Here is a 227,237-nt window from a genome sequence, read left to right as displayed (position 1 = left end):
TTGCACTGAATGAATTGCCTTTTTTTTTTTTTTATGGAAAGAAAAGTGAATTCAAAATCCATTAGCAACACTGGAATCCTGAATCCAGTGTATAGTATATCCAGTGTATAGTATAGGATACTATCTCTTATAAGGCTTCTTATATGACCTAGACTCAACACATCCCATTGAGCTAAGTGCCTACATTTTCTGGCTCCATGGCTATACCAACTTGCCTCCTGACTATCCCAAAGGACTCATCTTGTCAGTTGTTTCAAGCTCTTTTATTACAGGGGATCAGAACCTGTGCTCGTTTTCTTGACAAGAGGAACTATACACCCAGTTCTTCTTCCCTCTGGTTCCCTGAATAGACCTCCAAACAGTTCTCCGGCCTTCAGAGTAGCTCTCTTAAGCTGGTGGGGTGCGGGGAGATGGGTCAGTTGTGGGGGTTGAGCAGAGGTCAATGTGTCAGAGGGAATGAACAGGTATGTGTGTGTATGTGTCTGTGAGTGTGTGTGTGTGTGTGTGTGTGTGTGTAAGGAAGCACACCCCATGTCAAGTCTGATGAGTCTATTGGGGTTTCTAGCTGGAAAAATGTTCAGGGTGATGAAAGAAGGAATATCTGAGTTTTGGTAAATAAATGCAAACCAGTGAAAATATCAATAAAATATTTTTAATGCCTACAATTTCTTTTTATACATAAATTGCAAAACTTTCACCTGTATATGCAAAAGTAGATTCTCTTGCAGGTCAACAGCACCAGAAAACAAGCTAAACTATGTAAATGTTTTTTTTTTTTTTTAAACTTGATTTGTCCATTATGTAAAAGACATGATGGATTTAATAACTTCAAAGAAATCTATATCCCACTCTTAATCATACACTAAACACCTGAATATTTATTTTATCACATCCACTCACAAAATAAATAGTAGTCTAATATATTCAGCACATTGAAAATAAACCAACCAGTTTCTCTTCATATATTTATTCTCTTTCCAAACATGTTTTGGTCTCCTGCTATATCTCAGAAATGTACTAATAGCTGCTTTTAAGTTACAAAATACAAAAACGGTAATTTCTTGGAGAAAATCTTGGGGTAACATTAAAAAAATGATATTTCGAGTTCCCATAGACTTTCTTTTTTGTTAACAGTCTTTGAACCTTCTCATGGCACACATGTAAGGCTGTCTGTGACATGTGGTACCCTGGCCTCCAAATGGACGTAATTGCATTTATAGTTTAGAGAAAATACAAAGACAAGTTTTTGAAAGTAGCCTTAAAAGAAGAGTGCCCCTTGCTTTGACATAGCAATATCAAAAGCAAGTGGGACTGTGCAATCAGAGCCATATGAGTTTTATGAAAACTACTTTCTTTTCACATCATCTGTTAGAGAATGCCACACCCATGATCATGTAACATTACAATCGTGAAATAACATTACTACATTCGTGAATTAACATTACCCAATAAAAGGCACATCTTCAGATATTGAATTAATAAAATCTGAAAATCAAAACAGTAGAGGATACATTAAAAACCAAGCACTTAATTTGTAAACCTTTATAAAATAACAGCTTATTCCAGTTTCTTCAAAGGTTTGTGAGCTTTTTGTAAGAGCCGTCAGGAATCGCAGAACAAAACGGAAGACAGGATTTGGAAACAAGGCCAAGATTAATTTAAAAGACTTTCTCAGGACTTTCTTTTTAAATGAGCTACAGAAGTGCCCTTTTATAATGTTGATGCCGAGGAATAATATAATCAACATCTGTAGAAGAAATGCACTCAAAAGTGGTAGATGCCTAAGGACACGACCTTACTCTTCCTATGAAGTTCTAGAACTTTTATCTAGCACAGTGGTGCCTTTCTGTACAAATAACTGCACGTCGAGTAAAGTGCTAGTAAACGTTAAGCCACCAGAAATCTTTCAGCTATGATAAGCACTTGATTGTAATAGATTTTCAAAGAGTCTAAATACTGAAAAAATATAGCCCAGAAAACAACTTTTGTAGGGGTGGGGCGGGAGGAAGCACAAAAGTGACAGCAAAGGAAATAATGTTCCAAACCTGTTTTATTACGTGGAACACCACACTACCCTTAAATCAATTTCACTGAAGATATTTTGAGATGGGTTAGAGGCAGTCAACAGGATTTTCTGCCAGTGTGACAATTCTATGTAGATCATTAGAGTGTTACTCCTGGTGATGAAGACCTCTTTCAGAGGATCCAGCTTCAAAGTTAAATGCTTGCACTTTCGAAATGTGAAACTCAATTCGAAATGAGTCAGTCTTAAGGGACTAGGTCAAATGGTTGTCCCATTAAGGGAGGTAACAACAGTAATGTATACCACCCAAACTTGGAGAATAAAGAAAGCTTTATGGATAAAAAGGAATACACCAAAACAACTTTTGGAACTGTTCTTCAAGCTTATGTCCCACTGTCCCCAATCCTCCATATTTAGAATTAAGGACAAAAGCTCTCTAGCGTCATCATATCTCATTTTCTGTTGCTGACTTTTCCTTGAGACTTGGCTTCTCTCCAGCCAGAACCTAGGTCAGCCTGATTGGAATTGCCTGGGTTTGAGGCTTAAGAGATCTCAAGTGTAAAAATAGGACTTGGAAAAAAGTGAGAATGAAGAAAGTTCCACAGCCCGGTAAAGCACCAGTAGCAGGGAACGTCCTTTTCTACCTGGGAAAAAAATCTCTTCACAGTGCATAGTTTGAAATAAAAGTGCAATATGGGCAAAAAGAGAAGGTGGTGCTCTCAATACACGTGAATTTAGTTTTTGGCTTTTGGCATTAATTGCTAAAGAATTTAAGATAAAATGCAGTCGTTAACATCAAGAGGTACAGGGGCACCTTTTTCCAAAATATCTTTATAGAGAGGGAGGAGGGGAGTCTCACATGTCACTTCCTTATTTTTTAAACTATTACTCTTCCAAATCTAATGTTTGAATAAAATAAGCATTTTTCTTCAGTATAAAAATGACTTTTCTTAGATAAAAATCAATCAGCACAGTGACCTTGTCTATTTTACGCTAAAGCCAACGTAAATTTGAAAGGAAAACCTGGAAACAGATTATTTTTAAACTAAATGGCATAACTTGTATTTTAACTGGAAAAAAAAAATTTGTTAATTGCCTTACCACCTAAATTAGTAAATAAGAATGCTCGGCATCCAATCCATGAATAATGTAAAATACGATATAATTTATTCTACTTTTTACTTCAAAGTCACAGAGATGACATCCATACGATAATTATAGAGCCTACTCTACATTTTCAAGTTCTCAATCCAAACATATACATTAGGACAGGTCACTTTATTGCTGGCAACATTCATGGAAGGGCCAGGTTCCTCATTAAAAGACAAAGTTTGATTGGGAGCTGGGCAGTGCTCTACTCACACATCAGCAGAACATGAAGAGGCAATCCTTTTTTTTTTTTTTTTTCCTTTTCAAACTAGCAAAGGAACAATGTAAGATTGGCTGACAGTGAGCGGCCCCCGTTAGAGTGCATAGCTCATCAGGATCAAGGCGGGCACCTGTGAACAGTTAACTTCATAAGCACGCTCACTGGGCATTCTATCATCTGCCTTAGGTTTAACCCTGGAAAGTATCTGAAAATACTTTATGCTCCAATGACAGCCTCCAAATAACAGTATGCATTCCTTCTCCTTGAGTACCCAAGTATAAATTAAAATCATAAAGGGGCTTCTTCATTCTGAAGGCAGGACCTCCTGGCAGCAGAGTGTCTCCAGAATTTCACAAAAATAATAAAAGCAGCAGCTAACGCTTCTTCAGCTTCTTAGCCTTTCGACGCTTCATTTCTTCTTCTTCACGTCTCATTTCCTCTAAGTCCTCCTGCATACCTAGTCTTAAACTGTCACACACAAAAAAAGAAAAAAAGTACTTGTCAATATAGATGACATTACCACCCTCTTTAAAAATTAAGAATGAAATTTCAACTGGGAGCTCATATGGAGTGTGCTGAGGCATTAAAAACGCCTCAAGGCTTTACCACTGAAAACAAACTAGCAGGAATATTTTTTACTAGGAGCCTCGGCCACTGATTCAACTTCTAGTAGAAAAAAGACCTCACATAAAACCTCAACATAAAATACCTTAACATTCCCCTTAAAGTAATAAAATGTAAACTGTTTATCACAATGGCTTTTAGAAATAAAAGAAAATTTATTCAATAAATAACATTCTATTCTTATCCCTTCGCATCACTTTAGTTGGATATTTTATGTAGTTACATGAAGGGAAGGCAAGAGGGAAGAGGTTTAATATTCTAGGTTGAGACTGACGGGAATTATCTTACCAAGTTAACACTATAAACAAAGCAATCTCTTGTTACCCTACCCTAAGAACTTATCATGAATTTTATTATCAGGTAGCCAAATAGGAATTAGACAGAAAGAATTTCATATTCCTCATCAGGTCCCTATGGCCAGCAGTGGTACAGGTCAGCAAGACTGAGATGTGTTTGATGTAGAAAGGGAATTAAAGATGGGGAAAGAAAAACAAGGAACTTGTTACAATGGGATCAGAGGAGGCCTCCAGCACTGACTGTGTGCCTATATAGGTGAGGCACCGCACTAAGCAACTTGTATACTTAATGTGATACCTCAATGGGTAAAAAGAGTAAATTCTCATTTTACCCATGAGAAGACAGATTGAAAAAAAAATTTTTTTAAGTTTATTTTTGAGAGAGAGCAGGGGAGGGAGAGGCAGAGAAAGAGGAGAGAGAGAATCCCAGGCAGGCTCCACAATGCCAGCACAGAGCTTCACGCAGGCCTTGAACCCATGAACCGTGAGACTATGACCTGAGCTGAAATCAAGAGTCGGATATTTAACAGACTGAGCCACCCAGGTGCCCCAAGAAGACAGATTTAGAAAGGCTAAGGAATTTGTCTAAAGTCCCACAGCAAGTAACCAGGATGGGAATTCAGAAGAGAGGGGCCCCAAACCTCTGCTCCCAATGGTGTAACTGAAGCAGCAAACAGAAAGGAACGATTAGGACATTTCTGCACAAATGTGTTCAGTTTTGTGCTTACCTCTTTGCTTCTTCCTTCTGCTGCTCTTTCCAACTACTCTCCATGTAACGTAAGGCATAATCACTTTCATCTTTGTATCTGATAAGAGGAAATCAATGTTGTTAGGGAAAACACCCAAATTCCCAAATATTTAGGAACTGCATCCTCCTGTTTTAAAAATCAGTATCTTTATAACTAATAAAAAACACAGGATTACTCTTCTTTCTTTGGCAAGGAGTGACAGAGGCAGAGGACAGGTAGCAGTGGGTTTCTGAAGTCAAGGCAAATTAAATGAGCCCTCACTACTCCCTGAAGGCAATTATTCCTGAATCTAATGTCAATGCAGGTACTCAATCCAACAATGCTTACTCACCTCACTCGCCTCTAGTTACAGAATAGTTTATATTAAAATCCTGAAAGCACACTATATATGGAAATCATTTTGTACATATTAATCTCATTTGAGCTTTGTGAGAAAGGACTTTAGAACACAGACTGAAGCAGGCAGATTAAAGGTTTGACCAAGAACATATAACTAGCCAATGACATTACTAATATTAGGTTTTTATTAAAAAAATTTTTTTTAATGTTTATTTAGTTTTGAGACAGACAGTGAGTGGGGGAAGGGCAAAGACAGAGGGAGACACAGAATCTGAAGGAGGCTCCAGGCTTTAAGCTGTCAGCACAGAGCCCGATGTGGAGCTTGAACTCACAGACTGGGAGATCATGACCTGAGCCAAAGTCAGACACTTAACCAACTGAGCCACCCAGGTGCCCCATTAATATTAGATTTTTAAATCTGATTTTTATTCCAATTCTTTTTAGTACTCTTTTTACCAAAAATTTTTTTTAAACACTTTTTCTCAGGATTGCCTTCTAATTTCTCATATCCATGGCTTTAAAGGAGAGGGCAACTGTCAACCGATATGCACTATGTCCCTTCTGTTTTACATATAAAACATATGTCCCTTCTGTTTTATCTCATTTAATCCTTCCAGATGTCATTCTGAAAATAATTTACTCAAGTTTATCCAGCTAGGAAGTGGTAGAACTTCTATTCAAACCCTGATCTTTCATCTATACTAGTGTTCTCAAACTTTAATGTGCATTTGAATTACCTGGGAACCGTATAAAGCTGATTTAGATTTGGTAGCTCTGAAGTAGGGCCTGAGAGCCTGCATTTCTTAACGCTGTTGTCAGGTGATGTCAGTGATGTTGGTCCCATACTGACTGCTGTCCAGGGACCACACTTTTGAGCAGTAAAGCTTTTTACATCAAAGAAAAGCAGATGTCAGATCAGACCAGCTTTCAACACAGGTCTGTGATGTCAGATCAGACTAGCTTTCAACATGGGTCTGTGGATGGCTTTCTGAGTTCAAAGCCAATTTAGTTCGATTCCAATAAGCTGCTTCACTCTCATTAAATATACATCTTACAAGGGCAACAGTTTAAAAAGGTATTTTTTCGCATGCAACCACACAAAAAATTCTGAGTTAACCGTTAGGTGGTGCCAAAAGAGTAAATCTTAAACAATCATCCAATGGTTCCTAATTAAGAATTTTATTCAATGCCTCTGCTATTAATGTTTGCTTTTCCCCCATAGCACGAGTCATTCAAAATAAGTATATCATTTATCTAAACCACCTATAGCCTTACTTTTTTCGGTCATAGCCAAAGATTTCTCGAATGTGCTTGGATATTTCTTCCTGAGGTTCTCCTTCATCTTCGATAAAATCTTCCATTTCAGAGTCATATTCATCATCATCTTCCTCCTCTTCGTATTCTCGTTGCCTTTTGTAACCACTAGGGAAGGGAAGCCTTTGAGGACCTAAGAATAGAAAAGTCATTATTTATAGGAGCATTAAAACTGAAAATAGTCCCAACAAAGTTTTACATAAACTGAGATTTTAAGAATTCATTAAGACAGTATCCTCAAAAACCAGAGCCAGCAAACTGGCCCATAGCATGGACTCATTACGAAATCATCCCTGCTGCTTCATGTTGTCTACAAGGAGTAGAATTTCTATTTATCCCAGGGCTTACCAGAAGCATCTGTCACATCTTGTAGCCTAACAGCTGCCTTCCTTCTGGATTTAAAAGACTGATAAAATTAAAAAGAAAATTACAAATAGCTTACAGGATCTCTAACTTTTAATTCTGCCATGAAAAAGACACCAAAAGTAACAACCTACCATCTATTATCACAATTTCATTCCTATTTTTTTTAGAAGTCCAACAAAGTATGAAAGATTCCCAGAATTATGGATAATTATTGAAATGAGTAAGTCTGACTTTAAAAGAAAATCACTACATTATCATTATTTTGTCATTTTGCCAAAAGGCTGAATAAAACTTTGCAAAAGACAGGCAATGATCAATAGAACAGCATCTGGGAACAACTGCTTTCTAGTCCTTGATTACAGACACTCCTTTTATTGATCTACAGTTGTTTTTAATACGCATGGCTTGTCTCCTTAGCTCGGCTCAACTTCTGCACTGTTGACATTTTGGGCCAGATAATTCTTTGTGAGCAGACTCTCCTGTGTCCTATAGTATAATAGCAGCATCCCTGGCCTCTATCTACTAGATATCAGTAGCATCCCCTGGGCCCAGTGGTGTCAGTCAAAAATGTCTCCAGACACTGCCAAATGTTCACTGGGCATCAAAATCATCCTTGGTTGAGAACCAATGTTCTAGCTGAACTAAGAAGTTAAAGCATGGAATCTTACCTAAGTAGATTCATAAAGGACCAGTAGCTAGGGCCTTGATGTGCTGCCCACTATAAGGAGCAGAAACACAAGGGCAGTTCCTGGTACATTGTGGATACTTAAAAAGTATCTGATGAATAAATAATGCACCAAAGGCTTCAAGTTTACAAATATACTCCAACTTTTGAAGAAAGGTCTCTCTAGTTCTCATGAAAAGGTAAAGATGAATTAATTCATTGAACCATATAAGGCATATTCACTCATCCTGTCTCACAAATCACATAGCCAAGTTTCATGCACTTGGAGACGTTACAGGGGTGAACACAGAGGGTCCCAGATAACTCTCTTTCTAAAGCCTTTTCCAAGTTATGATCACTAAAGGGACTCTCAGGCATAAAGAGAGACAGAGCATCAGGATTCTATCAATACAGGAGTACATTAAAGGGCACATGGAAGGGTTCACAGGGTCTCAGTTTACGTAAAACAAAGTACTCTTTCCAATTTCCTAGTAACAAGTCAATATCCTTAGGGTGAAGGACAGTTTTACCTTGGGCAGATCTGTAGCCAGATAAGGAAGCCTTCATTCCATTCATCTGTCCATTGCTGGATCGGCTAATTATATTCTTGGAAGAAATTGTTTCTGAGACAACGGTACACTTGGGTTTTAGGGGGAGACCAGAGCTACTAACTGTTCGCCCAGGTCCCAAGCTGCTCACTGGTCTTCCAGGGCCTGAACTACTGACCGTCCGTCCGGCTGGAACTGAGCCACTGACTGGCCGCCCAGGGCCACTGACTGGCCGCCCAGGGGGGCCAGAGCCACTCACTGGTCGTCGGAGGTCATGCGGACTGCTCACAGGCCGCCCAGGGCCACCAGAGCTGCCCAAAGACTTCCTAGAATCACCTGAGCCAGTGGTGGGTCGTCCAGGTCCACTTGAGCTATTTGCAGGATGCCCAGGGCCACTTGTACCACTGAGTGTCCGTCCAGAGAGATTTAAGTCACTGGCTGGCCTCTTGGTCCCACTGACTGATCGCTCAGGTCCTGAGCTGGAGCTGCCATTCTGGCGCCTGGGCATAGGGCCAGAACTAACTGTGGGCCGAGCAGTCCCTGTGCTGGGCCGCCCGGGAGCTGAGCTGGAGCTGCTGCCTGGCTGCCTGACGACACCTGGACTCTTGGCTTTATTCTGTGGGGTAACCACAGGCCCAGGCCTGGAATGGCTAGGATGGGGAGGAGATTTTTTGGCTTTGTGCTCAGTAGCAGATTTCTGAGGACCTTTAGCAGAAGTCTTTGGGACACTTGGTGAATAGGTGCTGGAGTGGGGCTTTCCAGCCCCATTGAAAACAGGTCTGTCATGGCCCTCTCGAAGTAAGGGCTGGGAGCAATTGCCAGATCCTGCTTTGGTCCTCTCTCCTGGCATGGATTTGGATGAAGACACACTTAAGTGTTTTTCATTGGCTGTACTGGGTCTGGATTTCTTCTCAGCATGAGGGAGGGGTGTACCCCTGGAGGAAGGGTGCTTGCCAAGTTTTGTGCCCACACTTTCTTTCTGAGAAGGTGCCTTTTTGGCTGGAGGTAGTCTTGCATCTGTCTCAGCTCTCTTTTTCCTCTGTTTCCGTTCAAGGAATTCTCGCTCCCTAAGTTCTTCTGCAGTCATAGGCCGCTCTTCTGTTTTCTTCACTACCTTGATCTCCACTGGTTCATACTGCTTTTTCTCGGCCAGCCTGAGTAGATCAGTGAAGTTCATGAGTGGCGGGGCACTTTTAAGGGGGACCTTTGGTTTGCTTTCAACTTTGGGAGGTTCTTGCTCCTCCTCATACTCCTGCTCTGACTCTGCTTGATTGTACTCTAAGAATTCATCATCTTCTTCCATCCCATACTCTTGTTCTGTTCCCTGGCTAGTGTGGCTTTCCATCACCTGCCTCTTCTTTGACTTTTCCTCAACGGGAATCCCGTTGTAACCATGGAAATTATCCTTTGTCCTCTTGGCCATAGCTCTTGCCTTCTTATCATGTTTTAGCTCAATTCGCTTTTTCACTAGTTCTTCTTTTCTCCTTTTCTCCTCTAAAGCTAAAATGGAGAAAACAAGAACAAAGTATTTCAAGGTCTGGAGGTCTCAAGTATGTTCATCCGAAATCAGTAGGTGGCCAAAACACAGGCAACATTCAAGTTACAGTTTGAAGACATCTAGGAATCAAAGGAGGAAGTCCTTTGAACAAGTAGCAGTTGAGTCATCTTTACATAATGAGTGGGTTACGTATGGGGTTTTCAATATGACAAAGCAAGCGAGAGACTGGGGTTTTAGCTTTAAATATAGAAAATAATTCATACCAAATAAAGATACCAAGTTAAGGAAACAGTAGGAACCACTTCACAGTCATTATTAACTATGAATAAATGAATACTTAAATGTATTAAATCAGTTTCCTTGTCATTTGCATGAGGTAAAACTACTGTTTAAGTTTGCTGGTCTTCAAAAATTGCCCCTATTTTTAACCTTTAAGATAGCATTCTTGATAATTAAAAAAATTAAAATACAAAATATGTAGAAGAAGATTCAGAATGAAGGTCAAAGAATGGAGTTCTTATTGGGACCTAGTGTGGCCAATTGCAAGATATGGCCGCTATCCCCAAAAGCACTAAGAAGAAATAAAAGATAACATCCATACAAATGATCAGCATGAGAACACATGTAATATGCTCTAAATACAGCTGACTCAGGCACACAAATCCCTTAGCCTATTAAGTTACTACAAGCATCCGCTAGTTAAGTACAAGCTAGTTGTGAAGGTAGAAGACTTTAAAATTGACAATAAAGCTATAGATATGTACCTTTTTGCCGGAGCTCCTCTTCTTTTCGTCTGAGAAAAGCCTGAACAGCTGCAGATTGGACACCCTTGACTTTTGGGTCTTTTTTGGGAGGCCCCACTGCCAAACTATACCTTTTCTAAAAATAAAAAAAGTAAAAGTTAAAAGCAATTCAACTTTAAAAATGTATTTGCTATTAGGTGTAAGGCATGGTACCAAGCAATAGAGAGGTTTACATACTGACTGAAAAACGGATTCTGAATAAGAGATCATATAACTAACATGGAAGCTTAGCTATAAAATTTTGGTCTAAATAGGATTATGCATGACTGTTTTTAGGTACAGAATTTCTTTGTAACATCCTAAATAATGCACACGTGAAGAATTCAGAGAAATGCTATTTTTATGTTATTTTCCCAAACAGGTACTTGGACTGGGGAACTTTTAAAAAGAAATCATCACTTAGAATGGACTGTTTAAAAATTCTGAATAAAAAAAAAAAAAAATCGACCTTTAGAACTAAGCATTTCAAAGTGTAACTTTTCAAACAAACAGAAAAAAACTACTCATAAAATGTTTTCTCTCCTGAATACCTTATTCCAGACCAGTTTCTAGTAAGACTCACAGCTACACAGGTTATTTTGCTTACAGTATAAAACACTGAGATTTTACTTTGACCATAGGCAAAGCTGGTGGCAAACCAAAGCTAAAAAGCATTTCAAGGAAATCTAAGCAGCAAGAAGTGCCCAATTCTCTGTACTTTTAACCACAGCTCTTATGTTCATTAAATATTTGTTACATAAACTGTTTTAGAAAGGTTTCCATATCACCCAAAAAATACTAATATTATCCTGGCGCAGATGATATTAATCTGGGTTTTGATTTTTATGTAACTACACTGGGAAATGACTAAAACCATAGTAATGTTAATTTGAACTACAACAGGAAAAACATTTCCATTGTATAAGTATCTATCATAAGAGAAGTATGATAAACAGAATAACTCAGACCAGGATGATTCATCTCAAGGACTATTGCACATTCAATATATGGATAGAATATGTTTTCACTCTTATGTTGATCCTGAGAAACTTAACAGAAGACCATGGGGGAGGGGAAGGAAAAAAAAAACAAGATTAGGGAGGGAGGGAGCCAAAACATAAGAGACTCCTAAAAACTGAGAACAAACTGAGGGTTGATGGGGGGTGGGAGGGAGGGGAGGGTGGGTGATGGGTACTGAGGAGGGCACCTGTTGGGATGAGCACTGGGTGTTGTATGGAAACCAATCTGACAATAAATTTCATATAAAAAAAATTAAATAAATAAATAAATCTATGGATAGCAAATAAGTTTTTAAATGTTCTCCCTCTTTTGTTAGGCTGATGACATTCTTATCCACTAAACCTGTTATTGTGCTAGTTAAAAAGGAAACACTAACCCCCCTGAACACAAATCCAGCTACTTAAAAACCAAAAAAACAGACTCCCCAAATGTGCATGAAATTCTTGGGAGGAAAGCCAAGGATCCATGCTTTTACTATGTGGCTAGCCAAATACAAGACATCCGAAACAGACTGGAAGTTCCAGCTAAGTTAGTTCACCAGTGAAGCAGGCCCTAATCCAGCATGAAAATCCTGCACGATAGCAATGCTGTGACCTGACACATCCCTGACAGAAATCCCAAAAGAGAGCACCCAGATTCCTCTCCCAGTCAGCTTGGTTGAATCACCATAAAACCCAGTAATAAGTCCCTATCTTTGTAAATTTAGTTGTAGATGCTTTCCATTGTGGATTGGAGCCCAATATTTAAAGAAGAAAAGGAGAGGGAGGGCACACTGAGGAGAAAGAGAATACTGCTTTACCTAACTGCCTATATATAAATTGTCCTCGATTACAAGAACCTCAAACATAAGCTTTATCTACAAAAAGTTTATATTTTCTTAATGGAAGAGCCACTATGAATAGGACTCAAGTTGCATAAGATATACACAGACTCATAAGCAGAGACATATACTCACTTCACCCTATCCAGTTAGTAAGATTTGTAAGAGGAAAGATGGATTTTTTTTTTTTGCCAAGACTTAAGATTTTCTTGTCCCCGCCAACAACCCAGTCCATATGTTCACCTGCCAAATCAAAGCTTATACAAAGCACCCCCCCAACCCCGCCCAGCCTCAAATGCCAATATACATGTTAGTGTTACCTTGAACAGCACTGGCTCATTATCTACATATTACAGCAAAAAGCACTTCCTAATTTGACTTCAGGATAGACATATTTCTTCCTAACCTGAGACTTCAAGGGATAGGTAATGGGATAGGACTAGCTGAAAAGCTACTCACGACTGCATACAGGCACCAACAGCGTCAATGGAGTACAGTTTACTAAGCTTCAGTCATTTGCATAACACCTGCATGATTTTTGCCCTTTTAGGATACCATCTGCATTATTATTTACTAATTTTAAGAAAATATATAGACCTAACACTATGACTTATTATTATAGCTTTACTTCAAGCAATAATATCCATGAAATGATTGGCTTGAGGGCTAGTTACATTTCTGCAAATCATGTTAAAATATAACCATTGAACACACACACACACACACGCACACACAGCATTTTGGAAAATGCCAAAAAGGAACATAAAAATACAGGAAAGGCAGAACACAAAGAAGAAACAAGGGAGTGGGGTGTTCAGGCTCTCAGATTTACTCAGAAAAGAAGTGCAAAGATTACTTTTAGCTTTTTCTTCTTTTCATATTAAATACAATTTGTTGTCAAGTTGGTTTCCATACAACACCCAGTGCTCATCCCAACAGGTGCTCTCCTCAATGCCCATCACCCACTTTCCCCTCTCCCCCACCCCCCATCAACCCTCAGCTTGTTCTCAGTATTTAAGACTCTCTTATGGTTTGCTTCCCTCCCTCTCTGTAACTTTTTTTTTCTCCCTTCCCCCTCCCCCATGGTCTTCTGTTAAGTTTCTCAGGATCCACATGAGTGAAAACATATGGTATCTGTCTTTCTCTGCCTGACTGATTTCACTTAACATAATACTCTCCAGTCCCATCCATGTTGCTGCAAAGGGCCAGATTTCATTCTTTCTCATTGCCAAGTAGTATTCCATTGTACATATAAACCACATCATCTTTATCCATTTGTCAGTTGATGGACATTTAGGCTCTTTCCATAATTTGGCTGTTGTTGAAAGTGCTGCTATAAACATTGGGGTACAGGTGCCCCTATGCATCAGCACTCCTGTATCCCTCGGGTAAATTCCTAGCGGGGCTATTGCTGGGTCATAGGGTAGGTCTATTTTTAATTCTTTGAGGAACCTCCACACTGTTTTCCAGAGCGGCTGCACCAGTTTGCATTCCCACCAACAGTGCAAGAGGGTTCCCATTTCTCCACATCCTCTCCAGCATCTATAGTCCTGATTTGTTCACTTTAGCTTTTTTCAAAGCATCCACCTATTTTCAACCACTCACACTGCCAATTTTAAATTCAGCTTTTTTGTTTTAGCACCTTTAATACTCAAGGGTATTTATCAAGCTGACTTTACTTTTACCCCAACAACTCTGCAGTACTTTTTGTTCTGTCCTATGATGTAGAAGGGATTCAATAAATCTATTAAAAGTCTCATTTCATGGGTCTGCTAGGAAACAAGAAGGGCAAGGTCCTAACTTGATGAGGCTTAATCTTATTCACTGACATGAGCTGAGTCATAATTAACAGTTTCTTACATCCGCTGTAGCTTGATGCACTCAAAAGCAGATACCAGGAAAATATTAAAATATTCTCTTAGGCAAACTTTAGGTCAAAACCTAGAAATCTGGGGTTAGAAAAAAAAAGGGGGGGGTCCTGTATCTCCATAGGAAATATTCTTCTTTCTTAACTGTTTTGAGATACAATTCACATACCATAAAATCCATCCTTTAAAAAAAATTTTTTTTTAAACTTTAGAGAGAATGAGTGAGCAGGGGAGAGGGGCAAAGGTGGTGGGTGGGTGGGAGGGAGGAAGTGAGGGAGGGGGAGGGAGAAGGAGGGGGAGGGAGAGAGAGAGAGGGAAAATATCTTAAGCAGGCTCTTCGCTCTGTCAGTCTGGAGCCCAATGTAGCTCAATCCCATGGGATCATGACCCTGGGATCATGATCTGAGCTGAAACCAAGAGTCAGATGCTCAACTGACCAAATCACCCAGGCACATAAAATCCACACATTTAATGTGTACAATTCATTGGTTTTTAGTACATTCAGAGTTGTACAACCATCACTACTATTGGATTGCAGAACATTTACATTATCCCAAAAAGAAATACCCGTTAGCAGTCATTCCCCATTCCCTCTCTCTCTCCCCTCTGCCCCTGGCAACCTACTTTCTGTTTCTGTGGATTTGCCAATTCTGGACATTTCATATAAATGAAATCATGTACCCAGTGTACAATTATACAATAATATTTATCACAATATAAGGGAAAATTTACAGGCCATAGACAAATGGCTATATATGAGTGATTATACAAAATATTAAGATTTTTCAAATTTGAAAACACTTGTTAATTTTCACTTGACTCTATTATTAAGTTTGAAAATAGATCCCTTCAAAGGCCTAGAAAATATCCTTGAGAGAATGCTCTGTAAGTTAGTTCCTTACATCACTGAACTGAGAAATTATAATTATTTCCCTGGCTTATGGAAAATTAAGAAACGATTAGTTTCTATGACCATTAAGTGTTTCAGTTTCAGCACAGGTATCATTTTAACTCTTTTGGAGTAAAAATAGAATATACCTAGAACTTTAAAATAACAATTATGTAATACCTAAATAAATTTAAATGGAGATAATGTAATTTTACTTTGATGTCAGTGTTGGCTTTTCTATTTTTTTTTTTTTCTCTCAAATAAAAACTTTCAAAGAAACAAAATGAAATCCTACAATATGTGTGGCTGCCATGGTCAGTTTTACGTGCCAGCTCAGCTAGGCTATAGCACTCAGTTATTTAAATCAAACACTAATCTAGTGTGGCCGTGAAGGTATTTTGCAGGTGTGGTTAACATCTACAATCAGCTAACCTGAGGTAAAGCAGATTACCCTCCATAATGTGGATGGTACTCATCCAATCAGTTGAAGGCCTTAAGAGCAAAAACTGAGTTTTCTCAGAGAAGAAGGTATTGGCCCTACAAATTTCAGACTTGCCAGCCCCCACAATGACATGAACCAATTTCCTAAAATAAATCCAACTGGTTCTGCTTCTCTGGGGAGCCCTGACTGATACAGTGGCCATTTGTATCTTGGTAGTTTCCCTTAGTACAATGTTCTCAAGATCCATGTTTGTAACATGGATCAGTACTTCATTTCTTTTTATGGCTGAATATTTCACTGTGCTGATTTACCACATTTTATCTATTCACCAGTTGATGGGTATTTGTTTTTACTTTTTGGCTATTATGAATAATGCTGCCATGAACACTTGTGTACAAGTTTGTGTGTGTGTGAACATCATTTCTCTTGGGTACTGGGCTATAGATCTTCTTAACCTTGAGCTAGTCAGACCTTTTTAAAAGGGGTTGCAGTCACACTCTGTTCAGTTGAAAGATCTGAGATTTGTTGTAACAGAATATTGTAATAGATAATCCCCTACGCCCAAAGGGGTAGCCCAGTAGAGAACAACGCTTTTTTAAAAACATAAAAATAAAAAGCCTCAGGCCGGGATTACATTATATTCTATTTAATAAAGCAGAAGAACTATTTGGCACTTGCTCCTGCATCAGATGGTCACATTTAGCTCTAGCAGCAGCACATTGAGATGCACCCACCAATTCTGAATCTGATTCAAGGCACCAGGCTGCTTCATTGTTTGAGCTTCATGAAAAGCAGCTGGACAAGAGTTTCTTTTATCCTAAGTGTATCCATTTTATTATACTGCAAGCCAACTCAGTCATTCTGCTGGACCCCAATGAATGATCCACAGCAGTGAAGCTTATGCCATTTAAATACAGTATCAGAGATTTTGCCAAGATTTGTAATTCTGAAGCCAACAGACCTAGAAAACCTTAACTCACTTTAAGACATATGTGTTCCTTGCATTGGAATTAAACTGTCATGGTCAGATAAGGAAAATGAGGAGTTTTCTGTTCTGGAAATATGTGTTAACCAAATACGTTACATTGGAATCAATAGTCAATCCCTTCTTGAAAGTTGTTCTTTACTCAGGAGAGAACAACATCTTGTTGTAATTGTAGAAAATATAAATTTCCTGATGGCTTTATACATATTAGAGACTTATTATTAGAGTTAGGAATATTCAAAGAATATATCTTTGAGTTTAATAATACTACACAATTTCACAAAACATCATAGGGAATAAATGCAGGCCTGGAAAATGAATGGTTTGCATTAGGCTTGCTTAGCTGGGTGGTTAAGAGAATGAAAATAAAACAGTCAAAAAGCACGCTATTCAGGATTGCTATAGGGTCAAATGTAAATTTACTATTATTGTGTTTATAAAAATATACATGATTATAAAATGTAGTATCAGATAGGTACCTCAGAGTCCCTAGCCCAACCTCTATGTTAGAAGTGGCCCAAAAAGCACAAGTGTGTATTAACTGGTTGTCACTCACAATTTGTAACAGAGTGTGAATTAGAATCTAAGTCTCCTGACTCAGGTCCAAGAGTATTCCCACTATATGTCTCACTTCTACGTTAATCCCAACACTTTCATCCAGCTCTAACCTCAATTTTTATGTTTACTTTGAGAGAGAGAGCGAGCGAGTAGGGGGATGTGGGGGCGGGGGGAGAGGGGGTGCAGAGAGAATCCCAGGCAGGCTCTGCACTGTCAGCCCAGAGACAGACACAGGGCCGAACCCATGAACTGTGAGATCATGGCCTGAGCCGAAACCAAGAGTCAAATGCTTAAGTGACTGAGCCACCCAGGTGCCCCTCTAACCTCAATCTTAAACACCCTTCCCAAATTTCCATCTGCCTCTTGGATGGTGCCATGACCTCCAATAGGTCCACCACTTAACTTTCTATCTTATCCACCCTCACCCTCAGACTATTTCTGTCAACCATACTGGCACTCTCCCACCACAGGCTGTAAGTCTATCTCTACCCACCAATTTCCAAATGCTGTTGGTTTGCCCTTTAAATTTCTCTCCCATCAGACTTTACTGTACATTGACAAGTGCCATAAAAACCAACAGTTATTGCCTAAGGCTATATTATATTGGGCTGGAGTTGAGGGTAGGAAGCTGGATGGGTTCAGGCTTTATTAAATGAACAACCGTCCTCATATCCAATAGACTCTTCACTTAGCACAGGGTCATGATTAAGAGCAAGAACTCCGGAGCCAGTTAGCCTGTATAAAATTCTCTGCTCTACCGTTACTAGCCCTGTCACTTTTTGGCTGAATGACTTCAGACAAGTTTCCTCATCTCTCTAGACCTCAGTTTCCTTATCCATGAAACAACCTTCCCTATATGGTCATCACAGTGACTGAATTAATCAATGTACATAAAGTGGTTAGAACAGTGCCTGGCACCAAGTAAGCATTATAAGTGGCAGTTGTTGTTGTTATCATTATTATTTAGAAAGAGATTCTCTTAGGTAGTGATGGGAAGAAAAATAACAATCTCTGGTGGTAGAGCTTCTAAAAGACCCTCTCCTTCCAACACTGGTTAAATAGTACTACCCCCCCAGGCTAGCAATTGAGAGCTACTTCAGACCCTGGCAAACTCCTCTTCAGATCCAAGCATGGGAGCAATCCAGTTACAGCCAATAAATCAAAAGTTGCAAAGTGATTGCAGAAACGTTTTTGTTGGCCCATACTGTTCTTTCAAAGGAAATATAACTACTGTAGCACACGGTAGGCTTCTTTGAATGCAGAGCTTGACACCTATTATTTTATATCTAGACTACTTCAAGAGCTTCCATTATTATCATTTTATATCCAGGCTACTTTAAGAACTTACATTATCTACCTGGCCCTCAGGACATCTGAACTTGCCACCCCAGTTAAAGTCCCTGAGCCCCTTTTCCAGTACCGACATTCTTATCCTCAAGGGGCTATAGCCCCCAAATCCTCATATGTTTAGTACCACATAAATGCTTCGTCTTTACTTTTTGATTTGACGATCACACCAGAGCGACAGCATCTTCTCCGGGATGATTTTCACAGTATGACTGTGAGAAAGCCACATAAGTCATCAATTAGTTACTTACAACCTACAAGAACCCATATTCTAAGCTCTACCATTCTATCAAATCAAGATACTTGGTTTTCGCTAGAGGAACCAGGGAGAAAACTTTTAAGTACAAGTGCGAGGTTACCAAAAATATCTTTTCTCCTTTAAATATAAACAGAGCTTGCGATGATAACTGGTTACATCACCTTGATCAGCTGTTTTTTAAATTCAGTTTTCCACTGGGAAATGATAGCATGCCTAATATTGCTAGGCATGATGCAATCCTTCCTTTGTTTTAATAAAACATTATAAAAATAACTATTTCTCCTGAAAAGAAACAACAGAAAAGAGTTTCCATTACAGAAATGTTCATTGCTTCTCAAACCAGACACAATAGATACCTCTTAAAAGTGAAGCCCTGGAGGGGCACCTGGGGTCAGCTGGTTAAGTGTCAACTCCTGATGTTGGGTCAGGTCACAATCTCACAGTTTTGAGATGAGCCCCGCGTCGGGCTCTGCACTGAGAGTGCAGAGCCTGCTTGGGATTCTCTCTCTCTCCCTCTCTCTCTCTCTCTCTCTCTCTGTTTTCTCTCTCTCTCAAAAATAAATAAACTTAAACAAAAATTCAAAGTGGCTGTCCAGGTGTTTTATATTTTAGCCTTCCTTGGAGTTAATCAGTGCTAGTCACCATAGCTCCTTTCTGTAGCAAAGTCTGACATAGGAACAATGAAGACTGAAATCTCAACATCAGCTCTGATAAGATTGAAATGGAAGGTGGGGAAGAAGATGGCTAAAAGGAAAATATGAACCAAGTACCAGAGTGGGATGCAAAGCCTCTGTGGTTCTCAGACCATCATTCAGTCAATACAGCTTATGTCAAACATGGGGTGCATGTGTATGACTGAATTGTTGTTTCTTGACTTGGATGATGGTTTACAAGGATACCTGCTTTGCCACAGTTTATTACACTGTACAATATATATTTCACAATTGATGGTGTGCTCTCAGAGGCTTTATTTACTTTGAGCTGATAAAGCAAAGTAACAGAATAATTAGATAAACCAAGTGAAAGCAAGATCATGGATTAAATTTAACTGTCTTGCTGTTTCTCAATAGTTTCTTTTGTGACACATTCATCTGATGTAAAAAGAAAAGGATTATAATGCTAACTAAATCAAACTTCTAGGCTTTCTAGCTTTTTGTGGGGGTTGAGGGTGGGGAGGGGAAAGTATGCTTTCATAAAATATATGCCTATATTCGTTTATTAAATTTTAAATGATCTCACCAATTCACCTTTCTTTTCTGCTTCCAATCTTTGTTATTTAATAGATTTGTTGATAATGTACATATTCTAAAACATACACAGATTTTGAAATCTTCTGCTCTAGTAGTATCTGGTTTTTAGAATAACTTGGTTCTGATTCTCCCTCAGAATATTACTGGGTATCAAAGCTAGTATTACCTATTTTTGACCTCCACTGAAATTCAGGAAGATCTAGAATAAAATATGGACCTAATTATGCAAAGATGAATGGTTACGGGATCCAATACTGACCTGTCTAGGAAATTTACATAATTTGCAGAAAATAAATTTGGTTGTTCAAGGTTTCAGTGGTTTAAGCCCATAAGTTCAACATACAGATCTTCGGGCTCATGGCTTAGGGGGAATGATTATTCAGCGTACTTGGGATGAAAGATGAATATATGGGAATTTAATAAATATTAAACTGACAGATATCAGTTTCATTTACCAATTGTTTTACTATCTTCAAATCAATATTTTCAAAGGGTAAAAGAATGGGCCAGACTCAGAAGACAAGAAAAGTGTAGAAGTGGGAAAAACAAAACAAAACACTGCAAATACACAAAAATCTAAGAAATGCTGAACGCATAGTGAGAGCTCAATAAATTCCAGTTGAACTGACTTTGACAGAGAGCTGTTCGAGGTCTATACCTCACTGCTCAAACCGCAAGTATCACAATGCAATTTGTCGGTTTACAGCTGTGCTGTGGGTACCATCTGAGGATCCAGAAATGATTAGTTTATGCAAAACAGCTACACCCCGCAGACTAGGCACTCTCCACCACTTCAGCGTGTAGATTTTAAAAGTCTTACATCGCTCTGCGAATACGGGCGAATTCGCAAAATTACTGAGCAAATGGGACATAGATTTTAAACAAAGGCAAACCTGGAAGGCCACAAGTAAACGGAAGTTGAATAACTTACCCATTCTGTTGGCCAAGGATTTCGTGGAATCTGCTCAACTTCTCTTCCCAATACATAAGGTATTATTAAATCTTTGGGAGGTTTTAATTTAGTCATCTCATCGAGAACTTGTTCGAGAAATCACACAATGTTTGACCCCATCTTAGGCGGGAACTCACCCAAAAGGCTATCAGACCACATCCCGAAAACCCCTGAAACTCCCCAACGTACACGCTTTCTTTCCATCCTTTGGGCTGAAGTTTATGCCAAAGCCAGAAACTACTAGCGCTGGATTCCACCATGTACCAGGCACGGTTTCACTCACCAGCCTTCACACAACTCTAAAACACCCGCACTGCAAAGTCCACGTTGCAGGGGTGACTAAGCCGGAGAAACCTACTCGCGGGAAGGCTGCCACTTCGCACCTCAAGCCCCTTTTCACCCATTCCCCAAGAATGCACGCCCAAGAAAAGCAAACAAGGCGTCCAGGTCTTCCCTCTCCCGGAGTCGATAGGCGGATGCCTGGAAGTTCCACGGGCCAGAAATTCCAAACTTGAAGATTAGGGTCTCCTACACTGGTGCCCGGCTGGTACTTACCGGCACGTTGTTGACACCTTGTCCTTTGGAAGCTATCAGGAGAATTTCCCTGAAATCCATGTTGACAGAGGCGGAGACACTGGGCCAGGCTCTCGGAAAGAAGTGAAAGTACGCCTTACCGAGGCGCCCAGCTACAGCCAAGTGAACTGCCTGGCCCACCCCTCTCCCACCCCTCCTCAGCACGACCACTTCCGGCGCCTTCCAATGCCGTCTGCCCGCCCCCTTTCCTCTTGCGGCCTATATTCTTTTAGGTCCGCCGCTCAGCTCTCGAGTCCCTGGCGTAACTTCCGCCTTTAGGCTCCAGACACGTAGAAACGTGGTACGTGGCTGCTGGCGTCGGCTCGAAGGGGCGGGACTAGGCCCTTCACGGACCAAGGAGACGCGGCCTAGTAAAGTGAGGGGTGTGGCCAAGGGAAAGAGCCACTTCCCTGGAGGCCGGGGCTCGCGACCTGACCATCTTGGTGTTTCTTATGACCTCTGAGTAGGAAGGCGAGGGGGTGGGGGGTTACCTACCAGGCCTGGGTTCGCTGGGTGTCACGGGTGGGCGCTCAGGTCCGAAACGGCAGGGCCCCAGCAGCTGAGCTGACGGATCTCGGGCAGGGGGTTTCAGTTACCGGTTTCTAGGCGCTCGCGAAATTGCGCAGGCGCACATGGCACCGACTAGTCCTCTCGTGTACACATTACTCATCACATCCTGGCACATGGTGTGTGCTCACCTCCTGCGCAGATGCATGCATGTCGTTCGTGTATAGAGACACAGGCTTGGTGCTTTTGCCCCATCTAGATAATAAGCTCCATGTAGTGGATAAATGAAGGAACTCTTTACATACAGTCCCAGTCTGAACATACTTGCGCACTAACGAAACATAACATGGCCCATATCATATTAATTTGGAGTCCAGTCTTGGGTTCCTTTTAAGAGTATCTGGGGCCTGTAAAGTCTCATTCAGTAAAATAACGCTAATTAGACCTGGGGTGGGAATAGGCCACGACTGGCTGCCAGCTAACAGGGCAGATATTTTAAGTGTGATGGAAAGCCCGTTCCAAAACTGGACTGTGGTGATGATTGTAAGTTTACTGAAAGTCACTGTACACTCAGAACAGGTGAATTTTCCAATTATATATCAATACAGATGTTTAAAAATATTAGGCAAAGCTGGTCTTATTCTTTGCAACTGAAGTTTTAATGCTGAGTTGTGGCCCTGACTACGTTTTTCCGTTTAAGGTTGCCCAAACAACAGACCAAGATGAAGTCTTCCTCTGATGACAGACCTGGAATTTTCAATTCCCCTATTCCCTCTGGGGAGCCCAGCATAGCATACAGCTCACCTATGCTATGCATTCCTTTCAAATACATGCCCGCCTACTTTAAGTAGATTAGGTAGAAGCTTGAGTGTAATGTACTGAAAAAACTAGCAGACCTCAGGGGCCTCAAGTGTAAAAAATTAAAACTAAGATTTTTGAACTTCCTTCAAGTGATTTTCTCTATTCAACAGGTAGAATCCTCTTTCAGTGTTAGATTCTGATTGTTCTTAGGATAAAGACCAAAATTTTAATCCTAACTGTGGCTTGTAAGGACTGCCATGATTTGCCCTGGCCCACTTCTGTAACATCATCAGCTCTACTTTTTCACTTCTTCGTATGTGCCAGGCTCTCTTCCACTCCAGGTCCTTTCCCCCTTTCTCCCTCTGCCTAGTATGTTCCCTCTAAACTGCTGGGCCAGCTCTAACTCATCCTTCAGCATCATAAGCCTTTAGTGAGTGGTCATCAGGGTTTAAGCCCCAGTTCTGTTGATTTCTAGGTATTGTATGACCTTAGGCAAGGTTTAACCTCTCTGTACATCAGTTTAATGTAGAAAATAACAAGGATAAGATGGCTGTAAAATAACTCAAGTAAGGACTATAGATTAGTACCTGGCTGTTACGGGCTCAATTGTGTGCCCCCCAAAATTCATATGTTTGAAGTCCACATCCCCAAGATGTCAGAATGTGATCATATTTAGAGATAGGGTCTTTGAAAAGATAATTAAGTTAAAATGAGGTCATTAGAGTGGGCCCTAATCCGACACGATGGGTGTCCTTATAAGAAGAGGAAATATGGATGTAGACAGGTACAGAGGAAAACTTTGTGAAAACACAGGGAGAAGATGGCTATAACTCAAGGAGAAAGGTCTCAGAAGAAACCAACCCGGCCTATACTTGATCTCAGACCTCTAGCCTCAAAAATGGTGAGAAAATAGGTTTCTGTTGTTTAAGCCACTCAGTTTGTGGTACTTTGTTACGGTAGCCCCAGCAATCAAATACACTGGTGTATGCTGAGTATTCGTTAAATGTCAGGTATTATTTCAAGGAAGCTTTCTTTGAACTAGGTCAGGACCCCTTTTGTAAATTCTTATAGCCCCCAGTGTTTAACTTTGTGGAATCGTTCATGGATTGTAATTACATATTTGTGGGTTTTTTTTTTTTTCTAACTCTGGTTATTGCTCACGCTAGACTGTAAGATCTGTGAGAACAGGGACCACACCCATTTTACCCATTTCTATTCCCATCATTGGCAACAGTCCCCTGCTCATGCACATAAAAACACGATGCATATTTGAAAGTTGTTAAAAGAGTAGATCTTAAAAGGTCTTATCACAAGGAAAAAATTTTTGTAACTATGGTGACAGATGTTAACTAGACGTATTGTGATTTCTTTCACAGTATCTACAAATATTGAATCATTGTGTTGTATACCTGAAACTAATGTTATATGTCAATTATACCTCAATAAATAAAGCAAAAAGACCTACTGTCAAAAGACCTCCACATTTTGGGACCAAATGAATGAGTCTTTAAATGAAAAGTCTTCAATATTCAATGCCATAATAGCTAACATATATTGAGCCCTAACTATATACCAAGTGCCTGGCCTGGATATCATCTGATTAGATCACAAGTGCCTATAGTAAGACACTTCTCGTTACTATTTTATAAATGAAAAAAAGTGGATTAATATTGTACGCTTAGTCAGTGGGGAAGCCAAGGCTTAAATCTGTTGAGACATCGGCTACCATGCTAGACCACCTTTTCATGTTTCAATTAATCCATTTAAACTGGTGTCAATATATACAGATAAAATTATAGATAAACTAAGAGGGTTTGGATTAGGTAACTAATATATAGTTACTCAGAATCTTCAAGAACAGCAGCTGGAAGTGGGAGTGAAATAAGGAATGAGAGGAAGGAGTTTTCCCATACCCAAATAAAAGAAAATGTGTAGCACTGAATTCAGCAAATATTTCCTGAGGAACTACCGTGTGCTCAGCCCTACACACAATACAAAGGAAAGACCCAACCCTCGCCTGGTCAGGGCTTTCATTCTTGTATGAACACAAGTAACAATGATGTATTAACCGCATTAGGGTACAAAGTACTGGGGGTAGGCTTGCCAGATTTAGCAACAAAATAAGATACCCAGTTGAATTTGAATTTCAGATAAACAATAAGATCACTAGAAACAGTCGCTTATCTGAAATTCAAATTTAACAGGGTGTCCTGCATTTCACATGGCAAGCCAAGAAGTGACAGAATTCCAGTCTGAACATAAGCAGAGACAGAGGCAGGAGAGCTTATACAAGGGTTCAGAGAATAAGTAGGTGATGTATTTAAAAGAAATAAGAATAGGAAATAAGGCCAGAAAAGTAGGTGAAGCCATGTTGAGAAGATCTTGAGAGCCATGGCAGGAGAGAAGGAGGAAGAGGAACCAGTAAAAGACCAGTTAGAAAGGCAGGTGGAAAACCAAAGGAGTAGAGTGCAGTGTTCTGGGAAGCAGTAGAGAAGACTTGCCAAGGAGAAAGGGACAACCTAACAGGTCTGGTCTTCAAATGCAAATGTCACATGCTCCAAGGAGGTTCAGTAGGAATAGGAACCATGAAGCTCACTGAATTCAGCAACTGAGCTTATCCGATGAAAATTAAAATCACGAGGATGGGTAAAAGGGTACCCTTTTTACCCATCGGGTTAACAAACTTCAAAAAGTTTGAAAAGAAGCAATGTTGGGGAGTGAGGGTGAGGGAAATAAGACGTGATGGTGGGAATAAAAATTCTTAGCCTCTTTGAAGGCAATCTGACTAAATAATCAGTGTAATATACTAAAGGCCAGTGCTATGTGTATATTGCACACCAGGTGCTCTTCTAAGCAGTTTTATGTGTATTAACTCATTCAATTTTCACAGCAACCCTATGAGGAAGGTACTACGACAGATGGGGAAAACTGTTGCCCAGAGTGGCTAAGGAACTTGTCCGCGTTCACCCAACTGGTGGTGGCAGAGCCAACACTTGGCTCCAGGCGGTGTTCTACTATACTACACTCCGTCAAAAGTCTAAAATATAGCTACTCTAACACAGAAATTCCCTAAGAATATGTTCTACCAGAATATTTGCACATGTGTGCAACGGCAACTGAACAAAGTTATTAATTACAGCATGGTTTGAAAAACAATCTGAATGTCCATTAGTAAGAGACTAATTAAATGCATACTGGGAGCACCTGGGTGGCTTAGTTGGTTGAACGTCCAACTCTTGGTTCGGCTCAGGTCATGATCCCAGGGTGGTGGGATCGAGCCCTGTGTTGGGCTCTGCACTGAGAGTGGATCCTGCTTAAGATTCTCTCCCTCTCCCCCGCCCCTCCCTCCTGCTCTCTATCTCTTTCTGTAAAATAAAAAGAATAAAAAATAAACCATATTGGTACAACCTTACAGTGGAAAACTATGCAGCTCTTACAAAGAATGAAGTAGATCTATACATATGCGTATTTCTGAGATACACGGTTATCAACCAATCAATATCAGTCTCTGAGATACATGGTTAGGTGAAAAAAGCAAGATGTTGAGCAACGTGTGTTACTAAGGCAGTCAAAAAAATGAATATAGATGTATACGCACACACATCTATGCTTGTACATACAAAGATTACTTTGAACAGATGTGTGCCGAGGCGATCCAGAAAACAGTTGATTCCGTGGAAGAGAGTAGTCAGGGACAAGTGGGAGGGAAGGAGGCTTACTTTCACCTCATTCCCTTTGGGGCTATTTGAATTTTTCTCCTTGTGCATGCACTGCCTTTTCAAAACAAGCCAAGTTTTTTAGGTTTTAAAAAAGGGATCCTGGCAGCCAGTGGTCTTGTAGCTCTCCCCACTTTATAATGTGCACTCACGTGCATGATTTTTTTTGGATCCTCAGTCTTTGAGGAAAGCCTGATTTACTCCTTTCTGGAGAGTCGTTTTACAGACATGAAAAACTCCAGAGACATCCTTCTGGAATGGCCTCTCTGGACCAGCAGAGCTGCTGTAGTGGTGCTTTTGTTATCCTTAGTGAGAGGCAGAGGCCTGTGGGGTTAGCTGCCTCAGCACGCAGAGCTCCCCCCAGTAATTAAGCAACCCCAAACCTGACTGCAAGGCTTTTATAAGCAGCTTCTGCAATGTGGTTTGGGGAGAACAGAGTGACTAGGGGTTAATCGAGGCGGGTGGGGAGAAATGACTGCTGACTATGGTCTTTGAAGAAATTTGGTGAGGAAAAGGAGAGAGACATGAGGGTGGAGAAAGGCAAACTCAGAGAGATTGTGTGACCAGTCAGTAATGGGATGAGCTGGGTCTTTGCCAATCACAGGTCTAGTGTTTTATCTTAGCTCTGCTGGAGGGAAAACCATGTGTCCTTAGGCAAGTTACTTTTTTTTGTTTTTTTTTTTAATGTTTATTTATTTTTGAGACAGAGAGAGACAGAGCATCAAAGGGGGAGGGGCAGAGAGAGAGGGAGACACAGAACCAGAAGCAGGCCCCAGGCTCTGAGCCATCAGCCCAGAGCCTGACGCGGGGCTCGAACTCACGAACCGCGAGATCGTGACCTGAGCTGAAGTCGGACGCTCAACCGACTGAGCCACCCAGGCGCCCCTTTTTTTTTTTGTCTTTAATGTAAGTATTGCACAGTATTTGAATACAAGTCTGGATGTAAAAAAATTTCATGCAGTGTGAATAACACAAAAGCCCCATCAGCCCCACTCAGTTTCACGTTCCTTACCAAAGGAACCTACCATATCACATTGCTGTGGGTTTTTCTGAGATGTTTTTATATGCACAATTATGCCTAAGGTATAGTATATATGTAATATATATATTGTATATAATATATATTATATATATATATATGGCACAACGTATATAATATCTACATATCAATATAAATCTCCAATATGTGTATTTGGAAACACAGTTTGGTTTACAGAAATGAGATCATTCTACGTATGTGCTTGTATATGTACATATGTACATGTAATTTTTTTTTTGTTTAAAATATGTCTTGGGGCTATTTTCATGTCAGTACATATTGATGTGCTTTATTTTTTTATAGCTGCTGCATCATATTCCATAAAATGTATTTAGCATAGCTTATTTAACCACACTACTGTTAACGAATTGTAAGGCTTCTTATACATTTTTACCAACATGAACAATGCTGCGGTGAATATCCTTGTGCATGCTTTTATGTGCAAACATTCCTCATGTTTTTCTATGGTAGTTAGATACCGAGAAATTGGATTGCTGGGATGAAGGGTATGCACAATTAAAATTTTGATGGCTACTACCTAATTGTCCTCCAGAATGTGCATACCAACTTAGATTTCCACCAGCAATATACTGGAGCATTCTTTTCCCTATATATCAGCTCTGGACATTATCAAACTTAAATTTTTGCCAGTGTGACAAGTGAAAAATATCTCGTTGTTGTTTTTTATTTTTCCTGTCCTCAATTACTAGCCAGCATCTTTTCATATGCTAATTGATAATTTGTTGTTCTCTTTCTTCTTCTGTAAATTGTTCACATCTGCAATGGATATTTCCATTATTTCACTGGCATCTGCCCCTTTCCCTCTACGATTGTATAACAGAAATTCCATCTGGGTGGGACAGACCCTATTCCCAGCTCTAGTGAGTGCCATAATCTAATCAGCACAACCTTGCCTTCATTTCCCATGTGATTGAATCAAAAGCCCTGTGTATCCAGGCTCAGACCAATCAGGCAGGAACATGTATGTATTCCTCCAGTATAGTAGGCACAGTGCCTAGGGCCCACAGTCTTTTTAAGACTTAAGAAAATGTCTTGGGGCACCTGGGTGGCTCAGTCAGTTAAGCATCCCACTTAGGCTCATGTCATGATGTCACAGTTCATGGGTTCGAGCCCCTGACAGCTCAGTCTGGAGCCTGCTTTGGACTCTGTGTTTTCCTCTCTCTCTCTCTGCCCCTCCCCTGCTTGTGTTCTTTCTCTCTCTTAAAAATAAATAAACATTAAAAAAAAAAAGACAAGATAATGTCTTCATTTTTTTTCTTAGAATTAAAAGGAAAAAAATGAACTTTTAGGTTAAAGAAGAAGCTTCAGTATTTGTTATGGACTGAATTGTGTTCTCCCCAAATTCATATGTTGAAATCCTAGTCCCCAGTGTAATATAGTGTGCCTATATTTAGAAATAGGGCCTTTACGGAGGTAATTAAGGCTAAATGAAGTCATAAGAGTGAGACCCTAATCCCACAGGACCAGTGTCCTTCTAAGGAGAAAAAGGGATACTCAAAAGTTCTCTCTCTCCACGTCCACACAGACTAAAGGCCATGTGAGCACACAGCAAGAAGATGGCCATCTGAAAGCCAGGAAGAGAGGTCTTGCTAGACACTAACTGATGGGCCCTGCAGTCGGGCCTTGGCATTCTCTTGGAACAGGCCTTTAGAGTAATGACAGGGAAAGAAGACTGCTCTGGGTTGTTAAGTGTGCTAATGTGAGGCTTGGCCCGGCTGTAGCCACTTTGCTATTACAAGGGAAGCTGACATACTGAAGAAGATAAAGGTCACAGAAAATGCAGTCAGAGCTCTGAGCCTTCATCCCTAAAAAAATTAAGAAAAAAAATTTTCTTTACCAAGTAATACAAACATGCATTCCATTTTAAAAGTTAAATAGAAAATTTATTTTTAATAAAAGTAGTCCTTGGTGGCTCAGTCAGTTAAACACCTGACCCTTGATTTCAGCTCAGGTCATGATTTCACGGTCTTGAGATTGAGCCCCTGTGTGGAGCTCTGTGCTGAGCGTGGAGCCTGCTTGGGTTTCTCTCTCCCCCCCTCTCTCTGCCCCTCCCCTGCTCGCGCTCCCTCCTCCCTCTCTCTCAAAAAAAAAAAAACTTTTAAAAAAGCAGTCTTTTATCCCACCCCTTTCCATCCCCACCCACCCCCCCCCCCTCAGTGGCAACCTCCCTCATCTCTTCTGGATGCTTCCACAGTATTCATGTGTCTTTATAATTGCTGTTTTTGTTTTTACTCTAATTATAATAACAGGAACTGACACACGTAAAGTGCTTAATAAATGGTAGCTTTAATGTCAGAAATCATCAAAGCAACCCAATGAGGAAAATATTATTCTCTTGATGAGGAAACCTGAGCTCCAGAGAAGATGTTACTTTCACGAGATTTCACACCTTGTACGTGGCCGGAGTCAGGATTCAAATCCAGAGCCCAGGTCTTAACCACAGTGATTTATGTATCACCTGCAACCATAGTTTTGAAAACTGCCAGGTTGGAATGTGGCACAGTAGAACTTGCTAAGAATAAAGGAGGTAAGGCGGGGTGACGATGGGGACCCAGATTTAGCGGGAGGCCTTAGAATAGGGTTGCCTGATAAATTACCTGACACCTAGTTAAATTTGGATTTCAGATAAACCATGCATAGTTTTTAGAAATAAGTAGGTACCAGCCAAAAAGTTATTGGTCATTTATATGAAATTCATATTTAACTAGAGATCCTGATTTTTTTATTTGGGAACTAAGGGCATGATTCCAACTGGGAGTTAAACCCCCAGCGTGGAGCCTGCAACTAGAGCATCTGCGAGGAACTGTGGTAAATCCAACCCCTGTCACTAGGCGGCAGTAGAGAACCGAGCAGGACAGGGGGAGGAACTACAGGTGTGTGGAGAGCAGGTCTAGGGAAGGGCCTTGTGACTGCCAAGGATCTCAAATCAAACCACAAAAGAAGAAACAGGCAGGTCACAGAAAGAACAGCTTATGCATGACTAATAAACGTGAGAGGAGGCTGAATCCATTCATAATTAAATGACTAAACCTAATGAGATGTTTCCCACCTCTCAAATTGGCAAAAATAAAAATATCAAAAGGATTAGTAACAGTGTTGTGAAAGTGTGAGGAAATACTATGTGAGTGGAGACTGATGCATCATCTTTGGATTAATATCAAAATCAAAAATGCATGCTGCCTTTAGCCAGTGATTTAGCTCTTTCTTAGGGATTTATCAAACAGCTTTGCTCATACACAGAGATTCATTGTTGTACTAGCCAAAACCTAGTACAGCCTAAATATCTACCCAATGGGGACTGATTAACACGTGGTAACATATCAAGGTAACGGGATACCATGCAGCCATTTAATTAATGGTGTAGATCTGTGGTATATACATCTGTTGGTGAGCAGCACACATACACTGATGAGGAAAGAATTCCAGGATATTCTGCCAAGTGAATAAAGCAAGAGGAACATCATCATACATAGTTTTTCCAGTTTGTGTGTAACGGAGAGGGGAGGGAGGAGACCGATTTATAAATTAATTGAACATTTTGTAAGGATATCCAAGAAACCATCCACAATGGTTCTCCCTGGGGAGGGAGGCAGGGGGTGAAGGATGGGAAGGAAACTTACTGTGCACTCTTCTCCTCCTCCTTCTTCTTCTTTACTACAGACAGGTATTACCTTAGAAATTTAAAATAAAAAAGAAGTTTGAAAAAACAGAGAATGTCAGTGTTAGACTAACAGAAAGAAGGAAAAGTATCCAAAAAAATAAGATGGAGAAAGAAATGGACTCAGCCTTGGGGTGCCTGTGTGGCTCAGTCGGTTGGGCGTCAGACTTCCGCTCAGGTCATGATCTCATGGTTCGTGGGTTCGAGCCCCGTGTCGGGCTCTGTGCTGACAGCTCGGAGCCTGGAGACTGCTCTGGGTTCTGGGTCTCCTCCTCTCTCTCTGTCCCTCCCATGCTCATGCTCTCTCTCTGTCTCTCAATAATAAAGAAACGTTAAAAAAATTAAAAAAAAAAAAGAAATGGACTCAGCCTCTGGGGTTGGAGTGAGTCATCAAGCAGTAGCAAGCTGGGCAGGTCTGTCCAGAACACCTAGAAAAAAACCTTTGGTTTCCAGGACACCTGGCCTGGCCTCCCTTGGCGTAAGCTGGGAAGATGATCACAGTTTCAGGACTCAAGAAGCTGCTGGGAGGTGGACTTGCCCACTGGTCCCTTCTTGGGCAGCTCAAGGATAAGACATTCATAAAAACTTTAGGTGAATGAGGCCAGCACAGGGCAGGGCCTGAAACCTCTTTTCACCTGAGTACCTTTCTTCAACTAACACAGTCTTGGACATCACTTACATTTTAAATTTCACGAAGAGTTCGTGGTCAGCTTAGCCACTCAGGCTAGAAGATGAACAGTAGCAAGAAAAGAAATGCAGGGGGGCCTGAGGTATGGGCAGTGCTAAGAGAGGGAAACAGGAAGAAGTTTAGTTCAGGAGACAGAGTTTAGAATGAGAACAGTGGGTCTCAAACTGTATACTCCAGACAGGGCCCTAAACATTGAAAAACATAGACTCTACCTCCTACCACTTAAGTAATTGAGAAATAAAAAGGTATATGGGGCGCCTGGGTGGCTCAGTTAGCTAAGAATCTAACTTCAGCTCACGTCATCATCTCATGGTTCATGGGTTCAAGCCCCGTGTTGGGCTCTGTGCTGACAGCTCAGAGCCTAGAGCCTGCTTTGGATTCTGTGTCTCCCTCTCTCTGCCCCTCCTCTGGTCCCACTTTCTCTCTCTCTCTCTCTCTCTCTCTCTCTCTCTCTCAGAAATGAATAAATGTTAAAAAAAATTTTTTTAAACAGGTATGGAAGTCCAGCAAAGTTCTGAATTTTCCCATTGTGATGACTCTGATCTTTTAAATACCAAACATAAAATTGTTTTCTAACGTTTCTGCTTCCCTTATTTGCTGAACTTGTGCTTTAGTCTCTCCACTGGATAACTCCTTGCTGTCTGCAGACTACTGGTATTAGAATCATCTGGCTTTTTGATGGCTACGTCCGTGCTACTAAATGGGAAGCTCTAGAGGTGGGTCCAGGAAAGTGAATTTTCACCAGATGAAGAAATAAGAGCAATAATAAATATGGTCATAGCTGGTCTCCAAGGTGCCTCCATGACTTTCGCCTCCTGATATTCACACCCTTGTCTAGTTTCCTCCCACATTGTACCGGGGCCAGCATATGGCAAAAGTGAAGCCATGTCACTTCTGAGATTAGGTTATGAATGATTTAGGCTTCCATCTGGAGTGTCCGCTTTCCTTCTCTTTCTTGGATCTGTCACTCTGGAGAACCCAATTTCTGTGTTGTGAACAGCCCTGCGGAGAGGCCCAAATAGCAAGGATAAGAAGCCTCTGTCCTGCGATGAATGGATAAGGAAGATGTGAGACACACACACACACACACACACACACACACACACACACACACACACACTGGAGTATTACTCGGCACTCAAAAAGAACGAAATCTTGCCATTTGCAACTACGTGGATGGAACTAGAGGGTGTTATGCTGAGTGAAATTAGTCAGAGAAAGACAAGTATCATATAACTTCACTCATGGAATTTAAGATACAAAACAGATGAACATAAGGGAAAGGAAGCAAAAATAATATGAAAATAGGGAGGGGAACAAAACATAAGAGATTCTTAAATACAGAGAACAAACTGAGGGTTGCCGGAGGAGTTGTGGGTGGGGGGATGGGCTAAATGGGTGAGGGGCATTAAGGAGGGCACTTGTTGGGGTGAGCACTGGGTATGATATGTAGGGGATGAATCACTGGGATCTACTCCTGAAATCATTATTGCACTATATCTAACTAACTTGGATGTAAATTTAAAAAATTAGAAAAAAAAGGAGCCTCTGTCCCACTAAGAACTGAAACTTGCCAGCAACCAGGTGACAGGTTGGGAGTGTGTGATGAGTATGGAGATGACTATTGTCCCAGGCCACCAGCTGACATCTTGGCAAAACCTCATGAGAGACTCTGAGCCAGATTTCTTTTTCTCTGCTAAGCCACTTCTGGATTCCTGATCCTTAGAAACAGTGAGATAATCCAGGTCTATCTTTTTCAGCTGCTAAGTTTAGGGATAATTTGTTAAGCAGAAATAGATATATATATATATATATATTTACCAGAACCGTGCTTGGGTGCAATAATTATCAGAAAAAAATTTATATTTCTTGCAAAAAATGCACTCCCAAATGTCCTCAGAGGAGCTGAATTAGTTGACCATAAAGCATAATGTTTTCCATTTAGATTTTGGAGCATTCCTGCCAAATGCCACGTTTTAAAATTTAGGCACAATGAACACTAAGGCAGCCTTTCTGACAATTAATTGCCATTAAAGCAGTTTCCCTCTTCTGTGAGTTTGTTTACTTATTTGCGTCAATAAAATCACGCCATCAGCATGAATGACCGAAAGGAAAAAAAAAAAAAGGCCAAGAGAATTTAAATGACTTACATGGATTCTCACAGTGGTTAGTTGACTTGCTAAGCCCGGAATGGAGCCTGGGCCTTTAGACACCTGCACTGGAGCCAATGACTATAGCTTGAGGTTTTCTCTCTTTACTTGGTGAGCTCCTATCCGGTTCCATGCATTCCAGTCATATACACAAGGTGGGGCTGGGCTGCAGGTCCTGAAGGCGCCTTGGATGTCAGTGTAGACTTTACCAGCTGCATGACGTGACCTTTGGAGGAGAGAGGGAAGCTGTGGCTTAAGGGGCTGAATGTTATTGGACCCCTCCCACCAGCTCCTCCGCCTGTGCTCATTTCTGCTGCGCTGGGAAGCAGGGGTAGAACAAGGAGGGAGTGTGAGAACCATCTACACCTGACATCAAATCCTGGCTCTCCCAGTTTCTTGCCGTGTGATCTTAGACTAGCAACGTGGCCTTTCTCTACCCGAGCTCCTTATTTTCACTAATTAATTAATGCATTCATGCAATGACACGTTTAGTTAAAAATACTTATTGAGAACTTACTAGGCATAGAATTACGTAGTGGACAAAACAAAGTCCCTTGTCTTCAAGAGCGTTCATTTCAGCAGATGTGGAGGGTCGTTGGGGAGGCAGACAACAGGAAAACTCATAAATTATGTCGCGTGGGGATGGTTGTAGGTGTCACTAAAGACAATAAAAAGAGGGCAACATGATAGAGTGACTGGGGTGCTGCTTATCTGTAAAAGGAGATGGTAATTCCTACTTTACAGGGTTGATCTAAAGATCACATAAGATGTAACATATGAAGCGCTCGGTGTTGTGCCTGAGACAGAGTACTATAATGGTAACAATTATTGAGTCCTTGTTATGTAATAGACACCATTCCAAGTAGCACAGCTATATTAACTCATGTAATCACCTGGTTTTAGGGATGAGCTAAGGCACAGTTATGTTGCATTACTTTCCTAAGGTCAGATAGTAAACAGATAGTAGAGTTGGAACATGAACCCTAACATTCCGACCTCAGAGCCTATGTTTTCAATGGATTTGCTAGACGTCAGTGGTTCTCTCTGCCTTCTATAACTTGATTTATGGAAGAGGGAGGGACCCAGAGTGGGGCATATTCAATTTTGTTGGAGGTGGGGGGCTGGAGGCCAGGTGGGACCTAGGGCAGCTTGTGGAGCAAATGCAAGGGCATCTGGAGAGTGAGTAACCATGTGACCTGGTGATGCAAGTGATGACAAAGAAGTTGACAGCTGAGGATAATGAAGTCATGAGCTACTGGGATGAAGAGGGTGCTTAATTAGCTCAGGCTGCTGTCACACAATACCATAGACTAGGTCACGTAAACAATAGATGTTTTGTTTCTCGCAGTTCTGGAGGCTGAAGTCTGAGGTTAGGGTGCCAGCACAGTTGGGTTCTGCTGAGTACTCTCTTCCTGGCTTGCAGCCTGTTGTCTTCTAGCTGTGTCTTCAACATGGCAGAGAGAGAGGACAACCTCTCTGGCGTCTCTTATGAGGGCACTAATCCCACCATGATAGCCTTACCCTCGTGACCTCACCCAACCCTAATTACCTCCCAAAGGCCCCATCTCCAAATACCATCACATTGGGGGTTAGGGCTTCATTATAAAAACTTGGAGAGGCATACAATTCCGCCCACGGCAGAGGGGATGGACAGGACCTACGGAACTTATTGCCAGAATCTAGATCCACGAAGCTTTCACGGGCAGGAATCTAACAGAGATTAAACATAATAGGAGAAAGGCCAAGCCCTGGATTTGAGGGGAAAAGTTGCAAAGTCAAAGACTGGGAGAAAATATTTTGGATTTAATTAACAACAAGTTCAGCCCAAGCAGGTAGGGCAATGTGGCCACCAAAAGAGCTGACCTTTCTCCTCTGGCCAGATGCAGACATTCTTGGGACAACATTATATTTGGGCACTCCTACAACACAGTCCTAAGGTGTTTTAGGAAAAGCTGTAGTATGGGGTCTCCCTACCCCTATCACCTCAAAACAAATCCTTCTATCTGCAAACCTCTTCCCCAGGTATTTTCAAACAGAGTGTCAGCGGGGCGCCTGGGTGGCTCAGTCGGTTAAGCGCCCGACTTCAGCTCAGGTCACGATCTCACGGTCCGTGAGTTCGAGCCCCGCGTTGGGCTCTGGGCTGATGGCTCAGAGCCTGGAGCCTGCTTCCGATTCTGTGTCTCCCTCTTTCTCTGCCTCTCCCCCGTTCATGCTGTGTCTCTCTCTGTCTCAAAAATAAATAAGCGTTAAAAAAATTAAAAAAAACAGACTGTCAGCTTATTATTTGTCGACTTTCCGAAGTGTGGACGTATTAATTTTTAACTATGTGTTACATAATGTGCCACTATATGCTAGGTCTTTGTATGATAATAGACAGCAGGACTTAAAATTTAAGAAAAATACCTGAAATTTTAATTTGAGAAAATTACAGTTAAGAACAAGCCCAGGATTATTTTATTTTAGTGGTACGAAACTACTTTCAGGCCAGCTCACAGAACATTTAGGAATCCCTGGAGTCCTGCAGGGACACTGTTTGAGAACCATTACTTTACAATCGTCTCTATTCTTTTTTTTTTTTTTTAATGTTTATTTATTTTTGAGAGAGACAGAGACAGAGCAGGAGTTGGGGAAGGGCACAGAGAGAGAGGGAGACACAGAATACGAAGCAGGCTCCAGGCTCTGAGCTGTTGGCACAGAGCTCGCACTCACGAACCGTGAGATCATGACCTGAGCAGAAGTTGGATGCTTGACTGACTGAGCCACCCGGGTGCCCCTAATCATCTCCATTCTTGTCAACAACGTCACCGCCTCATTAACTGTGGACTTTTTCCCTCTGGCCACAATATCCAGTCCTTCCCCTTCTCTCTCTTCATCATTTCCCCCTGACCTTCATCATTTCTAATTCTCCTCCCTCCATGGGACCCCGACGGGCTATATGGCATGTATACTCAAACATTCATTCATTCATTCATTTAGCCAGCAAGTATTTTTGAGAACCTACTATGTGCCAGGCTCTATGTTAAAAACTGACGGTACAACGATGGCCAGAACCAGGCATGGTCTCAAGTCTTATGGGACTTCTAGTCTAGTTGGGGAGAAGATCAGCAGGTCCAATTAATTACGCTCATGATTTTAAATTGAGATGACATCTACGAAAGGACAAATTGAGGGGCGCCTGGGTGGCTCAGTGGGTTGAGCGTCTGACTTCAGCTCAGGTCATGATCTCAGCGCGGAGCCCCTGTTTCAGATCATCTGTGCCTCTCTCTCTCTCTCTGCCCTTCTCCTGCTCACGCACACTCTCTTTCTCTCAAACATAAATTAACTTTAAAAACGACAACAACAACAACAAACCATCTCTCCATAAGTGAGTGGATAAACAAATGGTAGCGCGGCCGTAAATGGAATATTATTACAAACAAACAAACAAAGAACAAATTGATACAGGTGTGAAAAGGGCAAATACCAAAGGCTGCTAATAAACAAGTTCGGTCACCTTTATTCGTAAAGTTACAGAATCATAAGGTAGAGAAGTCATAGGGAGATAATTATCACAAGTTGGGGGGTGAATTCAAAGTCTTAGGATAAACACAGTATATAACTTTGAGTAAATAACCCAGTTTCACAGCACAAACATTGTAACAAAAGTAGTTTCCTATAAATATATTTATGGTCTCAAGGTTGTTAGTCAGCAATCCTTGAAACCATTAAAACCAACCTGTCCTATTATAAAAGTCATTTGATAGTAAACAAAAAACTCAAGTTTATAATGACAGGATATAAATAAATATAGGTTTAACAGAAACTTTACAGTAACTGATACATCAGTATTCTCCATGCTTTTCGTTATCCAAGATGTAAGGCCAGCTAAGCACTTTATCTCCAAGCGCCTATGTCCACAGTCTTAGAAGATTCCTCATTGGGGCACCTGGGTGGCTCAGTCGGTTAAGCATCTGACTTCAGCTCAGGTCATGATCTCATGGTTCATGAGTCTGAGCCTGTCATCGGGCTCTCTGCTCTCAGCACAGAGCCTGGTTTGGGTCCTCTGACTCTCCCTCTCTCTGCCCCTCACTCGCTCATGTGCACATGTGCTCTCTCTCTCTCATTCTCTCTCTCCCTCCTCCCTCTCTCAAATATAAACAAACATTTAAAACAATCATCTCTCAACCCTCTACTGCCACCACTCCGACTTACATCTTTTCCAACTTTCTCCTGAGCTACTAGGACAGCTTCCTGATTGTTCTCTTTGCCCCCAGTATTGACGGTGCCATCCCACTCTCCATACTGGTTGCTTTCAAAAAATGAGCTTTCTACAGTGAAAATCTGTTCGTTCACCCCCATCTGCAAATCTTCACGGCTCTCCCTGGACTTGATCATGATTTGAAACTTCTTGGCAGTGCAGGCCCGCCACAATCCAGTGCCCAGACACACACCTCTTCCTGCGTCATTTCCCACCACCCGCCCTGGCACCCTATGCCCCAGACGTACCTAGTCACACTCTGTCCCACCTTTATGTCTTTGCACATATCCACTGTTCTGCCTGGTAGACCTGGCTTAGTCTCCAAGCCCTGGGAAACCTTCTCAGACATCTGCGGCTGCGGCTGTGGGTAGTGTAAGTTACCCTTCGGTTAACCCTTTCTTTGGTGCCTCTTTCATCACGAGTCCCCGCAGCTATTTATTGATTTCTATGCTTGTATCCAGCACAGAGGTGCTCAAACTTCAGTGTGCATATGAATCCTTTGGGGAGCTCATTAAAACACGGATGCCGGAGCCCCACCCCAAAGCTACTGAGGCAGAACTCCTGCGTGAAGTTCTGTCATCTGTATGTTTAATAAGCTTCCCAAGTGACTCTGATGCACTGCAAAGCTTGGGAATGTTGAGAGGTCCCACTTGTGTTCGGAAAAGACTGTTGCCTAAGTCACTGCAGGCAGATAAATGCCCCCCCCCGCACCCCCCAGAGGAGGGTAAGCACTATATACCGAGCACTTATTCAGATCAGGTACCTTATTTACTTTTCTCATTAAACTCCCACAAAAACTCTCTAAGGGAGCTACTCATTTCTCCAAAGGAAATGGAGACTCAGAAAGATTAAACCATGTGCCCAAGAGAAACTGGGTGGTGCTGCTGCCCTCCAGAGCTGCTTCTATGACATCCACACTGCCGTGGCCAGTGCCCCTCTCTCTCTCTCTCTCTCTGTGCCTCATTTTTCATGGTGCCCAAATGCCTGCTGCTCGCCTAGAAGAAATGGGAAAAATATAAGTAATATGGCCCTGTTCACTAAGCTGAAGTCTATTTAAAGGATTGGCCTCAATTCTGAGATTTTCTTTTTCTTATTTTAGGGTTAAAATGTTTTTTTTTTCCCTTTACAAAGTGATGGTGATAGCATTTGTTTTCCCTGTTTTAGTCTTTACGCGGCAAAATAAAAAATTGGCAACCCTGGTTCAGTGTCCTTTTTTCTTAAATTAGACTTGTTCTGGAAATCCTTAAATGTGGCACTGCCGATTTCAATGCAGTCTTCCTTCTACAGTGTGAGCCTGTTTCCCTGGCTCATCCTGCAGCAAGTGGAGATCACTCATAACACTTCTCTGCACAATGGAGTTTTGGATATTGTTGCCCAGTGGGATGTGTATGTGTCCGTGTGTGTCTGTGTTAGTAACGGAGAAGAATGGGCAGATTTTTCAGGGATGGGAGAACTGGTCAGCATCCCCACTTGACTGCTGCCTTCCCTCCCTTTCTGAGCCCGGCTAAGTGGGGTGGGGGGTGGGGATCGGGAGCCATTACGGTCGGGGGTGGGAAGAGGGGAATGGGCACAACTCTAGCTCTTTTGTTTTGCAGTCTAAACCCTATTGTAATATATGAGCACAACATGCTCCCAAAGCCCTCTCTTGTCCTGATGGGGGGCAGGAAGCCGAGCTGGAATAGAAAAGGGTTTGGAGAGGGCTGAGGTAACACAAATAATTCTCCTGGCCCCTGCGCGGGGTGCCTCAACCTCGCTGCCTTTGCCCTGGTCCCATTAGGAGGAATCCCCTGGAGAAAGTCCAACCAGTCACTGTTGTCCCTGCCCAATTTTCTGGTCTAGGGAGATCTGAGGAGAGGAGGCAGCATGGAAATGGGAAGCTGAGGCCATGGTCATTACGTTGGCCGTTCCCCCTAGACTGTGAACTCCATGAGGACAGGGAAGGTCTGTTTTGTTCATGTCTGTGTCCCAGATACGGCCTGGCCCATTGTAAGTGGTTAGTAAATACCAGTTACATGAATGAATGGTTGTATCTGAGTTGGGTAACAGAAGAAGGGCCTGGGCAGGGGACATCATCTGTTTGGGAAGATGGGGTCTTTGAGAGGAAGAGACAGGAGGGTCTGCTCTGGCCTGTTACCCTAAGACTGTTCCTCAGGCACTGGTGTTAAGGGGATAATTACTCACTCAGGGTTCTGGGGCTTAATGAGTGGGATCATCTAGGGTTTTTGTGTTTTTTCTTCAAAGACTATCCTCTTGCTCAAACCCCAGATAGTTCTCCTTTCTTGTTTCTACTTCCTCATATTAACATCCCAACAAGGAAGAAGGAACAACACAAAAAAACAACCCTGAGAGCGTAGGGTCTGGATGGAGAGGGAAGGTGATGGACTGAGGTTGGTGAGACAGCTGAACTTGGGTGACCCCAGTGTAGGACTGACTAAAACATTTGAACTTCACAGAGCTAGGGACTCTAGAAGCTTGGGTGTTAGAGGTCATCCAATCCCATACACCCCATTGAAATCAGGGATCCCTCCTGGGGCATCTCTGGTATTGAACCACATTAGGAGACCCTTGGTTTGGTAGCTTTACAGTCAGAGAAATCCACTTAGGTGTCAAGGCCTCATGATGCCCTTGTCAACAGACAAAGGAAAGGAAAGAGGAGTAAAAACCCAGCTGTATCTGTCCCCAAGACCAGAAGTCAACCAAAGATCTCAGAATGTCCTTAGGGACACTGACCCACATACTATCTCAAGACAGCATTAAAATTTAGCCCTGAGTGGGGCACCTGGGTGGCTCAGTCAGTTGGGCGTCAGACTTCGGCTCAGATCATGATCTCGCGGTCTGTGAGTTCGGGCCCCACATCAGGCTCTGTGCTGACAGCTCGGAGCCTGGACCCTGCTTCTGATTCTGTGTCTCCCTCTCTCTCTCTGCCCCTCCCCTGCTCACACTGTCTCTCTCTGTCTCTCAAAAATAAATAAATGTAAAAAAAATGTAAAAAAAAATTTAGCCTTGAGTGACTGGAAAGATGAGTCCTGCTAAAATCTTTGTCTTTTTTCTAAAGGCTCCAGGAGCAGACCCTGCATCATGGGCTACACCAGCAACTCCAGGGCTCACCTGCCAGGCCCACGTGGGCTCCAGCATGACAGAGGCATTCTGGAATGGATGTCTTCACAGGAAGGGTGACACCGGGATTTTGTTTGTTTGTTTTTTTTAATTTTTTTTAACGTTTATTTATTTTTGAGACAGGGGGAGACAGAGCATGAACGGGGGAGGGGCAGAGAGAGAGGGAAACACAGAATCGGAAGCAGGCTCCAGGCTCTTGAGCCATCAGCCCAGAGCCCGACGCGGGGCTCGAACTCACAGACCGCGAGATTGTGACCTGAGCTGAAGTTGGATGCCCAACCGACTGAGCCACCCAGGCGCCCCAACACTGGGATTTTGCATTCCTAGGCTGACTCCTGTAAGCAGAGAAGGACCTGTACGAATGCCCTGGGCTGGGATTGGGGGAGTTGAACCTCATACAGACCATGAGTTGATGAACCACCCAGTCAGGAATGGAGATGAGTTATTGTCCTCTGTCTTCAAAGCTTTTGACCTACCACAATGGGGAAGCAGAACTACCATCTGCCATGTGTCCTAGAAGGAGGTGTCCAAACACAAATCCGCATATCATCTGTGTCTGGTGTGTCTGTCTCTTTCCTTGTGAGTGTACTTGGCCATGGGTGTATCTGGGTACAGCCAGATACATCCTCAGCATATCTTTTCACCTGCGTGTTTGTTTCTTTTCTGGTTCTCCTTTTTTTCCCCTCTTAAATATCAGGTCCCTCGGGGCTTGGTCTGGTCCGTCTTCTCTACTCTCTCAAGACCTCTCCCTGGTTAATCACATCCACACATCTTCAGTATGGCTATGAATTCCAAATCTATATCCCTATCTTCATCTTGGTCCTGAGCCCCAGATTTGTATCCAGGTCCTCCCAAATATGCACTTGGCTGACACACATTCAACTTGCTTCTAACAACTCACCAATGACCCCACAGTGTTATCAGAACTTCTGAACTTGTCACACCCTCCTGAACGCCTCTTCACTGGTATCTAATTTTCTTCCCTAGATTCACATGTGGGACAGGAGTGGGATGGGATTTGGTAGGGTGGCTCTGAGAGTTGGCTAAAAGGTAAACAATTTAGAGCTGGATGACAATGCCACGTGGAGTCAGCCAGGTGAGCACAAAGTATCCTGTTGAAAAACCACAGGAATCAGAGCTACTGGGTTAGCTAAGCCCCACAGGAGAAAGCGAGGCTAGTCCAGAATGATGGTTGGTCACCATTTCTATGCGTTATCCATGTTTCTGGTGTGTAAGAGCTGGGAACAATCAGAGAAGCTAAGGGACAGAAGACACCTAGCTTACTGTCATCTATAGATCGAGACCAAACTCTTTAGCAGAATATCCCTATCCTTTGTGACCTGGATCATGCTTACTTCTACAGGCTCACTCTTTCCACTTTTCCAGCTTATGCCAGTACTACAGGCATTTCCTAGAGTTCAGTGTGTCTTTTGGGCTCCTATGTTCATGTGCCATTGCCTTTGCCTAGAACGTTATTTCCATTGATGTTTACTCAGTAAAGACCAATTCAACCTTTTGGAGTTAGCCCCAGTTCCTCAATGCCTCCAGGCACAACGAGTGATTCTGACATCTTTCTAATGTCACCTAAAACATACCTTTATACCTAAATTATTTCAATTGCCACACTACATAATAATCATTTACTTGCCTGCCTGAACTGAACTGTGTGCTCTACAAGAACAGAACCTATATCTTACTGCAGTTTTTAGCCCCCAGCATCTAAATAGTGGATCGTACATACTTGCAGCCCAGTAAACATTTGTTGGATGGATGAATGAATGGGTGAATGGACTTACACTCTTACAGGGGAGATAGACAAGTAAAGAAAAAAGTCACAAAATTGTGAGGAAAAGACCATGATAACAGGTCATTTTGGGTACAGAAAGGAAGGGATGCCTGATTTCAGGCCCCTATCCCACTTTCTGTTCCCTGTAATATGCAATTCAACACAAAAACACTAAACGGTAAAATAAAATTTTATTTAATTTATTTTCTTTAAAATTTTTTTAATGTTTATTTATTTTTGACAGAGAGAGACAGAGCATGAATGGGGGAGGGGCAGAGAGAGAGGGAGACACAGAATCCGAAGCAGGCTCCAGGCTCTGAGCCGTCAGCACAGAGCCTGGCGTGGGGCCCGAACTCACAGACTGAGAGATCATGACCTGAGCCAAAGTTGGACGCTCAACCGACTGAGCCACCCAGGCGTCCCAATCAATTTATTTCCTTAAGTAGGCTTCACGCCCAGTGCAGAGCCCAACTCGTGGCCTGAAGATCAAGACCTGAGCTGAGATCAAGAGTCAGATTCTTGGGGCGCCTGGGTGGCTCAGTTGGTTAAGCGTCCGACTTCGGCTCAGGTCATGATCTCACGGTCCGTGGGTTCGAGCCCACATCGGGCTCTGTGCTGACAGCTCAGAGCCTGGAGCCTGTTTCCGATTCTGTGTCTCCCTCTCTCTCTGCCCCTCCCCTCCTCATGCTCTGTCTCTCTCTGTCCCAAAAATAAATAAAAACGTTTAAAAAATTTTTTAAAAAGTCAGATGCTTAACCGACTGAGCCACCCAGGTGCCCCTAAACTTTTATTTTTGAAACAAACAAGAAGTCTTATCCACAGACATGAAATTGCATAAGCTCCTTCTTTTTGGGAAGGGGGCATCACCTTTGCTTTGTTGGCAACTGTATCAGTCCAGGTGCATGTACACTCAAGAATACAACAGAAGAGGGGTGCCTGGGTGGCTCAGTCAGTTAAGCGTCCAACTTCGGCTCAGGTCATGATCTTGCAGTTCATGAGTTAAAGCCCTGCCTTGGGTTCTGCACTGATAGCTCAGAGGCTGGAACCTGCTTTGAATTCTGTGTCTCCCTCTCTCTCTGCCCTTCCCCCGCTCATGGTCTGTCTCTCTCTTTCTCAAAAATAAACATTAAAAAAAATACAACAGAAGAGAATGTAATGACTCTTAGCAGAGATGTGGGCAGGGTTAAGGAAAACAGTTAAGGCTGGAGAGGCACCTACCTAAAGACCAGCAACAGCAGGGAGAGGTTGCCATCCCTGAGGTCCAGCGCAGGAGCCTGGAGGTGTAGCCATGGAGAAGCACAGCCATCGCCAGAACTTCAGCTCAGCCCAGCAAGCTGGTGAGGGGGAACCCCACCCATGCTTTCCTTCCACCTTCAGATCTGCCTCTGACTCTCATGAGCCAAGCTCAGTCAGAAGCCAGAGGGCAAGTGAGACCTGGAAATACAGTTCATAGAGGTCAGTTTCCAGGGGTAGGGTAGAGAAGGGCCGAGAATGGAACTGGGTAGTGAGAGGACAGAGAATAACCAGCATTGGGGGATATGCCCCTGCTTTGCATGTGACCCATACATATGATTATTGCCTATTGAGTAATCAAGCATTGGCTCAGGCCCTGCAGATGACATTTCTAGGTCTTATGTAATTGGGTATTTGGGTATCCAAGCTTATTAAGATCTGTGCCACTCAATTAGTAGGTCTGGGGTAGGACAAGGGTATGTACGTTTTTAAAAAGTTTCCCAAGTAATTTTGACAGGTCTCGCTCGTTAAGAACCACTTTTATAGTCCCATTCTCTCATGTTTATCACAGGGAAACTAACATGAAGAAAAATGAAAAGTGCCCTGACTCAGCCATGCTCTGAGAACTATCCCTTAGGTGACAATAAAGGGTTTGACTGGAAAACTGAAATGTCTGCCCATATCTTCTAGCCCTATTTCTCCATTTTCTGATGAGGACACACAGGCTCCAAAGATGGAATGATGTGCCCAGTTACACAGCTAGGGAGTCACAGAGATTTACATAGCTAGTAAATCACTAGCACTAAGTACAGTATTGGTAACTCTCAATCCAATCTTTTTCTTAGGCAGGACACTGCAGGAAGGAGTGTGTGTGTGTGTGTGTGTGTGTGTGTGTGTGTGCACGCGCGCGCGCGCGCGCGCTGCACCAGGTCCCCAGGGCAGCAATTCTAGTTTCCCATTCTGGTAAGGTAGGTCTCCCCACAGACCCTGACTGGGGATAAAGCAGAGCAGGCAGAGTTCACTGCCCACTGAGGCTCTATGCAGAAGGGGCCTGGAGGGGATGGGGGAAGGCTGTGGGTGACCCCCAATCTCAAGTCTTGATTCTCACCCTATTGCCCCTGGCTCTGAATCTCTGGTTGTCAATTCCATCACTGAAAGAGGGCTCCTCCCCACTCCAAGTGGGTGTCAGGTCAGCACAGGCTTTGAGGAAAGCTGGGCAGGTCCCAAAAGAGAAAGAGGCCCATTGTGGGAGGCTCACAGAAGGTAGCCTATAGGCTTCTCCTGGCCCAGCATGAGGTTGGGGTCCAGCACTAGGGCCTTAGTGTCATCCCAGGATGTTTAAAACTCCTTGTTGGCTACTAATTAGGGCTAATTAGGGCTGCTTACTCCCTCCCACCCAACCCGAGTCCCCAAAGCCTGGCACACAGCTACTTCCCTCCTACTGCAGGTCAAAGACCCCCAGTCATACTTTAAGAAGTATCTGAAATCTCTGTCTTCAGGAAGCCTCTTGGACTTGTATTTCCTGACACCAACAGCCCGCTCGTCCCCATGCTACACAACACGTTGGGCTTGGGAGGAAACTTACAGATTATGCATTCATCTTATATATAAGGAAATCAAAGCCAGAGAGGGGAAGTGATTTACCAATCACACAGCATGCAAGTGGCAAAACTGGGACTAGATTTCAGTCCATTTGCATACCTGTCCACCCATGTAATTCCCATGATTCTGATGAGACTTGGTTCCAAATGTGCCTGTGTACCTTTAGTCTGTGTAATACAGACATTAAATTTGCTTAAGCCGGATTTTTGAGAAAGTTAGTATACTCCTTCGGGTCCTTAAGTATGCTCAGGTCTGCCTGTCAAGTCATTCTGGTATGTTCTCATGTTACTGTCTTCTCTGAGCTATGAGAGGCGTGTGCCCAAGAGCAATTAAGTATCGGTGCTCCGGAGGCTGCTGCGTGCCTGTATATGTGTCCCTGTTTTTACCATGAGGGATGGGAGTCCAAATGCGGTTTCTGGGTTTGTGTCTGAGTACTTGTATGATGCCTAAAGGTAATTGTAATTCTGTACATGTTTGTATATACGTTAGGACTACGAGTCTATGGGCTGCTGTGTACCTATTTGAGTGTCTCTTTTCAGCTTGAAGACTGTGTGTACCCTGCCCATTGTGTGTCCTGTAGACATGTGTGGGTATGCAGTGAAGGTTGTGGGTCTAATCGTAACTATGTCCGTGTGTACTGCATGTTTAAAGACGGGAGGGAATCGCCTTGTATCCCCAGGGTTAGGAGAAGATGTGTGTGGCCGCGTGCACACTACAGGAATGTGTTTGTCTCTCAGTCAAGCTCGGCCCTCGTCCAGGGCCTGGGGGGGTCACGGTCACGTTCTGGGATGCCCTGGCACAGGTTCCCAGAGGGGCGGGGTCTCTAGCGCCCCGCCCCCCGACTCCAGGCCGCTCATTGGCCGTGGGTGCTATGACGTCGTGGGGATCGCAGACAGAAACCCCAGCGCCCGGCGAGCGGGAGGTGTTGTCCGTCACCCCGGGCTTTGTTACGTCTTTGCCTACTCACCTGGCCGCGGGCGCGTCCTGGCCGCTGCAGCCCGGAGCGGAGTGCCAGCCGCTGCCGCCGCCGCCGCCGCCATGGTGTCCCCAGTCACTGTGGTGAGTGCGCGAGCGAGCGAGCCAGTGTCCGGCGCCCACCGGCCTGGGGACTGGGCTGCGGCAGGCCAGGCCGCCGGGGGCCGTGGAAGGGGCAGGGATCTCGCGGCGGTCGGCGTCCCCGGGAGGGAGGTGGGCGCTGTCAAGGCCCCCCCCCCCACCGCTCCCCGGACCCGCGGCGCCCCTCCTCCACGCAGCCCCTGCCCGCCCGCCCGCCCGCCGGAGGGAGGAAAACAGTGGGCATGTGACTCGGAAGCGTGACTTTGTTGATGTCTGTGTGTCTGAAGCGGGTCGGAGGGCTGGTTGCCGGGGAGAGGTAGAGGACAGCAGCTGGCCGGCGGTTCTGCGTGGGCAGACCACAGGGAGGCGTGGGAGAGGGCGTGGGAGAGGGCGGGGAGGGCAGGAGGGTGACTGGGCCCTCCTGGGAATCCTGGCCCAAATCTGTTCCCTCGGTTCCTTATCTCATAAACAAGTCTGGGGCGGGGGAGGGGATGTCCCTGAGTCCAAGCAGCATTGGTAATGTGCTGGAGGAAGAGGGGTCATTCTCTCTTGACATTGCTTCCCATTCAGACTTTCTCAACTCGAACGTTTGTCTCTTTTCCCCACCCTTCCTCTTCTAGTGTTGGATTCTCTATGATTGTCAAAGTCTCGCCAGCTACTACTGCCTGTTTCTCCTCATAGGACACATGGGGCTGGGGGACGGGTGGTATGGAGCAGACCTTGATGCTTCCAAGGGCAGGCTGGTGGTTGATGGGGAGAACTGGGGACTGTGTGGCTGTCCATCTCCTCCAGTCTCCTCCTCCGCCCATGCGCCCTGACGAGCCTGGATGGGGGGAGATCTCCATAGGAAGGGACTTAGTCATCTTTTCTCCCTGCTCTCACTCCCGTCAGAGCAAGGGCAGGCTTGGACCTTGGACCTACCCATCTACCTCTTCCCAACCTCCTTCATCACAGTCCGATCAGCCGTCAGGTAACTGGCAGTCTGGAAGTCAGTGTGTTCCCAGAGCCTTGTGCTGGACAGCTCACCCAGCCAGAGGCACAATCATTTTGGGCAGAATGTGGGTATACAGGGAACCTCAACCGTTCTGAACCATCCACAGAGACCCTGTACCAGAAGCCCAAGCAAAGGAGCTTCAGGGTGTCACAGATTGAGGATATCTGCAGTAGCCCCCCTCCCTAGCTTGGAGAGTACCTGCAGTGGCCTTAGACACACCTTTCTTTAGTGGCCCTCCCCCCTGATCCGTCTGAGGCCAAGTCAGCTGCTGTTACTTCCCCCCTCTCAGTTCCACATCTCCTCCCAGCCAGTCTGCTGGCTCCAGCGCAAAAGCTGGAAAGAGAACTCCTCCCCCGCTTCCTGCCTCTTTCTGATGAGCTCTTGAGTTGCTCTTGTTCTCAGAGAAATGAGACTGACCGACAGACAACCCCCTGCAACTCTCCAATCCCTGAAATCCTTCTCTAGCCAGCATCCGCATCTCCTCTCCTTGCCCTTCTTGGTACCTTTAGGCTGGTACCTTTAGGGGCAGCTGGAGTGGAGGCTGAGGAGCAGACTGGCCAAGGAAAGAGCCTGTGGGGGCTGAGGTGCCCACCCTCACACATTGCTGGCACTCACCCGGTGTTGCCAGGGCCCTAAGCCTGTGCCCTGGCCCCACTGCAGAAGATCACAAGGCGGCTAGTTGTGGCGTCTCTGTGGTTTCCTGCTGACTTCACTCCATTCCAGACAGCTGGTGGCTGATGGTGGCAGAGACGGGTTAAAGGGGTTTTGGAGGGACAGGGAGGGGCCAGGAAAGGAGAAGCATTGGCCTGCGGGAGGGGACTTTGTCCCAAGACCTGTTTTCTGCTCAGTGAGTGCCCATTCTGGTCCTGCCCTAGGGCCAAGAGTGGATGTGGGCAGCAGGAAAGCGGAGCCCCTCCCCTTCCTAATCAATTAAGCCTCAGGGTGATGATGGGCATGTTCACACTCTGCTGGCTAGTTGGGACAGGCCAGACTGAATTTCTGCGTGTCAACCCTCCCTACTTGGAAGGTGGGCCTGGCTCTGGGGTATACGTCTGGGCTGAGGGTGCCGGCTCTGAACACATCTGTGATCTTCTGAGCTCGTAAGTGCTGAGTGCTGCCCTTGTCCTATGTCCTCCAGGTGAAGAGTGAGGGACCCAAGCTGGTGCCCTTCTTCAAGGCCACCTGCGTGTATTTTGTGCTCTGGCTGCCCTCGTCCAGCCCATCGTGGGTCAGCGCCCTCATCAAGTGCCTGCCCATCTTCTGCCTCTGGCTCTTCCTTCTGGCCCATGGCCTAGGATTCCTGCTGACCCACCCCAGTGCCACCCGCATCTTTGTGGGGCTCGTCTTCTCCGCTCTAGGTGATGCCTTCCTCATCTGGCAAGACCAGGGCTACTTTGTGCACGGTCAGTTGCCATAGTAGCTGTTTGGGAGGAATCCTGGGGTTGGGCGCCAGAGGGTCTTAGGTGGCCAAGGATTTGGGAGAGGGAGCTTTTGAACAAGAATATGGGGCATCTGAGGGGTTGTGAGGCCAAAGACCGTGGGACCCTTATTGGAGGATTGCCTTACAGAGGATCTGGTGATCGGCTCTGGAGTTCCTCAGGGGAGGGCGTGGTATCTTTACCTTTGTGGATTTCTTCCCACCCCTGATACTCCCCAAACAAAGTTCCTGGGTTATCCTAAGCACTCCCCCCCCCCCCACCCCATGTCTCTCATTACTCATCCGAGCCTGCCCTCAGCATCCCCTCATCCCCTCTCACTCCCAGGTCTGCTGATGTTTGCTGTGACCCACATGCTCTACGCCTCGGCCTTTGGCATGCGGCCACTGGCTCTTCGGACAGGTCTGGTGATGGCAGTGCTGTCGGGCCTGTGCTATGCTCTTCTCTACCCAGGCCTCTCAGGTGCCTTCACCTACCTGGTGGGGGTCTATGTGGCCCTTATCAGTTTCATGGGCTGGCGGGCTATGGCAGGACTACGGCTGGTTGGGGCAGCCTGGCGCTGGACTGAGCTGGCAGCAGGCAGTGGTGCACTGCTCTTTATCATCTCAGACCTGACCATCGCCCTCAACAAGTTCTGCTTCCCTGTGCCCTACTCGCGGGCACTCATCATGTCCACCTACTATGCTGCCCAGATGCTCATCGCCTTGTCAGCTGTTGAGAGCCGGGAGCCAGTGGAAGACTACAGACTGAGCAAGGCCAATTGAGAAGCCAGGGTGTGGTTACCCCTCTCTCCTCCTGGGGGAGGGGTCCAGAACCTGCAAGAACTGAGTCAGGATGGCTGCAGGACTGACCTGGAGAGTAGATACCACTGGGGAAATGTACACGTTTGAAGGGGGGTAAGCAGGAAAAGGATCTCTCTAGCAAAGTTGGTGTTCCAGAACAATGCTTACAGTTAAAAAGAGCCAGCCTAATTCTCCTTGCTGGAGCCAGAATTAGACATCTCCCCACCTCTAACCCCATAGGGGCTGTCAAAGCCCCTCCAGAGGGCAATGGTGCTCAGCGTCTTGACCTCCCCCCGCTTCTAGATGGAAGAGTCTGACTCACCCCACTCCCATTCTTTCTGATCTGCACAAGAGTCGAGTGAAGAGGGGAGAAATCTGACCTGAGATGACCCAAACCCAGGGCTTGAAACCCGTTTCACAGGCCCCTAGGTGAGAAGACTGGATGAGAATGGAATCTTTCTTTCCCTCATCTATCCTTGTTACTTGAACTATCTCTGTTTCTAAGTGGTGGGTGGGAAGGTGAAGGGGTGTCTGCCCAGGTGGGGAAGACTGGGGACTTCACTGGCCTAGGAGCTTGGGCTATCAATGATTCAAGTTGGTCCCATCTCTCTCAGAGGCCAGTCCAGAGCTCAGGCCCACCACCACCACCGCCACCTTTAGACCCTATCCCCAGGGTTAGGGTGAACTATACCAAAGGAAGGGGCCAGCCTGTATGTGTGTCTGTGCGTGTGAATTTCTGTGTGTGTGTGTGTGTGTGTGTGTGTGTGTGTGTGGTCTGTCTCCCAGACTGTCTGGGTCTTTCTGTGCCATCTGTCTCTGTCCTGCTGTCTAAGTCTTATAGGGAGAGGGCCTCAGGGAGTTGCTGAGGGGGTGCTGAGCCTGGCTTAGAGAGCTGGGACCCCATCCCACCACCATCAGTGCTTTCTTCTCTGCCCCTTCTGCACTGGGAGCAAGAGGAGAGGGCTCCAATGACATTCTAGGGTCATAAGACCTAAGGCACATTCAATGCAAAAGGAGCAAGGATGGGACAACGCCATCCTTTGCTGTTCATGTGAAAAAAATAAAAACCAAGGGCCACTGGCTGCTCTGCTTGTCTGCTTGCGTGGCGTATGCCTGTCCTGGAGAGAAAGGGGTGGGGGCATGGTGCCAGGGGCCCTGGATGTCCTTACAGCCTGGGTCACAGTGCTGGCCAGTGCATCTTGGCGCCAGGCTGGCTCCCTGGCTCTGGTGACATGGTGCCTGTTGGAGTGGGTCTCCCTTCCCTGGTCACGTGTATGGGTGTGGATATAATTCAGGAGGGTGGGGGATGGGCAGTATTTGCCACCATCCGATTTTGTCTTTGATGCATTCCCCTGTGCACGGACACCTAGCACCTTTGCTGACTCTTAGTGACCCAGTGCCCTCTACTGCTGCCCGCCTCCTCCCGGACCTACTGCCTGTTCCAAAATGATCCAGATTCCCTTCAAGTGTTTCCTCTCTCCTTGAACTCTGGGCTCCATTAAACAGTGGGGAGGAGTAAGATTAGATTAGCTGATTTGTACTTTAGATGGGAAGCTCTGGCAAAATAATGTGTCACCCTGTTCCAGGGGCATTTGCATCTTAATGGGCAGTGCTCTGACCCAGAAGCAGAGAGGAAAGCCTTGGGTGGTGGTGAATATGCCATTGGTAAAAGGGTTGTAGAGTCGTGGGGACAGGATAGAGGAGGCTCAGCCCCGTGTGGGTGGTGGGTGAATTAGTGATTTTCAGACTAGGATTTTTACAGAGATACCTGATGGGAGACAGGAAAAGGATAAGTAGAAGAGAGTGGCCCAGAGACAACCCCCCCCCCCATCCTTGTTTGGAGTCCAGTAGTTTCTTACAATTTTTTTTTTAATTGGGAAGATTCTGCAGTAAAACCTAAGTATGAGACCTAGTGAGCTGGATGACCAATCGTTTCTAGCTTTGAGAAGCATTAATTCCCAAATACCAGGAACTCTAGACACTAAAGAAGCAAGGCCCTGATCCCTTCAAACCCCAGAACTCTTGAGGGCAGATCTACCCGGTGAAGAAGTGCTGGGGGGGGGGGGTGAAGGGGGGAGGACGGAGAAGAATGAAGCCTATAAGATGCGTCCTCCCCTGCCCTGAGGGGAGGGGAGGGTGCGATGTCGCTGCAGAGGAGGGGAAGGCAAGCCAAGGCCCAGCCAAAAAGCGGCTGGTCACCCCCAATGCAGGTGGGTTTGGACTAAGCTCTGGGGGTGCGTGTCCTCTGTATCCCCATCCACTCCCAAGCCCATATCCTTGGTCCCTGCTCCATGCCAACCTCAGGAACAGGCAGGGGTGAGCTTAGTCAGTTTATTGTCCCATGACTTCACTGACAAGCACCAGGGAGCGAACTGGGCCGCCGTCACTGGGGACACACACAGGATAGGCCCAGAAACCACCTATAACAACATCCTCCTGATGCCTGGGCTGGGCCGGAGATCACATAAGGTGCTTGGACTTCTTCTGCAGACTCTCGGTGACTGACGCTAGAATTGACTTGTCATCCTTGTCTGAAAGAGCAAAGCAAGTATTTGTCAGTGTTGCTAGGGGGAAGGGAAACTCCAAATTGCTGGACTTGCAGTTAAGGCCCCCGTCTCCCAAGGTCAGCTGAGCGTGTGGGGCCAAGAGCTGCCAGTTATTCAGAACTCAATATTTGCCAGGCATTGTGCCAGTCACTTCTGTGCACTATCTCATTTAAGCCTCAAGACAGCCCCCAAGAAGTAGATGAGAAAACAGGCTCAGAGTGGTTTGCCAAGGTCACATGGCTGGACGGTGGTGGAGCCAGGGCCGTGGGCCCACGTGCTTACAACCAGAATTAAGCTGTCAGGGATTTCTCTAGCTGTGGAATGAAAGCTGGATGTCTCCCACAGTGCCTTCCCTGGCCCAGTTCTGTCACACAGTTCAGCAGCCGCCCTGGAGGCATCATCTCAGGGCCAGACACCTAGCTGAGTACTTGAGAGACAGAGCGACAGGACGTGGTCTTTCCCCGAGGAACGGGACTGACAGCAGGACACCAGAGGACCGCCGCGGAGGGTTCAGGGAGCGGCAGAGGATGAGGCTGGAAAAGTAGATGTGGGGGACAGGGGAGACAGTGTGGGGAGCCTTGCTGCTTGGGGTTTCCTCCAGAAGATCATGGGAGAGTTAGGGAGTTTAAGTAAAAGGGAGCAGGGCAGGTCAGCTCTGCATTGGGAGAGGTCCTGCTACTAGCTGTGTGGTTGTGAAAAGAGTGTGTAGGAAGAGAAAACACTTCCCCTGCACGTACACACGTTGGGTAGAGGTGTGGCACACCTGTGCCGAGGAAGGGTCTCCACTAGGTTCCGTTCCGTCCTCCCATTGGTGCTTCCCACCTGTCCTTATCCTAGACCAGGAGCTCTCAATCTTGGTCACACATCAGAATCACTTGTAAAATCTCGTAAACATAAAAATTCCTTCCAGAACCCGGCCACGGAAATTGTGCCTGGCCAGTCTGGGTTAGGCCCGATCACCAGTATCTTTTTCAAAGGCAAGTCTAGGCCCACTAAGCGTTGCAAAGTACAGTCTACTGAGGGATTGCAAACTCCCAAGCCTGGAGGCTCCAGACATGTAACAAATGACATCGAGAGGCACCGAGTACGGCCCGTTGGTGAAATGTTTACACCACCTGTTGGCAGAGTAAATGAAAAAATGCACCCCGAGACGGCCATCCTGCGCCTCTGGCCCAGATGGGACGCAGGGCCGCCTCCCCGCCCCCAGGCGGGCTCTGCGGGTGCCCTCACCGTAGACCGTGAGTGCGCAGCTGCTGCGGTCCTTGCCCAGCTCGTTCTCCACCAGCACGCTGTACTCCCCGCTGTCCTTGAGCGTGCAGGTGGGGATGACGATCGTGCACACCCCGCTGGTGGAGTTGTACCAGAACTTGGAGTTGGCCGTGATGTTGACGTCGCCCTTGTAGAGGGTCACCGTGGGCCGCGGGTTCCCAAGGAAGGCGCATGTCATGGTGCAGTCCTGGCCGCGCAGCACCGTGTGCGGCTTGAGTGGGATCAGGAAGCGCGGTGCGTGGCGCCAGTCCTTCTGCTCATACGGCTTCAGCTTGGCGCTCAGGTCCTCGACTGCGCGGGCGGGACGCGGTGGGCTGTGAGCGCGCCTGGGACCCCGGCCAATGCCCGCCCGCTGAGAGCTCAAAGGCTCCCCGGAGCCCCCCGGCCTGGGCTACATTCCCACGCCCTCTCAACTCTGGGGCCCTGACCTTACGCCGGCACCCGAGGTTCCATTCGGCCACCCTCCCACTCCCTTGTCATTCCAGGGCTCCACTATCAAAACCCAGTGCGTGGGATTTCACGCTTTTCCAGACCCAGGGGTCCTAACTTCTTTCCAGCTGTCAGCTTCCTGACCGAGCTGTTAACTTCCATCCGAGCTTTTCCAGCATCAGGTCAGCCTCCGTGGTCTCTGCTAGTCTCCATTTAGCTCTTCATTTCCAGTTTCCTGATGCTATCTCCACCCCTAGCCCCTTCCCTCCAGGGTTCCTGGACATCATCCCCAGCCCTCATCCCCGTGACCCATTGGCTCAGGGGACCACGTCTCAGCTCTAAACAGCCGGCCCGCCCCTGTCATCCCCGTCCCCAAGGGCGCCCCCACCTCCACTGTCATCCCCACCCCCAAGGGCGCCCCCCCACCTCCACCCCCTCAGAGTACGTACAAGGTAGTTCCTCCTCTAGGCTTCTGGATCACTACTTCTCTTCCCAGCATCCCTGACGTTAGCCTTTTCCGCCTCAGTGGTTCTCAGATTTTACCTCAAACCCCGGGTACCCCTGGCAATCCCTATGTCATCCCTGCCATCAGGGATATAATCCAAACCCCCGAGTTTCCTGACTCACTCTTGTCCTTGACGATGAGCCAGGTATCCTTGGAGTCGAGTGGGTCACTGTCACCGATTTCGTTCCGGGCCACTACTCGGAAGTAGTACTTCCTGCCAGGGAGTAACCCGGTCACCGTGTACTTGTTGCTGAAGACGCGCTCCGCTGCTGTGAACCAGGTGGGGCTGCTGGCATCCCGCTTCATGATGACGTAGTGGGCCTCACTATCCTCCTGCACGTCAGGGCTGTGGTTCCAGGTCAGAGTCACCGTGTTGGGGACCTCCTCAAACAGCTGTAGGTTTGTGGGCGGCCGCGGAAAATCTGGAACAACCACAAGGTCCAACAGCCACCCTTGGGGGCCTGAAGAATTATGCCCCACCACAGCCACCTGCCAAGCCCCAAGGAAGATGAGACGGCGAATGTCCCTTCTTTGAGTCTCAGGCCGCTGGTATTTTGGAGTCAGAAAGAACTATTTCTGAGGCATAGCTCTGCCATTTACCAGCCCTGTGAACTTGGGCAAGTTACTTATCTTTTTTTGAGACCGGTTTCCTCGTTTGCAGAATAGGGCTCACAATAACTATCACAGAAATGCTGAGTAAAGTGCTTGGCACATAGTAACTATTCAATAAAAGTTTATCCCTTCATCCCTAGGGAGTTTAAGGCTTTATTATAAAGCTTCTAGCCCTCACTACTATGAGGCCACTGCAATTATTAATGGACTCATTTCCATCTATCCCTCCTGATTCCCACTCATTTTCTGCTCTCTCTCTGCCATCCGTCCTCTGCATATGCCTCAAAGCTCATCAGATATGCGTGCGGAAACTGAAACAAGGATTTGGTCCTAGTTCAATGCCTCTAGGGCTTCAGGGCATTGAGAAAAAGCGGAAAGAAACCTCCCCATTAAGGCAAAGGCCAATAAAGTCTTGTTTTGTGGTGCCAGACAAGACTTCACTACCTTAAGGCCTGGCTTGACAGTGATAGGAACTCGAGCAGCAGTGGGGAGTTATATTTTGGAGTGTGTGCAAGGATACCTCCCCAAGGCCTCTGCCTACTGTCATACCTGCCACACGCACGTGGATGTCATAGGATGCCTCTCCAAACTCATTCTGGAGCAAGATGCGGTACACCCCTGAATCAGAGCGCTTGGTGCTGTTGATGAGGAACTGAGAATGGTTTTTGCCCTTGGTGATGGTTTCCCTGCCCTTGGTGGGGATGCCGTCTTTCTGCCAGATCACGTTAGGTGGTGGTGAGCCCTGTGTGGTGACAGGAGATGGCACTGGGGTCACCCAGGTGACATTTGGGGCTCCCACTGTTGAGAATTCTCCTGCCAGGCTCTAGTGCCAGGGTTCTGGCGAGGGGCCGAGACAGAGACTCTGATAGCTACAGCAGCCATCTCGGTGGGCATCTGGGGGCCAGGATCTGGAACAACTCACAGAGAAGGCAGCATGGATGCAGAGGGCTGTCCCAGCACGAACCACCATGTGACTCTTCAGTCGGGCACTGAGATCAAACTTGGGGGCAGCTGAGAGGGAAGAGACCAAGGTGGGGCCATGGACCTCTCTCTCTCTGGAAGACTCAGCTTTAAACCTCCCCATCCAGAGCCTTTCCCAACCTCTCCTCCATGCTCTTGTTAGAACCCATACAGACCGTTAGCAGCCCCAACACTGTGAAGCATTTATTTGTCCCTTGTCTGTCTTCCCCTGTTAGTATGTAAGACTCTAGGGCAGGTCCTGTGTCTTAGTTGTTTCTGTATTTCCAACACCCCTCTTGGCACACAGTAAATACTATTTAGCATACAATGAGTGGGGTTTTTTTGGTGGGGGCGGGTCATGCCTGGCTCTGTCCAGGCACAAGTATGGACGACTTCTTGCCCATAGCATCACCCAGTTTTCCCCTGTGGGATGAGGTCCTAGGGAGGAAGGTATGGAGCTGGGATGTTGAGGCCTAAACCCCAGCTCTCTCTGCGTCCTCACCTGGTGGTGGCATGGCACGAACCCCCTCATCCAGTTCCACAGGCTCCCCAACCCCAGCCTCATTCACAGCCCGGATTCGGAAGAAGTATTTCTGCCTCTCGGTGAGGCCTCCCACTGTGTAGCAGGTGCCTGAGATGGGGATCTTTGTGCACTTGGACCACTCCTTAGTGTCTTCAGCCCGCATCTCAAGGATGTAGCCAGAAGGTGGGTCTCCCTCTGCAGGCTCCCGCCAGGCCAGGGAGATACTGGAGTTGGAGGAATCAGACACGTGCAGACCCTGCACCAGGCCTGGGGGCTCTGGGTGGCAGAGACATCCAGTCAGCCTCCCAGCTCATCCGTACTCATCCCCGTGCCCATTCCCACACCCGGTACCCCTAAAACCTAGCTGTCAGCACTTCTTCCTCTGACACCCAGTTCACACCTTCAAGGCCAACCTTGCGCACTCAACAACCTCCAAGTTCAATTCTCTCACTGGCTCAACACTTTCACCCTTGAAGTCACTACCCTCCAAATTCAACATACCCTACAGCCTCAATTTCCTTCTATTCTATTTTTTTAAGGTTATTTATTTTGAGAGAGACAGAGACAGCGAGAGCAGGGGGGGAGGCAGAGAGAGAGAATCCCAAACAGGCCCCGCGCTGTCAGCCGTGGGACCCCACGCAGGGCTCAAGCTCATGAACCGCGAGATCATGACCCGAGCCCAAACCGAGAGTCAGTCACTCAACTGACAGAGCCACCCAGGCGCCCCATCAGTTTCCTTGTGTTCTAAACTCCACCCTAATTTAGCCCAACCATCTCCACCGCCTCCATTCGTGTGCGGTACCCCCATCTCATCTCCCAAACTCAGCCCCCTCCCGACCATCCACACTATACTATCCCCCTACCCAATCCTCAGACCTGCCTCTACCACCTCGCCTAACCAGAAATGCTCAAAGTTTGATAACTTTTTTCCCACCCTGCCCAATCTTTATTTGTTGGTTTTCTCTTATGTGTGAATCCTGTCCCTCTATCAGGCTGGCAGCTCCCACAGAGTGGAGACTGTGTGGAGGGGTCATCCTGTTAGGCTTTCCCAGAGAAGAAGGCGGCTGTCTACCTTGCATCAGATAATTCTACTACGTGCTGGGGTTTGGCACCCCATACTCACTGACAGGGTCCTTGGCTACCACTGAGCTGGATGCCATACTGGGCTGTCCAGGGCCTGCCTTATTCACAGCTATAACTCGGAATTCATATTCTGTGTCTTCCAGGAGACCATCCACAGTGCACTTGGTATCTGAAATGGGAGTTTGAGGGGTCCTGAGGCCAGGGGGTCCATGAGATGGGAGACCATAGGGTGAGAGGGCATGGATTAGGGGGTGGCGGGATGCTATGAAAATCCTCAAAGGAGTTGGGGAACAGAGTATGTTCAGGGCAGCAGAAGTACACAGGTCCACCCAGCAAAGCCTCTCTTGGTCCTCCTGAGCCTCTCTCCCTAGGACCTCACCTTGGATGGGCTCCTTGTTGACCGGCACCCAGAGGCTACTGCCTTTCTTCCTCCGCTCCACAATGTAGCCGAGCACTGGGGCTCCCCCATCCTGGGTAGGGGCATTCCATGTGATGGTCATGCTGTCTTTGGTCACATCAGTCACTTGAGGCTGGGAGGCAAGACCAGGGGGCTCTGTGGGAGACAGAGGGCAGAGGTTAGAAGGGGGAGCATGTAGACATTTCCCACCCCATGTTGATCTCTGGCTCCCTCCTTCAAAAAACAAAACAAAACAAAACACCTTAAACCAATGATTCTTAACTAATGTCTGGGTTTTACCTCCAGAGAGTTTAATGTAATTGGCCTGGGGGGTGGAAGCCAGGCATGAGCATGTTTTTAAAGACATCAATCAGGTGATTCTGTTGAGCCCAGATTGAGAATCGCCAACTTGGTTCTTTCGACCCTTGTCATCCCCAAAGCGACAGTTCCTAATGTACTGTCTTGACACATGGACACATGGAGACTAGTTGGGAGGGGTGTCGCCAGAAGTTAATTAGCTTTCATAATTCAAATACCCATGTTGTCAAGGGGCTTCTTTGGGGGAAAAGTTAAAACAGATTCAAGGTTATCTCTAAAGTAACACTACTCTCACTTGAATTTGGGGTGATTTCTGGAATGGAGAAACAAGTGGAGTCATTTCCCTGCAATTGAATGCAGTTCTGGACATACACACAGGGGATGTGTTCTGCATGTGATCTGACTGGGAAAAGTAGAGAATTCCTACCCAAGATAATGTTCTGCTCGTACTCCGGATTCCATCTGTCTCATCGGATAGCCACAGAGGTGACCCCACAGAATTCCCCACAGACTAGCATCCCTCACTGGCCGAAGGCCTCCATCCCGACCCCTGAGTTTCCCACTGAGCATAGGGCTATCTCACTGACCAATGGGATTTCCTGCAAACACTTCATCTGTTTCCAGAGGGTCGCTCACTCCTTCTGAATTAACCGCCAGGATACGAAACTGGTAGGCTTTTCCCTCTTCTACCTTGTTGGTGGCAAATTTCGTGAGTTTGCTGTCCACCTCGCCTATCTTAATCCAGGACTTCTTGCCGACCATCCTCCGTTCCACTATGAACTGGGTCACAGGCCGCCCACCGTTGTCTTTGGGGGCCTTCCACTTCATGTGCACACAATTACCCGAGAGTTCCAGAAATTCCACCCGGCCCTGGGGAGGTTTCGGACGGTCTGAGGACAGAAGATAGCATCACAACAGGGACCAGGAAGGCTTTATCCCACTTGCCAGAGGTCCACCAAACTGGGGCATAGACTTCCCTCGCCCTTCTCTGTGTTCACTGTGCCTCCTTGTAAGACTTGCCCAAAGGGTTTGATCTTTGGCCACCTGAGACTCTCACTTGCCTAGGAATAGGTGGACTGGGGACCCGGGGAGCCCCTGTCTCAGCTGATTCACCCCTTGTCCCCTTCCACACAAGATCTCCCCCTCCTCGCAGCTTCCAGAACTCCAGTGCTTTGTGATATTATAGTTCATCTTATGTTATAATTACACGTTGGCCAGCTTTCATCCCTTTAGGGTTGAGAAACAGCTGGAATACTTCCATCCCTGTATCCTCAGAGCTGAGAACACAGAAGAGGGGTTCAGTCATGCTGTTGAATTGAGTCAAAACCCAAACCTTCTCACTCTACAGCTTGATGGCATGGGCGTGTGTGTGTGTGTGTGTGTGTGTGTGTGTTGCATGTTGACCATGAGCTCACTAAGGTCAGCTCCTCATCTCTTGTATTCCAACCCATCCCCAACCCCATTCCTACCCCCTTCCATCTTTCCAGCTTCATTTTGTCCTCAACCCCATTCATCCACCCTCACTTCATGTCACTTCCAACCCCAAAACTCACGCACCAACCCCGCTTCTATCCCTAAATGCCCCTCTTTCACTTCATTTCTACCTTATTTGCAACCATGTCCTCATCTCCAAGTCAGTAACACTGGAAGGTCTGCTATGTGCTGTGCGCCCTGCTATGTGCTTTAAATTCACTTGAAATAGATACTGAAAACAAAACTCCTGACACAACAACAACAAAAACCAAAACCAGCCCCAAATCACCCCATGGCAAATGAGAAATGGAGGCTTCAGTAGGTTCATCCGCTTGCCCAAGGCCACCTTGGGGAACTTAGAAAGTGGAGGAACTTAGAGGAGTGAGGAACTTAGAAAGCGGGCTTCTGGTGCAAAGCCAGCACTCGGATCCCATTCTCAACCCCCAACTCCAGCTCCCATCCCCAGCCTGCCTCCCGCCCTGAGCGCAGAGCAGCAGATGCCCTCAGCTCAGCCCAGCCCTCACCCAGCACGCTGAGGTGCAGAGTGGCTGTGGCTGTGCCATAGTCATTCTTGAGCTTGAGCAGAACGAGGCCACTGTCCTCACGCACGCAGTTGGAGATGGTGAGCAGCGCCTGGTCTTCCCCGCGCTCCATGGACACACGTTCCTCTTCTGTCACCTCCATGCCGTCCTTGTACCACGTCACTTTGGGCAGCGGCTTCGCCCGGAAGGGCACCTTGATGTTTGCCGTGTGGCCCACCTTCACAGTCACGGGGTGCGCGGCCAGCGCCTCCAGCACCGACGGGTCGATGGTAGGTGGATCTGCGGGGGGGGGGGGGGGGGCGGTAGGGCAGGCTCGCCCGGTAGGAGTGGGGGGTGGGGCGATGAGGGGTGGAGGAGATCCCATGGGGGTGGGGGAGGAGCCCTGAGCACGTGGGCTGGCCCGGAGGGGTTGAGTCTTGCCTACAGCGGGCAGTGACCTTACCTGCAATGAATACGGAGGCCTCGCTCTCTGCGCCCTTGGCCCGGAAGGTGTACTTGCCCTCGTGCTCCGGGCCCATACTGGGGAAGATGAGCTTGTGCACTGCACCCTGCTTCACGATCTGCACGCCGGGCAAGTCCGTGATCTGGGGGGGCGAGGGGCAAGGGGCGGCCATGAGTGCGAATGTATGGCCAGTCCACCCCTTCCTCCTTGGCCCCCTTCTCTAGCCCTTGCCTCGGACCTCCTTGCCATCCTTGAGCCACACGCCCTCCACCTTCTCGTCGTTCAGCACCACGTACAGTTCAGCTGGGCTCCCGGTGGCCGCATGCACGTCGGACATCCCGCTCTTCACCGTGGCCAGACGCTCTGGGGGAGAAAGGGAGCAGGTGCTGGGTGAAAGGAACTCACGTGAAAATGGCTGGTAGTGATGGCCATGGGAAGGGGCTGGGGTGCCATGTCTGTCAAAATAATTTATGATGAGCAGGAGATTTGGAAATGGTCAATGGGCGATAGGAGAATGGTCAGGGAGGGAACTGGAGCAAGTAGGTGGGAGGTTGGGGAAAAGTCCAATTAGCATTGGGAAATGGTTAATGGGGGCCTGCTCATCGGAAGATGGTCCCTGGGGACTTGGGATGCTCAGCTGAAGAAGAAGAATAGATGGTGGGAGTGTAGATGGGTAGAGGAGTTGGGATGGTTAGTTGGGGTTATGCTAGACTGTGGGATGCCCAGGGTTTTTAGGAGTTGAGGGTGGTCAGGGTCAGTGGGGACTGATCAGGATTAGTGAGCAGGGGCTGGTCAAGGTCAAGGAGGATCAGATGATCAAGGCTGCTGGGGATGGTCAGAGTCTGGAAGTGAAGGGTGGATAAAGTCAAGGGATTTTGGATAGGGTTCCAGACATGGGGTATGACCAGGGTCTAGGAGGTAAAGATGTTCAGGGCCTGGGAGGTCAGAGAGCGTCAGAATTTGGTAGATGGGGGTGATTAGACTGGGAAGTAGAAACTGACCATGATTTGAGGAGGCTGGAGTCAGTAGGGGGCTGATCAGTGTCCATGGCAGGGAACCACCAGGACTGGGGGGATTGGTCAGTGGGAGCTGACAGGGTGAGCACGTACCCTCCACGGTGACCACAGCAGTACTGTAGTATTCAGTGGGGTCTCCGTCCTGCATGGCCACCACGGTGTACTCGCCACTGTCACTGAGCTGTGCGTCCTCAATGACCAGCTCTGCTCGCTTGCCCTCATGGCTCATGCTGTACTTGGTGCTGCGCTCCAGCAGCCGCCCATCCTTCTTCCAGTACAGCGTCACGTCCTTGGAGGTCAGCTCACACTCAAGGCAGGCACGGCTCCTCTCTTTCACACGTACGTTCTTTAGGGTTCTCACAAACTTGATGGGGATGCCTGTGGACAGATAGACTTGGATCTGCATCCAACCCCCTACATCCCTTTCTGCAGCTACATGCTGCCCTACTCCTCTTTTTGGTCCCAGAAACACAGGGACTTGTGGCATTGAATGTGTTGTGTGCAACACGTGACCCACAGAGGTAACTGGCAGAGAGAGTCCCAGCTCTGCCCCTTACTTGCTAGCTGACGACTGTATGCAATGCATTCACTCTCTGGGTCTGTTTCTTCATATGTAAAATGGGATAACAGTTTACCCCCTCACAGCACTGCAGTCAATATCTCTCGTGGCCCTTTGGAACTCCAGCCATAATTGCCTTGTCTTTCTGGTGTCTGGGCCTTTATACACCTGCTGTTCCTTCTGCTGAGAATTTCCTGTCTTCATCCCCATTTGCTGAAATATGAACTCCTTTTGGTTCTTGGCAAGACTTGGCCATCACCTCATCACATCCTTTCTGACATCACTAAGTGGTGCTCCTTCTTTGGGTGCCCACAGCCTCTGTGTCTCCCACCATCACAGCCATGATGATTCCACGTTACAGGAGTCAAGTGTGGTTCCCACGTGTGACATGCCTCACGTGTAACTCTCCAAACGAATTCTAATGTAGGAATGCAAGTGGTTAACAGTGATGTGCTATAACATATAAGGTTAGAGCTGGAAAGGCTAATAATTTCCTGACCCATGATCTCCCAGCTGGTAATAAGACCCCAATCTTGACTTCCTGCTTAAGAACTTATGTTCCAAGTCCATTTGATGCCTCCTCCACTACACTAGGAGTTAGTGGAGGAGAGAACCCTCTGTCTTTCTAGAACCCATCACAGGGCTTTGCAAGGAGAGATGGATGGATGGATGGATGGATGGGTGGATGGGTGGATAGATGGATGACTGCCCGCATGGAGGTGGCTGTGGCATGAGGCCCACCCCTCAAGCTCTGGCCCAACCACTCACGGTCAATAGTGAGCTGGGCTTTCTGTACCAGGTCCCCCGCCTCAGCAGAGAACTCGCCGGCATCACTGAGTCTGGCATCCTTAATCTTAAGTGTGTGGGTCAGACCATCCTCAGACACTGTGATTTCATACTTTTCATCCCTCTTCAGCTCCTTCCCATTGAACTTCCACACAAAGTTGGGCACTTTCTTGGAAAGGCGGATCTCAAAAACAGCTGTCTGGCGCTCTGTCACCTTCATTGGTGTCATCTCTCCCAAAAACTTCAGCGGCTCATCTGTGGAAGAGTAGGAGGGGCAGTCGTTGGGCTGCAGCCCTGGTCCCTCCTGAGGGGTGGGGTGATGGAGGGGACATGAAGACTCAGGGGTCACTGGCCTCCTATAGCCCACAGTTGGGGAAAGCATCCTTCCTTTTGGTCTGCTTGTGAATCCTGGAGTCCCCTCCCACGATGGTCATATGGTCTCCTCCCCAGTAACGTTAACACAGCAATTTTAAAAGGCACTTATGTAGTTTCAGATATGTGCCAGGCACTCTTCCAGCCAGTGTGCACATAGGATGCATCTAATTCCCATATAGATAGATTTTACTATGATTTCTCATTTTACATATGGGGAAATGGAGGCAAACAGAAGTGAAATAACTTGTCCCAAATCACAAGCTTCTAAGTGACAGAAGCTGGGATCTGAACCCCAGCAGTCTAACTCTGGAGACTGTGTACTTAAACATGATGCTACACTGCCCCATGGCACTTACTGTCTCATTCTCTCCCTTGTGCCCCATGTTTCCCTCCTCCGTTAATGTCCATCCCCATGCAGTCCTCTCCTGCATGGCCCCGCCGTCCTCTCTCCCACATCCCTGGCAATTCCTCCCCTGATCTGACAGCATCCTCCTTGTTCCCCCTCATGCCCACATTCATACCCAGCACTGTGAGCTCTGCTCTCATCTTCTTGTCACCCACGGACAGGCTGTAGGTTCCTGCGTCGTTCATGTTCACATTGGTAATAACCAGCATGTACTTGGTGCCTATCTGCTTCACATCATACTTGCCTAGGGAGTACTGGATCCTCAGTGGCTCATTATCCTGTCTCATGAAATGGGTAGAAAAGCTGAGGGAGGAGTTTAGGAGGAGGCTTCCAGAGGTTCCCATTCCCCAAGGCCAGCCTGAGCTGGAGGGTACGACGTCTGCCTCTCTAAGATCCTCAGACACACCAGAGGCCCCCGAGATCTCTTTAGCCACATCATCTAGCTAAGTGGGACCCTGGGTCCCTGCCTCCTTTGAGACCTGAACTCTTAATGTTATCTTCAGGACTACCTAACTCATCCTTTTCAGATGGATAGACTGAGGCATGGAGAAAGGAAAGTAAGTGTCTCAAATCAAACAGCAAAGTGATGAAACAGCTAAGAATAGAGCCCAGCTCCCAGTCAGTTTCAATCATCCCAGGAGGCATCAGCCTCTTGCTGGAATAGAAGAGGGACCTGGTTGACGGATAATGAGAGTGTCTGTGAAGGGAGGAGGTGCAGAGAGGAAATGATATTGCCAGGGCAGGCCCTGCCTAGGTGTCCCCTCCCCACCTTCATCCATATCATCTTGACATTGGGGTCCTTCAGCTCCATGATGCAGTCAAAGACCACAGTGGTGTCAATCTTGGTCTCTATGTCTTCGAGGGGCTTCAGAATCCGGATGGTCTGTGAGATTGTGATAATAAAATGGCGGGTGTCAGGGACATCTGGGGCCTGCCCAGTCTGTTAACCCAATTCTGGAGGAGCTCCTTAAAGGTTTGGGGAGAAATGACTAGGCTGATTAGACAGCTGTGCCTCCCCCAACCTCCTGCCACTGCCTGCCTGCAAGATTTAGGGGCAGACAGATATGATGGACCATGAGAAAGGAACTCCATTCATGGAATAGTCACCATGAACCATGAGAAAGGAACTCCATTCATGGAATAGTCACCATGGACCTGGGCCCATTACCTAAGTCCTCTAATTCCAGTGTAGATGCTCAATAATTGTGAGTCGGTTGAGTGAATGCATGATGACAACACAAAAACATATGAAAGAGGAAAGTAGAAATTTCATTTTGCAAATGAGAAACTGAGGGGCAGTTCACACAGTTAATAAGGCAGTAGAAGTGGGACTTGAACCCAGGTCTATCCTACTCCAAAGTCTATGCAAACACATTTGGGTGTAGTGGGGAGAGAAGTAGAGATCCTTTCTTGCTCTTGCCTTTGAGCATGTGTGGACAGGGTGGAGAGACCTTGCCACTGGGAGACACACAGGCACCAGCACTTTCGGAGAGACCCAGACCCCTGCCTGCAGACCCCTGCCCCTCTATGGTCACTGACCTCCACCTCCACTTTCTTCATCTCTTTGAGCTTCTTGAGCAGCCCCCGGAAATCGGTGAAACCATACTCCATGCAGACCTTCTCAAAGTCCTTCTTGGGTACCTTGGACAAAATCTCCAGCATCTCTTTCTCACCTATCCCCTTCTTCTGCTTCTTCTTGGGAGCAGGGAGTCCCCTGGGAGGGGGTGGGTACCAAGCATGGGCTCAGCACCTCCCTCTGAAGACAGAGGGAGGCTCTCCTAACCTTGAGATTCCCTTCCCTAATTCATGGGTTCTTGGAGCCTGGGCCATTAACTCAGGGCCCCAAAGGCCTTTGAGAAGTTCTGGCCTGGAGGGTGGAGGGACAGTACCCTGGGGAGAGGAGCCTCCCAGCCTCACCTCTTCTTCAACATCTTTTTGAAATCCATTTTTTCATGACCTGAAGACAGAAAAGGGGACAGGGTCAGACAGAGGAGTCTGATCCCTACAAAACAAAGAAAGACCAGGAAGAGGGAGCTGGCTCACCTTCTGTCACCAGCAAGGACACAGTGTAGATGGCATCTGCATGGTCATTGCTTGCAATGCACTTGTAGTTGTCAGAGTCACCGGAGGTCAGTGGCTCCAGCTGGATCAGAGTCAAGACATTAGTGGGGGAGTGAGGAGGACCCCAGGGAGACTTTCTGTGAGGAGGGCAAGGAGGGCGTTTTGGGGGGGAGGGGGAGTGGGGCTGAGTGTGGGTATATGTGTGGAGGACTGAGCAGCCTCTATGATGTGGAGGTTCCAGGGAGCCATCAGTGTGAGTGTGTGTGTTTGTAGCCTGATTCTTCACAGGATTCTCCCTCTTGGGTGTGAGCTAGACGACAGGGATTTCCTCTGAGTTGTAACTGTGTGCAGTTTCTGCCACTAGACTGAGTGTTCCTTCCTTTAACACATATTTACTCCTTCGTACAGGTGCTGGACTGAGCCTGAGGAAACCGGTGAATTAGGCTGAGGAAACCGGTGAATGTTGGTATCTGCAACATGGCACTCACAGCCCAGTGGGGTCTCGGAATGAATGAATTTGTGTACGCGGTGGCCAGTAGGGGGACCTTGGGGCAGCCTGTGTGTACTAAGTGGGGCTAAGGGTCCAGTAATGGGGCCACTGGGAGAAGGAACATTCTGTATGGTGGGGAGAGGAGAGGCTTTTTGCCCTTCACAATGGTATGTCCTCGCAGGACCAATTGGGACACGTTTCCCCATGACCCATCTCTCCTTTTCCTCAAGGGTCTGGAACCAGAAGTTGCAGAAGCTGGTTAGATCTAAGGATGATCAGCTCTTGGCCAGAGTCTTCTAGAAGTGTCCCCTGAAGAGCCCAGGAACCCTGACCTTCACCCCATCGCTAGGATCAGTTCCTCCCTTGGTGCCTGGCCGCCCCGATTTAACCTGGCTCCACCCACTACGGCTACGCCCCCTTCTAGCCACGCCCATAGCCTTGGCCTCCCTTCCCTCTTGGCTCTCTCACCTTCTGGAAGAGATGGGTCTCCTGCCCCTCCTTGGCTTTGCCCTAGCTCTGCTTTGCCTCACCCCTAATTTTGGTCTCCTGCCCACTCTAGCAACACCCCAGCTCCTGATTCGGCCTCTCTTATCCTGCCCCTCCTCTAGGGCAACGACAGCTTCTTTCCCCATGGCCCTTCTTGGTTCGTTCAGTTGTGGCTCTCTTGTCCGTGATGGGGCCGGCGGCATGCCCTGGGGTCCCTGCCTCTGGCCTCGTCCGTAACTGGCTCTCTGGCTCGGGTCCCCGCACCTTCAGCACGTGCTCCTTGTTGATGCTGTCGTAGAACATCTTGGCCGACTCCTTGATGGGGATGCCGCTCTCCCTCTTCCAGGAGATGTTGGGTTTGGGGTTCCCCTGCACCCGGGCTCGGAACACAGCTTTATCCCCTGCAGTGGGCACGGGACACAAGTACACCTCTTAGCCTCCAGGTCGGACCTTCGGACCCTGCCTCCTCCCAGGGGTCTCATGTCCACCCCGGCAGGGGAGCGCCCCTGGGCCTGGGGCCGCCAGTGTTTGCATTACTGGGGGACAGTGGGGTCGTGGTGCTGATTGGGGCACCGGGAGAAGAACAGAAAGCAGCCAGGGGCTTGGGGACACACGGGGAGCGACACACCCTCGGGCGCGGTGACCGGGTGAGGCTTCTCCACGAACTCAGGGACGCTCTCGCCTGCAGGGATGTCAGTACTCCGAGTCACCAAGCTGAAGAACTCTACAGTGCTCGAGGACTTCCTTGTCACGACTTCCTCTGTGGCGACAGGCGAGAGGTCAGAATGGGCCCGAGACTGGAGGATTGACCTTTTCTTGAGGGGACGGTGGAGCATTTTAGGGCCGCGCGGGGACTTTGGCCAGAAAAGGAGGACCTTTAGTCAGTCGGTCGTTGTGTTATGGCACGTTTCAGCCACCAGGGGGAGCGAACTCCTCTTCCAGGCCTCTGGTCAATCACGTTTATCGGGCCACGTTACCGGGTCCCAATTCTTTTCTTTTTCTTTTTTTCCAACCTTTTTCTTTTTTAAAAAGGAGATTTATTTTGATGGGGGTTTCTTGGCCTCTTGGGCTTCTCTCCTGGAAATCCTAGTCCCCCAGCAGCCTTAAGAGGGGCCCGGTGGCTTAGTTGAATTCTGCTGTCTGCCTTCCCTTAGCCCTTCTGTGGTTTAGCATTCATTGCTATGGGAGGAGCAGTGATTCTTGAGCGAGGGACAGGAAACATTCCCAGCCTAGAGGGGCTATGGGTGGGAATCTCCTTATCTGAGAGAGCATATTCAATGCAGTCATGTAATTTTATGTTTGGAAAATGAAAAGTTTTTTCAGTATAAACTACAGACCGTCTTGTTGGCTAGTGAGCTGACAGTTAAAAACAATGTCTCTGATTCACAGAGAGCGTTCCTTTTGTCAGGAACCGTGCTAAACACAGTTCAGAGGTTATGTTATTTAATCCTCACAATACTCCAGCGAAGTAGGTGCTTTTATTATCCCCACTAGCCTGAAAGACTGAGATGAGAAAAACGTGTTCCGACGCACTTTTAAGTAGCCATCAGAAGTGTCAAACAAGCAGTGTGCAGGCTGCCCATAACCTGCAGATGTTTAATGTCTACAATGGTCAAACAAAAAGTAGCCCTACATCTAAAAAATGAGAGATTTCACATAAAAATTCACATTTCTGGATTCTCAACATGGGGCTCATATCCCCCATATGGCAACGATCGGGGGCAGTGAATAGCGGCTGCCCCTTGAGGTGGGGGATGTCCTCTGCAGTTCACTTTGGTCTTTTTGTCTGCATTTATATTCCGTGCCTGGACCCTGCTGGCCAGTGGTTTTAAACTCTGGCTACATGCTAGAATCTCTGGAGAGCTTGAAACACACACACACACACACACACACACACACACACATACCCACACCCTGATTTAGCAGCTGGGTGAGACTTATGTATCACTATTTTTTTTTTCATTCCCCTTCCTTGCTCCCCGCTACACTAAGCCAATCGAATATGCAGCCGGGGTTGAGAATCACTGCTATCATCACGTAAGTTTGCAACTTCTGGTCTTGAGCCCCAGCTGTTCCACTTGCCTGGCCTCACTGACCAGGAGGGGTTGGGATAGAGTGTTCATCTGGCCCTGACCTCTGTGCACGAGGACTTTGAGGGACTCTGTCCCTCCAGGACTTTGAGGGAGGGGGCAGTGACTGGGAGGGGATATTGGATACTTTGGCCTCTGGCCATCTTTTAATCTCTTTTCACTAGAGACATGACTGAAACAATCTGTTCTGCTCTGAGACCATTTCTCAGCTTTCCCTTGGATCTGTTTTCCCCCAAGTCCGGTCCCCAAGGGTTGAGAGCCTGGAAGCTTAGGTCACTTGTTTATGTCTTCATCCTCTCCACTGGCAGCTCCAGATCTCCTATTTCTGAAGTGGAGCAGGGTCAGCATTACTCACATCTAGATAAGGTAGCTACTTCCCTAGCTTCCTCCATGTCTGAAATTCTGCCATCAGAGATACATCCATTTGCTTCGGGCTCTGATCTCCTCAAGCAATTAAGTTCATCAATCACTCACACACATGCATGTGACTGACTTTCCTAAGCTGTTTTCCTGGAGATCGGATCTATGGGTAAGCATCCCACTGGCTGAAGCTTTATCAAAGTACAGATTAGAAGCACAGGTTAGGAGAGGGTTGTCCTTTGTATATTGGGCTCCTGAGGGGCCCAGAACTCATAACGGCTGAGCGCCCACCCCCGCCCCTCGCCCCGTCGCCGCCCAGAGGCTGGATGTGGAGAAAGAAAGGCTGCCCTTTCCCGATTTCCCCTCCCATCCACTCTACTTGCCTCCCACGATCCTGGTTGTCTGGGAGAAGGTCTGCACGTGGGTGGTGGAGCTGGAGAACTCCATGGACACGTGCTCCTGCAGCATCTGCTCGTGGTGAATGGTCGTCATGGTGACAGCAGGCGTGGGCACTCACCTGGGAGGACCAGGGAGAGGATGAGGCCATGAAGGAAGGGCCTAGGAGGGAGATCCAGAGTTGCTCTTCTGTGTGTGTGTGTGTGTGTGTGTGTGTGTGGTGGGGGGAAGACACGGGGCAGGTGAACACAAGGGGAGACGACTGTGCACAGGAGAGAATGAGAAGTAGGGCAGCAAGCTTCTCTCCGGCCTGTCTTTTCTTCCCATTGTATCTCACCTTCCCAGGCTGGTTACAAGGGCCAGTGGGCCTGTCACCCACCAAGTAATCGCAAACCATTCCAAGTTCTCAGGGGGAGAGAATGTAGGGCTGAGATTTACCCAGGGGGAGCTGGGGATTCGTATTCATAGCTACATGGAACTAGGGAGGCAGTGTTAGCTGTCTCATCAGGAGGCAATGAAGTCAGACCTAAGAAGGAACTTCCTGACTAAGCCATACTGCAGTGGGCCTTGGAAGGAAGCTGGGGATTTTCCTCCTGTGCCCTGGGGACCCCTGGCATCATTGGAATGCTAAGACGGATAGATGAGAGTGTGTGTCTGCAGCCCTGCTTTCACTTGTGACTCGATAAAGACAGAGGCTGAGGTTTTCTTTCATTTTTTTTTCTTTAAAAAAAATCAGTAATTCGATCTCATCGTTAATAAGTGAAACAACATCCACATCCATATGAAGAGGCCCCCTCCTGAGCCCCCATCTCCCGGCCCTCCCCCAACATGAACCACCCGTGGTCACTCAGCTCCTTCTGGAGCTCCTTCATGCAGAGACACGTATGTTTTTGTCCTCGTCCCCTCTTTACACTTCAGGTACACACTATTCACTATTCCGCCCTTTCTCTTTCACGGAATCCACCTTGGAGATCTCTCCGTATCGGTTCATGAGGGCTCTCCTCGTTCTAACAACTACATAGTATTTCCAAGAATGGATGTTCCTACCATTTTTGTTTAACCAGCACGGCCTGACCTTTACTGCTCACCTGCTTGGTTCCACTGACCTTTGTCCCACATTCTTCCTTAAACTCTTCTTTATTTTTAATACGAAATTTATTGTCAAATTTGTTTCCATACAACACCCAGTGTTCATCCCAACAGGTGCCCTCCTCAATGCCCATCACCCACCCACCCTCCCCTCCCTCCCACCCCCCATCAACCCTGAGTTTATTCTGTTTTTAAGAGTCTCTTATGGTTTGCCTCCCTCCCTCTCTCTTTTTTTTTCTCCCCCTCCCCCATGGTCTTCTGTTAAGTTTCTCAGGATCCACATAAGGGTGAAAACATATGGTATCTTTCTCTGTATGACTTATATCCAGCTTATCTCTTAACTCAGGCAAAAGACCTGCGGGGGAAAAATATCCTGTGATGGAAACTGAAACAACCCCAAGCAGTAACAACTGCCTGGACAGGAGCTCTGGTGGCCCAGACCACCCAGACCAGTTTAAGCTTAACACCTACCCTGACTCACACCTGTGCAGACGGACCCTGGCGTGGCCTACAGTTACCTTTACCTCCTCATGATACTAACATCTCCACCCAACGAGCCTCAGCCTCATTTACGTTACAATGTACGTATGGGCATGTTTCCTTAAGGAACAGGCGTTGACCTTCTGCTCGCCTGTACATGCGACGACATGGCTCCCCGTCTAAATGTTCATCCTAAATAAAAGAAACCTACTCACCCTCGTTCAGGGAGTCACGACTTTGGAAGATTTTCCCCACGATCTCATTTGCTGCAAATAAAGTTTCCTTCGTGCGATTACCCACCTGTAGTTTCTACCTAGGACCCTCCCCCCCCCACAAGGAGCGAACTCACACGAGTTAGCTTACTCTGTCCTGCTCTGGGCTCCGAAGGTAGCAGGTTCTGCACCCTTCTTGAAGAAAGAGGGGAGCCTTACCTTTGCGTGACCTGTCTCTCCTAACCCTTGAATGCTGTGTCCAGGGCTTTGGGGGTGCAGCTATGCCTGGGCTGTAGGTGGGCAAGTCTCCTTCTTTTGTCCCAACAGTGGAGTCACCGGTCCCTTAAATGTCTGGCCCCTTGGGGGCGATCCCTTACTGAGCCTCCACAGCTGCCCCAGCTAGATTGGCACGCTGCTCTGGTGGGGGAGGGGAGGGGGGAAGTAAGGCTGGAGCCAAGGCTGGAGGAAATGCTGGGGACCAGGCGTGTGGGCAGGAGACTGAGGGTGGTGGTCCGGGCTTACTTTTCCTGTTCTCTTTCGCCAGAGGTTTTGGTTCTCACTGCTGGTGGGCGGGACCTCGCTGAGCTGAGGGGCTCAGGGTAGCGTGTGTGCGCGCACACGCACATATATACACATATGTACATGTGTGCACAGTCCAGTGGGGCCGGAGTCAGGGAAGTCTGCCACTTCACATACATCCAGGGGGCACCGTTCATGTTGGACTCTATGTGTGGTGCCTGCACGGCTTAAGTGGCCTCACAGGGCCACCCTGGAGGAGGAGGTAGACATGTTAGCTCCCCTCCCCCTTCCCACTCCTATAGCTCAATCCTTCTCTAATCCAGGTAGAGGGTAAGAGGGCCTACCCTCCTGTTAGAGGATGGCTGGAGAGCATGCCCATCCCCCGCTCTGGGACCTGCATCCCAGCTGTTCAAAGCCCCTCCCCATTCTTTCCTTATTGTCTGCATGCTTGGGACAGTCTACCAACACACATGAGGTTCTGGTGCTTTGTAAGGACTCACTGGTCGGTCAGCAGCCCTGCCCTGGATCCTCCCATGCCCTGGAGTGACCCCCGCCTGCCAGCAGCAGCATCACAGCTACTTTTGCTGCATCCCTGAGGGCAGGGGTAAGAATAGAGCAGGAGTGTCCGGGTGGCTCAGGATCTGAGCCCTGGGGCAGAGTCCCTGGGTGCTCTGGGGGGGAGGCTACTGTCAGGCCTTTTAAGGGAAACGTCCAGGTTGCAGCTGCTATTGGGACCTGTAGGGCTCATGGGATAAGTGGGCTGGCCTACAGGGAGGAGCCTGGGTGTGACCTGAAAGTCTCCCTGCCCGAGCCTTGGCCTCTCTGGCCCATCTGTCGGAGCTGGTGGCCTTCCAGACACTTTGCCTTCTCTGGAAGCCTCCCATACCTGGCCTTGAGGCTCCTCATAGTCCAGGCCTACTGGATGGGTTGGAGGTGAGGGTGCAGGAGACCCTGCCAAAATCAAATGGATTTGGCCCATACTTCCAATCTCCACAGGGGGCACTAGGGAGCTGGAGGGTGTGCCTCTGCGTGTGTGTGCGTGTGTGTGTGTGTGTGTGTGTGTGTGTTGTGTGAGCGTGTGCATAGAGGGTGCACAGAGACCAGGCGCTAGGGACCTTGAGTGTGTGTGTGTGTGTGTGTGTGTGTGTGTGTCTAGAGGATGCACAAAGACCGGATTACAGGGAGGCAGGGAGGGGAGAGGCAATTATACGGACGCAGGAGGCTAGTTTTGCTCAAAATGCTCTGTTTATTGCTCTATTCAATGACCACGAGCAAATTATAAAAAGACACCAAATGTCTCTGTCTGCCGTGGAATAAATATTTAAAGTCAGCAATAAAAACACGTGGCTCCAAGATAACACATGTTGCCAAGAGTCATGCATGCCCGACTGACGGGCTCTCAACACACGCATGGACACAGGAACACACGCAGAGCTACACGCAGCGAGACTTCTGGGAAGGCTTTCCCACGGTGACACAGAAAAGTGTTCCACACGGATCTGGGGCCCAGACCCCACCCCACCCTCAGAGCTCCCCCTTCTCCCACCCCCCACCAGGGCTCAGGTCCTCTGGGTTCACAGCCCCCCTCCGTCCCCTGCTTCCTCAATGCCTCACAGGCTGGTCACTGCCTCCTGAAGGCATCTGACACCAACAGGTCATCCTGGCTGTGATACTCCCCCCACCCCAACCCAGAGACCTCTCGCCCAACTGAGATCTCTCGGCCCATTCCTCAGGCGCTCCCCATCCCGAGCTCAGTAACTGGGGCAAAATGCAATCTGCCGGGTGGGAAGTGGGGGTGGGGGCCCAGGGCAGGCGCCTCTGCCTGGGCTACTGTGGGGCTGGAGCTCATCACCCCTTTCCCCGGGCCGAGGAGACACAGTGTCCGGTACAGACAGCAGAGATGGACGGACAGACAGACACGCTACAGCGGGACGCTTGCGGCACAGAAACGTTTTGGATCAAGTAGCAATGGAACTATCATTAAAAACTGAGGCCCCAGGTCTGCATGGCATGGGTCAGGCCCCGGGGCCCCAGGCCTGGCCTGGCACATCCCTCTCCCACCCTGCCCCAGTCCCCAGTATGTACAGTAGGAAGAGCTATGTTGGGGAGCAGGGGCCAGGCCAAGGCTGCCGGAGGAGGGAGGAGGAAGGAACAGACTAGAGAGAAGGAAGCAGGAGGGGCAGGGACGGGGGGGGGGGGGGGGGGGCAGGCGGGGACCCGAGGCAGGGCCCCGCGTGTAACCGGGGGGGAGGGCCCAGACTCAGGATGGGCGGTGCCCAGAGGACCTTGGGGCAGGAGCGCAGTCACTCTGGGGACTGGCGTGACAGCTGCTTCTCGTAGAGGCTCATGACATGGTGTACAAACTGGTATTGCTCACATGTCTGGATCATGCCGCCCCTGCGGGCAGAGATGCACAGCGGAGATGGGATAGTTGAGAGACGACGGGCTGAGGGAGGGCGCCCCCAAACCCACGACTGCCCATCATTCGCGAGGGGCCTGGTCTTTCTGTAGCGTGGAGGGGTCAACCCTTGCCAGCCACGTCCCTCTGCTCCTTCCTGTCCCGCCGAGCTCTGGCGCACACAGCAGGGACAGAGAGGACGTGCCCCACCACCCCTCCCCCCTCCCCAGCTGGGTTCCTTTCCCCTCCTCATCCGGCCAGCAGCTGTCTGGATCCAGCTCCTCTCCCCATCTGTGTCCTCCACTCCCCATCCTCCAGCACGTCCATGTGCCGTGGGTCCTCCTGCCCCGCACCCCACGCGTGCCTCAGTCTCTCCCCACGAGCCCCCACCCCTGTGCATGGGCCGACCTGTCCTGACGGAGCTGGCACGTGGTCTTAAGGATGTCCACCACTCCCTCCTGCCGCAGCTGCTGGCAGCAGATGCTGGTGGCGATGAAGCAGCCCGTCCTCCCAATCCCTGCACTGAGGGCAGAGGGGACGCTGGGGTAAGGAACGGACCGGCGTGGGGAGCAGGGAGGCTGCCCTGCCCTGGTGGGTGGCTGGGAGGACCCACCTGCAGTGGACGACGATGGGGGCGCAGCGGGGCCCCTCCTGCCGGGCGGCCTCCTCCACCTCCCGCACCAGGTGCAGGAGTGGGGGGGCCCGGTCTGGGGTCTTCTGGTCGGGCCAGGACGTGAACCAGTAATGCTTCAGGCCTCGCTCTTCGGTCCCGCTCTGTCCAGGAGACAGAGACCCACCCCAGATACATGTGAACTCTTAGAGTCCCCAACGTAGCCCAAAGTTGGGAAGGGAGCAGCGAGAACACAGTGGGGAGACCCCGGCGTGGGACCCACGGCCTCTGCCACCTACACCGTGCTGCTCGTACTGCTCAGTGGCATCAGAGACCCACAGCCAGCTTGGTAGTGGAAGCTGCTCAGTGACAACTGGTCTTCCCTGGTCCGTTCTGCCCCAACAACTCCAGGGTCCTCCAAGAGAGGCAGAGGGTCCCTCTCCAATCCGATCCTGTCCTCTGCTCCCTTATCTTAAACAGCCGGGTCACCCCTCAGTCTCATGACCCGGAGCCTGGGGGCTCTCCCGCTCACGTCACTACGCTTCGCCTGCCACCACCACCACCCAAGTCTTGTCAGTGTTCTTGCCTCTCCACCAGCTCCACCTCCGCTTCGCCCTTTATCATGTCTCCACCGTCTCTCCCTCCCCCCTGACTGCTCTATCCCCACAGTGGCCAAACGCGGTCGTGTGCAGCACAGATCTGGACACGCTGCTCTCCTGCTCAGAACTCTCCAACGGCCCTTGTTGCTCTCCGAATAAAACCCACTCTCCTTAGTCTTCAGTCTGGCAAATGAGACACACCGTATAGGACCCAGCCCTCCAGGCCCGTCTCCTACCCCTGAACACGGGTAGTACTCAATCTGGAGTGCTTCTGCACTCCAGATGGTTTGTACATAAAACCTCTGCTGTGCGCGCACACGTACACACACACACACACAGAGCTATTCCATCTTCCGTGCCTTTCTTTTTAACTTTTTTCTCTGCCTGGAATGTTTTCTCCCTTGTTTGCCCCTAGTCAACTCCTACTCATCCTGCCAACTCCATTCAGCACCACCACTTCCAGGAAGCCCTCCCTGAACACCCTGGCTAACGGAGTGGCCTTCTTCTATGTTCTTGCAATCTCTAGCCTGGTACTTACCATTAGGGGTGCTCCTTTAGGAGAGAGTCCAGGCTTTGGACAGTCTGTGTTCCCAGTACCCACCCAGAACCAGGCGTAGGGAGGCTTCTTGTAGAGACTCATGGACTCATGGACAAAAGTAAATACTCCCCATGGCAGTGTGACAATGAGGCGGCCCTCATCTCACCTCAGCCTCTCTTTCTGGGGAAGCAGAAAGCTTCCTGGCACTTGGCTCACCTCTCCCAGCCTTTGGGGTTATTACATTGGGCTCTACCCGATCCAGAGGATTCCAGAGGAACAATCTCCTCTCTTATGCTGAGCCTAGAAGAAGCACCACTTCAGGGTGGGAGGATACCTCCCCCCCACTCTTTTGGGCTGTTTTGTATTGCTCACATTTTGTATGTCTTCCTTTTTTTTTTTCTCCCTTTTTGTGTAACCATGACTTTCCTGTGCAACCCAAACGCAGCAAGAAGTGTCTGCCCTCTGGTGGACAGATTGAATACTACAGGATCTCAAAGTTCTAACGGACCTTCAATTCTAAGGACTGGAGGTTGTTTGGAGATCTCTTACCCAGGCAGTTCTGGACTTGAGTGTATCTGAAGCAGAGTTGGAAGGCATCATGAATGACAGTGTAGACAGAGAGACAGCCCAAGAGCATAAAATACAACTGGTATCTGGTCCTGCCTCTGGCCCCCAAGTCCATTCACCCCTCCCTCATCCCTGTTTATCAGTACATCCTGAGAGTGACAGAGGCCCGGATTTCAGCTACAGACCCCGTTATCTGTGGAGGCCCCCGGTCATGGTCCTGTCCCCCATCCTCCCAGTCCGGCCCAGTCCGGCCCAGCCCAGTCCCTGGCCTCACCCTGAGGGAGATGAGTCGCAGCCGGTAATCCTCGGTATGAATGACCTTCTGCACAGTGATCTCCACTCCGTCGTACATCACCTGCTCCTCCGGCCAATACTCAGTGCACTTCTGCAGGGGCCCAGACCAGGCTGCAATACACTCCCAGTTCCCCACCCGGTTTCCCCAGTGCCCCACCAGGACCAGCAGGGCAAGACATAAAAGGACAACAGGTTCGCAGTTAGACGGCAGTTCAAACCTCAACTTCATAACCTGTACGTTACTTCCCTTTTTTGAGCCTCAGTTTCCTCATCTGGAAACCGGAAGTGATGCCTACTCTGAAGCACTCTAGTGGGGATTCGATTAAATGAGCTACTGTGGGTAAAGAAGTAGCCAGAGTGGGCCCCAGCGGGCAGGGAGGCAGGACCCGATCAGAGCATAAGCCGGGCAGGTGGAGAGGGCAGGGCCTGGACTTAACCTCGCTCAGCCTCCCATTTCCTCCCCTTGGCAGTGGCGTGAACACTACCACCCTCACGAGACTGTTGTAAGGATTCATACGGAAACAAGATGCTTAGCCGAGGGCACAAAGCAGCAGACGCCTGGCAGCGGCATGGGGTGCCTACCTCATTCATCTCCTCGATGTTGGTGATCATGACGATGATGGGTGTCTGCTCCTGCCATACCATGCGCCAGAAGTCGCTGACCGTGCTGACGATGGGTCCCTGCGTGGCAATGTACACCTTCTCCTCCCCACCGTAGCCCTGTGGCCAGCCAAGTCCAGGCTATCAGGGTCGGATGCAGCGCTCCCTGGGCCCAGTCCCCACACTCAGGCCCTTCCCAGGGGGCTGGCAGGAGCCATGCTGGCTTAAGGGCAAGCCTGGAGGTCAGATCCTGTTGGCTTGGGCCTCCCTTTCAGGGAGAGGTCGCTGGGATGGGGCTACGTACCCGGATGTAGTTGGCGTTGATGTAGGAACTCAGAGGGTCATCGGGGTCTGGCGAGGTCAGACATACTCTGCTGTGGGGGTCTGGGGTGTGGAGGGGGGGAGACAGGTGAGGCTGATATTTGACAGAAGCAGCACCCCTCTAGTGCAGGGCTCACCTTATCTGGCCCGCTTCCGGGCACCCACATTTTTCCTGGGACTCCTGAAGTTCCTCCTTCGCCTACCCACTAGCAAAACACAGGCCCGTCTCCGTGACCCTGGGTCTCCACCTCCATAGCATCATTGCCTGCCCCCTGCCTGTGTCCCTTAAGCTGCCCCGGGCTCACTGTGCGTCATGTTCTGGAGAGGAGTGAGCTAAGTCCAGAAAAGGAATTACCTACAGTGCACATCCTGGTCGGCAGGGGTGGCAGAGTTTGGGTACGCACGGTCACTGACGTGCTGTGCACACTTGAAAAGCACACGTCCTTCCTAAGCCTCGACTTTCCTATCTGTAATACGGGGGGTAGACACGCCCACTTCCCAGCGTTACTGGGAAGCTAAACGAGAAAACAGCTGTGAAAGTGCGAGGTAAACCGTCAAGTGCTTTATAAAGAGCTATTAAGATCTGGGGGTAGAGAGCCAAGGGAGAGCCCAGGGATGGATGAAATGGTAGGGTCTTAGCAGCAGGTGCACGTGTGCACGGAGGGCTTTTTCCTTTTTCTCCCAGTCTATTCCCGTGTCAAATCCCACAGCTGCAGATTCTCACAACCTCCTGCTCCTCTTCTTGGAGTAGAATCTGTTTTGTTTCAGCTACAGCCTCCCTGAACTGACTATTCTGTCAGCCAGCAGAGGCTGGGACTGGGACGGGGAGGCCATGTGAGGCGGGCAGGGAGTTGGCTGGGGGCCCGGGGCCCTGGCCTCTGGTCTGGCTCTGTCACCAGCTCACTGTCTTAGCCCTTCTCCGGGCTTCGGTTTCTCTCCCGAGAAACTACAGGCTGAACTACAGGCACATCCGGCATACAGTCTGGGGCTCTCCGAGGCAGCACAGGGGAGCCAGAGGGTGGGGTCCAGGTCCTGGCTCTGTGACGTGCTACGAGTGCCAACGGGCACGAATGCCTTAGTTCCCCTGTGCCGCGTCTGTGAACCGGAGACATCCCTCCCGTCATGGCCCCGATGGTCTTGTAAAAATAAAAGGAGTGAATGGTATCCAGGTGTCCTCAGGCCAGTAACTTAGCCCAGCACGCACTGTATCGCATAGCATGTAGCTGTGATCGCTGCCATTATTACAAGTTTCCCTGTAGGTTAACAGGTCGAGAGGATCCCAAACCTAGTAGGAGAAACAGGAGGTGACCCTCACAAGCCTCCGTTCTCCGGACCTTTCATGGGGAGGCGAGTTCTCCTCCCTCCCATGCCCGGAAGTCCTGGCAGGTGATCTGGGGGTGGGGGCCCCTTGTGGACAGGGGTACAGAGAGGTTAGGGATGGAGGAGGGAGGGTCCATGAAGGAGACTCTGGGTGGCCAGCAGAAGAGAGGAGCGGGGAGTGCTGAGGGGTCACCTCCCTGCCTGCCCAGATTAGGTGCTAGAAGTGGACACACCCCTCTTTGACCAGCCACCAGGGCCTCTGGCGTTGAAGAAGAACCACTGTGGGAACGGGAATGGTTCTACTGACCCCACTGAATACTGCCTCCGCGCCTGGCACTGTGCTGGAGGGTAGGGACTCCCCGACAAACAGGACACGGTCCCTGCCCCCAAGTGCCAGGCAGGCAGACAAGCAGCGTGTGGTCTGAAAGCACCCAGGCTGGGTCTGAAGGCCCTGTAGGAGCAGGGGTAGGGAACACCATTCTGTCTGATGCCAATGCACGGGGCCAGACGGGGGGTGGTGACATGAGGTGGTGAGGAACCAAATGACAAAGGGTCTTATAAACCATGCTTATAAGGCTGGACCTAAACCGGAGGATTATAAAGGTGGCAATGACAGGGTAAAGGAGAAGAATGACATGACTGGATGTCTGCTTTGCACCATTTCGGGGACAATGGTAGATGATGGACAGGAGGGGAGACCAGCCAGGAGATGATTGCCCAGCCCAACTCCAGGGGCATTATGTCAGTGAAGTCCATGTAAATGGCACCCCTGGAATTGGGCAACATACAAGCCCTGAACCCCATAAAGTCATTTGGCAGTGAGGATGGCGAGGGAGAGCTGATACGAGATTTCCTTCCTTCCTCCCTCCCTCTCTTCCTCCCTCCCTCCCTCCCTCTCTTCCTCCCTCCCTCCCTCCCTCCCTCATTCAAACAGGAGCAGAATGTCCGCTATGTGTCAGGCACTATTTTGGTACTTGGGACACAGTGGCAAACGGACAGAAAGCGCTCCCCTGTATCTTGTCCTCGGTGCTGCCAGCTGGGTTACCGGTCACTTTGCCCTAGTAACTGTCCACGGATCTGTTTCTTCCATTAGACTGTGAACTCCCTGTGTCTCATTCATGCCTGAATTCTCATCCCCTGGGGTAGGGGCTCAGCAAATGTGGGCCAAACGAATGAGAGAACAAGCCTCGGGGTGTCCTGGATCTGGTGGGCCTCTGCCAAGCCTGACGTGTCCTCTGTCACACACACCCCCGCGCGGATCCCGGGCTCTGAGGCACAGGGTCAATTCTTGCTGGCCACAGAGGATTCTCTGTTGAGCTCCAGGGCGTGCAGGCTCAGAGCATGGTGGAAGTGGCCCAGGGCCTCTCAGCAATCCAGTGGGGACCGCTGGAGCGATGGCCGGGCTCCCAGCCTCCCCCAGGGGTCATTCCGAGTGGCCAGCAAAGCCCCCGGTTCTGGGGTACCCGAGCCCCTCCCTTCACGCGGGGCTGCCTGGTTGGAGGGTGGCAAGATGAGGGACGAGGTGAGCAGCCCTGAATAATGCATCCTGGCCTTAAATGGTGCTTTGTTTAACCGGAACTACCTAGAGACTGTGTAACCATAGCAACCACAAGTCGATATTTTAAAAGTTAAAAATAAGTCATGGCATCTTACACGTTGTTGGAGGTGCTGATGGGAAAGCTGCTTTTTTAAAGCCTCGTTACTCCACCAACCGAGCGGAGTGGGTTGGTGGGGACTCGCTTCCAACACGTCGCCCCCTAAGCCAGCCTTGGGGCCTGGGGCCTGAACTTGGCAGGGGTGACAGGCAGACAGGGGCTTGATGAAAGTTATCCAAAAATGACACCCCAGGCTGGAAGAGGAACATTCGGTCACCTGGTCTAACTGTCCCTCTCAGACCTGCCAGGGGACTGACCATGCAACTTCACTTGCACACCCTGAGTGATGTGGAGCTCGCTCTCTGACAGGCAGCTCATTCCCTTGTGGGGCGGCTCTTCCTGTGAGAGGACTCACAACCAGAACAAAGTCAACTCAAGGTAGACCAAAGAGCCCAGTTCCGGGGTCAAGGAGGCCCAGTTTGAAACTTCCTGGCTGCATGACTGTGGATGAGCCAATCAACGTCTCGGAGCCCTCATTTCCTCCCTTCAAAATCTGCCCACTCTGAAGGGATAAAAGAGAGTGAAAATACTCTCCAGTCACCACGCACCGTCTGGGAGCTCTTACGACCTTCACTCTTTCTCTCTGGGTTTCCAGAGCCAGGCACAGCCAGGGCAAGGGTGAAGGAAAGAACTAACCTCTGCCCTGAGCAGGGAGACTTTCCCAGCACTCGGTACCCCCTAACCCTCCTTCCCTCCTTCTCGTGACCCTGAAGGCCTAGCTCAGGGCAAGGGGCACCCAGGTGAGGGTGAGCCTGCCCTCACCTTCTGGGGCAGCGAGTACTCACTGGGAAGGATGGTTTTGTACCGGTTCTTCCGCACCAGCCCAGGGATGTCATACTCCTTCGGATCCACAAAGTTCATGGGGATTTCCTGCAAGATGAGGACACGGGGGAGTTAGCAGCTGTGGGCTGGCTCTCACAGACGTTGGAATCCAGGCACCGGTGTGCCCCTACCTTCTAGTCCAGACGTTTGCTTGAGTGCATGCCTTCATTCAGTAAACATTTAGTATTCAATGAGTCACTGCACATAAAAAGCATTTAGAATAGCACCTGGCACATAGTGAGTAAATAATAAATGTTATTATTATAGTCGATCAAGGGCCAACCTGGCACATAGTAGACACTCAATTAATGGCTGCTGAACAAAGAACAAGGAGAGAACCAGGGACCTGACCAGTCATACTCCCTGCGCTGCAGCCAACCTGAATGGCTTCACGGATCCGGGTTCCCACCCAGGGCGTCCCCACCGCAGGAGCTCAGGCAGTGCCTCACTCTTTGTGGTCAACATCCACCCCGTCCTCTGTCCTGTCCACCTTAAATGCCATCTCCTCCAAGAAGCCTTCCCCGATTCTCCCCGGGAAAAGAGCCTCCTTCTGAGCTCCCAAGGATATGTTTGCACCTCCCAATCATGCTCTGTGTCGAGAGCCCCAAGTTCACACTTCTCCACCTGGCATGTGAGGTTGCCTTGCATCTGGTCTTTGTTTACCGCGGGTTGTTCTCAGTGACCCGCTCTCTAGTTACAGGCAGGTCTCTTCTGTGCTGCAAACACACCCCTCTCCATCCCGCTCCAGGTCTGAGCTCCCAGCGTGCCTTCTGACTCTGCTAGCTGGGAGCCCTGATCCCACCCCTCTCCACCTGTCCAAACAGTTCCTAGGCTGTAAGTTCACCTCTTGGCCCCTCCCCACTGTTCTCCGGGATGACTCCCCAGTGCCTCGGGCTTCTTCTCCACCCCCCTCCCCTCCATCTGACCCCGCTGCTCAGCGCCTGACTACACGTAGTTTCACAGTGTCCACAGTTTTTGGACATAGTAAGTATGGGCTTTAAGTATTGAGAAAGATTCACTTTCTTGGGTTACTGTGAGAATTGAAAAAAACAAAAAAACAACCAAAACCAAAACCAATGTGTCCAAAAGTGCCCACGGAGTGAGTGTGCAGGCCATGTTCTTTTCTCTCTGGGCAAAATCAACAACAATCTACTGAACAGGAAACACCAGAGAGGATTCAAACCCCTTCTTCAAGGGGAGGTGATGATGGGGGACACAGCAGAACTGAGGCTCGGGTGGTTAAGGAAGGCTTTCTGGAAGCATCCAGTGGGGCAATGATGTGAGTACAGGCATGGGAGGAGAAACCCGGGGGTAGGGGGAGGTGGTGGTCCAGTTCGAAGTGGACAGTCGCTCTAGGGGTGGGGGGCATAGGGCTGAACAAAGAGGCTGGGCTAGCCCAACTCGGGTAAGACAGGCGATGCCCAGCCCTGGAGATGTGGAGCAGTGGGTCGGAGAGTGACTGCGGTTTTCACAGAGGAACCGGCCATCCAGTCCAGGTAGGAGACAAGGTGGCCTAGGCAAGGGGAGCTGAGGGAGGTTCATGGCTTCCCCATCCCTCTGGCCTTTCCCCGAATACTCAAGGCCTCTTTCCTATTCCTGCCCATACTGGTGAGTTACCGGATGGGTAGGTTTGAGTGAGGAATCAGCTTTTGAACCCAAGCCCTTCCTTCCTCCTCCTTTGGGGACCCTCCTGCAGAGAAACAAACATAGGGATGGCCCCCATGGGGTGTGGGGTGCACCACCTGGGGTGGGTAGAAAATCTGCAAATTCTGGGGGTCAGTATTAGAAAGCTCACTATTACGACGCACCTAAGCCTCATTTCACACTTTGCCTTCATCAACGAAAATAAAGGAGACACTGCCATTATGTCTTAGCTGATGACTGGTTGAGGGCTCAGGCAGGTAAAGCAGGTAAATGTCATTTATCGGGCACCTCAAAATCCCACAGGAGGCAGCTGGACCAGGCTGCTGCAAAGGGTCTAGAGGGGGACGGGGTGACTGGAGGGATGTCAGAGGATGAACGACGCTTGGTGATGTCAGCCGGGCGAAGGGAGGGAAAACGGGAAGTCAGAAGGAAGGCATTCTTTGACTTTCAAAGCACCGCAGTGGGCAGTGAGGACTTGGGGACGCCACCGAGCACCAGTCACCCAGCGGAGCCCTCTGCACACATTAGCCATGTCTTTCATCCTTGCAACATTCCTATGATTTCTACCCGCATTTTCCAGGTGAGGAAACGGAGGCTCAGAGGGGAAGCAGCTCGCCCAAGATGGTGGGAGAGCTGATAAGGAAATAACAAATCTATCAGATGCTGGGTTCTGGGCACCCCCACCACTGCCTTGCTAGGTGCGTGATCGGTGTGAGCAGAAAGGTCTACCCAGAGTGGCGTGACTGGCACGGGAGGACTCACAAAGAATTCTGCCTGCAGCAGGAAGGGGTCCAGGGCCTTCTCGTGAAGCTCCTTGGCCTGCAGGACACGGGAGGCGCTGAGCAGGTACTCGCGGGCTGACTCCTCACGTGGGGACATGAGATAGCCGAAGCCCTCCTCGTTGCAGCCTGGTGTGCACATGTCCAGGGTCAGGGAGACATTGGAGCCCCTCCTGGAAGGACCGGGAAAGGGGGAGTGAGTCTCAGGGGTGGGGAGGTGGGGAGGGAGAGATCAAGGGTGGCAGCGGGAGGAGTGGGAGGGTGACAGCGCCCCTGACGGGAACAGCATGAGTCTCAGCTCCGGGGCCTAGGCCTGATTCCCCGTCTCCTGCCTCCTGCAATGGAGATGCTAACTGAGGTGGGGGGCTTGGGGCCCCGGTTCCAGAGGTTCCATCCAAGGCGGCCTCAACACAGCCCTCCCTGGACTCTCTTCTGTCACTGCCCAGAGGCAGTGCCCAGCCCTGTGGCCCCAGAAAGCTCACGAGAGAGGGCACCTGACTAGAGCAGGGAAGCGATGCTCTACCCTCCACATCATGGCCTTGGTCCCGCCAGTTCTGGCTGACGCTGGCCATGAGTCATGGAAATCTCGTCCAGGAGAGGCCAGGCCCCTTGGCTGTCGGGGGAAGACGGAGTCCCGGGGCTGCATAGCAGCAGCAAAGATGTCTGCACTGGACAGGCTCTACCCCATTCGGTGTCTAAAGCGTCAACAGAACAGTCGAAGGGTGCTGACCACATAGAAAGGGAAAGCGAGTCCCAGAGAGGGGACAAGAACTGCCCAAGCTCACACAGTAAGGGAATCGCAGAGCCGAAACTAAAAGCTAGGTTTTCTGACTCCTCGTCCAGGGCTTCTTCCAAGATATCATGTGGAGAACTCAAACCTGGTGTGATCCAGCTTACCCAACGAGGCTCTGAAAAGGTGCTGACACCTCCCAAAGTATGTTCTGGGGAATACTCTGGGACATTCTATAAAAGCAGAGTGGTCAGCAGACTTTGAGGATTGCCACACGCTACCCGCTTGCTGATTTACAATGAACGCAAGCGTGTTACAGGCCCTGACAAGTCCTGTAATAAGGGAACCTACCCGAACTTACTTGAGCACGGCAGCGTATGTGTGAGCATGCACACACATACACCTGTATGTGCCTATGCGCTCGTGTGCACTAACGGCACTTCTCAGCATTTACCTTGGGGCACTCTGATCTATAGGAATCAGACCTGATGAGCGTGTGTCTACACTGGCTAAGCTAAGAGGCCAGCTCTATCCTGGGCCCTGGGAGTCAGAGTCAGGTGTCTGCCCTTCTGATGGGGAGCTGAGAGCTCAAAAGCCCACAGAGCCCACCCCTTCTCCACCCCTCCCACCTTTCCTGTAGACCCATGGACTTGACGGTGAGTGAGGCAGGGTCGGCCTCCGGCTTGATGTCCATCACGAAGTCAAACACAGGAGTCTCAGGGACAGGGTCCAGGTCTAGGAAGTCATCCTCGACCTTCTCTTCCATCCACTCGGAGTAGGTGAAGGAAGGCTGGCGGCTCACGGACTGGCGTCTATCCTCAGGGCGCGGTGGGGCGGGTGGCTCTGGGGGAGCCCTCAGGAGGTGCCACACCTAGTTGGGAAGACACAGCATCGTGGGCCTGGGGCCGTGTCAGCTGGCCCCTGAGTGACGGGGTGTCCATGAGATGGAGTCCCCTGCCCTCAATGAGTCTAGAGCAGCCCTGCTCTCCTGGGAGCCGTCTGCATAGCACCGCCCTTCACCTAGATGGGAGTTTCCAGTCCCCACCCGACTCCCTGCCCCCACCCTCCTCCAACCCTCAGTCTCTTGTGGACTGAGGTCTTCTTGGTGGGGTGTGGGGCTCCTACACCAGTCTTCTCTGGCTTTAGTCCTTCCCTCAGCTTAGAACATCGCAAACCCATCTTCAAGAAGAAGGTGTCCCTCAACCCAGGCTGGGCTCACCAGTGGAAGGGCACAGATACCCTGTCCTTGCCCCGACCTGAAACATCTAGCTCGGAAATCAAGTGGGAGCTGGGGGGGACTGGGCCTCGGGGTCAGAGGAAGGGTGCACGGAGGTCAGGCCAGGAGGTACCTTACCAGGGTGGTAATGAGGATCACAGACAGAGTAACCAGCAGCAGATTGGGGACTTCCCAGGTCCCAATGCCCAGCCAGGCCTGGGGAACATGAGACAGACAGTCACCACAGGGTGGTGGTGGCGGGGGGCCAAGTTCTCATTCATTCCGGCAGCGACAGAACTGAGGCTCTGAAAGCTTCTGACCAGGTCTGGGTGGGGAGCAGGGAGATGGGTTTCAGGGGCAAGGAAGTATCTTCTGAACTCGGAGAAGCCCCATCCAGGGGTTGGTGGGGCTAGAGGTCCCCAGTCGCTCCCTCCTACCTTGGAGCTCCCTGGAGCTTACTCACCATGGGTCCCAGCTGTTCCGGGAGTGTGAGCAAGGAGGAGATGAGGTCTGTGGCATTCTGTGACCAGATGGGGCCATAGCCGCTGAGCCAGAGCACCCCGCAGGCAAGCTGGGGCAGCCAGGGGGAGCGGACTGAGTTTGGACCCTGGGCTCCTGGCCCCCATAGTCCCCCGGCAGAGCTCACCTGCAGCCTCAACCTGGCCCCCCCAGGGTCCAGACTACAGAGCTCAGGGAAGAGCCCAGGTACTGTGTGCGCAGAGCAGGCCTCAGGACTCTCCCTGGAGAAAAACTGACTGGAGGGAGCCAAGATAAAACCCTTCCCAGAAGGGACCCCCACCAGGTACCCATGTAAAAAGAAAAGTTTCCCAGAGTTGTATCTCCATAGATGGGAAATTCTCAGAGAGACCCCTGCAGGCCTGGCTGCTGGGGAGGCCTCAAGTCCTGCTTCTCGGGTTAGGGAAGGTCTTAGCTGCTGAGGCTGTAGCTGAGACCTCCAGCCTCCTGTACACACCAGCCCGAGGGCTTGGAGTCACTGCGGGACACTGAGAAGGCCCCTCACCTCCCACGATCCCCGGGTGGCCATCCTGGGGAGGACGCGGGGGGGGGGGGGGGGGCGTCCCTCCACCTGCCCTCAGTCAGGCCCTTGTAAGGCCTGTGATATCCTTACCAGGAACTGGGAGGCGGCCAACAGGCACAGGCTGTTCCTGACAGGGAGGGAGTGGCTCCTGACGCCTCGAGGTGGTGGCTTCTGAGCTGGCTCTGAGGGCTGTGAAGGCGGTGGGGGCGGTGGCATTTCTCTCGGAGAGTCCGCGAGCCCTTCGGCCTGGTCCAGCGCCTCCATCACTACCGGCTGGGGGAGACCTGTGGAAGGCGGGACACGCGCCCGGTGACTCGGGTCCTGCCGACCCACGGCGGGCCGCTCCTTCTGGGGTTGCTGTGGCTTCCGCTCAATCTGGGATCAGTCAGCGTGGCTCCACTTCCAGCCGTCACCCTCGATTAGCAAAGCAATATTCACCTACCTTCGTCAGAAAGAGCTAAGTGTGGGTGGACAAATTATTTCTCTTTTATTTCTCCAGTAACAGAGTTAAAATGGCAGGAGGTTTTTCAGGGAGTTAGCATCGCCGTGTTTACGCAGCTCCGTTCTTTTCCATTTCTTAAGGAAACAAAAAACAACCACCTCACACTCAATTAAAAGAGAAAGAGAGAGGAAAAAAAAGACACGGCGTAACCAGGCCGTGACCCTGAACAGCCCTCCCACGCCCGCCCTCCGGATTCGTGTCTTTTGTGGTCTGTGCCCCCTGGCTGAGGCTGGAGGCTGGACCCCGGGCAAGATCACAGCCACGCGGCCCTTCGCCACCTCAAGGCCACACGGTGGGGTGTGGAGGAAAATCTTGGTGTAGCAGAATTGGTATCAAAGGTCTAGTCCTGGGTCTGTCCCTGGCTGTGTGACCCTTGGAGAGTCACCCCCTCTCTGGGCTTTGTTTCCACACCCGGGAGACGGAGGTTCAGCTCAACCCTTGGATTTCCTCCTGCTTTAGGGAGCCCTGGTGTTTCCTCTCAGATAATTTCAACACGGGGCTCTGCTACTATGAACGTGTGATCACCACTGGCTTACGTCTGAGGCGCTGGCTGAAATTTGGGATTCTGTCAGCACCCACATTAGGGAGTCCCAGATGTTGGACGCCCTCCTTTGAACCCACCTGGTTTAATCTACTGCCAAGAAGAGAGGGACTAGCAAAGTGGGTGTGTGACAGCTTGGCGGTGGGGATGGGGCTGTCCATACAGCCCTGCGTCAATAGGACGATGGACCCCTTTTCTAGTCGGGTGATTAATAGAACACCCACAGCCAAGATCAGGTGAGGCCAACGGTTTTTCTGGCCGTGTGCTTGCTCGCTCACTGGACACGTCCTGAGCGTCTTCCAAGGCCCGGATCGACGGTGTGGTGCCAAGGGCCCAGGTCCTGGTGGCGGCTGTATTTGTGTCTATCACAGGCCCCTCCTCCTAGATGCTGACCTGGTATGGCCCCCCACGTATGTGTTCCAGCCACACTCCTTGCAGTGCCTCAGGTGAGCTCACCTACCTGCCCCGCTCCCCACGCCTCCCCCTGTGCTTTGCCAACGCTATTCCCTCTGCCCGGAACATCCCTCCAGCATCCTGCTTCCCTCCCCTGCCCACTCCCCACACGCTGCCAAGTTAACTCCTATTCACCTTATAGAACTCAATCAGATGTCACCCACAGTAGGTCCTCCTCTGTCACATTTACCTAGCACCACGTGCCTCTCCATAACCACCACCAGCAAGGACACATCTGAAATGTGCAAGGCCCCGCTGTGGGTGCTTTAGACATGTGGATTCGTTCACTCTGCACAGCACTCGTATGAAGTCAGTATGCCAGCTGTCCTCATTTTATAGACGAGGAAGAGGAGGTCCAGAGAGGGTCCAAGACTCTCCCCAGGTCACTTAGCTAATAAGTGGCTGAGGTGGGTTCAAACTGAGGCATACAGACGGGCTCCGGGCTACACGGCACTGGCCTTGGTTCGTAAAATTATTTGTTGAATATCCTCTCTCCCACTTGTCTGTAAGTTCCATGAGGGTGGGAGTGGTGTCGGTTTTTTGTTCATCACGACTGCCCACAGCATCTAGCAAAGCCCTGGCATGTAAGTCTGTAATAAATATTTACCAAATGAGCGAATGATGGTAGGCAAGTGCTAAGTTTCCACTCAGTTTTCTTACCAGATAAATGGGGATAACCACGTATTTCTTTGGAAAGCTATGATGAAGAGAGTCAATACTATAAATGAAATACTCTGCATGGCACCTGGCGTCCAGCCAGCGTTCAATAAATGTCAGATCATGGTAACAATGTTAGCACATAACCCCTGCTGTCGCCAGGCTCCCAGGCTCATGGGTAAAACAGACCAGTGGATACGTGCCTCTCATCCAGTGCATTTCGTGGAAGATCAAAGTGCTGGTGGAGTTACTTTTGAAGGTTATCCACTTTTGCCCACGGAGGCCACCTACATGAGCAGACAGCTCAGATCCTGACCAGCAAGGTGAAAAAGGAAAAGCCTCTGCTAAGAGATGGATCATGCAGGAAGCCGAGAGTTTCCTCTGTTGAGAAGCAGAGGCTGGATGACTCAAGTGGCAAGGTCTCCCTTCACACCCTCAGAAAGTGCAGTCGAAGTGTGATGCCCCATACGGAAGGGTGGGAGGGGTACGGGGTCACCTGGCTAGGCTCTGCAGTCACACTCCGTGGACCTCGGGCAGTCCCTTCTTCTCCCTGTGTCTCAGTTTGCTTCTCTGCAAAAAAGAGGGGCTCTACCTAGAACTTGGTGCTTCTCAGGTGTTTCTGCCATCCTCAGAGAGGGGCCATGGGTCTTTGTGGAATAAGAGGAACACGCAATGTTGGGCTTCTGCTGTTTTAAAATTCATGGGTGCTCTGTGTTCTATACTATGGTATATCTGTACTTGTTTTGATATTAAAATAATGGGCTTTTTCCCCTCCCAAAGCTTCGAATCAAATTTCTCCTTCAGGAAAATGTGCCACAATTTATCCTGTGGCTCTGCCCTCAGGGGGACACGCACCCCAGTCTGGGAAGCACGGAACCCGCCTGCAATAAAACATGCTGCTGTTACAAAAGATCCTGTAAATGAATATTTAATATCATGGAAAGAAATTTCGATGGCATGGAGAAAGGCAAGGTGACAAAACAGTATGATCTCCTTGGCCTTAAAAATTAAGCAAGTATAAACGTGCGTGTAAGAAGGTGGCAAATACCCACCGTAAGATGAGACGTTAACATGTGACAGTGCTCGGGGAGCATGCGGCCCAGCAAACCCCTGGCACACAGTAAGTGCTCAATAAATGTTGTACGCGGTAAGTGGGACCAACCGAAGCCAGGTGTTAACAACAGTCCTTTAGAAGGGGGAGGTGACAAGGTGATTTTTTTCATTGTTTACGTATTACAAATTTCTTCCAATAGATACATGCAATGATATGTAGCTACATATATGCACATACACACACAAACATACATGTACACAGATACATGTATTTATTTATAGAGAAAGAGACATTTTAAAAAAGAGATCACTGCTCTGAGTTCAGATACCATGAGGCCTCGTTAATACTCCTAGGTTCTGGGCCCTGACTGTCACACCTAAATGCACAAGGTGGGATACAAGAGAGTGAGAGAGTATATACACAGCTCTGTGACCCACCCAGCATGTAAGAGGCACTCAGAAGACAAACCCCCTGATGACGTGCGATCATCACTTTTCCATACAAAAGATGGCAGGTTAACTGCCTTGCACCTTGGGGGGGGGGAGCATTAAAAAAAAAAATTGCAGGCTGGTTGGGCCCTCTATCCACATCTCAAAGAGAAAAAGTGAGGCTGGTTTGTATTTTGTTTTGTTTTGAAATCCAGAGAGCACCTGGAAGTCCTGGGGGCCAGATGAATCCAACTGATGGGTATTCACTCAGCACCTGGGAGACGTTCACCTTTCAGAGCAGAGTTTACTGAGAAGTTTTTCTGGGCAGAAAGCAGATGTTTAATTCAGGAAGATACAGTTTTTTAAGTTTATTTTGAGAGAGAGAGAGAGAGAGAGAGAACGAGAGTGGGGGAGGCACATAGAGAGAGAATTGCAAGCAGGCTTAGACTTGAGTGGGGTTCGATCCCATGAAGTGACCTGAGCTGAAATCAAGAGTCAGATGCTTAACTGAGCCACCCAGGCGCCCCAGGAAGGTACATTTCCAAACACACAGAATACTCTGCATATAATTTTGGAGAGGATCCACAGACTTCACGTAAAGAACCTCTGATCTCGGGGTTGGAGTAGAGGTCTGTGATAGAAAGTAGTGGAGGGGCGCCTGGGTGGCGCAGTCGGTTAAGCGTCCGACTTCAGCTCAGGTCACGATCTCGCGGTCCGTGAGTTCGAGCCCCGCGTCGGGCTCTGGGCTGATAGCTCAGAGCCTGGAGCCTGTTTCCGATTCTGTGTCTCCCTCTCTCTCTGCCCCTCCCCCGTTCATGCTCTGTCTCTGTCTCAAAAATAAATAAACGTTAAAAAAAAAAAATTAAAAAAAAAAAAGAAAGTAGTGGAAATAGGGGAGGTGGAGAACAGGTCTGGGAACTCATCTCTCTTTTAGTCTCTGTTCATTCAGCCATGAGTCCAACACACACACTTATTGAACACCAACTGTATACTTTGCCAAGCCCCGGGCCAGGCTCTGGGGGACACAACAGTGAACAAAAAGCAGTCGCCGGCCAACAAGGACCACTGTGCTCCTGGCCCCATTTGTCTTTTCGGCTCCTGGTCCCTCTCCTAGAGATGAGGTCACTCTTGTTCTTGCCCTGCCCACCCTCCAGTCACTATCCCGCTCTGGGCGCGACACCATCACCTCACCAGGCAGGCTTGCTTCCCTCGGCAGCCCCGTGAGGTAGACATTCTCATCATCGGCCCCGTTTTGTCGGTGAGAGGCGGCCGCTTGTGTCAAGGGCTGGCTTTTCAATAGTTCACAGCGAGGTAGCTGCTCTGCCACGCATGAAACCCTGACTCAGAGGCAGCTTGCTGACAGTGATTTAACATCGGGCTCCTCACGGGCTTGCCTCTTGCGCAGGGTGAAGGGGATTTTCCAGGCATGGAAATCGAGGCTTACAGAGGTCAAATGGCTCGCCCAAGTCAGTGAAGACCTGAGATTCCAACCCAGGGCCTCCTGACACAGACCGAGCCTTCCGTTTTGCTACACTGCTTATCAGGAAGGGTCACTGCAGCAAAGGAGAGAGAGGCGGTGAGAGCCTGGGAGGGAGTCCCTGCGTCTGGGGGAAAATCCTGAACCCTAACCAGCTGCATGGGGGAGGGGGTGGGGTGCAGCATTTGTGCCCAAGCCCCCCTGACGGATCCTCAATGGCCACACGGTATGGAGGGAAGAAGCACGGGAAGGCAGGTGCTCAGTATCCCTGGCCAAAGCTCTGGGGCCCCTGGGTAAGGCTTGCAAGCAAACAGCCTTCGGATTTTACCCCGGGCTTATGGAAGCCCTCTGATCGCTCTCCTGTCACCTAGCACCTGAATCCCACCATTCAACTCTGCAGCTACCATGTGCCCTGGGGCTGGCGCCGCCTGAGCTCCAGAACCCAAGGCTGCTGCTGTCAGTGACTCATCCTTCGAGCACTCCGGCTGCCAGCCCACCGGAACTGGAACAGGAGGCTGGCTCAGCCTGTTCCTGTTTACATGACGAAGGAGGTTCTGTCCCATTCAGCTTTTCTTCCTTCCCCAAACATGGCCACGAGTGACTTCTCAGCCATGCCCACATACTCACAGGGGGCCCTGACCAACAGAACATCGCGCTCAGTCCCGAGCAGGCTCTTGGAATTGCTGACAGTCAGAGCCTGACAGCCCCCAAGGGGCATCTGGTCTCGTCTGCTAATTTCAGACAGGGAAGCTCAGGACGGAGAAGGGGAGTGGCTCACTCAGGGCCAGGAAGTGGCAGAACTGGGGTTTGAACCCAGGTCTGTGGACCTCCGCGACCCATGATCTTTCTGCTATTTCCCAGAAAGATCTGGAAACCACGAGAGGATGAGGCATGGCAGGCCACTCAGGCCTATTCTGAGGTTTTGTTTGGGGAAGCCCTGAATGTAGAACCAAGGGAGGTAGGTGCTGCCAGGGGAACAGAGAAGGGGTGGAAGAGTCTAGAAGGAAGAGGCCCAATCAGCTATTTCTGCCACCAAAACTATCACACTCCTCAGCGACGTCCTGGGCTGGGAGAGGGACAACCTGGCCTCAAAAGGCATGGGTACTGCCATGGACTCTGTCCCCCCTGGGAGAGGCTAGAGTGGTGGTCTCCGTTTTCTGTCTTTTGGGGGGGGTGGGTGTGAAAGGCAAACTAGGAGTCAGAGGGGATGTGGTGGAGGGTGAGAAGATTCCCCAAAACAACATTTTCATTTGACATTCACCAAGCACCTGTCCTAGGCTCTTGAGGCTGTTTTATGTCTCAATCCTAACACTGACCAGCAGGACTCCTGGGCGTGAGAAGAGCCCTGGCAAAAAAGAAAAAAAAAAAATTCTAGCCTGTCTGGGCAAAGGCAGACTGATGGTGGGTGTGGGGTCCTGGAAGTCTGCACTGGCTCCCTATAACACGTCTACCGCACGAGTCCTGCTGATCAGCGAGCAAGAAGGCAGACATACCCTTAGAAGGAGGTAGTGAGATGACAAGAACTGGGGCTGGCAGTGAGTTAAGTACTCCAGATGGGAAGCTGGCTGAGGGTAAGGCCAAGTCTTGTTCACTGCTGCATTCCCCAGCAGTGCAAGGATGGCTTGGGAAAAGGAAACCAATTTTGGCCTAAGAAGATTCTGGAATAGGACATGGGTGCTCACCATTTATCAGCTACGTGACTTAGGCAGGCCATTTAACCTCCATGTAACTTGATTCCTGTGGTGGTTTTCAAATATGTCTGTGAGTTCCTCAACATTCTTCCCATCGATGGGAGTGGAGTCTATGTCCCTTCCCCCTGAATTAGATGAGTGCCTTGAAGATGGGAATGTGGCAGAAGGTGATGAGTGGCCGTTGAGGCTAGGTTAGAAAAGTTCTCGCAGCTTCTGCTGCTTCTCTCTGGACGCTTGCTCTGGAAACCTTCAGCAGTCATGTAAAAAAAAAAAAAAAAAAAAAAAAGTAGCTACCCTGAGGCCTTGCGGGAGGAGAAAGAAAGAGAGAGAGAGAGAGAGAGAGAGAGAGGGAAACTTGAGAATGAGACGGTGAATGCATTAAGACGCATTAGGTGCTCTGGAAAATTTGAATGCTGACAAGAAACCATCCACCTTGACCTTCAGCGCACAGGCCAATGCAGCAAGAGGGTACCTGTACCTTAGGCCCCCTAGAGTTTGATAATCAAACTACCCTATGTATGGGACTTTGGTTTTAAAGCTGATGTTCTGAGAACTCACCTCAAGCAAGGTGAGAAATTTGTACCACAAAGGAAGGGGTGGACAGCTATACTATTCTCCTTCCTGTCTGATGCCGAATTCTCCAGAACTTTCCTTAGTGACTTGCTTCAAGCTAGGGACCCTGGTTCTCAGATCAATACAAAGTGCAAGCCTGTGGGTGTGAGGTTTGGGCTATACAAGCTCTGCTTCCTCCAAGCCACAGAATTCAATTTTGTCCTTCCTCTTTTTTTTTTTTTTTAATGTTTATTTATTTTTGAGACAGAGAGAGACAGAGCATGAACGGGGGAGGGTCAGAGAGAGAGGGAGACACAGAATCAGAAGCAGGCTCCAGGCTCTGAACCATCAGCCCAGAGCCCGACGCGGGGCTTGAACTCACAGAGCACGAGATCGTGATCTGAGCTGAAGTCGGATGCTTAACCGACTGAGCCACCCAAGCACCCCGATTTTGTCCTTCCTCTTAACCAGCCTAGCAAAGCACAGCGTCTAGCACCCCCTGACTGCTTTACAAATACCAACCCGTTCAGGCCTTATGACCAGCCTATGAGATAGGTGAGAGGACTGTCCTCTTTCACAGAGAGGACACCAGGAATTCAGGAGGCCAAGTGACTTGCCCAAGGCCATCGCAGCTGGTGAAGAGCAGAGCCAGGCCTCAGACCCAGGCGGCTGTGTTTCAACATCTGTCTTCCTGACCAGACCCCATGTTGCCCGCCCTCTGCCTGGGCCTCCACTGTTTCTTCCTCCTGCCTGTCAGGGGAAGTCAGCCTGGGAAAGAGCTCCAGCCCATTCTAGGACAGAAGGGGACAGGGACCACCCCAGGATGGAGGGGAGATTAGCACCATCACACCCCAGCATGGGGGCAGGGTCGGGAGTGGGAGGGGCTCTAAGGGCGGGGTGGGCAGAGAAAAGCAGGATCGGGATGTAGATGAGGGGCAGGGGTCTGGGAACTCAGGTCTCCCTCGATGTTCAGTTTGGAGCAGGGGAGGCGGGGGTGGGGGTGGGCAGGGGTGCTGAGGACTGTCTGCAGACACCTGAGAGACTGTGCTAGGGGAGTGCGCGTGTTAAGAGGCGAGAATAGGACCCATGAGCGGATGCTCTCAGTAGGCAGATTTAAGTAACAAAAAATATCTCCAGGACCTGACCTTGTAGTTCCTCCCGTCCCCCAAAAGTGGCTTTGTTTCTGGGGAGGCAGCTTTTCTAGCGGCTTGTGGCAAAAGCTTTGGAGCCACACCAACTTAGGTTTGATGCCTGGCTTTGCCATTTGCTACCTCTGTGGCCTCCGGTAAGTGACTTAATCTCTCCTCTGGACAACAGGTATAGTAAGACTTGCCTGTTGGAGTTTGAGGATACCATAAGGTAAAACATGCCAAGTGCTTAGTCTGGTGCCCGGGCACATGGTGAATGAAGAGTAGCAGAATTTAGAGAGGAGGAGGAGGAAGAGGGGAAAGGGAAGGGAGACGGAGGGAGGGGCAGCAGTAAGGACTTCCTTTTCATCTCTGCCTGCTGGGCCCCCCAGGAGGACAATAGGTACCTTGCTCCCTCCAGGGCAGGAGTTGTGAGGCTGTAGGCCTGCAACTGGGGTTGGTGGAGAGAGTGGGCATGGACTGAGGGTGGCAGAAGGGAGGGGGGCATCTTTGTCTCTGCCAGTGCATTAAACCCAGAATGCTAACAAGCTTTCAAAACAAAACACAACTCCAGTAATCTTTCGATGGGATATAATGAAATGGTTCTATGTGAAATTGCAAACAGCTTTGTTGCTACAAACAAAGCCTCAGTTCTTGGTGCCTCTCCGGAGCGGGGGCCCAGAAGTACAAGGGTGAAAAGGGTCAACGAAACTCTGTGGGTGCGGGCCACCCCCCGCTGCCCATGCTGAGAACTGAAAGAACTGACAGAGAGGCCCCGGGGTGACGGGGTGCCAGAGGTCCTAAGTGCCTGAGGCTTAAACACAAACGCATGGCAAGGAAGGGACAGACTCGAGAGTCAGTCTACCGCCCATTTCACAGCTGAGGAAACTGAGGTTCAGAGAGTCAGAGGCGGAACGAGGATTGACACGTGTGTGTCTCACCCTCTAATTCTGTGCTCGCTGGCGAAGCCAGCATGGGAAGTTTCACAGGCACTGGCAGTGGGTTATCTGAAGGGCGGAGGCCTAAGGCCCTATGGCCGCAGAGGCCTGAGCCCTGGCTTGGGGTTCTTTGGCAAGTACAGGAAAGTCCAGGTGGCAGGAAGGGAGACTCTCAGGACAGCAACGTCCACAAATCCCAAGCCTCTAGAGGCTGCCATCCTGGGGTGGCCCCCTGCAACCGGGGAGCCTCACAATGTTGGTAAAGTGTCGAGAGGCCGCGACAGCATTCCTACCTGTGCCTCTAGCGAGCTATGTGGCCCAGGGCTTCTCACTGCCTCAGGGCCTCTGAGGCCTTCTATAAATTCAAAGAGTGTGACCAGGGGCCTTTAAGGGCCCTTCCAGTGCTAAAGGCACACACCCATTTTTAAAAAACAAATCTGAGTCCCTGCTTTAATTTAATTCAATGGTTTCCCCTCGTTCTTAGGAGAAAGACCAAACTCTATCATGGTCAACAATAAAGGCCCAGCATGCGCTGGCCCCTGCTTACCTCCCCAGCCTCCACTCATACCACCTTATTCCTAGCTCTCCCTCTCTAGCTTCTTCCAGATCCTCTGCTGGAACTGGCCTGGGAAGCCAGTTCTGGAAACCAGTGGTTCTGCTCCAAGAAATTCTCACCCAGTCCCTAAGGGGGCATGTACGCTCATACTCTCTGTGGTAGGGGTGGGAGAGGTGGGGGGATCTCCATGTCCTTCGCTTGGAGGAGCTGGCAGGCCGTGTCCGGGGACACGCTGGGGAGTACTGTGCAGTCCTTAGAGGCAAAGAGTCAGAGTACATGCAGCACCACACGATGGATCTTGGGAACAGCGCGGTCAGAGTGGACAGAACGAGATCTAACACAACCCAGTGAATGCAGATTAAAAACACACGCACACAAAATATCACCGCCCATTCTGCAAGAGCACACAGAGAGACACGCGGAAAACATACGCTGGATCCCTTAGAACACATTAACTACGGGGAGGAGTATGGCAGTGGGAGAAAAAAGAGAATGAACAAGTGGAGAAAACCAGACAGGAGCCTCCCGTAGACCACTGAGGATAACAGGGCTGCGCACCCACAAGTATGACTGACAACACGCTAATACCTAAAGCGATCATTGCCTGCCTCCCCCAAGGAAACATGAAACAAAACCACCACCGAGTTGTGAGTTGGATCAAGGCCCAACGGGGAAAGAACAATGGCCGAAGGAAGGAAGGCCTGTCATCTTGTCTGGGTCCTGGACCTGGGAGGGCTGAAGAGAGGGACACTGCTCTTCTGGCCCCATGGCAGGTTCTGGCTGCCTGGGAATCGATGCCCTCTTTAGGGGGCAGGGCTCACGGACTTGGCTGAAGCAAAGCCAACTGCCAAGGAGACCCCTGAGCCTCTTTCTCTCTGAGCTCATTCACCAATATATTATCTGAATCATTTTGTTGGATTTCTCCAGGGAGGGGGGATTTTGGGGCCTAGTGGCTGTCTCCACAGATGCCCCCAGAGGATTAACTGGCCCCCATTAAGACCCTTGGGGTTGGGTCAGCCTGAGATTCTGGTCGCGCCAGGCTGAGCGACCCAACCTAGAGGGAGGTGACTCACCCCAGACAACCTCCGCTACCCCCAACTACCACTCTTGCCTGGCAAGGATTAATTAATATTCTTGGGTGGCTAATCATTTTTTAAATGATTTTGGAATATATTGGGGGGGGAACCCTAATAAGAACATAAAGGAAACTCAAGTCACTCATAATCCTACCACGCCGAGACAGGCACTGGTTTCCTTCTGACATATTTTCTGGTATTTTTTCTTTCTTTGTGGGTGGATTTTTTCCCTCATAAGTCATTCTGTATAGAGGCGTATCCTTAGAATATGCCTCTTTGGATTTCAAGGGTTCAACTTTTAAGCAGTATGGCAGACAGCCTCCAAGGTGCCCTAACGATCCTTACCTCCTGGTATTCACGCTGAGATGCCAGACATGTAAGAAAAGCTTTCTTGGCCCTTCTATCCCAGCCCAGCACCAGGTGAATACAGCTGAGGGAGTGACCTCAGTTGAAGACACATGAGCAGAAGAATCACCCAGCTGGGACCTCCAAGACCCCCTGAATCATGAGCAAATAAGAGGTTGTGGTTTTAAGCCACAAAGCTTTGAGACCATTTGTTATAGATTAAGCAAATAGCAAAAGATTATAGCAAATAGCTATAGATTAATCTATAGCAATAGATTAAGCAAAACAAGAGGCTGGGACTTGAAAAGAAGAAATGGGCTCAAATGAAAAGACGAGATTTTTTTTTTTTTTAAGGTATAAAGAACTTCCTGGGAGCTGGAGTGATGAGTCCCTGGGCCAGGCCCAGGAGAAAGAGGCCAGCATCTGTCACTGCATATCTTAGGGATGCCACAGATGTCCATTTGTTTGAAAGGTCTTTAGCAATATCCTGTGTGGAGGCAGATAGCCTTTCTTCCCATTGTGAAAACTCCAGTCACATCACACATCCAGGTAACTCTCTAAGAATATCAGAACCATTTCTATACTGATGGAGGAAAATGGGTGATTGTCCCTCCCTGCAACCCTGGCCCCTTTCCCCACCTGACTCTGCAAGTAGACAATGCTGCCCCATGTGTCTGTGCTGGTTCAGGCCTGCGGCGGGGAGTCAAGAAAGACCCACAAAGCTATACTGTCCATTCCAGGGCTGAAGGACTGGCGGGGGACTTGATGCCCGGGCCCTTGGGAATATGCGGGGGGTTTTCTGTTCACACTCCATATCCCGGAACAATCCTCACCACCATTATAAGCTAGCATCTACAGGGCACTCAGCATGCATCAGCTTATTTAACCCTCACAAGATCTCTGTAAAGATCTCATCACAGTACTATCTCCTTGTAGAGTAAAGGATATGGAACCCGAAGCAGTCAGATAATTTACCCGAGGTGACGCTGCTGGTCAGTGGCTGAGCTGAGATTCGAACCCAGATTGGTCTGCCTCCCCACAGCATCCCAAGACGCAGCTACATGGGTTCGTCCCTCCATATCTGCCCTGGTATCTGAGAAGAGTTACCCTATACCATCACTAATCAGTAGTACCTGGGTTGGTACTTCTTTTCCCAATACAATGGTATCATTACACAATGCTCTCCAATTAGGGTTCTTAGCACATCCAAATGCTGGGTTTTTTTGTTTCTGTTTTTTTTTTTTTTTCTTCTCTAGTTTCCATTCTGAAGACTCAAGACAAAGACGATTCACTGTACCGCTAGCCGGTAAACAATCCCAAATGCATTAAAAACTTTGGATGAAAACAGAACCCCAATTATACAAAGAAATAAAAGCCAACAGAACCCAGGCTGCTGTCGACAGGCACAAGACCCCTCAGCAGTACAACTATATCCCCCCAGGCCTGTCTTCTCTATGTTTGTCTATCTGGGCTCCTGCACTTCCTACTAGACCAGTGTGAACCAATACTAGGTACCAGTTGGAGGGGTTTTGCTGAGAAAAAGGGTGAGGAGATGGGAGACATTATGAGGTTAATCTGTTCCTTAAAATGCTTTGATAGCTGGTCCCAAAAGACACGAACCAGGACCAGGCCCCTGCTCACCCCTCAGGTGACAATTTAAAGGCCATTTCTTCTGGGAAGACTTCCGTGACCCCTCAAGATAAGGTTACATTATTGGTACACCCTTCCATGGTGCCCTTCTCCTTGAAAGCAGGAACCAGGGTCTGTCTCACTCTTCACTGGGTCACCAAGGCCTGGCACAGCCTTGGGTATGGAGTGGATGCTCAATAAAAGTTTGTCAAATTGATAAAAGGGCTTTTCTTTTTTTAAAAAAAATTTTTTTTTAAATGTGTATTTAATTTTGAGAGAGTGACAGAGCGAGTGGGGTAGGGCAGAGAGAGAGGGAGGCACACAGAATCTGCAGCAGGCTCCAGGATCTGAGCCGTCAGCACAGAGCCTGACGTGGGGCTCGAACCCACCAACCATGAGATCATGACCTGAGCTGAAGCTGGATGCTTAATTGACTGAGCCACCAAGGTGCCCCGATAAAAGGGTTTTTCAATTGGCCTTTCTTCCTGGTTTCTGGCCCAAGGCCTTGTCTGTGTCATGATGGGACAGCTGTGAAAACTATAATGTGACCCTCTGTGATGGCCAGGGGCAGTCACTGCAGGTTAGGGTAATGAAGATTTCCTCAATAGTGATATCCCTTTTACTGTATAAAAGGCCACCCAGGATGGGCAGTGGGCCTCTAGCTGACACCTAGACATTGTCCCCTTCCAAAGAGGGTCAGCTTGATACCCGTGATGATTTAGAACCTAGGGCTGGGCAGAAGGTAGCCTTTAAGGCACTGGAGTGGCACAGGTGGGAGTCAGTACAAGAGTCACCAAGAGGCCAGCTGGGCAACAGCCTACTCAGGCCTTCAGGGTCTACTCACAACCTTGCACAGAATCGGTTAATCATGGCACACTTAAATCCCAGGGTGGCGGTGACTGTCATGGCTCCAGCCAGCTGTCGGCTGTGGGATGCTGTGGGAGCACCTTATTTCTAAAAGCAGAGCTGTCCTCAGACCCAGGCTGAGGCCCTTCCCCTCTGGCCATGCCAGTCCCCATGGGGCAAGGAGTCCACAGGGCCCAGTGGGTGTGCCCACGCTTTCCCTTCCAGGCCATGCTCTGGCTACTAGAACTCTCTAACCAAACATCCTGAAGCCTGCACAGGTGCAGTAGACCCTCCTGCGGCTGGACGTGGCCTCCTGCCTGGGTACCTTTAGGTTTGAGGGGTGGCCGAAGGGCTGCATCGGGGTGGCATGTGGACCATGTTTGGACCCACAGACTGACGTGCCCACATGCCACACAAGGGCCCTTGCAGAGCAGGACTCAGCAGAGGGTGGTGTGCCACCAGGGGCCTCTTCTGCAGTGTGGCCTTGGTCCCTACAAATGTCAGGAGCAGGCCAGCCCTGGGCCCGCCCTCTGGAGACAGTGCGAGCAACACCTGGTGATGTCATGCCATCACTAGCACCTACGGTGGCCTTATCCACCTCCTTCCTCCAGCCTGTACCCCAAAGGAAGCTGCTGGTGACAGGCTGGGACTGCAGTGGTGCCGGCTGGGGAAGGAGCGGAGGCCCCAGCATCAGCGGGGCTGGCTGGTTTCTTGCAAATATGAACACCTACACATGGTTGGGGGGGGTTGGGATAGTGTGAGTTTGAATGTATAAATGTGTTTGGGTGAATGTGAGCAAGTAAATGAGCAAGGAAAGGGGAGTGAGAGAAAAGAAAAGGAGAGTGACCATGTGTGCAAGACTGTGTGCATGAGGGAGAAGAAAAAAGCACGCGTGTGTGTGTGTGCACACACGCAGAGGAGCAGAGAGGGGACACCAGCGCCTGGGACTGTGCACAGCTGAGGGCCTGGGCAAAGGGTAGAGAATGGTAGGGAAGGAGTGTGCCCGCTCGTCTATAAGTGTACATGAGAAGGGGCATGGCTGCGGAAGAGAAAGAGACCTAAAGCGGGAATGACGGAGCAGGCAGATCAGTCTGGATGATGGCCCCATGGAGCCAAGAGATCCCAAGTGCGCAAGAGGAAGGAGGCTCTCAGGTGCGGGAGCTTCAAGTGGGTGTGCGCCCGTGGGGCTGCATGAGGCAGAGAGAGGTGGGGCGTGTGCCCGGGGAGCTGCGTGTGGGTATGTGCACGTGCACACACGAGCACGGGGCTGGGACAAGTGAGCACTAAGACAAGCGTGTGAGCACAGGCGGGCAGTGCCCCAGGGGGTGTGGGTGAGCGAGCCTGTCCTGAGGCAGCTGCGGGCTGCCGGGGGGGGGGGGGGGGGGGGGGTGCTGGCGATGCCTGAGGATGTTTCCACCCAGAAATCTCCATCTGGGAGGACTCCGCGACCTGCTTGGTGCTGATTCAGGTCCGGGTGACCGTGGCCGGGCATGTTGGCCATGCCGCCCCTTGCTGGCGGTGCGTGTGGGAACACGTGAGTCACGCAGGCACGGCTAACCCTCACTCCACCTCGTCTCGCCCCGCAGGAAGCCAGCTGGGAGGGGAACAGATTACTGGAGGGCTGTATTTTTACCCCATCATTATGCAATTGCTTGCAATGCCCATGAGCTCATTCTCTGAAGGCCTTGCACCCCGATTCTCTCAGCCTTTATAACCGCCCCCCTCCTTTTATGTCCAGGTTGCTGCTCAGGTCAGTGGTTCTGACTGATGAGCATTTATGGAAGTCTGCTTCTTACCAGGTTCTGGGACCATCCTACTTACAATGCCAAACCACCCCCCAGGTCCTTTCTCATGCCTCCTTCTTGGCTTTAATTTTCTCCACAGCACTTACCACTATCTGCCATGCTAAATATTTTATTTATGTTACTCAGTGTCTATCTTTCTCTAAATAGTGATGCCTATAGCTCACTTGCTATGTGCCAGGTACCGTTCTGAGCTTTTCATTAACTCATGTGATCTTACAACAAGTCTGCATGGTAGTAAATAGTATTCTTTTTTTTAATTTTATTTTTCTTAATGTTTATTTTTGAGAGAATAAGAGTGCGAGCAGGGGAGGGGCCGAGAGAGAGGGAGACACAGAATCCGAAGCAGGCTCCAGGCTCTGAGCTGTCAGCACAGAGCCCGATGCGGGGCTTGAACCTGTGAATTGTGAGATCATGACCTGAGCCCCAAAGTCAGTCGCTCAACCGACTGAGCCACCCAGGTACCCCAGTATTCTTGATTAAATTTTATAAAATCAAGGCACAGAAAGGTTAAATAGCTTGCCCATGATCATCCCAGGGGCAAGTGGTGGAATCAAGCCTAGGTCCAGAGTCCCTGCTCTTACTCAGCACTCAACACTGACCTGTGAGTGTGGAGATTTTCTGTTTGGTTCACTGTTGAATCTTTACTGCTTACAGGAGTGCCCTGTGCAGGCAGGTGCTCAACGAACATTCAATGAATGAAGAAATGAGTGAATGAAGGCTGGTCATGGAGGATGAAACAGATAGGCATTTGCTTTCAAAGAACTCATGGTCCCATGGAGGAAGCAGGGTAGAACATCATTGCAAAACATCATTGCAAAATCCAATCACAATGGCATCATGAGAGTCTAGAGAGGCCTATGACTTGCCTAGCCCTTGGAAGGAAGTGCTTTCCAGAAGAATGCAGATAAGGCAGGCACAGTGACACTGCCCATCTCTTGCAGGCTCCTCCCTGGGGACAGACACACCTTAGCTCTTCCTGCTTCAGTTCACAGGGTGCCAGAAAATGATGGGTGTCCACAGTGACAATGGCGGCAGAATGGGGGAAGTGGCCAGGGGCATGGGCTCTGGAAAGAGACTGCACGAAGTGAACCCTCACTCTACCAAACACTAGCTATGTGACCTTGGACAGACTCTCACTTCCCTGGGCCTTGGTCCTCTCATCTCTAAGTTGGGACAGGAAATGATGTGAACTACTTAGGGCAGTGGACAGGATCACGTGCGATGTGCATGTGAGAGTATTTAGAACAGTGCCTATCATAAGGAAGGCAATGTGCCGGCTCCAAAGGAGATGACCAATACTCCTCTTCCATTCTGAGTCGGCTGCTGGCTTTTGGGGAGGATTGGAATTTACCCTATTATTCTTATTACTGTAGTCTCTCTCCTGTGGTTCCACCCCATTTTCCAGAAGCGGCTCACAGCCAGGCAAGGACAAGTCTGTTTTATTCACCACTGTATTCCTAGCACCTAGGATAATACCTGACACATAGTAGGGGCTCAAAAAGCATTTGTGGAATGAATGTTTGTGTGATTATATTTATTTAATCCCTGTAAGGATAAATATACCGCTGTGAGGATAAACACTTGTATTGCTGTTGTTTCCATTTGCAAATGAGGACTAGAGGCCCAGCAAAGGGTAAGGGACTTGTCCATAAACAGCCTAAAGCCAGACTCAAATGCCAAAGCCGCTGCCCTTCCCTTCACACTGTGCTCCTTTCTGGACTCCTATACATCATGTCCTATTTTCCGTGGATTTTTTCTAGCCAGCGGGCCATCCCCGGTCGTACAATCATCTCTGAATTCTATGACTCATATCTGAATCACAGAACGCTTAATAGTTGAAAGGGACTTTTGATGTCATCTCGACCTCCCACCCATTGTGGAAATTTCCTCTCCACTGTCTATCCAGACAATACTTGAATGCCTCCAGTGATGGAACACTCATTTTCCTCCTCTTGAATTATCCAGCTCTACGACCGGACCACTTTCAGAGTCAGGAAGAAAGTTCTGCATCCCGTGGGCCAGCAGGCCTCTCTTTAATTTCTCCGTATCTGGTTTATGCCAGCCACTTAAGACACGCAGTGCGAATCTGCTGCCCCCTCCACAAAGACAACCTTTCATATAATCACAGACAGCTCTCATATCCCTCTGGAGAATTCTGTTCCTCAAGCTAGCTGTTTCGGGTCCCCAAAAGGGCACCTGTAAGATGACACCCACCCTAGACCATCTCAACAGGCCTTCCAAAGGGTTTTGAGCAATGGCACCCCCTCCTGGACACAGCATGAACTGCACCAAAGGGCTCAATCCTTACCTGGAGGCCTGAGAAAGCTTCCCCAGTAGCTGGGCCACTGGCTCAAGGTGTGAGTAAAATAACTACCTATTGTAAAGAATCATCGCTTCAGAGTCATACCTCCTTGTTCTCAATGTCCATCCTAAAGAGTATCACTGAAGACTCCACTCTAAGGTTCCTCACCGATCATGAGGTTTCTGACAAGCTACAGGTTTGGTTTGGAAAAAAGATGAAAACGTACCGTGTTACGGGATGATGATAACTTTTTTCACTTGTCAGATTTTCTATTATTCCTACAACGGATATTTGTTGTAAGTAAGAAAAAAAAAGACTTCCGTAAAAAGAAAAAACAATATGTTGAAAACTCCTCCTATTCTCCTTTCCTTTATTCCTTCCATGGCCTGGGTACTTGGTCCGCATGCTGCCACCCCACAGGCAAGAGTGCCTCGGTCGTGTCTCCGCGGTGACTGCAAGGGCCTGTGGTTCAGCCGCCCAGGTTCCCCATAAGCGCGATCAACCAGACCCGGGCGGCACAAAGCTGACACTCGCAGCCAGCTCTGTCAACAGGGCCGCTGGGTGGTTTCTCCACATTACCTGCCCCACCGTCAGCTCACGCCACACTCAGCCTGTCTGTGTTTCCTAACCTTACCTCCGGAAGTCTGCCCCGCACACCGCCGGCCGGCGGTCACGTCCCCAGCAGCCCTGGCCTCCCCAGCTCTTCACCCTTCCCCCCACCCCTCCCGGCACACCCTCGGTGCCTGCTCTTCCCTCCACGGGAGCCCAGAGCAGCTTCATATGACAACAGGTCAGAAAGACATCAGGGATTAGAAAAACAAATCCTCATTTAAACGGAGACCTTGTGACCAGCTGAGTCACTCCTCTCGAGCAAGTTCACAGCTAAGCGGGCTCTTCTCCAGCCCGTGTCATCCGGGGCTCTCTCCCTGCATTCGGAACTCTGGGGGCACCTGGGTGCCAGGAAGACTCACCCGGCAGCTTCTCGCTGCAGCACATGTCCAGGGCCCCTCCCTCGGAGTCATCAGCAGGGTGCTTCTCTCTCTCGCTCCTGCAGCAGATGGAGAACGGGAGATGAACAGGGATCAAGGCAAAACCCTGAACAAAGACAAAAAAGGCTTCTGGCTTGCCCTGCGTCCCTCTGAGTAACTCTACCCCAGCGGGGGACCCGAACAGAAGGACCGACCTACAGAAGGGACAAGCTGCAGAGGCAGGAGCAGAACTCTGCAGGCATTTTCCCTGTGGAATAATCAGCAGTAGCATTCCCTACAACCATCACCACCACCATCACCTCTGCCATGGAGGGAGGGCTTGCTATGTGCCAGGCACTTACAAAAGTTATCACACTAAGTCTCCAGCATGGATGAGGGATCAACCAACAGGCTCGGAGAAGTTCAGTAACTTGCCTAAGGTCACAACAGCTCACTAGGGCGGAGTGGGGCATGAGATTACAGTCTACGACTCTAGGCTAGGCTCTCACTGTTGTGCTGCTCTGCCTCCTAGCTCCTGTGGGTTTGAACCACGCGTGAGCAAGAAGGGGGGTGTGGGTAACACACGGTCTACGTCCAGCTCCTCGAGGCCTGCAAAGACCTTCTGCCTCAGTGGCCCGCAGAACTCTTCTCCAGAAATCGCTAGAAAACGTAGCTATACGTATTTTTTTGCATATTCTAAATGTTCTATTTCTTTCTGACATCAGAGAGCCCTCTTTCTAGCCTACCGGGGCACTTTCCAAGCCTATCATGGGGCCTAGCTTTTCTCCTTTAACCCGTGACCTGGGAAAAGGTTACTGGAGATCAGCTAGACCTCATCAAGTGTCTGTAGAGCAGACATACCCTGAGGGCAACTGTGCAGCTCGCAGGGGTTCCCCTACTCTGGGGACGGCCTGAAATCAACTATGGGCTCCAGCGGCTGTCTGCCCTTCATGTTCTGATCCCTGGCAGCAGCTGATTTATCAAGGCTAGACACACCAACTAGGTTGGGTCGATCAGATCCTCTCCCCTGTGTTTTTCAAATGCATTCCTGGGGCGGGGGGCGGGGGGCGGGGGGTGCCTGGAGTCTGCAGGTGCTGGCTCTAAATCATGGCAGCTACAGTGCCCTGGAGAGAAAGTCCTAAAAACCGCTAATGCTGCGGGCCTTGGGGCCGCTCCATCTCTGCCCATCCTGAGTCTTGAGTGGGCAACACGTCTGTCAAAACCATGAGATGCCCCAGGATCCTTCCAATAAATTCCAACATTTTAGCTTAAGCCAGTGTGAACTGATTTCTGAAATTGGCAGCCAAAAGAAACTTTAATACAGCACTGCCGGTATAATACTTCCATGAAGTCCAAGAGGTCAGCTGCCTCTCTGCCCACTGTTTCTGCAATCCTGACTCTCGGACTGGTCCTGAGGCCAGTTTCAGGCCCAGCTGCAGATCTGAAACAATTAAGGGTAGACAGACAGGGTTAAAGGTGACCCCTTTCATTCTGACTTCTTCTGCTCTCACCTGGCATTGCGTTGTTTTATCTTCTCCTCATTCTGACCGGCAGGGTCTCTGAGAATCTCAAATCTCGGAGCCTGGCCCTCCTGCAGAGAGAAGGCGGCTATCTTCAAGGCCCTTTACATGTCTCCTGAATCTCTCACTTTTCTTCCTCTCCACCACCTACATCTTGGTCCAAGCCAGCTTCTCTTGCCTAGATTACTTTGGCAGTCTTTTAACTGGTCTCTGGCATTCATTCAAGCTGGCCCCTAAAACATTCTCCATATGGTTCCAATACATATGGCTTCATAGTTTGTGCAGTTTACAATCCGCACAACTGGATGGGGCAGGCCTGAGCTAGAATCAACTGTTTTAAAACTCAACCTTTTATCATCTAAGCTTCTTTTTAAAAAATACATTAATGGCATCCTATTGTACTAAGAAAAAATACAGAAATCCTTTAACATGCTTTACTAGGTCTTGCATGATTTGACCCCTATTTATCCCTCCAGCCTTATTTTATACCCCCTTTTTCCCTTTGTCCTCTGCACTTAAGCTGCACTGGACAGGCTCTTTTCTCCACAGGGCCTCCGCACATGCTTTTCTCTCTGCCTAGAGAGCTGCCCCAGCTCTACTTCCTGGTACTTTTTACTCCTAGAACTTGACACTGTTTGAAATTTCATTTTAATTTATGCCATTATGAGATTAGCATTAGTTAGACTGTAAGCTATATGAGGACAGGGGCCACCATTTCTGTTTTATTCACCACTGTGTCTTCAAAGTCTTGTACAGTGTCTGGCTCATCATAGGCATTCAGTAAATAAGTAAATAATCACTTGTTGAATAAGTGTATGTTGCCCTGACCTTCTTGGAAAAAGCCATCAGGAACCTCAAACACGGCCATTATCTGAGCTGCCTTGCGGACAGGTCTTTGTGAAGCCACCTGGAACCCCCCTCCACAGCTGTTGTCCAGAGCAGGCACAGAATCACACATCCAGAAAGCCCCTCATTCAGAAGAGAAGGAAAATGGAGCACAGAATCCGGGTCTGACTCGGTCCGGGTAATATATCAAGCTGGTGGCCAGGGGGATTGGGATCCTGAGGCTTTTCTCTCTTTAGAGTAAAGAGCACCAGGAGCATGAGGGTTGGCTCCCGGCTGGGTGCAGAAAGGTAACCAAGGTATCTAGAAACCTCTGGAAGGGGACCCATGTGTGACTCACAGCTGTTTTCACACCTTAAGCCTCCCAGGCCCCAAGCCGTGTTCAGAATAGCTCAGGGCTGCATGTATGCAGCGGACTCTATAAATAAGCTTCCTAGAAAATGACTAATTTCATAATCAGAAAAGCAGAAAGAGTAGCACCTCTCATCTGTAGAGGAAAATGGAGCAAAAGCCCGCTGCTCGGCCTTGTCGCTGAAGGACTCCAGGCGACCTCGGCCAGAGCCTGCGTGGCTAGGCTGTTCGGGGAAGGGTTTTAATGAGATTTCTGAAGAGAAGAGATGGTCCATTCAGGGAGGATGGAGAAGCCCAGTCTCTGGACACTGCCCTCTCCCCCCCCCCCACCCCCCCCCGCCAAGAGCAGAAATAGCTGCTTGCAGTAAGATTACTGCAGGCTCCTTCTCTCTCCTTTTCCATTTCTAGGAGCTGGGCAAAAGGAGCAGAAAACTGGCCTCCTGCGACAACAGGCGGCAACTTGCTGGGCTGGCCCCGCACCACTGCCCTTACAGCCAGACAGCCCCAGAGAGAAAAGGACTTGGAGATTACCCAGCCTGTCCTTCCTTCATTGATGGAGAGTATCTGGGTGGGGACAGAACCTTCCCAAAGCCACTGCCTCATTCAACAAGCATGGCCTGTGAGCAAGGCACCAGAGCTGTCCTAGGAATACAGTGACGAACAAGCCAGGCCCCTCCCAACGGAGCTCCCAGTCATCTCTGGAAGACACACACACAAACACGACCGACCGCACCCACACCTGCTTTAATCGAGGATGACCTATTCACTAGATACCCTGGGGAGCTCGGCCTGCGGTGAGGGGGCAGGCTGTGTGTGGGGCAGTCTTCTGCAAGGGGAAGATAGCAGCAGGTTCTTAAAGGATGCTTCTAGAGGCACCTGGGTGGCTCAGTCGATTGAGTGTCCGACTTTGGCTCAGGTCACGAGCTCACGGTTCACGAGTTCCAGCCCTGCGTCGGGCTCTCTGCTGTCAGCACAGAGCCTGTTTCAGATTCTCTGCCTCCCTCTCTCTGTCCCTCCCCTCCTCATGTTCTCTCTCCCTCAAATAAATAAGACTTTTTTTTTTCTTTTTAAAAGGATGTTTCTACATGGAAGAGGGGTCACGAGGGAAAGAACTTCTTTCATGGCACAGACGGCAAGAGTAAGACACAGAGGTCTGAGACGTGAGAAACATCGGGCACTAGCTGGGAGCAAGATGGTCAGCGGGATGGGTAGGTGATGGGGGCTAGGCCCCAGGCAGAGGCACGTGACTAAGGAGCAGGCCTCACCACCAGGAATCCTGCCTTCCTGGTGAGGCAGCCTTCCACTTGACCATGGGGCTTCCCTTGACCCGAGAGGTGCCATGGACTCCCCCACCCCTAGCCTGGGCAGGGGAGGTCTATAATAGGACAGGGGACCAGTAGCATTTGGTTGAGGAAAGGACATCAGACCTGGCCGGTGGTATCTGATCCAGTCCCAATCTACTCCTTTTTAAAATTATGGTAAAACACACATAAGATAAAATTCACTCTTTTAGCCAATTTGGAAGTGTACAATTCAGTGGCACTTAATATAGTCACAATGTTGCACAACCACCACAGCTATCTAGTTCCAGAGCAATTTCATCACCCCAAAAGGAAACCTCGTACCCATTAGGGAGCCCCCCCCCCCGCCCATCCTCCCCACCCCCAGCCTTTGGTACCCGTTAATCTGCTTCCTGTCCCTATAGATTAGCCTGTTCTGGGTATTTTATATAAATGGAATCATATAATACGTGGTCTTTTGTGTCTGGCTTCTCTTACTCAGCATGTTTTCTAGGTTCATCCAGGTTGCAGCACATATCAATACTTCATTCCTTTTTATGGCTGAATAACATGCGACTGTGTGGATACACTACCTTTTATTTATCCGTCCATCAAGCAATCGACATCAGGGTTGTTTCCACCTTCTGGCTATCACTAACAGTCTGCTGTGAACCCAACGTCTCCTTTAAACTCTGCCTCCAACACACTTATGACTTTGGGGAATCTTCTCTCACCCTGGGCCCCTGAAGCCTCATCTATAACATCAGGTGGTCAGACCCCTCGCAGCCTGCGTGGCAACACCACCCTCTGTTTACGTGTGTGTGTGTGTGCGTGTGTGTGAAAGTAACGTGTGCCTGACAGCTATTCCACCATTGCTGGATGCTGGAGATGGGACCTGGACCAGCCCACCTCATCTTCCTGGAACTCATGGCTGGTGGGGGAGACACGGGACAGCTACCTGCTGCGGGATGGGTGAGTCAGCATTCTAACAGAGGTCTGTCTGGGATGGGGCAGGTGCACCTCACCTCTGTCTGGGGGGGTGGGGGTGGGATGGGGGATGGGTGGGTGCCGATAGGAGGTATCATGGAATAAATGCCAGCATTGCCCAGGACTAGTGTAGAGAAATAGCTGACAGGTTTGAGGAGGGAGGCAGAGCTGCATCCTCTTCCTGGGTGGGTGAGGGGCCAGGCGGCGCTAGGTTGGTAAAGCCTGATTCCTGGGCCCCCAGCAACCTCCGGACCCAATGCAGGCAGATGTGCCTCTACCCTGGGCTTCATGCTCCTGGGGCTCCGGGGCCCCCGGGACACCTGTCACTGTTAACATGGAGTTCCTATGACCCTCCCGGAGCTCTGATACCACCAGACCTCGCTATTCCCCGTGTACTCCGACTTCTAGGCCTTTGTTCCCACTCTTCCCTCAGCCTGAAGTTTCCTTCTCCCCTCCTGCCAGGTCTTACTCATCCTCAACATGACTTCTTTCATGGAGCAGTCCCTGATCTCCCGGGGAGAATCAAGCTCTCCCATCTCGGGGCCCCCCCACACTCCTGGCTCACTACTTCGCTCTGCCTCTTACTTTGTTCTGTTGCTATAGTTAGCTGTTTATGCACCTGCTCCCCCCACCAGCTTTCCAGTCACTTAAGAGCACCCCCACCCCCTCAGCCACCTCTGCATCCCAGGTGTTCAGGGCCTGAGCCTATTGCTGGACACATTAGAGGTCAAGTGGAAGGCAGTGTCTTAGGGTTAGTGGCTTTGGGGGCTCTGGGAAGACAGACTCTAGTTAGGATCTTCCCAGCCTGAAGAAGACAGCCAGACCATGATCAGAAAGCGGCCCATAATGCCATCGAGATGTTCATCAGCGTGTTCAGCACGTATGGGCCAAGGACATGCCCCTTTCATGGAAGACAAATGATTGGGCTGACTGCTTCATGCAAATGAGTCACACGTCCCAGCGCATGCACATGGAGAGGGCGTGTCCTCCTCAACGGGTTGAGCTGCAGGGAAGCCCACACACATCACTCACCTGGCTTCCTCATAATTCATTCCCAAGGTGTCTGGACGGGGAAAGGCGCCATCAGGGGCCAGGGCAGGAAGTTCCTCCGCAGAAAAGCACACTGGCGACGTGAACGGAGAGAAGCCAGCTTTAGAACACCCAGATGGGGGACTGAGGCGAGAGAGGGTAAGTGCCTGGCGGCACGTCACACAGCGTGGACAGCTGTTTTCAGAGAGTTAGAAAGTCCAAATGTCCTCTCGGGAGTCGCCACTCTCTTCTCCTGGTGCCCTGCTTATCCGTTGCCACAGGAGGGCCCAAGACCAGAGGTCTGTTACCTGTTATTCTGTGTTAGACCTTTCTGCCTAAATGTCTGAGTCAGTTTCTGTTGCTGGTTACCAAAGAACTCAGACTGATGTGTGCAGAGAACTTGGGGAACAGACAGGCTCTGAGCCCTGGGCTCCCAATGCTTAGTTCACTGCTATTTCCATCCTGCCAAGCTGCCTACCCTCCCTGCCCAGCTGTCCACTGTCCAGCCATCTGTCCCCACGTCTGAGCAGACTGCAAACTTGGAGTGTTCTGGATCCCAAACACAGGGTCTGAGTGTTCTCTGCTTGGGATGTGCCCAGATAAATGACGACTTCTCCTTCCTGCTCTGTTGGTGGGAGACAGGGGTGTGGGTGTGGCAGAAGGGAAGGGAAGGTGGATGCTAGAGAGGTCCAGCCTGTGGAGGGGCTCGGGCAACGTGAAGTTTTCCATCTTTCGTGTGAGTCAGATTCAGGGACTAGAACATTCGCTTGCTCAACAAGTGTTTATTAAACAGCTCCTCTGTGCAGGCCATGGCACGAACCGTAGCTCAAGGCATAATGGGGGACTGCAGGTCAGCAAAGGCAATGGTGACATAGGTGGCCAGTCCGATGAAGAAGTGCAGGGTGCTGGGGGGGCACCAGTGAGGCCCCTAACGAGGCGGGGATATCAGGAGAGGTTCCCGGGAAGGGATTTAGGATGTGAAGGAGGAGCTGGGGTCAACGGCTACGGAATGTGAGAGGGGCACATGGGCTGTTCTAGGCAGAAGGAGGGCATGGGAACAGGCCTGGAGTTAAAAGAAATCAGGGCACATACAAGAGATGGAGAGAAACTCTGTCTGACAAGGGGAGAGTGACATGGGACGGGGACACTGACTGAGATGCTCATTTGTGAAACACTTCCTTCTTGTTTTCCATCTCCCTCCTCTTCTTTCTAGGGAGGTGAGACAGACCTTAATTCTTCAAACAGCCCTCGGAGGAACAGACTTTCATTCCCCGTGTTTTCTAGATGAAAAAATGGAGATTCAGAGAAGTGAAGTGACCAGCCCCAGGCCACACAGCTAGTAATGACAGATCTGCCCCTCGCCGCCCATATTCCTAAGCTCTCTTCTCTTCTGGCTTTCAGCCTTTGTTGAAAAAAATGATCTGAAAACAGGAAGAGAGTGGACACGAACGCATCAGCAGACTTTCTTTAAAAAAAAAATTCCTCATTGTAGGTCTATGTGGCTGCAACCCATTTTACAGATGAAGAAACTAAGGCTTGGGGGCCAAGTGACTTCCAGGCTCACACAGTGGGCAAATTAGTGAAGGAGCCAGAGGGGTGGATCCTAGCATGCCTGTCTTCCTGCCCAGGGCCCTGAAGGAGCTCACTCTGAGGGGCCATTAGCTTTGTGTGCCTTCCCCATGACGGGAGTGACCGGAAGTCCTCCCCTGGCCTGTGGCCTCAGGTTTCCCCGTGTGAGGAAGCAGCCCAGAGAGACTGGTTTGGGTGAAGAGTGTAGGTGATGGTGGCAGCCGTGTTCCATTACGGAAGCAACAAATGCACTCACTGGCCAAGGACCCAGCAGCCCTGGGCTCTTGTCCGAGACCACCTTGTGACTTTGGGCCAGTCATTTCCTCTGAGTCTCAGGAGTACCAACTGAAAATCAAGAGAATCAAATTTAATGGCTTTGAAGGGCCTCTCCTTAAGGTCGAGTTCAATTTCAGGGCTGTCAAGGTGGATTTAATGAGGCGGATGGAGGGGAGTGACAAGGGACCAGCAGAGGGCGCTCCCAGCAGCAGGGAAACAAGGCCTTGGTCCATGGAGCCTGGCAAAGGCCGCCCAATCTCTAGGTGCGTGGGGCGGTTCCCACCCTAGCCAGTTACTGACAGAGGCCACGTCCAGTTCTGGTGATTAGTATCTGCTGTGGGTGGCCCTATTTGTGTGGTGAGCCCCCCCCCCCGCCCCCCCCCAAATCAGTCGAAGATTTCAGAGTTCAAAGGTCATCTGGTTTAACTATGTTTTCCAGCACTCTGAAAAACACTCATTCTGTGCCCTCTCTTGACACCTCCCCAGCCCCAGCTACAGAGTTTAGCTGTAAACTAAAGGGGAAAACTGGCAATCACCAGCGCGAAGGCATGATCGTACCTCTTGTGACGATGCTCTGGCATCTCCATTCAGTTATACGCTCACGCCTACCTGTAACACCTTGGAATATACTTTTCCCTTCACTAGAAAAGCTCCCTTTTCCCTTCCCTGCTTGGAAAGCTCTGAAAGCCCCTTCTAAGATCCTGTTCAAACGTCATCTCTTCAGCAGAACTGTCCCTGAGTCCCTTAGGAAGAACTGGGCATGTCTTCGGTTCTCACGTCTCTGTTCAGAATTGATCTACTGGTGCCCGCATCCCCAACCCACTCGGGGTATCTGTGCACAAACCTGTGCTTTACAACGAGTGCAGATTCCTCAGTATAACCCAACCAACTAGACACAGTTCTCGTCCTCCTCCTGCACACGGAGAGACTGGGACTTGGAGAGACTGAGTCATTGCTCAAGGTCACACAGTTGGTAAGTGGCAGAACCAGGCTTCAAACTCACTTTGCCTCAACCCAAGGCCCAGGCTTTATTTAAACCACTAAGCGTAGGGCCTCGGACACAGACCTCCCTGTCTCCCGTGCCTGTACTCTATCTGACACCAGGCAGATATTCAAGATCTGTTTCTTGAAAAAATAAATTAAAAGCGGGTTAGACCCCGAGCATGAATAAATGGCTCACTAAAAAACACAAAGTACAGGGGCTCCTGGATGGCTCAGTCAGTTAACTGCCTGACTCTCGGTTTCAGCTCAGGTCATGATCTCACAGTTCATGAGTTGGAGCCCTGCATCAACAGCGTGGAGCCTGCTTGGGGTTCTCTCTCTCCCTTCCTGCCCCTCCCCCTGCTAGTGCTCCATCTCTCTCAAAATAAACACATAAACTTGACACACAAATACAGGTGTTGGGATTGGACTGCCCAAGTATGAACTCCAGATCCCTCAGTAGCTGCCCAGTCTTGGGCAAGAGCCTTGAATTTCCTATGCCCTCAGTCTTCTCACCTGTAAAATGGGAATAACCAGTGTACTTCAAAGGATTCTTAAGGAGATTAAGTGAATTTTGATCCTCCCAGAAGTTTTGATACAAGATACACGGAAAATGCTTAGAACGGGGCCCAGTAAACTCCCAAAACCTTTAGCTGCCACCATCTTGCATGTCAGGTGTTGCCTGTTTCTCGGTTAATACAGCCCTCTTTCCCCACGTAGCTGAGGTCCACGGAGACTCTAGAATAAGTCTTGTGTTATGCTAATAAATTGGTTCTCAGGAAAGTAAATAAATAAATAAATGAATTTTCAAAGCCCTGATGAGTGGCATTCGCCAATTTCCCTGGTGTAAATGATCCCACGGTGGCTGATTTCAAGCTATGAATGTGGGGGGGTCACGCTGCCAGTCTTGGAGGAGGTCAGGAGTTTTACTCCAACTCTCTGTGCCTCATTTTCCTCACCTTTGAAATAGCATTGCTAAAGCTCCTGGAGGAATGCCTGGCACACTGTATCCTCTGGAAGAGTTAGCGGATATAATGGTTGTTGGGAGCTGTTAACCACACTCACTGCTGCTTGTCTGGTTCTGACCCTGGCCCGGTCCCAGCACCTGGCCTCTCGCCTGATGCCCTGGCAGGCAGTCTCTGCCTTGGTCGCTTGCCTTCTAGGACTGAGGCCTTGTCCACTCTTGCGACTCTCTCCCCAACCCACCTGGAACCAGCATTCTCACTTAGCCTGTGTCGGGTCACCACATCCACCCTGATCACAAATGGTTTTGTGCTGCTGGTATCTAACCTACCTCTGGTTTCAGCCCTAGGTGTCCCTGATGCCCACCCACCCCTGGCCCGGACTAGCTGTGCCTCTGCCTTGCTCTGGACCGTCCACGATGGTCCCATGTGTTATCTGCTTTGTTCTTCCTCACTTACAAAACCACTTCTCAGAGGGCCTGTATGCACTTCCAGAGGGGAGAGCCGGAGTTCAGAGTGAGGGAGGGTTGTCCCCCCCTTCCCCTGTCGCCCACCCACCCGCTGCAGCTAGTGAGGACTCCAGTTCCTGCCACACCCCACAGTGAGGGCCAGAGTCCCCCCACCTCTGCCTCTGATTTAACCCTACTGTGCTCAGGCCTGACCCAAGCAGTGACAGCACAGGCTGGGAAGACCCTGGTACTTTAGGATTTGGTGAAAGATTCAGGAAAACAGAGTCAGATGCAGGGCCTGAGAGAGGCAAGGCAGAGGCGGCATCTGGAAACAGGTGGGTCTGAGGCTCCTTTGCCGGGAGAGACTACAGAGGGTATAATGGAATGAGAAAGAAAGAGACCAGATGGAACCAGGAGTCAAGGTTTAGATGGAAGCGGGTCTGACCTCCTGAATTCAGATGTAATAAACATCAGCCGCATACCTACTATGCGCCAAGTGCTTTCCAATGCTTTCTTCCATTGGACCCTCGCAGCAACCTGGTGAAAGAGGTATCGTTACCTCACTTCGTACAGGAGCTAATCAGCACCTGGAAGGGTTAGGGACCGGCACGGGCGCAGGTAAGTGTCACTCTAGTCCTGCTCAGACGGCCAATGGAGAAGACGGGACAGAGCCTGGTCCTGGGCCAAGGATAGTTAGTCCTCTCAGTGCCTCGTGCTACTGCTGACCATTCTGAGGTCACACACCTTAGAGCCATCATGGCACTCGGAAGAAGGATGGACTGAGAGGCAGAGAGACCTGGCTGAAAACGCTGTGCGCTTTGCCACCTTCTCCCCACGGGATCCCTGGCCAATGTCTGAACCTCTCTGAACCTCAGTTTCTTCCTCTGGGCCGCAGGAACAACAGAGCTGCCTGCTGCAGGGCGGTGGTAAAGTGCGAGTGACTGAAGTACAGAAAGTACCAGGCCACCCGAGGCAGACATCCTCCTCGTTATCACGGCTGACCTGGCTCAAAGCTTCATTTCCTGGCTCCCTCTAAGTCAACTCCGCACAGGAGACGCTCCAGCTCTTTGTAGCAGGCGGTGCCATCAGCTACAAAGGTCTGTTTCTTTTTTCCTCGGGCTCGGTCAGGTGTTTCTGGAGCTAATGAGAACAACGCAGGGCCTCTCCAGCAGAACAGACTCCTTTTCCCTCTGGAGAGCCCCGGGCTGTTTCCAGGTCCCCCTCGTCAGCCCCAGAAACCCTTGGGAAGGTGGGTCAAAGAACTGGCAGGCTGACTTCACAGGATTCCCCAAATCCTCCTTCACCATGAAAACTGCCCCACCTCCCACGCTCACTCTTGATTCTCAGCCTTTGTCTCTCCTGTTCCTCCTTCCTGCATAGGCCTCCCTGCTCCTCCTGTCTGAGCTGTGGCCTCGGGCCCTTCCAAGGCCTGCCTCAGCACCATGCCTCCTTCAGGAAGCCTCTCCAGTGAGTCCAGGGCCCGCTGACCTCTCCTCTGGCTAAATTCTTCTCCCAGGATTTGATTTGTGACTCGGAATCTGGCAACAGCCTGCACCCCACCCTGGGCTGCTCCCTGGCTCTCCTGCCCTTAACCTGGGCTTCCGTGAGTTGCCCAGGCTAAGAAGGGGCAAAGGACAGGCTTCCTCCTATCTGGCCCACGACAGGGAGCCCAGAGCAGAGGAAGAGGGATGGGAGGCAGGGCAATGTGCATCCAGCATTTCCTTGTACACTCAGATTTGAAAGGAAGATAGGGAGGGGGGACTAAGCGGGAGCAAAAGAAGGAAGTGAGTGAAAAGTGAAAGGAAAGGGAAGGGCAGCCATGTGAGACTCAGGACCAGGGTCACAAGAGGATGGATCTAGGCGGCTCTGGATCATGCTTTAAGGCTCTCGGTGAATTATCCCGATTGTGTAACTCTTTGAAAACTGCTGGAACTTGACCTCCTCCAGGCAGCCTTCCCTGATTGACTCTGGTCTCTTCCCTGGCTCCCTGAGTTACACTACTTTGAACCCACTGACGCCATTTCCCATGATGCTAGATCCTCTGCGGAAGGGCTGGAGGTTTCTGCCTCACTGGCGGTGAGTTTCTCTCTACATTTCTAATCTATAATCAGAGATGTCTCACCGTGTCTCTTTTATCAGCTTCAGAGGGTGGCTGAGATTTGTTTTGCACAGTTGTTGTGAATCCAGTTTGCCTCCAACACAATCTTGAGACAAGGCCTGCTATGATCTTATACCCATTTCTTTACTCTCAGGTTCTGTTGGGTCTAAGACTCAATCCCTGCCCTCAGCCAGCTTCCAGCCTAGAGCATCGAATCAAAAGTGTGCTAATGTCAGGAGCACCTGGGTGGCTCAGTCACTTAAGCGTCCAACTACGGCTCAGGTCATGATCTCACAGTTTGTGAGTTCAGGCCCTATGTCGGGCCCTGTGCTGACAGCTCGGAGCCTGGAGCCTGCTTTGGATTCTGTGTCTCCCTTGCTCTCTATCCCTTGCCCACTCACACGGTCTCTCTCTCTCTCTCTCTCAAACACAAACATTAAAAAAAAATTCTTTTTAACGTGCTAAATGTCAACTGAGGCTGTCTTACAGGAGTGCCTAGGAGGGCACAATGGGAGGGTCTGGGAAGCTGCACAGAAAGACGACGAGCATCTTCAGGACAAGTGGGAGTTTGGCAAACAGCGGGGAAGGCATTCCAGGCAGAGAACACTGCTGGGGCAAAGACCAGGAGAGATGAAAAGAGCAGGGCGGCAGGAGAAAGAGGACACCTTGGTGCAGCTGGAGAGTGGGCAGCAGAGGGGACTCACACGCCATGGCAGACGGCTGTGTGCAGCAGGCTAGGGCGTACGGACTTAAACTCGGAGGTCGCTTATTCTCAGTAGGATGGAGGCAGGTATCGCCACTGGAGCTGGCATTTAGAAATCCGTGTCAGTGATGCTGGGGGTGCAACACCATGGGTGGATCCCCCAAACTGCTGTATTCCACCAAAGACCACATCTATGATACGATTCATATGAAGATCGAGAACAGACACAACCGTTCTGGTTGGCTCAATAGGTTGAGTGTCCAACTTCAGCTCAGGACATGATTTCACGGTTCGTGAGTTCAAGCCCCGCCTCGGGCTCGCAGCTGTCAGAGCAGAGCCCGCTTCAGAACCTCTGTCTCCCTCTCTGCCCCTCCCCAGCTCTCTCTCTCAAAAATAAATAAACATTAAAAATTAAAAAAAAAAAAAAAAAAAAGAACAGATAAAACATCCAGAATGACAAAACAAGGAACAACAGTTAACCTCCGAGGGCAGGTACTGACTGGAAGGGAGAAAGAGGAAACTTTCAGGGCTGCTGGAAATGTGCCACATCTTAATCCTGGTGATGGTTCCATAACTTCATTCAGTTGTCAAGACTCACTGAAGGCAACATTTAGGGTCTGCACGTCTCCCTGTTCATAAAATATATCTTTTTTTAAAAAAAAATTTTTTTTAAACGTTTATTTTTGAGACAGAGAGAGAGACACAGCATGAACGGGGGAGGGGCAGAGAGAGAGGGAGACACAGAATCGGAAGCAGGCTCCAGGCTCTGAGCCATCAGCCCAGAGCCCGACGCAGGGCTCGAACTCACGGACCGCGAGATCATGACCTGAGCCGAAGTCGGACGCTTAACCGACTGAGCCACCCAGGCGCCCCTCTTTTTTTTTTTTTTTTTAAGTTTATCCATTTATTCTGAGAGAGACAGTACACAGGAGGGGGAGAGAGGGAAAGAAAGGGAATCCCAGGCAGGCTCCGCACTGTCAGCGCAGAGCCCGATGTGGGGCTTGAACCCAAGAACCGTGAAATCATGACCTGAGCGGAAATCAAGAGTTGGTCGCTTAACCGACCAAGCCACCCAAGGTCCCCCCATAAAATATATCTCACAAATGCGTGTGAGCGCTCTTGGTTGTCACAACGACTGAGGGGGCCGCTGGCAACATTTAGAGGACGGGGCCAGGGATGCTTTCACAATGAAGAGATCTCCCACTCAAAGGCCAACAGGGGCCCTACTGGGAAGTATTGGTGCAGGCCACAGGCAGCACCAGGGGTTTACAGAGCAGAGAGAACTGCCCATTTCTGGGTTTGGGGAAGATGGGGCTTTGGCCATGATGGGAGCCCATGAGGTCCAGGCATCTCAGGGCAGTGAAATGGCGGAGAATGACCTATGACCGGCACTGCCACTCTGGGGCTTTGTGTTTGGTCAACTTCAGCCTGCTGTCCTGAAGCTGCTCAGGCCCAGGAGGGGCCCTGCACGTCCCTCTGAGACCCCCCCAGAAGAGGCTGAAAGGAGGCTAGCCTGAGTGGTCAGAGACAGCTGATGTCAGAGGGAAAAGGAAATGCCCCCCGTCTGGCCTCCGGGCCTCATGGTAAGCACCACGGATGATGAATGATCATCTTCCCCTGAAATGGAGTCTCAGGGAGGAGGGGCGCCCTGGGAGATCAGGTCACCGGCAGTGGGGCGGGACGCTGCTGCCACAGAAAACCATTTCCTGACATCATGGGCAAAAGAAGGACACAGCTGACTTACACTCAAAAGCTTGCCTCACCCCTTCCCTCAGGAAGCCTTCTCTGATCTCCATGCCGGGCAGGTGTCTCTCCTGTGATCCCACAGCCACTGGCCCTACACGAGAGGACAGCGACTGCCTTGGTCTGAATTCTGGCTCTGCCACTGACCTGCTGTGTGTTCCTGGCAAGTTCCTTAAGCCTTTGGAGTCTGTAAGCCGAGGGAAATAAAGACCTTCTGTACTGAACTGTTATGAGGATTAGGTGAGATAATATAATGAGCACTCAGAAAAAGTCAGTGTTTATGATTATCATCACAGCACACAGCAGCAGTATGGAGCACGATCACCGGGTTACTTCTCTGGCACACCTAAGAGCTGTAAGCTCCTTGTGGGCAGGGTCCTCGTGGCCGTGTGGATTCCCTGGCACAGTAAATACTTGCATGCATGAATGAACTGCATCCACTAAGACCTCTCCTGAGAGCTTTCTTTTCCACCCACGATGTCTCCACATCACAGTAATTCTTCAGAAATGGAGGCTGGATTCATTTGTACTCCATTTTCGCCTTCTTTCCTCTCTGCTATCTCTAAGGCCACGCAGAATCCACAAAAATCTACTTTTTAATTTATTTATTAAGAAACTTTTTTTAATGTTTACTTATTTTTAGAGAGACAGAGTGCAAGTGGGGGATGGGCGGAGAGAGACAGAGACACAGAATCCAAAGCAAGCTCCAGGCTCCCAGCTGTCAGCACAGAGCCCGACGCTGGGCTCAAACTCACAAACTGTGAGATCATGACCTGAGCCAAAATTGGATGCCTAACTGACTGAGCCACCCAGGCGCCCCAAGTGTTTATTTATTTTTGAGAGAGAGAGAGAGAAAGAGATTGGGAGCAAGGGAGGGGCAGAGAGAAAGAGAGAGAATCCCAAGCAGGCTCCACGCTGTCAGTGCAGAGCCGGATGCAGGGCTCTATCCCACAAACCATGAGATCCTGACCTGAGCAAAAATCAAGAGTCAGACACCCAACAACTGAGCCACCCAGGTGGCCCCAAAAATCTACTTTTTAAACGTTCATGGCTTCTTCCCAGACTCCAAACTCCTAAGACTTCATTCAGTGACCTTTTTTATGGTGGGCCCACAAAAATCCTTTTTAATAAAAGCCCCCATGGCTTCTCAAAAAGTTAAACCATATGATCCAGCAACTCCACTTCTAGGTCCATAGCCAAAAAACTGAAAGCAGGGGCTCAGGTGCGTGTTCATCGATAGTCATAGGAGCACTGTCCATGGTAACCGAAAGCTGGAGGCCACCTCAGTGCCCATCAATGGATGATGAATGGAGACGCAAAATGTGGTATGTATGTACAATGGAATATTACTCAGTCTTAACAAAGAAGGAAATTTTGACATATGCTACAACATGGAGGAATCTTGACAACATTACGCCAAGTGAAATAAGCCAGACACAAAAGGGCAAAATACTGCGTGATTCCGCTTGTATGAGGGACCGAGAACAGGTGAATCCACAGAGAAAGAAAGTAGAATACAGGTTACCAGAGGCTGGGAAGGAATGAGGAATTATTATTTCATGAACAGAGTTTCAGTTTTGCAAGATGAAAAGAGTTCTATAGATGGATGGTGGTGATGGTTGTATAACACTGTGAATGTACGTAACCCCACTGAACTGTATGCTCACAAATGGTTAAAAGAGCCAACTTTATGGACTTCATAATTTTAAAAAAGCACCCCGAACTGAACCAACAAAATGCTGGAGGGACTCCGTCTCGAATCGGAGGGTGCTGGGTACCACTCTGCCATGCCCTCAATGCTCTACTGACTTTGGCCTCCTGACTCATGACCTCCCTATCCATCCTTTCCTTGGCTCTTGCTCTGGGGTCCCCTGTTCTCTTTCTGCCCCAGGACCCAGGGCCACATCATTGGTGTCCATGAAATCAACTCACATTTTCCCACAGTCACCCCTTCCCCTATCCTTGGGCCCCTCTTTAGACCCCCCTTGGTCCCATCATCTACCCTCTTGAGGATGCTTAAAATGGATGCCTTGAGAATCAGAGACAGAAAAGTTGTGGTTGAGGATATTCACTTCTATATCGACCGATGAGGAAATGGTCAAGCAAAAACAGTAAAGCCACTGAGGCTAAAAAGAAGATCATGATGGAACACAGAAGTTATGATACAATGTTAAGTGAAAACTGCAATGTACTACAATTAGATGTGGGCTGATTTCATCTATTAAAAAATACAGACCTTTAGAGAGAGGCAAACCAAGAAACAGACTCTTAACGACAGAGAACAAACTGACGGTTAATGGAGGGGCGGGGCGTGGGGGTGTGGGTGAAACAGGTGAGGGGGGTTAAGGATTGCACTTGTCACGAGGAGCACCTGGCATTGTATGGACGTGCTGCATCACTATATGGTACACCTGAAACTCAAACTACGTTAACTAGCCGGAATTTAAATTAAAAAAATATGTAAAACAAACTGCAGGAAGAAAAAAAATACTGATCTTTAGAAGAAACAGAATGGGACATCTAAACCCATGGCTAACCTTACATTTGCTTTATAGTAAGGTCATGTTATTTTTACAATACAATTCGTTTTTTAAGGCCAGGCAACACCCTTAGGCAGATGATGAAACATACAATCTTTGGAACTGACACCCACATGAAATCCACAAATCCCCCTGAGTGGCTTCCAGAGAGTTCCAGGAGAGGGGAACGAACCCTTCCACTCTTAAGACAGACATGTGGAAGCCTCTCTAATGACTTCAACAAGCACCTCACCATGCAAAGGAAGGACAAATTTAGGGTCTTTATTTTTGCCATCACAGTGACAAGGAGATTTGGCCATGGACAGTTTATCCCCTACATTAGCCCAAAGTTAGAAATTCTCACCAAGATGCTTGCTCTTGAACAAATCTGCAAACTGAGGACTTCTCATACTTGAATGACAGCCCATTCACATCATCTGAGTGTTATCATTTTGATCATACTGCAGCTTACTATGCCATAATATCTTTATTTAGGGGTTCGTGTGGTTCCGAGGTATGAAGCTTCATACATAAATGGTCATTTCTAATATTCATTCATTCAACAACTATTTAGTGAGCCACTGCTGCGTGTCACGCTCGGCCTGCTAGTCATCAAGAATACAAGGAGAACAGGACTCTGGTTCTCTTGGGACTCATTAACACTGTGATTTCTTATTCCTCAGGCCTGTAAACATCTACAGGACCTGGCCCTGCCCCTCTCTCCTACCTCTTCCCTTACCAAACTTCCTCTCCACCTATCTCTTATAGCCCCTCAAAACACCAAGGTATTCTTACCCCAGGGCCTTTGCACTTGCAGTCTTCTCTTCTTAGAATGCTATTCCCCCTGGTCTCCCCACATCCTTTAGGTCTTTGGTCAACTATCACCTTCTCCAAGGCAATTCTGTCTAAAGGCAAAAGTCTTCCTTCACTCTTCCTCCTCCCCACCCTGTTTTATTTTCCTCCAGAGCACAGCTCACCCCCTGAAATGTCATATCTTTACTTATGTTTTATTTTCTGTCTCCCTTGGTAGAGCTTGGGCAGGAAGTTCATCTTTTCCAGCAATGTATCCCCAGAGCCCAGAACAACCTGGCACATAACAGATGTTTGTATGTATCTGGAGACTGAATGAATGAATGAACAAACTGGCTCTTGACAGTCTGGGGTGCTCAGTGAGCCAGCTTTGCAGGAGTCATTATGGTTCCCTGTCAGATCCATGGCCCCCACTCAGGCTTCCCCATTCCTCCTCCTGCTGGGCTCGCTCTGTGAATGACATTCCTACCCACTCAGGCTCAAAACCTTGCCACCACTTCTCATTCCTCCGTCCCTCCAGCACCCATAACTGCCAATTTTGGTGACCCTCTGGCCTCCTGCATCAACTCCTTTCTCTCTTCATTCTGACAACGACCCCCCCGCCCCACCTTATCTCTCACCTAGACCACGGTCATTATTTCCTACTTGGGCTCCCTCCCAGCAAGTCCTCCCCTCCTGTCTGTTCTTCACAGGGCAGCCAGGATGAGTTTCCTCATGGCCAGGCTTGATCACATCTCTCCCCTACCCAGAAACAAAGACCAGATGCCTGGATGGCAACTGCAGCTCAGGTCAAGATCTCACGGTTCGTGGGTTCGAGCCCAACATCGGGCTTTGCGCTGACGGCACAGAGCCTACTTCGGGTTCTCTGTCTCCCTCTCTCTCTCTGCCCCTGCCCTGCTTGCACTCTCTCAAAAATAAAAAAAAAATTTTAAAAAATTAAGAAAAAAAGAAACTAAAGACCAATCCCTTAGGTCAGCATTCAATCCTCCCAGAAACTGCCTCCACCTTCCTACCTAGCTTTCCGTCTCACAACCCCTCTGTTCTCCTTCTTGCTCCAGTTGGAATGAACCGCTTTTAGTTTCTACATGTGCCTTAGAAGCCCCCACTGCCTGTTTCCTGCTCATGCTGCTTCCAATACTTGAAATACTTTCCCTTCTTTCTTCTAGTGTACTCATCATTTAGACCCAACTCAAATGCTACACAGCTTCTCCAAGAAGCGGTTCCCGATTTTCCGGAAGAATATAAAGTGCATCCTTCTCAACTCTTTCCCAAAGGTCATCTGTTTCTCTTTTGGGGCAGGTGTCAGAAAGCACAGGCAACATGAGATGTAGAAGAAAGAGTTCAGAACCCGGGTTCAGATGATCTGAGCTGGACCCACAGCTCTCTGGGTCTGAGACTTACAAAGTATGCACCCTTAGATAAATTAAACTCTTGAGTCTTAACTTCCCCATTCATGCAATGGGAACAATCACACTATGACTATCATGGGTGTGTTAGGAGAATTACATGTAAGTGACAGCGTAAAAAAAGCTTTGGCACTAATAAATGACTAAATTCGGTCATGATCAGCAGCTAAACCACTGGTAAACAAAAGTGTGACTTGTCCCGGGGAGGTTTCATGGAGGTCTCTTGCTGGATGAGCCCTAAATCCAGGAATAGGTCAGTGGGGAAGGGATTTTCTGAGGCAGAGGGACTCTGAGGCCCTAAAATCCCATATCCTCAGGCAATCCGAAGAGGGAAGAAGTAGAGGGTATATCCACAAAGCTGGGGCCCTAATGGTATTAATAGCTACCGATTCCGGAGCTTTTCCTGTGCCCCAGGCACTGCGCTAAGTACCCTACATAAATTATCTCATCTCATTTTATTCCCTCACAGAGTAATAGAAGAGGAAAGTCAGGCCCACAGCAGTTATATAAATAAGTGCTCCCCTCCCCCACCCCACCCTTCCAACAGTTCAGACCTAAAAGATATCCTGAAAATTTCCAATCCAGTGATCTTACTTTTCAGATGGGGAAACTGAGACCCTCAGAGAGGTGATGAGCATTTACCGAAACTGTGCAGCCAGTGAGGAAGAACCTGGGCCTGGAACCGAGATCTCCTCACTCCCAGGGTGGGAGTCACTGCTCGGCAAAAATCCAGGGGTACCACTCATTTTAGAGTATATGACAATGGCGGCTCTGGAGGACAAAGCCATTTATGTGGACCACAATGTGGGTGGTGGTCCTTGGAGTTATGCCACCTAGTCATCCTGGCTCTGCTCCGTGCCAGGCTGCCCACCCCACTCAGGAAGGCAGCTCTTGAGACGAGAGCCTCAGGCCCCCAGAAGCCGAATACTGCCCTCCTTGCCAACCATCTCCTTCAACGAAATCTCCTCAAAAGTGACTGACTTCATCCATTCACCATCCAGCTTGCACTCCTTCAACGTACCTCTCGGGGCACCCTGTCTGCGCCAGGCACCGGGCTCAGCTCTGGGGACACCCAGCTGCCCTTGAGGGGAGCCTTGCCCTGAGTTACCACCTGAGCCTGGTGAGGCTGTAGCTCAAGCCTCCACCAAAGCTTTGTCAGCAACACCAAGGGCCATACTGAACAGACATCAAGGAGGAAGGGGTGGCCCGACATCAAGGACTTGGGGACCTCTGCAAAGAGATGATGAAAAGGGCCCAGCTGGAGTAGAAGACCCAGGCCCTTAAGGAGGAGGAGAGAGTGACTGGGATGGCATACGGTCAGGTCAAGGTGGGGGAAGGGGTGGACTCCTGAATGCCACGTCAACCGGTCCAACTGAGGACACAAGCTCAGTGACCCCTGGGAGAACCCAACACTCTGGAATCTGATCTCTGGCCTGGAGCTGCTTCATTCTCCCAAATTAAATCCCAAACCTGGAGTGTTTGCTTGCATGAGAGAGCTCTCCTTTGGGGCTGACTGAGGCAAACTAAAGGCCAACCCTCCCCCCCCACCCCCCCATCCCCGTCCCCCCAATAAGGATGGTAGCAAATGAATGGCACCTACCGCTCCAAGTAGAGACAGGGCTGGAATTACAAAGAAGCTCAGATGAATTTTGGGGTTCAGGGGCTTCAATGGGTATAGGATTGAACTATGTAGGAAGAAAATGAGTATGAAAGCCAGAGACCCTAGATTCGAATGCAGGCTTTGTCACTAACTCTCTGGTGACCTTGGTCAAGCCACCTCACTGGACCTCAGTTTCCCCATTTGTAAAGTGAGGGGCTTAAATGAGTTCCAAAGGTTCTTCTGATCCCGACCCTCTAAGCCAGTGATCCTTACTAAGGCAAGCCCCTCAGGGCTCTGATTCGGACAGTCTCGGGTTTTGCAGGAGCCTGGGCCTCATCTAGGAAAAAGGGGCATGCTGGGGGAGGGGAATGCGCTGGGCGCTTATTTTGGGGGTGGGTGGGGAGCGGGTTGTTTAAGCTACACGGTTGGTCCGGGGGAGGCGAAACGAAGGGAAGGCTGGGAGCCGCGTTTTACAGGCCAGCAGGCTAGCTGCTATCTCCAGCCTCCCTCCGGGGCTTCAGACCCTGGAGAGGCAATGCAGCCAAGAGCCGCGCACCAGCCTCGGTTGCCGAGGCTCGGACCCGGGACCACCGTCTCGATCCTTCCCGGGAGCCGTGCACGAGCTTCGTGGGGAGTGGCTGCTGCTCTCTCCCCGGTACCCAGCGGCGGGACCCCTCCCCGGCGCGGGGCCCCCTCCCCCAGTCCGGGGGCGCAGGGAGCCCCATGGGGGCGTGGCGGTGGCGGGCGCCGGCTTCTCAGCCCCGGGGGCTGGAGGAGGTCTCGGTCGTGGGGCCGCCCGGGAGGGACCCCACGCCCTCCACCTACCGGCTCCCCACACAAAGGCGCCCACGGAGGCGCCGCACTTACCGGCCAGAGCGGGCTCCGGGCGCCGGCGAGCGGGCGGGCGGGCAGGCTGGCGGGAGGATGTGCGCGCGCGAGTGTGCGTGTGTCTGCGTGTGTTCCTGTGTGTGTCTGCGCGAGTGTGTGTGTGTGTGTCTGTGTGTGTGTGTGACGGGGGCCGCGCCGAGCTCTGTGCGTCTGCGTGTGCGGGGGCGTCCGTCCGTCGGTCCGTCCGCCCCGCGCTCCGTCCCGCGCTCCGTGCGCGCTCCCTAGCCCGGCCGCCCCACCAAATGCGCTTGGGCTGCGGAGTCGCCGGCGCAGCCGCCGGGTCAGCGCGGCACCCCCCAGCCCCGGCTCCGCCCCGCCCCCGGGCGGCCTGGCGCTTCTCCCCGGGAATTGCGCAGGGCCCGCGGGGCTGGCGGGCGGGGCGCGGGAGCTCCGGCAGCGCCCAGGGCCCAAGCGGGGCGGGATCTCGGACCCCTAGTCCCCAACCCTGATCTCTGGAGCCCCCTCCCCCCCTACTCCGCTCGGAGTCCCCGCGCGCGCCGCCCCCGCGCGGAGGTTGCCTGGACAGGGAGGGCGGGGGAGCTGGAGAACCGCATGCATTTCATTCATGATTTTCCCTTCACGGGAGCCCCGGGCCCGGGCTGCGCCTATTCGGCGACCGCCAGAGGGACCCCAGCGGGGCCGTGCGCACCGAACCCAATGCGGGACGTACAGACAGATGGGGGTAGAGGAAAGCGAGACAAAGGGGTCAGTGCCGTGGGGGGTGGGGGGGGCATGCATGGAAAGGGTGCGGTGGCGCTCCCCGATGTTGCCCGCACGATGCCAACACCTGCACAGAGTGGTTGCATACCCGGGCGCACACGGCGCCGGGTGCCCAGGACCTGCTTCAGGGCTCGGAGGAGGCACCTGCCTTCCCACTCTTCCCTCTTCAGCCTCTAGGGAGCAAGACCGTCCTCCACCAGGTCTCTCCCGCCTGACGCTCGCCGCTGGGCGCGCACCTGTCTTGGCTTTCTCGTGGGCACCATGGGCCGGGATGCGCAAGGAGCTGCCCACGCACCCCAGAATCCCACATTCCTCAGGCTGGCACCCTGCTGGCCGGAGGTTCCAGATGTTCCACCCAGATGGGGGCTTTTTGAGGCGTCAGGCTGCACGCAGAGCGGGATCCTAAGCTCCATTTCTACATGGGGAAACCGAGGCGCACCACCACACAGGTCTTACCCTGGTTCCAGCCACCATCCTCTTTCATCTGGATTTCTGCAATAGCCTCCTGACTGGTCTCCCTGCTTCCACCCTTGGCCCCCTGCAGTTGATTCTCTACACAGCAGTCAGAGCCATCCTTTTAAAACGTAAGTCTACTCCTTCACTGGAAATCCTACAGTGGCTCTTCATTTCATCCAGGAGAAAACTAAAGCCCCTATAACAGCCTGCAAGGCTTCTCAAGATCTGGCTCCCTTTGAGCTCCAGCTTCACTTCCCACCATTCCAGTCACACTGGCTTTTTTAAATGCATCACCAACATGGCACCCACTCTGTGGCCTCTGGACATTTGAACGGCTATTTTCTCTGCCTGGAAACTTCCTCTAAGGTAGTCACATGGCTTGATCCTTTACCTCTTCAATGTGTCGCCTCAAAGAGGCCTTCTGTGACCATCCTATTTTAAATTGTAGGCCTACTCCCCCTATTTTCTCCATGGTAGTCATGACCTTTGTTGTGTGTTTCCTGTGGCTCCCTGACCCTTCATTTCCAGCTCTCACCTCAGTCCTTTGGCGTTTCAGTCATCCAGGCTCACCGAAATTCTGTTCTCTAAACAAACTATATTTTTCCCATTTCTAACCTTTGTTCATGCTGTGCTTTCAGCCTGGAAAGCCATGCCCCTGTATTTTACCTAGTTTATAAGGTCCAGTTCAAATACCTCCTTCTCTATGGGGCCTTCACTCATATCCCCAGGGATACTCAGTACTCATTCCTGTCTGCTGTGACAGCAGTTCCTTGTCTTCCCCCCCCCCCCCCACACACACCCCAAGCACACTAGAAACTCCTGGGAAAGGGCTGGGTCTCTTATCTCTCCCATCAGTACATATTTGTGTACAAAGGCATTGATTGGAAGGCCTGGATCTTGATTAGTCTTTTTCCCTAGGAGGGGCACAGAGGCAGGCTAGGTCTCCTTCTTATCCTTAAGTAGTTGCCTGTGGCGTGAGGGGAAGGGTCAAATGTCTGATAACCAGGCTGTGATGGTTGGTCTGTATGGAAGCGGGGGTAGACATGTCAGTTGCTGCTCAAGGACTTGCTCTCCCTCAGAGAGCATCTTCTCTGTCCTTCAGCATAAGGCTGATTCTCCCTGATGGCGTCCATGGAACAATAGCAGCGACCGTAAACGAACACTTAGTATGCTCTAGGCACCATTTTGTGTATTTTCAGTGCGCTGCTCTATTTAATCTTCATGGTAACTTTGGTTCCCCATTTTCGGAAGAGGAACCAGAACGAATAAGTGACTTAAGGTCCCACAGTTGATATGTGAGGGCGTGTGTATTTCAAATTCAGATCTAGCTAATTCCAAAGCCCTAGTTCATAGAGCAGGGGTGCCTTAACAGTGAAGGCCCTGGGGGCTGATGGAGGGGGTGGGGGAAGAAAAGGGCTCAGAGAGCCTCTGCAGGATCAGCCTGGCCCAGATTCTTTTTGAACCCGGCTCAGGAGTCACAGAAGCTTGGCACTCCAGCAGGGCCAGGACTTCACAGGTTTCTGTCAATGGTGCTTGGGTTGTCCTGTGGTGGAGGCTAGTCATTGCCCTTCAGAAAGACAACTCCAGAAGGCCAGTGCTGCTTCCCAGACATTTGCAGATGGTTGCTCTAGGTTCCGAGCCCAGCCCTAGCTGTCAGATGTGATTAATAATGTTCATCTTGGGGCGCCTGGGTGGCTCAGTTGGTTGAGCGTCCGACTTTGGCTCAGGTCATGATCTCACGGTTCATGAGTTCGAGCCCCGCGTCGGGCTCTGTGCTGACAGCTCGGGGCCTGGAGCCTGTTTCAGATTCTGTGTCCCCCACTCTCTCTGCTCCTCCCCTGCTCACACTCTGTCTCTCTCTCAAAAATAAATAAAGATTAAAAAAAAAAAAAGAAGACAATGTTCATCTCAAAGGGTTGCTGTGAGGAACTGTGGTGATATATATAATATACTTGCATGATATATACCTATATGAATATACCTATGAATTAGTAGAGGCTCAAAAAATGATCTCTTTTGCTCCTTGTAGGGCATTTCTATCACATAGGGATAGAGCTAAACTAGTCTTCTTACCTTGTTTCTGTCTTGTGCATTCTCTTCCTGTTGTAGAGTTTCAGACTCCCACTGTCTGGGCACCCGAGGGGTACCCTAGGGTGCAGTTAAGGAAGGAAAGTCTAACTTTTATTAAAGGCTTTAAAAACAAGATATTCCATGTTATGTCCCTGTGTTCGCCCCTTTCATGTGCATGAGTACATTAGGAGGGACGCACTGTTATTACCAACAGGGAAACTGAGACCCAGAGAGGTCCAGGGGCTTCCCCATGGCCTCAGTACTCCCTAATTAATGGCTGGAGTGAGATTCTGGCCGATATCTGACTCTGTGCCCTGAGCAGCACCTGTCTGTGTCTTAACCCTATCGGCGTGGAGAGTGAGACCACCTATTTCCTTTCTCTTCTCTGATGGAGAAGAAGGAGAATTCTGTGAGTCCCACGGCAATGAAGTCGATGGGGCATTGGGAGGATTTAGGCTTATTGGGTCACTTTGTGTGACTCATTTACCCTCTCTGGAGGAAGGGAGGAAGAAAGGTTTGCGAAAGAGGAGGGAAGGAGGAAAGAAAGATGGTCTGAGTAACCAGAGAGTGTCTTCCTGGTGGTTTTTGATGGGCTCTTAGAGATTAGAGTCAATATTTCTTGCTTTTGGTCTCACTTGGAATTCACTCTACTGATAATGAAATGTTTTGCTTCAGTGAAAATGTTCCCCTATCCAGATTTTATTTATTTACTTACTTATTTATAACCCACCCCAATCCACAAAGGATTTGAGGTAGCTTACCACCGGAGCAGAAACCATAAAACAATTTTAAAATATCAATAAGGACGGAGAATCAGGACCAAGGAAAATGTAAATAAACTTTGAGAGAGAAGACCAAGCCTTGGTAATTACAGCTGATTCTTATCGAGCTCTTCCTGAGTGCAAAGGAATTTGTGTACATTATTTTATTTAATCCTTAAAAGAGCCCTGTCAGCTCAGTGTTACTATTGTCTTCATTTTGAGGCATAGGAGACTGAGGGCGAGGGAGATCGGCTATGAAGCTCCAAGCTACGTAGCTAGTGAGCAGTAGAACCAATATTTGAATCTAGCTGGATTTTGGAACTCATGCCTTTCACCCCTGTCCTGTCCTGCCTCTCCAAGGGGCAAAAGACCACCAATGTGCAGACCATAGGGGCCTCTAGAGTACTGGGATGGAGCCTCAAAGCCTGTTCTGATCTTCTTGGATGTCAAAAAGAGAGGGAAATAGTTAGCACATGGAACTAATGCCCTCCCAGCGTTCAAGTCTTAGCTCAGGCGTACCTCCTTGATGAGGTTCACCCTGACCACTCTCCTTAATAGCGGAGCCTGATTCTTCCTCCCGCTTCAGCTGCCCCCATACCCCTTTACCTTTTCCTCCAAGGATGGCACATTTTACCTTCTAACATACCGGGTAATCTGTAAACCGAATTGTATGTTTGATATGCCATAAGGTATTCTTTAATATACTCTTTATTAATACCTGTATTTAAGAATTTTATTTATTTTAATTTTAAATTAGACAGATTAACTGTTTAATGTACTCACTGTTTCATCGTCCGTCTTCTTCCACTAGAACACAAGGTCCACATGGGCAGACACTGTTGACTGTTTGGAACACTTCATAGATCCCAAGGATCACAGACAATGCCTGCTATATAGATAGATTTTTGTTGAATGCTTGAATGATTATTTCAGAGAGGAAAAAAGAGACCAAGATGTCTAAAGTGGCAAAGTAGGTCACTTTTTTTTTTCTAGCTCATATTTTCTTTCCTTCCTTCCTCCTTTCTTTTCTTCTTTATTTTTCTCCTGTTCGTTTCCATACAGAATTCAAGGTAACTCTAGCACTAAGCTCTCAGAACAAGTCTTCAGGAAGCTTTTCCTGATGGTAGACTCTTATGGACCCCATGGCCAATGACCTTAGTGTCATTGTTAAGCAAATGCATACATGAGATTCATGGAGCTGATTTTGATGAGGTCTCTCGACAAAAGCTGGGCATCATCCCACATCTAAATTGGTCAAGGTAATTCATTTAGGGGTCTGGGAATAGTTTCCAAGTAGCATTCCCAAACTTGGGGTTTGGAATAGATGCTGTGGGGATGGAGATGATGGGCAAATTAAAAGCGGGCCATTTGTGTGAAATAATTGACTTAAAAGGAGAGGACATCTTTGTGTTCCTAAGAGCTCACCTCCGGAGTCATATTTCCTGGCTGCAAGCCTGAAGAGTGAAAAGCCAAGGACGTTAACAAGGTTTGTCAGAGGAGAAGCTGAGCCGAGACCAATTGCTGGGGTGGATGCGGGTTGGGGTGTGATGTGATCTTGCTGTAGGAGCTGGCCTCAGATCCGGGCCGAGCCTCTGGGAGCCGCAGACACCAGCCTGTCAGCTCAAGGTGAAGGCCAAGGACACCTGGCTGCCAATCCCAGGAAGAAACATCAGAAACACTTGTGTCAGGAGGAGTGGGAGTCAGAACTTTGTCTCTCTCTGGGATCCTACGAAGCAGATTCATTCGCCAAATGTTTTACAGAGGGCCTCCTCTGAGCTGGCCACTATTCTAGAGGCTGGGTCCCTGTTAGAAAACAAGACAGCTTCCCTGCTCTCATGGAATGTACGTTCTAGTGGCAGCACACTGCCTATGGACTGGGTTGAAATAACAAATAAAAGGATGATTTCAGATAGTGGTAAGAGCAATGAAGGAAAAGAAAAAGAGACGAGGTGATGGAGAGTGAAGGCAGGGGGAGGGCCACCTCTGACTGGGTGTTCAGGGAAGGCTGCTCAGAAGAGATCACATTTGGGCAGAGACCTGAGTCACAAGAAGGAGCTGACCATGCAGAGTAGGGGAAGAGCTTTCCAGGCAGAACTTTCTCTTGTAGGCACAGCAGGGAGGCCAGGGAGAGATGATGTGATAGAGGAGGCTGGGGGAATTTGGGTTTCATTCTAATATGCTGGGAGCTACAGGAGGCTTCTGCTTGGGGAGAGTGATGGGACTTGACTTGAACGTGGCATCCTAGAGAGCAGCAGCAGCAGCAGCAGCAGAGAAGCACTGAGAATTCCGGCCCTCTGCTCTCATCCCCAGAGGATGTCAAGTCCAGTGGTTCCCAGGCTGGCTGCATCTCAGAATCATTTGGGAGATCTATTTAAAAAGTATAGATTCTCGGGTGCCCCACCCCCCGCCCCTAAAGTCTGACTCAGTAGGAAAGGGTGACGTTTGATCTTAAGAAAGTTCCCCAGATGGTTCTGCTGACTGGCTGGTAATAGCCAGCCAGTTAAGACCCCCCCCCCCCCGCCCACCTTAGGAAGAGTATACTGAGTGTAAGGAGAAATTCCTTGTCTGAGGTCACACAGGGTGTTAATGGCTGATCTGTCTCCTGACCCCAGAGCAGTGATGGCTAGGGTTTTCTGGCAACAAGCCACAGAAGTGACTATTGGCTAACACAGGCACAGGGGAGTTTATTGGAAGACCATGGTGGAGCTTGTGGATGGAAGAGAAGGCTGAAGGACCATGCTTGGAAAGGTGGGAGTCAGGTTTGTAGGTTTGTAGGGTTGGAACGTCTCCACAGTCACATCCAGATGTCACCATGGAGATGCACTTGACTTGGTGTTCTTTCCTTCCTGCCACTCAAGACTCAAAGTCCTGGGAAAGCGAGAATCTGATTGGCTGGGTTCTGGTTGTAGACTTACCCCACCGGCTAGAGGAGGGCACACCTTGACTGACAGTCCTCTCCAGACTTCACCCAAGAGGAAACCAGGCATCTGTTACCAAAAGAGCAGCCAAAAAAGGTCCATTACATCTGGCACCTCAGAGGGTTGTATAGATTATTCCTCAGTATCATCATTTCATAGTAACACTTAGTCATTTATAGAGTGCCAGGTACTATTCAAAGCATGTTACATACATTAGCGAATTTCACTCATACTTTAAGGCTATGAGGCAGGAACTGAGGTAGGTAGTGAGCTAGGAAAGTGCAACACAGAGAAGGCATGTAGCAACTAACGTCTCCATTCCGCTTTTGTAGGTTCCAAAGGTCATTTACACCTGTTGTCTAATTTGCTCCTGATAATCACCTGTAAGTAAGATGAGGCATTTTTACAGGTAAGGAAAGTGAGAGGGCTTATGCTCTGGAGTTACACAGTAGGTGGAGGAGTCCTTGGATTCATATATTCACTCGCCCATTCACCATCCATTCGTTCATTCATCCCTCCGTTTACTCATTCATCCATCCATTGGCTCCTTCTTTCATCAAACAGCAAGCGGCTCTCAGGGGTCAGGACTGTGCTAGGTTCTGGGAACTCCTTGGTTGACAAGCCTCAGTTTTGTTTTGTTTTGTTTTGTTTTTCTCTCCAGGAGTTCACCAATTCCAGGGCAGAGCATTTGGGGCAGTGGCCAGAGGAGTCTAGAGCATGAGCAAGCCCGGAAAAAACAAAACAAACCAAACAAAAAACAAAACGAAGCGGCTCGTGTTAAGGAGTTTGGATTTTTGTCTTGAGGGCAACGACAGAAGGATTTTAAGCTGGGAACTTGTGTCTTATGAGGACAACTCTGACTGCCAGTATGAAGAATGGGCTGGAGAGAGAAGAATGGCGGAAGGGAGAAAATTTTAGGGTGATTCAGGTGAAAAAGCATGGCTGCCTGGATTAGGAGGTTGGCACTGGTGATGGAAGGAAGTGAACAGAGTTGACAGTTAAAAAAGTGGAATTGACAGGGCTTGCTGGTTGGCTGACGGTGGAGGGTGAGGGAAGGTTTTAGGATGAGGGCAGGGTTTCTGACTTGGGCAACTAGGTGAGGTGCGGCACTCTACATTGTGGGTAAAGGCTAGCTGGGGAGCCATTTGGGTGTGGGACATGAGAGCTCAGTTTTAGACGTGTGGTGTTTGAAGTTCTAGTACAACAGGGACAGGGAGGGATATCGACGTGTGTGGACCTTTTGCCTCCAGGTCCTGTGATCTACCCAGAATGCCTTGCTAAGTGAGAGCCTCCGTCTGTAAAGACCACTCAGAAACCCAGAGACTGCCAGATAAACTTGGAAATCCCCTACTTCATCCCCTTCACATCTCAGATGAGAAAACAGAGGTCAGAGAAAAGCTATTCCTGGAAGTGGTTGGCCGAGCTAAACCCAGAGCACGGGGCTTCCCAGAAGCCCCTTCCCTGCCATCCCATAATACTCCAGTCCAGAGGGCACACACCAAAAACACTTGTGGCTCAATCCAGATTCCAGAAGGGCTCTGTTTGGACTGCAACTAAATCAAACTAATTGTCATCATTAAAAAAAAAAAAAAAAAGATTAAGACATTTCCAGTACAAATCTATATTTAAAAAAAATACCAGAAGATCTGGCAACTTCAGCCTCCTGTGCCTGCATGACAGTGACCAGTGGCGCTGGAGAGCAGCCGCTCCCCTGAAGGGGGGCGTGTCCAGCCTGCTGCAGTCCCCAGTCTTCTCCCCATTACTCAGAGCGTGTGCTATTTGCCACTTGTCAACAGCCTTCATCTGTAATTTTCTTAAGGAGGAAAGTGATGTGTTTTTTGTGACATGACCAAAATGTCTCTTGTCTGTCCCCAGCTGGCTTCATTTCCCTGGCCTCTGAAAGCATTTGAGTTATGACCCTTCCCCTTCCCCTCTGTGAACCACACGTCCCTCTTTTGTAAAGTGAGGCCCTTGAATATGACAATTCCAAGGCCCTCCACGTCGGCACTTCGGAAACGCGTTCTGCTATTGACAATGCATAATTGTTCTGCAGGTGGTTTTTGAGGGATTGCTCAACCTTGACTCTTTGGTCCTTGAATTATGATTTATCTAAGCCCTCGGAAGAAAAATGCCTTTTGTTTTGGGAGTTTATCCTTCATCTTTTGATTTTGAAAAAAAAAAATGAGTACTTCAAACAATGCAGCATAGCTTTTGTTGCTAGGAAGACAGCAGCACCAGAGGCTGCCTGGAGACAGGGCCAGCAGAAAACTCTTGTCTCCCTGCCCTGCCCTGCCCTCCTCTCCCCTCCCCTATTCTCCCCTTCCCCTTTCTCCCCTCCCCTTCTCTCTCCCATCCCCTCTCCTTCCTTCCCTTCCTATCTCTCCCCTCCCTTCCCTTCCCTTCCCCTCTCCTCTCCTCCTCTCCTCTCCCTGCTCCTCCCCTCCCCCTCCCTTGCCCTCCCCTTCTCACCCCTCCTCACCCCTTCTTTCCCTTCCTTTCCTTTCCCTTCCCATCATCCCTCCCTCCCTGTCTTCTCTCTCTCTCTCTCTCTCTCTTTGGAGCAAAGATGTCAAAATCAATAATCTCTTCTGAAAAGATCAGTCTTATCACCAATAGAGTTTAGGTTTTCCTGAATCCAAAAGGTTATTGCTAAAGAACCACCCCTCCCCAGCCAAACGATTAAATACTCAGTGAAATGAACTCTTGAGTTTTAATTCTGGCTCTGCCATTAGACAGTCGTTTCACCTTGGGTAAGAAATTTATTTTTCTCTGGGCTTCAGTTTCCCCACCTATAAAATGGAAGGTTGGAGGAAATGCTTGAACGCTCTTGCCTTTCCTTATAGCGCTAACATCATAGGAGACCGCCAGAGATTTAGAGAATAAGGCAGCACCAGCAGGTCTCTGTGACTCTCCTTCAGGGTCAGCAAGACCCTGATACCTCTTCACTTTGAAGCCATAATACTCAGCAGTAGGTCTTTGACTTGCTCCTCTCTGACTCTCTGGGCATTTAATCGGTGGTAAAGGAAGGATTTCTAGCCACCCTCCTCCGTAGATGTAATGTGCCCCTGATATCTGTCTTGCTAGGTAATCTTACTTGTAGCATCGTTCCTTTGTTGTAGGACCTAAATATCTGTGATTATTTAATTCCTCAAGTCCGGTGTCACCCTAAGACTCTGCAGGTCCCCAGCCAGAGATGACGGAGATGATTTAAGCAACAAGTGCGCCCCCTGGTGACCTATGTAAAAATTGCAGAAAGGCTCATGCGTTCAACAAATACTGAATTTAGAATCTTGCCTCTGCCTAACCCTCAAGGTAAGATTTTTAAAAAGGGCATAAATGTCCTGTAAAGCAATATACGGCCTAAAAATAGAATAGTGACTGTTTCTGAAGGTTGTATGTCCACTCCCAGAGACAACTTTTGCCCATTTGACGTATCCACCAGTTGGGGTAGCCGATGTGTTGAGATCCACTCTGCTATCCTCCAGTTACGCCTGTTTCTCAGTGCAACGGTGGGATTGGTTATTCTAGGACATAATCTCTCTCCGTTGTTGCAGGTGTAGAAACACATGTGGCAGGAGTCCTTCTGTTTTGTTTTTTTTTTTTAATTTTTTTTGTGTTTATTTATTTTTGAGAGAGAGAGAGAGAGAAAGCGACAGAGCATGAGCAGGGGAGGGGCAGAGAAAGAGAGAGGCAAAGAATCCAAAGCAGGATCCGGGCTCCAAGCTGTCAGCACAGAGCATGACATGAGACTCGAACCCACGAATGGTGAGCTCATGACCTGAGCGGAAGTCGGACGCGTAACCGACTGAGCCACCCAGTTGCCCCGCAAGAGTCCTTCTTAGGACTGCTAGAAAAGGGTAGGGATAAGGTTAGATTCACTTATTCAAATGATCAAATACTTATTGTGTACCTACTATGTTCCAGAAACTTCCTAAGTGACAGGTGTACAAGTTGCGAACAAAACAAAGTCCTTCTTTTATGAGCTTACATTTTATTGGGTAAGGGGTGGGGAGAAAACAAGCCCCAATACTCCTATCTAATCAGAGATTCTCTGAGATTCACCAATTCCAAGTAATGGTAATCTGGTTTGGCAAAAATTTCTAACAGTGATTTGGCCAGGGACTCAGGGCCCTAAGGAGATTTAGTATATCCGGTTGAGAGCAATTGAGGCCTCAGGGCATCGTTCTGACAGACAGAAGCCCTACCCTTGGAAGTTATTCTGGGTCCTGAAAGTAGAACCTGAGGGAGGCTGGTTCAAGGTCTTCATTTTCCTAGTTATATGAGAAGAGGAGAGAGAGAGGAAGGTATACAGACATCAGGAGCTGCATATATTCACAAATCACCAGATCTGGAAGACCAACTTAGAGATGATCTCTTATAATATCCCCACTTTAGAGACAGAGATCCAGAGAGAAGTACTTTGCCTGAAATCACAATTGATGATCATTAGCACAGTGGAATTAAAAATTGAATTTATATGTATTGATAAGGAGAACAATCGTATTACAAATCAGTGTAAATAGTCTGATTCCAATTTTGATTAAAAATTGTATGTGGATGGGACATCTGGGTGGCTCAGTCAGTTAAGCTTCTGACTCTTGATCTCAACTCAGGTCTTTTTTAAAAAAATATTTTATTTATTTATTTATTTATTTATTTATTTATTTATGAGAGAGCACAAGAGCGAGTGAGAGAGGGGCAGAGAGAGATACAGAGAGAGAATCCCAAGCAGACTCCACCCTGTCAGTGCTGAACCTGACATAGGGCTCAAACCTATGAACTGTGAGATCCTGACCTGAGCTGAAATCAAGAGTCAGATGTTCAACCAACTGAGCCACTCAGGCATCCCTTGATTTCAGGTCTTGATCTCAGGGTTGTGAGTTCAACCCAGGCTACACTGGGTGTGAAGCCTGCTTTAAAAAAAAAAAAAAAAAGAAAAAGAAAAAAAATCGTATGCTATATTTTGGAGGTGAGATTGCAAGGGTTTAAAATTTTTTGGCACATATTGATGTACTTTTAAAATATTCTACAGTGAGAGTACACAATTATAAAACAAAAAATAAACATTAGTCAAAACAACTTGTGTTTTCTTTTTATTTTTTTTTAAGTTTATTTATGTATTGGGGGAGGGGGGCAGAGGGAGAGGGAGTGAGAGGATCCCAAGCAGGTTCTGCTCTGTCAGCGCAGAGCGTGATTCAGGACTTGAACCCACAAACCATGGGATCATGACCTGAGCCGACATCAAGAATGGAACGCTCAACAGACTAAGCCACCCAGGTGCCCCAGAACTTGTATTTCCAATGATTCCAGGGAAACAAACCTAAACCCAATAGCAGTGGTGGAATATATATATACATATATTTCTTTCTCTTTCTTTCCATGTTCATGATTCTTCTGCATTTTATTTAACAACTGTTGTAGACATTGCTAGCCTTCCCAATAGGCAGTTCTTCCCTCATTCTGGGCATCCAGCAGCATTCCCTTGCCTTGGGGATTTCCCTGCCTTGGCTCTCGCACTTATCACATTACTAATGCTGCCCAATAGGTTATGATCTGTGTGATCAATGGAAACGGCCAGAGGTTGCCTTAGGGCCACAGCATTTAATCTCCAGTGCAAGTCTCTGTAGCATCAGTGAACCCTAAGCCTCATGTTGAAAGGGAAGTAGTTTAAGATGTAAGTTTCCTGCACTGCTGAGTGGTGGACCTGGAGGACAGTGGCTCTGAAAGTGCCCAGACATGTTGTGGACTTTGTATGAAAAGGAAATAAACTGGGGCACCCGGGTGGCTCAGTCAGGTAAGCGTCTGACGTGGGCTCAGGTCATGATCTCGCAGTTCGTGAGCTCAAGCCCTGCATCTGGCTCTGTGCTGACAGCTCAGAGCCTGGAACCTGCTTTGGTTTCTGTGTCTCTCTCTTTCTCTGCCCTTCCCCTGCTCATGCTGTCTCTCACTGTCTCTCAAAGATAAATAAGCGTTAAAAAAAATTTTTTTTTAAAGAAAAGGAAATAAACTTCTTCTGTGTTACATCAGTGAGATTCTGGTGATGTTTATTACCACAGCGTTACCTAGTCTGTAAGGACCAAATACAGTAACGCATACCAATGTATATAGTAAAAAGAACCATTAGCATTTTGTAAAATGTAATCAATGAAATGTACAATATTTAGAAATTTTTATGTCACATTTCACACTAAATTATATGTGTAGTGAATAATCATCCTGCGTTTGATTTAAAATCAAGGTCAGTTTTTGTTTCCATTAAGGAATATTGATGTGTAATGACCAGTTAACTGAATTACAGACTTGTACTATTGGGAGAGGCCTCAAAGTTTCATCTTGCACATCCTACAAGTGCATACAGAGGTATATCAAAACCATCCGCTACAGATCAGTACAAATGAACTGTTTGAATTAATGGACTCCAAAACCTTAATAACCAGTCCTGCCAGGAGACCTTCATGAAAACTGAGACTTTGCAGTTACACTTCTGGAGTTTTGGTTAAGGAGGCCTCGTACAGGACCCAGGCGACGGCATTTGAAGAAATCTGCCATGTGATTTCAATCCCAGGTCTGGGAATCGCTGGTCAAGAGGATGACTTCAAATCGCACTTGTGATTACTTCAGTTTAGATTTCGTTTCGGTTTTGTGCCCACGTTGAAACTGAACTCACCTTTGCAATCTCAGGTCAGGGTCTCCAGAAGCGGGGATTCCTGTGCACATGATTCGTGAAGTTGTGCATTCTGGAGGAACCTGTAAGGAAACGAGGAAAGTCAGGGAAGAAGAAGAAGCTGCCCCAGAGTATGATGTCAGCAAAGGTTGTCATCATCTTCTTGCAGGGAGCTCTGGCGTATAAATGGCACCACACAGTGGTCCCACTTTGAGCCAAGGGATCTGGGCTTCTGTACGCCCCCAACAATGGGCGATCATTAGTCATAGGCAGCCTGCACCAGGGGTAACGTAAACTGTGACATGCATTCAGTCGGCCAAGGATAACTGGCTGGTGGAGTAGCAAGTGTGAGCTGTTAGCGGGAATTCAGTTGGCAGCTGGGGGGTAAGTATAGCAAACTGGGAAACGGGATCCCAGGGGCGCCAACGGCGTCTGCTTTTGCCCAGCCAGCCCCAGCACCACTTAGAGGCACTTGCTTCTCTCCACCTTGTCTCAGCTTCTCAGGATTCTGGATGGCCACAAGCTGTCATGAAAGTTGCAGGATATAAGATGACTTTCAAGCCCCCAGCTCTGGGGCTGGCCCCAAGGCTACACAAATACTTCTCATCGCCTTTCTGTACCACCCGTGGCAGATTCTCTTTACCTCTGTTGGCATTTCTCTTTTTCAAGTTTACTTATTTATTTTGAGTGGGGAAGGGGCAGAGAGAGAAGGGGAGAGAGAATCCCAAGCAGGATTCTCCCCACAGCTCCGCGTTCAGCGTGGAGCCCAACATGGGGCTTGATCCCGCTACTGTGAGATCACAACCTGAGTCACAATCGAGAGTCGGCCGCTTAACTGACCGAGCCACCCAGGTGCCCCTCTTTTAGCATTTCTGTCGGTCCAGGTGGCTTGACTGGTGGAGTCACTTAGACACTCCGGGTCTGAACCTCTTTTTATCATGCTCTTATTAGGCCATGGTTACTACCTTTTGCCCATTTACAGTTAAACTTGGCACAGGAGTAAGAAGGGACACTCCAGTGGCAAACATATTCCTTTCTACCCCCAGTATGTGGTAGCAACCCTACCTCCTCATAATAAAGACCAGTTACTCCTGGGAATATGATGGTGTCTTTCTCTGGCTGGTGGTGTGCTGGCACAAAGAACTCAAAATGTCTAGGAGGCAGCCATAATTTTAAGTTCAAAGAGACTCTTACTCGGTTCCCTGGTATAAGCATGCTCCCTCTGGGGACCTCTAGATTTCCAGAGTCCAGAACTGTAGATAGGGGAGGCACCAATTCCTTAAGTGGGTCACTGGGAGTAAAGGTAAGGGGGACCACTCTCACTTCGATATCCTCATTCCTGGACCCAAGTATTCTACCCACGGAGGACATTCCGCCTATAGCGGCCATTGGTTTGAAAATATGTGACTCTTCAGCTGCAACTTTAAGAGGCCAATTCACCAGTATCAGGTTGGCCACTCTGGGATAATGCGATGTGTGATAAGGGCAGGGGATTCCACGCGCCCACTGCTTTTTTCTTTGGTCATTGATAGGGTTCCTTGGTCCAAAGCAATGTTATCTGTATTTTCATGCCGGTAAATGAGATGCTCTGCAGGGATGGGACTGGAGCGAGGCAAGAGGGGTGCCTAGGATGCGAACTTTAGGATATCACTCCCTCCTTTGTACTCCAGATGCTTCACTTGCCTCACCTTGGTCCTGGCCCTGACTCTGTGAGTCCTTGAATATCGGCGCAGGTGGAGGCAGGAAAGGCAAACTGAAATGCGTAGAATACGCGTCAATCCTAGTCACGATGAATTGCTGCCATTTCCAGGATGGAAGCTTCCAGTTACAGCCCACATGTCAACAGGTTGCTTGTTGGCCTCCTTGGGGGGCAGGAGTTTTGGAGTTTCGGTCTTTGTTGCTGACAGATTGGACATCAGAAGCAGCGGTAGCCAGATCAACCTTGGTGAGAGGGATGTGGTGCTGCCACGGCCCAGGCGTAACCTGCAACTCTGTCACCATGGCTGTTCCACTCATGATCCCATTTCAGCAACACTCAGGTGGCCAAGGACAGAGGCTGGCAGGCATCTGTCTAATGGATCCCGTCCACTTGGTTATTTCATGCATCTTCTGCAGCGGGTGCCCTCTGGTGGGCATTAACATGTGATACAAAGTATACAGTTCCGGGGCTTTTAGTATATTCACAGTTGGGCAGATATCACCACAGTCCAATTTTAATATTTTTCTTTTAGCGTTTTTATTTTTGAGAGGGAGAGAGAGACAGAACGTGAGTGGGAGAAGGGCAGAGAGAGAGAGACAGAGACAGACAGAATCCGAAACAGACTCCAGGCTCTGAACTGTCAGCACGGAGTCACAGAGAGCACAAAGCAGGGCTCCAACCCACGGACCACGAGATCATGTCCTGAGCCAAAGTCGGATGCTTCACCGACTGAGCCCCCTGGGCGCCCCAGCCACAATCCAGTTTTAGAACATTTCATGGCCCCAGAAAGAAACTCTGTACTTTTAGCAGCTAGTCCCCATTTCTGCCCCTCTCCCTTTCCCTTCACCCCAGCCCCAGGCAGCCACTTGTCTACTTTCTGTCTCTATGGATTCGTCTCTTCTGGGTATTTCACATAAACGGAATCACATAATACGTGGTCTCTTATGACTGGTTTCTTTCACTGAATGTAATGTTTTCAAGGTTCATCCACGCCGTAGCATGTTTTAGTACCTCCTTGTTTTTATTGCCAAATGATAGGCCATTGTATGGGTATACATTTTGTTTGCCCACTCATCAACTGACGCGGGTTTAGGTTGTTTCCACCTTTTCACTATTAGGAATAACGCTGCGGTGAATGTTTGTGCACGTGTTTGAGTAGACATGTATTTTCCTTTCTTTTGGGTATATTCCTAAGAGTGGAATTGCTGGGTCAGACGGTACCGTTATGTTTAGCATTTGGAGGAACTGCCAAACTTTTCCACGGTGGCTGCACTCTCTTACATTCCCTCCAGCAATGCATGAGTGTTCCTCTTTTCCTGCCACAGATACGTCTAGTACCGTGGGGTCTGTGGGCCCTACGGCCCAAGTGACAGGGTTACACATACTGCAGATTGAAATCACTACGGGGCCCTTTCTGGCTTTGGGTTACCCTCAACACTGGCATCCTTCCACATCACCGTGGGGCAGCGCGGTATCCCCCAGTGCGAAATGTGCTACTTCCAAAACCCAAAGAGGCTTAGCCAGCCTTGCGCTTCTTTCGTGGGGGCAGGAGGTGTAAGGTACAGTATCTTGTCTTTGACTTTGAAGGGGGTGTTCCAGCATGCCTAAAACTACCAAACCCTGAAAACTTCACGGATAAGGCAGGCAGGGCCCTGAATTTTTAAATATTTATCTCCTAGATATCCAGAGTACTTGTCACTTCTTGACCAGCAGGTCAAATTAATATGATGGCATCAATATAATGGACCAATACGGTATTTTCTGGAATGCCCAGGTGGCTCATGTCTCTTCTGAATATTTTGCGACAGAGAGTGTAAGTGTCGTATATACTCTTGTGCATCCTCCCTGAAACAAATTTCTTCTGGTCCTCCTTCCTGATGGGTATTAAAAATAACGCCTTTGCCAGGTCAAAAGCAATGCCATATACCAGAGACCACGTGACTGTTCTGGTAGAGACAGCAAACGTAGCATGGCATCTGCCCTTGGCACGGCTAGTTGGTGGATGTCAGTGTCCAATGTTGTCCGCCATATTCATCTCCTTTGTACAGGGGCCAGACTAGTGGACTAAATGCATCATTTAAGTATTTAAAAAGTTTTTTTTTTAATGTTTATGTATTTTTGAGAGAGAGAGAGAGAGAGAGCGAGCAGGGGAGGGGCAGAGAGAGAGGGAGACACAGAATCTGAAGCAGGCTCCAGGCTCTGAGCTGTGAGCACAGAGCCCGACGTGGGGCTCGAACTCAAGAACCATGAGATCATGACCTGAGCCGAAGTCAGAGGCCCAGTCGACTGAGCCACCCAGGCTCCCCTGCCTCATTTAAGTATTTGAAGGGAATACCATTCTCTGCCATTTCCCCCGGATTGCAGCTTTTAAAAATTTTATTCTTTTGGCTAGTAAAGGTATAGTTTCAGGGACTTCTGAAACTATATGATCTTTCATTCACAATAGCTTTTACTCCATAGGTTAAGGAACCAGCATGGGGCTTTTGCTAACTGCTAAGGAAGACCATTCCAGTTATATATATATATATATATATATATATATATATATATATATTTATATATTTATATTTAAGAGCTGGAGAGATGACCACCAGCTGGTCTGTGAACTCTGTGAGTTCACGGTGAGACAGACCTGGCTTAGCATTCCATTTATTACTTGACTCCCATGTGCTACTTCTCTAACAGGGGACAAGCGTGGCACTTCGGTTCCCTGGGTTTCTGGGTCAACTCAGACTCTGTACATAATAGCCCTCAAAAGATCCAGGCATTCTCCTCTACCCAGACATTGTACTATCCCCAGTACTGACAGTTAGTCAACTACTTTGGAAGGACTGGAGGAATCACTACTCTACATACTTAACTGTGGTATTTCACTTCCCCAAGGGGACTCAGCCTTTCTTTCTTTAAAAAAAAAAAAATTAAGGGGCGCCTGGGTGGCGCAGTCGGTTAAGCGTCCGACTTCAGCCAGGTCACGATCCCGCGGTCCGTGGGTTCGAGCCCCGCTTCGGGCTCTGGGCTGATGGCTCAGAGCCTGGAGCCTGTTTCCGATTCTGTGTCTCCCTCTCTCTCTGCCCCTCCCCCGTTCATGCTCTGTCTCTCTCTCTGTCCCAAAAATAAATAAAAAACGTTGAAAAAAAATTAAGATATGGCTTTTTACAGAGGTTTTATATTTTGAAACAATTTCAAGCTTACCAAAAAGTTGCAAGAATAGCACAAAGAAATCTTGTATACCCTCTCCCAGAAACCCCATTCAGGTTTCATCAGCAATGTCCTTTCTAGGGGTGCTTGGGTGGCTCAGTCGGTTGAGCGTCTGACTTCAGCTTGGGTCATGATCTTGCAGTTTGTGGGTTCGAGCCCTGCATCGGGCTTTGTGCTGACAGCTTGGAGCCTGCCCTGGATTCTGTGTCTCCCTCTCTTTCTGTTCCTCCCGAGTTTGCACTCTGTCTCTCTCTCTCTCTTTCAAAAAATGAATAAACATTGAAAAAAAAAAAGAATGTCCTTTTTTGGGTCACCTGGGTGGCTCAGTGAATTAAGCATCTGCCTCTTTTTTTAAAAATTTAGTTTTAGAGAGAGAGAGAGAGAGAGAGCACACCAGTGCACAAGCAGGGGAGAGTCGAGGGAGAGAGAGAGAGAATCTTAAGCAGGCTCCATGCTCAGCGAGGAGTCAGATGCAGGGACTCGATCCCATGACCCTGGGATCATGACCTGAGCCGAAATCAAGAGTTGGGCACTTAACCCACTGAACCCCTCAGGTACCCCATGCATCTGAGTTGATTTTGGCTCAGGTCATGATCTCACAGTCGTGGGATCGAGTCCTGCATTGGGCTCAGCACTGAGCATGGAGCCTGCTTAAGATTCTCTCTCTTCCTCTCCCTTTCTCTCTCTCTCTCTCTCAAAAATTTTTAAAAATTTTTTAATGTTCATTTATTTTTGAGAGAGGGAGAGAGAGTGTGAGTGGGGGAAGGACAGAGAGAGAGGGAGACGCTGAATCGGAAGCAGGCTCCAGGCTCCGAGCTGTCAGTGCAGAGCCCAATGCGGGGCTCAAACTCACAGACCATGAGATCATGACCTGAGCTGAAGTTGGTCAGCTTAACTGACTGAGCCACCCAGGCGCTCCCCAAAAAATATTAAAAAAAAAAAAAATAAAGAATGTCCTTTTTAGCCTCCAATCCAGGATCACATGTCACGTCTCTGTGGTCTCCTTCAGTCTGCAGCTTTTATGACTTCTACATGTTTTTGAAGATCACAGGTGAGTCATTTCGTAGAATATTCCTCAACATGGTTGTGTCCACTATTTCCTCATGATTAGCCCCGGGTTATGCATTTTGGTCAGAATACCACGGAAGCAATGCTGTATCCTTCTCGTTGCAATCCGGCATGATGTGGATTTGTCCTATGAATGGTGGTATTAATTTGATCACTTGATCGAGATGGTGTGTGCCATGTTTCTCCATTTACAGTTACTTCTTTTTCCCTTTGTAAATAGCATGGATTTTGTAAGGAAATACTTTAAGGTTATACTAAATCCCATTCCTCATTCCATTTGAATCCTCTAGTTTTAGCATCCATTGAGATTTCTTGCCTTAACTAATTATTACTCCAATGGCTGCCAAATGTTGATTTCCATCTATCTTTTTTCAGTTGGCATTCTACTATAAGGAAACACTTTTTCTGTTTCCCATTTTTTTTTCACTTCTATGTCTTTGTCATTGTGGACTCACTGATGCCTACTGTTTATTGAGTTATAATCTGGTACTATCAGCACTTATTTTGAAGCTCATATTGTTCCAGATTTTTCCTGCGTGAGTCCCCATAACCTGATTTCTGTGTCTGTTTTATATGTCTCCGTCATTCTTTGAGTGCTTCCTTACTTCCTAGAATAATACGACTTTTCCAAGGTCATCTTTGTTTTCTTCCTGCCTCAGTCCTGGGATCAACCATTTTTTTAAGTAGACTTACTTCCTTTAAATGGAGAATGGCATTTAGAAACTAAAATCTATTGGAGTATTGCTGTTTCCAGCCCCCACATCCTGCCACCACTTGGCAGACCTAGGATGTATGTATGTGTGTATGTGTGCATATACATAGAGATAAGTATAGATATTTCTGTATCTACATATGTGTATATATATGTATAGTGATATTATTAGCAATATATTAGCTTACAATAGCTTACACCTACACCTCCAATTCCAATGCAACACCAACCCAAGTTTGCCTTTTCTAACTATGAGAAATCTGACTCCCTTTATGCCCAATATATTTATTTGCTGAATCCCCCCTCATATAACTGATAATCTGACCACGCTGGGCCAGCATTCTGCTTGGACCACCTCCTCATGCAGGCCCTGATTTTGCCCTGCTGGTCTGCCTCACCCCTCTGCTCTGATGTCCTCCTAGCATGGGCTTGTCAAGCTCCTTTTCAATTGGTGGGCTCTGGGTCTGAGACCTGGCTTAGGTCTGAAAACTGGATAAAGCATCATGACAATCTGTTGAGGTGGCTGACCTCAACCTTCTGCTCATTCACTCTTGATTTCTTTTTATTATGTATATTAAGTGATATACATATCACTTTGATATCTTTGATGCCCGCAAATATTTATTGCCCCAAGGAATACCGTGCTCCACTTTCCATCTCCATAGATTCCTTCAGGTCAGGCACCCCCCTGGCTGCTACTCTGATGTTGCTGCCCGTTATGGTTGATTTAGGTCATCTTGTCATTGATGATTAATGCTGCCATCTGGCCTCTACTACTCCAGAATCCTATCATCCCTTTTGAAACCAGAGAGCCCAGCTTTGTAACAGCATCTCCTACTGCCAGTTCCAGCTTGCAGAGGACAGCCACCATGGGGCTTCTCAACCGTGCTGACACTCCCCTCATCATTCATTCCTTTTCACCTTGGTAGAGGTAGCATCCTCTGGGCTGTTCTGAGGAGCGGAGCCTGAACTGGGGATTCTTGCACAAGTGATTAGATAATGGAGTGTCCTCACAAAAAAACCATGAAAGAATGGGGGAAGCAGAATGAAGAAAAGGGCAGAGCTGAGCATGGAAATGGTTGCATGTAAAGTCAAGTCTCTGACACAAAAACAGACACTCAGATCAATGGAACAGAATAGAGAACCCAGAAATGGACCCACAAATCTATGGCCAACTAAACTTTGACAAAGCAGGAAAGAATATCTAATGGAATAAAGACAGTCTCTTCAGCAAGTGGCGCTGGGAAAACTGGACAGCGACATGCAGAAGAATGAACCCGGACCACTTTCTTACATCATACACAAAAATAAACTCAAAATGGATGAAAGACCTCAATGTAAGACAGGAAGCCATCAAAATCCTCAAGGAGAAAGCAGGCAAAAACCTCTTTGATCTTGGCTGCAGCAACTTCTTCCTCAACCTGTCTCCGGAGGCAAGGGAAACAAAAGCAAAAATGAACTATTGGGACCTCATCAAAATAAAAAGCTTCCGCACAGCGAAGGAAACAATCAGCAACTGACGGAATGGGAGAAGATATTTGCAAACGATATATCAGACAAAGGGTTAGTATCCAAAATCTATAAAGAACTGATCAAACTCAACACCCAAAAAACAAATAACCCAGTGAACAAATGGGCAAAAGACATGAATAGACAATTCTCCAAAGAAGACATCCAGATGTCCAACAAACACATGAAAAAATGCTCAACATCACTCATCGTCAGGGAAATACACATCAAAACCACAATGAGATACCACCTCACACCCGTCCGAATGGCTAACATGAACAACTCAGGCAACAACAGATGTTGGCGAGGATGCGGAGAAAGAGGATCTCTTTTGTCCTGCTGGTGGGAATGCAAGCTGGTGCAGCCACTCTGGAAAACAGGATGGAGGTTCCTCAAAAAATTAAAAATAGAACTACCCTATGACGCAGCAATTGCACTACTAGGTATTTATCCAAGAGATACAGGTATGCTGTTTCGAAGGGACACATGCACCCCCATGTTTATAGCAGCACTATCAACAATAGCCAAAGTATGGAAAGAGCCCAGATGCCCATCGATGGATGAATGGTTAAAGAAGAAGTGATACACACACACACACACACACACACACACACACACAATGGAGTATTACTCGGCAAGCAAAAAGAATGAAATTTTACCATTTGCAACTACATGGATGGAGCTGGAGGGTATTACTCTAAGAAAAATTAGTCAGGGAAAGACAAATATCATGTGACTTCTCTCATATGAGGTCTTTAAGATACAAAACAGATCAACATAAGGGAAGCAAAAAGAATATAAAAACAGGGAGGGGGACAAAGCATAAGAGACTCTTGAATATGGAGAACAAACAGAGGGTTACTGGAGGGAGTGTGGGAGGGGGGATGGGCTAAAGGAGTAAGGGGCATTAAGGAATCGACTCCTGAAATCATTGTTGCACTATATGCTAACTAATTTGGATGTAAATTAAAAAAATAAAGTTAAAAAAATAATAAAGTCAAGTCTCATCTTGACTTTGAGTAACATGGGGACTGAATCACCTTGAGACAAGAAGGAGAGGCTCTTGTAACTTTGATCCCCCTTGATCAGGCACCTCGGGGTAAGGTGGCTCCATTCACCCAAGGACAAGCCTCAAAGTCGCTGGTCGAGCTATAGCAGTGGCGCCTTCACCAGCTGGTGGATGGACAGATGGAAAAAAACCAACAAAAAGAGTTTCAGGGATCTAGACAGGTCACCAGCAGTGTCTGCTATACCCAGACAGGCCTCAACCATAGGTAATTCTGAATCTGCTTATTTTGTGTCTGCTCCCTCACAGCTGAACATGACTAGAGAATAACATCACTGAATGGTATCACTTTAAAAATGACTGACAGCTTCAGGGCGCCTGGGTGGCTCAGGCAGTTAGGCATCTGACTCTTGATTTCAGCTCAGGTCATGATCCCACTGTCATGAGATTGATCCCCACTTCGGGTTCCACGCTGAGCATGGAGCCCGCTTAAGATATTCTCCCCCTCTCTCTCCCTCTGCCCCTCCCCACCCCTAAAATAAAAATAAATAAGAAGAAAAATGACTGACAGCTTCAAAGAGTCCTTAATGCTGCAGGCAACAATAGTATCTCTCCCCAGTCCATTCATCTCTGTTGTTCCTACATGACTGTTTGGTGACTTCTTCTTTCCTTAAGCCTCTGATACCTTCTCCATCATCTTCATTGTCAGCTGATGACCTTAAGAAGGACAATGGAAACAATCAGAAGAGAAATTCTCCAAAGTTCCAACTCTCTATCTGTCACCTGCCAACATCTTTAACTATGTACCTTCTCGTCCCTTTTGTTACTATAAGTGAACCATCCCTTCCCTGCTGTTACTATAGGTGAACTGTCACTATTCCTACTAAGGCCAACCCCCACGTGGTAGGAGTGGGGGGTTGGAGGGTGCAGCTCCTCCCAGATGGCACTGCTGGTCTACCAGGAGCTACTCTCATCCAAGTGTAAGGACTGTGCGTCCCAGAGCTGGGAGGGAGCAGGGTAAGACATATTTTGACCACTCTCTCCTACTTTCTGATCTCTTGCTGGTGCCTCCCATTGGCTGAACCAAGGAAGCCCGTATGTTATACTCAGTAGTAAGTAGCCTCCTGGGGCACAGGGAAAGGCTGAGAAGGGTGGAGAATCAGTTGGGGTTGGAGCAGGTAGACAATAGCCACCACACGTGCCATCTGTATACTGATGGTTTTCAAATTTGTATCTTCACCATAACCTCCTAATTCCAGACACATATATCTAGTTTCCTGTTGAACCGGCCTATCTATTGCTGCATAGCAAATTACCACTAATTTAGAGGCTTAAAGCGGCACATATTTATTGTCTCAGAGTTTCTGTGGGTCAGGCGTCAGGGCATGGCTCAGCCAGGTCCTCTGCTCAGGAAGAGCTCATGAAGTCGCCACAGAGGCACATGATACCTTTCATATGGGATCATATTTGGCTCCAAGGGTTTCACCTAAAGACTGTGGGTCTGTATGGTAGAGGTTTGCCTGCCAGCAGTAGGAAGAATGTATTGTTCCACGGAGGATGAAACGGAGACCATGGAGAGGAAGAGCCTTGGGAATCAGTTGCCATTTGTTGACAGATAGTATTCTTCAGTCCGGGCTGAATCTGCACACATCAGGACTGTTTTGAGGACCGTAGTGGCCATGACTTTTGGGTAGTTTCAAGTTGTCTTCCTGGGGGAGCATGATTGAAACAATTGACCCTATCTCTATCATACAGTTGTGTTGGTGAAAATTTATAGGGAGGACCCAATGCTGGGCTGTTCTGCCCTTTGCTTATGGAGACCCCCAGAGAGCTGCAAGGAAAAGAAGACACCTCCCTCTGGTGTGACTGCAGTCATTTGGTTGTGGGACAAGTACAGTCATTCTTCACACACTTGCTGTGATGCTGAACTTCAGATTTTCCAGAAGGAGGAGCAGAGAGAAGAAGTCTATGGGCCGACACTTGTTAGAGATACGGGAGTCTCACACACTTGAATGGATAGGTCCCACAGTTTGGTGTAATCCAAAGCCAAATGAATAGGAATTCTTTTTTGGTACCTCTAGCAACTAGAGAAAACAATGTCTAATGAACTTTCTAGGCTCTCTGGCAATTCACATGCTGACTTCGACTTACCCTTCCATCCTCATTTATTACTACTATCCCTCTCCTATTTTCTAGCAGCATCCTCCCAAACCCTGTCCATAAAAGACATAATGGATCCCAGAACCTCGTCACACTAAGTCTGGTTAGAATTGGAGAATTCCTCTGAAGACAGCACTCAACAGACTCTACCAATTAATTGACATTAACCTGAGAGAGGAAACCTGCGCATCATTCAAAGCTTCCTGAGTAATTTTTGTGCCTTTCCTGAAATTACCTCGTGTCTGCCTGTCTGCTTTCCCTGTCATCACGTATTCCTATCAAAAATTTTGTCTAGGGGAGGAGCCAAGATGGCATAACAGCATGGAAGTTTTTAGTGTGTCTCACGTCCATGAAACAAAGCCAGACCAACACTAAACCATCCTGCACACCTAGAAAACTGATCTGAGGATTCACACAACAATCTGCACAACCTGAACCACAGAACTCAGCAGGTGCACGGCGCAGAGAGGTGAACTGGGGGAGAGAGAAGCCGCAGAGGGCAGGGAGCCGCTTTTGAGAGCAGAGAGAGGACGGAGATAAGGGGGTGGGAGGGAGAATACGGGAAAAGCACCTCCCCCCGCAAAAGCAGCTGGAGATAAAGTGGAAAAGTGGAAACAGCTGCAGGGACTGAACTAAAAAGGGAGAAAGGGAGAAAGGAGAGGGTTTAAATTCCATTAAGACTGTAAACAGGGGGAGTGCAGAGTCTGCAACTCTGTAGCTTGATACTGGTGGTGCTCTGGTGGGAAAGGCGAATCCCCAGGAACAGAATGGAGTCCCGCGTTTTTCAGGCCACACAGGGAGAGGCGGTTCCCCTGCTAGGAGGACACCTGGTAAAGGCTGTGTGGCGCCCCCAAAGGCAAGGTCCCAGTGGACCTGGGAGAACAACCACATTCACTGGTGCTGGAACAAGGTCATTAAGGGTGAAGCCTGGTGCCAGATGTATGTTCTGATATTCCATAATCCCTGAAATGCTGCTGCTACACTATGTCGTGAACTTTTTCTGGGGCGGGCTGGCACCTGGCCGCAGTCTCTGGGCATCGGCAGCAGCACAGACCCGCAAACATTCCAGGGGGCTGCCGGCACCCGGCCAATGCTCGGTCAGACCCTCCTCAGAGGGGCAGAACAGGTCAAAGACGCAGTCCCTCAGAAGTAAGGGGTCGGGAAAAACAGCTGCATCAGAGACAAAACTCAGGAGGGAGGTGCTGCCTGGGGCTTGGTCACGGACTGTATAAAAGGAGGGGGTGAACGGAAGCCGAAGACAAAGGACCAGTGCGCGATTGCTGATCCGGGAGAACAGAGTTCTGATATTAGAGATTGGGTACCTGGGTTATGCCATTTTCACCGGTCCCGCACATGCGCATACGCACCTACAAGCTCCACAACAATCCACCCCAGTAGGCTAGCAGCACCATCTAGTGGAGAGAGGAGCCGTTGCACTGAGCCCCGCCCACCTGGGCCAACCTCGCTCTTCAGGAACACAAGTCTCACCGCCTGCTTAGTTTATGGACTATAAAGCGCTTCATAGTTTGACTTCTAGGGGAAAACAAAGTAATTTCAGTCGTATTTCAGTCTGTTCACCAGTCCATCTCTTCACTTTTCTTTCTCTCTTTTTTCTTTTTCTTTTTTCTCTTTTTCTTTTCTTTTTCTTGAATACAGAAAGAGAAAAAATTCATTTTTATTTTCAATTTTTATTAAGAATATTTTTAATTTTTTTCTACTATATTTTTTACTTTTGTGTAAATTTTTTCAAATTCTATATTACTTCCATAATTTCATTTTAGTCTACTTCAGTGTATTCATTTTTCAAATTTTCAAACAATTTCCTTTTTTTCTTTCCCTTTTTTCTCCAATATATCAAGCCCCTTTCTACACCCAGGCCAAAACACACCTAGGATCTAGCATCATTTATTAGATTTTGTGTGAGTGTGTGTGTTTGTGTGTGTGTTTAATTTTTTAATTTTAATTTTAATTTTTTTATTTTAATTTTTTTACCTCATTAATTCCTTTTCTCCCTTCAAGATGACAAAGTGAAGGAATTCACCCCAAAAGAAAGAGCAGGATGACAGCCAGGGACTTAACCAACACAGATACAAGCAAGATGTCTAAACCAGAATTTAGAATCACGACAATAAGAATACTAGCTGGAGTCGAAAATACATTAGAATCCCTTTCTGCAGAGATAAAGAAGTAAAAGCTAGTCAGGGTGAAATAAAAAATGTTGTAACCGAGCTGCAATCTCAAATGGATGCCACAGCAGCAAGGATGGATGAGACATCACAGAAAATCAGTGATATAGAGGAAAACTTATGGAGAATAATGAAGCAGAGAAAAAGAGGGAGATTAAGGCAAAAGAGCACAATTTAAGAATTAGAGAAATCAGTGACTCATTAAAAAGGAACAACATCAGAAACATAGTGGGCCCAGAAGAGGAAGAGAGAGAAATAGGGGTAGAAGGGTTATGTGAGCAAATCATAGTGGAAAGCTTTCCTAACCTGGGGAAAGACACAGACATCAAAATCCAGGAAACACAGGACTACCATTAGATTCAACAAATACTGACCATCAACAAGGCATATCATAGTCAAATTCACAAAATACTCAGGCAAGGAGAGAATCATGAAAGCAGCAAGGGAAAAAAAATCCGTAACCTGCAAGGGAAGACAGATCAGATTTGCAGCAGACCTATCCACAGAAACTTGGCAGGCAGAAAGGAGTGGCAGGATATATTCAATGTGTTGAATCAGAAAAATATGCAGCCAAGAACTCTTTATCCAGCAAGGCTGGCATTCAAAATAGAAGGAGAGAGAAAAAGATGCCCAGACAAACAAAAATTAAAGGAGTTTGTGACCACTAAACCAGCCCTGCAAGAAATTTTAAGGGGGACTCTCTGAGGGGAGAAAAAATGAAAAAAAAAACCATACAAATAAAGACCAAAAGCAACAGAGACTAGAAAGGACCAGAGAACACCCCAGAAACTCCAACTCTACAAGCAGCATAATGGCAATAAATTCATATCTTTCAGTACTCACTCTAAATGTCAATGGACTAACTGCTCCAATAAAAAGACATTGGGTAACAGAATGGATAAGAAAATAAGATCAATCTATATGCTGTTTACAAGAGATCCACTTTAGACCTAAAGACACCTTCAGACTGAAAGAAAGGGGATGGAGAACAATCTATCATGCTAATGGTCAACAAAAGAAAACCGAAGTAGCCATACTTATATCAGACAATCTAGACTTTAAAATAAAGACTGTATCAAGAGATGAAGAAGGGCATTATATCATAAGTAAGGGGTCTATCCACCAAGAAGACCTAACAGTTATAAACATTTATGAGCCAAATGTGGAAGCACCCAAATATATAAATCAGTTAATCACAAACATAAAGAAACTCATCGATAGTAATACCATAATAGTAGGGGACTTCAACACCCCACTCACAGCAATGGACAGATCATCTAATCAAAAAATCAACAAGGAAACAATGGCTTTGAATGACACACTGGACCAGATGGACTTAGCAGATATATTCAGAACATTTCATCTGAAAGCAGAGGAATATACTTTCTTCTCCAGTGCACATGGAACGTTCTGAAGAATAGACCACATACTGGGACACAAATCAGCCCTCAACAAGCACAAAAAGATCAAGGTTATACCATGCATATTTTCAGACCACAATGCTATGAAACTTGAAATCAACCACAAGAAAAAATTTGGAAAGGTAACAAATACTTGGAGACTAAAGAACATCCTACTAAAGAATGAATGGTTTAAGCAAGGAGTTAAAGAGGAAATTAAAAAGTTCATGGAAGCCAATGAAAATGATAATACCACAACCCAAAACCTCTGGGACGTGGGAAAGGCAGTCATAAGAGGAAAGTATATAGCAATCCAGGCCTTCCTAAAGAAGGAAGAAAGATCTCAGATACACAACCTAACCTTATGCCTTAAAGAGCTGGAAAAAGAACAGCAAATAAAACCCCAAACCAGCAGAAGACAGGAAATAATAAGGATTAGAGCAGAAATTAATGCTATCAAAACCCCAAAAACAGGAGAACAGATCAATGAAACCAGAAGCTGGTTCTTTGAAAGAATTAACAAAATTGATAAACCACTAGCCAGTTTGATCAACAAGAAAAAGGAAATAAATAAAATCAAGAATGGAAGAGGAGAGATCACAACCAACACAGCAGAAATAAAAACAATAATAAGAGAATATTATGAGCAATTATATGCCAATAAAATGGGCAATCTGGAAGAAATGGACAAATTCCTAGAAATATATACACTACCAAAACTGAAACAGGAAGAAATAGAAAATTTGAACAGACCCATAACCAGCAAAGAAATTGAATTAGTAATCAAAAATTTGTCTCCCCCAAAACAAGAGTCCAGGGCCAGATGGCTTTCCAGGGGAATTGTACCAAACACTTAAGGAAGAGTTCACACCTATCCTCTTGAAGCTGTTCCAAAAAATAGAAATGGAAGGAAAACTTCCCAACTCTTTCTATTAAGCCAGCATTACCTTGATTCCAAAACCAGAGACCCCACTAAAAAGGAGAACTATAGACCAATTTCCCTGATGAACATGGATGCAAAAATTCTCAACAAGGTATTAGCCAACCGGATCCAGCAATACATTAAAAAAATTATCCCACGACCAAGTGGGATTTATACCTGGGATGCAGGACTCATTCAATATCTGCAAAACAATCAATGTGGGTCATCACATCAATAAAAAGAAAGAACAGGAACCATCTGATCCTCTCAATAGATGCAAAGAAAACATTTGACAAAATACAGCATCCTTTCTTGATAAAAACCCTCAAGAAAGTAGGGGTAGAAGGAGCATACTTCATGATCATAAAAGCCATATATGAAAGACCCAATGCTAATATCATCTTCAATGGGGAAAAACTGAGAGCTTTTCCCCTAAGGTCAGGAACAAGACTTGGGTGTCCACTCTCGCCTCTGTTATTCAACATAGTATTGGAAGTCTTAGCCTTTGCAATCAGACAACACCAAGAAATAAAAGGCATCCAAATCATCCAGGAGGAGGTCAAACTTTCACTCTTCGCAGATGACATGATACTCTATATGGAAAACCCTAAAGATTCCACCAAAAAAACTGCTAGAATTGATTAATGAATTTGGCAAAGTTGCAGGATATAAAATCAATGCACAGAAATCGGTTGCATTCCTATACACCAACAATGAAGCGACAGAAAGAGAAATCAAGGAATCGATCCCATTTACAGTTGCACCCAAAACCATAAAATACCTAGGAATAAATCTAACCAAAGAGGTGAAAAATCTATACACTGAAAACTATAGAAAGTGTATGAAAGAAATTGAAGAAGACACAAAAAAATGGAAAAAGATTCCGTGCTCCTGGATAAGAACAAATATTGTTAAAATGTCAATACTACCCAAAGCAATCTACATATTCAATGCAATCCCTATCAAAATAACACCAGCCTTCTTCACAGAGCTAGAACAACCAATCCTAAAATTTGTATGGAACCAGAAAAAAACCTGAATAGCCAAAGTAATCTTGAAAAAGAAAACCAAAGCTGGAGGCATCACAATCTCGGACTTCAAGCTATACTACAAAGCTGTAATCATCAAGACAGTATGGAACTGGCACAAGAACAGACACTCAGATCAATGGAACAGAAAAGAGAACCCAGAAATGGACCCACAAACATATGGCCAACTAATCTTTGACAAAGGAGGAAAGAATATCCAATAGAATAAAGACAGTCTCTTCAGCAAGTGGTGCTGGGAAAACTGGACAGCGACATGCAGAAGAATGAATCCGGACCACTTTCTTACACCATACACAAAAATAAACTCAAAATGGATGAAAGACCTCAATGTAAGACAGGAAGTCATCAAAATCCTCAAGGAGAAAGCAGGCAAAAACCTCTTTGATCTTGGTTGCAGCAACTTCTTACTCAATACATCTCCGGAGGCAAGGGAAACAAAAGCAAAAATGAACTATGGGGACCTCATCAAGGTAAAAATTTCTGTACAGCAAAGGAAACAATCAGCAAAACTAAAAGGCAACTGAAGGAATGGGAGAAGGTATTTGCAAACGATATATCAGACAAAGGGTTAGTATCCAAAATCTATAAAGAACTTATCAAACTCAACAGCCAAAAAACAAATAATCCAGTGAAGAAATGGGCAAAAGACAGGCATAGACACTTCTCCAAAGAAGAGATCCAGATGGCCAACAGACACATGAAAAAATGCTCAACATCACTCATCGTCAGGGAAATACACATCAAAACCACAATGAGATACCACCTCACACCCGTCAGAATGGCTAACATGAACAACTCAGACAAGGACAGATGTTGGCGAGGATGCAGGGAAGAGGATCTCTTTTGTACTGCTGGTGGGAATGCAAGCTGGTGCAGCCACTCTGGAAAACAGGATGGAGGTTCCTCAAAAAATTAAAAATAGAACTACCCTATGACACAGCAATTGCACTACTAGGTATTTATCCAAGAGATACAGGTATGCTGTTTCGAAGGGACACATGCACCCCCATGTTTATAGCAGCACTATCAACAATAGCCAAAGTATGGAAAGAGCCCAAATGTCCATCGATGGATGAATGGATAAAGAAGTGGTGTATATATACAATGGAGTATTACTCGGCAATCAAAAAGAATGAAATCTTGCCATTTGCAACTACGTGGAAAGAACTAGAGGGTATTATGCTAAGTGAAATTAGTCAGAGAAAGACAAATATCATATGACTTCCCTCACATGAGGACTTTAAGACACAGAACAGATGAACATAAGGGAAGGGAAACAAAAACAATATAAAAACAGGGAGGGGGACAAAACAGAAGAGACTCATAAATATGGAGAACAAACTGAGGGTTGCTGGAGGGGTTTGGGGGGGGGATGGGCTAAATGGGTAAGGGGCACTAAGGAATCTATTCCTGAAATCATTGTTGTGCTATATGCTAACTAATTTGGATGTAAATTAAAAAAATAAAATTACAAAAAATTTTGTCTTAAACTATGCACCTCCTAGGACTGTGTGCATATCAAAAGATCAAAAAGATAGCTGTATGAAGGCCCTTCCCCGCGGCTGCCCCATGTTTGCGACCTATCCTTCTGTGTTTAGTTAGCCCTGAGACGGTAGTTACTGGTGGTCAACATCCCCTGCTCTACTGAGAACACACTGTAGTACAATACCTTGTCCATTTCTTCATCTCCCACAGGGTCCGAGTGCTCTTCTGGTGTTGATGCCTAATATTTACTTATTAATCAACTGATGGCTGGACAGAAATGGCTGTCCCTCCAGCAGAATGTGCAATGTGGCATCAGTCCAGATTCCAAGCAGGCTCTGAATAGCGGAGGGCAGTGCAGCATAGGTCTGAATAAAAACAGCCTGCATTTGACACTGATTTGTGTGGCTGGGTGGCTCAGAAGTCCTTTAGCATCCATGTGTTGTTCTACAACCCTTCCCTTTTGCTGGTGACAGATACTGATTTCCTGAAAAAGGATGATGGTTTGTGAGTAAACGGGAGGCCTTGAGAATGCACCATATCCTGTCTCTTGGTCCAGGTGGTCATGTGACAGGGCTGGACCAATGAACACCATCCACTGAAGTTGTTTGGGGTTTTTTTTGGGGGGGGCGTGTTGTTGTTTCTGGACTCGATGTGGCAAAGAAATTTCCTTTTCGTATGGAGCCTCTAGAAAAGATGAGGGGAGGATAGTTTATCCCCTGAGATCAAGGCGATGAGAGTTATTCCCATCTGTTACAAGGGTATGAGGGACTTTAAAAAATCTTAGGATAAATGGGATTGTGTTTCTGCCAAGACATCTGTGTTGTTATGGGCTGTGCGCATGCTTAGGGGGAAAGTGTGAAACAGTCCCAGGGGGGCAAGGAATCTTGGTCTTAATTTTAAGACTGTACATGGCTTATTTTGGACCCCTCATTTGTCCTTCTCTCTTTCGTCTCTTGTACTTTTAATTTCCAAGTCACAGTGGATTTTTTAAAGATGTTTATTTTTTTATTTTTGAGAGAGAGAGAGAGAGAGAGAGAAAACATGTGTGCAAGTGGGGGAAGCTCAGAGAGAGGGAGACAGAGGATCTGAAGCAGGCTTTGCGCTGACAGCAGAGAGCCCAACGTGAGTCTTGCACTCATGAACCATGAGATCATGACCTGAGCTGAAATCTGATGCTCAACCAACCGAGCCACCCAGGTGCCCCATGAGTCACAGTGCATGTTTGTTCTCACGGTCATTTCCGCCCCCTGAACCCCTGCTTTCAGCTCTTTTTTCATATGTTTTTCACACACCAACGCATATGTGTTAAAAAGCTCGTACAAAATTTTGGTTAGTGTAATAAACTTTAAGTTTTGGTGTCCATGCAAACTTATCGTGTTGTTTATCAGATAGCAAAAATTAGAATGTAATTTGATAATTAATAATAATAATCAATTACTAACACCTATGTATCACTAGCAGTTGTAATCACCTTATATATAAGCATACCGGATTCCCTAACAACCCTCTGAGTTAATATAAACATGAGTTAAAAGTCTCTGCTGTTATTATCTTTTGTTATTCAACACAGTTGGATTTATAGGCCATTTTTTATCCTCTCCACATTTTTCTAATCAACTTTATTGAACTCAAATTTACATATCACAAAAAGTGCCCACTTTGTATTCATGACGCACGGAAAAATGAGTTTTGACAAATACATACATCCTTAAAACCTCAACCATCAGTCAAGATACAGAACTTTTCTATTACCTCCAAAAGTTCCTTCGTGCTTTGTTGCGATCAGTCTCCCAAATCCACCTGAGACAACCACTTGTCTGTATTCTGTTAGCAGGGAGTAATTTTTCCTGATTTAGAGTGGACTATTACATTATGTAATCTTTTGTGTCCCGTCTCTTTCTTCACGTACTCAGACTTTGTTCTTTTTATTGCCGATTGTACTCCATCGCGCGAATTTACCAAAATTCATTTATCTGTTCATTTGTTGTTAAATATTTGGATTGTTTCAGGTCTTTGGATATTGTGAAGAAAGCTGCTGTGAACATTCATGAATAAGGCTTGTGTATATGTATATTGTTACATCTCCTGGATAAATACCTAGGAGTGAGATTTAGGACCATGTGGAAAAGTGCATGTTTAACTTCATAAAGACACGCCATCTACTTTTCCAAAGTAGTTGTACCTTTGTACATCCCCACCAACAACACGGAAGTGATCCATTTCCTCCAAATTCTTCATAACCTTTTGCGTTTCCATCCAGTTTGGAATATTCTCTAACTTCCCTAGTTGTTTTTTTATTTTCCTTTAATCACGGGTTATTTAGAACCACATTACTTAATTTACGAGTATTTTGTAATTTGGGCGTTTCTCAAATATCTTTTTGTTATTGATATTTTATTTAATTCTTTTCTGTTTGCAGAAAATACTCTGTATGCTTTCGATCCTTTTAAATGGATTGGGACTTTAAATGTCATGAGCCTGGGTAGGGTCGATCTTGTCAAACTTGAATGAAATTTTCTTGACGTTTGATGTATTTAATTATTTAATTTTTTTTTTTTAAAAGATGACAAGTAGCTCAATTTGGTTGCAACATGAAGCTCTTAAAAAGAAGACCCAGGACATAAAACTGAAAATGTTTTCTGGACATAAAACTGAAAGTCTATTGCTGACAAGAATCACGAGTTCGAAGGAGTACGTGATAAATCCCTTATCTTTTAAAGGAGTTAGTAGGTTATGCCTGATACAGAAAGCTGTGAATTTAATCTGTAAACTTATCATTCAAAGTTATAAACAGAACTACTAAAAATTAGAAACGGAAGCTATAAATAGTGATTCCCCTGGGGGACGGACTGGGAGGGCTTTTGTCTTTTATTTTACACAATCCTATGTCATTTGAAGAAAATATTTAAAATCTGTGTGTATATTGCTTGTATAATGAAAAGAAAATGGTCCCACAAACAAAACAAAACAAAACAGAAGGATAGAGTGGGCCATGCCATGGAGGCCTTGAATGCCAATAACAGTGAGTGCACTTTTTTCTTTAATTATAAAGCCTCTTGGTGTGGGCTCATGTTACCTAGCAGTGGTACCCGAACTCGCTCTGGGCTGTGAAGGATGCTGGATGGGTGGGGATGGGCAGGGTTGAAGTTGATTAACATCTTGTTAGGTTTTGTGTGTCCAACGAATCTGGGCCTCCAGCGGCTAGTGGGCCTCTGGGAAGGAAGTCACAGGAGCTGTCTGGCATCTTGATAAGCCTTCCTCAGGCACCAGTTTCCACTGGAGCTCCTACAGTCCACCCCCTGAGAAGGCAAATAGCTAAGAGGAAAACTTCCCTTTCTGCGTGGTCCACCCATCCTCGCCAGTGAAAAGAATGGAGGAAAGGTAAGGATTTCCTGAATGATTATCTTACTTTCAAAGCCAGTGATAGTTTTTCCAATTAGTTCACATCTTCATGACTCCATCCCCGGGTAGACACCCCGGGTAGGTGTCTGTTGGGGCTCCCCCAGGAAGAGGCAGGAGGGCAGGAAATGTTTCCCTGACAGCTTTGGGTGCAGATAACCTCGGCTGTGGGAGATCCGATTAGGGTAACCAGAACTTTTCTCTTTTCGGGCTCACCTTTCTGTATTGCTTTGATTCCTCGAAACATTCAAATCTGCAAAATGGGAAAATAGTGGACGATAGTTCATATAGCAGAAGACCAGCTGTCATTTGCGCTCACAGGGACATCAGAATATGTCTGAGCATGTGCACAACCCTCTCAGATGGGATGACTAAATTCACACCGTGGAATGTGAGCGAGCAGGCTAATCCTCTAAGGAATGACTCTATCTCACGGAGAGATCTCACCTCAGTGTTTCTGCCAACTTTTGCCTCTCAGACTCTGTGATGTTCTTTCCACAGCAGGCCTCCTTCCTATGACTCAGTCCCTTGCCGGTTGCCTCACAGGCTGCTCTCCTGAGGGAGAAGAGTCCAGAACGCTGTTTCCTTTTCACAACGGCTTTCACCCACCTGTTTCTAGCTCCGGACTGTATTGACCGTTCTCTCATGATGTTTCTGAAATTTACCTTCCTCTGGTAGATTCAACATCCTCCCTCCCCCACATACTCACATACGCTCACACCCAGTCACACAAACACTGACTCACGTTGAGTGCATACACACTCAAGGTAACTTTGGGTTGTCTATTTTGTTTCACTGTGCACTAGAAATTATAGTTTTGGTGTTTTTTTTTTCTTTATGTGTAGCTCAGCGGAAGAACCGCTGGGGAAGGGGAGAGCATTGCACTTATGGTTAGAGATTCTGCAGATGGGTGGTCTGGGAATAGATCTGGGCTCTGAACCTAAAGCTTAGTGACCTAGTGCCTCAGTTAATGCTGCGTGCCTCCGCTCCTTGTCTGCAAAGAGACAATAATGTTAGCACTCACCCTTTAGGGTTATTGTGCACATTGAGTGAGGAAAATGCACCTAGTACCTGGCAAGCAAGTCGGTATCCCATCATCTCTAGCTGGGACTATTAGTCCAAATGCCAGCTGTGCCCTTGCCCTCTGGCTCCTGAATCTACCTCGATTCGCAATTTTCACTCATACCAACCTGAATGCCTTTTCTGGTTGCCCTCACTCACTCCTCAGAGCGGCTGCAAGGATTAAATGAGGCAATGCATCTCATGGGTCATCTGAGGAAGTGGCAACTGTAATTGTTATTTCCCCCTCAACACGTGTGTATTCCAACCCCCCCTCCCCCTCCGGACCTGCTTCATTAGACTAAGGTTCAGCCTGGGGCTGAAACCGGCCTACAGACAGTTTTAGTAAATGAAGTCTTCCTGGAATACAGGCGCACCCATTTGTTTAGGTATTGTCAATGGCTGCTTTCACACTATGATGGCAGAGTTGAGTCATTTCAGTAGAGACCCTCTGGCCCACAAAGCCTAAAATATTTTTAATCTGGCCATATGCAGAAAATGTTTGTTGCCTCCTATGCTAGAGTAAAAGATGAAGGCAGACTAAATTTCGTTTGAGGTAGAGATGAGAAAGGAGAATTAGGTATTCAGGGCACAGCTGAGTGGGCTGAGGTATGACTAGGTGACTGGAAGTTGGGGAGACCCAACCACGGAGGCTTCCAGTGGCATTCTAAGTGTGAAGCTTACTTGTGATCCAGCTTGACCTGGTGGGTAAAGTCTAGAACCAGGAGGAACCACCCGGAGAGAAAATTACTTTTGGCAACCAGAAGAGTGAGTGTGTGTATGAGGAGGGCACTGCCTAGAATTGAGTGGGGAACAAACGGTAAGATATCTGATTCTTTGAGACCAGGCAAAGGCACAGAAGGTCGAAGCTGCCCAGATATTCTAAGATCCTGCTGTCTACTAGCACTGAAAGTCAAAAACCATCAAATCCCTGAGCGGGAGTTGTGTGGCGGCCATGTTACCCTAACCCCTCCTTCTATGGATGGGGATGCTGACGCCAGAAAGGGGAAAGGCGAACCCAAGTTTACACAAAGAGTTGGTGGATGAGGGGCCAAAAGTTGATCTTAGTGCACTTTGCACCGAGCTAGATTCTGAATCCTGTTTCCTCTTCTGTTTCCAGATGTTGTCCTGGGAGCTGAGAGAAGAACCCTCCCCAGAACTTTGAGAGAGAAAGATTCCTTTGTTCCACCATAAACAGCCAGCTACAGTTCTCAATTAAGAATGATTTTTTTCCCGGGGGCCCCTGGATGGCTCAGGTGGTTAAGCGTGCAACTTTGGCTCAGGTCACGGTCTCACTATTTGTGAATTCAAACCCCACATCGGGCTCACTGCTGTCGAAGTAGAGCCAGCCTCACTTTGGATTCCCTGTTCCCACACCTCCCCCCCACCCCCACCCCTGCCTCTCTCCTGTGTGTATGTGCTTTCTCTCTCTCTCTCTCTCTCTCTCTCTCTCAAAAATAAATAAAATAAATATTTGAAAAAAATGACTTTTTTTCTGATTTGTGCTTTGGTCTGATGCTACCATTTCTTGTTTGAGGGCTGTTGTTAGAAACAACCAATGAGAGGTCGTGTAATAAAGAATCTGGCTGCCCTTTGTCCCTGGTTCTTGGGAAGTAGCATCTAAACCCTTGGAATCTCCTGAGTGATTAGGAGTGTATTTGTTACTCATGGTGGGCTTTTCAGACCATACCCGATAGTTTATGGTAATGCAGTGACTTGTGGTGGGCCTTAGACAATTTATGCTAACCAGATGGGGGTTACTCATGCTAGAAAGACCAACCATGAGATTAGAGGGTTGGGGCTTTGAGTCCTGGGGAGGGGAATGTCCACCAAGACCACATGGCCAGTGAGTCCATTAATCATGCCTACGTAACCTAACTCCGATAAAAATTCTGGATACTGAAGTTCGAGTAAGCTTCCCAAGTTGGCAATGCTCTGAGTATTGCCAAATACTGGTGTGCCAGCAGGGTGACACATTTCTGAGGACTTCAAGTCCCAGACCTTGCCCTAAGTGCCTCTTTTTTTTTTTTTTTTTTTGGCCTAGTCCTTATTTGTATCTCTTTGCTACAATAAAACTGTAGTCATACGTACAGCGTTTTTCGGAGTTTTGTGAGTCATTCTAGAGAATTATCGAACCTAAGGGGGTAGTGAAAAACCCTGAATTCGTAGCCAACTGCTTAGAAGTAAGGTTGGCTAGAGGTCCCCCAAACTTGCGGCCGGTGTCTGAAGTGAGGCAGTCTTGTGAGGACTGTGCCCTTCCCCTGTGAAGTTTGGTCCTACTCCTGATGGACGGTGTCAGAAGCCATTGCAGAGGCTCATGTCTGTGTGTTCTGTCAGGTGTAGTTGAGAATGTTGAGTTATGAGAGCGTCCTAGGGGCAGAGTCCATTCTGATCTTGAGACAAAGTCCAAGGCGGTTCTCCTGGGAAGTTGGCCTATTGATATATATCACAAATGTGTGACTGACAAGACTTTGGTCTTCAAGCCTGCTGGAAAATTCGGGGCCCTGAGGGGTTTGCATGGTAGACATTTCAGTCTCATTCCTGACATCACTTTGTCCCCAGCCCTGAGTGTCTTTTTTTAAATGTTTTGCCCCAATGTTTAATTCATACTGTCATGGATAACCCAGATGTCCTTGGGGGCCTTGCATTCTTCTCTGTCTCCAGGATCTCTTTTATACCTGACCTCTTTTTTCTCTGTATATCTTTCCAGAAGAAAGCTCATCTAACTTGATTTACACGCACCCATACACACCACTCCCCCACCCCTCACGAACCTACCTACATTATTTGTAAGTGTGACGTAGACCTCACTGAAGATTTGAAGGTCATGGGAAGAGCTCATACGCCATGTAAACAAATAATCTATGTGTAAATATTACACAGTTCGGTTTTCCCTTACTAGAGGTTTCTCACTGGCCCTTTGTCCTACCTGGTACCCAGCCAACCACCTGCCATCTTGCTGGTCCCTCTCTTCCTCTTTCTTCTCTTATTCTTTCCTCCTTTCTCATGAGCAACAATGAATTCTTCACATTTTCTCAGTGGCCTAATGTGTAGGAATCAGTTATCTCCTTCCTGGATTTCTCTCAAAGGGAACGGATCCTCTGTGGGAGGAGGGCAAGGCAGGAGCCTCCTACCCGGCCATCTTGCTCTTGGTTGTATTTTCATAGTCCAGCAATGAGCAATCGTAAAATGGGGTAAAAAATATCATGTACAATAACATTAGAAAACATAAAATACTCATTTGACAAAAGGTGTGCAGGACTTGTGAAGTGGAAGCCACAAAAAGTTGTTGAGAAACATTAAGGAAGGCCTAAATAAACAGCAAACAATACCATGCGTAGAATTTAAAGACTCTTTATTCTAAGATGTCAACTATTTCCAAATGAATTAAGAGATTCAACACAATCATAGAATGTTAGAGACGATCAAGGGGTGCAGAGATTAGCCCCGTCCCCATAACCATTTTGTTCTCCTCAGGTAAGAATTCTGAGAGTTTCAGAACGGAGAAAGGACCCCATCTCCCAACACTGATGGCACCATGTGACTAGGCGCCGGCCAACGAGAGGTGAGCAGAAGTGACATAACTAACTCCTGGGCAAGGCTTTAATAGAAGGATCATATCTTCCCAGCCAGGAGCTGAATGGGGCTGAATGAAGATGTGACCGAGAGCCATAGAGGACCAAAAGGATGTGATTTCCTCTAGAGGAGGCAGGAGCATCAAATTGGAAGGAACGTTGGTGTCTGAAGGCCTTGGAGTATTTTAGTCCAGGTCTAATAAACTGGGTAGCAACATGTAGGCAATGTGTGCTTGCATTGTGAGGTTTTTTTTTTGTTGGTTTTTTTTTGTTTGTTTGTTTTTTGTTTTTTAATTTTTTTTAACGTTTATTTATTTTTGAGACAGACAGAGACAGAGCATGAACGGGGGAGGGGCAGAGAGAGAGGGAGACACAGAATCAGAAGCAGGCTCCAGGCTCTGAGCCATCAGCCCAGAGCCCGACGCGGGGCTCGAACTCACGGACCGTGAGATCGTGACCTGAGCTGAAGTCGGACGCTTAACCGACTGAGCCACCCAGGTGCCCCGCATTGTGAGGTTTTATAATTAAATAATAAAGTATATCATAGGGTCATTGAAAGTTCACCAGAGCCTCACCTCACTTCTCTTGTGTTTATCATAGTAATAACGCATTCATGTGTATTATTTCTTTCCAAATGATGGAGAAAAGTGTACAAAGTGACACTATCCCTGAATCTCATTCTCCAGAGGCCACCACTTATTACAATTTCCATTCTTATTTCTTTTACTATTAGTAGCTGAGGATAGCAAGTTTATATTTCCATTTTTAGTTTAGCAGCATTAACAAGTGGATCAAGAGACTTCTCATAAAATGTGAAGAGATCAGCACATACAGCATAGTCTTCTACCTCCATTTCATGACATTTATTTGCTTATTTATTTTTATTTGGTGTAGCTATTAAAACATTTAAGTCTTATCTCTTGTGCCTTCCTTTCATGCGTCTCATGCTACAGTCAAATTAAGCTACTTGTCTTTTTTTTCTTTTAATGTCATTTGAATTAGAAACTATTTCAGGGGGGCCGGGTGGCTCGGTCGGTTAAGCGTCCAACTTCACGTCAGGTCGCTGTCTCACGGTTTGTGAGTTCGAGCCCCGTGTCTAGCTCTGTGCTGACAGCTTGGAGCCTGGAGCTTGCTTCGGGTTCTCCGTCTTCCTCTCTCTCCGCCCCTCTCCTGCTCCTGCTCTGTGTCTCAAAAATAAATTTAAAAAAAAGAAACAATTTCAGATATTCAGAAAAATTCTTTAATGGATTTATTCAGCAAGTGTTTATTATTTTTTTTATTTTTAGAGAGTATGAATGGGGGAGAGCGGCAGAAGGAAAGAGAGAGAGAGAGAGAGAGAGAGAGAGAGAGAGAGAGAGAGAATTTTAAGAAGGCTCCATGCCCAGGGTGAGCCCGATGTGGGACTTGATCCCATAACCCTGGGATCACGACCTGAGCTGAAATCAAGAGGTGAACGCTCAATTGAGTGAGCCACGCAGGTACCCCATCAGCAAATATTTAATAAGGATCTTATTATGGGCCGAATTGTGTTCCCCGGTGCCTCCACCCCCCCCTCCCCCCCATTGTGTAGCAGTCTGCTTGCAGTAGGCTCCTTCCTTCCACAGACTGTGAGCTCCTTGAAGATGAGTATGTTGCCTTTGAATCTCCATTGCCTGGCACTGGGGCTGGAACATAGAAGATGTTCAATTATTATTTATAGAATCAACAGAAGAATGGCTGAGTGACTTTGCTATGAAAAGCTCACTTAACGATAAATTCAAGATTACAAGTGGTTAGGTTAATTGCAAAGTTCCGTTAAATGGCAATTATGAAAAAGGATACACTTGTATAAATATTTTATTTTTACTTAGAACTCATTCACCAAAAATGAAGGAGAAAGAAGGACTTCCCTTTGAATGTGGATTAGCAAATAGAGTTCTACTCTTTCTTGCAGAAAGCACATCCGTTAAGCATTGTTTATGATTTGCAGTTGGATTTATTAAAATGCAGAGCATAACATCATATGTACAGCATTCTGCATGAGGATATTTTTCAATATCGGTCGATTTTTTTCAATCTAGTATAGTTGTCAGGATAATTCAATAACAATAATTTTGAGACTGGCTTTTTTTGCCCTTTTAAACATTCATAATTTTCATTAAAATTATAATTCTCCTTTTATTCTCTTATTACATTGATTCGCATTTCATTTGGTTTAGGTAATTACATAAACAAGTCCAACTGGCACAGATGGGATTAGAAACAGACCCAATTGGTTCTTGTGATGCAGGTTAAGTCAGCGCTCTAGGGTCCAGGCACACTAGAGAATCAGCGAATGGCCCCGAGGGCTCAGCGTTTATTGGACATCAATCAATATATGTTCAAAGTAGAATGAACAGGATTGGTTAAAAAGATACAGTCTACCAGCCAGAGACCTATTTAAAAGGTGTTTGCTCTACACAGAAACAGCACAGTGCTTGACCAGGTAGGCTTAAATAAAGTTTGTTGGATTCATGCATAAAGGAACAGTTGTGGATGTCAGCTCCCGCGGGTGCCAAGAGGGACTTTCAAATCTTTTCCTTCTCCCTGAAGGAAATACGTGGATATCCTGCTTGACCCACCCCAAGGTGAAGCTACAAGGACAATCATCGTTAGCTTTGGGAGGAGGAAGGAGCTCAGGAGCAAACGCTTTCCTTCTCTCGTTTTTTGCGCCCCCAGAGGCAGCAAACAGATCTGCAACGAAAGGGCACAGCCTTTCTCAGACCAAGGGACTCCAGAGGGCACTTTCTCTTGGGCCGGGGGATGCTTGCGCTACCGTGGTGCCTGGCTACACAGCCGGTCTTTTCAGGAAGCCGGACGATACCATGATTTTCAGGTAGGAGCTGCTTGAGAAAAATAATCTGAACCGCTTCAAAATTGCAGGACAAGTCCCGTGCACTGGGCGTTCAAAGACATGCTATCTGTTCTTGCAGACTTCACAGCGTGGCGGAGGAGGAGGCATACAGATGAATCACTACGGCAAATGTCGTAAGGGCGATAAGAGAGACATATCAGGGCCCAGCAGGTTCAGTGTGGGCGGCAGCGGCTAACTAAGCTTAAGCATCCAGGAACTCTGTCTCCTCGTAGCCACCGTGAAGAGGAATGTCCCTGACATCAAAAGACCCAGTTGCCCAGGTGAAACCCAGCAGTCTTTGATTCACACACTAGATGGAATTTTTCTACAGACCTCCTCATGATGTACGTAGTCAGCCAAAGCTGTGGGACTGATGCAATCACAGACTCCCAGGGCTGACTCTCACAGGAACCCTCAGTCTAAGCCGGTGGCATCACATCAAAGTATCGTGTCTGGTGCATAGGCTACAACCGTCTCTTCCTGCCTCCTCCCACGACCCAGCACTCCAGCTGAGCCAAACCTACAGCCAAGCCCTCCTACGGCATTTGGAAATCAGGAGATGCACACAGGATGTAGAAACGGCAGCGGGCTGGACAGAGATGACCTTTGGATCTGGAGTCAAGGAACCAGGGTTCTCAGTGCCGAACCGCGTTACCGTCATGACTGATGTATTTGGGTGGAAAAATAGAAAACTGTGGTTGGCTTCATTCTCATAGCTACCTTGTGCTGTCTCCTGAGTACTCGAGTTCATTTGTTAGCTCCTCTCTCGGAAGGCAAGTCTGGGGGCAGCCTCACCATCTGTGAGGAGCAGACAGCTTGTTGTGCTGTCACACCATCTCATGGGGGCCCCTCCCTGTCTGCCGAGTTCTGTGAGGGCCGAGTAAACCGCTGGCAGAGAACAGTCCAGCATTCTGTACGGAGTCTAAGTTTTTATCAATACAACTGACACGACTAGGGAAGGATCAGATGTTTGCAGTCCTGCCCTTTGTGGGAACTGGCCATGAAACTGACAGAGTCACAGCCAGAACAATCGGTACAAAATCTTGAGGCTTACAGAGTGTTCCCAAACCTAATATCTGCAAGCTAATAATAAGTGATTCCCAAGATAATTTTTATCTTGAAATCGATGCAGGTTGCAATGGCCAAATTAGAACTGGTGAAACATATTTCTAGACTCTACACTGGTTGAGGCCAGAGCTGAATAGCCATTCACCAATTCTCAAGAGCAAAGGCCATGGTTTTCTTTATTGGAACCTAATTCCGGCTTATCATCGTGCCATGGACAAATGCCGCCGGAGGACTTTTGATAAACTGAATTACCTGAACTGTTTTTATGCAGGTAGAGAGTATGCCTCAAAGGACATCGTTTTCCTCAAGCCCGGAAAACCCAATGAAGTTAAAAATAGCAGAACTTTCTTATTCAATCTTTCTAACTGCAGAATGCCCCCAGTCATAGGATCAAATGTGAGTCTTAGGAGAACATAGCCTGAGGGAAAAATAAGGGATCTTCTTTTCCTATACCATCAGATAGAAAACAATTATGAACAAGGGTTTTATGGTTTTTGGATAGTGATCCTTTCCATTGCAGTGAAAATTGGCAAAAAAAGAAAAAAGGATTTGATAAGGAAGATTCAGAAGATTAATGCTTTCTCTTGGAAAAACTAGAAGAGCCAGATTAAAAACAATCAATTTGAAGGCTTTGGGGATTCACTGAGGCATTTCAGAGGCTCGAGGTTGAGAGAAGAGTGAATAATGGCCAAGTCTGACAGGGCAGTGTCGACTCTCAAAGTCATTTCTGACCGACCAGGGCAGAGACTTCGTCAATGACCCCAATGTACTCCCAGGGGCACCCTCCACTTGTGTCCCTGGGAACACAAACGAGACTTGAGCACCCACTGTGCGCTCACTGATTCTCAGAGCCACCCTGCTACCTGGGAATTACTGTCCCTGTGTTACAGAGTAGGAAAACAGAGGCTTGCAGAAATTAAGAAACTTACTGAAGGTTGCACATCTTTGGAGTCCTGGCAGCTGAGTTCAAACCTGGTCCTCTCCAACTTTAAAGCCTAGGCTCTCTCTCCTGCAACACAGACCTTCTACTGACATGGGAATGTTCTGTGATCCAAACATCCCCACTGACTGTCCTAGAACATGACATGTCCCCAGGAGGCAGATATGTCTGGACAGGCTGTGTGGGATGACAGACAACAGGACTCTGGGCCAGCATTACTTCTGCTCTGGGACAAGGGCTTCTGCTCAGGGTCAGGAAGTCTGAAGTCTTAAGCATGAACAACGGAAAAATCTCAGTGACTGTAGAGAGGTTCACCCACCAAGGAAAGAGGAGATCATGATTTAGGGTCATGAAGGGAATGTGAATGTGACTTCTTGCCATGACATGGTGAGGATGCCTTAGGCTGTTGGGCCAGAAATAGCTCAATGTGTCAGCTTTATGAGGACAGGAAAGGGTTTACTCTTGTCCATTGCTGTGTCCCCAAGGCCTAACTCTGTGTGGGTGACACAGTGGATAGTCAAGAAATTTTTAATTGACAAATGAATAATGAATGAAGGAAGGAATGAATGAATGAATGAGGAGCCTAAGGGTAGTGGAAAAATTTAGGTTCAGTGTAAATAAAAAATTCTTAATGGAATTCGTTACCCAGAGACACACACATAAGGAAACGAAGAAAATTTCATTTCTCAGTATTCCTTCTGTGGAAAGTTCTGGTGTGTGTTAAAGAATTCCTAATGCCTGCACAAATAACTAGCGATGGCCACTGTGAGGTCCCCAACCCAGGGAGGGTCACCACATGGCTTGAGTGACCAACCAGAAGAACTAAGCACATAATTTAGGGAGAGGATTCAGAGCTTAACTGAATTTCTCTGCATTTTAGAGGAAGACGAAGCAAGGCTAGGAGGAGAGAGACAGCACTGGATCTGGATAGAGGTAGCTGAGGCATAGAAATACAGAAGGGGATTATGAAGTGATTTTTCTATGAGATGTATTGTATAAACCCCACCTATTTTCCCTGCATGTGATTCTGAGTATTCTTTGCAGATTAAAGGATTTGTTTAAGAGAATGGGGAGGGGGGCGCTAAAAAGCTTGTATTCCCACTTTATGAAGGGCTTTGACTGAAAAGAGAGATGCTCTTGCAGATTCCAGGTGAAAAATAGGGACCAACTTACTCGAAGATGAACTGTAGCAGCTGATTGAGTCCTTACTGTTATTACCTTTTCAATCTTCTACGTAGTCAAGTGAGGCAATGACTAGTATCATTCCCATCTTGCGTGTGACGAAACAGAAGCACAAGGGGGTTGAGTGATATGCTCCAGGTCTCAGGCCCAAAAGTGGTAGAGCCTGGATTTGAATCTCTAGCAGGGAGAAACTTAGCATGTCTGGCTCGTCATTGCCTCTATTTCCCTTGCTGCTGTGACCCATAGCTTAGAAATTTCTGCTCAGCCCTGCCTGTAGGTATGTCACAGATTTGCCAAAACTGCTCTTTACCCAAAAGCTACCTCACCCAAAGAGATAAGGAAGTAGCCAGAGTGGTCACCATCCCAATTCCTCAAGAGTGAGGAATGGCCATAACTCAAGGGAGAATGGAAACTGTGACCCATAAAGTTATGGGGTTGAAAGCAGAGAGTTTAAAACGTGTTTTTCACAGAACTGCTTCCCGCCAATCAGCTATTTTGTCTTTTGAGACCCCCACTAACAAACCCACTGGCACCTGGGCTCAAGGTCAATTGATATGGTTCCAGCCCGGGAACAAGCAAGGCCCTGCATTCCTTAGCCCAAGACTCCACCCAGTTTATACCAGCTCTCAGGCCATGCCCCTAGCCCCTTCCCCTTGTCCTAAGATAACCTCCTGAGGTCAGGGACTGAATTTTGCCTCTTGCTGATGTTGTCTCTACCCCAAAGTGAACATGGCATAGATGTTACACAGCGTTTGCTCAATGTACACGCTCCACCTTTCCTCATGAATAAGTTTTCCCACCCTTTTCATCCATACGTCGGTCATCTCCTACTCTGAATTTCCCCTTTAAAAACCCCACAGTTAGTGGGTTCCAGTCTTGCGTCAGGCTTTGTGCTGACAGCTCAGAGCCTGGAGCCTGCTTCGGATTCTGTGTCTCCCTCTCTCTCTGCCCCTCCCCTGCTTGCTCACATTCTCTCTCTCTCTCTCTCTCTCTCTTTCAAAAAGAAATAAACAGTAAAAAAAAAAAAAAAAGATTCTCTCCCTCTGTCCCTCCCTTGCTTGTGTGCTCTCTCTCTCTCTCAAAAAACCCCCCAAAAACAAAACAAACAGTTACAAATACTGTGTACTCCCATCTTTAAAAAAAAACAACAACATTGCATTTGATTCTCAAGGCATCTATGATGATAATGAGAGATTATTCCGGAGAAGTGGCACCAGATACGGAGATGCAAAGAGTGAAACAAACATACTGAGGAGATACAATGAGAAACTGACCGACTCGCATACAGAGACGAAGTCCCAGGAAACATCAACTGGGAGGAGGCCATAAGAAGAGATGGATTTTCCCCATTTGCCATCACATCTCATTTCCATCTTCTCTACCCGCCTCTCTGTCCTTATCGTCCTCATCAACGGGCTCCCTCTGTCTCTGGCTCCTGGTTGCTTTCAGCAAAAGGGAGACACAGACAGGAGCTGGAGGGCGCGAGGAGGGCGGCTGGGGGTTTGTGACTTTCTGGCTCTCTCTGTCCACCAGGCTGCAGTTTGGCAGTGGAAGTGTTACTCTGCCTGAGGACTTAGAGCCCGTCTGGTGGCCCTTTCCTACCGGCACAGCTACAACTACCCCTACAGCCACAGCCCTCCTGAGTTCTGGTAACTTCTCCTGTCTTTTAAGCCTCGTCATAGTAAGGCTCCTGCCATTACTTTCAATTGGGAGTATCGGTCACCATCCCATGTAATTTCCTCTAAATCTGCCCATATTGATAAAGTGTCCCTTAATTAAACTCTTCTGAATTATCCCATTTTAGGCCATCTGTTTTCTGCTGGCATCCTGAGAGATACTGAAAGGAAAATAAGTTTCAAAAAGCAAGTCAAACAGATGACGAGGTTATTCACAGCACTTTAGCTTTGGGATGCGTGCGTGTTCCCAATCTTGCTCCCTAAATTAAGGAAAGCAACAGATTTCTCACCATGACAGCACAATCTGAATGGTAGGGAAGGAGGCGAGAATGGGACAAGGGTCTACCGAGGGGAACAATGTGGATTAGCAATTCGGACTTCCACGGTCAAGGCTGCCAGCCCTGAGAGTGGCCAGAAGGTGCCAGAAGGTGCTTCATGCCTCCTGTCTTTTCCTGCTGGAGCCCCTGTGGCTCCCCGAATACTGCTCTTCCAGATCAGGTACATGTGTGAGCAAGAAGAGGAAAAAGCCAACAGTGGCTCTGGAAAGAAATACTTGATGAAGGCATTTTTCCTCCATTTTTTTGGCTGGAGGTGACAAGCTGCCCTGTATTGTCCTGTGATTGACTGTCGCCACAGGACGCTTCTTTGCCCTGGGGAGCTGCTGGCGGCAGCGGTGGCGGTGGTGAAGCCTGGTGCGGGAGCAAGGCTTATCGAGATGCTGGACGGCCCCTGTGACCTCCTGTGCGGGGATCTGCTGGCGTGTGAGAGTGTGGGGTTCTCTGAGTCGTGACCCCTCACGAGATGTTTCTCGCCATTTGAGTTGAGTCTACTCCCCTCTCTCTCAACCTCTGCTTGTCCCCACCCTGTCTGCTGCCCATGCCTGCAGAAGAGTGGTGTTCTGTAGCCTCTGGCTGCCAGCTGTGTGGGTAGGGAGCCATGCCAAGCAATGTGAGCCTGCGCTGGGAGGCTTTATAGCTAAGAATAAAGACACCCTCCTTACTTGTCATTCAAGGCCCTCCATGGCCTGCCCCACGCTCTTTCATTGTCCTAGGAGTAATGCACGCAGGTTTACATTTTCTTTCCTATTGACATAGAAGTGGACCAAGTGAATAGTAAGTCTTCCCGAGCCCTCTCCTTCAGAAGCAATAACTTGTTTCAGTTTTGTTTCTAGACTCTTTTCAATCATAGATTTGATCTGGGGTTTGTTTTTGTTTTTGTGTTTTTAGATTCTAATGTTTATTTATTTTTGAAAGAGGGAGGGAGAGAATGAGCCAGGATGGGGGGCAGAGAGAGAGGGAGACACAGAATCCGAAGCAGGCTCCAGGCTCTGAGCTGTTTGCATAGAGCAGATATGGGGCTTGAACTCACGAACTGCGAGATCACAACCTGAGCCCAAGTCAGACACTTAACCCACTGAGCCACCCAGGTGTCCCAGTTATAGATTTGATTTGTAAAGTATTACTTCTGTCTTGTAACCTGTCAGTATTAACAATAGGATCAACCGATTCCTTATATAAGATGTAAAGAATTCAGGATATGGCTGACGATTTGGAATTAGAAGGCTGGGAATTTAAAATAACTGTGATTAATAGGTTAAGGAATCTAGCGGACAGAGTGGACAAAAAGCAAGTGCAGATGAAGACTATAAGGAGGAGGAAATGCTAAAAATAAAAACGTTATAACATAAGTGAAGAATGCCTTTGACTGGACTAGCTATAGCTTTTCAAAGAATCCGTGGGCCTCACAATATGGATGGAACTAGAGTGTATTATGCTAAGCGAAATAAGTCACTCAGAGAAAGATAAATATCATATGATCTCTCTCATATGTGGAATTTAAGAAACAAAACAGATGAACATAAGGGATGGGAAGGAAAAATAAGATAAAAACAGAGAGGGAGGCAAACCATAAGAGACTCTTAAATACAGAGAACAAACTGAGGGTTGACAGAGATGGGGGTGGGGTAGAGAAAATGGGTGATGGGCATTAAGGAGAGCATTTGTCGGGATGAGCACTGGGTGTTATACGTAAGTGATGAATCACTAAACTCTACCCTTGAAACAAATAAATAGGTAAATAAATAAAACTCCAGAAAGAACCAGTGAGCCTCAAGATAAGTTAATAGGAACGTCCTAAACTGAAAATCAAAGAGAAAGACTGAAAAAAAAAGGGAACAGAATGGTCAAGAGCTGTAGGATGATTACAAGAGGTAAAAAATACATAGAATAGGAATATCAAAAGAAGAGAGAAAGGAACAGAAGATATATATGCAGTAATAATGGCGAAGAGCTTTCCAGATTATTTGCGGGCACCAAACCACAGATCCAGGTAGCACAGAGAACCCAAACCAGGATAAATAATAATAGTAATAATAGCTCTTCCCGTAAGTGGCCTGAGATGATATCTGAAAATTGTTCGCTCTTCACCTGACCCGGGAACCCCCACAAAATCATGCCAATCAAGAGGTTCAAGCCTTCATGTTCACTTTAAGAACACACGTGAAACTGCCCAGGCCTTCAAGGGTAGGCATATCCGAAAAGTCACCACGTCTCTGAAAGACGTCACTTTGCAGAAGCAATGTTACAACGCTACAATGGTGGAGTTGGTAGGTGTGTCCAGGCCAAACAGTGGGGCTGGGCACAGGGTCGGTGGCCCAAAAAGAGTGCTGCATTTTTACTGCACATGCTTAAAAATGCAGAGAGTAAGGCTGAACTTAAGGGTTTACATGTAGATTCTCTGGTCATGGAGCACATCCGGGTGAACAAAGCCCCCAAGATGCGGCACAGAACTTACAGGGCTCACGGTCAGATTAACCCACACGTGAGCTCTCCCTGCCACACTGAGATGATCCTTACAGAAAAAGAGCAGAGTGGTCCTAAACCAGAAGAGGAAGTTGCACAGAAGAAAAAGATATCACAGAAGAAACCGGAGAAACTAAAACTTATGGCCTGGGAATAAATTCTGCATAAAATACATGCAAATAAAAGTCAAAAAAGAAACAACAACAGACCCTACACCTACGTATTCATTTCTGGGGCAGACACACTGCTCTATATGATACTATTATGATAGATGTGTGATAATCTGCATTTGTCAAATCCATTGAGCTATATATACCACACAGAGGGAACCCTAAAGTAAACTATGGACTTCAGTTTATAATAATGTATCAATATTAGTGCATCAATTTTAATAAATGTACCACATTAATGGAAGACATTAGTAATAGGAGAACCTGTGGGCGGGAGGAATGGGGATGGGGAGAGAGAGTAGACAGGAATCCTCTGTACTTCCTGTGAAAATTTCCCATAAATCTAAAAGCGCTCTACAGTACAAAACTATTTAAAAATAAATAGGCGAGGGGCGCCTGGGTGGCTCAGTTGGTTAAGCGTCCAACTTCGGCTCAGGTCATGTTCTCACAGTTCGTGGGTTTGGGCCCTGCTTTGGGCTCTGTGCTGACAGCTCAGAGCTCAGAGCCTGGAGCCTGCTTCAGATTCTGTGTCTCCCTCTCTCTCTGGTCCTCCCCCGCTCACACTCTCCCTCTCTTTCTGTCTCCGTCTCTCAAAAATAAATAAACATTAAAAAAATTTTAAAAATAAAAATCAATAGGCAAACCACCAACAGGATGAATATTTATAACGCACCTAACTAAGGAAAGACTCATGCAGCATGTATACAAACTCCTACAAATAAATAACAGAGAAAGGGAAACACTTAATAAAAACGGGCAAAACTTAGACACTTCAAAAAAAAATACAAGTAGCCAACAAGCACAGGAAAAGATGCCAATTTCACAAGTCACTTTGGAAATGCAAATTAAAACACGACGAGTTACCACTTTATACTCATTAGAATGACTAAAATTCAAAAGACTGGCAGTGTTTGTGAAGAAGGATCTGGAAAAACTGGCACTTTCAGACATCGCTGGTGGGAATGTGCAATAGCATAACCACTTGAGAAAGGAGCTTGGCATTTCTTCAGAGTCAAGCAGACATCTTTCTGTGACCCAGCAAATTCACTTCAGGTTACTTATCCGAGGGAAATAAAAACATATATTCAGAAAGAGATGTGAATAAGAATGTTCACGGTAGCTTTATTCAAAATAGCCAGTGATAGAATACTACATAGATACCTATCCGTATGAAAATAAACCGGTGCACTCACACAATGAGACAGCGCTCAGGTTTAGCAAAAAGACTGCTGATATATGCAATTGCCGTGGCCTGGGTACATCCTAAAAATATTACGCTGAGTGATACAAGATAGGAACAGAAGAGTACATTGAATGATCCTAAGTATGTGAAGCCGAAGATCAGGTAAAACTAATCTTTGGTGATAGAAATAGGAATAAAAAAAAACCAAAAAACAAAAAACAAAAAACAAAAAAAGAAATAGGAATAAAGATTGCCTCTGGGGCAGGAGGAGTATGTAACAGGGACATGTGGGAACTTTCAGAGGTGATGAAAATGTGTTATGTTTCGCTTGGGGCTCGAGTCACGTGGGCATACCGTTGCCAAAGCTCACTGAACTGTGCACTTGTGATCTGGCAATCACTCTCCCCTGATTGTACCTCAATTAAAAAAGTAAAAAATTATTAAAAGATGCAACATTTGAACTTAATATATTGTTTTTATAGAACGTGTAACTTTAGAGGTATTTGTAATCAGATTTATACAACTAACGTTGGGAGCTCTGCAGAATAAGAAGTAAATCTGACAAAGATCCTGTTCTCTGAGGACTAGAGAAGAGTCTAGTGTTCCAGACGTTTTGCCACGAAGGACCGGAGAGCTTCTGGGAGGGAGAACCAGGGCGAGAGCACTTGGGTGGGGGTGCAGCGGGAGTGAGAAGGGACCCCTATGAGGTTCCGCAGGAGGGCTTGGGACAGGAAATCATAGCAAGACGACCTGCCTCAAACCTTAAGCATGCTTCAACGTCGATTTATCCGGTTATAAAACTTAACTTTGCTCGCACAGACTGAAAATGGCGAAGGAAAAACTCACGGATGGTGACTCAATTCTGGGAAATGGGTGTTTAGCACAGGCTTGGTTTAAAAATTCGTCATTTATTCGTTTGTTAAGTCTTGGATTCAATAAACATTAAGGTAGGGACATATTCTAGGCCCTGCCAAAATCAAAGAAGACTGCTCTCGAAGGCTAGTCTGCTCTTTAATTCTTTCAATTTTATGGAGACAAGATGCAGGAGGGTGACCACAGAAACTTGCCATGGAATGTTCTTCCCTTCCCTCCCAAGTTTAGCGCCCAAACGAATTTAGACCGTCCTGCGCTGCTTTCAGCCTGTGCTGAAGGTGGGGTTCTCCTAAAGTGGACCCCGGAGTTGGTAGAGTTTGGGGTGCAGCGAAGGCCCTGGGGAAGGCCGTCCCTGAGGCACGACACTCAGTGTTTGTTTCACAGGTACCGCCGCAGTCCTCACGAGGGAGGATATTATCTTAACCATAAGGTTTATCTTACAACTTTAGGGTTTGAAGGTCAGGGGCCCCAAGGCCGAGAGAAGTGAAGAAAACCTCCCCAACCGATAGGGACAAAGTTGGTTCTCAAAGCCACATTTCTCTGACTGAGGCAGACGCCAAATCAGGGCACCAGACTGTTTCCCGACATCGCCAGAGTTTCCTGAGGCAGGCGGACTTCGCTGTCATCCCCTCCCGATGCGTCTTGCAGGGCCCTCTGGAGAACCATCCTGAGGGTCTTCCGCTGCCGGGGCCACCGCTGCCTGAAGGAGCCAACAAAGAAGTAAATGATGGGGTTGGCACAGCTGTTGACACAGGACAGGGTGAGCGCAGCCAGATAAAGATACCAGAGGGACTCATCAAAACCCTGCTGAATCCAGAATACGAGAAACCAGTGAATGCCGTAGGGCAGGCCGCAGAAGAGGAAGGCCAACACTGTGAGCCCCACAGTCACATACAGCCTGGTCAGCTGCATCCGCTGGGAGCCCCACAGCAGTCTGGTCAGCAGGGCCAGGCTGGACCCAGAGAGAAGCACAAATAAGAAAATCAGCCAGGCGGCCGTGACAAAATCAAACACCAGACACAATCCAGGGTCAAAATCCCTAAACAGGAAGCCACAGTACTCCCCTTCCAGGATGCTCAGCAGCAGGGAGAGGGCCCAGAGCAGGCCACACGTCACAGTTGACGTGTGTCTTGGGCGGTGGCAGCGGTACCAGATGGGACAAAGGACCGACAGGCAGCGCTCGGTGCTGATGGCGCTGAGAATGCTCACGCTCGCGATGTAGGCGAAGGTCCACATGGTGGTGAAAAATCTGGGGATGAAAAAGTACACCGAATGGAAGTTGATGAGCGCCTCCAGGGCATATACAACCTGGGAGGAGAGGAAGAGGAAGTCAGCTCCTGCCAGGTTGAGGATGTAGACGGAGAAAGCGTTCCTCTGCATGCGGCAGCCCAGCAGCCAGAGCACGGTCACGTTTCCCACCAGCCCGCCCAGGGCAAAGATGAAGGTCAGCAAAGTCACGATCAGGATTTCCACGTTGTTACTTGGAAGATGGTCCTTGTCACTTCCATTCACTGGTGTGAGTGTGCCCTCCCAGGCCGGGGCTGTAGGATCGATGCTCAGAAACCCTCCACTGGTATTCCTGGGAACACAAATAAGACTTGAGCACCTGCTGTGTGCCCCCTGATTCTCAGGGCCAGCCTGCTACATGAGGATTACTGTCTCCATGTTACCGAGGAGGGAAACGGAGGCCTGCAGAAATTAGGATACTTGCTGAAGGCCACGTTGCTCTGAAGTTCTGGAACCTGGATTCAGACCAGTTCTCTCTAACTCTAAAACTGGGCTCTCTCTACCGCAACATGGACCCTCTACTGACATGGGAATATTCTAGGGCTCATGCCAGGTCTGGCGGGGGGAGGCAGGAATTGAAAATTCTGGACGGGTTATGTGTGATGACAACAGGACTCTGAGCTTGGCATTCTTTCTGCCTGGGACTGAGATTTTCTCTTAAGACAAGGAAGTCAGAAGACTCAGGCATAACCTGTGGACAATCTCAGTGACTTAGTGTGGTCCATCCACCAGAAAGGAGATCGTGATTTAGGGTCATGAAAGGAATGTGACCTTTTTCTATGACAGGTGTGAGTATGGCCAAGCCTCTTGGCCAGAAATGGCCCAGTGTGTGAGCTCTATGAGGACAGGAAGTGCTTTTCTTTCTGTCCATTAGTGTGTCCCCAGTGCCCAGTTCTGTTGTGGGGGACACAATGTAGGTCACTCTTACAATGGATTTCTTTCTAGGGCAGCCAAAATCATAAACTTAAAGTACTTCTAAATACCTGTGTACTCCTACTTTAAAAAACAAAACAAAACAAAAAACCCTACAAAATTGAAATCAGTTCTCAAGGCATCTATGATGATAATGAGAGATTATTCCGGAGAAGTGGCACCAGATACGGAGATGCAAAGAGTGAAACAAACATACTGAGGAGATACAATGAGAAACTGACCGACTCGCATACAGAGACGAAGTCCCAGGAAACATCAACTGGGAGGAGGCCATAAGAAGAGATGGATTTTCCCCATTTGCCATCACATCTCATTTCCATCTTCTCTACCCGCCTCTCTGTCCTTATCGTCCTCATCAACGGGCTCCCTCTGTCTCTGGCTCCTGGTTGCTTTCAGCGAAAGGGAGACACAGACAGGAGCTGGAGGGCGCGAGGAGGGCGGCTGGGGGTTTGTGACTTTCTGGCTCTCTCTGTCCACCAGGCTGCAGTTTGGCAGTGGAGGTGTTACTCTGCCTGAGGACTTAGAGCCCGTGTGGTGGCCCTTTCCTACAGGCACAGCTACAACTACCCTTACCGCCACAGCCCTCCTGGGTTCTCGTAACTTCTTCCCCTTTCTCTTCAGGCCTTATCTCTGGGGGCTTCAGTCAGCATCCTTTATAGATTTTCCTTAGCTCTGCCCATACCTGTGTAACCAGACCTTTCATTAAACGCTCCAAATATCCTGTTAGCTTGTGCCCTACATTTTCTGCTGGGGTAATGCCAGATACAGGAGCCACAAAACAAAACAAAACCCCACCTTTGAATAGCAAGCAAATCTGTGAAAGCGGAGGTTGTTAAAACAATTTAGCTTTGGAGTCTCATGCCAGCCTGCCATCTTGCTCCCTAAATTAAAAGTAGCAAAACAGACCTCTCCATAGTTGCAGATTTGAATGTTTGGAGAGAAAGAGAGAGTATAGGGAGAGAGGATAGAAGCAAAAAGAACTTGGTGGATCCTGTTTGGCTCTCCCACAGTCCAAGCTGCCAGCACCCAAAGCATCATGAGGGAGCTTCATGCCCCCTGATTTGCCGTGGGGTGCCCCTGGTGTCCTGCATGCCCTACCTTGAGATGAATTCATGAGCATGTAGACTAAGAGAAAGAAAACAAAACTGCTTTTGCAAGAAGATAGTTCTTGAGCAGGCTCTTACCTGAGCACCATTCTTCTTTCTGGAAGCAGAGAATAGAAAAGGAAGAGCTTTCCTGAGATTGGCAGGTAGTGGAGAATGTTTCTCTCCCCTCTGGATGGCAAGATGTCTGCCGTAGCAGGAGTGAACTTCGGTGACTGCCTGAGGCTTATCAGGATGCTGGATGACAGCCCCTGTGATTTCCTGCCGAAAGGGCACTGGCAAATGAGATCCTGGAGATGTGTCAAACAAGAAACTTCACGAGATGTTTTTCATTTGCCATGACTCCAATCACTTATCTCAGCCTGTCCCCATCCTACCCCATCCGGTCCCCCGCCTTGTGAGGAATAGCTAGCTGCCCTGGAGCCTTTTGCTGCCCTCTGTGAGCCTGGGCAGTAAACCATCCACCAAGCAGTGTGAGCTTCCATAGCTAAAGAATTGTTTGCTTGGCATTCAAGGCCCTGCGTGGCCTGGCTCGCTTGACCTTTTTAAAGTCTGTTCAGTTATAATCTTTACAGCCGATGTGGGGCTGGAAAGCACAACCCCAAGATCAAGTCGCATGTTCTACCAACTGAGCCAGCCAAGCTCTCCTTGATCTTTTAAAAATTTAATTACAGAAGCAAGGTATGCACAATTAATTTTATTTCAAATGACACTGGGGTGTATAAAGTGAAAGTGAAGTCTCTCCCAATTGTGTTCCTCAGTAACAACCAGTATGTCTAATTTCCATTCTTATTCTTATTCTTCTTCTCCTCCTCCTCCTCCTCCTCCTCCTCCTCGTCCTCCTTCTTTTTTTAGAAAGAGAGAGTGTGCCAGCAGGGGAGGGGCAGAGAGAGAGGGAGAGAGAGGATCTCAAGCAAACTCTGCCCTCAGCATGGAGGCCAAGGTGGGGCTCGATCTCACAACCCTGAGATCATGACCTGATGACTGGAGCTGAAATCAAGAGTCGGACGCTTAACCAACTGAGCCACCTAGGCGCCCCTCTTGTTTCCATCCTTAATTCTTTTAGATGCTAAAGTTATAGCTTTGTATAATGAAACTACATTTCTGCTTTCGATTTGTCAATGCCAACAACAGGTATATTGAATTCCCTTTATGAAAGATAAGGAATTTAGCACACTGCACATATTATCACCAACCTCCCTCTACCGTATGATATTTGTTAGCTAGATTATTTTCAGATCATCTAGAGCCTTAGCTCTTATGGCTTCCTTTCACGTGCCCGTGCCGCAGCCAAATTGAGTTTAAAAACTTAACCGTGAAGTATTTAAAGCGATCAGAAAAATTTATTTACTCATTTGTTCATTTACTCAAAACCATAGGTTTGTTGTGAAGATTAATGGATTAGTTATGTAACAGTTTAGAATAGGGCCTCATAGGGGCGCCTGGGTGGCTCAGTCGGTTGAACTTCCGACTTCAGCTCAGGTCATGATCTCTCAGCTTGTGAGTTTGAGCCCCACCTTGGGCTCTGTGCTGACAGCTCAGATGTCAGCCTGATGGGTCCTGCTTTGGATTCTGTGTCCCTCTCTCTCTCTCTCTGCCCCTCCTGGCTCATGCTCTGTCTCTCTCCGTCTCTCAAGAATAAATAAAACATTATGGGGTGCCTGGGTGGCTCAGTCAATTGAGTGTCCGACTTCGGCTCAGGTCATAATCTCACGGTTCATGGGTTTGAGACCTGCATCGGGCCCTGTGCTGACAGCTCAGAGCCTGGAGCCTGCTTAGGATTCTGTGTCTCCCTCTCTCTCGGCCCATCCCCTGCTTTCTCTCTGTCTCTCAAAAATAAACATAAAAAAAGAATAAATAAAACATTAAAAAAATTAGAATAGAGACTCATAGTAAGTACTATATATTCACTAATTCTTATGATGATTTTTATTACTATGTCGTTCTGGAAGTCTAATTCAATACATGTTAAAGTTTCTTTTTTCTATTTTTCCACATCACTTACATTCTTTTTTATTTTCCACCTCTTCGTGTGCTAGGCAGCTTTCTGGATAATTTCTACAGATGCGTCTTCTAGGTTACTAGTCTCCTTTCCGCTGTGTCGTTTAATCCATTCACTGAATTTTATTTTATTTATTTTATTTATTTATTTTTTATTTTTTTTCAACGGTTATTTATTTTTGGGACAGAGAGAGACAGAGCATGAATGGGGGAGGGGCAGAGAGAGAGGGAGACATAGAATCCGAAACAGGCTCCAGGCTCCGAGCCATCAGCCCAGAGCCTGACGCGGTGCTCGAACTCACAGACCGCGAGATCGTGACCTGGCTGAAGTCGGACGCTTAACCGACTGCGCCACCCAGGTGCCCCATTCACTGAATTTTAAATTCGCTTTTTATGGTATTACTTTCTAGAAGCTCTGCTTGAGATTTTGCTTTCAAATTTGCTTGGTCATTTCTTCATCTCTTGATGCTGGCTCCCATTGTCAAATTTCTAACCTCATCAGCCCCAGCAATATTATGCTTCTCTGATAATTCCCGCGCTGAAGTCTATGTATGTCTGATTTTACCGCCTATTATTCCTTCTATCACTTTCATATGGTGCCTTGTTTCTTCCTGTATTTGTGATTTTTTACTATGAGCTGTTCACTTTCCTTGGGACTTACCTGCAGGAGTTCTTTGAGGCCTGAATTATACTGCATTATAGCTAAGTTCCTCCAGAGAGGTCTTGTGTTTTCTTTCGCTAGTTGACTGGGGGACCTTCCCAGCATGGCTTTCAACTTTTGGGATGTCCCCAGAGACCTCCCCTGTCATTTGATGTTTTAGGACCACAACGTGATACTGACTTGTGGCTACAAATTCTCAAGCGAGAGAATTTTTCTTCACTCAGAGCCAAGCTTGATCAAGCAGTTTCTCCATAGTTTTACTTCTCAACTAAGAGAAACATACTGAAGGTTTAGTCTTTGGGGGTCCCAACTTTCCATGGAGCACCTCGCCTAGATTTCTGACCTTTGGGTTGCCCTAAAACTCTATCTTCTAGAAGCCTATATGATAGGAAATGTGCATCTCCTGAGAGCACAGGGGATCCATTTAAGGAAATTAAGCAAGGAAGTAACTTTATCAGCTGTGTGCTTCAGAAAAGTCCCGCAGGCTGCGGAGAGGAGAATGTATAGAATACAAATGAAAATATAAATCTCCAGTCATACCGCTACAAGAAAAACAACTGCATGAATGTTTTGGTATATGCGCACAAAACATCCAACTATTTATGCTGTTTGGTAATATATAGCATACTTCCGATTTGATACTTATTCACTGTGGACCCTGTTTGGTGTCAGTGCCTCATCTGTAAAATGAGATGCTTTCCAGCTGTGATGAATCTAAAACTAGGAAATCCCTGGGCCTGTGTCTCTCCCTCATGTGCCCTCCCCCACTCCCTTGGATCTGGTCCGTACCAAAGAGAGTGGAGACCTCAGATAGGGCTCTCTCCAAGGCCAGATTTGATCCCAAGGTGATTCTCATCTATCAGGTCCTTAATAGTTCCCAGAGACTCCACTTTTCATCACGGTCATAAACTCATCAGTCTAGGCCCCCTCCATGGTCCCAAGTCTTGTGTTATGAATTCTTTTCATTCGAGTTGACAATGCAGGGCGATGTCATTTAGAAAGTCCCTATAAAGAACAGTTTTGTTATATAGTGGGGGGGGGGGGGACGACGACAGTGAGAGATTGTGTGAGTATGTATGTGTAGCTGATTTTACTATGTGAACTTGCACAGTTATACTTTGGGAGGGTGTGGCCCATCCCTGTATCTGAGCCTCTTCTCATTCTGCTCCATGGGGGACCGCCAGCAGCTGAAAGCCAGGCAGATGCCATGAAACCAAGGTGGGGCAGGGGAGGGGGCATCCTGATATCATCTGAACTCTGAATCCCGTCATGCCTGGAGCCAGGTTCCCTCACCGAACCTCAGTTGTTTGAGGCAAATAATGTCTATTTTTGCTAATTTATTAGCAAATTTATTTTGGGTCTAATTTATTTTGGGTCTCTCTTTTGCTCACACAGCCACCAATAGGTCCCTATTAAAACATTGATCACATAGCACTTTAAGCCTCTGAGGACATATTTCTTTCCTATTGCACTGTGAGTGCTTTGAGAATAATGAGCATGCCTTTGAGTCTCAGTGCCTGGGACACTGCCTGATCCCAGGGCTCAGCAAATTTTTTTAAGCGTATGCATTTATGTCTGCAAGCGTGAGTGAAGTAGTGATTGAGCAGATCACTTGAAAAGGTGAGGATTGGGAAGTCGGTCTAGGCAGGGAATTTTAGAGCCTAACTGTGAGAAACACCTGCCAATAGAAGAGCAAACCAAAATGGAGGCAAAGAACGGTTGACAAGGTAGTCTACTTTAAAATTTTCACATTCAGGAAGCACAGTCCATGTGGGAAATGGAACGCTTCTGTAGTTTGACTTAGATGTGTTTCTCAATTACTGTGCAATTTGGGAATCAGCGTTTTGAGGGAAAGGGGGAGCAGGCCACTGTGACATAGAGAATCACTGGGGAGTCCAGGAACATGGAAGCAGAATGAGCTGGGGTTGGGAGCGAGGACAGAAAAGTCACTGAGCTACAGGATCCTTTCTACAAAAACCCCACTGGAGAGTGGGCCTCACCAATCTCTTGTCTCTTTTTGACCTGGGCTGGAAGACTGTGGCTGCATAATCAGAACGATGGTTGACGCATAGTGGCCCCGCCATGGCGGGGCTGGAGGAAATGGATCAAGATTGGACTGAACTGGCTGGATGGAGGAAAAAACAGTCACAGGGCTTCAGAGAGGGAAAGAGAAGTCAATGTGGGGAGAGCCGAGCAGGGTACGTAGCAGGAGACTCCCTTGTGAGAGTGCTGTGCCCTTCTCATCCAATTATGGTTGTTTACAGTCCTTGCAGAGGAAATCACACAGCTTCTCAGGCTCTTGATAACACCAAATAAGGCAGCAACTTCTACAGGGCTCTCTCTAGCCAGAGGACCAGAAGTCCATTTCAGAGTCAGGGGTTCCAGGAAGGACCTCTTGCTTCAAGGCAGCTCTGAGCTTTTTTTTTTTTTTAATATTCATTTATTTATGGGGGGGGGGCAGAGCACACATAAATAGGGGAAGGGCCGGGGGGAGGGAAAGACAAAGACAGAGAGAGAGAGGGAGGGAAAGACAGAGAGAGAGAGAGAGAGAGAGAGAGAGAATCCCAAGAAGGCTTGGGAGGTCAGAGTCTAATGTATGGCTCAATCCCATGAACCCGTGAGATCACCACCTAAGCCAGGACGCTTAGCTGACTGAACCTCACAGGCAACCCTGATTTGACTTCCTACTGGACTAGAGGAGGAGGAAAGTAAAGGCTTATTGAATTCTTTTCTTTCCATTCCTTTGCCTTATTAGGTCAAACTGCTCTTGCTCAGCCAAGGGCTAGTTCCTCAGAAAGTCAGAGGATCACGGAGAAGGGAGTTCTGGGGCTTCTAGAAGCTCTGTGGTCAGAGAAGCCTGCAGCCAGGTCCCTCTGACTGAGCAGAGGCAGCTTCTTTCTCCATCTGGTCCTTTGTTCCTTCAGATCTGCCGTCAGGGAACAAAATATGGGCCCGGGGAGCTTCTAGGAATGAAAAAGTTGGGACAACCAATGCTCTGGTTTTCCTAGTTGATATTTCTTTTTCCTCTAAGTATCACTTAAATTAATCCAACAAATATTTACTGAATGTCTACTTTGTACCAGGCACTGTTGTAGGCACTGGGGTTACGTAAGGATTAAACATCACAAAAATCAGATGGAGGGCTACAAATGTGACATTCCATATGACGCCACTAGGTGGCAGTCAATGATTATTATGGGGATCATGTAACCCTTGGCTGGCCTGCAGGGGGCGGAGTAAGTGAAGTCTGGGAAGAGGTCCCACTTAAAGTGGGGTAGTGATGGGGAGCCATGTTCTTTCTGGATGGTTATTCATGGGTGGCAGCGTAGGGCAGTGTCTATGAAAGCCAACTCTGGAATGGTCATTCCTGGTCTCAAATCCTGGTTCTAACAATTATTATTAATTAACCTTACTAACAGTTAAGTCGTTCAGTCTCGCTAACCCTCAGTTACCTCAGGGAAATGGTGATGTCCCCCTACAGCGTTGGCCTGACGTGCTCAGGGAGTGCCTAGCACGTGGGCAAAGCCCTATAAAGACGTAAAGGATCATTATGGCTACTATAGCTCTCTTAACTCTCACAGGAACATTTCTTGGGTAGCAAAAGGGACCAGACTCGCTGCTCTTTAGCTTCCAACAGAGAGCAGCTCCTCCCCAAGCCTTTCTGGCTTCAAGGAGCCCCGGTGACCTCCATGTCACCCTCTTCTCCCTTGGTTCCTTAAGGCTTGGCTGCCACCTGGTGGGGACTGCCTGTCTGGTTTTCTCCAGCTCCCTCTGCCAGTGTTTGGCCAGGGCAGGGTAGGGAGAGGTGGCGGGATTTAGCCAGGGAGGAGCCGGGAGAGGTAGTGGGGCCTGGCCACCAGCCGGCGGGGAGGGTGTGTGTGAACGCTGTGGTGGTGGTCTGGGCACCGAGGAGGAGGACAGAGGTCTGGCCCCAGACCCGGGTTCGGTTTAAACCTGCAGCTCCCCGAGGGCTGGTTTGGCCCCAGACCTTGTTATGGTTGCGAGATGGAGACCCGTTGGGGCCTGGGAGCTGGCAGGTCTCCTTATGAAACCAGCCCCTTGCATGAGGCTGGACTTTAGAAAACCAGCGCTGAGGAGCTGGGCACGTGCCCAGTTTACAGATAATTGCACAGTTGAGGCTTACGCTTTGGGAGAAGGGAACGGAAGGGGTGAGGGCAAAATGTGTTCCAGAGATGAAGGAACACGCTATATCTCGCAAGCCTTTCAAATGCTAAACTGCCCCTGCCTCTAAGCCTCGGTGCATGAAGGCCTCAGGCTCCGTGCTCTTCTCCCTTCTCTGCCTCCTGGAATCTCTCTTGTCCTCTTGGCCTGGTCAAGTTCCCCTTTTGGAAGATAACCCGGTTCATAGGGGGCACTTTCCCGGGCTGAAAATCACGACCCCTGTGCTCTGCCTAGAGGTTTGACACAGCACATGCTGTTCTATGCTGATACTGATGAGTATGTCCTCGGGGTTAGAAACCCTCTGAGAGCAGGGCCTATGTTATTCATTCATTGACTCGTTCATCCATTTGTTCAGCAGTATTCACGGAGTACCCATTGCCTGGCAGGCCCTGTTTTGGGTGCTGGGATTGGTCCAGGGAGCCAGGCTTGCAATCCAGGTCCTGCCTCCTGGCCCAGACCTCCTCCTCCCCACCCACCTCACCTGAAGCCCAGCCCCCTAGGTGTAGGTAGGGAAGTGGCGATCGCGGCCCACCCTCCTCTCAGAGCATTTGTGGGCAGGTATAGGGGGCTGGGAGGCACCTCTCTGCCCACCCCCCTCTTCTTCCTGGACAGTATCAGTAGGTAGCAATAGAAGCCCTTTTCTTTCCCACTTCCGCAGCATCACGTGGTGGCCCCAGGAACCAGGCCCCGGCGCAGTGGGTCAGGCCTGGTCAGCCACTCCTGGCCACGTGACCTCAGGCGAATCCTCCAACCTAAGTCTTGGTTTCCTCGTATCTAAAAAGGAGGTAGTAAGAATACCTTCTCCCTGAGGTGTTTAAGAATTCTCGAAGATTCTGTGCCTTCAGTAAATGGCAATTCTTGTCCTTCCCGCCCCATTTCTCCCACCCCTCAGGCCACTCTTGACCGCGGCAAGTCAGGCTCCAATTTGGCAGGTTCAGAGCTCAGAAGCCCAGTCTTCCTCTTCAGGCACCCAGCCCTAGATGAGAGTAGGAATAAAGATGAAATAATAATGACAATTATAATAACAGCAATGTCTATTTTTTTAAAATAATTCTTACTCTGTGCCAAGTGTAAAATGCCTTTACATTTATTCACTCACATCATCCTCACCACCATATGAAGTGAGTGCCATCATCATCCCCCTTTTCTAGATGATGAACCTGAGACACAGAGAGGTTAAGGAATTGCCCGGAGCGATGCTGTACTAGCAGTCAGAAAGCAAGAGATATTCTGTGCAGCTGTTGTGCAGCTGGTTGCCACAGCAATGGCTAAATTTAAAAGGTGGGCCCAGGATATGTGAAGTAGGGCATAGAAGATTTCCAACACACCCAGGAACCTTTCCGGGATGCCCAGACCCCCTGTGAGTCAGACCCCTGCTGACTCGTCCTCCTATTGGGTCGAGCACATACTGTCGTGTTTCACGGGTTTTCTATGTCCTTGAGAATTACAAAAATGTGCCTCTGTGGGACTTGAAGGTATCACTTTGAGACAGGGGGAGGGGAGACACTTGGGGACCCTGTCTCCCTCTGATACCTCTTCCCCCTCTGCTCTGCTTGGGCTGACTTTCTGTCTCTACTGACTATAGCCAGAGATGGATTATCTTCAGACATGTGGAACATAAATTAACATTTCCTTGGGCATAAGTCTGCATTTGGCAATGACCCAGAGATTTCCAAATCAACTGGGTGAGACTAAGAAGATGTCAATTCAGCTTGAGGAGGGCTGGTAAGGGTTTACCACAACGAAGGAACAGAAAGAACTCGTTGGTCATTGATCATTGCTCTAATTGGAGGTAGCCATGGTGGAGGCAGGGCAGTGAATCCTGTTCTGAATTCCGATTCTGTAGATTTCTAGCTGCATGACAGTAACTCTGAGCCTGTCTCCTCTGTCTGTGAGGATGACGGTGCTCTAGCAGACATGAAAGTGCTCCGTAAACAGGTGTGCGGGTGGTGGTGGGAGAATGGGACATGATTATAACCACTGCCAGCACGGTCATGTCAAAGGCCCCCTCAGACTGAGGGTGCCATCATGAAAGAGGGACTCGTGTGCTGTCGAGAGGGGACTCAAGGAGTATCTGGGTATGTCACCTAAAAGGAGGAGAGCCAGAAACTGTGGGCTGGGGAAAAAAGCCAGGGCACCTCAGCGCTGGGAGAAGTAGCACAAGAAGATGTGTCAGGCACAGGGATGATTCTGGAAAAATATTTTTTATAACATTCCTTGCTGCTAGGTATGGCAGGTTGCCTTTAACGGCCAGAGATGGGGCAGGAAAAGTTCCAAATTTTTTCCTAATAGAAAGTGTGTTGGATTTAATTTGGGAAGATAGGGATACTGATTTATATCATTAGTAGGCACTTTGATTATTTTTTCAAGTCTACCTGTTCATTTTTATATAGTAGTCTCCCTCTTATCTGTGGGGGACACGTTCCAAGACCCCCAATGGATGCCTGAAACTGTGGATAGTACTGAACCTTATATATACTCTGTTTTTTCCTATACGTATATACCTATGATACAGCTTAATTTATAAATTAGGCATGGTAAGAGATGAACAAAAATAATAATAAAATAGACCAATCATAACACTACATAGGAATAAAAGTTAGGTGAATGTGGTCTCTTTCTTTCAAAATATCCTATTGTACCGTACTCACCCTTCTTCCTGTGATGATGGGAGATGATAATATGTCTGTGTGATGACATGAGGTGAAGTGAATGACGCAGGCATTGTGACCTAGCATCAGGCTGCGGCCAACCTGACCTTGCTTCGGGAGGATTGTCTGCCTCCCGACCGCGGTTGACCTTGGGTAACTACAACTGTGGAAACCAACACCATGGATAAAGGAGGACAACTCTTTACTAGTCTCTTTAGTCTCTTGCTTTTTACTTACTTTTTATTCTTTCTTTTATTTCTCTAAACATGTGAAATATAATTGTTTTATATTCTATATCCCGGTATCCGAAGTCTTTGAGGGCCTGATTCTAAGCCTTGTTCTTTCTGCTCTCAGTCACGTGCTCTGTTTCCTTGTATGTATGAAACTTTTGATTGTGAACCCCTGTTTTTTGGTTTTATTATTTTTACTTAAATTTCTTTTTTTAATGTTTATGTATTTTTGAGAGAGAGAGCGTGAACAGGAAAGGAGCAGAGAGAGAGACACACAGAATCTGAAGCAGGCTCCAGGCTCTGAGCTGTCAGCACAGACCCTGACCAGGGGGCTGAATTCACGGACCACAAGAACATGACCTAAGCTGAAATCGGACGCTTAACCGACTGAGCCACCCAGGTGCCCCTGTGAACCCCTATTTTTAAAAATCTTCTGATAATTCTACACGGCCTGGTTTGAGGTGCATTCCTGCAGGGAGGATTTTGTGATTGCTTCAGCCAGACATCGGACATACTGATAACATACGGGGGTCCACTTTAGATTTAAATGATCATTTAGGGATTTTAAGATCGTGCTACCAGTGTCATATAGCAAAATTCTATGTGTAACAGGTCTGGGCCACGGGATTGTGTAGACTCTTCCAGAAGATGTGACCGTTTCTTTTCACACGTATCCACTGGGACTGGGGTCTGGCTTCATTCCTGGCCTCAGATTCCCCTTTCTTGAAGTCTCTACCATTGATTAAAAAGCATATTTTTAGCTTTTTTCTAACATTTTGATATATTTCCTAGGTGGAGAGTTTCAGAACAGCCTCAGCATCTTTTCAGAGATGCAGAATTTGGGGCTCTATCCAGATCCAAAGAATCAGAATCCGCATGTTTGCAAGACCCCAGGTGACTTATAGAGGTTGAGAACCAGGGTACCTGGGTGGCTCCATTAGTTAAATGTCCGACTCCTGATTTTAGCTCAGGCCATGATCTCATGGTCACAGGATCAAGCCCTGTGTCAGGCCCCATGCTGGGCATGGAACCTGTTTGGGATTCTCTCTCTCTGTCCCTGCCCTCAAAATAAATAAATAAACTTAAAAACAACAAAAAAAAGAGGTTGAGAACCATGGCTTTCATTCATCATATTGCCTAAAACAGAAGTAAGATAGACACTTTTTAAGAAACATTTTTTCATTGGGACATAATCGACATATAACATTGTAAGTTTCAGGTATACAACATAATGATTCAATATTTGTATATATTCTAAAATGATCACCACAATAAGTCTAGTTAACATCCATCATCAAACATAGTTACAGAATTTTTTTCCTGTGATGAGGACTTTTAATATCTATTCTCTTAGCAACTTTCAAGTATGTAATATAGAATTATTGACTATAGTCACCCTGCTTAACACCCATGCTGAATTACGAGGATGGGCACTTTGCATGAGTGTTCCGGAATAGTGACAAAATGAAACTTCGTTTCTCCTCCACCTGTTTCTCCCCGTCCGGTGGTTCAAATGGAGAGAAAGACTAGGATTAGTAGCGTTGATTCTGTCAGCTGCTGCCTTTCTCAGCCCATCAGAGACCCTGAAGTGATGGACTAAGTCCTGGTCAGTTCCCAAGCTAGGCATGACCCCCAGAGAATGGGCTCAGAGGTCCCAGTGCTGTCCTAGACTGGTGCTTGCAGGGCAGGGCGCCCAGGTGCCTGCTGAGTTTTCTTTTTCCACCCACTCCCTCCCCTTATTGTCCTCAACTATATAGTTGATCTTCTGCCTTAGTTTCTCTGCTCTGAACAGAAGCTATAGCTAGCCCTGAGCCCCAGTCCTGACGACCTTCTAATCTCAAGGATGACTAGAATTTGTCATCATACTCCTCAGTGTAGGCTGGGAGCCTTCTCTCTGGAAACCTGCAGCTACCAGCCACTCATACCTTAATGTAATTAAACTTCTTAAGAGTCAGAGACATAGCTAGACTCTTCTTTGGCTAGGACTACGTCTAGCTGAGTGGTGCAGCTTTCATCTTTATGTAGAAGATTCCCATGGGTGTCTACAACACAACAAAGCTAAAGGACTTTGCCCCTGTATATTCAAGAATCTATCCCCCTGGGAAAATAAGTAGAAAAAGGAAGGGGTCCAGAGTCCATGTTGGGAACCATAAAATTAGATAAGATTACATTAAATTCCATATAATAAAATATCCATTGTCATGCTTGAGCTGAGCCTTGCCTTAACTCCATCATGCACTCAGTATCCTCGACTCTTTCAATATGGCAGCCACTTACTGAGCCTTCGTACTGAATCAGGTACTGGGCTCAGTGCTTGTGCATCATATCATTTAATCCCCACAACATCCCTTTGCCAAATGAGACAGGTGAGGCTCAGGAATACCTATGCAGGGATGAGATGATGAGGCTTCAGTCAGTCCGTTCTCCAAGGTTATGGGATTGATAAATGGTAGAGCTTGGATTAGAGCCCAGGTTTTTGACAACAAAATTCATTCTCTTTCTGCTCCCTTGTGGGCAGCACTCAGGAAAGTGCCTGAGACAAAGTAAGCCCTCAATAAATGTTTTAAATGTGAGTGGATCTTGCCATATGAAGACCACTGCTCGTTGAATGCCCATTGTGTGCAAACACTTTCTATATGTTAATGCCAATGAGTTGATGAACTGGGATTTTAATTCAAGCCTTTCTTTCTGCCATCTAACGCCATGCACTTTTGTCTGTATCGCACCACCTCTAACACGGGAAATCTAGTCTTGGGAAAGGTGTCTCAGGGTTGACACATGACCAGTGGTGTTGGAGAAGGGAAGATCTGTCACCGCGGCACCAGAGGACAGACCCTTGAGCAGTGAGTGAGAATTACATGAAGGCAGATGATGGCTGGAGATAGGGAGACTTTTAGCAAAAAGTGAGGGAGTGGGCACTCCATCACTGAGAGTGTCAGATGACTGTCTCCCCAGAAGGCCCAAACGCTGGCAGAGGGCAAGGGACTTCTGAGTTCCCTTTAGCTCTAGTAGTCTGAAACACTATCATTCTCTTCGTCTACCCTGGAAATCCCTGGGGAGGATGACTCAACATCACCCATTCTGAAAGAGTATTTCAGAAGAACATAGTCCTGGCTATTCTAGTTTCTAGGGAGTATTGTGAAAGGTTTGATTGATGAGGAAATCATGGAGGATGATTAACGACTTAAGGTCAGCTTCTTTCCTCCTTTGCTGGCCTCCTCCAGCAGCCTTCCATAGGGGCTGAGTTTCCTCTTCACACACAGAAGTGGAAGATGTCACATAGCTGGTTCTGAATCTTGGGACTCAGCTGGGAAAAAAAGTGAAATCTCAAATAAATGGAACCCATTTCAATTTACAACTGAATCTCAAAAGACTGGTCCCTAAAATGCTCTCTTCGACCAAATAGTCTGAGCTTAGAGCTATGAATGCTCTCAACTGTCTTTTGAAGACAAATGCTGAGTCAGTTTTGCTGAAGTCCCCAGGAGCGCCAGCCCCCTCCTCTATCACTCTGAAAATCTTCTAAACTATAACTGGTAATAGTAACGATTTCCATTTGTAGAGGAGGTTGCAATTGACAAAGTACTTCTGTGCTCCTGCCACTTGAGCTTCTGAAGATCCCATGTGAGGGATAAAGTGAGAAGGGTCGTGCCCATTATACAGACCAGCACCACGTGACTCCGAAGACGGAGAAGTAAAGAAACTTGACTAAAGTCACATGGTTTCTAAGGAACACATCCAAGACCTGAATCTAGGCGTCTTGTTCCTAAATTCAGTGACGGCTACTGTTTTTCTCAAGGCAGATCATTTGACTTCTGGCATCAATGCAGATGCCCCAAATAAATAAATATTGGTTAAGGAGAAGAGTTTAATTTTCATAACCTTAAAAACAAATGCTTCAGTGGGTCATCTCGGGCTATACCTGTTCCCTGATGCCCTCCATCACTTTTCTCCATTATCACAGCAGAAAATCCCCTGGGGGCTCCATTGTGATCACAACAATGACTGTGCCTTTTTTTTTTCCCCCACAAAGGAAGGCAGAGAGTATGGGTTCAAGTCCTGCCTCCTCTTCAGCTGTGTGACCTTCGATGAGTTAGCTAACCTCTCTGAACCTCAATTTCACATAGCTAATCTCATGGGGGTGTGGTGATGATTAACTGACATAAAGTACTGGAAAGCTTAGCACAGTGTTAGGCACATAATAGGGGCTCATTAAATACAGACTGAACATAGGTATGCAAAGCAAGGACTGTAGGTCAAACCCTAACATTGCCAAGACTCCTTCTTACAGTGCTCATTCAACCAGCATTGACTGAATACATGCTCCAAAGCAGATGCTTCTGTGTGCCTTGCTTATTGGTACCTCCCAGCAACCCTCTGAGGCAGTTATTATTCCCATTTTAAGAATGAGGAAACTGAGGCTCACTTGCCAGCCACTGTCTGTCATATGTGTCAGAGCTAGAATTTGAACTCGGCTTGGTCTGACTCTTCTTCCAATGCTCTACTGTGCAATAGAAGGTCACCAGTTTGCACAGATTGGATAGGGTGCATTACTAATTAGGAGTGGTGACAGGACCTCCCACCTCCACCCCATTTGGGCTGTCCAGCGACTGGACGTCAGAGCCGTGGTTGTGTCACATTTGCTGTGCAACTTTGAGCCAGTCACATTACCTCTCCGGGCCTCACTGACTTTATCTGCAAACCAAGAAAGTTGGACAGATTGTCTGAAAGATCTTTTCCAGCTCTGGCCTGCTGCAATACTCCTCAGATTTCAAAAAAAAAAAAAAAAAAAATGCCAGTGCATGATCCTGGAATACGGGAAGCATAACAGCGGCCCCTGAAATCTCAAATCAGTTTCGCCTTTTGAACCCATGTGTTTCTGCACAAATTCAGAACCTGCCAGAGGAAGACTCTCTAATTAACCTACAGGGACTAACTCAGCTAGTAATTACCCCTATTATTTTTAATTGTATTTTATAAGGTGCCTTTCATCCAAGATCTCAAAGGGCTTCTCAAACATTCATTAGCGGAGCCCCACCCCCTCCCGTGTGGATATGAAAGGCAGAGACTGATTTTAATGTCAGAAAGAAGAGGTGGGGGCAGAGAGAAGGGGACTGAGATCCTGGGAGCAATTTCGCCTCTGAGTTCAAAGGAGAGAAGAGACATATGCCAGAGAAATGCTCACCTTCCGAAGGAATTCAAGGACTCTTCCTGGAAGAGCAGGTGGATTAGGAAATGCTCCTTCTTTTTAAAAGATCACCTTCTGTCTGCTAGGCGCCTAGGAGAGGGCAGATCAGTTTCGGTTCAGTTACATTTACTTCATTTCACTTTTCTGATCAGTTTCCTGAGCGCTGGTCCCCAGCACAGAGGTCTGTGCTTGGGGACGGAAGAGTATAAATGAGGCAAGGGTTCCAGAGTGTACCCACTACAGGTGTGGGCACATTGGTGCAAGCAGCAAGGATACAGGAACCTCCCAGGAGAGTCCTGGTTGGCTGCCTTAAATGAATGGCTGAGGCCAAAGGTCTCAGCATGTGGCCGGCTGCCTCCCCACTACCTCCCTGGCAGTCGGTGGAGGGAACATGAGTCTGGGTCCCTACGCTAAGTCCTGGGATCTGACTGACAAATGACACAGAAGGACCAGTTTGAATAGCTCATCATGGGGGCCACTCCTCTCCTTCCCTCCCTACTCCCCTGCACCATAACCAAGCCACCTGGGGTACTTGTACTGAGTCCCTTTCATCTCCATTCCAGTGAGTAGATGGAAGAGATCACTGTGCCGCATGAGAAGCTTCACTCTCCCAGGGTCGGGTGAGGGCTCTATAGTCTTCCTTCCGGTCTGTGAGCTCCTGGAGGACAGAGCCCTGCCTGCCTACTCACCAATTTCCTTAGCACGCATTCCGGGTGCAGAGTCATAGATGATCAGCACATATTTGTTGACCAACACAGAGCAGACCATGAAGCTGCCACCCTGTTTCTGGCCTTGCAAGATGGTCTAATGGAGGCCAGAGAAGGATCCTTTCTCTCCCTGGCTTGCAGATGGCTAGATCCAAGGGACAGCCAGGGCCACGCAACCCCAATGATTTTAGAAGCCAAGAACGGAAGACATTGTTAAGCTGTGGGTGAGGGTGCCAGTGATGTGGTGACCCAGGGCCTCAGGGTGAGATGGTGGGGGAAGCAAGGCACATGATGTGAGGCAGCAAAGAGGAGGACTGACTTGGCTGCTAGGAGCATGGGGATCTTTTAGCAAGAAAGTTGGGACTTATGGGGTAAGGCTTCCAATCATTCACTGACGGGAGCTCCAAGGGCCCATGACGGGTACTCTCAGGTGATACAGCCTGGAGGGATAGGCGTGACCTAGGAGAAGGGAGAGGATTGGCCTGGCCCACAAGGAACCGGCAGTTTTGTTTTGGAGATTAGATTAGATTTACATACAGAGCTATTAGAGAACAATGCAAGGAGATTTATCACTGACTCGATTGGGAGTTTCCCATGGAGAGAGAGAGAGAGAGAGAGAGAGAGAGAGAGAGAGAGAGAGAGAGTCTTATTCTTGCCACATTTCTTTGCTGGGCCTGACGAAGTTGTAGGTACTTTTGACCTCTCCGGATACACTTGACGTTTAGTCAGATGGCATGAAAGGTTAAATGGCCTAGATGAGAAAAAGGAGGAGCCTGGAGCCCTAGATGCTGGGGAAGGCTTTAAGAGGAGGAGCAGCCATGGTGGTTACTAAGAAATGATAAGTGAGAAGAATAACCACCCACCTTGTCAAAGGGCTTTCCCATCACATAAAGCCTGTGCCGTGAGGACAATCAGGGGAATATAGTTACCCGGTGAGAGGACATCTCGCTGGGTTTTGCCTGCCCAGTCCAGTGTCCATTCCCTTATCTCCTGGGAATGGGGAATACCACCTTGCTGTCGCTCTCAGTCCGTGTGTTTCATTGGGGCTGCCCTCACCTCTAGACGCAGACCCAGACAGTCAGTGCTGCACCCTCCTGGCCATAGAATTTGCCCAGAGATGACCCCATGATGCAACCTGGGCCAGTGAGGACCCTCATGAGGACTTTTTGTAGAACTCATAGGGGCAAGGCACTCTTTCCTTTGGTGTTGCAAAGCTAGAAGAACGTAAGCACGGAGCTCCTGGTTGTGAAACTGGCTACCAGGTGGAGGCAAGACCATTTGCAGAGGAAGCTAGAACAGAAGAAACCAGAGCTGCAAGACACATGGGACTTTGGTACTCTTGATAATTTCTCGGATATATAAATCACCACATTTCTTTTTGAATTTCCTCTTAAGCCACTTGGATTTAAGGTTTCTGTCACTTGTCACTGAAAAACTCCTGGCTCATATGCCCATTTGGTGAGTGATATTGTGAACCATATCCTAGGTTCACATCCATCCATCATCCCTCAATCTGTCACCCATCCATCCTCTACCCATCTACCCATCTATCCATCCATCATCATCCACCAGTGCATCCAACCATCCATCCATCCATCCATCCATCCATCAATTCGATACACATATATTTAATGAATAAGGCAGCTGCACAATGCATTTTTATGAATTAACACATGGCTAATTTGTCACGATATATTTGATGACAAAGATACATCCACCTCCCTTTAATCCTAGTGGAGATTGGTCAACAAAGTGCAAACCAAGTTCTGAATTGAGAACTTGGAATTCAGTCAGGGACTCAGTCCCCCAAGGCAATGCTGAGTTTCATCAGTGTCATCAGCACACCGCCAGATGTGACCCTCCTTCTGCTAAACGTGATTCAGTCATGCCGGTGCCACAGACCAAACAAGAAAGTCCAGAACGTCACTGACAAGCATGTGGGTTTTCCTGTTGGAGCTGATGGCAATATTTTGAGCTCTGTGATGTCAGTGTGAATTACCTGCTCTAGCCTCACTTTTGTTCCGTGTACCACAGTGGCCACGTTGAGTGCAGAGCTGCCCAAGAACCACAAAGGCAAGTGCCAGCTCTTTAAGGATGCCTCTGTAACACTCAAGAGTTGGGACACATAGAAGTAAATCAATTTCTGTCTTGAACTCCTGTTTTCCAAGGAAAACTGCAACTCAGAGAAGAGGAAATGTGCTCAAAGAACAAGGGCACATAAGAAATTACAAGGAGAGACTAGATCCAAACTCATGACTCCCAATCTGGTGCTTTTCCTACTATGCCACTCTCCCTCCTTGGTCTACATTCCAAAGCAGGTGGAATTCGTCTCAAAAGGCTCACTTCCTCTTTGATCAGTTACCGGTATTAGTAGGTCAGGAAATACTGCAAACACTAGACCACATTTCAAAGACTTTTTCACACCGTCTGCTATCATCTGCTTGTGGGCCATGTGGCACAAGAAGGATGGATGGAAATGGTGATCACAGAATTGGGAAAGGATCTTAAAAGACCAGTTGCCCAGCCCCCTTCAGATGTTTGGATTCCCTCTATAGTACCTGGTGATCCACCTGTCAGATTGGCAGGTGGCAGAGTTGGGGAGAAAGAGCTGTGCTCTCAGTCCCCTCTACCGACTCCTCCAGGACATCAATCCATTGATGGCCTCCTCTACCCCTCTCTAAAACCTTCAGTCTCTTTCTCTTCCACTCCTTCCCCTTGGTTAACAAATACTTTGGATCTCCTTCTCTTAAAGTAACAAAACTAATAAACAAGCAATTATTCATCTTTCAGTGTTGCCAGATGTCTTGAGATCTTCTTGTTTTTCTCTGTTCTTCCACCAAATTTCTTGACTCATTTATGTTTGCTGTCTGTACTTCATGATCCACCCACTTCTTTAAATTTTTTTTAAAGGTTTATTCATTTTTCAGAGACAGAGAGACACAGCATGAACAGGGGAGGGGCAGAGAGAGAGGGAGACACAGAATCCAAAACAGGCTCCGAGCTGTCAGCACAGAGCCCAAAGCGAGGCCCAAACTCATGGACGGTGAGATCAAGACCGGAGCCGAAGTCGGATGCTCAACTGACTGAGCCACCCAGGCACCCCCACTTCTTAACTTTTGGCAGCCTGACTTCTTTCAGAGGCTACCAATGATGTCTTAATTATGAAATCTGGTATGTTTTTTTAACCTTAAATTTTTAAATATCCTTTGTATTATTGGAGATGTTGGTCACCCAGTATTCAATCTCCCTTGATACAATATTGCCCTGATTCTCTTTCTTCCCTTTGCACATTCTTCTGATTATATCTCTGGTTTCACTTCCTTGGCTCATTTGTTTTATGTTTCTCCCCCAGCAACCTTGTCCATCCATTGGTAGCTCTGTCCTTTCAACAAATAATTGAGTGCAAGGTGCTGGAAATGGAGATTCAGAGAGGGATCACAATCCTTCTTGATCTCAGTGAGCTTACTTTCTATTGATAGAGACAGGTAAATTCATCTTCACACCGGGTGATGACAAATGCTGGACCAGTTACTTCACAGATTCAAGGAAATGGAGCACCAAGAGCAGAAAAGGACCTTGGAGATCACCTTGTCAATTCTTGCATTTTACAGAAGAGGAAACAGGTTTCAGAAGAGGAGACATTGGGAGAGGAAATCAGTTGCCTTAGGTTCTACAGAGAGCTGGCAGAATAGCTAAGAATAGACCTGAAGTCCTTTAAAATGTATCCTTGTCAGAGAATGGCCAAAGGTGACTTTTCTGGTGAGGTGGGAAGGTATTAGGATACAGAAAGGTATTTGGAGTTTGCTCTGAGATATGAATGCATTTCACTGAGATTTTTCTGCAACTGAAGACCCATCATTGGAACCTACATCTTCTTTCAAATACTCCAGCAAGAGGCCGTATGCTGGGATCCATGAATTGGAGTTTCTTTATGGAAAGGAAGAAAAATGATACTTACTGAACACTTAATATGAGCCACAAAACTAAGGTCCAGAACTGACTCAGATCAATTTTGAAGTAAAACCAGGACTGTAGCTCAGATTTCCTGTCCCTCGTCTATTGTTCTTTTCATGAAGCTAACAGCCATAAGCTGACTGCCACAGCTAGAATGTTAGGCTATCACCTGCCCAGGAAAGAGAGGGAAATGAATGGCTGTGTGGGAACCCCTTGCAAGCCCACTGCATGCATTTGGGTAAGAACCTGCCCCCATCATTGTCTTCAGACAGAGATCGTGGGCATCCAACCTGTGCTTAGAAGAGCCCCATGTTTGATTTAATGTTGCCACTTGAATTTCTTAATAATTTGTAAGCAATGGAGTCCCACATGTGGGTCTCACTCATACAAATAGCTCACTGTTCTCTCTGTCCTTATCCCCCTAGGAGGGACCATTGGAAAGACTGCCTGAATGTCAGCTAAAACTATGCCAGCTAGGTGTTTCTCTGCATTCCATGGACCACTCCTGGGAAGGGTTTTATCCTTCTAGACATCATGAAGCTCTGTCTTCCTGGGTCACAGCAGAGTGTGGATTCATCTGTCTAGCTTTGGCAGGTCAGAAAGCAAAGTAACAACCACTTCAATCATTTCCTTCTCTGGTTCGAGAGCCCTTGGCAGCTCCCAGCGTAGAGGAGACCCCAGTTCTCTATAGCTGGCATCCCAATATGGCTCCAACTTACCTTTGCAGCATTTTCTCTCAGTGCTCACATATATAGAGTCTCGGCTTAGCCCACAGTATCTACTTTTCTTCCCCCAGGTTCACCTTAGACCCTTTGGCCTCTACCTTATTTCTCCTTTTCCATTCTAGTGCACTGCCTTATTCTCATCAGCTGATTTTTTTCTCCCATTCTTCGAGGCCCAGCTGTGGCCCCATCTCCTCTGTCAAAGGTCTTCTCTGGCTGCCCATTCTATATCCTCTCTCCCAACAAAGCTACATGGTTTCTGAAGACAGAGCCAGTGTCCCACATCTGTTTTCTTCACCAAGCCACACATCCTACAGTGGTCAGTGAACTGTTGCTGGTGCCTTGATTCTCAAGAGAGGAGAAAAGGAAGGAAATCCGTTTCCAGGTGAGGCTGGGTCATGTGCTCTCAGACTCAGTTTGAGGTGAGCCAGCCAAGCCCTCATTAAGCTGGTTCCCTGATTGAGGCTCTGGGCCCAGGCCTGACCCAGTGCCCAGGTTTACCACAGACCTCACTGGGTGATAGAGGCTCAAATGTTCAAGGAAGGGAGGCAACGTTCTCAACAAGGGCAGAAGTGTGTGGGGATGTCAGGGTAGAATGACCACGCTCCAGAAGGTGATGCTGACTGTCTTCTGGCTGACCAGACTCTGTATCCAGAGTTTGGGCACCTCATGATTAAATAAAAGGTGGGAGGTGGAAGGACTACCGGAAAGAAGAGGGGTCGAAAACCCTTGCCAAATGGGAAGTGGTTGTAGGAACTAGGCATGAGGAAGTGGGAGAAAAGAGAGTTTGAGAGGGGGCGTCTGGATGGCTCCTTCCGTTAAGAGTCTCACTCTTGATTTCGGGTCAGGTCATGACCTCATGGTTTGTGAGATGGGATCCCCCTCATCAGGCTCCACACTGTGTGGGATTCTCTCTCTCTTTCCACCTCCCCCCCTCCCCCCGCCAAATGGCATGCTTGCTCTCTCTCTCTCCCCCCCCTCTGTCTCTCAGAAATAAACTTTAAAACAAACAAACAAACAAACAAACAAAACAAAAGAAAGCTTGAGAGAATGTGACCCACGTCTTTAAAACGGTCAAAGAGGGGGTGCCTGGGTGGCTCAGTCAGTTAAGCATATGACTCTTCATTTCTCCTCAGGTTATGACCTCACAGACTGTGAGTTGGGCCCCAGTTGGGCTCTGCGCTGACAGGGTGGAGCCTGCTTGGGATTCTCTCTCTCTCTCTGCCCCTCCCCTGCACTCTAAATATATACATACATACATACATACATACATACATACATAAAATGGTCAAAGGGCTGCCATAGACTCTCAGAGATGGACTCGTTCTGTGTGGCCCCTCAGGGCTGAAGTTGGACCAGGACAGAAAAGTTACGGGGAAGCAGAGGTCTGCTCAAGCAGGACTATCAAACATGGGAGGGTCTCAAGCGGGAGGGAATACTGAGTCGGCTTTCCTGGCTGGGAGTGTCCACCCAAAGTTTCTTCCTCAACCCGTCCTCAACTCAGCCACTTACTTCTTGTGCTTCTCCGTACAACTCTTTTCCCTCATCTTTCGAAGTGATCTTTCAAACCTCATCTTCAGTCCTTAAGCCTCAGATCCCACTTTGATGTAAATGCACCGCCCCTATTCTGGTCTTAGCATCTCTTGCAACAGTTGCCTAAAAATTGCCCCAGCCAGCCGCCTGCTTCCATGTTGCCGACTGAGACCTCTAAAAGACAAATGTGCGTCCATTACACTCCTGTTATACTCTTTCCTGTGGATTTCTGGTATCCTCATGAAATGGGTGGATCCCTTACTGGGACTTTCAAGGCTCTGCATGGTCTGACCAGGGCAGCTTCTTCCCTTGTGCCTTACACACCGGCAACACGGATGCATTAGATCCGTGCCCTACCACACTCACTCCCACCCCTGGGCCTTTGCACATGCTGTCCCCCTTCGCCTGGAAGACTCTTCTTTCTTACTACCACGCCCATCCCACCAATTCCATTCTACCTGCTGTTCATTTTTTAGGTCTCAAATTCAGTGTCACTTCTTCCAGGAAGCACTGTCGGGCTCCCCAAGTCTAGGTTAGATGTCCCTGCCACATATTACCTCTGCATCATTTCACTAGCTTTTAGCATACAGTATTGTGCATGTATATATAATTACCTACACTCCACTCCCCTCCCCCCCCAAAGGGTAGGGACCCATCTGTTTTGTTCACTCTGCATCTTTATTGCCTAGTTCCTAACACATAGTAGCTACTCCATCTACATTTGTTGAATTGAATGATTGTCCTTTCCGAGAGGCCATAGGAGGAATTTCCTACTTTGGGCCCTTTCCACCTCTGGGACCATGCTTCTAGAAGACACACTTTTCCTGCTCTTACACATAATATGCTATCATGTACAACAGGAATTTCCAATGTTTATTTCCTCCTCCAAACAAAAGTATGTTCTAGGCTGTGAGGCCAAGTGTAGCAGGACTCTCCTCAGGGATCCAGTATGAACGGTATTTGGTTGCACAACACAGTTTCAGAAGACTCGATGGTGGAATGTTTGGTTTCCATAGGATCAAGCTCCCTGGCCACACACGGGAGGTGATTAATTTCCTGCAAGGGATTGTGTTCCGACATCCCGCCTCTATGGGTATCATCTTACTTTTGTGACTCCTGTCAAACCTGATGCTATTTCACTTGGCAGAAACAAATAGAACATCAATAGCCAATAAAATGAACCTGGGCTTACACCTCACAGCTCATACAAAAATAAACTCAGAATGGATCATAGATCTAAATGTAAAATGTGAAACCATAACACTCTTAGAAGAGACCACAGGGAACAAACCTTCATCAGCTAATAGGAGAAGAGCTGAGATGTGGTACCAAAAACAAAATCCATGAAAGAAAAGAAACTAACTGGACTTGGTTAAAATGAAAAACTTATGCTCTGTGAAAGACTCAGTTAACAGATGAGATAATAAGCATGAACTCGGAGAAAATATTTGCAAATCACGCATCTGACAACAGACTAGTTTTCAGCTTAAAGATCATTCTAAACAATTCATTTAGAAAATGAGCCAAAGGATTTGGACACTTCACTAAAGAAGACCTACAGATGGCTCATAAACACATGAAAAGATTTCAACATCACAGATTATTTGGGAAATGCATAAAGTTAAAACCACAGTGAGGGGCGCCTGGGTGGCTCAGTCTGTTAAGCGTCCTACTCTTGGTCTCAGGGTCATTAGGCACCCATGGGGCTCCATGCAGAGTGTAAAGTCTAATTAAGAACTCCCCCCCCCCCCATACACAATGAGATACCACTAGATACTCATTAGAATGGCTAAAATAAAATTAAAAAAACTCATAAAACAAATAGTGACGAGGATGCATAGAAAGTGGATCTTGCAAATGTTCTTGGTGGGCACGGAAAATGGTACGGCCATTCGGGAAACCTGGCAATTTCGTTTTCAACGAAAGTTTAACATATACTTGCTATAGGCCCCACGAATCTCAATCCTGGACATTTATTTCAGAGAAATTAAAAACTTATGTTCACACAAAACGTTCATAGTGCCCTTTTTCCCACACAAACTCATTTCACATAGAATATTTGCAGAACACGTTCACACACAGTGTCTTATCCACAAATGTTCGTAGCAGCTTTATCGTACAGCTTTATCTGTAGTAGCCCCAAACTGGAAATAATCCGGATGTCCTTTGATGGGTGAAGGTTGAACAATCTGTGGTATGTCCACACCATGGAACACTCCCAGGGCAGAAAAAGGGAACAATTCTCAACACATGCAGCCGCCTGGGTGTCTCTTAAGGGTATTATACCGAGTGAAAAAAGCTGATCTTAAAAGGTTAGATATTATATCATTTCATTTATAAAACATTTCTCCAACTGACAAAATTACAGGGATGAAGAAGAGATAAGTGATTGCAGGGGCTTGGGAGGGGGCAGGGGAGAAGCAGCTTGACTGTAAAGGGGAAAGCACCCCTGCTCTGTGGTGATGGGCAGTTCTGTGCCTTGCCTGTGGCAGCTGTTATAGATTGTTATACAAATTACACAATGCAAAGATGTACCAGAAAAAGGTGCGCACAGAAACTGGTGATGCTATTATGCCAATCGATTGATAATACATTACAGGCATGTAAAAAGTCGCCATGGCAGGTAGCTGGGTGATGGGCACATGAGACCTCTCTATACTATTTTTGCAACTTCTTGTGAGTCTATACCTATTTCAAAATAAAAAGGATGAAAAACAGGCTGGGAAGGAAGAGGCAAAAGAACCTCATGCTTATTAAACATCTAGCTTGTGCTGAGTGACTTCAGCTTGTTCATTTATTTGATGCATTCTGTACACCAATACAAAAGTAAACAAATGGTTATTGCCTTTTTGATATTTATAGTCTAGCTCAGGAAGATTAAGTGACTTGCCCAAGATCACATACTGGTAAGTGATGGAATTGGGGTTGAATCTATGGCCCTTGACCTCAAAGCCAGGGCTGCCTCCAAAATTTTTTAAGTACCATGTGGCCATTATGTGTTTACTGGTTTTGTCATTTACCAATGACAAAACAAAACAAAACAAAACAAAACAAAACAACTGTCTGCAAAGCATTTATATTGGGAAGTGATTATTAATCAAAACTCTAGAGGGTGTTTTTACTCTGTTAGAGGGTTTGTTACAAAAGACATTGAGTCATGGAGAAATTAATCTGTTTCATCTTTTTTTGTTGTTAAGGACTCAATAGCAAACACAGAGAAAGAAGGGGAGTTAAAAAAAGAAAAGAAAGGTAAATTTCCCTTTCTTCTCCCAGGAATTTCCCTCAGGTGTTCTGTTCTCAATTCTGGGCTCCTCTAACTTGAATGGCTGTGGGGAGGCGATGGCTTTTCTATTTCAGCTCCAAGATGTAGGGGGAAGGTAGATGGGTCCATAAGAGAGGGGCTAGAGGCTTTGAGGGAGCAAAAGTAAGGAGTGTGGCCCAGCCTGGAGGAGCTGGACGACAGGATTGGGATAAGAAGGAGCACTAGAAGCCCCTGAACCCCTCTTCCCACCTCTCCGGGGGTAGCAGGATTTCTGAGAGGTGAGGAGGACTATGGGGCTGCCTGTGTACTAAACACAAAGCACTATGCCCTTGGAGCCACGTGATGGCCCTGTGGCCAAGTGTGCCTGAGATGGCATGGGTGCCACCAGTGGAGCCACCACCTTGAAACAGATTGTTCACATGCTGGCTTGGCCATCAGCGTCCACATGGCCCCGTGAGAATCTAGGTACTTCTTCAGCTTTCCTAGACTGTGCAAGGTCAAAATTCACGCACAGTCACAAGAGACAGGGCACAACCTTCCAAATGCCCAAGGTCCTATCTCCTGACTCTGCCAACCAGACAAGTGGGACCTGAGCAAGATTTGAGTTGACTTAGAAAAATTTAAAAGGTGATGCTTCTCCTGTTTGGGTCTTACGGGTTACACTGATTGTGTGTGTGTGTGATTAGGAGAGAAAGGGGGGTGTGTGTCACGCATTTAAGTCAGCACTTGCTCTGCTGGGATGTATCAATTACATAAAATGACAGATCGACCGATGTATTGACTGAATTTTAGCACAAGTGCCCTTTAAGTTGAATTGGTTTAAACATCCGTGTTCAAGAACCCTCATGTGGTGGAGCCAGGATGTGAATTCGGGTCTAGCCGATTTCAAAGCCCTTTCTTCCGCCTTAGATAAAGTTAACTCAGCAAATAGTGCCTGGAATGGGATTGTCATTGGGGCTCTAAACCCACAAGGAGAGATGCCTGCCGCTTCTCCTGACAGCAGACCGGAAGCATAGGTGTTACCCAGCCTCACCTCTGCTCCTCTGCATGTCCCTGTGTCAGCCACAGCTGGACTGAATGAGATGACAACTCTGATTTGCTTTCGTCCATGACCCCGCCTTGACCGTCCATTCCAAAAGAGCCTGGATGTTTTCTCTTTGTGGCGCATCTAACTTCCATCTCCCCAGAATGTCCTCACACAATTAAGAATCCTATTGCCAAGGGCAGGACAGCAAACCTGTCAGGTTTTCTTGTCTGTCCCCTGGTCCCAGCCTCTCCAGCACTGGAGTAGAGTGTATCATGCAAACGTGTTGAAATGAGAACAAATTTTTGTTTCCATTTGGTCGTTGTTGTTGTTTTTTACACACAAGACGTTGAACAACTTTACTCTAATTTTAAGATAAGTTATTGCTAAAAAACAGAATTCAGCCTAGTAAACTTAAAGAGTTAATTGGCTTTATTAAACAATTCATGAATTGGGAAGCCTCCCATCCAGCAAGTAGAGGGGAGCTCCAAAGTTCTGCAGAAAGGGAAAGGTTTTTAAAAGTAGGACAAGGAAGTCATAAACAGAAAAAAGAGTATTTCAGGTGGGGTCACCTTCATCTGGGGACATAAGGGTCTTCGTAGGCCTTCCTTTCAGGGATAGAGAGGTCTCACATGACAACAAGATTACCTTGTTGGTACTGGACAGAAAATTCCTGACTGACCAGTTAAGACTACATTTCTGGGGAAGGTTACAAGTGCGATTAATTTAGGTATGAAGCCTCGGTTTGGTGACTTGGCCTAAGAAACACCGTTTTGGGCCTATGATTTTCTTTTTAACATTATTATAGTCAGAAGTTGGTTTTCAACAATTATTTCTGTAAGTCAAGAATGAAGAATTATTTAAAAATGTCTATGGAAAGAACATCATATTTATAAAACAATGAAGATTGTGGGTTTTTCTTTTTTACATAAGGAAGTCGAGCCCATCTTCGTGCAAGGCTGTATCTGTTAGTGGATGACCTTTAGCAACTTACAGTAACCTCTGTGAGTGACAGTAACGCGAGGTGCTCAGAACTGTTGCCCTCTGTTTTGCACCCAGATTCTGATCTGGCTTATTCAGGGCCCCTCAGCTTGTGTCATCTGGGAGTGTCCATCCCTCCTCCCCAGACCTGCTCTGCCTGAGTCCCTGTGCCCTCTTGCCATGTCAGTTAAGTGTATTGAGATGTCTGGGTGTTAATGTCGACCTGACCCTCAGGATAGGGTGAAACCAGGAAGTCAAACTCGTGATCACCATTATGCTTTGTAACAAAATAATTCTACCCGCTCCAGTCATTAGAGGAACAGACAAGGTCTCTCCAGGGCACCCTACAAGCATCAGCATTGTTCCCTCATCCTGAAGTTTCTCTTTCTGTTTTCCTTTCTCCAAAGAAGTAACGGCTTTATGGTATTTTCTGTTTTTAAAACAATAGACACTTTATCTCTAAAAGCGTAGAAAGGCACAGGGAGTAAACATAACCTTAATCTCACTATAATCTTCCAGATATATCATTATATCCTTCCTTTTTCTAGACTTATGTAGCACAAGCCTATTTATCTGATATTATTGGGACTGTACTTAGTGGGTTAAGAAAAAAAGTTAGTTGAAATAAGGAATGATAATGGCCATAAAATATACACATACTTCAACTCTTTTAACTTAAAATGTATCAATTGTTTTTGAAGAGAGAGAGAGAGAGAGAGAGAGCAGGGCTGGGGAGGAGAGGGGCGGAGGAAGAGAGGGAGAGAATCTTAAGCAGGCTCCATGCTCAGCATGGAGGATGACTCGGACTTGATCCCATGACCCTGAGATCATGGCCTGAGCCGAAATCAAGAGTCCAATGCTCAACCGGCTGAGCTACCCAGGTGCCCCAAAATGTATCAGTATTTTAATATAGTCTTTTATGTTACTATCACTCTGCTGAAGGGAGTTTACCTTTGTCTTTCTTATATAGACACCATCATAGTTTGTCTCAAAGTTCTTGGTTTGGCTTCTCTGAGGAAGAAAGCATTCCAAGAGCAGAATCTTGAATTTTTACGAAACACTCTCCCCCCACTCAACTATTGTAACTATGTTACTACTACGTTACCATTTCAAAGCATTCAACTTCGTTTTTAAAAGTAGCTTTTTTTCTGCTTTCACTCATTTTTTTCAATTTACAAAATATTTAACTATGAAATTATAATTACAAAGACATTGGAATAAAAAGGCGAGAGAACTGTAAAATTGGTAACTGCTAACCACGTGAGCTATCTGGTGGGTGCAAAAGTAGGGACTAAAAAGATACAGCTTTCCTCTTCCTTCCAGAACCTTCGGTGAATCTGAGTGTCAGCCCTAGGGGTTTTCAGGTGGAAGGGGAGGGTTGACTCAACTGAGGAGTCAGCCATGTGGTTGGATGCCAATCAGGAGAGATCACGCCGTATACACACACAACATATAATTTATTTACAAAAGATGAGATCATATTACACGTATGGCCTATGTTTTGGTTTATCATGTTGTTTATTTACATAACAATAAATACGGTCCAACATCATCCCTTTGAATGATTGCATAGTATTTCACTGTATGGATATACTACCTTCACCTTATCCCTTACTATGGCCTTTCGATTTTGTTTCGTTTTTCTTTTTTTTTTTTGGCACTTGTTTGTATTTTTATATATTTATTTGATTATTTCCTCAGGATAAATTTCTAGTAGCAGAATTGCTGCATCAAAGCATATTCATAGCATTAAGACTTTTGGTACATATTGCTACCAACTCTCTAGAAAACACATACCAATTTATACACCTCCAGCAATGTAACCCCCTAATTTTCCTATTGGCCCCATGACTGCTCCCCTTCTCATTCAGCCTCCTGGTGAGCAGTAAGGACTCTCAGGAGGAAAAGGTTTAAAGGGTGAGGTGAGGCTCCCCCACAGAAGTGTCACTGAACAGTGATACAAAAGCGGTAAGTTCACTAGAGACAGAAAATGTTTGGGGAAGGGAGAAAGTGGGGTGGGTCCCTTTCTTTCGTGGGACTTCAGGATAGCATCACGTGGCAGAGGGAGCCAATAATGGGACCCCCAAAGACCTGGATATGATGGCTAGCTCTGTTACTTAAAGGTTGTGTGACCTTTAGGCAGGTCATTTAACCTCTCCGAGTCTCCGTTTCTTCGTGTGTAAAATAACATTATCTTCTGTGGGAGCATCTGTCTCTCGGAAACATACAGGTAGACATGTTGCAGCCTGACTTTCACCAGGGAATGGCTGCATTAGTGCAGGGAAGGGGTTGACCTTGGACTTCTGTGTGTACAACCGGGGTCCCAAGAACAAGTCTTTGCTTACTACCCAGTTAGGGTCTTCACCTTGTATTTGATAACCATGCTGCACATATTCCCCATTCCTATCAAGCTGGGTCCAGATACAGCTGGAGACCTGAGTGGAGGGTAAGGGGAACAGGAAAAGTTGTGAGTGTCTAGGACAATTCCATCAGGTGTGTCTTTGGTTACCATTAGGATTACTTCAACACAACCTACCTGACCTTGAACTTCAGACTGAAGATTCCCGTGCCAAGCACTATACATGTATTGTTCTCACTATGGTCCTAGAAGGTAGGCATTCCCATTTTATAGGTGAAAAAACTGGCTCGACGAGGTTTAGCAACTTTCCCAAGGTCACACAGCTAGAATGCAAATGAGCTGGGATGTGAACCAGTCTGTATGCGACAAAGCCTGGGCTCTTAAGTCTTTGCCAACAACCCTGGGAAGCGGTGGGGGGTGGGGGGGAGCGTCCAACACCCTTCTCGTTTTACAGAGCAGCAGGCTGAGCCTCAGAGCTTGTCAAGAGCACATACAGCTGGTCTGTAGCAGAAAGAAGCCTAGAACCAGATCCCGGGGAAAGCAGGTCAGCTTGAGCTAGCTGGACCTAAAGGGGTCACCAAAATGTTTAGAGGTAGTTTTCTGACTCCAAATGTGGGAAGGAAGAAGAGACACTTTGATGTCTTGGATGGGGATTTGGCGGTCTTCACTTAAAGGCTTTTTGGGAAGAGCTGTGAAACACCTGTGCAGACAAGCCTGATTAGTCCCTTTCTTGATCTAAGGCAACCTTGAAATGCATACGCAGAGTGACAAACAATGTGTATGGAGTTGCCGGATAGCACCTTCCGTCATATCAGGGAAGACTTCCTGGAGGGGTGCATTTTCAACAGTCCCTGAAGGGTTGATACAATTCGAACAGAGCTGGTGACACCTGGATGCCTAGTAAGTGTACATGGCTACTGTAAGCCAAGCAAACCCTAGTGTAACATTTACATGCTTGGTGATGTTATTTTAAAACCATCCTTACTGAATGCATAGGCTGTGTTTGCTTGTGTTATTTTATTGAATGAAAAAGCAGAATGATCACCTATGTCGTAGGCCCATCCTCACTACCTCTGAACCTGACCTTCATAATCTCCTTGCACTGAGACCCCTCTACCTTTCTAGGCAAGGCTGTCCTCGACAGTCTCCCTACGAGTTCCTGTTGAGGACGTATCTTCTTTGGTCACCTACTTTAAGCACTTATAACTGCTTTCCCATCCATTATGTCATTTTATCCTGACACTGTCCTTAGAAAGTAGAGGTGCAGAGAGTATTCCCATTTTCCACATGAGAAAACCGAGGGTTCAAGGTAGGGGTAGCAGATACGTGTCAATTCACTTTGACTCTCTACAACATTGTATTGAGGGTTCTGAGGTCAAGTCCAGGTGGTTAGCAAAAACTAGTGCTGTGGTCAATTAGCAATGTCTGCCCCAGGCACCAAAATGGAATCAAGTCACCCGTGCCGGTGAGTTAAAGAACTCAGGTTTCCCGATTCCCAGCCCCAGGACTTCCCCCTGTTGCGTGTTCCTTATAGAGGGCTTGTGGAAGGAGATGCAGGTATTCAGATACAGGTAGGGGATGGTACAGAGTAAATGGCCCTCCAAAAGATATCCATGTCCTAGTCCCTAGAACCTGTGAATGTGACCTCATATGACAAGATGACAGTGGGGGATGGTCTTTGTAGATGTGATTAAGTTAAGGATCTTGAGGTGAGGAAGATGATTCTGCATTATCCAAGCAGGCCCTGGATGCAATAATGTGTACACTTAAAAGAGGGAGGAAAGACAAGTTTTGCACACAGAGAGGAAGGTGATGTGAAATAGAGCTTAGACGGATTTGGAGATGTGTCCACTAGCCCAGGAATGCTGACAGCCACCAGGAGTTGGAGGCAACAAGAAATGGATTCTTCCCTAGAGGCTTGGGGGGTAGTGGGGCTGGGCACGGAGCTCTGCCAGCACCTTGGCTTGGGCTCAGCAATACTGATTTTGAATCTCTGGGCTCCAGAACTGTCAGAGAAAACACTCCCGTTGTTTTAAGCCACCAAGTTTGGGATAGCTTGTTACGGCAGCCACAGGATACTAATATACTCAGTAAGTATTAATTTTACTTCTCTTCAAAGACTTCCTGAGCTCTGGAAAATACATTTGCACGTGTTATTTCATAATAAATAACATGGATTCCATACAGATTCCATTGCCAGGAAGAAAGACCTCCATTATGAGTAAATATGTTCAAGGCAGAATCTAATGCCTATTAGGACCCTGCTTAGATGGCTCCTGCCCAAGGATGTTTACTCTACATGAATACCACTTAAGAAGTAATCTTAATTCTGCTCCATTTCCTGCCAGAACAGTTATTTGTCTGAGGTTTTTTTCCATCCATCTTCAAAAGCCCACGGATGGGAGAATAGCATTCTGAACAAACGTAAGCCTTGGCTCCAAGGGCAAGTTGTGCCTCTACCTTCTGGGGGTGTTTTCGTGTATTTGTTCTGAAGGTATTAGGGGATTCAGTTCTTACTCCTTTGGGAAGAAGCTGGTAAGGAAGCAGAAGTTCAGCCTGCCATAAAATTAGTACACAGGCGGAATTAGTATCCAAGGCCAGCTAACTGGAAGCAATAAATCATGTCATCAATTAAATCTCATTCAGGGATGGATGTGTGTCGGGGAGGTTATGAAAGATGACTTGGGAGGGGTTTGGAATGTTAATATCTGAGGATTCAGAAGATGACTGCCATAGATAATTGCAATGCAAACATTAAAATGTGAATCACCATGATGCTTTTTTTTTTTTTTTTTAAATATTCTACACACGCCACACTCGGGAGAAAACACCTGCCTCCAGAAGACACAGAAGAGCCATCAGGAAAATCATCGTCAAAAGAGCTTCAGGGAAGATTTTTACCAGGCTGGGCATCCTGATAGCTGGCTAATAGTTCTGGGTGCTCTCCGGGGCTGAATGTACTTAATCTAGCCCCTCCACCCCATTTCACCGATAAGAAACCTGAGGCTTAGAGAACCTAAGTTCAGTAGTCTACAGTGAGCGAGTGTGTGGTAGAAACCTTACTCCTAGGCCTGTGCCCCTTCCTAGTGTCCGCACTGCCTCCCAAGGCTGCTTGCCTTGTCAATGTCAACGTGGGCCTCATCTCCAGCCTTCCTCATACACCTACAGAATCAGGTTAATCTCTAACAGGAATTTGTTGGGTACGATGAAGAAACTGGCCACTTCTTATTTGACTGGGTAAGAAAAAAATACCACTTAGAGTGTGCTGATCTGGTTCATTAAGGGCCTCTACCGGTTACTCTTGGGAAACAAGGTTCAAATTGTGTTGGGGCACCAGCACAGCTGGGAATGAGTAGGACTTCAGTAGGCCTTTAGTTAAGCCAGATCTTCTCCGGCCTAACATAGCCTCAGATCAGTGCTGCCTTTGTATACAGAAACCCTAAAGGCACCTCATTTCAGCTGCCCTCCTGGGAAAATCAGGGAAGCTTCCAGAAGTGCTATTTACCTGGTAGTGGCTAAGAGTAGAGATGTGGACGGTGTAAGTAGGGAAACAGGGTTGAGCAGAACTTTTTACTGTCCTGGCTAGATCTCTGCTATATCCAGGAGGTAAAGTTCAAAGACAGCAAGCACTTTTTTGTTTTGTTTTGTTTTGTTTTTAAGATCACACAGTGAGTTAGCCAAGCTGGAACCTGAAATTAGACCATCTAAGTTCTTTTTTTTTTTTTAATTTTTTTTTTAACATTTATTTATTTTTGAGACAGAGAGAAACAGAGCATGAATGGGGGAGGGTCAGAGAGAGAGGGAGACACAGAATCCGAAGCAGGCTCCAGGCTCTGAGCTGTCAGCACAGAGCCCGACGCGGGGCTCGAACTCACAGACCGTGAGATCATGACCCAAGCGGAAGCCGGACGCCCAACCGACTGAGCCACCCAGGCGCCCCCCAGACCTTCTAAGTTCTTAAGTCAAGCCCTATGTCCCACATGTCCCACAGGTAGCTTTCTAATTAAAGAAATCCCTTTTAGTTTGCCAATGGATGGTGGAGGAATAGCACATCATTCCTCCCAGGAGTCTCTGTTACCCTCTGGAATTAAAATACCATGACCTTAACAAGTAGAGAAAAGAAATTCCCAAGAGTTGAAGTATGTGTGTAACTTGCAACCACAACCGTCTCTGAAGGGTCACCTGGGGACTGACTGATGCAGATGCCCAAAGCCCAACTCCTTTATCTTGAGGCAGGGCAACCTCTGTGTTGCGATTTATATTCTGGAGCTCCCCTTGACATCAGGAGGAGACCGGACTTTGCCAAAATCATATCCTTGCTCTGCTCCTCTTCCTCTCCTGTGCTTAATTAATCAGAGTTCTTCAGAGAAACAAAACCCAGAAAGAGAGGAGCAGAGATTTTAAGAATTGGCTTGTATGTGACTGTCAGAGCTCTCACTCTGAAATCTGTAGGGCAAGTGAGCAGGATGGAGATTCAGGTAGGAGTCGAGGTTGCAGGCTTGTGTCTGAGGGCTAGAATTTCTCTGTCGCAGTCTAGAGGCAGAATATCCTCTTCAGGAAACTCAGTCTTTCCTCCTGAGACCTTCAACTGATTAGATGAGGCCCACCCATACTATATAGAACGATCTGCTTCACTTAAACTCAATTGATGACAAACGTTAATCACATCTAAACATATATCTTTATAGCAACATCTAAGCTGCTGTTTGACCAAACAACTGGTCGCCAGTCTAGCCAAGGTGACACATGAAATTAGGCATCATGTCCCCTCACCTTAACAGGAGTTCCTGAGAGCACGCCCTTAATAAATCACTTTCACGTTAATCCTCATCTTATGCTCAGCTTCCAGGGAACCTGCACTAAGAGCAACTGATGCTTTGTGTCCTGCTGCACTACCTGGTTTGTTTTAGGCTTGCTTTTGTATTGTCCACCCTTCCCCTCTAGAAGTAAGTTCCTAGAGAGCGGGTTTTTTTCTGTCTTGCTTACTGCTATAGCCCTGGTCCCTAGAACAAGACTTAGCACACAACTGATTGGCTGGTCTTTTGCCTGCTTGCTCTCAGCCTCCGTTTCTACTCTGCTTTGTTCTGCTCTGGACCTTAGGGAGGCTTGGACCCTGTAACTGCATTTTCCAGACTTTCCCGCCAAGAGGCTTTCAGATAGGCTCTATCAATTAGGCAATGGTGGGAGATTGGCAGACGGGAGGAGACAGGAGGCTCTTTTCCTGCTTTGGACTTGCATTAACATCTCCCCAGCAGGCATGGAGAGCAATAGGTAATTTTTGGCACTTCTGGAATTTGCATGTGAAGCTTCTTCCTCAGAGTCTGAGTAGCTCTCCAACATGGTCCTGGCACCGGCCTGCAGTGTATCCCCATTGGGGTCTTAGTTCCGGCCACCTTTGGGAAACCTCTAGGGCTCAAAGCACCAGCTCATCTCGCCCCTCCCACGTTCTGGACTCTGGTAGCACCACCTCTACCCTGCTCTTCTCCCATTCTTAGGGATGGCAGCTTCTTCCTGCATCACTAAGCTCTGGATTCACTCAAAGTTCGTCTTTTGCCTCCTCAGCCCTTCCAACGCTATATAGTCACTTTCCTATATTCAATTCCTTCTGTTTAAAATATCCAGAGGAAAAAAATAATACAATACAATAAAATATCCAGACAGGTATGTGTCCCATGACTGGATCCTCTCAACCCTGACTGATATTTTGATCATCAATAAATACTTGTTGAGAGAATAAATTGTATTGCCATACTAATGTTCTGATTGCTTGTAATTCAAAAGAAAGAAACATCTTTTCCGGCATCCAAAATCAAATTGCATGGAAGGACTCTGGCTGGGCCACATGCTCCTCCGTGCCTTGGACCAATCTCTCTGGGAGAAGGGCTGGAGCTCCCTGATTGGTTAGGCCTGGCTCACGAACTCGGGCCTGTAGCTCACAGCAGGCGTACTGACATTGACTGTCCCATCTGAACCACTTGCAGTGAGGGAGAGGCACTTCCCCAGTGAAACAGGGAACTGGACAGAAAACAACCCCAACATTTTACCACTATGGTAACTTTACAATCTTCCGGGGGGAAATAGACATGTTGGCAAATTATTATCATATGATGAAGTGAAGCACAAGTATTCTAGGAGCACAGAGGAGCATTTACTCTACAAAACATGTCCACATACACAACATAAGTCGTTCCTTAAGAGGCCAGCCACCGAGAAGAAGGTATTTTCATCTTCATGTTACAGAATCTTCTTTGGCCTCTGTGACTGGTCTGTTGTCTCCTTTTTGATCCAAAGCCTTGTCTGCCCAGCTCCCTTGGCCAGGCCACATCAGCCTTTGCTTTCTTTCTACTTCTAAACATCTCAGTTCCATTCTTTTTTTAAGTAAAATCGTCCTGAAGGAGAAGCAATTGCAAGCAAGTTTTCCCTGGTCCCATGACAGCCATGGCACGGACCATTGTACAAAACACCCACCACGGGAGACACCACCCCAGATAGTCAACACACATTCCCTCATTTAGTCTTCTTCAAACCTTACCAACTACCAGTGGTGTCCCAGAAATATTGGGTGACTTGGCCCAGGTCTGTAGCAACTTTAAAAGAGTCAGGACATCAAGCTACCTCAGTCTGGCCCCCCAAACAGCAGCATTTCTCATACTTTGTCTTCACGTCAATGGAGGAACGGTCGAGAGCACTGGGGATGTTTAACCAAGAGGTCAACACACATGGGGGTGTCATTATTCATGCAAATATCCAATGGGCTACGAGGTAGAAGAGAGAACTCACTGATTTTTTGTGGCTCCGAGAGCCAGAAACAGTGCCAACTATGTAAGTTACAGTAAGGTTAAGTTCTGCTCAATATAATCAAAATGGTAGAAGGCAGAGTGGGTGTTCAAGGAGATGGTGATGGGGTGCGCCTTTTGAGGGATGTGGGAGAATGAGAAAATCCTGATTCAGAGCAATTGAAGACCCTACAACTGTGAAACCACTCCTTGCTTTCTGCTCACCCCATTTCCTGAAGTTACAATTCTTGCAAGGGGTACCCAAGACTCTGGGTCAACTCCAGATGGTAAATCGATTTAAAAAACCAAATAAGTAAAGATAACACATTGGTTGTTAAAAAAAAAAACAAAACCCAAAAACCCACAAAAATGAGACCGTTTATTGATAATATAGACACACCACAGGGACGTTTTGCAAACTTTCATGCAACTCTGAGCATTTTAGGCTGCCTCAGACTTCTCTAGACTTTTAAATTTCATTTTATCATTTAAGAAGTACTCCATGCCTACCCAGTTGAGACTATACTGCTTGTTTGAAAAAAAATGTACTGATTTCAATATTCTGCCTCATACTCTACGTGAATTGCCAAAGAGAAGGACCCAGATGGGGCTGAGATGGGCAGAGGAGGTGGGGTGAAGGTGACAAGAGGGCGGGGTGGGAGTGTCTAGTTTGTGTCCTGTCTGGGAGGCATCTCATGAGCTTCCTTCTGTCTCCCTCTGCCCTCTGCCCTCTGCCCCTGGGTCCATGACCCCACATGTGCGCTGAAGTAGTGATGTGGTACTATTTCTCCTGTGGCAGGAGTCCATCTTGTCCTTCACCACGAGGAGACACCTGTAAGTGTCCATGCTCCCATGTTTGGGACTGGGATCAAACTAACTTGGCCTTGGAACTCAAGACCCCCTTCTTTCTTGTCTGCAGCATATGGCAAACTATGCAGATATTTCCATGGCGGATACTTTTAAGTGCTATGCAGGTATGCTGTGGCCAAAGTTCCATTCGCAGGTGAGGAAACTAAGACCTTTAGAGTTCAATGTCTCGCCAATAACTGGCCATGTGAGGACTCGAAAGCTGACCCTCCCGACTCCTAGCCTGGCTCCTTGCACTACCCCATACATCTCCTTCACAGGCTGCTTAGTGGCATGGTTGACGGAGGAGGAAGCTGAGCTAGGGAAAGGCAGGGCTCTTGCTTCAGGATTTCTGTGCCTCTGTGACCCAGCTCTGATCACAGCTGGAGGGCTGGCCTCTGGTGCCCTGTATTCAAGTCACCAGTCTTGATTCTCCTTTCTGATTTGTCCACCCTCTCCCCTCCCGGAGTATATTCCAGCCTCGAGAGCTCTTCCTGGTCAGTGACAAGCAGGTGGCAGGTGCTGGGCCTGTAAGAGCTTGTAGAGTCAGGGCTGGAGTCAATGTCACATATAAGTAGAAGTTGTGGGAAAGCAGAAATTGTGAGTACGGAGAGGGCCCCACGCTACAGTGAGAGCAGGACAGATGTCCAGAGCCGCAGAGACAAGAGAGAGAAACTAGTCACCATGGCTACCTCGGTTCTTGAGGGCACCTCAGTGCTCAACTCCAGTTCCACAAAGGATTTTGCCTCAGGCAATAGGGAGCCACAGAAGTTTCAAGGGAATGGTAGAATTTCATGTAATCATTTTGTTCAGTGTTCTGCCTCTCCTACCATCTCACCCATTGCCCTTGCTGATAACCCATACCTCCAGTGGTCAGATTCATCAGGAAGTCAGTGGGTTTGGGAATGACCTCAGTGCCTTCAGCTTGGGAAATCCAGATTTCGTCTGGACTCACCATCTATCCAAAGCACAGTGTGGAATTCTTTCATTCAGAAACTGAGATGACAGTTAACCAATTAGGCCTTCCCTGCTCCCTTCTATATTCTTGAACAACTTGCACCACAGCAGGCCAGCTTGGCTGGTTACCATGGACACCACCGTTGCTATAATTGGAGCCCGCTGGGCAGCAGCTAACAGCAGATTTTACCAGTTTCTTGTCTTCTAGTGAAGGCAGAGCCAATGGGAATGCAGCTCTCCTCATCAACACAAAGAGTTTAGTGTGTAGGGTAGGGTGGTGGTGGAAAGAGAAGAACAATTACTCCTATAAAATGTCACAAACCAATGTCCTTGCTGAAACAAGGAATAAATTTTGACCAGTAGAACTGCGGCCATTATATTTCCTGTAGTCATGAATATTTCGGAGTGGGATCATAATCAATGTTAGGGCTGAGTTTTCCCTAAGATCTCAGCTTTTCTCTGTTGTCTTAGTATCTAGTAACGGCCAACATTTACAGAGCACTTACTGTATGTACATTGCATACATTCTTCCATTTAATCCAGACAACTAGTCTATGAAGAAAGTTCTCTCACTATTCCCATTTTATAGACGAGAGCATGTAGGCTCAAAGTGGTAAGGTCTCTTGCTAAGAGCACGCAAAAAGTGAGCCTCTAAAACTCATGTCCCAACTTGATTCTTCCAAGTAGGTGGGAAGTTTGAAAATACTTTTGAAAAAATACCTGTGGGAGGTTTTTAAAGGTCCTAGGCCCCAAACTTAATTTTTGTCAGTGACTGTATTGGCAAGGCCACAGCCTTGTCCCACAGGAGACAGCCCTGCCCCTGTTACCGGAAGTTCTGGGCCTGGGCTCTTCTAAAGTCTCTAGCCTGACACCCTGGGGAAATTGCTTAAGCTTACTGAATTACAGTCTATAAAGTGGAGTGCTAATCCCCACTCTGCTTACATCACAGGGATGTTATGCCTCAATCTAAGTAAAAGGGAAAGTGTTTTGCAAACTGTATAAAACCATAGATGGGATTCTTCAACTCAAGCCAACATTTTTTGAGCACTTAGCCTGGGTTGGGAAGTGTGCTAGGTGCCAGGGTTATAAATAAAAATTAATAATTTTTATGCGCGGGGCGCCTGCGTGGCTCAGTCGGTTGGGCGTCCGACTTCAGCCCAGGTCATGATCTCACACTCCGTGAGTTCGAGCCCTGCGTCGGGCTCTGTGCTGACAGCTCAGAGCCTGGAGCCTGCTTCAGATTCTGTGTCTCCCCCTCTCTCTGCCCCTCCCGTCCTCATGCTCTCTCTCTGTCTCAAAAATCAATAAAAACATTAAAAACATTAAAAAAATTAATAATATAGGATTGTTTGTTCACTCAACAACTGGGTATGGAGCTGAGTTCCCATGGACCAGGTACTGTGCTAAGCATCGGGAATGCATCTATGTCTGAATCAGGGCCGGGTTCTAGGCTCCCAGAACTGCTCATGATGTGCAGAGGAGATGTTCAAAACGTTTAACAATGTTCCATGGGTGCTGTTAGAAGAACTCCGGGTGCTATGGGGGCATCTAGCAGGGAGTCCTAACTTGATCTAGGAGTCCAGGCCTCCCCGAGGAAGTGATATTTAAGTGTCCTCTGGGAGCACAGAGACTAAGCGGGGACTGGGTATATAAACCAATAAATACAGAGCTATGATACATGGACACAGAAGGTAGAGAGGCAAGTCTTGCCACACCTGTATTAATCATACACACACACACACACACACACACACACACACACACACACTAATCTGGTTAATCTGGCAAGTAAAATATAAGCTGTACACCGTAGTCTCCTAATTCAGACCATATTAACTTAGAGTATCTCATTGCCAGATCTTGATGACTTGTATATAAAATGAAGGGAAAGAGTCACTTTCACTTTTTAACCATGAAGCTTTTCATACGTAGAACACAAGAGACCGAGAAAGACTTGTAAGCAATCCCTGTCCCATCCCGCAACCCCCAGCCCTGAGAATCCGGGAGGTTGTTTACAGTTAGAAACTGAGGCTACTTGACGGTTGGCGAGGTAGCCCTGGAGCGCAGCCAGAAGAGTTGTCCTAATCTTATCTTCTCCGCTAACTTGTAGAAATGGTCTTAGACAGGTCCCTCCCTCCTCAAGCCTCAGTTTTCCCACCTGTACATAGAGGAAGTTGGGAAAGTCCTTTTGAGCTAGTTTTATGCGTTTATGAAAAGGACTTTTTGCCCTATCTCCCCAGGCTAATGTGGGTCCCTTGTTAGCACTTATCATTGTCTGTACTTCTTTTTCTTAAAAAAAGAAAAAATCTGTTTATCTATTTCTGTAAGTATTTGCCCTCTCCTGAAGACCTGACCTTCAGAAGAACAGAGACTCTGCTGTTTGCGACTGTACTCATATGTTTTAGCCTGTACCTGGCACACAGTAGGAGCTCAATAAATATTTGTGGCCCCAATGTTCCCGACGAGCACTCATCCCTACCCCAGCCCTGCTGGCTTGATACCAAAAAGCATTGGTCTGACAGATGTGTAGAGCTTTTTGACATTACAAAGGGTCATTCCAGGGCCTTTGACATAATTACAAACACAAAGCTCTGTTACAACAAACACTCCTTTCCTTTCCAAGGCTGTGGAAGAAATGAAGCCAGAATCACAAGTTCAGTCAGAATGAAGTCAGTTGCCACCCATAGTGTGACAGTAGGGATTAGCAAACCCTATTATGGAATTTGTCTCCAAAGCCAAGAATTGTTAAACGTTGTGAAATCGGTACTGCTTAGAGTGATTTATGGAGGTGAACCACATTTGATTTCCTTGTGTCAATCCTTACTTTGACTGTACTCATTCATTTGTTCATTTGTTCGGATAGCACTTCTTTTTAGGCTTTACTGTGTGCCAACTTTGAGCAGAACATGGTGAGATGTGTGCCAAGAGCCCATGGCGGGAAGTGCATCTACCCAAGAACTGCAAGGCTCATCTAAGATGTTAGTATCTGGGAACCCATTTGACTAAGGTCTGTCTCTTGCTGGGGTGCCTGGGTGGCTCAGTGGGTTAAGCATCCAATTTCAGCTCAGATCATGATCTCATAGTTTGTGAGTTCAAGCCCTGCGTTGGGCTCTGTGCTGACAGCTCAGAGCCTGGAGCCTGCTTTGGATTCTGTGTCTCCCCTCTCTGTCTGCCCCTCCCCTGCTCATGATCTGTCTCTGTCTCTTCTCTAAAAAAATAAATAAACATTAAAAAAAATTTTTTTAAAAAGTCTCTTGCTACTAAACAGTAAGCCTCAGGGAAACAGGGACTATTTTTTTTTTTTTTGTCTTGCTCAATATTGAACAGTACTTGGTACACAGTAGGAACTCAGTATATAGTTGCAGAATGAGGGAAACAGTATCATCTAAAAGAGATTCAAAAAGTGCTATGGGGATTGGAAGGTAGAGCTTAGTCTCAGCTAGGGAAATTATATGATCAAAACTGAGTGCTTAGTGCTTAGTGCTTCCTGCAGCTGTTCTCAGCCCTATTTGACAATGGGGAAACTGCCACAGAGAGAGAAAATGATTTGTCTGGGGTCACACCGTGTTATGGGCTGAATTTTGTCCTCCTCCCATTCATATGTTGAAGTCTTATCACCTAGTACCTCAGAATGTGACAGTATCTGGAAGGAGCGTCTTTAAAGAGGCAAATAATTTAAAAATGCAGTCATAGGGGTGGGTCTTAATCTATATGACTAGTGCCCTTAAAGAAGAGGGGATTAGGACACAGACACCTATGAAGGGAAGAACCTTGTGGAAGACACAGGGAGAAGATGGTTATCCATAGGCCAAGGAGAGAGGCCTCAGAAGAATCAACCCTGTTAGTATAACACCATGATCTGCTGTCCTCTAGAACTGTGAGAAAATAAACTTCTGTTGTTTAAGCCCCTCAGTGTGTGGTACTTGGGTATGGCAGCCCTAAGTGAACTAATATGCTCAATAAGTGATGGCAGAGTTAGGATGAGAAGTCAGGTCTGCTGAATCTCTCTCTTAAGCTCTCTACACGGCCCCACTCGGCTGGTCCAGTCAGTGCTCCCCAACACCTGCTCCTGGTGAGGGCGAGAATGATGATGCTAACAGCTAACCCATATATAGTGCTTATCATGTACCAGGCACCCTTCTACGTACTTTACATACATTGGTTCATCTAATTCTCTCAACATGCTTGGGAAGTAAGTACTATGATTGTTCCATTTTTACACATGAC

General features: G+C 47.6%; 5 protein-coding genes, 3 long non-coding RNA genes and 1 pseudogene across 15 annotated transcripts; 4 read left to right on the top strand and 5 right to left on the bottom strand.

Annotated features, from left to right (window-relative positions):
• Positions 1-630: 630 nt before the first annotated feature.
• SPTY2D1 (SPT2 chromatin protein domain containing 1) lies at positions 631-22,182 on the bottom strand. 3 transcript variants are annotated; one of them, XM_053203395.1, is made up of 7 exons: positions 22,031-22,165; positions 21,518-21,606; positions 10,555-10,669; positions 8,275-9,792; positions 6,676-6,847; positions 5,041-5,118; positions 631-3,860 (listed from the first exon to the last, which is right to left on the bottom strand). In XM_053203395.1, the coding sequence occupies exons 2-7, from the start codon at positions 21,575-21,577 to the stop codon at positions 3,767-3,769; spliced, it is 2,037 nt and encodes a 678-aa protein (XP_053059370.1). In that variant the 5' UTR covers positions 21,578-21,606; positions 22,031-22,165; the 3' UTR covers positions 631-3,766. The 3 variants fall into 3 exon arrangements, with proteins under 3 accessions (XP_053059370.1, XP_026928809.1, XP_014941259.2); XM_027073008.2 differs by lacking the exon at positions 21,518-21,606 and having other exon boundaries at positions 22,031-22,182; XM_015085773.3 differs by lacking the exon at positions 22,031-22,165 and having other exon boundaries at positions 21,518-21,902.
• A 7,648-nt stretch (positions 22,183-29,830) lies between these two features.
• On the bottom strand, positions 29,831-48,907 carry LOC128311812 (uncharacterized). Of its 2 annotated transcripts, XR_008290437.1 has the most exons (4): positions 46,190-48,907; positions 44,474-44,689; positions 34,116-34,341; positions 29,831-31,290 (listed from the first exon to the last, which is right to left on the bottom strand). It is a non-coding gene; the product is annotated as an uncharacterized LOC128311812 (long non-coding RNA). The 2 variants fall into 2 exon arrangements; XR_008290438.1 differs by lacking the exons at positions 29,831-31,290; positions 34,116-34,341 and adding an exon at positions 39,118-39,347.
• TMEM86A (transmembrane protein 86A) lies at positions 47,019-51,439 on the top strand. The gene is made up of 3 exons (XM_027073005.2): positions 47,019-47,149; positions 49,279-49,543; positions 49,904-51,439. The coding sequence occupies exons 1-3, from the start codon at positions 47,129-47,131 to the stop codon at positions 50,338-50,340; spliced, it is 723 nt and encodes a 240-aa protein (XP_026928806.1). The 5' UTR covers positions 47,019-47,128; the 3' UTR covers positions 50,341-51,439.
• A 979-nt stretch (positions 51,440-52,418) lies between these two features.
• On the bottom strand, positions 52,419-70,686 carry IGSF22 (immunoglobulin superfamily member 22). Its single transcript, XM_053203394.1, has 22 exons — positions 70,470-70,686; positions 68,265-68,396; positions 67,901-68,037; positions 66,643-66,742; positions 66,517-66,556; positions 66,139-66,313; positions 65,369-65,482; positions 64,715-64,877; positions 63,801-64,073; positions 62,567-62,851; positions 61,696-61,820; positions 61,458-61,599; positions 60,998-61,294; positions 59,588-59,890; positions 58,665-58,838; positions 58,326-58,454; positions 57,182-57,478; positions 56,642-56,730; positions 56,269-56,461; positions 55,230-55,529; positions 54,135-54,464; positions 52,419-52,889 (listed from the first exon to the last, which is right to left on the bottom strand). Exons 1-22 carry the CDS (start codon positions 70,576-70,578, stop codon positions 52,819-52,821), a joined length of 3,978 nt encoding a protein of 1,325 aa, XP_053059369.1. The 5' UTR covers positions 70,579-70,686; the 3' UTR covers positions 52,419-52,818.
• Positions 61,399-70,686, top strand: LOC113603445 (uncharacterized). Its single transcript, XR_003425033.2, has 3 exons — positions 61,399-61,840; positions 67,069-67,181; positions 67,381-70,686. It is a non-coding gene; the product is annotated as an uncharacterized LOC113603445 (long non-coding RNA).
• Positions 70,687-74,008: 3,322 nt separating this feature from the next.
• Positions 74,009-130,212, bottom strand: PTPN5 (protein tyrosine phosphatase non-receptor type 5). Of its 5 annotated transcripts, none has more exons than XM_053203392.1 (15): positions 130,052-130,212; positions 112,875-112,965; positions 106,865-106,941; positions 88,005-88,198; positions 87,339-87,446; positions 87,014-87,091; positions 86,289-86,530; positions 84,913-85,102; positions 82,470-82,554; positions 78,693-78,772; positions 78,371-78,469; positions 77,769-77,879; positions 75,794-75,954; positions 75,589-75,702; positions 74,009-75,179 (listed from the first exon to the last, which is right to left on the bottom strand). In XM_053203392.1, exons 1-15 carry the CDS (start codon positions 130,077-130,079, stop codon positions 75,086-75,088), a joined length of 1,752 nt encoding a protein of 583 aa, XP_053059367.1. In that variant the 5' UTR covers positions 130,080-130,212; the 3' UTR covers positions 74,009-75,085. The 5 variants fall into 5 exon arrangements, with proteins under 5 accessions (XP_053059367.1, XP_053059366.1, XP_026928801.1 ...); XM_053203391.1 differs by having other exon boundaries at positions 78,371-78,508; positions 130,052-130,205; XM_027073000.2 differs by lacking the exon at positions 130,052-130,212 and adding an exon at positions 128,855-129,146 and having other exon boundaries at positions 78,371-78,508.
• Positions 130,213-164,076: 33,864 nt separating this feature from the next.
• LOC128311675 (uncharacterized) lies at positions 164,077-166,759 on the top strand. Its single transcript, XR_008290182.1, has 2 exons — positions 164,077-164,239; positions 166,437-166,759. It is a non-coding gene; the product is annotated as an uncharacterized LOC128311675 (long non-coding RNA).
• Positions 166,760-179,030: 12,271 nt separating this feature from the next.
• Positions 179,031-179,783, top strand: LOC106987479 (60S ribosomal protein L17-like; annotated as a pseudogene).
• A 1,429-nt stretch (positions 179,784-181,212) lies between these two features.
• MRGPRX2 (MAS related GPR family member X2) lies at positions 181,213-185,594 on the bottom strand. The gene is made up of 2 exons (XM_027055211.2): positions 185,061-185,594; positions 181,213-183,235 (listed from the first exon to the last, which is right to left on the bottom strand). Exons 1-2 carry the CDS (start codon positions 185,069-185,071, stop codon positions 182,218-182,220), a joined length of 1,029 nt encoding a protein of 342 aa, XP_026911012.1. The 5' UTR covers positions 185,072-185,594; the 3' UTR covers positions 181,213-182,217.
• Positions 185,595-227,237: the final 41,643 nt, after the last annotated feature.

The sequence above is a fragment of the Acinonyx jubatus genome, chromosome D1, assembly GCF_027475565.1.
Source record: "Acinonyx jubatus isolate Ajub_Pintada_27869175 chromosome D1, VMU_Ajub_asm_v1.0, whole genome shotgun sequence".
In the NCBI taxonomy this organism is placed as follows: Eukaryota; Metazoa; Chordata; class Mammalia; order Carnivora; family Felidae; genus Acinonyx; species Acinonyx jubatus.
This window is presented reverse-complemented; position numbering and strand designations above follow the sequence as displayed.

Coding starts and splice junctions, on each gene's coding strand:
- PTPN5 (XM_053203391.1), bottom strand. CDS start 130,079: ATGAAAGAGGATGGTGGCTGGAACCAGG. Junction 78,773..82,469: donor GTACAAAACCATCCTTCCCA/GTGAGTACTCGC, acceptor TCCACACCCCAG/ACCCCCACAGCAGAGTATGT. Junction 78,509..78,692: donor TCAACGCCAACTACATCCGG/GTACGTAGCCCC, acceptor GGCTGGCCACAG/GGCTACGGTGGGGAGGAGAA.
- IGSF22 (XM_053203394.1), bottom strand. CDS start 70,578: ATGACGACCATTCACCACGAGCAGATGCTGCAGGAGCACGTGTCCATG. Junction 65,483..66,138: donor TGAAGAAAGTGGAGGTGGAG/GTCAGTGACCAT, acceptor ACAATCTCACAG/ACCATCCGGATTCTGAAGCC. Junction 52,890..54,134: donor CTGCGCACTCACGGTCTACG/GTGAGGGCACCC, acceptor TTGCTCTTTCAG/ACAAGGATGACAAGTCAATT.
- SPTY2D1 (XM_053203395.1), bottom strand. CDS start 21,577: ATGGATTTCAGGGAAATTCTCCTGATAGCTTCCAAAGGACAAGGTGTC. Junction 10,670..21,517: donor AAGGTGTCAACAACGTGCCG/GTAAGTACCAGC, acceptor TTTTATTTTTAG/AAAAGGTATAGTTTGGCAGT. Junction 5,119..6,675: donor TTTGGCTATGACCGAAAAAA/GTAAGGCTATAG, acceptor TCCTCTTATCAG/ATACAAAGATGAAAGTGATT.
- TMEM86A (XM_027073005.2), top strand. CDS start 47,129: ATGGTGTCCCCAGTCACTGTG. Junction 47,150..49,278: donor TGGTGTCCCCAGTCACTGTG/GTGAGTGCGCGA, acceptor TATGTCCTCCAG/GTGAAGAGTGAGGGACCCAA. Junction 49,544..49,903: donor CCAGGGCTACTTTGTGCACG/GTCAGTTGCCAT, acceptor TCTCACTCCCAG/GTCTGCTGATGTTTGCTGTG.